Source organism: Pseudopodoces humilis, chromosome 7, assembly GCF_049639895.1.
Source record: "Pseudopodoces humilis isolate 2021_Gansu_Grassland_sample_001 chromosome 7, ASM4963989v1, whole genome shotgun sequence".
Lineage (NCBI taxonomy): Eukaryota > Metazoa > Chordata > Aves > Passeriformes > Paridae > Pseudopodoces > Pseudopodoces humilis.
In genome coordinates, this window is record NC_142206.1 from 3,943,317 (window position 1) to 4,231,674 (window position 288,358).

The following is a 288,358-nucleotide window of genomic DNA, read 5'->3' on the forward strand; positions in this document are numbered from 1 at the left end:
CTACCACCTGCAATACGGATTGACAATGGGCCAGGAGGCACCTTCAACCCTTAAATAATCTTTTAGGGGTCTGGTGTATGGATGTGAAAACACTGAGAGTCACAAGTGTCTGACAGGCCACTCAAACCTCCAGCTCCTTCTGTGTGTCTGTGGCTACACTGAGTGCGTGATGGAGACAGAGGAGTGGTGCTGCTGGGAATGGAGCCAGGGAATGCCTTTCCTAGCAGGGATCTTTGAATCCCCCTAGGTGACATCCCCTGAGGCTGGAGGTGGCACAACCCTGTGTCTACTGGTGTGCAATGCTGTGCATGATATTAGAGCCAAAACAATCTTGAGAACCTTATTTTGGATAAGCACAGCATGGAAAGTGAGCTTTCTTTGAAGTCTTCCTTTTTCCTCCTAGTAATCAAAGACATTCTCTTGCAATCCACTCAATTATCTGTTTCCTGCCGTTAATAAGATGTATTTTGGAAGCTTTAATTATGATAACATACACCTTGAGATAATGATACATTTACCTTGAGAACTAATTAGTTTTTGTCATTACAATATGCAAACATATCATATGTTTATATAGTAAATGTATCTTATGCAATTACAGAAATTGGAAGCTATGAATAACTTCCTATTAAATTAATATTATCATAATTTTACCACCTTACATAAAAATTATTCTGTGGGAGAAAACATTTAAAATAATATGGGAAGCATACAGTGAGCATCTTTAACTTCTGTCAGGAAAAAAAATACTAAGCATTAGCAAATACATTGAGCACTCCTTCCTCCCTTGTGCTTAAAGCACAAGCCTTATTAAAACCTTACAAAAACTTAACCTGTGATCATTTCCATCCTTTTAACCTAAGATTAACCAGATCAGTGCATAATCCTAACAAAAAAAAAAAATAAATAAAGCATGGAAAGAGCCTTTTAAGTATTATTATAACTTTTGACTAATAATGTTTCCATACAGAAAGTGTCACTGCACTTAGAAAATATTTGAAGACAATACTGTCAGACAAACAGTAGTTGAGAAAGAAATCCTGACATCTTCCATGGTATCCCACAGAAAAGTCATGAAAAACCCATTCCTGAAAACCATTTCAACAGAACACAAATGTAATACTGATGCCAGTAGTAAAGACAGCACAAACAAAACCTGGGCTCCTGAAAGGTCTTTGTGAACCTGTATAACACCATGGATTTAGCAGAACCATCCTGAAAAGGTGACGAATACAGAGTCTGTCACCATGCTAACTCTATGACATATGGCCAGTAGATTGTTGGTAAATATTTAATAAAATGAAACATTAGTCTCTCATGTAAAACCTCTACTATACAAAGAGGCAAAGGTACAGCAACAAAGCACGTGCTCTTTTTTGACAATGATGCTGTTTCAGGTTGCCCATGTCTGCAGACTAAAATTAAAGCTCAGTCTGTTACCACAGTGTAACACAACTCAGCAGAAGAGGCCTCTGTAGATTTTCTTTTTAGTTAAACCTGGCTTCTGTGGTTCAACAGCTTGACAGCAGTGTAAAAGTATATTGCTTTTGCTGGAACATCTGTCTTTCAAGTCATTACTATTCTACCTTCGAAATCTTCATTGTAAAAGTGAATTTGGGTCTTGGGTTTGCTTGGTTTTTCCCTTTGTTAATATCTTATACTTTATCTAAGGTGTAAGATGCACAGCAGAGGTTTGGTGTTTCCAAAGAGAAAATCAGAAAACACATCTCAAATGGCTAATCACTACTGATAGAAGATTGGGTTTTATAGAGGGACAATTAACTTTTTCCCTTTGAGCTGGGATTGAAAATCAGGATTAGTTTAATAGAAAAATTAGTTTAACAGCTTCAGTTCCAGGAGAACTCCAGAAAATCTAGCAGCTCCATTTACAATTGAAATGAATAGTCAGAATGAAAAACTACATTTAGATATACCATGCCAGAATTATGTGCAAAATTTCCAATCCAAATCCTAAAATGTTGGATGGTTTTAAAAATCTTTACTTTTTATGAACATTTTATGAGCATAATGAACATTGAGGTCAGGTTGGGTTTTTTTTCATATTTTTGCAAATGTAGGATCGCACTTATTTAAGTATATTCAAATTTTAGACCCAAATAATATTAATTTCATTTCTTCAGTGAAAACAAAAATCACCAATGTTATTTCCTGATTTCTGCAGCTGAATTTTTGAGAACCCAGGTTGCCTGAACAAAAAAAGTTCAAAAGCTATACAAGATAAAAAGATCCACAACACAAGATTCATTACAAAGATTGGCAACTGGCAGCATTGCACATGGAAAGTATAAACTGTGCTTGCCAGATTTCTGTAATGGAATTAATCAGCCATCAAACAAGTTTGTCTCAGCCCATTTGCTGCAACTACTTCACTCTCCTCTAGAAGCAGTAACTTACTGCTGTACAGACCTACTACAGAAAATTCAGCACTTGAATGGATAAATATGTGAATGAATATCCTGGACAAGTTGCAGGGTCAGTATGTCTATCTCAAAATCTATTTATTATCCAGTCACATTTGGATGATCTCATATTTCACTATCAGCATTACAGATTAAGCATTTCTGAATTGTTCAAATTCTTCTCACCCAGCAAAGTAGAGGTATTTCTTTTTTTTCATCCATTAAAAAAACAAAAGCAACATTCTTTTTAAAAGTAAGTTCACCCTTCAGGGCAACAATATTTCTTAAGGACAGTCAAATCCCAAAACTGCAATTATACCTTTGTGTGTAATATTATAATCTTTGAACACTCCACACAGTGCTATTTAATTATAAGTCATTTTCTGGTCAGCTTACTTATTTCAGCACCTCATTATTCACAGTCAAAATTTCAGCAAAACTAAGAACAAACACATATGCAACACTGAAGAAAAAAATCCTGGCATCAGTTCAAATTAGTAATAACATTTTGAACATTTGTTATTTAAGTTTGTTTAATTCTTTCCATCTTAAAATGTGTAACAAGGCAACTTGTCCAATTTATCATCATGAGATCTTCCATTATCCAATCATGCACCAAGAAAACATGAAAAAGTCACATTAGAATAGCATCTGTTAATGTGTTTAAAGTTCTGCAGCTACTAAAGCTGATACCAAGTGCAGAGACCACTAGATGGCATAAAGCAATAAATACAATGAGAAAAAACATAATTATACCCCTGGTTTATGTTATGGTATTTACTGGTATTTCTTTTATGATAAAATATCACATAATGAGAGAACACATTTTTTTTAATGAAATACTAATGAAAATGTATTCTTTTATTCTTCTACATGCAAAGTACTATAGATAGAATCTTGAGGACACAAGCTTATCTAAGAAACTCAGTTTATATTAATATGAAGGTTACAAATACAATCTTAACTCTACCCTTTAAGATTACCTATTCTGTTACAACATTACTACCTATTCACATGCTAGTTCAAATATAATACAAGACATAGTTCAGGTTTTTATAAACAGCTTTCTTCACCAAAAAAAAAGTATTTTTCTTTTAATATTCAAAGTGATTATGCCTCACAGTCTGAAGAAAAAAAGAGGAGTGGCTCAGAGGAGACTTTATTTCTCTTTATAACCTGAAAAGATGTGGTGGTGAGGTGGGAGTCTGCTCTTCTCCCAGGCAACTAGCAATAGGACAAGGGGTGCCAGGGGAGGTTTGGGTTGGATAGCTGGAAACATTTTTTCACCAGAAGAGTGATTAGGCATTGGAAAATGTTCCCCTCATGGAGTCAGTCCCAGGATGCACACAGAAAGTGAGTGGACATGACACCTCACAGTATGATTTAGTGGGCACAGTGGTGTTTGGTCACAGGTTGGACTTGATCTTGCAGGTCTTTTCCAACCTTAATGATTCTGTGATTTTTGCTAACAACTCAACAAGAGATTGAGAGCAGGTCTGGGAAATTTCTCAGGGACTCAGGATCTTCTTCCAGTCACAACAAGCATTCAAAGATAATGGCCTGGCCTGGCCATCAACCTCCTCCCTCAACACATGAGTACATCCCATCAGGTAGGTCCCTTGCACTTGTGTACATCTGTTGTGTTTATAAATCCCTCTATTTGACCCTTCCCACTGTCAAGGTGTAGTGGGTGGACCCTGGCTGGATTCCAGGCACCCACCAAAGCTGCTCTATCACTCCTCCACAAGTGGAAGAAAACGTGTAACAACAGGTTCAGGAGTTAAGGACCAGAAGAGGTAATTCCCCAGATACTGTCACGGGCAGAACAGACCTGGAGACATTAATTGAATTTATTACTAACAAAAGCAGAGCAGGATAATGAGAAGTAAAACACACATCCTTTCCTCCCACCTCTCCCTCCTTCCTGAGTTCTACCTCCTCCATTGTTTCCAAAAGGTACATTCACAGCTGAACTGCTCAGACCAAGGAGAGAAGAGTCACTGCAGGTGCCAGAAGAAGAAAATAGTTTCAGTGTTACACTAAAGTCTCTCAGGAGCATAGAAAAGTGTTGAGACACTGCAGGAGTTACGGATATCAAGGAGATATTCCAAACTTTCAAGATGTAGTCTTCAGTTTCATTCAAGTCTGTTTTCTGTATTTACACATTGCCTTGGTTCAGCACTTTTATGCCCATATACTATTTTATATTCCATTGATGTTATCTGTAAAGGTGGTAAAGCCAAGCAGGCTCCAGAAACAGGAACGAGGATGCTCATGAAAATGTTTGCTAGTGAAACATTTTCAGACCAAGTGAAAACTTCATAATATTAATTGATGCTTTTTCAGAGTGTGCTGCTTCGCCTTTACTTTTAAATTATTTCTGTAGCTGAACCTGACAGTTATAAAGCCATTTTCTTCCAAAAACAATTTTTTTTTCCAGGAAGCATGGACAGCTTTTTGACCAAAATTAAATTGCTCTTTTCCCCTACATATTTATCTATTCCATATACATACACACATATATATATATACACACACGCATACATATATTCTTTATGCTCCAGATGTGTATCCTTCAAATAGATATAAGTATTGAAATACTGAATGTTCACCAGTGTGAATATCTGCCTTACCCATATATGCTTATATCTATATGTATTTTGTATATGTATTATATCTATATCTATATCTATATCTATCTCTATATATCATTATATATATCTATATATATATCATATATCTATGTGTATTTTATATGTATTTTCATATCCTGGTGCACAGGAGGAATCAAAGATCAGGAAAAAGACCAAAAAATGTCCTTTGTAGAGAGTGGGAAAAAGCCTTTAGCCTAAAGCAATAACACAAAGCAGATAATTTCATTCTGCATAATATTTCCTGCTAGTTATGAGTTCTTTAGTTTTTCAACTGGACTGTTCAACAAATTGGAGGTAACCAACAGGCCCCAGCACTAGATGTTAGTTACTAGCAACACAAAATTTAGTTTTGGTGTTTCTACATAAATTTTAGTCATCTTTCAGGGGAGTTTAATTAGCTGTTCCAAATACCCTGCAAAGCTACTTCCTGTATGCTTTCCCTGCATGCTGCCTTGTATGATCATGCTTCCCTTCCCTGTATACTTTCCCTTTGTTCTTTGTGCTTTTGTGCTTGCTCCTTATGTTGAAGTGTACTTTCACATGCTACTTTAATCTTCAGAGCAGAGATGCTGAAGGTGTGGCAGCAACATAACTCTTCCTGTGAAGAGTATGTCAGATTTGGTACCTTCATGCTAGTGATTAGGGTTAGTTTTTATAAATGGCCCAAATATCATGATACATTATGGGTCTTAATACCTTCTTGATCTCGACTCACAGAACCTCAAAATTAATTTAAGCTTGAGAAGTGTCAAACTCTTTGAGTAATTAAATTAAAGCCTATTTGACAGCAAACAATTTGAGGCCATTAACTTTTTAATAATTGTTATTTCTATGAAAAAATTAGACCTGGCTGAGCTCTCATTCTTCTTTCACTAATGTGCTGTCCTCAAAGACTGTGCATATGCAAGCAAATTATTGTATCATGAAACAAGGCTTTTCATGACTGTGTATCCATAGGCCAGTCCAGTTATGGGCAGCTCTGGGAAGTCTAGTTACAGGACATAAAAATGTTAGTGTGCTCAATTTTTTCCTCCTAATAGAGCTTTAAACCAAAATCTGCTTCACAGCTAATTGAAGAAGGGAAAATAGGGAAAATAGAAGTTACTTTATTTCATTATCTGTTTCAATCTTCACTGAGAAATAGGTTATCTTATTAAAAGCTTACTGGGATACTAAATGATTCCCATCCTCTCTGTACTGACATCCCACAATAGCCTGAAGTTGTTTCAAGGGTTTATTTAGATTGGATTGTATATTTTAGTGCTTATGCAGCAGGTTCACTTGTTCATACAAAGACCATGATTTCAACTTTTAAATTAAAATTCACTCTAATGCAACTTGAACACCGAGTTTGCAGCCAAAGAAGGCTGTAAATAATTATTAAGTGTTTCTATAAAGGCTAGGGTAAGTGAGGAAGCCAAAACCTGAGTTCAGTCATTTATATGCTGCTCGACCTGGGAGTCTGTGCAACACAAAGATGAGAGAGTGCAAGAGAAAGTCTTTCTGCATCTCTTGATTAAAGTAAGGATCAGTACAATCAAAAAGGGCCCTAGAAACTGTGTACTCATGTTTTTTGATAATTTATACATTAACTGCAAAACAGGTCATAAAACAGAATTCTAATTCTACCAGAAATTCTGAAATCTGCTTAACATTTCTTAAATAAAATTTAAGTATTTTTTTTATATTTCAATTTGAAAAGACTATCAAGAAATGTTCCTGAAGCTCCTAGAAGAAACAGAAGAGCTGTTAGAGAGCTTGCACTTTGAGAAGACTGCAGATACTGGGATCTGAGAAAGCTGAAGACAACACAGAATACAGACTTCTTTGAAACTCCATTATCACATGGCAAATTTTATGTGTTTCATATAAAGATCATCAGTGGAACAGACTTAATACTGAATGAACAAAGAAATTGCCTGCCTCTTTAAGTTACTCTAACAAATCAAAATTACAGTTGTTCTAAGTTTGTTTAGATAGCAGAGAAAGAGTTAATATTCCAAGCAGAAAATATCCTCCTATATCTTCATGATAAACCTGTATCCCTATGCACCACTCAATACATTCTAGTTCACCTGCCCTGTCATACCAGCTTTCACACATGTGCTGGCAGTAATTCTTTTCAGAGGTAACTTTTTTCATAGTTGCCAATATGGGGCTGTGTTTTGGGTTTGTTCTGAAAGTGGTGTTGAATAAGAAATCGGGGATGAATTCAATAAGAAATTTGGCATGGTGGCATCTGTCTTCCCAAGTCACTATCACACATGAAGAAGCCCTACTTTCCTTGAGATGGCTGAAGACCTGCCTGCCCATGGGAAGCACTGAATTAAGTCCTTGTTTGGTTTCGCATCTGGCTCTTGCTTTACCTGGTAAACCATCTTCATCTCAACCCAGGAGTTTTCTTACTTTTACTCTCCCAAATCTCTTCACATCCTGCTGGGGCAGTGAGGGAGCAGCTGCCTGCACCTGAGCTGCCAGATGGTGGTCCACCACAACCACGCAAAATTATCAGTTCCATCCACAACTGTAGGACTGGCAGTGGACACTGAGACCTTCCTTCTGGGATATTATGTTTGGATGTTTGGAAATTGAAAGAGAAAGGTACAAAGTGTACGAGACCTTCTTGTTTCCCTCTGCTTTATCATCTTCCTCTTTATTCTCTCTACTGTATGGAGCTTGCTAGCTCCAACGGTGTGCTGTGGAACAAAAGGATGAAGGAGGAGCAAGTAGAAATATCAGAATAATATGGGGGATGCTCCTGAAATATGTTTTAAAGCCTTTAAGGATAAACAAAAATTGTCATGAGAAGTCAAGGCATGTTGGCAGTATACATCCATCTTGAACTCTCCAACTCGCTCATCTGCCCTCTGGAATTCTCACATATAAAATTTCCCTTTTCCTTTAATACACTAACTAATATTATTTTCACAAGATCTACACCAGCCAAAATTTCTGATTTCACTCAGTTTTGGCTTTGGGATTAATAACTATTGAAAAAAAGTAGAAAAATATCAGAAATTCTCATTAGCAATTCCATCTCATCAAAGAACAGCTTGTCGGGCAGTATATAGACCATTACTATGGACTATATATTCACTTTTCTTGTTCTTGAAGCATATTGATCACAATATTGTTTCTAAAAACCAAAATCAAACTCTCAAGACATCAAAATATCATGTATCACCAGCCTAGCTTCATTCAACTCACTCTTAGCTGTAAATTTATACAGCTTTGAGTAAAAGCCTTCTCTTCAGGGTATTATATTGGTTCTGTAAAAGCTCAGACCCACAAACCTAATTGTGTCTTTCACATACATATGCCATATAAGCATTGCTGAGGTTACATGAGCCATGTCTGCTCCAAAAAATTAATAACATTAATTTTAGTTTTTTCCAAGTCTCCTAAGCTGAAAACAGAAGTAATAACAAAGAATTGCTCTACAATTAATATCTGAAATTTTGTAAACCTCTTTCTGCACAAAAAGCAGAGCATCTGCATATGGCACATTAACTTTTAACTTACATTAAACTTACATTAAACTATTTTGAAAATTGAAAAAAGCAACAATTAGACAAATAAATAGAATGTAGCAGAGAAAATAAAATTATGAATATATAACTCCAATATATAATATGCTATAGAAAATACTTTAAAATATATCTCATAGCTATAGGAGTATCTTACTTTACATTTTGCCTGTTTACAAGGGCTGAAACTTTGTGTTAATGGATCATGAGATCTACTCAAAAGAAATAAACTCTTTAGCATCTTTTTTCCCACAGCAGGACATACTTGTCACGTGTCTGAATGACACAGTAGAAGCTATATTGTAACACACTTGGAACTGATCAATTAAGGCAGCTTGACTTACATCCCAATGCTTTACCAAACTGACACCACAACAAACATGGTGATTTTTTATTTTTTTTGCTAAAACAATTTTGTGGTAGAGTTGCTGAACAGGACAGATATTAGAGCTTAAAAATATTTCTTATAAAATAGACAAGACGGTGCAGAGCCTGATAGCTCCGACTGTGTGCTAAGGTCAGCTATCTGACCTCAGTGATGCTGGCCAAAGATAAAGTATTACAAAATACTGCAGGGAAGAAGACACACTACAGTGCCCTTTCATATATCTCACACACATGAACCACTTTCAGTCAGGGTCCAAGTTGAACATTAGCTTCCTACAGAAATTCAAGGCATTACTGAAGCGCTGGGTCATCCCAGAATCAAAACGCAGAGAACGCGCTTGTGTCTGTGGCAAAAATTATCCTGTTCCAAACAATACACCATAGATTTCACTTTCAAGGACATCCTTGTTGAAGTCTCCCCTCTTTCAGTACCCATCAGCTGTGTCTGAAATATCTCACTGTGTAAGTATTTACTAAGAACTTGGGATAGACTACTGCTCTCTAAAATGGGGAATTTTGCTGTGGAAACAGAGAATAGCATTTGTTTACACTTGCCACAAACAATTTTGTTAATCTTGAGCAAACACTGTTCCTCATGTGATCACAGTTTGCCAAATGAAGCACTACATCCAGCCTCATTAGGTAAAATCCAGTTTTCTTCTTCAGGCAGTACAATGAACAACTTCATTTGTTGCCAGATTACTCCATCTCTAATTTCCTTTGCCAAAGGAGTTGGAATTGTCATACATGTGAAGCTGCCACAATGAAAATGGGTTGGCACAATTCTGTTGAGAAATTACTTCTCTTTTATGAGAAATTTCCAAGTCAACACAATGAGTAGTGACTTGAGACAGATATATGTTTCTGATATATTCCTTCCTATACCTGGATACTCCAGGATATCAGAATACTCCAAGAAATATACTGGTCACATTGACATGCGTGCCTTAAGAATGGAGGGGAATACAGAAAATCTTCTGAGATTTAAATTAAATTCCTTCTACTGGAATGATAAGATTAATAAAAACACTGATTCTTAATGGCCACAGTCCCCATCAGAGCAGTATTCTGGTAAGGTCATAACAGATCCAGTCCATTCCAGTGGTAATAGAGGTACCATAACAGCAGCTTTGAAAACTGTTAGTTTCAGGAAATATTGTAACTCTACAGAAACATGTAAAACTTTGGACTGAGAAGTAATCTTTGGCAAAATGCTACATTTTATTCTGACTTTTTTTTTATTCCTGACGCTATTTTTGGTACAAAGAGTTCTTTTCTTTTGCAAAAGATATATATCAGCTCCTATGACCTTACCAGAGAGTAATAAAGAAAACAGCCCACCTCTTTTTTCTTTTTTATAACTTAAACTGGAACATACAGCAAAGAAATAAATAAGTGGGCAACAAAGATATGTTTTCAATTTCCTAAAGGTACAGCAACTAAATCTACTTCATTAAAAGCGAGCTGTTCCTTTCTATTCTTCCTCCCTATCCTGGCCACTGGCAAAGTTGCATTATTATCCTATGAGTAATTCTTTCTTCAAAATATCTCTCTGGGTAGTACTTGTTAATTAAACTTTCTCATCCTCTCTTCCTCTTTCTCCCTTACAAGTTGTTAGCAGTAGTCTTGTATCCTCTTTTTTGAATAGACATCTATATGCAATCTCCCGTTTTTAGAATAGTAGGAAGGAACTGACTATCTTTTACTATGTGTGCCCATTGAGCACACAATTACTAATTATATCAAGTATGCCCTGTGAGTTCTACTGGGAATTTAAATAGTAAATTTTCTTCATCTCTTTAGGACAATGTCATCTATTGTGCAATGTGTCTTTGGTGGCGTTTTAGCTGGTGAATTTGAAAGGTTCTCCAGTTTCATAAAGAAAATGTGGAACATCTGTCCCTTTTTTGTAGATGTGACTCTGCAGTAGATAAAGCAGCCTGCTGCTCAGAAATGCAGAGTAGGAAATAGAATGTCATTTGAATACATGTGGTAATAATAGGCTGGTGGCAGTGCCCTAGCCAAAGCAAATACCCATCAGATGTGTTTCTAGTAAAATCATACATACTGATTTCTTAATTTCATTTTTATGAAAGAATAGCAAAACATTTTTCACAGAAACTAGGCTTGATTCCCAACCATATAAACAGACGTATATATTTTACTATGAGCCTGTCCTACAAAATGCACAGAGAAGTAACTGAGTGAAATACCTGACTACAAATAGAAGGAAAATACAGCTGTTATTTATGCTCAGTGAAACAAGTTCACAGGATGGCTCTGTAGAAGGCCAAGAAGCTACAGCTTATGTTTTTATCCATATTCATTTAATGCCTATCTCAGAGTAACAGCTCTAGCTTCAAGCATATGGTAGGATAGGGAAGGTAAAATAAGACTGAAGAGTTGCTGACATATTGGAGGAGCAAGGTAAGCGGAGGGAAAGCTGAGTAACACCTAAAGCTCTTCATCTGACCTTCACCATGGGGGCTCTTGTGGACATGAACAATTTGAAAGAATGAGAAGCCTACAATTAGGGCAGAATGGGAAGGTAGAATTCAGCAACTGATTTGACCTAGGCCAAGGAAATCCTGGAGCAAAACCAGGAAAATAATATACCTCTTAAAAAAAATCAATCCAGACTTCATCTAGAAAGACATACCTTTTGTAAGCAGAGACAAACCTACACACACTGATGTGTTCTGGGTAGCTGTGACTGCCTTAGATCGGACTTGGTAAATCCCCCAAAGTCCCTTCAAGACCTACATTCCTATGGATTCAGAAATCAGATAAAGAGAGGGAGAATGGGATATTTTATGCTTGATTTTTGATCTTTTTATTTCTGTCATGTATGAATATCAAAAGCATTTGTTGGGACTGCAGTTGTCAAATTGTAAGCCAGCAAGTGAAAACAGCTGTCTATCCTCAGCACCAACAAACACGAATAGATCTGTCATCATAATTACAGCTCAGACCTGGACTGTCTTCAAATACCAGCAACAGTCTGCACTGTGAGCAATGTCAGATAAGCCTGACTCAACCAGTTTAGAATCCATTTTTTCTAGAAAGCATAAAGACAGCCTTTCTCTTCTATGAAGGGTTGAAAAACTTTCTGTGTAAGGAAGTCTGTTATCTCTCATGTTAAATATTTCATGACTTGCTAAGAGAAATCATTCTAGAAATCAAAAAGTGATTTACACATTTAATAAAATAATTATGCCATTTGTTTATGTGCACATAATTTTAACTTGATTACACTCCAAGAGCCTTGTTTCCTTATTACAGCGGTAACTGTCTTTGGATATTGCTTTACGGATTTCTCACAAGTGTTTATTTAGATACATACAGTAGCTCAAGGCATTACAATGGAATACTGATATTTTCATGCCCAGATTGTTGCACATTAGCAAGAAAGTGGCCAAGAGATACATGAAAGTATGTCTTGATTTAGCAGTAGTCTAGACAAAGGCCAAAATCTTATTAAGAATGAAATTTTATAATGCAAATATCACAGTGTCAGTAGATCTGGTCAGCAGATCTATAATGAATATTACAATTCTATGAATACCATTGAATATGAAAAAGAAACAGGAGGAAAAGGGCTAGAGACAATAATTTCCCTTGGAACACAGAAAAAGAACTAAAAATAAGAGTATTTGAATCAATTCCCAGCCTGTCTTCTGAACCAAACCTGTATACTGACTGCCCTCAGGAAAGCAGATTACAGTCCCCAGCTGTGCAGATTGCCATTTTGAAATTACAACTTCTAGTGTCTGATCTGTAAGGATATAGTTTCTCTTTGGTCTGGATATTGTTACATGGCTAATTCTCATTAGCAGGCAAGCCAGAATACTCTGCTTCCCATCATGCATTACTTCTACATTCCCAAATTTTTTACCTGTCATACCAGTCTACCAGACAACCAAAGTACAAAAGCATTCCAATAAATTAAAGTCATTAAGCAATTGAAATTACAGGTCACCAATACCAATATCCATATAAACCAAACTGGCTCTATAGTCAAAAACTTTTGCCTTTCAAAATCTTCTAACCTGAGAGTTTGCACATATCTGACATGAAGTTCTGTTAAATGTGCACTTTCATAGCAAATGGTGGTATTTTTAAAGTGAAAAGTGCACTGTTTTTGAATTGATACATTATTATCTTATATTACTCTAAAAAAAGTAGCCTTAATTATAAAAGAAGGAAGGAAAAGAAGTGTGTAAAAAGAAGAACTATCTAAAAAGAGAAAGGCAGTAAGGCTGCAGTTGATTGGTAATTTCAGAAAAGAATAAATAAAAGGAGGAGTTTCAAATTCATTGTCACAGGACCAAACAAATATCTTGGTTTGATTTGATTTCTATGTATGTGCATGCTCCTGAAAGCTTGTGGTATGTTCTGCTGAAATTTTTAATTACAAAATGCAGTGTCATTATAGTCTGATCCTTTTTTTCCCACTTAAAATCATCTGAAACAGCTCACTGAAGGAATTTGTGAAGGTTTTAGTAGACTGACACTGTGCAGTAATACACTTCAATAGAACACTCTTTGTAATTGCAACTGATATTTACCAATGGATTAAATGAGGGACACCTACTGAAATAAAACCTGATGATGATTCCTCTCCTAGGTCCAGATTGCAGAGTGCAAGATCAAGCCTAAGTTCATTATTATTTTCATTTCCCTTTCCCTCCCTCTCTAGCAATCCCGCATGTCATCCCTGGATACAGGAGCCAAAGACAGGCATGAAAGCTCTTGGCCACTTCATTTTTCCTTCTGTGACACTGGGAGAGAGTTTCTCCCTCTGACCCACAGCTCTTAGAAAAGGATGGGCACAGTTTGGTGTTTATAAATACAAATATAACTGTGCACAAATGGGAAAACGTACATGCATAATGAAACACAGTAAACATGGCATAAGTTGTTGTCTTAAATTCAACTGAGCGTTAGATGATACAAGTGAGCACAAAGGGAAGATGTGGATTTAAATTTAGCTTTTCAGGAGTGTTTTTCACAGTGTCACAACGTGTATCTTGTAGATTCTGCCAGAGAATTTACTGGAGCTTCAAACCATTCTGAATAACAATGCAGTCATGATATAGAATAAGAAATATAAATAGCGTGTGTATGTGCACATTGGTTGGCAATATGAATATTGAAAGAATTAGCTGTTACTAATAGTTGCTATTTCTTGTTTAAGCTGTCATTATTCCATTTCACACTAATAATCAGTAAGACATCAGGAGTTCATTCACATTTCTACAGGTCATTTTTGTTTCGAGGAAATCTGTGATCTCAGAAACATAAACCAAAATTCAAGCTCAGTATGGTTTACACACTTTCAGGGTTTCTATATATTTTATGGGTCAAAAACAGAGAGAAACTTGTATCCATTCAGGATCCACTTTCAACTGATGATGAAATGTTGCTTTTTATAATATACCTCTGATGAGGTTTATAAAAAGAATGACAATTTCTATGAAAATAATATTAAGTCTCTCTGTACCTTTAGTGTAGTCTAGAACCACGCTGATTGAGGGATTAATTTTTTAGGCTTACTTTCCAGAATAGAGAAGCTGCATTTAAAATAGCATTATTGTTCGATACAGTATTCTTCCCTATGACTAAGGTTTGCAGAATCCCTTTCAAAGTTCACACAGGTATATGTGAGGAATGTGCAAGGAAGAGAGAATAAAATACACTATCGCAGTTCCACAAAAGATGATCTCAAAATCAAAAATGATCATGTTATTTGTAGGTGTGAAGCTAAGGGAAGAGCTAAGAGAAGACCTTTGAGATTCAAAAAAGCTATTATTTGAGATAAAATAAGCCACAATCTCCACTTCTAATTATGTGACCTAGCAAGAATAGATAGATATCCTCCAGAAAGGACCCCTGAAACCCACTCATCTTTTGTCAGCTTGTAGAGGGAAAGGAAGAGAAAGGATATATTTCAATTCCATCCCAACTAGATGGTGAATAAGTCTGTAAGAGTCACCAACATTTCTTAGATATTCTCTTGAATCACATACACAATAATGTAATTAAAGGTGAAAAAACACACCAAAAATTAAAGTCTCGTCTAAAGAAGTGGTGATTCACAAGGAATTGAATACACAAAACCTGGTTTGAGGCTGAGTCATGTGGAGCTCAGTATACTTCTGATTTTTGCCAAAGGCAATTGTAATAATGTTGAGAAAGATTAAAATTTTAAATATGATTAAACTCATTAAGAACTTGTTTTGAAGCTTAAGTGGATGTGGCAGTAGAGAATAGGCTTGGATGCAACTGTGAATCATGCCAATTTCACTTGGAGAAGGTGCTCTCCAAACACTTGTGTTGTACTCCGTGGTTAGGAAAATGAGCTAAGCCAGTCCCAAGGCAGTGTTCCTGCAAAGTGAGCAAGTTCACTGACCCATAAATGCTGTTTGCTGTAGTGCCTCTGCAAGTCCTGGCTCCTGCCAACCGTGTAATAACCTGAGGCTCTATCTGAAACTGATAAAGAATGAAACTGAGAAGGAGGAATGGCTGAACAAATTAAATATGAAGCGTTTCTGTTTAAAAAGTTGTCAGAAGCTTGTCAATAGTGATTTAAATATGTGGGATGAGCCACATCCTGCAGACGTCATTTTCCTCATCGCTTTCTATACAGCTTATTTAGATTATACAACAACTTCTAAGTGTTTATATATAGATGTGAGGAGCCACACTGTGAGAAAATAGAAGATAATTAGAAAATGAGAGAAAAGCATCACTTCTTTTTTGTAAGAAACACCATTGTGACTCTCTAATAGAATTTCTACTTCTCCTGAAAGAGCTCATGAGCTCTTGTCTTTAACGATATAATTCTACTTTTTCTGCTTTTTGATAGAGTTTGTACATTATTCAGAATTATTATTTTTCCCACTCCTGGTAAAGGAGAAGAAGCTACAGGTTGTCCTCAACTAAAACAGGCTGCACTTGCCTGTAATATATACAACTGCATTTGAAACTTACACTAATAAAGTTGGTCACTGTCATTTATTTCCAGAAAGATTTGAAATACACTTCCTCATACTGCTGACAAAAGAAATATTTTCTAAACAAAGGTTAGAAATAACTGGATACTTTCATTAGCCAGACAAGTAGAAGAGGCAGTATCATAAAACAACTCATATTTTTTCCCAAGTATAAGGTCTGTGAGCATATATTTTAGCAGAGAATCACTGGTTTTTGCAGGGCTTTGTTTTATCAGGGAACTGACCAACAGTTTCTCTGGAATGTTTATTATTTTTTCAATACTTGAGAATGAAGGAAAAGATACAAATTTGCAAATTTGATCAAGTCAACAAAAAGATCAGTTAGTTGTTTTGAGAATACCAGAATAATAACTTCTAGAAACAAAATCAGAAGATATATAGTGGCCCTCACATTTCATACTTTGAATTCTCAGTATAGCTGCAAATTTTTTATTCTGACCTTTTGAGTCTGAATTTAATAATTCTGATCTTGATAATTATTACTAGGGGGGGTAGTTTTCATTTTTACTACGTGTTCTAATGAATTCCTCAGCAAATGAAACAGTCCTTTTCAAAAGCCCAGCCCCAGTTATATGCACCATCTAATTACCACATACATTCATGGCCTTGTTTGTTGTTTTTTTTTTTAAATTACCCCAAATTAACAGGCCAACAATCCACAACCTATTTATAGAGCCAGCACTGAACTAAAACATCAAATTACAACCCTCTTTTTTTTAAGGCAATATTGATTTCAATTTCTCAGACTCTAAACACTTTATAGTTGTACATTCTTTAGTTTAAGGATTATTATACCATCCCTAAAATGTTCTGACTTAACAGTGTGGTGGAAAAAAGAGTGGCTAGCAATTAACTGGTTTGTATAACACTAGGGAAAGTTTTTGCTTTAAACCCTGTGCCCTTTCATGGTTTTCATTGGAATCAGATAAACATTAAGGTAAAGGAGAATATCCAGCAATCACAGGTCTAATCATTTTAAGTGGCAAGACCTAGTGCAAGACAGAATATTATTAGTATTTCAGTCAATTTTTTTCTAGTTCAGCTCATCAGGCATAGGCCTGTAGTTAAAATGTCCCGTGAGTTTCAGTACATTACAGTGGACTTTCAGTGAAGGAATGAAACATGATTAAGGATATATTGCTGAATCGGGCCTGCAAACACAAACATAAAGCAAATATTAATAGTTCTGTCCAATTCTTTCTAGGATAGTACTTTCAATGAAAATGTTCAAAACTGTATACTTTAATTAAATAACTATTTAACATCTAATAAACAACAATTATGTAGAATGGACCTCAAAACAGTATCTCATATTGATATCAATTTTCTACTTTCCTTCATGCTAATAATCTTATAATTGATGAGGTGCAAATAAGCATCTTTTTCAATGCTTCATTTGGCTCTGCACAAGTTCTAGGTTTCCTAAATATCTGAAGGACAAAAGATACCATCTTGCCAATAGATATTAAAAAAATGCCTTCCTTTTTTTAATGAGATAAATCACTACTAAGATAAAAGATTATTCCTGAATCACAGCATACTATATTAACAACATGCTCATGAATGATGCAGTATTTGTTGTACCCTCTGGAATTTTTCTCTGTTGACAGCAACTCTTAGAAATAAAGTGTTCTCTTTAGCCCAATGCATTTCTAAAGCTTCCATATCAAAATTACTTAGGATAAGTGCATAAAAGCAGAGATGGCACACAGTATCTTTTCTCCAAGCAGGTTCTCCAGAAACTGTACTAACCACATCATCCACTTTTTGAATATTTACTTACTCTCATTTTCCCTCAAAACAAAACAGATCTTCAACTGTAGGTCATTAGCAAGGTGCCAGAGAGCACTGAGAGCCAAGTTCTGGCTGCTTGCTTTCCAGAAGGTTGACATCTAGATCTGAAGCAGAAATTACACTCTACAACTTTCCACGTGAATGAGTGTACCGAAAACCAGACTTAAGGATCACAGCTTAAAAAAAAACGGAAAGCTGTGGTAAGAGCTCAGTTCTTTGAAAGAAAATAACTGGCATTGTACTATTTGCACAAATTGTACATGGCATAATCCTCCTTGAAGCCCTGACAGAAATGTCAATAAAAATATTTCAGAACCTACTCTCTCCTTTATATTTCCTTTGCTGGTGGAGCAGGTCCCACCCTGTGATTCTACCCAATCTCCTTGTGTTATGGTGCAAAATATAGCATTCTACATTCCATTTACAGTTAAAAGTTAGAGGCTGCAGCCTTTAAATGTTAAAATACTTTTCTAAATAATTGTGTCTTTCTTATACTCTACATCTTTTTTGATTCCACATGGTTATTTTCCTTGGTATTGATCAGTACTACATATTCATTACAATGTATTTATAGGCATAGCTGCAATACAGATAACAAAATAACAAATAGTAAACAATAATAAAAAACAATTGACAGTGACTAAGTGATGTTCTGTAATGATACCAAAGTCCACCTGATCAGGCACAAAGCCTGAATCATCTTCATATCAAAACTGACATTCTCTTGCCCACTACAGAGAAGGATTCCTTTTCTTTACCTGCTCTCCAGTCCAACAGAGAACTTAGGAAGGGTAGGCAGCACATGATTCTGTGATAAAAATAACAATGTAGAATACATCAATGGAGCCAGAAGCAAATGTAACCTCATGGTGCTGATTCACGTCATAGATGCCAACAACCCAAAAAGTTGCAGTTCATGAGTTTGTAAAAAAAAAAAAAAAAATAGAGTTTTGGCCCCTACTTCATGGCTGCATGACAGTAATTTAGTAATTCTTGATGTAAAAGTTTGTCAGATGCATATTCCAGGCAATACCTCCTCCCCCTCGTTGAATCATACAGGCTGTGTCCTAATCAAATTATATTTTTGAAGTGTTTCCTCACTGAATCCCACAAGATTGTTTCTCATATTTTCCCCCACACATGCTTTTGAAACTAACTATCCTGAAGCTGCCAGCAGAGCCTTCTTTCTTCTCTCTTCCCTACCCCCCTTTCTTTTTTTTGAGGGGGGAGGAAGAGAGTCATAGTTATGTTCGTCATTTTTCAGTCCTTCACAATCTGCCCTGTCAGCTGACAGTATCTAAAAATATCAGGAAGACCAATGTTTATTTCTGTAATTTCAGGATTGTGCCTACTTTTTTTTTTTTTTTTTCCATAACAAAGTCACCATTTATTAATGTCAGGAATCCTGTTGGACTGTCAGTGACCTTCCCCAATATTTATGAGGAGGCTTATTGATCTATTCCAGCAAACACAGTTGGAGGCTCTCCCTTAAAACCAGAGAAGGCAAACTGGAGAACAGCACAGCAGAGACATGGAATCACTCACCTAAGCTGCTGCCATTTGCTTCCACATCATTAGCCAGTGATTAATGCACAAGAACAAAACATTATGTCCTTGGCTGCCCACTGGTTACCCCTGCTATCACAAGCCAGTTACATCATACCCTGTTTTTTATTTACAATGGACTCACTGTTGTCTTTTGAATTATTTCCAGTTGTATCCCAAGAGTTGTTCTCTGTGCATTGTAATGACCATGTACCACCTGTTTCCTCCCAAACTGGCTTGCAAGAAGACATTTAATTCACTTGTGCCCAATCATTTGCTAAAACAGGTTTCATTGCTGGGTTACAGCCTTGTGCTTTCCAGAACTTTTTCTGGTGTTCTAGCAGTATAAAGCTGGTGACAGCATCTGGTTACCCAGATCTGCATACTCAGTAGTCCCATAGTTCCTGGCACAAAAGCTACAAGGAGAGCCAGGGTCAGAAGAAGAGATGACTAGGGGAGGCTGAAATGCAGCTGTGGGGCTAACAGCCTTGTAGGATTCACTGTACAAATGTATAATTTGGGTGAAACACATCCACCATATCGAACACCATGGGCAGAAGGTATTGCCTGGCATCTGGAACCATGCAGAAAAGGGAACAGGTGACTCACACACAAGTGAAGGCAAAGTTAGGATGGCTTTTATTAATACATGGGCTTAAACTATTTTCCTGTGAGTCTCATGTCCTGGGAAAAATCAAAGACAGTCTCCATGGACTTCTTCCCTAGAACAGCACTGATCACAACCAGTCTCTCAGTAAACATGTCTAAAAACACCTGTTACTACTGAGAGCTGGATCGCAGCTGCCACTTCAGCTCAAGTTGGCTCCACCTCATCATCTTTCTCATCACAAATGTTTTTTTTTTATTCTAAGAGAATTTTCTTATTCTAAGAAAATACATTCCGTACAAGTGACATATCTTATTGAGCCAAGGAAGCATGAAGCCTTAGCTCTTACAGTATAACTCTTAGCAATTATGGGAGGTCAGAGATGAGCTGAAAAATATTTTTTTCCCAGTTAGGAATTCCAAGTTTTCTGAAAATCCTAGTTGTCATAGAACACATGAAAACTCTATTTCTATTTGCACGAGCAATCTGTGACAAAGACCATGCAAATGAAAGAGGACACTGAAGAGGGGCTAGCAGCTTCATTGAAAACTTTTCATACTCTTTATCAGTCACTTTTTAAAAAAGCCATGCACAATCTGAAGTTGCCTGGAGATTTAATTGCCAAGTTTATTTTTAAAAGGATCTCCATCTTAGATGACACATGAGACACAACATAATGTCAATCATTAAGGATTGGATCCAGATATTAGTAGGAACTGGTTGGGAGAAGATGGAAAGAGGTTTTCAACACATTCTAAAGTAATTTTTGTGATATATACAAGGCAAAAGGTGCACAACAAATCTGAAACAATTAGATACGTACATTCCTATTCTGAATAGGAGTCCAAATCCGTAGTGGCTTTTACTGGATGCACTCTGACTCTCCAGTGCACTTCTCTTCCCTCATGTTCTGTAAGTGTAGAGTGTGGGTTTAAGCCTGAGCAATGCAATTTTACAAGTGTCACCAAAACTGCAGGAATAAAAGAAGCTCTCCAACACCATCTTTGAAGTGTGAGAGAATCAGGCATTACTTTTGTGGTAGTTTCACATTGATTGACATTTGGGGAAAGGAGTAAGAAACCACCTACAGAAGGGATTTCTTTGAGAGAAGCTGCTGGGACCTTCCTCTGTGCCTAGGACAGGCTGGCTCATTCTGAGAACTGACAACATTTTGCACCATTTAAAAGTTGGATCTGTCTCTGTGAGATCCATATTTTAAAGACAGCAAGCCTGGGAAATCTCACTCTTTGCTTTCGGCCTCAAAAGGTAGCAGAGCTCTGGTGGGGCCGGCCCTGCGGCCTGCGCGGCCTGTGAGGCCTGGGGTAGGCCGGACCAAACCCCAGCGGCTCCTGGGTGGGGATGGAGGCTGTGGGACCCCGGGCCCAGGCAGGGCCAGGCCAGGGCTGTTGACATCTCACCAACAATAAACCTCCCCCAGCCCAGCCCACGCTGACGGCTCCAGGCCGAGCCCCCTGCACCCAGCAGCTGCTGGACAGAGGGAGTTGCCCATCATGGCCTGAAATCCAACACCATGCCACTGCCCACAACCATCTGCAGGCCTGGGAATATTTAACCCTTCCAGTGCACGGTTGAGACCTGCAGACCACGATTTTCTCCTCAAGAGAAAAGAACCAAGTAGGCACATATAGAAGACATGAAAACACTGAAGTCAGTAAAGAAAGAGTCAAGCCTCAGATGGAAGGAGAATGAGGAGATGCTTAATAGGGCTGAAATATTCTTTTGATAGAGCCATGGAGATGGACAGTGATATACTGAAAATATCTTCTTCATATATAATACAATTAATATAAAATATAACTCGTGAGAGTATGGGGGGATGAAGTGTTCAAACTGTAGATGTGAGCAGAGGCAACCATTGATGAAGCCAAGCAGATGTTGGCATAGCTGTGATCCCATGAGAAGCTTGAACAGAGAGAGATGAGAGTGATGAAGACCCTTTGCCCCCAGGGAGAGAAGAAAACCTCTGTTCCCAGAGATGATCACAGAGACAGATGAAGAGAACCTTTTCCTTTGAACAACTCAACCTTAAAATGATACCCCATGAGTTCATGGCCCATGGAAACACCTCTAGGAGGGCTGTGAAAATGGGAGGAATGTCACAATGCAGAACTTTTCCTGGGCAGCTGCTATTTGTGGAAATGAAAAGCCATGAGAGAATTGTTTCTTGTGGAGAAATCTCCATGGCATGACAAGAGAAAACTCCTCTCCCTACAGGAACTAATGAAAGACTATTGTATAGCTGGTACTGATTTAACATCCCATGGTCAGCTGGGAAAGGAAAAAGTTAGGCAGGGGGAGGAAAGGTGTTCTGGAGACTTTATTCTGATACTTCTTATTCTTGTAGTCCTGTTAATAAAGTTTCTTTTTACCTTTTAAGTTTTAAGCCTGTTTTGCCCTTCTCCTGATCTATATTTCACAGCAAGAAATGAGTAAGTGCACTGGTGATTTTAGCCAGCGCTAAACCCACCACAACTTTATTCTGGCTAAGATGTTATTCCAGCCAGGATGTGTGGTGGAAATTGTTTCATCCACCCATGGCAGTGGAAATCATTCCATCATGCATCCGGTTCTTTACCAGACTCGTCACATATTTATACATTAAAAACCCAAAGAAATTCTCGTTCATTGGTTCTACGTCACATAGCTCTTAGTATTCCATTTCCTATTGGGTATTGACCCCTGTGTCTTTGATCCTGATTTGGTCCTCATTCTTCAGTTCTCTTATCAATCTTTTCCCAGACCAAGTATCTCAAACTGCACCAGTGAGTGATGTCTGTCAATTTCCATTTATCTCCTCTGTATCTTCTGGCTACTCTCAACCTGTAGATGTTAAACTGTCAGAATCTAGGAGTCTTCTTTTTGTTGATTGAAGCCCATCAAGCCTCACGCAGTGAAACTCAAAACCTTGGTGAACAGGGTCTTATGAAGAGAAACCTTTATTCCACTCCTCTTTGGCAAAGGCAAACAAAAGCATGACTAAACTTACTTTAAAAATTTAAGTTATGTCATTTCCAGCACAAGGACTATAAAACCTTCTTCTGGGATGGCAAAGTCTGATGCTAGACACTCAGTTTCTTTGATTAAGAAGTCTTTAGTAAGGTAGGCCCCCTGTAAGGGCAATGCAACTATTAGAAAGAAGCAGTGTACCTGTTTCATATGAGTGGTTTTCAGTCTTGCACCCTCAGGGTCAGGCCGAATGCTAAAGCTTATTTGAAAATTATACTTCTAAGGGCTTTTCTGAGTGTTGAAGCTGAGCTGCTAAAACTGCTAGAGACTACTTTCTGATGTACCAGTTAGTGACACCAAGTGTGCTGTTCCAGTTACTGGTAAGAAGCTAAGTAAAGAGGTCAAGTAAAATTTGCCAAATTAAATGTTTGTCTGGACATGATGGACTGCACTTGGGAAAGCTCAGCTAGATTTGTGGGCTGCCATAAAGCCTTGGCAAGAAATTTGGTCTGTCTGAGGCACTACCAGAATCTATCTGTACTGGTTGATAACTACATTTCCCTCCTTCTCTGGAGTTTTTTAGAGGTAAAATCCAAGACTGATGCCAAGGCATCATCTTGTCATCTATGATAACACAGCAGTTACCCAATCCAGTGTATATTATAGCAATGAATATGTATCAACTGGACTTTTACACTAGTTCAGCAGCCTAAAGTGAGCTTAAATAATGGAATGTTTTCCTTTAAAATACTGTATTATCAGAATCCACAACTGTCCTGCTTCTGGCCATGACATAATTAATTTTTGCACCAGACAGGACCTGTAGAATACCATCTCCCACCTTGCCAGGGGGTTGGAGTGGGATCAGTGTTCTTTCTGGTTTTGCAGGGTGCAGGGTCAGTTGTGCTGGGTCCTGTGAGGTGAGCGCTGTGTGTGAATTGTTCACCTCTCTTGCACACTCTGCTGTTACTACTGCTTTGTTTACTGATCATTTTCCTCTTTTGTTGCTGTTTCTGGTAAATTGTTCTTAACTCAAAATGATCTTTAGCTTTCTGTGCTGCCAATTCTCTTCTCCATCTCACCACAGGGATGGAGGGAGGGGTTTATAGAAATGAGCAAGTGGTGCAAGGTCTGTGTTGTTTCAGTAAATTGAGGAGTACCATTCCTAAGCCACAAAGACATATCAAAATTGTTGGGCATTATGAATTACACTGCACAAGTTCCCAGCCTTCTCTACAGCCTTTCACAGATGTACACTTTACCCTCATACCAGTAATAGTTCTGTGTCCTTTGATCTAGTTATGGTTCACTGCATCTCTCTCACAGGCCTGAATTTTACCAGTGGCATCTGTATTTTCAGCCAAACAAGGAGCAGGATGAGTCCTCCTGAAAAAATCCAAGCAGATTCTCAGTCACCACCAGTAATGTCAGGAAAGTTAGGGACACCCATACGTTTATACTGGTCTGTGTTTATTAAATTGGAAATGGAAGCAAGGGAAAGTTAGTGAGACCCACCAGTTTGCCAGCTAGATTACATTAGAATTTCACCTGGAAAAAGCAGCTGGAATAGAGAAGGGCAAGAAAGCTGCACCTGTCATATTGGATAGATCCTAAAGAAGCAATTAGGCATATGCAGCCTAGACATATAGATATATATGAGAGGATCCAGTAGCAGGGACAGAAACAGAAAGGATGGAAATAAATATTAAGGAAGCTAGACAGGGATGGACAATTATATGTTCAAATTACTGTTCATTGTCAGGATTAGGAAACATAATCTGGCCTGTCAAAATTCCACTAAGACTAACAGACAGAGAGATAATTTGGAGAGGTATTGAAAATATTCATGCAGGTCAATTTGGAGGAAAATCTGTACACACTCTAAAAAGTAAATAAAAATAATATTATGATTAAAATAATCTTAAATCTAATTTAATTAGCAAACAGTAATTGAGAAAGTCTCTGAAGACTGTATGTCTTCAGTTGAGTGCACCCAATAAGAGAAATCAATAAGTGGAACATCAACATGACCAAGAGAATAGGGAAAATAGTTAAGATGAGGCAAATTAAATTAAATCCTTATATAGAGGTTTTTTTATTCCACTGCTATTCCCCACATCTCTACATCCCTCACCACTACAGACATCATGATTTTTTTCTCAATCATGCCACATTAAGCTACAAGTAGAGATGAAATATAATCCACATCCCTTATCTAGACATGGATTTCCAGCCAAAGCTAGAATACACGGGGAAGAACACACGAGAAGGTACAATTGTGCAGATATCAAAATTAAAAACTGTGCGTTTGTATGCTAAGTCCACTCTACTATGCTGCCTCACTCTGAGTTATTACATCATTCTACCTACACTTGAGGCAAGCTATTGCATCGATTTAACATTTGTATATTTATATCACATCTAAATATACCTGTAAACATATGTATATAAATACTGTATCCAACCTGCCCATCAGCCCCAGTCACCTCCCACCTCCTGCTCACTAATAGCACAGTCCTGCATCACCTCCCACTCAGCCAAGCGATACAGTGCTAGCTGCTTTCGACATACTCACAGCTATATATATTTGTGAGCACGATAAAACCCTTCTGCAAAGTAGAGACAACATCTATTTTGCAAGAGTTACAATATATTTTAGACTCACTCTGATGCTCTGGGGTTTTTTTTGCACTGTATTATGTGCTAAATTTGACTATACATGCATGTCTGCAACTCATCCAGTTTGAAAAAGTATATACCACTGAAGACAAAACCAAGCAACCAACCAACCAAAAAAAAAAAAAAAAAAGGAAAAAAGCAAACCTGGACATGTTTAGGTAGGAGAAAAAAAAATTAAAATTCTTGACAATAATTACATATTGATAATTCTGAACTACCAATAAATCTTACTAAAAAAAGTGAATGCAATTATGCTTTTTTACACAGAGGTAAATTTCCCAGGGTGACTGTGTTCTACTGTGGAAAGACAGTCTTGATTATTTGTGTTTTATATGTTCTGTATCAGTGGCTAAATGCAATCATGGTTAGGAATTCCCAGTGTTGGAATACTGCTATACCATCTATCCATTCCTAATGCAGCGCAGATACATTCCAAATCCATCACAGGATGACTTTCACATGATGCAAATTTTCCATTTTATCTTGCTTTTCTTGTGAGTCTTTTCAGTTGTTTAGTATTTCATCTCACCCCAAAGGGTATTTAATGATTCAAGCTGATTTTCTTGCTTAATTTCATCCAACCATTCTAAAGTAAGAAATCCCCTATCTTGGTATCTGGCCTTTTCAAGTGTATGTTAACAAATATCATAACCTTTTTGCTCCATACTTTTTATTTGGCCAAGTTATACATAGTGATTTCTTTTCATAGTCAGCCTTATTGCCTTAATCTCCAACTTGCCTTTAGTGTCTTGAATTAAGGCTTAATATAGCTAGGGCATTCCTTCAAGTTAAAGAGTTTGGCATTCCTACTCTTGTGGAGTTGAAAGGTGCTCGTGGTTCATGGGGAATAGCTGCAAATATGAAAGAGTTTATCAAACTCTCAGTGGCCTTTCAGAAAAGTTTGCATTTGGGCTAGCTAAAACATTTTGGTTTTACATGGATTTACTTGGTGCAAAATGGTGCTGTTTGTAAGTTTAACAAACTCCAAATGATTGATGCAATGACATTGTCTGATTGACTCTCACAGGAACACTGTGAGTAAGAGACAGTCTCTCACTCAAGTCTAGGATGCCATTTTACCAGGACATGAGGAGTGCTCAGAATATTTCTGGAGGGACTGACATTTTCAGAGAATTGGACCTTTACATATACCTATTAAATGGTATTCTTTGGGTTTTGACAAGGGCAGGGAGGAATTTCCTCCTGTGCAGCAGTCTTACTGTCAGTTTATGAAGTGATATACAGTATGTTCTAGACAGAAATTACTCCTTACAATAAAAACCTCTCTTGGCAAGCGCAAGAAAAATATAGCTAAATTTTTGACACTCTATACTTAAAATGTTTAAAGTATCTAAGTATTTTCTGAGAACAAGACTGGGATTATGTTAGTGTACTTCCAGCCCTGAAGAGTCAGCAGTGGGGTTCAGATGAACATTAGACACCTTTTTTTTAAAACACTAATTAGTTGTATTATCATATTAAGCAACAAAACCTTATTTCCAACCAGGGCACCTCTATTCAAATCTGTTTCATCAGAATTTCTAGGTGTCGAGTTTCCAGGTATCAGAAATTACCACGAAAGCTAACAAAAATATTTTGTCAGTCAAACAAATATCATCACTATCTCCAGTTAAAAAAAGAAAAATCCATTGAAGTCCTTAATTGAATCTTCTTTCCTGCATCTCCTTAGAGCTCAACTAATTAGTTAGTTGTCATTTCTAGGGGTCCAAGTACAGGCCTGAAGGATACCAGACCAGATAATTCTAAGGTATTTTTCTGAAGATCTGAGCATGACTCATAAGACTGTATGAAGTGGCATGAAAAACAAAGTACACATGCTGACATAGGAGGCAAAAAAGTCTAGGAAAGCATTTTAATTATGTTTATGCTTTCTGTGAATATAATAATAAGTACAGACAAGTAAGTAGGCAGCAACAAAACTCATGGGGATTATTTGCAAACTGCTGTAAAGTTAAACTAATTAATTAAGTGCAATTGATATTCAGTTGCATTATCCTCAATAGGATAGAGGCAGGATTTAGTTAACATGGACATTTGTTTCAACTGTGTTTCTACATCAAAGAATCAAGACCTCTCTTAAAAATTAAAAGAAGTCTTTTGTCCAAGCAAAAATATTATTGCAATGTGAACAGCAATAATGACGGTTTCTTAATTTTATTTTTAAAAAAAGTTTGCTCAGTTTTAAACAAAATGTTTGTTCTAATTTAAACAAATTATTTTATAAACAAATTTGTTTATTTATATAAACAAAAATTTTACTGGCTATAATTGTGAAAAGAAGACAAAGTAGGTTTCAGAAATTATAGGTAAGGGCAAAACCAAGGTTTAGGTTACAGGGGAGATTGACTTTTACCACATTGCAAAACAGAAATTTTTCTGTTTGTGGCATTTTGCACTTTCTCTTAGTACCACAAAGTTTTCATAAATCCCAGAACATTCCCACTGCTTAGAAGCAATCATAGCAAATTTCTAGAAATGCTGATTTCATCCCACAGTGACCCTTTCCCTGAAGGTCATTTATTGCACCATGTTGTATAAAACAGTGTACCAGACTGACATAAGAACATACATAATCCTTGAGTTTTATCCTCACTGTTAACATTAACTAATTCCCCTAGCTCAGGTAGAGGTCCAAAACCCTCATTTTGCTTTGTGAGAAACAAAAGTGTCATACCCACACACAGAAGTCTGAAAATTAATGGAAGCCTATAGGTACCTCCAAAATTACACTGCAAATTTGCAGTCATTCCCATTTCTCCTTTATACCCACTGCTCTAATTTCCACTTTATGCCCACTTTTGCATTTCTCAGTTGCCATCCTTTAAAAAAGGCACCGAATGTCAAACTTCAGCTTATACATATCAAGAAGTTTTGTCCATAAAGGATAGTGGGAGTTCCATCTGTAAGTCTTCACAAACTACTGTGGTAATCACTGCTAATCAGCCATGTTTCCAATGTAGTCAATATAAATAATTCCACAAACAACATTTGCAAAGTTCTGACATGTGGCAAATGTTCAGTAGCTATGTTTAGCACATGCTGTGTAATCCAAGCTCTTCATACACATTAAATTAGTAATTTTGACTCATAAAAAGGGAAAGGAAAAGAAAAAAGGGCTTTTAAAATCTATTTCAACTATAAGAGGAAAAATGTGTATCATGCAGGAGTGCTACAAACTTACAGGAAGAGGTGCTTCCTTTCAGTAAGCAAGGTACTTTTGCTAGTTTTGTACTACCAGTGTTATTACTGAAGTTTTCCTGTTGCCCAGCACAGAGGAATCTTTTGGGAGTGTATTGCTGCTACAAGTGTTTCTACATCATCCTCACTAAAAACGTAGAAAGGAAACACATTAGTTGATACATGACTGTCAGAATAGTCCCTTAGGGAAAGAAGAGACCTGCTTTTTCCTTTATGAAGGCTTCTATACTTTCCCTAAACTCCTGTAGCTTTTATTAGTAGAAATTCTGGTATTGGCTCCCTTTGGGAAGGAAATGCTCAGTTGTTTCTCCCAGAGAAAGTATCATAGTTATATTTATGTTCTTTGGAGAAAGTAGAGTGACAGGAAAATGAAATATCTTCCTACTAAAATCTCAGATTTCTGTTGCATAAATTTGAATATTTTATCTGCTAATGTTACTACAGTGCCTTATGCTTTCCAGCTCTGATGTTTTCTCCTCTTATGAAGCACAGCCACTCTTACACATTAGAAGACCAGTGAGGAGAATGCTCACCTGCCATGGATTATGTGAGTTGTAATCCAAAGAAAATTTAGCAGCAAACTGATCTCCTTGGAGACGCTTCAGCCTAAGACTCACATAAAAATTAGAAATGCCCACAACTGAAGTGTTTGCCTGAAATGCTGTGGGTATTCTCTCTCTCTCTTTTTTTTTTCTTTCTTTTTTCTTTTTATTTCCCAAAAGAAAACTAAAATCTGCAGATGGAAGTCCAAAACTTTCTGCAAAAATCTTTTACGATACAGGTGGATACTAATCATGTTATTGCTGTGATTACTAGCATGGCATTTGATAAAAAAAGAAACTGAGTCATTAAGGACAGTCTTTGCCCAGGGTCAGCCACTGAAGGGGTGACAAAATGGAAAGCTGAGACAAACAGTTGGAAGCATTGGTCAGAGATAGGCTGGGGAGAGGAACAGACTGTACAAGCCACAATTCTGACCAACATAAACATTATCACCTTTGCCTCTTGGAACAACCCCTTGAATGCTGCTCACTAGCAACTTTTCTTACCATGTTGTGATTTCCCCACACCCCCATCCCAAATAGGATCTGTTTTTTTAATGAGGAAAAAGCATTGTCTCAAAAGGCTCTCTGCCTTTATTCCTCTGAAAAAGCTTTTGGCTTGCTCTTCCTTTGTCCATCTTCTAGGCAGCTATTTAGAGGAACACAAATGCTCAACAGAGATGCAAAACACAATATTAGCATTCCTCATCGGTATACACACACATATCACAAGATCCTTACTTGATGACAAGCAGGCACAAGCATAGCTGGGCAATACTACATCAAGATAACTTTTTCTTCCGCAGTGTGGCAATTTCAATGCTCTATAAAACATTTGCTTTTACGTGCATGTTTATCTGGATACCCTTTCCTTTCCTTGTGTCTAACATAAAAAGCAGATTCAATCCAGGGGTATTGAGCCATGGTAGAAATTCCACAGATTCCCCTCTCTTGCAGGATCTCAGAGTGTTAGTAAACATAACAGACAACCAATCAGTCAGGCTACAGTAACATACACATCTCCAGAAGGCAGCGAGAAAGCCTTAAATAAAACATAGTACCAGCCTTCAGTGGAGTGCATTGAGACAAATGCCAGGGATGTGAAAGGTGTCGCTGGGATTACCAATGACGTGCTAATGGTTGTTCAAGCAATCTCTGTGCCTCCTTCTCTCTGACTCACTGTCTCCCTTTGGAGGCTTCTCTCACGTCATTAAGGGACTGAGGGTTATTCACAGATCACTGACTAAAAGCAAGCTTTAGCTTCTCGCCTGAATTCCCCTGGTCGTATGAACAGGACTGAGGTCACTTCCAAGCAGCCTTTGAGCTTTTTATCAATAGATCCAATAAAAAACAAAACAAAACAAACAAAAAAACCAAACCAAACAAAACATAACAAATAAAAACCAAACCAAAAACTAGCTTACCTTCTGCTCTCCTGTTTCTACCTCCCACCTCCATTCTCCACACACCCCTCTCCCAAAATGAGTTCTGTTTTGTCCTGTTTTCCCCACAGGGTTAAAAATTCCCTTGATCACAGCAAAATCTGTTTTATGGTTTCCAACTATTTCCAGAAGCTTTTGACTAATAATACAAGATTAAATATGTACATAAATCTCCCAAGTGTTACCTGAGAATCCAGCTTCAGGATAGTTACTATAGAAATTTTTTGTTACTGCTAGAAACAGAGGAGCCACAGGTCAGGGTAACCATTTTCTTATCCACCTGTTTCTAATTGCACTTTACAGTGGTGCTCTCTTACATGCTTTTCATCCCATCCCTGCAGAAGGAAATGCTTCAGGCACTGCCAGCACCACGTCCTTTGGCTGAAGCCCCTTCCAAGTTGCTTTTACCACTCATTCATACTGTTGGGTTTTTAAATTTGAGTCCATGGATTAGTCATCTTTTCATTGTAACTATTATGTAAATGCCATAAATCCCCAAACGTGACAGGCACCAAATTCAACAGGCCCAATGCAGATACTATTGCATTGCTTTACTGACCACAGTGAGTTTTCTTCCCTCTTCTGTGTGGAAATTACCTGTACTGAAAAAAATATATTTATACTAAGATAACTGCAACACTACTATGGGACTGTAATGAGTATAATTAGAATCTACACACCAATGTAGTATAATATTTATGTGCAGATTAAAAAACAATAAGAGATTATTTTATAAAAGATGATAAAAATGAAGGACTCAAATCCCATGTCTTAGATGAATACAGTAAACTATTAATCTGACTTCAGCATATCCAAACAAATACATCACACCTGCATTTCATAGGGCTTTTACACATCATTTTCCTCATAACCTCATGAGTAATTGTACCTGTACTGCCTTCTCCACATCTTACTTATTCTCCTTCTATTGCTTTTATCCAGGTACCAATTTTTCATCTGTAATCCTCATCAGGTTGCAATGTTCTGACTGTCAAGATGGCACCTTTTTCCACTTACAGCCCTCTTAACCAGAAGCAGACTTACTCCAGCATGGTCTGGTATTTCCTAATCACTCAAATTCATCACAAAAGCCTATTCCCTCATGCTTGATTTCACACAACAAGATTATGATTTTTTTTTTTTTTCCCAGAGATAACAATTTCCATTGTTTGCCAAGAACTTTTGTTTCAGGAGGCAAGCCCAGTGAACAACAACAAAAAAAGTGCTGGAATCAGGCTATAAAGACTCAAAAATGAGGCAGAGCCTGGAAAATAGGAAGGGCAAGGATAGTAATAGACTTCATCTGCTAATACTGAAATGGAGATGATAACCTAGAGATGAGCTGGTCAGCAGAAAAAACACTCAAGACTTTAACATGTTAAACCACTAGAGAAAAAATTTCCAGATTGTATTTCTTAGCACCCCAGCGCAGCCTATTAAATGTGGCAATGAAGCAGACTGGGGAGGATTCTATTTTTCATCTCCTACAAAGCACTCTGCAGAAGAAAAATACCGTGCCAAGTTCTCAGTTTACATTTTGTGACAGGGTGATGCTCTTAAAAATTAGTTGTACCCTCCACTGAAAGTATAGTTTTCTACTGTCATGACTAAATCTCCTGAAATAACAAGTCAGTTTATTTTCACACCCTACAGTTCTCTCTGGTAAAGAAATTCCAACATATTTTTGTCTTTCTTCTTCCTATTTTCAACATTTGTGACACTTCTACTTTATAAGATAAATATTTGAAAAGGAAGATGTCTCCACACTACAGAAACACACTTTTATCACACTGGCTTTTAAAAGCAAAGTTCAGTTCTGAAAAGAGGGAAAAATCACATCATCAGAAAATGACTTTGGATAGTCCTGTACATGAATTATTCATGCTCTATTTTATAGTCCCCTTTATTCTCCAAGAAATATCAAATGATTCAGCAAGCCTATGATTTTCTGTGTTAATCAGATGTCTGACACTTTACTCAGGCCTGATGATGGGCCAAAGAAAAGAACTTCTTTATGTGAGCTAACAGCAAAGACTCTCCACGAATCCCACTCAGTTGCATGTCTTCATGTAATAAGCTGTTCAAATGCAACATAATTACATTAGTGAAAATAGAAAAGTTTGTCCAATGATTTATATCCTAAACTCTAAGATATCAAGGATATTTCCACCAGAACTATCATATACAAAATTAACTCTAGTTTTTAATTATTTTTGGAAAAAAAAATACTGTCTCCTTATTTTATTTCTTTCTTTCAACTCTATTAATACAGCTATCATGGCCTATGCTTTCTTTTTCCAGTAGGTTTCACACATCACCACTATCTATAGTCAAGGACAAGGATATGCACATATGCCTTATAATGACATATATTTAAATATATAATGGTCAAGCAATCTTTGTATCAATTCTGGAAAAAAAAAAAAGGACAACTTTCTGGTTTGTTTAATTATTATCATTTAACCTTCTGAGGATCCCATTAAATTATGTTCTGCAAAACCAGTACAGGAAGACAGAAAAACACACAGAGCAACCCAGAAAATCTGTAGGATAGCCTATATTGGTATGTACACCTGTATAGGGTCTATATAGCCAACACTGAGTCAGGATATTCCAAATCCCTAATTTTTGGCTCATTCCTTCTCTCCCATTTTGGTGTTGGTTACAAGAACCCCAATTACCACATCTGTCGGTAATTGGTAGCAATTCTTCAGTTCTGTTAGTAGCACACTGTAGGTAATAGTAGGGCTTAACCACATAAGGAAAAATTGTTATTCTTTACAGCACAGACATACAATCAGGTATAAACAATAATTTTTTGCATGGATTTTTTTTTTTTTCCTGTACCACACAGGAAGATTTTTGAATAACAAAACCAAAATGAAAGCAGCATCTCCATATTAGAATACGAAGATTCAAAGATAGAATATTCAAAGATACAACTGAACTAATCTAAATCTCACTGTGGTCATGGAAGGATGTTCTGCTGGAGCCCAGCTCATGCCATACCTGTCTTTCTGCTTCCTTTACACCTGATCAAGCAGCAGCCAGCTGAAGCCAGTCAGCACTTTGATAACAGAATGGTGTTTTATTAGATCAGCTGTAACACAAAGCTGTAATCCTGAGTGTGTCAACACAACAGGTTAGGCTAGTAAACCTTCAAAATCAGCTTAAAATTTATGGTCTGGGTTTTATGAAAATCAAAATATGCCCTTGAGTAAGCAGGGTGCTTTTCTGATGCCGAAATTAATACTTCTATGTGGTTTCACTTCTGAGATAGGTATGACATGTCATGCAGATTTTGAAATCCCATTGAAAAAAATACACATACGTCGCTGTTTTCTGATTTTAATCCATGTTACAATATCTGTAATTTCCTATATCCTATGTAAGAAAAATTGGCAGTATAAGAACCTCATGATATTTGAAAATAATAAATAACTAACAAGGAATGACAGGTTACTGCAGGGGAAAAAAAAACAGCCCAGTATGATTGTCAGTTTGGGCTTCACTGTTGTTGCAATATCTGCAGCCTACTGAAAATAATTGCTGTGATTAGATAATTTTTTTTATATATTAGAATTTAAGAAAAAAATAGGCAATAAAATACAAGATTGAAAAAAAACCTAAAACATTTTACATTATTTTTAATAATGCAGGCTAGTCAACACTTCAAGACCTCAGAGCAGATTCAATTTGGTTTCTCCTTTATGGCCTTTATGTACCTGCAACGTGCTTAGGAACATAAAAAAGAATAGAAGCCAGTTAACATTGAATTTCTAACTAACCCTTAAAATCTGACAAACCCATGAAGCAGGCAGCATTATTGGGGGCAGCACAGATATAAGTTGGGCATAGAGATATAGACATATAGATAGACAAGGAGTGACTGGACTAAGCAGATTATAAATACACCCACACATGAGGGATGGAAGAGGAAGACACAGAATAATGTGACAAGAGTAAGCCTTGGTACAGTAGACTCAGTTGGAGCTTTCTTGTTTTACTCCAGGAAAAAGAGCAGGAAAGCAAAGCACTCCTAAGAATAAAGGCCAACCCATACACATAATAAATACTTTATGTTCATTTTTAGCTGTGCCCTTTGTTCCTGTTTAGTGGCTGAGCTGCACACAGCTACTCCTCTCGGACCACCCTAAATTGTAAATCCTCTACTGCAGGCACTGTAAAGAGTATAAGGAACTGAAACACAACAAAAGCAATCACTTCCTTGCTTAATTTGCACAGTTGCTACAACAGTTGTGTTGTGTTAGTTACAGATTTATTGTTGGCTGGAGGGCATCGTGGTCTTGGATGAAGCTGACTGATCAACAGACAAGTGTGCTGGAGGACAAAATTTTGTATCAGTGGCTGGTAAGCAGGGCTGACAGTGCTAATTGCCCTTCAGTAGCTCATTATAGATCGAGAAGATGCAGATCATCCATCCTTGAAGCATCATCATGAGAAAAACACCAAATTAATAAATAAGTTAGTAGCGGCAATTATGAAGAAGAATAATGAAAATTAACAGAGTAAGTAACTTTATGGGAAAGAACACAAAATATACATATAACATGTGCTTTCTTTAATCTCTTAAAACCATCACTTCAATACTAGCTATGTTATGTTAATTAATGATTCTAGAGCTCACAGTTATGGCATTTCTTGGCAAATTGTATGAAACAGATGTCTAAGCCTGAAGACTCTGGCTTCTATTTTTCCCCCAAATAGTGAGCTGTTAGCATTCTTTCTGCTGCTAACATATTGAATTCTGCTGCCATTTTGTCTTCTGTTGTCTCAAAGTTAAATCACAAAATACATTGTTGGTTGGCTGAGACAGGATAGATGCAATAGTCCAAACTAAGAGAAAAAATATGAATTGAAACATGAAAAGACTCCCTTTTGCAACATTGCTGCCCCAAAACAAATGCTAAAGGCGAGGTTGTTGGAAATATCTTCAGGAAGTGAGGAGCAAAAAAGGATAGTTTGTAGAAAGCACATATAACAGGGTTAGGAAGGGATGTTTGGTTCAATATTTTGCCAGTTTCTTTTGTTACTGTGAAAGCTAATTGGCAATTGAAACCTGGTTTCCAAAACCAAAATATAGGTGAGCTTCAGTGATCCTTGTGGGCCACTTCCAAAGCAGGATTTTCTTTGATTCTATGATCCCCCCACCCAGATACCACAGAAACTGCATATATAACATTTTTGTTATTGGAATGATGTTCTTCAAGTGTTTAAGGAGAAACATTTTAGGTGCGTCTCAAAACCCACTGTCAGACAAACAAGGATGCAGATCACCGTGGCCCAAATTACATTGTCACCCTGCTAGAAAAGCCTAATAAACAAAACACACCAGCAAAACAAGACAAAAAGCAGGTGCTGAAGTGGTGCTCTCGACTTCATTGGCCCAAATGAAATGTTTGTGTGCTTGTCTTGTCTTTCTTCATAGATGGTGGCTATATTTTGGTGGCTATATTTTGAATTGAGCATTATCATCTGTGTTAGTTTTCATTTTTGCTGAGCAGTGATTACACAGTCAAGGATTTTCCTGCCTCCCACCCCATCAGCAAGGGGCTGGGGGTGCACAAGAAGCTGGGAGGGGACAGAGCCAAGAGAGCTGCCCTGAGGAATATTCCAGACCATATTGGCTCAGCATAGAAGGCTGTGGAAAAAGGAGGAAAGGGGAGACATTCAGTGATGGTGTTTGTCTTCTCAAGTTATGGAGCTGTCCTTTCCTGGGGATGTCTGAGCTCCTCCTGCTTGCCAGTGGGAAATGAGGAATTACTTCCTTGGGGTTTTTCTGCTTACATATGCAGCTTTTGCTTTATTAAAGTGTCCCAACCTACAAGTTTTCTCAGATTTACTGTTCTGCCTCTCTCCCTCACCCTGCTGCTGCAGGGAGGAGTGAGCAGCTGTGTTGGGCTTGGTTGCCATCTGGGCTTAAACCACATGAGTTTGTTTCCAAGAGTCTGTGAATTTGACATACCAGCTTTAGAACACTAAGCTGTTTAGAACCATGCTGTATTGCTTTCACCAAGATTTGCCATGCTGGTCTTTACAAGGCAGAGAAATGTTTGCTAGGAGAAATATCACCACTTATAGAGTATAAGTGCCAGGCAATGATTATGTGGAAAAAAAAATTAAGCCAGGTTCTCTGTTTTGTAGAGCTTGGGCAAAAATGTTAAGTGATACTGCAATCAATGCTGGGAATTCTGAATTATAAAACTAAAGAAAGATACAGTGAAATCAGAGCAGAGTTAGGAGCTGGCAGAGAAAAGGGGAAAAAATTTAAAAATTCCTTTGGTGAACAGTGGAGGGAGTTCTAAAAACATGGGTTATGTGCTAAGTTCTTTCTGATGTTTGAGTGTATATTTAACAAGCAGGATGATTTAACATTGAAAACTGTATAATTCAAAGTAATTTAATGAACTTTATAAATCCCAAAAGAGGCAAGAGATTAGAGAAGAAAAAAATCTAGTAATCAAAACCTTGAGGGGTATCTTACTCTAATGCAAAAATCTATTTCTAGATAATGCATAAGGCTAGAATGCAGCAGATCTGAAGTCACTTATCAGGTCTGTTATTATGTTATTATCAGCAAGCCAAGGAGAACTCACCTCTCTGTGCTTCAGTTGTGCTTCACTAAAATGGTGATATTGTTATGGCCACTTTCTCAATCTTTGTTTTATCTCTTCAGACTGTAAACCCTTCAGGGGAAAAATTACTTCATTCATTGTGTTCATACAATACCTTCCACAGTGGGATTCTAATTTCAGTTGATCTCTCCAATTCCTGCCATAATACAAATAATAAATGATAATATATTAAGACCACCAAAGAACAGCCCTCCAGTTTAATAAATGTAAATCCTCACTGGAGATAGTTAAATCTACTCTGGACTTAGAAATAGAAAATATATTTCAGGGAATAATCCTGAACCAGTAGGGGCATAGCTGACCTATTTTTATCTCTAGCTCCATGAATCACAGAAGTTAAAATGGACGTATTACAGTATCAAATTTCTATTTTGAATGATATAATAGAAGTGGAAATCTTTTGAAGCTCCTTTTCTTTCAGGCACAGCACTCTACATATTAAGCCCAATGTAAGGTGCTTATCTCTGAGATATGGAATAAAAGCTGTTGACCTTTTAAACATAAAATCTTGGTGAGCTTTGGCATGGCTTGATCTAATTATATTATAATGGATAGAAGGTAATCTCTTATGTACGCTGTCTAGACACATCATCTCTTATCAGAAATCTCAGAGAGAAAAAAAAAAAATGGAACCTATAGCAAAGCAGTGATATTGCAATCTTTGTTGAAAGACCAGGATGCCATGGCTTCACAACAGACAGCAAGAGATGCATGACATTGCTAAGCAACGCTATGAGCTGGTGAGGTTTTCCCTGGCTTCATATGGTGTGGTAGTTAAGGAAGTAAGAGCAAGAAAGGAAAGACAAAAAACAACCAAATGAACTGAAGTGCGTAAGAAGGAAAGCGTATGAACAAATGGAAAAGCAGGGAAAAGAAGTGTGAATTAACAAAGTAATTGTGGGATGTAAAAACTGCTATTCCAGGAAAGCAAAAATACCGTAATTTTATAATTAAAAAGTAATTAAAATCAATATGTTTATCTATGGATTTCTCCAGCTAAACTTTTATCATCCTGTATTTCTTTAAAATTTATAATCACATATGGAATGGAAAGTGCCTCTTAAAGTAAACTGTGTTTAAAGGAAATCACCATTTTTTAAGGCTCTTGTAGTTAGGCTAGAGAATGTTTGGTTCAAGTTGGTTCAAATGTGATTGACAGAATGTTTAAGCACTTTGAAGAATAGAACAATCTGATAAATGATAAAAACACTCTCTTTGACAGCTTGACAAGTTATTTGCACTCTAGAAAGCGGAGATGTTTATTTGTCTCCACCTTTTCTCTCTATAACATTAGTCCTCAGATGATAAATAGGTTTGTCTCCATGACTAGATGCTCCCATGTTTTCTTCTTTTTTTAATACAAGTACTCACTACTGCTCATTTAATCTCCACACAGCCTCTGTTGTTAAAAGTCTTCTGACCAGAAGAACCTCAGCAGACAACATTTGAAAGCACAACTAGAATTTTTCCTGAATACAATCAGATCCATGCTCATGTGCCAGCAAACCCAGTCTAGAACAAAGGTACCATACCAGCATGCTTTCAATCCAATTATAAAAGGGCAGAAGTTACACTTTCTAAATAAAGTTTTCTAAGTCCCTTCTTCCACTGAGATTATTCCTCAGTTCTCTCTGACTCTTGTGCAGCTTTTGTTTTCTGTTGAAGAAAGGACATTTGGTAAAAGATTAATGAAGAATCCCAATCCATCTCTCATTCAGCAATGAGATGTACCATCACCTTGTCTACATGGAATTCCTTTCAGGGAATACCTTCTGACCTTGTTTTTCCTGGAGATAAACTAAAACTATCACACAAATGGCTACAAGATTGCTGTCTCTTAACTCCTTGAGGAGAGATCCTTCCCAACACTTGATGATGCAAAGGTTGGTGTTCTGTATTTCTCATTGTGATCTGAAATAGTTAAAAGGACCATCCAAAATAAACCATTTAAGGTGTCATTCTAACAACCATTATCACTGCAGCACTCAAAAGAGACTCTTACTTACCATTAGTCCCCCACTGGACAAAGACTTTTCTAAAAAAAAACAACTAAGTTACTGAAAAATTAAAATCACAGATAGAACAATGTATCTAATTGACACGAGTCTGTGTCTTTGTATGTCATTTGAAATCAAGCCTAAATTTCTGGTTTTCTACTGTTTTGGAAACTTACAGCAAGAACCATATGAAATTAACACCCTTTAAAAAGAGCATTAATTGCAGACTAAAGAAGCCACAATTTCAGTGCCTTTAAACTAATTCCTATCTGATTCATCACCAGGAACACAAATAATCTTGATACACACAGAACAGTCAGAAGCAGACCCTTGGGCCAGTAAAATAGTACTACTGATGGAGCTGTCACTTCTTGAATTATTTTTATGTGAGAAGAAACTCTTTTCCTACAGAGTTTTCTAAGAATTTTCAGTCTTTAAATGCCTGCAATGAGTATCTTATTTTGCAATGTCTGTCATCCCAGAAGCTGTAAGATTATTTTTTACGTCTTATTGAGAATATGGTTCTTGTTTCTAATAGCTAAAATTTTTATGTTTTAAAACATAAAAATATGTTCTATTAGACTACAAACTCTCTACTTGCTTATCTGGCATTATTATTCAGTATTTTAAATATGATGTATGTAGAGAAGCTTTCACTTTCTTGTTAGAATGACCCTACCCCTATCTCTTTCTTTTCTTTTATTGTGACGTGCTTTTAAATGTCTCAATAATGCTGTTACATCAGAGATTCACCCTTTAATGAAGTCTAGGAATTACCTGAGAAAGGTGAAATAATTTAGCTGCTTTGTTGGGTCCTCTTGGTTCAGATGGGGAAAGGAGAAGGTTTTTTGGACCACAAGAGGGAGCTCATATTTTTCTGTTATGTGCACAGCAATGTGCAGAGGCAGAGTGGAGAACTCACTTTGAATCCATCTGGTACAGAAATGAGAAAAATCAGATATATTTTAATAAACAAGTGTGATCCACGTGCAAGTTTGAGTCCAAATCAAACTTAGTTAAAGGCTTTTTCAGTGAAACCAGGATTGTCCCAGATTTGGTTCAAGAACACATAATGCCACATCTTTAACAGTGTTTTTGATAGTAGAAACATGTAAGATGTGTGCTGATACTCTTCTGTGAGTGACTTGATGGTTTCAGTGAAATTTATGGGATGGAAGAGGTCTGCCATGATGAATGATGGCTGCAAAATTCATCCTACCTCTATACATAATGGTAATATACAAAAAGATAATGTTCCTTGAATAAATCTCGCCTTCCCCATCAAGCCCTACTGTGTACAGATTGCAGCAGCAGGAGAAGAATTCTTTGAAGTTTTGGAATACTCTTGAGCCATTTATTGGATAATTAAACCAATAATTACTTAAAGAGCAATGGGAAGAAAGAAAATGAGCTTGGTCTGAAGACATTGGTGCCTCCTCCCAAAAAACACTTAACAGTGCAGCTCATGGAAGACTCCAGAAAGCTGTGAAAGGTTCTGGAAACACAGGAAATTATGTCATCAAAATCTCTCCTCCTTCCTCAAACCTGAACTATTTTCTTAAAATCATTTTCTAATCTTGAGGCCTGTTGAATCCTAAATGTCTTGAACTAAGAGACTTTTATCACTTCCCATGTTCTCCAAATTTCATTCTTAAAAACTTTCAGATATTTTCTGGCACTCAGTCAACTCTTTTCACTTTCTGATTTCAACTCATTTGTCACAGGTCTGCACATCTTCACAAGCAATCCTGCTCCCTTTATATTGTTTTTACCTCTTTGAAAGAGTCAGATCTTCCTCATTTATCCATAGACACACAAATACACACCCATATGTCTGAAGGGCCCTGGAGGTATGGATGATACAAAATAAAGATCATAACTGTGAAACCAAGAAACTGATTCAAGCTCAAAATTAAATAGAAGGTATTTGGAATTTATTTTTTATTTATTTTTTAGTGAAATAATTTTGTGCATGGTTTGAGAAGAAAACTTGAATTTTTTTTCTGTAATCTCAAGCATGGTATATGCTTTCCTGGCAAATATTTCGCCATGCAATCTAATCAACTGCAAATATGTCCAGAATAAAAACACACAGGTGCATCCTCTAGATCAGTATATTTTGGATATTTGCCTGTAAGTGCTGCTTCTCATGGGCCTTTCAGTCATTGTTAAAGTTTTCTACGAGGATTATTTTTAAAGAATAAAACATCTGAAAGATATTATTTTCTGTGCAGACCTGTTTCAATGTTATTTAAACACTGATATATTGGTGTATGCTCTGGTTTTAAACACAGAAAGACAACAAGAATGTGGTCTGTTGTGCTGACTGGCTTAGCCACAAGTTGTTCCAACATCTCACTAAAACAACAAACTTGTAATACCCAAAACGTGTAGGTAGATCATTAGCAGTTTAAACCAAGTGATATGTATTAATTTTTGAAGGTCACTCCTTTTGCATCTAGCACTTGGCAGGTCCACCCACAATCCACTTTATCCCAAATAACCTCCCTGAAAAAAAGTGGACCACTTCCAAATTCACACTATTATTAATAATAATAATCATTAATTATTAGTTATTATTATTAGTTATTAATAAAAATTAAAAGCTTGCAGATCCATGCAGTTGGCTCTGAATGCATTATATATGTGTGGAATGTTTTGCTAATTTGTAAATCTATTCCTATTACTCCATTTTATTGTAATGTAAATGCCATTAAACTCTTTATCATATTCCTCAGTGTTGTGTGCTAATTTATATTTAGATTCTGTTCATGTGTCCTCAGTAAACTGCATGAGATCAGAATTTCCTTTAATACAATGTAAAATACCATTTCTGGCTTAATAAAAGTGATGCACACATTTGAAGAAAAAAAGAAAAGAAAATAATAAAACAGCATAAAGTTTTCTTCTCTCTCATCGCTTCAAATTAAAACAGCAGCTGAGGAAAAAGAAAATAGAAGAATTACATTAATGATTATGCTATACATATTTATGTAGTTAACGTATTATTACACAAATATGCATAATATAACCCTTAATAAATTTCTTTTTGCAGTGCCCAAAGTTACCAGCAACTGGAAGGCTTTCAGGAAACTGCTCACCAAATTGACAGAAACACCAGCCACCCTCCTACAGCTCACATCTGCATTGTTTGTGCCCAGTAAGAACAAAATAAGACATCAAGAATATTTGACTTGTGCCAATCTGCACCATTATTTCCAATGAGAAAGCCACTTTAGCATAGGAAAGCAAGAAGTCTTGATAAGGAATGTTTTTCTAATAATAGATCACTTGAGTACAGTAAATATAAATTCTGCAATATTTAAGTCAGTTGAGTCACTTCTCGATGACTGACACAAACTTTTCCACCACAGCTATGTTAGAGAGAAAGTGCCAGCTCTAGGTTTGTGTTGTCCAGAGGCTTTGGACCCCAATCTAAACCTGGAAAACACTCTCAAGGATTGGTTTCACCATTAATGAGCACTTAATGACACCAGCTAAGCACATGAGCTGGCTAAAGAAGCGACCTTTCCTTTCCCCTAAGGAAGGGAAAAATGCTACAGCAGTCTCTACTAGATCCTGAACTTTGCAATCTGTGTAGGTGTGAGATCCTCATGGATAATACGATATTCAAAATGCATGTATTTGTGTTAGTTCACCACACCTTTTCCTACAGCTACACAGCAGCTAAGAAACAGCTCAGCTCATCCTCTGAGGCTGACATGATATTCCTCATTTCCTCTTTAACAAACACCACCACAGAGTTTTAAACCTTCTCAATTCTCAACTCAAATCTGATTGTCTGAGCAGTGTGCTGATTCCCCAATCAGCACATCTGCAATTAAATGTGATCCTGTGATCTTGTGCAAGTAGAAAGGCTTCCTGAATTTTGGTAACCACCGACTCAGAATTAGGAAGTCATGTCATGGGTGTTACAAAAATGCAAATTTTCTGTACATCATCCTGAACCCTCCACAAAGCAAAGAGAATCATGTGAAAATGTTTAAGGTATTAACATTTTACCTCATGAATTTAACCATTTTTATCTCTAGAAACACCATATTTACTCTGTTTTCCAAATCTAGCACAATGCTCAAAGATAAATAATAATAATAATAATAATAATAATAATAATAATAATAATAATAATAATAATAATAATAATAATAATAATAATAATAATTGTTAATAGTAATAATAATTAATTATAAAATAAAAATATAAAATATGAAAAATAGCATATAAAATAATATATATTATATAATCTATAACTTATAACCTATAACCTATAACATATAACATATAACATAATATATAATATATGATATATAGTATATACTATATAATATATATACTATATAATATATAATATATATACTATATAATATATATATAGTATATAATATATAATATATATAGTATATATTATATACTATATCTATATTATAATATAGATATTATAATAATAATACAAATCTACAGGTAGATTGGCACTGTAAAGTACGGGTTCTTGAATGTTTTGCATGGCAATATGCTATCTGGTGTTTCCTAAGGCCAAAATTGCCAACTGTCAATTATATTTAAGATATAAAGAATAAATTAGTTGCAAAAATCCCAGTATAGAAACTTTTACCTGCTGCTTTCTAGAGACAAGCCATTCAGGACCGACCACATGTAATGTCAAGCCTCCTCTCACAGATCTCTTCAGCAAAGTGAGAAAATTGGACTCTTACTCTTGGGTCTCCTCTGTCACCTGCAGAGGTGGGCAGAACGAAAACCAAAACAAACAAACAAAAAAAAAGTTAAAACAACATTTGTGACTTTCACTTGTGGCATAATGAACAAAGAATGAATTATTAAACTAAATAATTTTCAATTTACAATAATTTACGATGATTCTGTTTAGTGACTAGACACCACTATCAATTCCAGTGTTTAAATAACAGTACTAAACTAAAAGTTAATTGTAAGAATTAGTTTTTTTCATTTTTAGCTAAGTGGTTGAAATATATAAGGTGCAACTACATTAAACATAGAAACATGAAATCAAACCAACACAAAAATCTACCTTGAGACCAGTCTAGAAGACTGAGAACTTGAAAGATTTCTTTCAGTGATAACTCCTAGCTTTTTATTCACAAAATCAGAATAAGATTCATCCAGTTCTTGATACACATTCTTAAATGAAATAAAAATAATGAATGCCAAAGCACTGAATTACAAATAAATTAAGGCTAGCTCTTTTCAATGGAAAGTCAGAGTATTTTCTAGCAACTTCCACTGGAGAATAATTCAAACATGAACATGTTTGTAAACAAGGGATGGAGTCAAAGCAAAGTAATGACAACAAAAGAGGTCAGACATGAAGGGTTGGCCACACACCTAAAGAAAGGGAACAGCCACAGTTATTTCTTCAGTCAAGCAAATACAGGTATTTTCCAACTTATATTTCTTGAATAGAATGATCTTTCTCCCATTATAAAACTAATTATCTGTCTGGGAAATATGAATCTACATTTTCTGTGAGCCTCAAAGGGACTGGAACACAAAACTGTTTGAAGGTCAGCTTTTTTATTCCTGGTGGCATACATCTCTACATATCCTTGTTCTCTTCCAGTACTGAAGCACAAAAAACTCAAAATAAGTTCATTTCTGGCTCAGTGATTTTAGTCTGCACTTGGGGGAGGTTTGAGGGTCTTTGCTTTGTCTGACTGGGGGAGCTTACCCTGCTGTCAAATAATAACCAGTTTAAAATTCCACAAAAGCAGTTTGGTCAAAGAAAAAAAAAATTAATTTCATATCAATTATTCTCATCTCCTTCAGCTAACTCTAAGATCTTATAAGACACTCCAGACTCAAATATTTGGCACAGAAGGACAAAGACAGAATTACATTTGACCTACCAACATTTTCCAGACTCACTCCTGTCCTTACTTTTGAATCATTCCTCTCTTATATTACAGGATTTTCATCTAGTTTCCACAAAAACTACTGCACTAGCTGCACCTGAAAGCTGGTCAGCAAGGAATTTATAAAGCCACAGAAAAGGAGACCAGTGCCAATATTTGTGATAGTTTTTAAAAGGGCAGGTTGCTATGTTAGGCAGAAAAGCAAATAAGTCTCAACAGAGAATTTGACAAGTATTAACCCTGGTGAATTGGACTACAGATATGTACATTTTAAGGTGCTGTTAGTTGTTTTACTGGAAATTTGCATTTTTAACGTGGCTACTTTATGATGCATAACAGTTCATACCTAACCCAACTAAATAATTAGCAATGATACGACCAATAAATAAAAATATAAATTTGAAGTGACTCCTGGCATGTGAAAAAAGGAAGTCAGAGAAGGTTTTCTAGGCTGGCATAACAGAAAGAGCAGTGCTGGCTTCTCAACACAGCCAGCAAATGTGCTCTGGAGCTTTTTGTTCTTAGTATGGGACAGGATCTGTCTTTGCATTCCCTCATGCTGTAGTCCTCTGCAATTTCTCTTTTAAGTATCTGCCATGCCAGCTAAATTGTCTGATGCCACATTTATACTACATCTATATTATATATATATATATATATATATTATACTGTAATGAGGAAAACAGCAATGCTTTATGGCTTAGGCTAGTAGGAAATTAGTTTGATCATAAATACTTTCATGCAGACTGGGAAGCAAGTCATCCTCACCCTGAAATAAATAAAATACAGCCTTCCCCTCACACATATTCAGCTGACAGACTTCAGAGCAATTTAGATGACTTTACCTTAAAGTCTACTTTATTAGTAATCAGTATGCTTATTTTTTAAAAAAATTTCATCAGATCTCTCTTTTTTCCAGTAGCAAACCCCAGCTGGACTTCAAATTTCAGACTTTGCCTTGTCTGTACTTTAGAACAACTACTCAGGCATTACACACATTTGACATCAACCTGTCAAATATGTCACTCCTGAGCCTATCTTCAGTCCATACTCATAAACACTATATTCATTTTTCCTGATCATTAGATGTTTTGTTAGGACCTACTACAAACCACTGAAAGGCTGACAAAAACCTCTTAATTTTTCTTTTTTTTTTCTCATTTCCCTCTACACTAGATCACTCAAAACTGGGATTGCAAAGACCTCTGCTCTGTGAATTGAATCCTCCTCCTATGATAACCTTAAGGATTATTTATAAAGCTTCATTTCATCCCCTTCTTGATCAAGATAACTTTCTTCTTCAACTGGATAAAATACCTAGCTTCATAAAAATAGCACTCATATTGATTTTCTGCCCCTCACCCATTTCACATTTTGTTTTCAAACTCCTGATGTGGCCATATAATTTTTTTATGAGCTCACATTAAAAATAATCACATGTCAGTAAAACACAACCATGTTGTTTTGCCAGTAGCTTCTTCTCTTTAATTCAATTTCTTCAAAGATGGACAATGGAACAGTTCCTACTACACATCAACTGGATTTGGTATTCTCCATCTTTTTGAATATGTCCACAGGCATATAGCTGTTTAGAATTCTAATACCCAGGAAAATACACTGTAATCAATGTGCTGTGGTCAAAAATATATAATAATAATTTGAATTAATAATTTGAATTAATAATAATAATAATAATAATGAATATAAATATAATAATAATAATTTGAATTAAGATGTGCAACATGGGTGTTTTTCCCATGACCTGTAGTTTTATCCCTACCTCTTAAATGGGGTCACTTCAAGTCACTACTCCCCATCCACATTCAGCTTACAACTTGACAGCATCTTAGTTTCAAAATATTATGAGTTCAAGGGAAAAAGACTGGCTACCTCAGCTCTTTCAAAAATGTACTGTTTAGGTCAACTGAAAAACTATGTTTCTGTTTCTCTAGCACAGCAAAGTTTTAATTCCAGAAAAGAGTGCAGAGCATACAGACAGCTCTCTAACACAAATTCATAATTAACAGAAGCTCTCCACATCCAGTCTTCCTCACAGTAATCTCAAGAGCAAGGCCAAGAAAAAATAAACTTTCAAATGCAAATGTTCCCCAACAGGAAAGCCAAAAAAGAAAAAAAAATAAATATATCCTTTTGCAGAAGAGACTTTTACATCAACCATCTACATACCAAGGAGAAAGGCCTAATGCTATTTTCAGAGGCTCTCTTCTGGTTTTCAGACAGCAGTCATTAAAAGTTTGCATAAGTTTGGGAAGAGGAAATACAGTGTATTTTGGAAGCACTGTGTATCTTCACAGAGTCCAAAACCAGACACTTTGAAGGCTGATGGGTAAACTGAGCTTCAGTGATGGTGCCAGAAATCCAAGAACAGCATGTAGAAAATTATTGCCCTTACCTAAGTTCACTTTAAAAATTGGAACCTTGAATAATGAGGGTAGAAACAGAACATTAAGACTCTCCACACATTTTCTCTGTGCTTCTCTATCCCTCTCCTTCTAATAAGTTTAAGGCAATGTACACCAGAAAACAAGTACTACCTCCAAGTGAAGCTACTGAATGAAGCTTCTGGAGATCTTCAGTCAATTAATTCCCAGGTCTGCCAGAAATCTTTTGCATGTCTCTTATTCAGTCACTTCCTTTCTTTAAATTTCAGGTAAAGCCATTTGTCTATTTTTGGCTCACTACTTTATATATAAACCTGAAGTACTTCCACTTTCATGTCTTTGCTTTTTCCCTGATTCAGTGTTTCTAGAACCAAACTTATGGATGCTTCCAATATTTTCTTTTAGGATGTTTTCTCATAACAAAGCATTATTTACAAACACTTACTGGTATTGCTGGCTAGTGTTATCATACTCAAGGCTCCAGCTGCCAAAAATCCTGGTGTGGTAATAACTGCACACACTGTAAATTGTGTTTAAACACACTGTCAGTGGTGTTTTACCCCATGTAAAAGGTCAACAAATTAATAAGTCAAAGGATTTCCAGACTATTTCTCATATTAACAAGTACATTCAAAACCATGCATGTCTTGCACACAGAGTGACACATGCTAGCAAGTCTCTGCTCATCTCTGTCACTTTCAGAGATATTGTTGGTAGGCTTAGCACTAAATCTACTGAAATTTCCTTTGAAGAGATGATGACCTGACTTTGCTGACTTTGCTTTGCTGTTTTAGAAAGTTCTCAAGGCTTTGGTTGTTCTAATCTGGGACTTCATTCCTGTTCATGTTCCACAGGCAGCTTCATCAGCCAGAGGGAAAACTTGAAATAAGTCATGGTCTTACCATGAGGTATCACGATCTTTACACGTTTGCATCACACTGATATTTTCAGCCTAACCCTAATCCACTCATTTTATACCAACTGCAATCTTTTTAAACATAATTATATCCAGGTGCATCATTATGTAGAGGATCAAGTCCCTGGAATCCTCAATGTATTTCTCATCAGTCCCCACAAGGTTTGGTTTGCTGTTTTGTAAGTTATTGTATTTTATGTGTATTTGTGTGTATTTAAATAGAAAATATTTTGGAAAGCACAAGCTTTTTTAAATGAATATTCATTGTTTTTATATCAAAAAATCTCTCTTACTGGAGAAACTCTCCCTTAGCCAAAATTAATTGTATGTTATTTTATTAAAGTGCTTTGCTTCATTTTCCCTATGTATTTACATACATATTGGCCAGAAATTTCATAGACAAATGAAAAATCATCTATCTACAGGATAAATACTTGACATATGATAAAATTGACTTATTTACCATGAATTTATTATTATTATTATTAAAATTGTCTTATTTACTATGAATTACCATAGAAGAAATACTCAAACACATTCAGATGGACTGAAATGTGTAGTGATATATTTGGTGGAGAAATCAACATTTAGGTAATAATTTTAACAATTATACTGTAGCATAAAATTATTTATTTCCAAAATAAAAAATCAAAATGAAACCTTAGCTACTTAAAGAAGATAAATTGAAGGTGCATTTAGGAGGTCACATCAGGTCCAAGACTAAACCTTGGACAAAAGCATTTGCAAAAATTATTCTTGATTACTAAACGTGAAGTTCTATGAGATTTCTAGGAGACTGAAAATTCTTTTTGTTTGTGGGAATCACCAGCATTTTCAAGCCAGCTGAAACTGGATATTGCACAGGAGGTTTGGATTGTAACTGCCTGCTTCATTTGCTCTACAGAAACCAGGCACTGTCTCGCTATTTCCATGATAAATGTGTCTGCTATGGGCACTGTATCTAGTACAGTGATCCTTAACTCAGAATGTTCTAAGGCTTTATCTGGTCACTTTGAAGTTTTAGAAATATTTTTGACATAAACACCAGAATTATTTGTGAAGCGCAGTGTGTTTCAGCAGGCCTTTTCACAGTTCCAAAAGGTGTCTGCACTTAAATAGTCTTATGTAGACATAACTTAAATAGTTATGTAGATGCACAGAAGCTTGCTGTTGCTTCACAGTCTGTAGGAAACTCAGCACAGCAAGCATTGTCTCCAGACAATTTATCTACCACTTCCCATTTTTGTGTAATATCCTGCACAGAACTTACAGACACTGGCTGAGCTCCCTCATATTTTTAAGATTTGCTCTTTCAGGTACCTGTCAGGAGAGATGTTGCTTAACAAGTACAGCCATGCTGAAAAACTGTGATGCACTGTCCAGTGGGGATTTTTTGCCAAGAGTCCAATTCTTTATTTTTTAATTCAAATATTTATTATCACTAGACATGCAGTATTGCACCCAAAGGAGTACAAGCAGAAGCCAGATATGGGAAGAATATATAAGAAGTCAGATAAGATTTTTTTGATAAGCATTGAATGTTTAGATAGGTCCTTGGTTCTTACTCTCCTGTGTAACCCTAGATGCAGAGCTTGAGTAACTCCTGTGTAAAACAGAACAATGCATCCCTGTCTCAGCACATGGCATTTGCCTGTTCACTTCAAAGAGGGAACTCTTCTGTTCAAAGTCCTCTCCTCACTGAATTCATCCTGAACTCACACTCTTAAAGAAAGTATGTCAGCAGCATTCACTAGGCATATTGCATTACACAGCACCAAAGTGAGTTTCAAACCTCAATCACTAATGCATATATGGTTTTAATGAGCTTTTTTCAGGCAGTCAGCAATATTGTTCTCATGTCAGAGGGGGAAAACCAAGATGAAGAAAGGAAATATCATCTCCTTTATAAGGTCATTCAATGTGTCACTGGCAAATTTGGGTGGAAACTTGGGTAGCACTCACTGCAGGGAGTACTGATTATGATCACATGAAGAATAGCCTCAACCAAGCTCACCAAACCAAAAACTCAGCACCTCCCCAACACAAAAGTCTAGCAAGGGGCACTTACATCACAGGATAAGAGTGACTAATAATGAAAATACTGAAATGACAAAAATAGGCTTTGTAGTAATAAAGAAAGTCAATCTATGTTTGAAAATTCATCCATTCTCCTTGAGACATTTCCAAAAATAATCATACTGTTGTCACTGCTTTCCTTGACTCATGGGATTCCAAGATAGAAATAGAGATAACTGAAGCTTCAGCTCAGATGGTGCCCTTAACTACTGATGTATGTTTGTTACTTTTCAAATCTCATGGCCAATATTTACCAGGACAGGTAATTCCTGCAGACAAAGTGCAGGAATGCCCCTAGCACATTAGGATCCCTTCATAGGCGGAAGAGTCAAACTCAAAATGCTTAAAATTAAAGATTTTAAAGCCACAATATTTGTTTGTTTGTGGGTAGTCCTCTTGCAGATGAGAATATCCATGATTTCCTGATTCCACCATCAAATGCTTTGCAGAGACCTTTGAGTATAACTTTGTGTGGGAGTAAATTGAAGAGTTATTTAAACAGCAATACCAAACTTAACAGCTCAGCAACCTGTGAACATTCTTTAATCTTGATCCAATAGTCAAATCATGGCCCAGATAATAGCACCATGGGTATATTTTGTATTCATTTAGGGTTTTACACCAGTACTGGAACAAAGCCACTCACAGTACTCTATCATCAGCACATTCTTTCTCCCTTAGTCTCAATGTTCACCTTTCCCAACTCTCTAAATTTCCAGACACAAAGACAGAACTTTCATTAGATGTCAATGATGAGACCCCAGAAATCTCCATCAGGTCCACTGTGAAAGTCACAGCGGTGCTGTGGCTGGAAATAGAAATGCTAAAAAGAGCTGATCCACAGAACATAATGTGCTGAGAAGGAAAGCAAGGAAAAGAAGGGAAATGGGAAAAAAACCCCAATGAAACAACAAACAAACAATCAAAGCCCACAAACCCCACCCTCCCCCCCAAATAAAAACTAAACCAACCAAACAAAAAAACCCACACACAAAAAACCATCTTCTTTGTTCAGGCTCCTGAGTGCCCACTGCTTTGGCACACAGCTTTTCCTTGTAGTCAAGCCTGCTGCTTTATGGTGGCTGTTCATGATCTGTCAGTGCCCAGCAGGACCCCAGGCACACAACCACTGAGCACATGACACGTGGTAGATGATGAACATGAATTTGTTTATCACAACAATGGGGCACAAATGGGGATTTGGAGCCCAGCACCATTAAGTGTACTCAGCAGAGCACTGGCAGGCTGCTTAAGAGCCTTTCTCATGAGAAAATAGTGAACATGTCAGGCCCTAAAAAATTCAAAATGGTTTCACTTTTTTTTTGCATTCATAACGCAGCACATCTTTGTACTATTCTATTACATAACAGTTTCTTTTAATAGCATTGTTTTGTCCAGCCTTATGAGAAAGGAAGCACATTCCTTTATAGGAAAATGGAATGCCAAATATTCATTCATATCAACAGAATTCAGCAGAATTCAACAGAATCACTAGGTTGGAAGAGTCCTCCAAGATCATTGAGTCCAACCCAGCCCTAACACCACAACCAGACCATGGCACCGAGTGCCACATCCAGTCTTTTTTAACCACATCCAGAGATGGTGACTCCACCACCACCCTGGGCACACAGTTCTAGTACTTTATTGTTCTTCCCATGAAAAACATTTTCCTAATATCTAACTTATATTTCCCTTGGCACAGCTTGAGGCTGTGTCCTCTCATTCTGCCAGCTGCTGCCTGGAGAAAGAGACCAACCCCACCTGATAAAATCACCTTTCAGGGAGTTGTGGAGAGTGATGAGGTCACCTCTGAGTCTCCTTTTCTCCAGGCTGAACAACCCCAGCTCCCTCAGCTGTTCCTCTCAGGGTTTGTGTTCCCAGCCCCTCAGCCAGCCTTGTTGCCTCCTCTGGATGCTCTCCAGTGTCTCAAAGTCCTTCTCAAACTGAGGGGCCAGATCTGGACACAGCACTCGAGGTGTGGCCTCACCAGTGCCGAGTACAGGGCAAGAATGAGCTCCCTGCTCCTGCTGGCCACACCATTCCTGACACTGGCCAGGATGCTGTTGGCTTTCTTGGCCACCAGGGCACACTGCTGGCTCATATTCAGCCAGCTGTTACCACTATCCCCAGGTCCCTTTCTGCCTGGGCACTGTCCAGCCACACCATCCCCAGCCTGTAGTGCTGCAGGGGGTTATTGTGACCAAAATGCAGGACTTGGCACTTGGACTTATTAAACTTCATCCCATTGGACTTTGCCCATCCATCCAACCATTCCAGGTCTCTCTGCAGAGCCCTGCACACAACACACACTCCCAGCTTGGTGTCATCTGCAGATTTACTGATGGTGGACTCAATCCCCTCATCCATGTCATCAATAAAGGTATTGAACAGAACTGGCCCCAGCACACTAAAACGTACACTAAAGAAGGCCCCAGTACACTGAAGAAAAGGCTTCATCTGTTGAGAATGTACTAGCCTAGCCCTATTTAATGAATTAGTAATTCTAAATTCTCAGCTAAACTGCAGTGCTATGTTTTACTCTTCCAGGCTGGATAATCAATATTTCAGAGTATGCACAAGACATGATGTAATATAACAATACAAACATCTTGAATATTAAGTAAGAAATGTACATTTATTTTTACATTACTTGTTTCCATTTCTTCATGTGTTTTTCTACACTTTGTTGGAATAGTATTAGACCTATATTCAAGCTTTTTTTACAAAAAATATATTCATTTATGGGATCTAATTCTTTCAATGGCAGCAAACTTTCATGTAAGAGATGAGGGACATGTGACCTTAATACAGATGGATAGGCAGAGAAAATTTTAATGGTGTTGAGATAGAGAGGATGGTCTAAATCTGTCTGGCCCCTAATCAATTGTCATTAAATTCTGTAAAACAGTGGTTTTTGTTAAACATAGAAATAGAAGTTCCTTTTCTCATGTTCATTTTTAATGTAACAATAAGTTAAAGCATGATACATGAAAACAGAAAACATTCCTCAGTTTATATAAACAATATAAAGAAAATTGACATCCCATACACTTTTGTGTACTGCCACTTCAGCCAGCATTATAAATCAGTTCTCCCATAAAACCACTTTACACCAGTGGAAGTCATGTAAGTGTTTCAGGTAAAGCTGCATGCCTGTGCACAGACCAAACTGGGAACAGGGAAAATTGGGATATTGCAACTATTTCCAAAACCCAGTCTTCTTCTTTGGTCAGTTTTATTTATCCAGGGCCTGCCTGGTTATGCAAACAGGAAAAGGAAAGTGCAAACCCCAGTCACTGCCAACCCCACTTTAAGCACAAGGGAACTCCTCCAGAAGAGCAGTAATGCAAAAAACTGAAATAAACCTGTGGAAAGCTGCTAAATCAGTACTCTGACAGTATAAAACACTGAGACAGGTGTATAAAATAGTGATATAAATAGTCTATTAATAGAAAGGTGAGCATTAAGTATTTAGAGAAACTCACCTGGAAAAGAGAAGGCTCCTTTCAGTACCAAAGAGGGTGCACAGGAAAACTGGAGAGGGACTTTTGACAAGGGCATGTGATGACAGAACAAGGCATAATGTACAATTGACAGAGGGTAGCTTTATACCAGATATCCGGAAGAAATCCTTTACTGGGAGGTTGATGAGGCACTCTGGGCACAAATTGCCCAGAAAAGTTGTGGATGCCTCATGCTTGAAAGTGCTCAAGATCAGGCTGGATGAGGCTTTGAGCCCCCTGCCCATGACACAGAGTTTGGAATTAATTGATCTCTAAGATCCCATGTAACCCAAAGCATTCTGTGATTCTGTAAATTCAGTTGTGCTTCACAGACCTGTCATGGTGTACAGCTGTGGCTCCACACAGCAATGTGCCTTACCACAGGCAAGGGAGAAAGAGAGAGAGAGAGAAAGAGAAAGGGAGAAAGAGAGAGAAAGAGAGAAAAAAAGAGGGAAAGAGGGAAAGAAGAAAGAGAGAAAGAAGAAAGAGAGAAAGAAGAAAGAGAGAAAGAAGAAAGAGAGAAAGAGAGAGAGAAAGAAAGAGAGAAAGAGAGAGAGGAAGAAAGAGAGGAAGAAAGAGAGAAAGAAAGAGAGAAAGAGAAAGAGAAAGAGAGAGAGAAAGAGAGAGAGAGAGAGAAAGAAAAAAAAAAAAATAAAGAAATAAAGAAATAAAGAAATAAAGAAATAAAGAAAGAAAGAAAGAAAGAAAGAAAGAAAGAAAGAAAAAGAAAGAAAGAAAAGAAAGAAAGAAAGAAAGAAAGAAAGAAAGAAAAAAGAAAGAAAGAAAGAAGAAGAAAGAAAGAAAGAAAGAAAGAAAGAAAGAAAGAAAGAAAAAAGGAAAGAAAGAAAAAAAGAAAGAAAAAAAGAAAGAAAAAAAGAAAGAAAAAAAGAAAAAAAGAAAGAAAAGAAAGAAAGAGAGGGAGGGAGGGAGGGAGGGAGGAAGGAAGTGGCGGAAGTGGCGGAAGTGGCGGAAGTGGCGGAAGTGGCGGAAGGAAGGAAGGAAGGAAGGAAGGAAGGAAGGAAGGAAGGAAGGAAGGAAGGAAGGAAGCCCGCCTTTGTCCTCAGCAGGGGAATGATGCCAGAATGATTCTTGCTTTTATATTTCCTTCATATAAATCCATAGCTCTGCAGATTATTGTTCTATGGCTATGTAGTTCCTAGCTAGCCCAGAACTTTTCCCTAACTTTTCCCTACCCTGATAGGCAGAAGGACAAAAGACATTCTAGGGGCTCCAAGGCACCCATCCTATCCTGGTTCTTCCTGGGATCCAAGGCTAAAACCAGCTTTTCGAGACACATTTTCATAAACAAAGTTTAGTTCTTATCTAAAGGGGGTCTACAGTAAAAGGTGGAACCAAAAGGGGGAAAAACCTCATCACTTATGTCTCTAATTGGGGAATTTTGTCAATTATGTTAATTTATTAAACATGTAAAACTGTATTCACCCCATGCAGGGTGGACATTTTCCATATCTAGAATATTTCATATTTCCATATCTCTCTTGGAGGCCTCCAATAAAGACCAGTTTTGATATTACCTCCTATAATAATATTGTCTGAAAAGTGTGTTATTTTATATCCAGTTCTTTCAGGCATCAGGACTGCCTCTGTCAATGCCCTGCTGGACCAAGAACAACTCTGAGCCAGGTCTGGAGAGCAGAGGCTGACACACAGGACAGTGACTCCATGTGTTCTGCACTGTGTTTGGGGCCAGCATTCCTCAGAGTTTCAGAGAACAGGCAAAAGTAAGCAAATAAGATGAAACCAAAATAATTTCAGAAGTTAAATAGCTCTTTACACCCCCTCTGCCTTGAATATAGCAGTAATAGAAATACAGAGAGGCAAGGTCCTGACCTGCAAGGACAACACCTCAGGTACCCAGCTCTCAGATCAAAAGACTATCAATGAGCAGTGAAAACAAGTTTTTTTTCCCATGTCAAGGACTTTGAATCAGAAGTTGGAAGAAGAAAAGGATGCTAGCTGAAAAAAGCACATGCATTACAAATGAGACAAAAATTTTTTAAGTTGTTTTTCCTTTTTTTAAGCTTCATCAACAGTGTTGTAGTTTGACACTGACCAAACACGAGACACCCCCAAAAGTTGCTCATTCACCCTCCTCTGCCATAGCTGGGCAGAGGAGAGAAAATTCAATGAAGGCCTCATGATTTGAGATAAGGAATGGGAGAAAAACACTCCAAGGGCAAAACAGACTCAGCTTAGAGGTACAAAGTGAATTTATTACTTACAGAATCAGAGGAGGATAGTGAGAAGTAACACTAAGCCCTTAGAAACAACTTTTCTTGCACCAGCTCCTCCTTCCTTCCCACCAACAACTCAGGGGACAGGGAATGGGGGCTTGGGTCAGTTCACAGAGATTTTCTTCCACTGCTCAGGGAGGGAAATCCTTCCCCTGCTGCACCATGGGGTCCCTCCCACGGGAGACATTTCTCTCTGAACTTCTCCAATGATGTTCCAATCTCACCAGCAGCACTTCTCCCAAAACTGCTGCAGCCTGAGTGCCTCCCATGGGCACACAGTCCTCCCAAACCTGCTGTGGTGTGGGTCACTCTTCCATGGGGTGCAGTCCCCCAAGGACAGACTGCTCCAGCCTGGAAGCAGGGCCCCCTCTCTCTACCCGGTTTCCCAACAGATCACAGCTCCTCCAGGCATCCCCTGCTCTGGCATGGGCACCTTCCCCATGGGCTGTGGGTGGATCTCTGCATCCCCCATGGATCCCTGGGCTGTGGGTGGATCTCTGCATCCCCCATGGATCCCCAGGGGCTGTGGGTGGATCTCTGCATCCCCCATGGATCCCCCGGGGCTGTGGGTGGATTTCTGCATCCCCCATGGATCCAGGGGCTGCAGGGGCACAGCTGCTTCAGCCTGGTCTCACCACAGCCTGCAGAGGAATCTCAGCTCTGGTGCCTGGAGCACCTCCTGCCCCTCTTTCCCCACTGACCTTGGTGTCTCCATGTTGTTTCCCTCACATGTTCTCACCTCCTCCTCTTCTCTGGCTGGAATTAAAACTAGCCCCCACTTTGGTTTTGGTTTCTTCTTAAACATGTTATCCCAGAGGTGTGACCATCATCCCTAACTGGCCCAGCCTTGGCCAGTGGCATGTCCATCTTCTGAGCCATCAGGGATTGCTTCTGCTGGACATGATGGAAGCTTCCAGCAGCTTCTCACAGAAGCCACCTCTGTGGCCCCCCTGCTACAAAAGACCAGGCCATGAGAAATAAATACACAGATATATAAAAATGAGTTTGGCCCTGAAATTAAAGGGGAGGGGGAGAGTGGGAAACTGGCTGGAACTGTGCTAATAAGAAAAGTGCTCATTCCCTGTGTAAAGAGGTAAAAAACCCCTCACCTTTTCAATGAACAACTCTGAGGCCAGAGTTACTTGAAAAAATTTTCAAAATGATGCAAGACTGAGCTCATGAGAATGAGATCAATCCAGCAGATTCCTCTTCCTACGTCTGAGAAGCAGAAGAGTCTGTGTGGGAATCATGCTGCTTGCTGACTCACAATAAAGACTATAAAATGTGAATCTCCTAAATTCCAGGTACTCCAGGGAAGAAGTACCCCTGCCTGAGCAGGGTTGTTGGACCAGATGACCCACGGTGGTCCCTTCCAACCTTGCCATTCTGTGATTTTTTAATTCAAAATGGTACAATGCTGTAATGCTGTAAATTTTTACTTCATTGATTTCATCATACGTTTGAACTGGGGAGCTACTTTTTCCTTACATCTCACCATCACTGTGATGCATTTCATTGTATCTTACTCTTTTATTAAAAATAAAAGTCACTAGCTAGGAACAAAGTCACAAAGCTGCAAAGAACTTATTGATGCCACTGAAATACAAAGACAAGGCATTAACATGGTAAGGAGGACACTGTGTCTGTTTTGCTCACAAGTTGTTCTTAGTGCTCCAGCTGTAAATTGCTAAAACAATATTCTGCTGCTATTTTTGAATCTATGTTATGATTTCAGGTCTGTCCTATTTGCACAAGGTTCAGCTGAATATTTGGGGTTTTTTTTGGGGGGTCTGATTTTAAAACTTTGAGAGAATAATTCTAGCAGATGCAAATGATTGGAGCAAGAGTATTGATTTGTCTGTCAGTTCTCCTTTAGCCTTCCTCCATCACAAAGAAACACAGAGCAATCCTGTGCTACATGGGCTTCTTAGAGACAACCATGACCATCTTATGGCTCCACTGAGTGAGACTGCAGTCCTTTTTTCTTCTTCTCATGTGTTTCTAAGAGTATTCTCACTCCCTTGACATTATCTGGCTGTGACAAAGAGGCATTGCCCATGTACTGGAGAAATAAATGACAGAATTAGATCTGGTCCTAATGGGTCTGAATGGTGTAATACCAGTCCTCAAATTTAAATGAATTATTAGAGAATAAATAAATTATCATGTCAATTTGAAAGGTTTTTGTGGGCAGAATGACTTGGGGCTTGTTTGGTTTTGTTTTGCTTTTCCCTGGAAAGCTCTGAGTCCTTTAGATGCACACATACAAAGCATGCATTTCCAGGTATCAATTTTTGGGAAGCAATGGCTGTGTTGTCATTCATTACCATATAATTTGTTGCATTATGACAGTATTATGCTATCTGTATTGTTGTCCATGTAAATTTTAGGAATAGAAATATATTTTAATGTAGTAGATTCATGGTTTTGCTCATTTGACAAAGGTCTGCCCCTTTTATAAAACAGTGAATTAATATGCACTTAGTGTCCACCAAACTTTTATTCTCAAGGTGAAGACAAGTGGCAAGCTCAAAAGTTTCTGTTGAGATGGTGTTTTTGTGTTATATTTATAAAAACTGCATAAGTAAAGCAGATTTATAGACCATGTTGCTGCTTGTAACAGCTTGGTGATTTGTCTTTCCATCAAATCCTAAACCTGTTTTATGAGAGTAATAGATAAATTGAGTGATGACTAACAGAGTCACCCTTCCTGGTGAGACAGAGTAAGTGGTAGCTTTCTGAAAGGTCTCAAATGGGGGCCAGAATTTTGTAACTTTTGTCCTGCAGAGCTATTCTGTGCAGTCTATATGTGTTAATTTAAGGATGCTGGAGTGAAACATCATATCACTTCTCTGCCCTTCAGATGTGAAACATTTGGGAGTTTCAACAGTCCTTTACTCACTACTGACTCTAAAAGAGCCATCCATGTGTGTGTGTGTGCATGCATTTGTGCTATTTTACTTAAAATAACAAAATATAAAATAACAAACTTTGCACTCTGGAGCAAAACAATGACTGGTTCCTTTTGTGTCTGGTCACTTCAAACCTTCATCAAATAAACACTGATTATTCAATGTTTTGCATATTAATGAGTTAGCCCAGGTTTTCTTGTCCTGTAAGTTGTTTTCTTCAGCTCCTGCAGTTACCTTTCCGTCAGGGAGTAGGGAATGCCTGATTTCAGCTTCATTTGAATACTTGCCCTTTCTTTGCTGTGCAAATTCTTGGTGTACAAACCATAAAAGGCAGCTAATGCCTGCTGTTGGTTATCTGTGCACAGAACAAGTTGTGCTGTAGTTACAATTTCTGTCTCAGTTATCCAGCTCACAGTCTATTTGGGTTAGAAATTGTACCATCGAGCAACTAATATTTTAATTTAAAACTGTGTAATTAATTTCACTTTAATTCTTTTAATTAACTAAAATTTAAATTTAATTTAAATTTTAATTCAATTTAATTCTTTAATTCTTTTAAATGGACAGTGCTGTGTTTCTGAAAGCCATTAAACCCTTTGTACAACAAGGTAAACGAGTCTGTTAATGAATGTCTAATGTGGACAGATCTGTTGAGGGTTTTCTGCCTACTCAGGTTCTGACTTTGTCATTTTCTGTTTTTCAAGACAGAAACAGCTTATATATAATAAACTTTTGGAGACACGAATGCTGCATTTTTAACTGGCCCAAAACTGCATACACACTTTTAAAAAAAATTCCTTTTTTTTTTTCTGTTCAGAGCTGAAAAAAAAATCAGAAAAAAAAATCTGTTTCTACCATAGTTCTATGTACACCTGTTACTACTTGTCCTTTTTGCAGTCCAACAATTGCAGCCAAGAGTACAGACCAAGGCAAAATCCCATCTACTGTATTTTAAATGAGACTGTAGTAAAATCACAGCATTCCTCAGAAGAATCATTTGAGAGGGCAGTGAAGACAGACCACTGAAGCATGATGACATTGAAAAATAAATACACAATCATTGACAGCAAAACCCACAAAAATCTGCTCAAATATTTGAGCGAGGGAGGAATAATTTCTCTGTAATTGGGGTAAGAATAAAGTAGGTCAGGATTTTTATTCTGGTTTGATTTGTTATTTCATCCCTCATGTCTGCAGGGCAAGGGGATGGAGATTACAGGGATGGAAAAGCAAGTGAAATGGGTGTTTCCTCTGAGGAAGGAGGAAAAATCAACCAACAGCCTCTGTAATTTGCCAGCTGCCTGATCACCATGAGCTGACAGCACTGACCTCCAGGTGGGACTTAGTGGCAAAGGGGTACTTGAAAAAGGCCAAGGAGGTGTTGTTTTGGGGTTTTTGTTTTGTTTTGTTTTAATTTTAATTTTTTAAATTTTTTTTTCTGCAGGGAAAGAGGTTGTTCTTACTGCACAGTGAAGAAAAAAGAACCTTTTCTTGAGGGAAAGCAGGTAAGTAGTTAATAGAAAATGGTATCACTGGGGAAATAGAGGCCAGCTGCCTAGAGAACACCAGAAAAGAGCTGATTCTCTGAGAGGAGGGTTGTTGGCAAAGCTGTTAATTCTTGTGGATTTGGAAAATAATCTTTTGGGCTGGATTGTGGAACACTGCTCTGCCTTCCCTGCTCTGGCTGAAATGACAAGCACAGATAATGTGTGTGCAACTGCCCAATTAATTCTCTTCACATCTAAGAATAATTCTTAGAAGGTAGTGTGAATATGGGAATTTCAATGCTCAGAGATGTAATTTGTTCAGTAGTACAACTAACAGCCACACATACCTGTATACAGTCAGAGATATTGAGAGAGGACATGGTTCTCTTTCCTGTCTTCTGTAAAATTATTTGGTTTTGGTTGTTCACCACAGCCCTCACTCTTTTCTACACTCCTACTCTATTAGCTGCAAGGTTTAAAAAATACTACAACTTCACCTTTGTCTGCTCTGCTGCCTGAGTTGCTCTGAATACTGAAACAGCCCATCTCTGTGCACATATTCTCTGTTTTCTAACTAAGGAAGGTAAGCAAGGGGTACTTATTTATAGAAGTGGAATACTGGCAATAAAGACTACATTGCTCAAAATAGATGTTTTCACTCTGTAGTCTTTAGAAACAGTAACTGGTCAGAAACTGGAAGAGCCAAACTTGTACTTATTTAAGAACAAGTGTAATTTTCCTTTGTTGTGCTGGATCCTGCTTTTTATCTGCATTAAATCACTCTGCCACTAGTTCTAAATTAAAGACTTGTCTATGCCCAGAGGTAAGACTTTGGAGAACTATGATGTGTATGGCAAAAGGAATGCTTGAGATTGAGGCCCTATTTAAGTTAATTTTTTCCCACATGACAAAGGAAAAGTTACAGATAAATTGTAGCAGCAGCTCAACTTGAGAGACTGAAGCATTCTCAGTGTAAAAAGAACACTGGAATTTCTCAGAAATACTTTGTGCATTCAAGTGAGCATTTGCAGGAGGCAAATGAGGATCTCTGTCCCTCAAACCAAGCACACTGGCTCCTCAAAACAGATGAAGATTTTCACTCTAGAGTCACACAGTGTGCTCATATTTTTTTTTTCCTTTTTTGTGGTCTGATTCTGGGAAATTGGAATTACTTTTGCTTTCTGTTTGTCTGAAGATGCATGTGCTGAAAAACTCAGAGGCTCAAGTTAAATTGTTTTTGGAAGAATTATTTTAGTGAAAAAACATAGTACCAGTACTATTTAACAGTTTAAACTACAGCAAGTTTAAGTCAGTCTTTATAATGTTGGCAGGCATAACTGTGAAAAGAATTCTGTTTTCACATCTGTATCTCTAATATTGAAGTTACAAAAGATATAGAAAATGTGTTTCAGTTCCCAAGTTTAATGTCTATTCAAGATTAAGTACTCTATTCTTTTTTTCCCAGAAAAAATTGCTGGTTACCCTGATGGCCCTTAAATATCCAGGATGCTCCAAAGTGGAAAATAACCAGATAAATCGGATAAAAAACATTAAAAAGTGATTTTTATCCCTATTGACATTAGTTTTTACTGTGTAAACAGCTCCATGCAGCCACAACTTCAGCTCCAGAGATAAAACACTCTGGCAATAGCTCGGTGTAAAATGGTCAGATTAATTTCTTATCAAACAGAATTGATTCAGTATTAGGAATGGAAACCATCTGATGTATTTTTCAGATCAAAGCTAATTCTCCCTCGACACACATGCACTTGAGTAGCTGCCTCTGTGTGACAGCTAAATTATAGGAGTGCTTTACACACACATTATCTTGTCACAACATAAGAACATCCTACTGTGCTAAAATACCGCTTTCAGAAGAAACATATAATTTTCTCATATCGTGGGGGAGGATGCTAAACAGCATCTTTCTTTTACATATCTTTTATTTTCACCTTCTACAGACATGAGAAGAGCAAAATTGTAAAACAAAAAAAAATTTTTAAAACCTCTTCATTTGAATTTCTCTGTATTTTTATCCTCTTCATCTTCTGTGTAATGGAATGTGTTGATAGCTGTGCCTAGGATTACATAGAAATGCAGAAGGAAAATGGTGATTTCCTTTTAGAGTTTGGTTGCTTATTTAAAGAGCATGATTATAAGTTTTTAAAGAGAATGATTATAAGGTGTTTTTTTTTCCCCCTCATGCATTAGGGAAAGTGATTCAGTGCTTTTGAATTAAAATCGTATTAGCATGCTTGGGGAAATTTAATGAATATTTTGCAACAGATTTGTGGCACAACTTTAACAATCCCAAACATCTGATACTGTCCAGTGTGAGACTTGAGTTAGGTCAATCCAACCTTTTGGAAATTTAATCACTGAACCAAGGTGCTGTGAGTTAAATTGAACTTCTCTCAGTTTCTTGTAGGACAGTTCAATATATGGGGCCTGGACTTGTAAAAGGGCAGTTTCCATCTGAACTGAGCCTGAACTGAGTTTGTCAGGGCTTGTTTGGCTTCCAGTCCATTGCAAAGAACAAGGACACATGCATTCAGATCAAAATTTAGCCCATGGAAAAAAAAAAGAAGTTAAAATAATACTTATTTTCAACAACTACGTGGTCCTACAGGTAAATATGTTCTTCACTGATTGTGTTGGTTTTGCACAGCTTGGTTTTTGATAGAAGAAGTGAATTCTGTGAGAAGCTGCTGGAAGCTTCCACCATGTCCAGCAGAAGCAATCCCTGATGGCTCAGAAGATGGACATGCCACTGGCCAAGGCTGGGCCAGTTAGGGATGATGGTCACACCTCTGGGATAACATATTTAAGAAGAAACCAAAACCAAAGTGGGGGCTAGTTTTAATTCCAGCCAGAGAAGAGGAGGAGGTGAGAACATGTGAGGGAAACAACAAGGAGACACCAAGGTCAGTGGGGAAGGAGGGGCAGGAGGTGCTCCAGGCACCAGAGCTGAGATTCCTCTGCAGGCTGTGGTGAGACCAGGGTGAAGCAGCTGTGCCCCTGCAGCCCCTGGATCCATGGGGGATGCAGAGATCCACCCACAGCCCCTGGGGATCCATGGGGGATGCAGAGATCCACCCACAGCCCCTGGGGATCCATGGGGGATGCAGAGATCCACCCACAGCCCCTGGGGATCCATGGGGGATGCAGAGATCCACCCACAGCCCCTGGGGATCCATGGGGAATGCAGAGATCCACCCACAGCCCATGGGGAAGGTGCCCATGCCAGAGCAGGAGATGCCTGGAGGAGCTGTGATCTGTTGGGAAACCGGGTGGAGAGAGGGGGCCCTGCTTCCAGGCTGGAGCAGCCTGTCCTTGGGGGACTGCACCCCATGGAAGAGTGACCCACACCACAGCAGGTTTGGGAGGACTGTGTGCCCATGGGAGGCACTCAGGCTGCAGCAGTTTTGGGAGAAGTGCTGCTGGTGAGATTGGATCATTGGAGAAGTTCAGAGAGAAATGTCTCCCGTGGGTGGGACCCCATGGTGCAGCAGGGGAAGGATTTCCCTCCCTGAGCAGTGGAAGAAAATCTCTGTGAACTGACCCAAGCCCCCATTCCCTGTCCCCTGAGTTGTTGGTGGGAAGGAAGGAGGAGCTGGGGAAGAAAAGATGTTTCTAAGGGCTTAGTGTTACTTCTCACTATCCTCCTCTGATTCTGTTAGTAATAAATTCACTTTGTACCTCTAAGCTGAGCCTGTTTTGCCCTTGGAGTGTTTTCTCCCAGTCCTTATCTCATGAACCCTCCATTAAATTTTCTCTCCTCTGCCCAGCTGTGGCAGGGGAGGGAGAGCGAGCTGCTTTTGTGCGTGCCTGGCATTTGGCCAGCGTCAAACCACAACAATCTGATACAGACAGACTGTAAACACAACAGCCAGATGTATTATTTTAAAAGCATAGCGATGGAAAGTGTTTTAAGTCATAACAAAAGAAATCTGAGGAGTTTGGAATAATTTTGGAGTAACCCAAACTAGGAAAAGAGTGTACAGGATGTGGCAAAAGATGCAGTTCCAATATATCACACTGAAGGTACAGAATACCAGAGATCAGCAACCCTGAAAATTCTGTAAATGCCAGTCAAAACCTTGGGAATGAAAGAAATATGATGATTCTCATATTAGCAGTGTTCTTAATGACATTCTAAAACACCTGTCCTAACAGTAACCTCAGAGGCAGCACCTACTCTTCCTTGCAAGCAAAGCTCTACCACTAGTTTTTAATAAAATGTATCTCAGTAGAGTGAAGATGTTTTATTTTCAAATAAACAACAGTGAGGCCTTGGTGTTAATCTGGGAGAATGCTGTGTATTTACAGCTCTCTCAACTTACATTAGGGGATTCTGGGAAGCTAATTCCATATAGCATCTGACTTAAACAGCAATATTCCTATATATTCCTATGTAAGGAATTCTAATTTCCTGCACTAGGCAGTTCATGGCAGTGCTGTCCTGGTGAAACCATCCACACATCGGTTGACGAAGGAGGAACTTGGTTTTTTGCAACATGCAGGCACAACTTAACAAAAAAAAAACCCAGCAAAAACCTTTCCTAATTTCCTGTCCTTTGACCTGAAAAAGCATACACCTAAAGGGCTGTGGTTATGATTTGGTTATCCAAATTACAAAGGACCAAAGAATTTTCAGTGCTTTTCCCTCTGCCTTTTCAGAAGCTCCCAAAATGCTCAAGCTGATGCCTCATGCTGAAACTTCACACCTTGAAAAGCTTTGAAAAGCTTTGTTTTGTCTCAATAAGCCAGAAGAGTCAATTTTTTAATTTCTTCCTTCCTAGCATTTGTGTTCCCTCCCTACTTGTTACAATGATATTTCAATGTGTACATCAATCTATTAATTTAATCTCAGTGGTTTTTCCATGGTATGATCAGTAAAGCTCTGCCACACTGCACTTTGTAAACAGTGCCAATTCTAGAACACTTGCATTTCCTATTTGTCAAAATTGTCCAGTTCTAGGAAGAGCCGAGGGCATACCCCTTAAAAGGGGGACTTCTATAAAAGATTTCCATAACTAAACTAAATATTATCTGGGTATGTTCTCCCCCTGGCCACTGAAAAAGTCTTCCTGCTTTTATACAATTTAACTTTATTTTTCTAAAACTATGGATTGCTTCCAGCAGCCAGTTGGGAGCAATCCCTTACCTATGCTAGCTACTCTGTGTCCAAGAAAAATTCAGGGAAAACATTGCTTGACCAGGACAAATAAAAGAGGCCAGGAATACTTTAGCAGGAAATAGCTGAGGCAATTGAGTTCCAGTTTTGGGAAACATTCCCTGTTACTGTTGGACAGGATTTAGATCTTGATATTGCTTGTAAAGCATAAACCCCTGTTTTGTGCACGATAGCTTTCCACTAAATTTTTGAGGACTAGGTAAGAGCTTTTGTAAAACTGGCATGTGAAATGCCTCTCCTTTCATTAACATTGCAGTAAACTAATATACAGGAAAAATATTATTATCTTCTTTTAAAATGACTCTTCCCTTGATCTAGAACTCATGAAATTTCTGAAACAGCTTCAGATGTGCTGTTTGCAGCTTTACATTACTCTTGGCTTTATAGCAGAGCAGTTTGTTCCAGCTCATTCCTCAGTTACAATTCTTCAAAAGGACCCAAAAAATCTGGTTTTGTGATGGAACCATGGGGACCTGAATGGCAATCAGATCCTCCAACATAGTAATAGTGTGAGGTTTTTTTCACTAAATCTGTAAATTATATATAAATATATAAAAATATATATAAATATATAAAAATATATATAAATATATAAAATATATATATAAATATATAAAAATAAATATAAATATAAATATAAATATAAATATAAATATAAATATATATTTATATATATATAATACATATATATAATGCACATATATATGTATTATGTATAAATATATATACAGATATATAAAATATATAAATACATCATGCAAAGCAATATCTTAGCACCAGTGAGAACTTTTTTTTAACACATTGAGCAGGCATGCACCTGGTTGAGAGGCCCACATTACAAGTTCAACATTTGGGATCTCCATTATACCAGCATATAACCTGATCCAAATTTCTTTTATAAAATCCCCAATAAAAAGCCAGGAGGTTGCTCCTCTGAATCTGCTGTTCTACCTTTTATCCTTTCCTTATTCCTCTCACTGTAATCCAAATAAAGAGCCATGATTTCATACCTGCCTGCCCCTGGTGGGTTGCCACCTGTTTTGCAGCTGGTGGGTCTTTTTCTTTACATGAAACTGTTTTCAAACCAGCCCTTCCTTCTGGCACCAGGAGACAAATCTCAGTCCCACTAAAACTTAGTGTCCAATTGCCTTCACATAATCACAGCCACAACCCCAAGCCCTCCTGTAATTATTCCAAAAAGACAAAAAACTGCAGCAGTTTGAAAGCCTGCTTTATTCATCCAAGATTTAATGGTCTTCCGGAGACTACATATTGTGACATTTTGCTCAGTCTAACAGATGCTACAAACAACTCTTCTTAAAGCTGTGACCCTTATTCTTGTTTACTGGTTTTGCATAATGTGAAAAGACATATTAAGAGTCTCTCCAGTAACTGAGAATTACTGCAGTGGATTTATTCTTTACCTAAGTATTTTTTCCACATATATAAATTTCCAATGAAACTCAGCCCTACTGTAATGAAAACTCAGACTTATGCCCTAATATTCCTCCTGACTGTTGTATGATTTCACTTTTATTTTTATGACAGTCCTCTAATAGCAAATGTATTTTATTCAAGAAACTGAGAGGGAAGCAAGTATCTTTTTCAGGACAAAGGAATAATGGCATTTCAGAGATTTTATTGGAGAAACTGTTGTTACCATGATTTAACCTTAATTTAAGAATTAACTGGTATGCCAGCAGGACAAGTTCAGATACCATGAGATATCAGGGGTAGACTGAGATATTCGATTTCACTGTATTAAGAGAATCTATATAATTCAGATATGTTGTTCAGCCAAGTATGGAGTCCATTTAAACATGTGTTTCCACACAAATTTTAAGGTTTGCTGTTAAGATTTTCTTCTTCAAAGCGAAACACATTTGCACCTTTCGGACTTCACCAAAGACATTTTTAATTGAGATGGCAAATCTTGCTCCTTGCACAAATGAACTAAGTGATGATGTGCACCTTGTTAAAAGTTCTTTGTGACAATTCTCATACTCAGCCATGCTCATCATGTTTTGTACTTGCTGCAATTTAAGTACTTAAACGGGAATCTTCAGTTTTGTCGTGATGGCACGCTGATAAAGGAAGAGAGATGCTCACAAAATCTGCTGAGCTGATCATCTTCCTCTCCAGTGCATCTGCAGCAGACACCTAGCACTCACTCCAGCTGCACTTTATGCAACCCCAGACTGGACAGAAGCAGCGAAGTGAAAGAAGAGTTCAATCCACCTTGAGAGAAGGGAGCAAACAGCAAAACCCAGCGCTTTTCCTGAACAGGTGGATGCTCTCTATACCCATAAATTGACCCCTTTCCCCTCTTTGTCTCTCAGTTTCTTTCTCCTGACAGTGCTGTTTTTGAAAAGCATTGTTTTGGAGTGCAATCTGCACGAGAAGTTGCACTGTGCTCAGAGGAACAGCTCACTGACCCACAAAAGCCTTCCAGAGTTACCAATCTGCCTCCTGCACGCACTTAGGGATTCTCCAAAGTTATCTAGGCTGAAGAGATCTTAACAAAGTCTTTTGTATTGTACCAACTGCAGAAGCTTCAAGGGGATTTTTATGCTAATGATTCTCTTTAATCTCCATATAATTCAGGCCAACTAAAAATAGACCTTTTACAAACAATGAATCATCATGGCTTTAAGTGGATGCAGTTCTGCCACAATGAAGTTGAAACCTCTGTTCCAGAGCACCATTCTTTACTCTCTTCACGTAACAGCCACCCAACAAGCCGCTGACAAAAATCAATATAGTTGATTTTTCTTCTCTCCTCTTACTTCAGGTGTCAGCATTATGACCAGAGACAAATAAAGAAACAATTCCAAGTACCATACTAATTTGAAGGGTAATTCCAGAAACTAAATAGAACTTTAAAATTTCTTTTAAATTAAGAAAATTAGTCACGAGATTATCAAATCTCACAACAGTAGCAATAGCCATGGTAATTTCTTTTTTGAAAGAAAAGGAAAAATGTACCTAGCCCCAAAGCAGGATTTAGACCTACTTTTGCTGCTGTTTAACCCTCCTGGAATGTGTGAGAACTCTGAGACACAGGCAGCAGCTGAACTGATTATGTATGATTAATTAGCATCCACGTTACCTTGCAGATCGGATCCATCTCACAAGTTTCTGCACAGTGGTATTCCACATGCAAAGATATCTCCCAGTGTCCCACCACCAGGAGACAAATAGCTTTGTAAATGTATCTCAAAGCTCAAGCAGATCTGTGCAGGAAGGGGTTTGTTTTGTATCTGTTGTCCATAGCCCATTTTATTAAAATATTATCACTAGAGGAAGCAGAAACAGTCATATTGAAATCCTAAACAGTAATTCAAATGGACATTAAAAAAAAAAAAAAGTAAAATAAAAAGGAAAATAAAAAGGAAAAGAAAAAGGAAAAAGAAAAGGAAAAGGAAAAGGAAAAGGAAAAGGAAAAGGAAAAGGAAAAGGAAAAGGAAAAGGAAAAAGAAAAGGAAAAGGAAAAGGAAAAGGAAAAGAAAAAAAAAAAAAAAAAAAAAAGAAAAAGAAAAAGAAAAAGAAAAAAAGAAAAAAAGAAAAAGAAAAAAAGAAAAAAAGAAAAAGAAAAAGAAAAAGAAAAGAAAAAGAAAAAGAAAAAGAAAAAGAAAAAGAAAAAGAAAAAGAAAAAGAAAAAGAGAAAAAGAAAAAGAAAATCTAATCAATTTCCTTTCACAATTCTTGTAGACAAATCTACAATTATACACAAATCTACAATTCTTGTAGATTCTTTTAATTTTGCCAACACCCTTATGGAATTCCCTTAAGACAAGTACATAAGATAAAGGATTGTATGCATTTTTCTTAGAAAGAAGGAGGGATAAATGAACAACCAGAGAGCAAAGGCCAACTATTAATATCAGAGTTTTAAGGCTAAGGGAGATCCAGGCATTGGCTGATGAAAAGTAATCATAAGATAAGCTGGAAGATTGTTTCCTGGGCTTTTAAAAGCTTTCATGCATGAACTTCTCTGGCATTTGCTTTTGGATCTTATATTTTATTTTGTTCTTTTTTGATGGAAATTAACAGTGTGATCCCTGGGTCAACTTAGGTACCTTACTAACAGTGAGACATATCTCTCAATTTACCCAAATTTCAACCTATGGGACTTCCAGGCTCTGCTGTGCTGGGGTCCTGTGAAGGAGTGCTGGTGTCAGTATTGGGTAGCAGGATGAAAACAAACCCCCAGCTGCACCCCAGATGTCATGGAATTGTTGTGGAGTCTCTCTCACACAGTCACACAGAATTCTGACACAGAACTCTGAGCTGGAAGGGACCCACAGGGATCATCAAGTCCAACTCTTAAGTGAATGGCCCATCTGGAGATTGAACCCACAACTTGGTGCTATCAGCACCATGCTCTAAGCAACTGAGCTCATCTCAGGATCAATGCACAACGAGGAATTACAGACGTTTTTAAGCCCGCTCTGCTTTAAAAAGTGTTTTTTAAAATTGTTGCAATATATACACCAATTAAACCAAGGGGTACAGATGGAAATCACCAACCAGGAGAGATTTCACAGCTGTGATTCCTGTAACTAAGCAGACAGCTCAGGCAAAGAAACAGATCCTGAAGGACACCAGGAACAGTGAACCCCACCCCCCAAACTTTGCTAAATTTTTAGCTTTGCTAAATTTTCCTAATAGTTCCTAATAGAAATAAAGGAGGAGAGATTTACATTAAATATTAGGAAGAAATTCTTCACTGTGGGAGTGGTGACGCTCTGGTACAGGTTGTAGTGGGAGGCATCCCTACCCAAGGCAGGGGATTGGAACTGGATCATCTTAAAGTTGCTTCTAACACAAACCTTTCTATGATTCTGTGATTTCTGAGAAGCAGAAGAGACTTCTAGTCAATAACAGTCCATTTTTCCCAGTCCAGAGCACAAAGAGGTCAGTGAGAAGTGTTAAGACACAGTTATTAAAACTGTAACTGCCCAAATTTAGGTTCAAACTAAGCTAATATGCTGAAGTCAATACTACAGATTTTTATTCAACAGTAAATGTGGGGTGGAGAGGGAGGAGAGAAAAAAGAAGAGGGGGGAAGAGAAAGCAAGTGACAGAGAGATAGCTGGTGGATCCTGACAGCTTCCCATTGCTCCTCAATTTCCAGTCTTCTGAGTGGTGAGGGTGGAAGTGATGGTTGTATGATCCATCTGGGGTTGGAGAAGGCTGAAAACACAGAGTGCCCTGGGTTTATATTCACACAGGCTCATGTGGGAATGCCCAGCCACCTCCCCTGGAGTGGCAAGGTTTACACTGGATGATTTAATACTTTGGATCAGGGGACGCTTCAGGAGTCTTTCATGGAATATGACACCATCTAAGACATCGCAGCTGCCTCTCACATCATCTCACATAAGAGGTAAAATAATCCAACTTCCACACAAAATATTTGAAAGCCCTTACCTGCCTTTCCCCTTTATAGCTATTTTGGCTTTCAGCTTTAGTTTCTTCCTCTTTCCACTTCTACTTTTTCCTTTCAGAAGTCACCTTCTTACTACCAAACACTGTTCTCTCTCCAAGGAAATCATTATCAAACTGTTACATTCACAGAAGAATTAACATTAAGGTTTGACTCCAATTTTTTGACTTACCTGAGAAATTGCTGACAAGAACATCCAAGAAAGGACAATTAAATAACATACCCTAAAGGCCTGAAGTAGTCTGGCCTGGAGAAGACTCACTATAGAACATTTCTTGGACCTTCCTAAGCCTTGGCATGGCCCATCTAGAAATGCTGCTCTTACATGAATAGTACACACATTAAGATCAGTACACATCTTGATGTGCATTCATGCATATCAAGATCAAGTTGCAACTGCAGGCAAAGGGTGACAGTGAATTCCTTCTGCATTTCTGAAGGAGCCCCCAATGAGTGCAAAGACATCAGGGGTTCACTCTTCTCACCAGCAACTGAAACAAATATTCTGTGAAATGTGGAAGAATTTAAGGGCCATCCAGTGCTTAAATGCACCTCCCTGCTTACAGTTTTGTTTGTAATTTCTGAGGATCAAGAAATCCTCAGCAGAGTAGATATTCTAATGCTTTCTTGTTGTGTAAGAAATAAGAATAACCATTTAGAGAGTATGACCATTACTCTTTAGACTCCCTCAGCTCAGATTAAGTATGATATTTTTAAAATTTTCATATCTTATAGACCAAATGAGTCAGAAAAAGCCTGTGCTGGGTGGGTTAAGTTGCTTTGCATGTGTTGCATCTCAAGCACATCAGCACAGGGAAATAGCTTAGAAAATTCTGGTGAGCAGCCATGTGACTGTACATCAGGTTCCTTGATTTCTACAAATTGTTATTCCTTTGAGTTTTCTTTCTCAGTGTTACACATATTATTCCCTTACATTACTTAAACCTGCTTACAAATTTAAACTTATGCCAGGAAAGTCTTTCCTTACAGTTTGCCAAAAACTTTCCAGCTTTGCATACTTACTGTAGGCATGCCATGATGCCCACTTTAATTGTCCATGGATCATGACTGCAAAGATGAGTGGTTTGTATTTACTGGTTACTTTCTAGAAAAGTGAACACTATCCTTTAGTAAATGATGCTCCATGGGTATTTTTCAGTAGCCTACATATCCCAGAAAAATACTAGAACACAAAAGATGCCTATTTCATTCTCACCTTGCATTCTGCTTTTCTTTCATAGCATTTCTACAGTGCTGTGGAAAACAAAACACATTTTCCAGATTAAAAACTGTTTTTCAGTTGTGTCCTCAATGAAAGTTCCACTGTGCAATGTGCTGCTTACAATCTTACTATTGTCCCAAGAGAGAAAGTATGTGTGGGGAAATTCTACAGTACTTTTCTTAGATTAGATTTGTAATGGTGGCAATTGTGTATAAAATACCTTGGGAAATATTAAAAATCAATCCACTTTGGTAAATTACTATTAATGCTTTCACCTTCATTTAATTAAAGAAAATTCTCATACATTGCTTGCCTGATGGACAATTAATAACAACAACATCCTGACTTTGTTGTCATCTTCATTTTTCAGTTGCTGTAACCACTCCATTCTAAATGAATAGGAATGCAAAAGAAAAAGGATTAGCCTGCCCTATAGTGCTTTGATTCATCTCCGCTTTGCCTTATTGCTGCCTAAACTGCATAAACCTCCTTAAATTGTGGGAAAAGCAGATTCCCTTCCCTCCCTCTACAGAGGGACAGCACAATTACTGTGATGAAGAAAGGACCATCTCACATGTGTCGTCATCATCATCACACAGCTCATTTGTAACTTCCTTTGAATCACCTGAAGGGCCTGTGGAAGTTTCTTTTTATTTTTAAACAAATGGTCCTGGTACTTAACACTTTGGAAACTATTCACCTATAAATTTTTCAACTTGTACATTTCTCAGGAAAAAAAAAAAATGTTAACAAACTGAAAACAGGTCTTCCCACAGAAATTTTTGCTAGACATCATCACTGATTCCATGTTTTGTAGGAAACCATGGTGCCAAAATAAATCATATCAAATCTGCTTTTAAGGCACTTTCAATAGGAATGCTGTGAATCTGTCAGTCCAAGGGCTGTAAAGAATAAACTCTAACAAAGGTTTCCTAGAGCTGGCCAGAAAAGAGGGGTATAATAACTGTGACAACACAAGTTGTCTCCACCAACAAAAGCGCACCAACATATTAAAGATGCCTGAAAAATCACTGTTTTGCATCCATATAGATAATATCCATGTGAAGTTATCAAGTTTTTACTTTTTTCCATCAAAAGCATATTCCTGATTTTTTGTTACATAGGAATAACATTTTTTTTAAGCAATCAGATAGCAAGATTTAAAACTGTGGGTTTCAGAAATCTGTATTACAAAACCAACTCACACGATGTGAATGGAGTTTTTAAGCACCTGATGAAAATTTCATAACTTTATTCTCTTTCAGAGGCATTTTTATGTGCACAAATTAATATTGACAGTTTGATTAAAAATCAAAACAATCTTTTTCAAAGCACTCTGATCTTAGCAAGCCAGGCTGTGAAAATATTCCTTGAGAAGATGGTCAAAAAGCCACCTTCTTCCTTCTTTTCCACACAAAATAATAAATTCAGCTTGTCCATTTTGAGTTTATTTTAATAGCATATTAACAAGAGGCAGAGTTACCAGCATTATTCCATATCAAGATACTCCTGGTGGATGTTTCAGATGGCCCCATTACAAGTTCTATACATCAGTGTATCTTTATCTGATTGGCCTGATAGAACAATGCTATTTTGGGGGGAAGGTGGGGGGAGGAAGAAATCTATTTTTCAAGTAACAGATGGATAAACAGATGGGTGGAAAAGTCCACTGAATAGTGTGTTGGCTGCCTGTCATTGCCTGTAGGACAGCCAATAAATATCATATGGATTAAACCTGTAAACTAACATGTCTCTATTTAATGAGTTCCTCCAGAATGGTAGATGTTTTCTTGCCAATTCCCATATAAATGAAATGCCACTTTGGATAAGGTAAATTTTTGCAATCATATCAAACACCTAAGCACAGTTTGTCCTAAGATTAATAACCAAAAGCAAACAGGGAAGGAAGCCACGTGGTAAAAAGTGTGTGCATTTTTGCAGACTGCCTGTGAGTTGGTCCTTTTGCACATCTGGAATAGATTCCAAATAGCTTAAATAACTTAACTTTCAGTATGTTTACACTTAGGATAATGTTTTCATACTCCTTACACCTCTTCTTGGGAGAATTTCATACTTCTTTCCTCAGGCTTGCCTAAAGTGCTGAATTCAGTGGCCACTCATGGAGACACCACCCCAGACCCACAGCAGAACATATATTTCATCCTCTTTGGAGGGATTCTTTTTACTGTGGGATAACATAAAATTAATGGAAAAAAATGCTGACATAACATAAAATTCCATATTTCCTTAGGCTTTCCAGTGTCAAAGGAGCCTTGAATCACAGATGATGACAATTTTCCTGTCCATGGCTGTGAGGAATGGATGGCTCCTACTCACTTTAGAACATTTATCAGTACATGGATTATTATGTGTAAGAGTAGCTCCCTTGCTTTTCTTCCAGCCCATCATCTAAAATTCACGGAGTACTTTAGAGGTCTTCTGAGACAGAGTTGATAATTCTTTTTCCTTATTCAACAAACCATCACTGATTTTACAAAGAGAGGTAAAACTCTTCCAGGCTCGGTTCCACAGGCTGCAAAATGAGACAAAGAGGAAAATGCTGCATTGAAAAATCTGCCTTGAAAAGGAGTTTGGTTCTCCAGAGCCATGTTCCAATGCCTCCACCACATGGGGAATCTTATTCCTGAATTTTTTGAGAAACTACAAAATCAAATATTCAGGTATGACATATGAACATATGAATCTGACATATGACATATGAATTTAAGTGTTAACATCATTTTCAATAATTTTTCACAGGTAGTAGAAATCAATTTGCTGATTTTCAAGAAATTCTTGAAAACAGTATTCCTGAAGAGAAAGTGTGGGACTTGTTGATTCCATAAAACATAAAATATTTATTTGTCCCAAATGGAAAAAAATAGAAAAAAGAAAATGCAAAATATTTTTATTATGAAAATATAATCTGTAAACTCACTACCAATATGTGGAGTGAATTTCATTCAAAATTTCTAAAAATATATAAACAGATACAAAATGCTGAGAACAATATTTTGCACCACTATCAGACATAAAATTCTGGATGCACCCACCAGAATTATATATGACAACAGGAAACTGATTATTATTGGAAAAGGGAATAAAAAACAAGTACAGAAATCCTGAATTGGTGAGAAAAAAGATTTGACCTAAGGTAGACAGGGTGAAGACTATCTTTGAAATTCAGTAACACATGAAATTATCAGCATGAAGACTTCTTTGTCTTTACAGAACACCTTTCCCTTGAGGAGCTCCAAATCCTGTAAAGAGGTTAACAGCTTCATGACATTAATTAGTTTAATATTACTCTATTTATATAAAATAGAATTAATGTGTCATAAGAAAGAAAGAAGGTGTGGAAACCTCATCCCTGGCAGTGTCACAGGCCAGGCTGGATGGAGCTGTGAGGAGCCTGGTCTAGTGGAGGGTGTTCCTGCCCATGGAAGGGGGGCTGGAATGAGGTGACCTTTAAGGTCCCTTCCAACCTGGGCCATTCTATGATTCTATGTAAGAAAACACAAAACACTGAGGTGATGTCACGAGAAAACACATGCAGGAGATTTCTGATCAGCTTTGCTTCTGCTCTGCCACAGGGAGCTTGTCCTAAGCAGAGACAGGAGACAGAAGAGAATTTGGCAACCCGTTGGCGCAAGATCACACACACACGTGGTGCTGAGTCCTCAGTCCAACACAGTCAGCTGATGTCTTCTTTAAAAGCCTCAAGGAAGCCTGAGATTGTCCCTTTTCAGCTTCAGAGTCTTTACAAGGCTCTAGCATACCCAGCAAACCCACGGTGCTGAGCAGCCCTCAATCCACGCTGATGCTGCTGCAGTGCACCCTGAAACAGTTAACTCCAGATTCTTTAAAAAATAACTCTCATTTTTCTTGTCTCTTTGGGCATATGAGGCATGTGCTTGTGCAGACATTAGTTGGATTCAGTCTTGCCTAGGGCTGGAGAGTTCCTGAGTAGCTGGTTCAATTTTCTTAGGCACTACATCAGCCTTTTGAGTGACTGTGCACCTCTAGATCTGATTGAAGGGGTGAATTAAAAGTAGAATATTCTCTTTTAGTGTAGTGTAACATGTAACCATGCATCTCTCTGTACACTTAGTCATCCCTCTATGTGTGAATAAGCCCTCCTGTGAAAGAGCTGCTCTACTCTGGGCATATTATTATGATTGACAGAATCTGTCAGAAACCATAGTGAGGTTTTTGGCCTCTTTTCCTAAACTTACACGTAGCAGAAAATGAATATTTTTTAAGTAGTAGGTAAGTTAATAAAACCACTAGAAAGGTAGCTGACATAAAGAAATAGAGGTACTATATTTTTACCTCTCAAGATCGGAGAGTTTCAAATTTTGCCAAGCAAATCTTTGTCCAACTCTTTCATTTTTAAACGCAAAAGCCTTACACCTCTGAAATAATTAATAATACCATGGAAGCTCAGATTAAACTTAGATGAGGTTTAGATGTGTTTCTGAACTAATTTTTTTGCCTTAGCTGGTTAGTCTCTGGAGTCTTAGAAACACCTATGTCCCAGTTACTTAAGGCAATTCAAAGTCCTCAAAGTTTGACAGCATCCAAGATTTCAAAATACAGTCATAGAGTATGAATTTATTCTTCTGAATACGAGCAACATGAAACAATCAAGTGTTCTCAGCCTGCTGGATACCTACAGATTTAAAGCTACTACTGTCTTGGTATTTTTGTATCCCAGCAGGGATGAGTTATTCCATAGAACATCAGCTAAAGCAAGGCATGAAGTAATTGTTTAAACAAAAGTACAAACAGTGAAGATTATTGCTAGCATTTCCATGCTTTTCTCCTTCTATTCTCCTTTTTGATTGATTATTTGTCAATATCCATGTCACAAGCTGACTTAGATTTCTCAGATATAAAGAGGATTTTTGTCACTTGACTACTTCAGTCTTGCCTTTTCAACACTCAGTGCAGTGAGTGCATCCAGTTTCTCCACCTCATCAGCTTTCAGCCTAATGCCTCTAGCAGCAACTCAGCTACTAGGTGAGGATTATTGCACAGCTTGATGCCATCTCCAGCTGAGTTGATGTCTTGGGTTGCAATGGAAGATGTAACCAGAAGTATGTATTCTATTACTGTGTTGAAACCAGGTGGGGCAGTGTTCTTTATCTCTTCCATGACCCATCCCTCATAACTGAGGGATATCTTCTGTTAATGGGCCACTGAGTCTCACTGCAGGACTGATAAAATTACATCATCCCATTGGGAGATGCTCCACCCAGGGGAGGAGCCAAGCACCTAAATCTGTGAATCTTTGGAGATTTGGAACACCACAGCAGCCTTTGTCCACTGAATTCCCAGAAGAGAGAGACCGGACCCATCTACACCACAGGACCTTCAGAGGAAAACTCATCCTTCTACAGGATCTTTGCTTCAACAGAACCACATCTGTCACTCCAGGAGGATTGCAGCCACCATTTCACTGGACTGCTACCAACACCCTGCCCAACAGGGTGCCAGGCTGTGTTCTGACTCTGTCAGTGGGTTGGTTTTTTTGTTGGTTTTCTTTTTTTGTACTATTGCATTTTGATTTTAATTTTCCTAGTGAAGAACTGTTATTCCTATTCCCATATCTTTGCCTGAGAGCCCCTGGATTTCAAGATTATAATAACTGGGGGGAGTTGGTGGGGTGGTTTACACTTTTTCATTTCAAGGGAGGTTTCTGCCTTCCTTAGTAGACACCTGTGTTTTCAAATCAAGACAGTTGACCTGTGAAATTATTTAACCAGACACATATGGAGTCTGAAACTCAGCCATAGAAAACTAAAAGCAAAAACATAATTCACAGAATCACAGAATCATAGAATATTCTGAGTTGGAAGGGACTCAAAGGAAGTCCAACTCCTGGCCCTAGGCAGGACACCCCAAGAGTCCCATCACATGCCCAGACACTTTGCATTGTCCAAACACTTCTTGAACCCTGCCAGGCTTGGTGTTGTGGCCACTTCCCTGGGTAGCCTGCTCCAGTGCTCTATCATCCTCTGGGTGAAGAACCTTTTCCTGATATCCAGCCTAAGCCTCCCAATTCAGCTTCAGGCCATTTCCTTGAGTCCTGTCCCTGGCCAAGAGAGTGAAGAGATCAGTACCTGCCCCTCCTCTTCCCATCCTGAGGATGTTGAAGATCACAATGAGGTCTCCCCTCAGTCTCCTCTCCAGGCTGAGCAAACCAAGCGCCCTCAGCCGCTCCTCACACGGCTTCCCCTCAAGGCCCTTCACCTTCCTCGTGGCCTCCTTGGGATGTTCTCTGATGGCCTAATGTCTTTTTTGTATTGAGGAGCTCAAAACAGCCTCAGGACTTGAGGTGAGGCCACCCCAGCTCAGAGCAGAGCAGGACAATCCCCTCCCTTGCCCAGCTGGTGATGCTGTGCCTGATGCCGCCAGGGCTGGCCCTCCCAGTTGCCAGGGCACTGCTGACTCATATCCAGCTTGCCATGGACAAGGACCCCCAGGTCCCTTTCCATGAGGCTTCTCTTCAGCCCCTCCTTCCTCAGTCTGTACACACAACCAGGGCTGCTCCACCCCAGGTGCAGAAATTGGCACTTTCCCTTGTTGATTAGGGTTTGTGATTGCCCATCTCTTTAATTTGTTGAGGGCCTCCCTGCTTTTGGGGGAGTCAACAACTTCTTCCAATTTTGCATCATTGGCAAACTTACTTAGTATCCCTCCAAGTCCTGTGTCTGATTCTCCCCAACACTGCCAACAGAGGATCATGGCCAGGGGTTCCACATACATCATTACTCCCCATGTGGATCCTCTTTTTACACATTTATCAACAGCAGACTAGAGCTGACCAGTTCTGGAAGTAGTCTGGAGGACACCCAGCATGATTTACGTGTCTGTGGTCACACTGCTGCCACACACAACTCCAACCTGAAACCGCTGATAGTGTCTAGGAAGAACTCTGGACCAACTTCTGTGGAGATACATCCAGGGAGGTTCCAAAGCAGAAACTTGATCATGTGCAGCCTCATCACAGACATGCTCTTGCTGTCAAAATATGGTCAATTCATGTGTTTGACCCTGAAACATCAAAGCTGCATTTCTGCAGAGATGGTCTTGACCAGAATCCAGGTTGCAAAACCTGGAATATTTGGTTTTTAAGGTCTACTTTAAACACAGTATATGCTAGTTCTGTCAGTTCCTTGCAAAGGTGTGCAAGAGACTCTTATAATTTGAATGATCATAAGAAATACTTTTAAAAGTGTGTTATTGTTTAGGAAAATAAAACAAAAAACAAAAAACAAAAAAACATAAACCAAAATTACACAGAAGAATGAGGTTCTGTGTATATTATTACTAAAGCTGCAACATTAATGTTGAGTTTTGACCCTAACCTTTGGAGTCTCTTACCACTGGATAAAATAAAAAAACCTAATCAGTATTCTTTGAAAAGCCCTTTGCTAAAAAGGTTTGGTGTTTAAAATGACAGTAACCCCCAACATTCCTGGTTTTATTTTGTCCATATTTTATTTTTTTTTCTCTCCTTATGTTAAAAAGCCATTGCAAATTTGTAGGACAAGATGAGAAGAACCTGCAGGAGAAGAGTAACATATGAGCAATGTAGGCTATGCAGGCTGATACAAATTTCATGTGTCTTCTTTAAAAGTCATAGTGATTCACATTAGATTACTTTCTAAATTTATTTGTTGATAGAAGAAAAGCTAAAATAGCTTGCCATTCAAACACTGAAAAATGAAGATAAGAGCAAGTATGGATTATCGGGGTATTTAATTCTTAGTTTTTACTAAACTTTTGTAAATAAAATTTAAAAAAATCCAGCTCTTCCTTTACTTCAATTCAGGCTATTTTTTCTAATTAGCAATGCTGAAAAAGCATGAGTGGAAGGCTTAATATATAGTGTTTCTGAACTCAATCAAACCAGCTAAGGAGGAAAACAACACATCTAATTGTAAAACTTTTATTTTCGGTTACAAGAGGTTCAACAGGAATTTTGAACTTCTGTGGTTTCTTTAAAGCTGAACCCCTAAACACTTCCAGATTAAGTTTTCAACGTATTAATAACGAAGCTGTTTAAACAAAAGTGACATTTTAAGAATTGAACCTGACATTACAAGTACAATGCCATGTGGCCTTCTCAAGCATCGCCCCTAACAAGTTCTTTCCAAGCCTCCAAGCTGTGATTCAGAAAGAGAAGAATAGTTCAGGGGCAACAACAGCATGGTGAAGCCCTGAGTCATGCACACTTTGTGGAAAGAGTTGGTGTATCATTAAGTAATACAGGAGGAGAGAATAACTGATAGAGCCACGGGAGGACAAAGCCCACATCTGTGCCCTGTGACTCAGCGCGCTCTGCAGCAGCAGCACCACAGACAAACATCTCTCTGCAGGTCCAGAGGAAGTGGGGTCTTTCGAGAGGAGAACATGGTACTTTGGCAATTTGCTACAGCCCAGACCATCTCTGCAGTATCATTCACGTGGAAATGTGAGTTATGGACTAGAGGAGAGAATTTTAAAAAAACCTAGGGCTTCCTTGTGACTTCTGCTGCGCTATATAGACTACAAAATTAGCACTGCATAAACGAAAATCACCTGAGAAAGGTAAAAGAAGCACGTTTTCTGTAATGATATTTGCCATCTCAGTTCTGTCATTTTTGTTGCATTAGTTCCATATTTTCTCCACATCCATGTTCATACACGACTGTCCTGGGTTGCAATGGAAGATGTAACCAGAAGTATGTATTCTATTACTGTGTTGAAACCAGGTGGGGCAGTGTTCTTTATCTCTTCCATGACCCATCCCTCATAACTGGGGGATATCTTCTGTTAATGGGCCACTGAGTCTCACTGCAGGACTGATAAAATTACATCATCCCATTGGGAGATGCTCCACCCAGGGGAGGAGCCAAGCACCTAAATCTGTGAATCTTTGGAGATTTGGAACACCACAGCAGCCTTTGTCCACTGAATTCCCAGAAGAGAGAGACCAGACCCATCTACACCACAGGACCTTCAGAGGAAAACTCATCCTTCTACAGGATCTTTGCTTCAACAGAACCACATCTGTCACTCCAGGAGGATTGCAGCCACCATTTCACTGGACTGCTACCAACACCCTGCCCAACAGGGTGCCAGGCTGTGTTCTGACTCTGTCAGTGGGTTGGTTTTTTGTTGGTTTTCTTTTTTGTACTACTGCATTTTTATTTTAATTTTCCTAGTGAAGAACTGTTATTCCTATTCCCATATCTTTGCCTGAGAGCCCCTGGATTTCAAGATTATAATAATTCAGAGGGCATGGGGAGTTTACATTTTTCCATTTCAAGGGAGGTTTCTGCCTTCCTTAGCAGACACCTGTGTTTTCAAACCAAGACAACGACTCTTTCAAACAATGCTCACATCACACTGCAGTAGACATTGAGTCATATTGTTTTTAATTAAACTTTAATATAGACAGGAAACACAACAGACTCCTTGGCTTTCTTGGAAGAAAATGGGCATGGTGGTTACCACTGTTGTCAAAATAAAAGTCCAGTGACTCTACCAATATTTTCCATTTCCAGCTACTCATGTATCAAACATAAAAACCAGAGGTCAACATAATCTAGTGACCTAAAATGAGAAATGGTGTTCTTTAATTTCATTACACTGTAGCACAGAATAATCCTTTACATGATAGTTGCCATTTCTTCATCAAGTCTGATTGGGAAAACCACCTACACATCTTTGGAAAAACCTGGGCAGTGACATTAAGTTTTCCATAAAATCCATCCTTACATCTCTTTATTCTGTTTTTTTTCCCTTCAAACCACCCCAGATTTTCTTCCATCTCTCTACATTCCAGTTATTTACATTCAAACATCACAATTCTTTGCAATGGTCATTTGTGAGCCAACCTCTCAGCTGTCACATGGGCACAGATGCAAGACAATACTGCAATAAACAGATTAACAAGTGCAGGACATTACTGTTGTTTACATTTAAGGACTTACAAGCTACTAACATAGGAACTTTCCTTCATTAGCCTGGCTTCTTCCTCTTGAAGTAAAAGGTCTTATTTTCCCAAATACCCTAGGGATGGCCATGCTAATTAATGATGATGCTAATTAAAGAAATGATGGAAGATTTCTTTATGGTGTGTATATGAACACACATATATCTGTATGCATACCTAGATACAAACCTGCATACACATACAATTAGTTTGGTTAAAGCAGTGCAGATACATAAACTTTGTGCTCAGGTAAACAGAAAGTGTAGAATTCATCCAGAATCCTCTCCTGTGAGACCTTTTATCACAGGCTTCAGAAGGTGTTTGCCATTGCAGCACTCTATATTGTCACAACTATCTCTGTAAAATGGAAATCTGATATGAAATTCCTGCAGAGCTTCTCTGAAATTTAAAGAAAAATGAAACAGAGGTGGAGAAATGGCCAAAACCTCCTCCATGTATTTTTCTTATATCTTCATTCTGGGATACAGAAAGAAGAACAGAATTTTCTTTGCTTCTGTTTAAAATCTGAAACAAAACTATGCTTGTTTTCAACCACATAAGCAACTCTATTTCCTTCAGCATTCTGATTGAAAAGCATTTTGCATTTTTGAAAGTATTTTCCAATGGTCACAATTTTGAAGAAGTGCAATATTCTCATTAGCAGTAAGGTAGTTTCCAACGAGCTCTGCATTATTTCAGTAACATGAAGAGAAAAGAGAAATAGGATTTATGCTGGGAAAAGGGAGAATTTGAGAAGAAATGTCCTGGCTCTTGGGAAGCAGCAACTAAATGGTACAACCACATGAAAGCTGCTCTGTGTAAGACAAAGTGTTTATCCCCTCAGTTTACTTCTAAAGACTTTAGCATCAATAAAGACCTTAAGAGTGGCAATTAGCATCATTTCAAACAAGCTACTTGAGTTTGCACTTCGTTGCTTAAGTGATACTTTACTCAACAGAAGGTATTTCATGCACACATGAACCAGAATTTTATTAGAAATGTGGTGAAAGTTTTATTTTATAGGCAAAGTACATGCTAATAAAGATGGAGTTAGAGCTATGATACCATTTTGAGACTATGCTGGTGCCATGACAATTTTGCAGCAGAAACTAGATTGTAACTATATTAGTATCAGCTTTGTTGTCAGTTAGTTCTCTATGTGCATGCCATTTGTAAATAGCTACATAAATGTGTAAGTCTATCCATATTTATGCTCACTACATATTTATGCCATTTTCCTCATCAGAAATGACTAAAAGGTTAAGGAGATAAAGTGCACCAGAAGTTTCCTCATCCCCCTAACAAACACTGGAAGGTGAGGGAATTTAAAAATACCCTTATTTGCTATTTCAGATAACTTCAGCCCTGTGGAATAATCAGTACCACTTTTAGCAATGCCTTTCTACAGATTTTTTTTTTCCCCTCAATCTGACAACTGTACCTCCCCTGTGAGAAGAGGAAGAGCCCCATTTCAGTGTACTGGAAATATCTACAGCAGATGGATTGTTATTAATGGGAAGACCAGAATTTGTTTATACAGGCAGAGGTACCACCACTCTATTTTTAAATACAAATTTAATTCATTTTAAAAAGAATACCTGAAAGTTTAAAGTAGACTGCTGAAACAGGTGATAACACTGTTAGTTTTAAGACCTGGAAAAGTTTAAATAAGGAAAGGAAGATATAATTACTGAAACTCTGCCAAGATTATAAAAGAAAACAATAATACATTTCTGCAGGAACATATTAAACCCACACATGAACTATTCTTCAAGGAAAGGAATCTTTCCCAAAACAGCCACTTAGGTTAAATGGAAGGAAATTATGAAACTGAATCACAAAGCTGTAGGCCTCATGTTCATATTAAAAAGAAAAATAATAGGAACCAATCACCCACTCTTTGCCTTCTGTGATTGTTACTGCTTATTTATTTTTCTTGAAAACTAAGCAGGCAAAATTAAATTTTTATACAATGAATATGTGTTGACTTCTGTGAAACAATAGTGAGGACTTCTCCACAACTGCTCACCACAGCTATTTTTAATTTCTTGCATAGGCTTAAATATCCTGAATGACCAATGAAAACACTGATTGTGAAAACACTTTTTAACAGCTGAAGCTTTTGTGCATCTTTAATTCTCAGATGAATGAAGCTTGTTAATGAACATTTCTCCTTTTCCAATTTACTCTTCACAAAATGCATGGTTGTGGATTGAGTGAATTACTGCACCCAGCCACATTAAAGCTGCCCACAGTGCTGGGCTGTATTTCAATATGAGCACCTACTTAACCTGCCTGTTAACACCACTGAATACAATAACAACAACAATACTCTTAGAGAAATCAGTATTTAACCTCATTTATTAATTTGGGCAGAGATAGAGACAAGGACTTTTTCACAAGTCCCTTTCAAAGACCTCTGCTCATCCCAATGAAGTTTTTTAATTGAGTCCCTGCAGATGAGTCAAATAATGAGCAACCACGAGAAGAACATTCACCAGAGTTCAACTTGCATTTTGCAAGCAGAACTGGTTACTTCTAGAAGAATGTTCTCAAGGGACACAACACTGGGTCAGCAAAGGTCATGTTGGACAAGGAGGAGGAGGAGACGATGCCTGGGTGAGCAAAAGTTCCAGGAGGCAGCCTGCAATGCAGAAAAGAGAGGCCATAAAAATAAAACGTGGCAAAATGTGTTAAATAATTTGTTGAAATATTCAATAATATGCTTATTTCTGCACACAGACACACATTTCATAAGCTGTTGGTTGAACATCAGATAGAATATCCTATGGGCATTTAATTAGATTCTGAATAATTTCTCCTACACATCCTAATGATCTGGAACATTTCCAAAATATCAGGATTGTTATTAAGTATATATATGAATATTTGGATATTTTTGCAAAGAGGATTTTCATCTTATGTTTTCTGCATAATAGGGCTTGCCATGGACCCACTGGTTTAACAGTTTCTTGTAGAGAGACATCACCTTCATTTATTATTTCAAATTGTGCAGCTCATTGTAACAATAAGAAACAGCACAGCTTTCATCCATCCATCCATAACTCTGTGTGTATTTCTTTATTTCTTCAGGCCAGTGGTTAATTTTTTTTTTTTTTACTGAGGCTTTGATATGTCTTAAGGATCTGTACTTTGTCCCTTAGAAACAGCTTTTTAATTAACTTATTTATTGATGAGTGTAGATGAGAGGAAAGAAGCAAGGGTAATAAGGAAAGCACATACTCCCAGCCTATTAACCTTTGCTATTCAAAAATGCTCCAAAACCCCCTTAACTTTTATCTTTTCTCTCTCTAGATAGAAAAAACAATATTTTACATTCAGTATGGAGGAGAACAAACATCTTTGCCAGCTAATATCTGCATAAAACAAACCCCAGATCAATAGGGTTTTGTATTTACAGATGTATTTAAAGACATCTGTCACAGTTGACCAATCCTCCAGTAGATTAACCTCAGAAGAGATGAAAAATAGTTGTTGAGATGCTGCTGGAGATGGGCTACATTGCCATTTAACATGAAAGATTACAGGATTCTAACAGCCTTTAACCTTCTTGGACCAAAACAACCCAGACTGGACCGAAGCCCAAACTATTGCATTTGCCATTTGCCAAAACTGTATTCATCAACCTCTTTCTGATTTATTTTAATTTGGTGTGCTCCTCTGCTGCTCATCACATAACACTTTAAATAATTCCAATTGGAAGGACAGTTGCTATAATTGCTATAAAAAGATAATTACAGACATTGCAAGGAAAACAGTTGAAGGTAAAACATGAATTGGCACTTAATGACAGTTTTGACATACTTGAAAGTCAGCTGACATGCTATTAAGAATATCAGTGAAAGAAAGCTGCAAAAATCAGGTTAGCTTGTCCAGGAAAAAAAGGTTGTGTGGTTTCTTTGGTTTTTCTTGGTTTCTTTGCCCCAACTTCAACATAGGCTCTGCCAAGCTAATACATTTTTGTTGAGCTTAAATAAATAGCTCTGTTTTAACTAAATTACTTTCATTTCCAGGAGTAACATTCATCTGCACAGTTTTTACTAAATGAGTTATTAAAACAAATTCACATCAAGTAATTACAGATTGTGTGTATTTAAGATGATTATTTTAAGTGAAATCACAGCATTTCATGACACATTCAGGCATCTCAAAATCCTTCAGGCCTGCCTAAACTTTACCTCTGCATTTTGCTGCAATAAGGAAAATGTTATTTTTATGCCATTGCCCCTTTTTGGCACAAAAAGCTGTCTGGGCATGCAGTGGGCTACAGCTCCCTTTTTCCTTGGAAAGGAAGAAGTGGCTGCAGTGAATGCAAACAGAGCTAATAATAATTATCAAAGCTAACTGGATACTAGTCACACATTCTAACATTTCTCAACTTTTCTCCCAACACTTTAAAGCCTTAGAGCATTTCAAACTGCTGGATTTAACACAGGGACAGATTCCATAAAATTTCTAACTGCCCACCAGTGTAGCATAATTTGGGGAAAAAAATGGAAGCATGACTCAGGCAATTTGAATTATATCTCAGCTTTAATCACTGGAACAGATATTCCCAAAAAATATCTTTCAAATTAAACACTTCACTGGGGAAAGGTACAGCCCTCCAATTTAACCTGCCTGAGAAAAGTCTTGTGCATTATTCTTTTTGAGAAGGATGAAATTATTCTCCTTATCCAATAATAACCCTCAATCTTCATCGTTACCCAAGGCAACTTTAAATTGCACAATCACCAATTATACCACGTACTGCTAGAGGTATCCTCCAGCTCTTAATATCACTGAGCAGCCCTTGCAGGCTGCAGTTGACAGCCAGACCCAGCCACATTCAAACATTTTCCTGCTTTGTCATGCAGGGTTGCCTTAGGGACAGGATGAGAGGATAGTAAACCACGGACCCCAAATCAGCAGCTCCCCAAAGTCTCTTCTGGCAAAGTGCCTCCCATGGCTCAGGAATCTCCTCTGGAAACATGCTGACCTGAAATTCAAGACTAAGGAAATTGCTCATTGGGAAAAACTGTGATTATAAAGCTGCTTTTGTAAGTATTTTCAGGCAATAGTTTAAATCCAACAATCTATCACCTTACTAGGATATAAAGGCTAAGAAATACTTTTAAGGATGCATCTGTAAAGGTTCATGTTTAAGAGAGGCTTTTAAGAGAGCAAAAGTTTGTGTGTTGAAGATGATCTGATTAGCTGATAAATCAGACATAAACATGATGTAGCAACAAGCCTTCTTCCTTCCAATTCAAGCCTTTGCACACACCTTCAACAGAGGTCAGGGGAGGATGGAAAGAACTGAAGTTTTTAAAAATCAGAAGCAAGGGGCCAAAAATGACATGGCTATCTTGAGGGGAATGGGAGGGGATGAAAGGTAGAAAGGAGTGAAGTAAAACTTAAAGGAGAGAAACAGAAAGGGGGAAAATGGAAAGGGGAAATGCAGAAAGATTCTACTTTATTATCATACATAGTTACTGGAAAGATAAGGGAGTTCAATTTGCATGGTTTCCTCTGCTGCCATGAAGGCTGGAACTCAGCTTTAATGTTTCAGGAAAATTGATATTCTCATGCCCATGGGAAAAATTGGAGCATCATTAGTAACAAAGGTAATGAGTGTTGTCAGCAGTGAATCTGGTGCAGTGAATTGAACATCTCATAATTTTATATGCAAGAATAAGCAGAATTACAAGTGAGGATTTTGCTTAGAGAAAGGAAAACCCAAGTTAAGCACAGTTACTATACAGCCTCACTATTAAATTAAGAGGAACAAACTGTGAATGCATGCTGAGGAATGCCTGATATTCTGTAGGCTATAGGAAGTGCCTGGGAATAATGCCAGCTCAGGTGGCACTCTGTGTAAGAGGGAACATGAACAATACTCAGTGGCTCTATTTAGTAGACAATATTAATTCTGTATCCCTAATACAAATTATTAATTACTTCAAAGGAGAAACCATGGCAGAAATTCTTAGCTCTTTAATTCCTCATCATAGTTAAAAATTAAAACAAACAAAAAACAAAACCAAAAAAAAGTGCAATGTTTCCTTTGCTCAAGAATATTCGACAAAAAGAATTAATTGCCTTTTCTCTGGAAAATCAACTCCTTTGTAACTTGTTTTTCTATACAAAGAGTGCTCAAATGAAACAGAATCCTGCAAACAGCTAAAACTTGACTAGGTCAAGTAAAATATTTGCCAACTATAACTATGGGAGTGTATAAACTGTGAAAGAGTATTTCAAATATGCTGCTGAATTACTGAACTGTTGGGAAATGTGGTATTTATGGAGGGCAGTACTCCCTTTGGTATGCAACTGCATCTAATGGTCACTGCAATTAGGTTCATTAATTATTTTTGTCTCAGATAAATGTTGACTGCTGCTTCTGTCTCACTTAATTTGAAAAGAACAATAGCCAGCTTGCCTGGAGGAACAAAAGTTAGCAAGTTCAAACAGCAACCAGAAAATACCCCCTACGCTCAGCTTGCGAAATTTTCTCTTCCAAATAGCTAGAGATCTATTAATGAAGCGTTAAGCCAGTGCTCTGAAAAGTAAGATACTGGAAGACTTTAAGGGGAGGCTGAGATTTTAATCTCCATGTCAGTCATCACACCACTGGCTACAGCCTTGCTCCTGGCCAGGTGTGCAGGCTGCAGCCCAGTGCTGCTGTGTTTTCTTAAGAGCCAAACATGAAAAATTGGCAGGGTCCTGGTGTAAAGGCTAGTGTGACAAATCCCTAGTCATCTCTTAATTACCTCTGTCTTACAACACTATTAATGCAGTACAAATACATGGCAGGGAGTTTGCCAAGCTCATTGAATTAATCTACTATTTTATAATTTCACATCACCTGTTAGTTTTTAATGGCCTGAGAAACAGTGCTTACTCTAGGATGTGTGCTGTTTAGGTATAGAGCCCATGTGTTTTACAACAATGGAAATTTCTTTTATCTGTAATAGGTGCAGCAACACTAGAAAATAAATACCCCCTACTCTCAATTTTTCTGTCATCCTCCTGCCCTCCTAAAAAGAAATACACAAGCTTCAATTCCAAGGATTTTTTTATTATTATTATTTTCCTAATTTTAGTTTTCTAAAACCCACTGTCACCATTACTAAGCCATTCTGGAATGCAGTATACTATAAACCAGTGAACCTGCCTCCACATCAAGAGCTGTTTTAATTCAGCATTATCATATTTAGTCACTATCATACAAGTGCTGGCAGTGCCTGCACTGCCCCATACTCAGTGGACCTTGTCTTGCAGAGTTTCAAGTCCTTTCTGCTTCCAAAGAAGCCCAGGATCAGCCCACTGACCTTAACCTCTGCCCTGCCAGCTCTCATTGCCTACCAAGATTGCAATTTTCATTTCCATCACAACTGTGAAAAATGGGATGCTTTAGAAATAAGGCATACAGCACTGGAACAGGCTGCCCAAAGAAGTGGTTGAGTCACTGGAGGCATTTAAAGACATGTCATGTCTGCTGTGGCACTGGGAGACGTGGTTTCGTGATGGACTTGGCAGTGCTGGGTTAACAGCTGAACTCCATGACCTGAAAGGTCTTTTCCAACCTTAACAATTCTATAATTCCATAACAAAGCTGGACCCACAAGTAAAGGCTGCAGGATCAGGCTTGCAGACTGTGCATGTATTAACAGGCGTGCATGTGTCATTACTCTTGAGAACGTAACTTCTGCACTGGATTACAAAACAGTTTTTATGATATCTCCACTTTCAGATACTTATCAACCAAGACTGTCAAAACTTCTTATTTCAGTTCTTAGCAAAGTCAACAAGAGATGTTCTTCCGTGTGAAACTACTTGATTAAAAAAAAAAGTATATATACAATTTACAAGATGTGGAGGGATGAGCTTAAAATACCGTTCAAATTAAAAAAGAAGCTTTTCTAGCCTGAATTGTTGATGACTAAGTGATTACTAAGCTTCCACACATTTTAGTGTACAAATTATCATGATGCTTCAATTTATTTTTCTTTTTACAGTTACTAACTTGTGGTATAACATTGTCAATGCCATATTGCTATGTTAATATTATTAGTACAGTTACAGCTAATATAAAGTTCTAATAACATCTTAAGTCTAGCAGAAACCTATTCTGAGCTCTAGTATACCTTCAGTACAAATATAAACCACAGATTACATTTTCTTTCCCAGAATCACATCCACAGGCTGCAACTGAAGAGATGACAATGGAGTACATAAAACCAAAGTTTTTATTTAGGTATTCCAGCATCTATAAATTTTAAGATGTGATTTATATAGCATCACTTATTTTCTGGTTTCTGTCATGTTCACTAATGTTTCACTGTTTAGGCATATTTTCTTAAATGATTGGTCAAAAACATGAAGTGTATTTGCTACTGTTATGTGGCAAGATCTGCAAAAATTGTATGGGTATTAAAGAATAGATAGAATTTTTATACATATATATTTTATTCTAATAATAATCTAATTACAAATTTTGAGAAACTGCACACAGTTCTTTTCCTGTGTTTTGAATTAGGTATCTTCACTGAAGTATTTTCAGATAAGAACATGACCTTTGTTCTTTTAAAATTCCAGTTAACGTAACTTAAAACAACTACTGACCTGTAAAACAAATTATCCCCCTGTTTTTGTCTTGCATCTTGATATTGACAGCAAAGATGCTCTTCCTGTGATCATTTGCAGGTGCTCTCAGAAGACACCAGAGCAGAGATACTCCCAGGACAGACAGAGGGAGCTGTATCTCCAGTTTTCTCCTTTAAAAAGACATCTACAAACAAGCTGTCAAGTTTAAACTTGCAACCATAAAAACGAATTAAAAAGCCCTCCAGCTTGCTTTTCACCATTACAACCAAACTTGTAAAAGCAACAGGAAGAATACGATTTACCTAAAGATCAAGGTACAGTGAAAAAATTTTAGTTTTTATAAATATAGCTATGTCAGTAAAAAATTGAGACAACTGATGACTTGCTCTGTTTTTTTAGCTTTGATTTCCCACGAACAAATATTTGACCCTTTTCCTGATTTAGTGATGTAATAGCAATACTGAAAAGCATGGCATGTCATCACTGAAATATGTCAAGTAGGAAAGTATTATATAGTATTAATTTTAATAGACTTCTAAGGACAGGTTTTATAGTTCACCAAAAAAAGAAAAGTCCTTCCCTCTCATTCACCTGAAATAAGCTTAAAGAGGATCCAGAAAGGTAAACACAATTCTAACTGCAAAGGAGACAGAGGGAAAAATACACAGATCAAATTTAGAAGCATATACACACCTTCCCACTATTACCTCTCATTATGCCTAAGAAACTGTGCTCTACATCCATGTACAGACCCTGAGCTCTCTCACTGCTACTGTTTATCCCAAACAGGCAAAATTAAGCAATGAACAAAAAAAGTAATAGAATCCTTCCTGCATATATTGAATTTTCTTAAAATTTTATACAGACTCCATAAAGAATTTTTTTTTTAACTTTTCAGCTTTGCTGCCTAGTTATTTTAAATTAAACATATTTTTCCATTCTTTCTTCTACAGATAGGGATGAAGGGAAAAAGCTGTTCTACATTCATTTAAATTATTTGCAAGATTCACTTGTAGCAATGAAGTCTTAATTAATCCACAAAATCCTGCTTTAATTGCAGTATAACTCCAGTGTAAAAAGGACTCTGCATTTGATTATATTTCTTCTGAAAGACCTATAAATTTAATTTCTTGTTATTTTAACTTACAGGTAGGTTTTAAGCAAGTGCTTTATGGAAAAGTAAATGTATGGATATAAAGACTCCCATACTCCACCGAATGCTCTTCAAAATCCTGCTGTAAATGGTACTAAATCTACTGAAGGGCTCTTTCTTGAGAAGAGCACAAGAAAACCAGGTCTGGGCCCCCTTCCTTACTGTTGCTGAAGATGTTAAGTAAGGTGGACAGCAAAAAACCAACTTATGAGTTCATTACTTCCCTGTTTATTCAAATTTGTCTCATTCTTCACGAGTACTTTTGCTCAGTGATACTAAACAGTGAGTCACGGCTGATTACTTAAAACTACTAAGTTATTTTAAAATTTAAATTAATCAAATCACCAACAATCTGGATCTAAGACTTCTTACTGCAATCCTCCCATCCCTGCACGTCACCTTTCCTGAGGGCACAGCTCTTCTCGCTGCGCTGTGACACTGTTTAGGAGCATAAACTCTCCAATTAATACCATGTCTTCCCCAGTACAAAAAGTAATCTTAGAGCAATTACATGAATCATTAATCATCACAGAAATGCTACTCTAAAAGGCAGAATGCAAAACATCTGATACAACACTTGCTACTGGAAGAGGCGCTTGCTAATAGCGTTCATTGAAATCGGCATTTTCCCATTCGTTCTCCATTAGGAATCCTTTCCTTCCAGCTTCCATCCATCACATCCCTCCACACATCTTTACAGAAACTCGTGTTCCAGACTGGGATTCTTTTCAAGTCAAGTGGTAATCTTGGCAGATGTGACTGTAAAAGACTAGTGATAAAATACTCAACTGTGAAAGCTAAAAAAGCCCCAAACAACCAAAACTAAAGAGATATTAATTCCTTATATTACTTGCATTAGGAAGCATACTGATTCTTTTTCTTTAGGAAGCAATAGGGAAGTAATAATTGTCAGTAGGCCCTGACAGGCTGTAAATGCAGACAATTGTGTTTATACTGTTAAATCATGTTTTAAAGTGTAGTGATTTTTTATTATAAATATCTTAGTCACAGGATAAGTGTGTCTACTTTTCAAATTATACTATGCAAATTCTTTTACCAGGCAGGTACTTCTGACAGCAGACCAACTTTTACAGTAACTTGGATTGACTAATCAAATCCTATTGTCTAGTAAATTCAATAGAAAGCATGTTTGCAATGCATACAAATAGCCTTAGAGCTGGGGTTTATCCTTTTTAATTTCTTTCCACTCTTCTAAAGTACTAACATGAAAAGATCCACTCTTCAGCAAAGTGTGCTCCGTGCACATATTGTGTAGCACCACTGTCTCTCCAGAACTACCTCAAGATGTTCTCTGTAATTATTCTATATATTGGATGTTTCTACTCTTCCCATTGTGTACAGAACCATATTCTTGTCATATTCCCTGTAAACACAGTCTACAAACTTCTTTCTTTCTTGATAGATAATCTTGCATTTGACTGTATTAAAATGTACATTGATTGGGTTGAATGGAAGTTTTTAGAAATTATAGATAACTTGTACCTTGACAGCATGCCTTGGTTTTCAGGGAGACATTTTCCACTGGATGCCATCTCTGTCTTACCCATCATTTTCAATTGTGGCAAGAAAACCAACTAATTTTAATAACACATCTCATATACCGCATCAGAAAAATGTAAGGTGTGCTCTGTAGACATGTATTCTGCTAAGATAAATGCCTAATACCCTTCATATAATTTAATGTTGCTTACCAAGTCACAGAATCACAGAGTGGTTTGGGTTGGAAGGGACCTAAAGGATCATCTGTTCCCTGCCATGGGCAGGGATATCTTCCACCATCCAAGCTGGCCTTGGACACCTCCAGGTATGGCACAGCCACAGCTCCCCTGGGCAACGTGTTCTAGAGCCTCAGCACTGTAACTTTTCTCTAAAAAACCTTTTTTCTGTTTCTCTGATCTTGCTGCATTTTTTTTTTTGTATTTTTCTTGCTCTTCTTGGATTTTTCAGCCTCCTTTGGACTGAATTCTTTTGGGATCCTCCCTCTTGGGGAGCCCTGCTTATCTCAGTTCTCATGATCTGAAGAAAACTCTCGAGTTCATTAGAATTTTGTTTCTCATGTTTATTAAATGGTCATCACAAAACTTGACAGGTCTCTCCAGGCTGGCTACACAAGGTTAATCTCTGCAATCTGGTACATTTCTTTCTTCTGATGGTACAAACAAGGCCTTGTGGCACACTTCGTGTGTGATGCACAAAATGGCCCCGAAACATGCAGTTCTTTTATCTTTATACCTTTTTTACCCAATTAACAATAGACACGTAAATTATTTTTCTTAATGACTCAATGACCCTTCACCTGTGTGCTGCACTGTGGCATTTTCTATCCAATCACTCATTACTACCTAAAAACCTGTAAGAGAAGAACATGAAGAAGAAAGAAGAAGGGACAAGAGACAACACCTTAAATCCTTCATCTTGTCTCCTGTTCTCTAAATTAACTTTTTCACCCAGTGATTTAAGAAAACTTTCTAATCTACACACACTTTTAGCTTTTTCTATCTAACTTTAAGTTTTTTTCATGTATCACCATGAAAACATGCTCATGAATATCGTGTTATATGAAATTCAGTGTTTATCTGGATCTTAAAACTAAATATCAGAAACAAGGGCTCACACTCTGTAACTCAGACTCCAACAAGCACCTTCTGAGTAAAGATTTCCTTTCTAACACCTACTTTAAATCTCTCCTCGTTTAGTTAAAACCATTTCCCTTTGTCCTATCCCTGCATATCTGTGTAAATAGTCCCTATTTTTTATGAAATGAAATTAGGTGAAATGGTTAAAGAGACAAGACTTTAACCAAATATAAACAGAGTTTTTTGTGGGAAACCAGAAGGGATTTTTTCCTCAGGCAAGCAGAGGTTAAAATTCTAGGACTCTCCATATGTCAGGTTTAAAGCTGAAAGAGAAGAGATGCTGACAGGAGAGAAATAGAACCTATAAAGGGAAAAACTCAACAAATTATATACTGTCATGGCTGTGCAACTCCAACCTAAAGGCAAATAAAAGCCTCTTTTCCCAAATGAGGGAGGGTATTTACACAACTTTGTATAGTTCAATTATCCTAAGAAACTGTGCCTTTGAATTTAGGTATTAGAAGTGTAGATTTTAAACATTATTTTAAGTATAAGGAATTTTAATGCTTTCATATAATTTCTGAGGTACTAATTCTGCTATAACTGGATGGTCTTTCCCTGAAGTGTGTCCTGAACAATGCACAGCAGGACACTACAACTCTTCTAAGCCTATGTTGGAGGCACAATTTTTCAAATCTACAACTGAAATACATTTCAGTATGAAATCTTAGCTAAAAATAACATTAGCTATTTATATTTAATGTTTGCATGAAAAAAATATCTATTTAGGGTACATTCTGTTGTCCCAAAGATGACAAGAGTAAGTAATATTATTTGAAGTGCAATGTTTTATTTAAGCAGCATGTATAATGAAGCTAGTGGAAAAATATTGAAATTTCAGGGAAGAACAAAATGTCCACCATCATTTAACTGTTATTTCAGATTAGTGATAGATGTTATCATCTATAACTATATAATATATATATTATATATACTATATATATAGTATATATAATATATAATTATATATTATATATTTTATATAATTGATATTATATATATTAATTATATATTATATATAATATATAATTAATATTATATATATTATATATATAATACAAGAATACACTATATGACTTACCTCTATCAAGGAATGAAACAATATCCAGCTATTTCACTATATTGTATATTAGACAGTGAACCTAAATATCAGCTTGTTTCAATATGGCCCAAAAAACTACCGTGAAGTAATCGACACAAAAGAGGGTTCTTGGTGAAAATCAAGTTCAGAATTATCCTGTCAGCTGTTCAGAAGCCAGTGTAGTAGTCATTCAGCTGAGTCAGAAATTGCTTTTTTTTTTATTCTACCAACCAAGTTTCAGACATCACAAATGAAATCTTGGTCCCAATTTGATTATCTAAATTAAGACTTTTTCCTGAAGAGATGAGTCAGAGGTCAAAGAAGTGGAAACTTATACTATTTTCCATTCATTTGTAGCATATAAAACTAGGAAACCAGTGGTCTTTTAAGATAAAATATAAACCCAAAATTAAATTTAATTCATAGTAACTGAAAAAGAAATAATGTTAAATGTTCTACAACCTAGTATAGAACCCAGACAGAAAGGTAGTGTTAAGAGTTATTCCTAAAATAATTTAATACCTCTTAATAAACAATCACCAACAAAGGAGAATACTTCATAAGACCCACAATACTGCTTTTTTGATGGGTTAATTCTAATTCCAACACCTAAAAGTTGCAGTGGATCTATGCACAGAAGTTCTGGTTGCAGGAAGAAATTCAGATGACCAAGTACAAATCTGTCTGCTCTACTGCAGTGTCCAAGTGTCAACAGTGGTTTTTAAGAACCCTTTTCTTCTCCCAAGATACATTTATTATTTAAAATTATTAATCATTAAAGAACCAGGTGATCACTCATATATATAAGTATAATAAATACTTATTTTAAAAAAGGTGAGAGTCCATTTAGAAATTCCTGGATAGAACATGGCATACTGACGTCACTTTATTTAAGAATTAGCTCTTGTCCCATAGGCATTCATCCAAGTTAGCTGGGATACAGAGGCATGAATTCTTTGGTTAGTTTAAACTTAATCTAGACTAAACCAGACATCTGAATTAGGTATGTGAAATTCACCCCCATAAAAATATGTCTCAATTAGCTACTGAATTTAGACTGTTAATGTCAGGATCTTGAAATGAATCTATGGGGAATATTCCAAATACATCAAACCTGCAATTTTTAAAAACTTGGTGTTTGATGCTCTTTTAAAAAAAAAAGATGTCTTTTTTGTATAATTAGTGACACCCACTTATATTTAGGTATATATAAGGCATTTATTTTGCGCATTTTCATGCTCTATACTACTTCATAATCAAAAAGAAGCACAAAGGTAAGACAGAAATATTCTCCAATAACCTTCATTTTATTTTTTCAGTTTGATACTATCTGCCCAGTTAGCATTCTGGAAAACAGAATCTAAGAAAATTATACAATCATGTAATCATGTATTTTTCTTTAGAGTTTAATAGCAGCCCTTAGTTTGGCCGACCTTCCTCTTGGGTTTGTTTGAATATCCTTGGCCTGGGGTGTGAGGACTTTTTTCTGTATCAAAATCCACTTTGAGTTGGATTTTCCATGGGGAGATTCTCGTGCATCTTCTCCTCTGGAGGAATTTTTCAGAGCCTGTCTTATCTTCTGCTTTGAGCCAAGACTGTACTTCTCCGTCATGTCAATTCCATGAAGAAAACGTTTGACAATACGATCTTCTAGCGAATGAAAGGAGAGGGCTACGAGGCGACCTCCTGGTTTTAGAAACTTCTCAGCTGTCCTCAGTCCTATGAAGAGTTCATGGAGCTCATCATTTACAAATATTCGCAGGCCTTGGAAAGTTTTAGTAGCCACGTGCACAGGTCTGTGAAGAAGGTCCCTTCGTGCATAGAGTGCTGAGGCTGGAAAAGCACCTGTCATACAATTTAAAAGATGCAGTCAATAGTTAAATAAAAGTTAATAACTCAGTATTTCTGCATCCTGACATCCCCTCATGCAAGATGAATTTGAAGGAAAGCACAGTCAAAACTGGAACTTGAGTAGTGAGCTTACTTCTTTGTAATATATCTTTATTTTATGTTTTGAATTCACATCTCTGAATGTAAACCCTATTAAACTGAGACGCTTCGTGGTTAAGTGTTGGGGTTTTTTTCCCCTAGAATCTTTTAGAGAAATTCCTTCTCCAAAAGCACCACAAATTTAAACTGAAAAATAATAGCTGAAATCAAGATAAAGAAAAAAAAGATAGGATAGGTAAGTCTCACAGCTCAGTGTAATCAATGCCAATTTGGTATTTGTGGCTGTGTGAGGCTTTTAAGGAAAAAAAATAGTATAAAAATAAAAATTAATAAAAATAAAAATAATAAATAAATAAATATATACATACAATATAAATAAATATATAATATATGTAATATATATTATATAATATATATATAATATATAAATAAATAAATAAATATATATATATATAATATATACAATATATATACAATGGCCACAATTTCACCTGTTACCTTCCAGATAATTGCATTTCCTCACAGACAGAGATAACTGAAGACAATGTCTGCCTGGTAATAACTACCTTTCAATGAATCACTTGAAGTTTAAAAGAGGTATCCTTGTTTGGGAATAGCAGTTGCTGAACTACACCTGTTTCTCTTCAAATGTTCACAAAAATACCTTGAGAAATTTAAAAAATGCAGCTGTTGTGTTTTTCTGAGTGTACACAGCAGAATGTGTCAGACCTAAAATCACCAGAATAAATATTTTTTATTAGATGCACAAAACTCCCTCTTCCTTTCCCCAAAATTCTTATGAGCCAAACAAGTTTTTGTAGAAACCGAAATTTTGATAGAAATTTTAATATATCAATATTTAATGCTCTTTAGGCTTGAACTTTCATTACATGGGTACAGAACAAAAAGCTAGAGAAGCCTTATTTGATGGATCAGAGTACTACAATGCAAGAATCCTGTAAGATCTGTGAAACCCAAGTAAATTTATAATCTATTATGGAAGTGATCACAGGAGTCTGGGAAAGACAAATTGAATAAATAATGCTAGCACATAACTGGACAATTATTTTTCAACACAATTGGTATATATGTATTAGAATGCCCTAATTTCAGTGCTAAGCTATAACATAATGAAGCAAAGAGTTTGAAGTTAATGAAGTTCATAATCAAGTAATTGATATTCTACATAGTGAAGTAAAAGAGGGGAATACTGTACCTCTAAAATTAGTTGTTTAAATTCAAATTTGCACAGTGATTGAAAAAAAGTGAGTAAATATCATTATCCATAATATGCTTGCACAGAAGAATTGATTAGTAGATTTCTTGAGAGTTTTAAAGGTAAGATTTTTCTTATGCCAAAAAGCCTAAGTGTTCACTAAGTGTATCACACACACAAGCAATCTCAGTGCTCAGCAAAGACAGAGGAAAATAATGGGATTTTAAAATTCAATCATTATTAACAAAGCTGTTGTCATGTATGCTAGGTCCCTAAGATACATTTCTGCATAACTGATTTTCCTAACTACCTTCCCTACCTCCTCTGATCCTCTGATCTCCAAAGCTAACAGCTCCTAAATTCACTGCAGGCACCCATTGTAGCTTTGGCTGCTTCCAATCCTTATAGTCTGAATCCTTCAAGACAGGAAGTGGCAACAGGATTGACTTCTCCCAACAAATTTGTGGCTTGAAGCTGTCTCACAAAACAGAGTAAACAGATGTAGGCTGCAGGAGATAGGCTTCTCCATCATTTACAAACTCTGGAAAAAGCTACACTAGCTAGCTAATATAATTTCTGTCCTTGAGAATACAACCTTCTATATTTACTATGAATCTTAAAAAGAATGTATAATCTCATTGTAGAAGTCACAAAACTCATTTTGATGAGAGACCTGAATTAAAAGGAGAACTAAAAAATCAGAGAGCATAAGTTATCCCAAGAAACAGACACCAAACTTGTACTAATTGGCACGGTATCTGTTTCCATATTTCTTAACATACCTATAGAAAGATTCTTTGAAAATGGAACCCTTGGAACAGCCATTGAGTGCCAGCTGTGTGTGATGAAAACTGTCTCTTAATGTAAATTGTAAATTTACTGTCTCTTAATGTAAATTCCTTCATAACAAGAAGGAATTTTATGCTAGGCAAAATAAACACAACTTTCTTTACAGGTCAAGTAACAACTACAAGCACTAGTAGAATGTTCAGAATTATTGAATGGATTAGAGGTTGGAAGAAATTCTTCCCTTTGAGGGTGGTGAGGCACTGGAACAGGCTGCTCAGAGAAGCTGTAGATTCCCCATTCCTGCCAATGCCCAAGGCCAGGCTGGATGAGGCTTTGAGCAGCTTGGTCCAGTGGAATGTGTCCCTGTCCATGGCAGGGCAGCTGGAACTGGATGGTCTTTAACATCCCTTCCAACCCAAACCACTCTAGCAATCTAAATTCAGCTTCAAAAGACTTTGTAAAAATGTAAATGGACACAGTATGCTGATATCTGGGCAGATTTTCCTTGGCCTGATCATGAACACTGATATTTTGCAATTGCAATGCTGAATAGATAAATAAAAGAGCAATGACACTGAGGCCATCAGCATGTCTAGGACACTAACAGGTGTCTGAAAAGTTCCTCCACTTATCCTGCCATGGCTGTTGAGTGCAGTTTTTTTCCTGCAATAACTTTCTATGACAACTGTGACATTAATTTATTATTATCAATAATTTATCACTGAAGAAAAATTAATTAAAGCCCAGTTATATTCTGTAAGTATAATACAACCTTACATGCCTCAGTTGAACATGCACAAGGAGCACTGCAGGTCCTATAACAAAGAACAGAATACTAATATTATAATAATATTATAATATTATATATATATAATATATATTATAGTATAATATAATATACTAATATTATTAATAATACTAATATTCAGGATATTGGTAAATGCAGCCACTTTGCATTTTTATGCAACCAAAACCTCACAGATTAAAAACAAAATCACACTGTCTACATGTTCCAAGACTTACTGGTCTATTGTCAAAGACTGGGATTAACTAATAAACATAATCTCTGGTAGTTATTTCTGTCACACTGGCCATCAGCTTTTCAGCAGAGGCAATAGATTCTGATCTATGTTCCATGGGTGAAAAAATTCTCCTATCACTCTGACTCCTCTAGTTTAGTTAAATAAAAATCTATTTGTGCTTTCTCCTCAGGCCCATCACTTTTCACCCAGGCCCCTCCAGTTACCAAGACATTGAAAGAAAAACTTTCCTGGTAACTGGTTGTCCAACGTACAAAAACATTTAAAAAAAAAAAAAATCTGTATGGGATGCTTGTAAAATTAATTTCATTCATAAAAAACACCACGCTTCTGGCTAGATGACTGGTTGGAAATCCCAGTGAGAGAAATAACCATTTTTAGTTTCAGGATGCCCTGATGATACTTACACTTTAAAAAAAATCAAATAGGTTCACATGTTGAAATCTATTGAAATTTTAAAAGCTTGTGAATGAAATTAGCAATGTGCTGTGCCTGTCAATATGAACTATTAAAGTCTCCAGAGTGTAAGAGAGTGGGAGAGTTTAAAAATTAATTCAGATCGTGCACCTGTTTGCAGGAATTCGTCTGTTGAATTAGCACTGCATTTAATAAGTTTCTGTGACGCAACTAATGTCCTTTTGTCTAGGCTCCCTCAGTACAGTGTTAATTCTCACCCATCTGAAACTCAGGCAACATTACAAATTCCAAACTGATAATTAAGTGAACCATTCTGAATGAAATTGGCTTTCCCCATTAAAGTGCTTTTTAAACTTTTAAAATTTCTTTAACGTTTCGCTATCAACTCCTTGCAAGTTAAGGCCAAATGATTACATGACCTCAAAATTGTCTGTTAATAGATTATGTATCTAAATAATGCTCAGAAAAAATAAATTTTGAACAAAAATTAATAGATAAAAAGGTCCATTTCCCCCTGAAAATAAATCAAAATAGACCCTTCATTGTACAGGAAAAGCATATGAAAATTACATTCCAAAAATTTCACCAATTTTAATGAGTTTTCCTGCACATGCAGTTAGATCTATTGTTTCCAAACAACTCAATGAGATACAACAAAAGACATCAGGAAGTGCTTCTTAATCAACTTTAACACATCTATTCACAACCTTCAGTTGAGAACTACTGATTCTTAGTATTTGCAGAGCATTCAATGCTGCAAATAGCTCTGTGAAAATTATAAATAGTGAGGAGAGTTTGACTGTGCCACAGGGAGAGATGCTGTTCCCAAGACTCAACCAAAAACTCCTCCTAATGCAGATTCCATAACTTGTGGAGATCTCATTTAAACAGATCAGAAACCTTTTGGATAATATTTATAACCACATTTTTTTTTAATGTTGTTTTGTTTCCTTGGGTTTTTTTTAACTACATCCTTCACTTTTATCTTCTAATCAATCAGGAACTGCAATACATGTTCTAACCTTTTGGGAGGTGGTAGGGAAGACCAGAAGTCTAGCATTCTGTAAAAAGAAATTAAATTTTCCAAGTTCAGGTTAGTCCAAATCTAGATTCACTGTGATTCTGATTATCAGCTAGACCTTAAGATAAAACCTGGGAGCTCTAGAAAATCTGAAGCCATTGTAATCAATAAGAGGAGAAAGAAATAGAGACACTACACAAATTCTCAGATGCTGACACCCAGCTTCATTGGCTAGATGTTTTTGCTTGTGTTCTGGTTCCTAAACTAGGCAAAGATAATGACCCTGTTCTGGAAGCTAATCAGGCTTGCAAAGAATCTGCAAAACCTGAAATGCAAGATTTTATAATTCTTATTAATATTTTATTTTTTAAAGGACATAACATTTAACTAATAGGTCATAAATCTGACTCTGGTAAAGTCCTGAATTAGTCAGTGGTTTTTTTTGGGCTGTGCCATCAAGAGGTTCCTGTAGCTGTGGTCTCTGGCACTTTAGCTCTGGTTTATCCCAATAACTTCACCAATATAATTTCATGTAAGAATATATATTAATGATAGATGATAAATAAATCAGAATATATCACAATTAGGAAAATTTTCCTTCAGGTTTTCTTAATCAGTTCAAAAACCAATAGGATCCACCACAGTGCTTTACTGGATGAATCAAATTAAAACTGGAAGAAGTTTTATGCAAACAGGGATCAATGCAACAGCTCTAAAATTGCTGTAACTACTAGTGTACTTCAAAAGAAGCACACAAAAAATACATATTTATTCTCTTGGCAGATGTTTGCTGGACTCGTTGTTTTTGGCATGTACACCACCTGATGCATTCCTGACTCGTAGATCAAGAAGCTCCTCAAATATAGCAGAGAATTCAGACTGAGAACAAAAAAATCCTTCTCAGTGTCACAGAAAGTGACCATTAACTGATGACTCACATGCAGCACATTAAACATGAAGGGATCTTCAATCTCTATCTTTTTATACACGAGTATTTTCATTTCCTTAGTTTGAGCTACGGCACAAAATTATTTCAGAATTACTGAGTTGCTTGTCTCCAACACGTAACATGTTGTACCTTTATCACAGTGATACGTTTTCTTCACACTCAATACTGGTACACTGTCTTAATCAAAAGGTTTTTTTAGAAAAAAAGTACGAGATAGATTTGACAAAGCCCAAAATTATTATTTCAGAATATTTCTAATGATGATATTAAAAATGTAAGGTTTATAAAAGTCACATAGTGCTTAATCTCTGGGGTTTTTTTAATATTGCTATATTCACTGTATTTACAGCAGGGGCTTACAACAGCAAGCAGTGTCTTCAGGTCCTTTTATCATATCAGCTAAACTTTGGGCCTTGGTTGACTGGACATTTTGCTAAAGTATCCTGACTTCTACAAATACAAACAATTAATTTCTCCATCATTAAATTTAAGTGCCTTAGACTTCCAGTTTAAATAATACAAATTTTTAAGAATATCATAAATTTTTTAATAGTCTTCAGGATACTGATACAAATATTTTACATTCTTCTTTAGCAAATGTTAAATTTGGACTAGAATTTTATAGGTCTCTATTCAAAGTCAGCAGTTTAGACTTATTTGTGACAAGATGTAGTAATTTTCATCATTTGGTTAAAAAAATAAAAACATCCTGATGCTACATATTAGAATACCAATGAGCAGGATTTGTGCCTTGCATTTTTCCTTGAAATTTTTTATTTGAGAACACAAATGTAAAGGTTCTTGATGTAAGCACTGTTCCTGCCTAACTGCATTTTCTTCAAGTTGTTTACAGTGAGGAGCACGGAAGATGAAGTGTTTCAATACTCTCTTCAGGCTGATCTGTGCACAAGGTGAAGCAAGCCACGTATTGCTTTGTGCTTCCTGATTCTTTAAAAAGACAGAAATTGTCTGATTTTACTCATAATTGGAAACTGCCATGGTACCTCCCCTTAAAATATTAAAATACAGAAATTTAAAACTAAGATATGACATATCTGATACTTGAAAGTTTATCAATAGCCAGGATAAAGAATACCCAAGGCTGCTGTTATTCTGTGGTTCAGCTTGGTTGACAAAATGATAAATCACTTCATGTTAAATCTATTATTAAAGTAATTGTCAAACTACAGTACAAAAAAAATGGGAGCTTAAAAAAAAAAGAAACAGAGAGCTGACATCAGAGCAGAACAGGCAGGATTAGATCCTGCATGATTTCAAGTACAAATAGATCCCTCTGGGACTTTGGGGGATTAATTTTTTTTATTTTTTTTTTTCCCCTCTCCTCAGCAGCCACTGTGAAGAATTAATGAGGGTACCTGCAACAATGCTTGCCAGCTGCTGAGTTCTGGTGATGGGGTATATGCTGCGTGCCTGAACGATGGCTGAAGCGATTTTCCTAGCGTGCCTCTCCTCCCCGTACGTTCTCAGGATGGACGCAAGCGCCTGTTGATCTAAAGCGTTCACAACATCAGCAGCAGTGGGCATGTCAGGGTACCTACGCAGGAGAAGAGATAATTAGTTCACTGACGTCAGTTTTCATTGACAAGAGGTGAAGCTTCATGGCGTTGAGACATAAAGTCAAACACACACACACACACACACACACTGCACACAAGTGCCTTTGAGGTTTTCAAATAGGAGATGGCAGCTCTGTGAAAACAGCTTGCACCTTTGAAATCCTTTCTCTTGCTGGTCTAAATGGAGTTTGTTCCTTAACTTCAATTAGAACAGGTTTAACTTCCAAGTATTATCATAAACTATGCTTAATAGGGTGACAAGAATAAATATATTCCAGTATCGTGCCAGGATGGAAATTATGTGTGACCTTTCTATTTAGCCAGCTTTAGAATATAAACTTGCCTCTTATGAGTTCATTTTAGCCACCTTGCATCACCTGTTGTTTTCTAGCCAGAACTGATTTCAAAGATCTTTTCTTTCACATCTCCTGCTATGAAACCAATTGCTAATGAAGATAATTAAACATTACTTTTCACTAAAAGGCATAAGAATTTATATATACATACTCTCCTGAGATAATAGAAATTACCTAGTCATATAAATTACAGGACTTATTACAATTTAAACAGTGTAAGCCTTTAATCTATGTATCTCAATCTCTGTCACTTCACTACTGAAACAGCTCAAGGTATTTTATGAACATCATCTATGTGTTTACTAATCAGAGAAAACATACAAACTACTTAATAAATTCTCTTCTAAATTCTCCTCCTCTCTTTCAGGCATTTTTTACTCCCCTGCAGTATCTTACAGAAGATAACAAACTTAGAGGCAAGTAGTATCATAGCAACAACCATAGCGTAAGGAGTGTAAGGCTTTTGTTATGCCTCAGGTATCCTTTGTTCTTATGCTCCTGTTCTGTGTCTGTTTTCTCATGATGCATCAGACTTATATTTAAGCCTGGAGTTCAGATTCTTGAAATCTGAGGACTGAATCCCAGGAGAATCATGGGAGCATTCTGCACAGAACCAGAAAAAGCAAGTATCATGAAATTTGCTGTTCAGACTTAATATTAATATGGTAAGTTAATTCCTTAGAAATTGAGGCTCCCCATTGGCTCTTGTGAGCAATATAAGTACAAATTACTTATTTCTTAAGACTCCATGTTCATCAAAACACCAAGAAAAAAATTGTTATTCTCTGTCATGTAATGCACCATGCAATTACAGCCATCATCCACACAAGACAGACCTTTGGCTGCTCATACAAAAAGCAAAACGCTGCAGAAATACATCAGGTTGTCTGAAGATGAAAAGTGCTGCATAAGTGGAAATTATCGTTCCACGAGTGATTTTCATGCTCTTGAAAGTACTAAACACCAATTCAAATTTAAATACAGGTGATTTACTCAGTAACCATTAAATTGACAATTAAGTAAGCCTGATGTGCCTCCTACACAAAAAGAAAGGAAGCTTATAATTTTGCTAAGTAAATCTTATAACAAATATATGGTCATGGAAGACAACATCATACTAACATGTCAAAAGCAATGTAGCTACCTGATTTAAACTAGCAAATATAATGGATAGGATTTTATTTATTTATTTTTATTATGTTCCTTTTACAGAGAAGCAACTGGATCAGATGGCCATTGCACAAAAGAGGGATGCTGCTCCTTTCCTGAGGAACCAACTGAAACTGCTCAAGTGAAGTTTCCACAAATAGCAAGTGTGGCAGAAAAGGAAAGGGACTGCAGAAAGAAGTTGTGAGCCTCCAGATCAAGTACAGGCAGAGAAAGAGAGATGTTCCTGTGATTGTATACCATACACTCCAAAAATGTTACAATTTAAAGATACAGTTAATAAAACATTACTGGTTTAATTACTCATCACTGGAACTTTCTTCTTATTTCACAGAAGGCAAAGACAATAACCAGGGCTGAGCACTGATAGAAAAAAACATTCAGCAAAAGAAAGACAGGATACTCATGCAAAATCAGATGTCGTTTGAGGATAAGAATTCTTAATTTTAAGAGGAAAGGAAATGCACAGAGGTTGTGAGCAGACAGTTTTTGATGTTCAAGAAGAAATAATCTATTGTAATGTACCTGTCACAGTCCATCCTCATGTCCAAAGGTCCATCCTTCTGCAGGGAAAAACCTCTTTCAGGTGTATCAAACTGCATAGAAGAACAGCCAACATCCAGGAGAACACCATCCAGAGTCCCTTGCTCAACCCCAGAGGAGATTAACAAAGCCTCTAACTGGCTAAACTGTCCTAGAAGAGGTTGAATCTGTTTCCTGTAAGAAGGTAACAAATAAATAGCCTCAAGTTTAATTACAACCATGCCATCTCTCCCCCTTGCATAGCAGAAATTAAATAATAGCACTTAACTTGTCTCAGAAGCAAGAGAGCTATTCCCCAAGTATTAGTTTATTTATTTTCATATGTCAACATTGAAAACTGGTACAAACCACCCACCCCTCAGTAGCTACTTCAACTTTAACTCTTTACTCCCTTCCTGCTTGATCTTAAAGAAATGGAAAACTGACAGAAATTGTTTTTTTTTCAGTATGTCAGAACTCAAGAGGACACTTTCAGCAGGAATGTCGTCATTATTAAAGTACCTGCCCTGCTTAGCAGGGGTTCTTTGTTAATAAGGCAGAAAAGAAAGAGATCTTGGACCTAGAGAAGCAGACAAAATGGAACAAGAGTGCACAACCTTGTGGTTAATATTTTCCTGCCAGGAAAATAATTCCAAGTTCCTGCACTGGACCAAACACGTTTTAAGTGGCATTTGTCATTTTAAAAATAACTAGAAGAATGAGGTGCACTGAATCATAAACAGGTAAAACCCTTAGTGCATTTTGGATTTAGGCACCTGATCACTGGAGAGAGTGGTTTAACATGCACTTTTGTGCTTCCTGTTCTTTCTTCAATTTAAAGTGGTTGTTTGTTAATATTCCCATACTGAGAAGGAAAAGAGGAATGGCAAGGGAGCAGATAACACATCTTCTTCACAGGTTCCAGTGTCCGTCCACACAGAGCTCAACCTCACAACTACACAATTTATTTTATCTGTCTCTCAAAATTTCAGTGAATTTCACAGACTTAAAAAGATTAATTAACTTATTGCTGCATTTTTAGGTATTACCTGAAAAACAGAACATATTTCTGCCCATACCAGGAAGCCACTGCCTCCATGTGGGGAGAAAAAGCTCCATTAAAAGGAAGACGCTTATGAACCCAACCACATGGAAGAACATTCAGCTACACAATGTTCTCCCTGTTAGAGAAGAACAAATCCACCTACTAAACACAGCACAGAACCTGGGAAACAGTGTGAATGAACAATTTCCATGAGGGATATCATGACTGCACAGACAATTTTGAATTGATTTCTGTCCAGCCCATAATCAAATACAACTATTCAGAATAATAAGAACTGACATTTCCTGAAAAGCACAATGATCCACTAAAGATATTTAAGCCAATTTAAGCTATATAGTTATATAGCTTTGAGATTGTATTTCCTCCTCAATATAATGAGGTAAATTTTCTTGAAAATATATACCACTTTTTCCAACTGGGCAGTGTCTCTACCTTCATGACTAATGCAAATGAATGAACTTTAAAATTCCATATGTGGGAGATGAGAACAAATGAGACCTGGATAACACTGTAAATTGCCATTGTCCAGTTCCACAGTACACATTAATCTATGTCAATGGCTGTGAAGTACAATCTGAAAAATTACTCTGGACAGAATTTATTTATTGCTGAAGATTTTCTTACATCTCTTTAAACAAGTCATAAATATGTGGATAGCTAAGATGTTTGTGACAGCCTTTGATTTGTGATCTGCCAAACTTTTGTGATTAGAAAAGGTTAATTAAAAAAAGAAGTAAATTTCAAGTAGAAATTCACTCTTTGTTAGAGAGAGATGCTTCAGCTGGAAAACATTCTGGAGTTTGCAAATAAATAATAAAAAAAAAGATTGAAAAATGATTAGGTTGACATTTGATGTCAGTCTTTCAGCTGTGTGAAATTATAGCTTCTGTTTGTTATGTTTGTTATGCATTGCCTTGTGTGGACCAATGGTGGATACAGACATCTTGTTGAATATAAATTCTCACTAAAACCTGATGCTTTTTATGAGGTTATAATGACTATATTATAATGTTCAGGCCAGTTCTCTGAATTCCTGTTTCTTTGTGGAACAGAAGACACAATTTTAAGCATCTTGGCTATCTCATTCACTTCAATTAATAAAACCGAGTACAGAGCAATGGAAGATTTATTACCTTATGAAAGGAAATACAAATATCAACTGTTTTTTTATACCATAGTAACAATGATGATAATGATGACAAGGACTAATCTATTAGATTATAAGCATGACACATTTATTTAAATTATAATATTTTACTGAGAATTCAGAACATTCATTTGAAGATACTCTTCCCTAGTCTATCATTTTTTATGCCTATACTCAAATAAAAACTGCTTGTTACACACAGGATTTCTGAAAATAATCTTAATTTACCCTCAACTTTTTTTTAACTTCAGGTTTTTATTTACATGATCTCTAACTCCACTTTCCAGAAAAATCTCAAATAAATAATAATGAACTGTTAAATAATAAACTGTTAAAAAAATTCATTTCCTACAGCCACACACCTTCTGCTCTATCCAAGTATGCAGAATTCTTTCCACTTTCTTTTTTAGTCTTCCAATGTTTTCTTTGGTCAATAGAGGATTTATGTTCTATGACCATACTTACCTAGTGTGAAAATCTATTACCCTTTCTGTCTAATATATTGCAAAAACAGTGCTTAGTGGAAAAAGCAGGAAAGGTAAACCAGGGGACATCTGTAAATACCAAGAAAAACAACCAAGCTTACAGTTCTAAGAAGCCTGAGATGAGAGAGCATCTCAAAACATTACATAGCAAGGCTGAATGGGGATTTTCATCAGGTCTTGGTGAAACTTCTGAAAGCTGCTAAGACTGCAAAGGGCCATACAGAGATCACTGTAATCATTTTAGGCAATCTTAGAAAGTTAAAATTTACTAAACCAAGTTGTCTTGCTTAAGAGAAAATATTTAAACTTAGTACTTGAACAGCATTTTTTATATTCAGAATATTTTCATAACATAAAAAAACATAAAAAAAACATAAAAAAAACTACAGAGAGCTTTTAGCTCCTCTCTTAAAAATGGAGAAACAAGACTTGTAGTGTTTAATATTTAATGGCTTGAAGATACCATGTAGAAAGCTAAGACAATTTCAGAGACTATGTCTGAGGATGTAAAAAAGCTGAAAATACCTGTCATATTAGCTCTCATTTGGGGGTGTCTATGGGGTAACAGCATGGTAATTTTTTGATAGGTCTACAACTGCTACAGACAAGCCATCTCTAACTTCTCAAAATACTCAACATGTTAACTCCCTCTTTAGTAATCTTGACATTCTGCAAGAAAAACATATATAAGATTTTAAAAAAATGCTGGGAATGTGGACAAACTAGCCTATTTTTAAAGGGATAAAAAGTTATTTACAGCAACTAAGGTTGTGGGGCCTTAATAGATTTTCTTGTGCAACAACTTCAAAAGCTTGCAGAATTCTTGGGAAATAACACAGTTGGAAAATAATACAGAACCTTGGGTTCAAGTCCTTTGTTCAGGTCATAACACAGTATTTTATTATATTATGACACACAGCATAGTAATTCTGCTAGACAGGACTTGATCTGCAATTCTCAACTACATGAAAGAGCAGAATGAGAAAGAGTTCAATGTCTCCTGAAGTATTTCAGGCTCTGCAGGTTTCAGTTAATCTCTGGTATTCTGCAATGCTTTATAGAAATATTTATTTTTTATTTTACTCAGTTGAGAGGGATCCACACAGGAAAACAAAGTAAAGCACTAACACAGCTTCAATAAAATCAATAGAATCTTTTCTCTCATCTAATTTCTCTCAATTGTCACAGACATTGACATGACATCAATCATTCCAGTAATTTGACAGAGATGTACAATGATGCCTTGATGGTGCTTCAGCATTTTTTAATGTATACATAATAATACTTGCTCTTGATGTTTCACTGTTGCTCCACTTAAAAATTCTATGTATAAACACATGAAGATCCCTTGTCATCAGTGAAAACTACATTTTACTCAACCAGAATAAATGGTTTCTCCGGGAGAACAGAAAACAAAGTTTTTCAGCTAACTCTTGGCACTGCACATCAAACAAGGAGCCCAAGCTGCTGCCTTGATTCAGTAACTCTGCTGGGATTGCCATCAGGGGTGCCAAGCAGCACCAGCTGTAATGAGGATAGTGGTACAGACCTGGTTTGACACTGACTCACCTCTCTGAGGTCACTCACAGCTGTCAGGTAGCTGCAATTTTCACTCATGGCTGAACTGCTTCAGGCACACCTAGGAGCAAACTATGAAGTTTTCTAGCCATAAATCCCAGGAACTTTCAGTATCCTACCTGGAAACTGTTGTGTGTTACTAGTACCAGTGTAACATTCCTCTCAAAAAAAGGTATTTGAATATTCTGTAAAATTTTTTACATTACCTTTGTCAAATGGAAATTTGGCATGATTTCCATGCTTGCCAAGTGTATTGGTTTTGCATGCCCTGTTTTTTGACAGCAGAGAGGGCTCACAGAGGTGGCTTCTGTGAGAAGCTGCTGGAAGCTTCCATCATGTCCAGCAGAAGCAATCCCTGATGGCTCAGAAGATGGACATGCCACTGGCCAAGGCTGGGCCAGTTAGGGATGATGGTCACACCTCTGGGATAACATATTTAAGAAGAAACCAAAACCAAAGTGGGGGCTAGTTTTAATTCCAGCCAGAGAAGAGGAGGAGGTGAGAACATGTGAGGGAAACAACATGGAGACACCAAGGTCAGTGGGGAAGGAGGGGCAGGAGGTGCTCCAGGCACCAGAGCTGAGATTCCTCTGCAGGCTGTGGTGAGACCAGGGTGAAGCAGCTGTGCCCCTGCAGCCCCTGGATCCATGGGGGATGCAGAGATCCACCCACAGCCCCTGGGGATCCATGGGGGCTGCAGAGATCCACCCACAGCCCATGGGGATCCATGGGGGATGCAGAGATCCACCCACAGCCCCTGGGGATCCATGGGGGATGCAGAGATCCACCCACAGCCCCTGGGGATCCATGGGGGATGCAGAGATCCACCCACAGCCCCTGGGGATCCATGGGGGATGCAGAGATCCACCCACAGCCCCTGGGGAAGGTGCCCATGCCAGAGCAGGGGATGCCTGGAGGAGCTGTGATCTGTTGGGAAACCGGGTGGAGAGAGGGGGCCCTGCTTCCAGGCTGGAGCAGCCTGTCCTTGGGGGACTGCACCCCATGGAAGAGTGACCCACACCACAGCAGGTTTGGGAGGACTGTGTGCCCATGGGAGGCACTCAGGCTGCAGCGGTTTTGGGAGAAGTGCTGCTGGTGAGATTGGAACATCATTGGAGAAGTTCAGAGAGAAATGTCTCCCGTGGGTGGGACCCCATGGTGCAATATGGGAACAACAACTCTCTTTGAGCAGTAGGAGAACCCACAGCTGATGGACTGACCATAACCCCTATTCTCTGTCTCCCTGCACTGCTGGGGCAGGTGGTAGAGCTGCGAAGGAGGGAAGGGTGGATGAAAGGTGTTTTTACAGGCTTATTTTGTTCCTCATTATCCTCCTCTTATTTTGTTGGTAATAAATTTACTTTATATCTCTAAGTTGAGCCTCTTTTTCTCTTGATGGTATCTGATGAGTGATTTCTCCTGGTTCTTATCTCAATCCATGAACCTTTTGTTAAATTTTCTCTCCTCTGTCCAGCTGCAGAGAGGAAGGAGTGAGCGAGTGGCTTTTGTGGGTGCCTGGCATCCAGCCAGGGTCAACCCACAACACCAAGAAAAAAAGTAAAACCAAAAATTGTGACATCTATCATCACATAAACAAACTGTGTCATTATATTTCTAGTTTCATAAAAAAATAAATTTTAGATCTATGAAAAGCCCAGTGTCTACTTGACAACTAACAACTCAGTCTAGGCTGAGTTTTGTGCAATAAACTTACAAACTGAAATCTCAGCTACTGATTAGCAAAGACCTGAAAACTGGATGAAGCATATGTAAAAAGCAATTTCTGTAGAAACAAGTTAAGATCTTCAAATTTGAGGGCTATAGCAATAACTGTACTCTGTGTGAAGATCACTGAAATGTCAATTTAAGTATTTTTAAATTGGTAAACTTTTACGTGCCACGTATTCCCACTTAACAGCAGAGGACATCTAAAAGGTATGGATACATCTGAAAAGTCAACTACTTCTCTCCATATAACCTGAATACATCACACCAAAAAAACCCCAACCAACCTCCCTTTTTGCATTGACTTGTAGAACACTGAGCATCTTACAATGTCAGAAATGCTATCCCAAGAGTGCCTTTTTCTGCCTCCTCTTGCCAGCCACATATCTCTCTTCTACAAACTCTCATGGAACTAGTTATTTCATGCTTCAGTTGTTCTCCTCTAGCTTCCAGTAAAACTTCCTCTTCTCCTTACTCTGCCACATTCTCAAAATGATGCAATCCTTTACTCCTCCTGTCATTGACACCACGCCCCCAAAACTGTTTCTAACAACCTCTCAAGCATAGCTGCTCAAAACAGATTGCTCACTGTTTAAATGTTCATTTTTATTTCTGTATGAAGTATCCACTCCACTATTCTGTCCACTAACACAATTTCAGCAAAATCTACTGGAGAAGACACTGTTTCAACCAAAGGAAAAGATGCAATTTTTAAACCAAAAGCAGAAATATCAAAGACAGTTTTGAGTACATCCAAAATCTTATTAGATGTTTTCCATAGCAGGTATACTCGAGCTCATTAAAACAAATATGAAAATTTAAGTTTTTAATGAACAATGTTTCCTGCTGAATTACAGATTGAAAAGGCAATTCTTTTCCTTTTTCTGAGAAAACAAAAGACTAACAGAGTAAGACCAGTGATTGAGGCAAATTTCAAAATTACGTCCCACCAAAATTTGAATAAATGTATTTTTTAGTTTTCTAAGTAACACCAAGTTTTGCTGCATAATAAGAACAAATTTTATGCAATTGCATCTAGCCATTAAAGCCTTTGCTATAAAATATGTAACAACATTATGCATGACACCTTTATTACATAATATATGCAGAATATGTATATGCTGTCATCATTTAGATGTGCAAAGAAAACCAAGCTGTCAGAATGTCACTAATAAGACATAACAGTTCAGAAGGTAAGACACCACCCTCAGAAAAGTCATAGTTTCTCTGACTTTACACTGCCCAATCTAGGGATTTCATTTGGAGGTATATATATATCTTAGTTTTGCCATACAGCATGAGACAGGACAAACCAGTCTTACAGTGGACATAAGCAGGAACAGCTGAGTTCATTTTTACATCAGGACTTCCAAACATTCATCATGACCCTCAGCTTTATTACCAGTTTTAACTGCCCTAGCACAACCATTATGTATCTATCACTTATTTCACCTCTCCTAATAAACACTACTATCACTTTAACAATTACTGCAAGTTTGGTTGGATTTTTTTGGACATTTCTGCTGACCCTTTGCAGAACCCCTTTTTAAGGGTGAATGTCCAACTCATCCTTCAAGCTTTAAGATATTTTTTTTCACTGTAAGAAAACACAGCAAAGCAAGTTTAGAGTTGATAAATGTTAATAATTATATCCTTATTCCTTTTCTACTAGCATCTTAAAAGACCTTGACAAAAACTGCCTCTCCAGTCCACAACAACTCATAAAAATTCACAATTTCATTAAAGACACAGTGGTACTTTACTGAACTCAAAAGAAATGTTGCTACTGGCCACAGAAGGAAGAAAAGATCTGTTTAAATCAGTTGCCAAAAGCCAGTAGAATACAGAAAGAAATTCTGGATATACACCAGCATGTTGAAAAGTACAAATTAACATCAGGAACACAAAATTTCAGTCCATGAATATAAGAATAATAAAATCTGTAGCAACAATCATTGCAGGCAGAATTTTTTTCAATATGCAGGAAAGGGGCAGATCACGTTTTTCCAGTGTTAACACACAGCCTCAGAGGAATCTGAAATTGTATTGCAGACTGGAGACAAGGCATAAAATCAGATTTATCATTCAATCAGCTTTAATGATCAATTACTGATTGTGATCAGGTATGTACAATGACCAAAATACTGTATATAAAATATTACACTTTAAAAAGACAAGAACTTGCCTCTCCATTGTCTCATTTGTTAAATGAACAAAAGAAAGTGTATTTCTCTAGTACCTACTTTCCCCCACTGCAACATAGTGGTTTCTGAATATGTTTCTGTCTAACTTAAATCAGTAATTAACTATTCTATCTTTGACAAACCATTTCCTTGTTTGAAACAGTAGTTAAACTTTAGAACACTGAGGATAAATACATCTGGCATCGAGACTTTATTACAAATGAAACAAGTAACTTTTTCTTCCTTCCTGTTATTCTTTTCTAAGCTATGTCACAGAAGAACACAATTTTACAAATCTACAGTTTTAATTGACTCTCACCTCGAGCATTAAACTCTCTGCCTACCATATGGACACCACATCTCCCAGCTATATGCTCCTTATTGTGGGGAGGAGAAAGAAGCAGAACACAAGAAGTATGCAAAATAAGGACAGAAGTGAAATAGGGGCATCACTCAGCTACAAGTTACAGTTTGCCCTTCTGTACCTTTGCTCATACCAGATCTTACCCTTTTTGAGACAAGGGAACGTGAATTCTGCATAAAAATTCAATCATATAATGGGTTTAAAAGGCTACTATTCAGTATTTTGTTCTCTATTTATCTCCAAGTAGTTTTTAGCATGCTCTTCTAACCATCAGTGTGCATTAAGTTTCCAAGAACAAGCCCAGTATTTCAGTAGTCACTGGGCAGCTCCTAGCCTACAGAAGTAAACCTAATGTGTTTTGCCACACCACTTAGCACATGTCTTTACACCTGCTGCCTTGGAAGGCTCTGCTGTTCCCCAGAAAAAAGCTTCATTTTTGCTCTATTAGGTAACAGAGCCTAACCAAAAATCAACAGCAATCGTGCCAGCAGTTTACTGGCTTATTTTGGTAATTTATGAATAACTAAGTTGCATGCTCTATCCACATATCCTTGTGGTACTGCACTGGTGAGCTCAGAGCTTTGAAAGGAGATCAGAGTGACCCCTATAACCAGGCAGAAAATCTACACCAGAAGATTGCTTTGCTTCTACTACTCACTCTCTACTCAATTTTACCTTGTTAAATAGTACTTGTAACTTCTCTATTTACAAACCCTGAAAATTTGTTCCAAACTATGAAACACTTAAAATCAAAATTAAATCTGTATTTTTTTCCTCAGAACATTGCAATCCAATCTTGGAAAGAAAGTAATGTGCTTAATCCCACTAAAGATTATAATATGTATATACATACTTTAAAGGCAGAATTTTACTAGTACATCAAATAAAAACCTCAAGAAAGTAATGATTTCCAAATACTGCACTTGCAAAGTTAGGTATATCCCTTAAGATAACTTTAATCACAATAGGAAGCATTAAATTTTGGAAAACTACTGAGGCTACACAAAAGAATACAATATTACCAATTTTAAGAATGCTTTTGATTTAAAATGCTGCCTTAAAACATAAGCTGGCAGCAATTCACTTTCCCAGTGACCCTGGTCTTTTTTCTAGTTAAAAAAAATTAAATTTCAGAAAGCAATCATAAAAATAAAACTAGTTTGCTCAGGAACCATGAACATCTTGCTGCTCTTTAGACACCACCAATTAGTATCCATGTAGAATTATACAGACCATTCTATATTAAGTTCTAATTCTGTTACTTCATTTATTAAGTGCCTTGTAATAAGAGCTGAGAAATTTAAATGCATTTCACCAGATCTATCCTGACATTCAGTGTTTCCTGCAGTGACATTTTTACTCCATACAAGTCATGAAATGCTGCATTCAAATGAACCTCCTTCTTACAAAGTGAACATGCAGAAATTGTGCAAATTTTAAGTAAATTTACTTTTAAGTAAATATCAGAAATAACAATGTTTTTACTGAAATACCCCAGTCTCAATAACATTATTTTTTACTCACAGAGACTACATGCAGTCTAATTACTTGCCACTGCAGATTACAACAAAGTCTGAAGCTGTAAGAATTTGGAGAAGTAACAGAACTTTCAATTGAATAATGTTTGCTCCTGAAAGTACACATACAATTTTAAATTATTGCTGTTTTTCTCTCTACTGGGAAAATATATTCAGTTGAGATACATTGAAAAAAAAAAAAAAAGGGAAAAAAAAAGCACCCCATTTGGAAAACAAGGCAATAGCCTAAGGTAAAAAAAAAAAATGCTGTGAGTTAGCTCTAGCAAATATGAAAGTTAATGAAACAGGTACATAATCAACAGTTAAAAAGATACTATATAGAAGAAATAATATGGAAGTACAGAAATGTGGCAGACTGTGAGAACAGAAGCTGTTGCATAACTCCATCTAAAGTATCACGAGACATGATCCTTACAAATCCATAAACAAAAATACCACTTGTAGCAGGTTTCTAACCTAGAAGGGGCAATGTCAGTCTAAATTTGTTGCATGTACCCCAGTGAAGGATGGCAAAGTTCCTAAAATAATACCAGAGAGAAATGTGACGAGTTCAAAGCACCATGTGTGAAAATACGTACTAAAGGGCCTGAACTAAACCCTTGCATGAGCTGGAAGCTCATCATCTGGACATAACCATGAAGAAAAGGACCAGGAAGCTTTATTTGACCACATGACCATTTGAACAGTAAACAGAAGCAGGAATACAGCTGTGAAAAGGGAAACAAAACCCTACAATATACAAGTCAGAACACTTAATTGGAATAGAAAAGTATTAATGCTAAGAACTTTTATTCAGAGTGTGGTATGTCATTATGGGAGCCTTGTCTAAAAGAGAACAACTCAGAGTGGAACTGGCAGAGAGGAGCTAGAACAGGATGAGTAGAAATGAGAGAATATGAGATGAGAGGATAAAAAAAATCCCAGACTTGTTTTGCCTACAAAATAGAAGGTCAAGAATATATGTCAATATTCTACAGTGTTTTAAATTCCAAGGAGAGAAAAGAGCTAAGAGATATTAATAAACTATTAGTTAATTTACTTCAATTAAAATTAAATTAGGTAACTGCTTTAACTAGAAATTTTTATAAAAATTAGACTCTGGAATAGCTGAAACACTGCATATAGAACTCCTAATTACTTTTAAGATAGAGCACCGTGAAGGAGATTAAATTATGCAGTGGCTTATAATACCATGCAATTGGATTCAGTGATGTAGAAGTCTCTTACAGCATGTTTATATTTGAACAGCTATTGTAATTCCCCATTGGAAAGTTCACCCTGAAAATGTTTATGTAAACTTATCAAGACCTATACACATTACACATTTTACATGTGTATAAACACACTCCAACCTAATAACTTACCCCTTAGGTATAAACTATTCCTTTTATTTTTAGAAACCCCTAAACTGAATGCATAAATACAATATTGGCATTGAAAAGGCTTCTTTCTCTTAATTTTTCCCAAAGCAGTTACTGGGGATTTTTTAACCAAACATAACATTGATATTGACTGGCAAGTGCTATTTTCTAATAGCAAACTCAAAAAATACACTGCTCTCAGATAAAATTATTTTTAGCCCTTTTTTATTTCTTAATTCAGAAGACTTCCAAATCCATTTGCTGCCACCAAAGGATAAGTAGGAACCCAAGATCAACAACTTAAGACCATTTTTGAAGGAAAAGTTCAATAGTTCAAAAGTTCAGGTGTCAGCTTTTCCATAGGGCACAATAAAGTAGTCTAAAGGCATTAACTTAATGTGATATAAAAGTAGATAAAAAAGAAACCCCCAAACAAAACTCAACTTACTTCAGTGCTATTTTTAAGTATAATTCTATCCAACTAGAATGAAGAAGGATGGGCACATCTAAGAACATTTTAACCTTCTGCTCCATGGCTTGGGACTCTATGTTTAAGAGCAGTTTTCCATCTGTTTTGTATATAGTAGCTGATTCCTCAATTAGACAAGTACTTTCTATTAATTTACTAGTTTTTTTAAATGTTAAGATCTTATAAATAAAATAGTTCCAGGTAATTTTCACATTAAGATGAATGCTGTTGCCGGTGCTAGAAAATACACAACATGATCTTGACAGCCTTCAGAAAACAACTACAGTCTACTTCAGCATTTATTTAAACTGAAGTTTTCCAAAACTGGAATTAGGCAAGTATCCATTTGATCCAAAAATGCTCAGACTGTTATAGAGAATTTTTTTTTTTAAAGAGCCATCTTTTTACCTAGAAATCACAGAATTAGATAACAATTTGCAAAAGAGACCTCCAGAGGTCTTCTAGTCCAAAACTCAGTGCACACCTAATTAGTTGGGTTCCTCAAGGCCAGGTCCAGTTGAGCCTTGAACATCTCCAAAGATACTCCACAAGTTCTCCAGGAAACCTCTACAATCCTTATGGCCATTTTTTTTTCACTGTAACATCTAATTGGAATTTCCTGCCTTTTAATTCGAGTCTCAGAAACTCCAGAAGACTCCAGCTCGATGGCAGCCCTTCAGGTAGGTGAAAAGCTTTCATGCAAATTGCTCATAGAGTTGGCAAAGAGTTTGCAATTATTTAAGTCTTCAAAAATACTACAAGATCACTGATCCTCTTTTTCATTTTTTTCCTAGAATTACCAAGACAAACTTGAAATTAAGATATAGCAACAATGTATTTTATCAAATAATAGAACAAGAGCAGCTTGACATACCTCTGGAAGATTCATTCTTAGTTGTATTTTGTCACTTTGAAAGCTGAACAGTTACTCCTGAATCATTTACATGTACACTACAAGCAGGCTTCATTTTCCATATCAGGTTACTAATTTATGACGTAAGAGTTTTTGATGTTGGACTCTTGGCAGGATATAAAACAATTGCTCATGGTTACCTGATGACATGAAAAATTTAAGAATCAAGCTCTAAACACAAGCTGGTTTATATCTCAGTATGTTTGCACATTCTCAAAACAGCTGATTTTTCAGTTCTATTATGGTTTTCTTTGGAAGTGACAGTAAATTGCATTTCATTGCTCTCTATTTGCTACAATACTCTTTAGGAAAATATATTCATTATTGAGTAGAATAACTCTCACTGGAAGAAAATCTCATTTTTCTTACTATACAAATGTATTTCATTCACAAGCTGAACTACTGAAATCATTATAAATACCAATACCAGCACTTCAAGTGAAAAGAATAGCCTTTTATTTGGAATAAATGTCCCTTTGTCAATGCATAACCATGGGTAATCCACTAAACTCTTCAAAATACTGTAGATGACTCCACTGGTGCTCCTACAACGTGCCCTGGTAACATTTCAAATCACCCATGGGAGATGCTAAAGAAACACCTTTCTATTTCATTTTGGCAGTATAATGTCTTACCTAGAGTATCTCTTCCCTAAGGTGGCATACCATAAGAGTAAGCATAATTCCACTTGAAAAACTTATTTAAAAGAACTTTAGAAGACACCATGTTTTCAATAACAAAATATCAAATAAAATCAAAGAGAATTCAATAGAACCATCCACTGGAAGTTGTTAATGTCAGGACAAGCAAACCTTCGGTTCCATTCTGCAAAGCACTGCCATGAACTTGGTGCAGTAAATTTCATCCCCACACACCACCTGCAATACCAATGACTCCTGTGTTATATTCACAGTATGGTTATTAGATTTGTTACAAAGTGTATAGCTCAATTTGATTTATAAAAGTAATCCTCAAGTGATCCCAGAGCTATTGTTCTGTCTTAAAAAAGAATCCAAAAACTGTCGCCCAGAAACCTTCCACTGCGAGTCTGATTGTTCAACATTCATGCATTTGTGCTGACTTCTCCACATAAAGCAGTCCTGACATCATAGTCTTTCTCCCCATAAAATGAGTGAATTATCTGATACACAGATTACCACTTTGTGGAAGACACTGTCTGCCAAAAAAATTATCAGAGAGTTCTGATGCTATTAGATGGGGGGGATAAAAGGCACATTCACTTCATTACAGCTGTTTCACAGCACACATCTTACAAAGAAAGAGCTGAGCCAAACAATTCAGGCAAAGGCTTAAATCATGTCAAAACCACCTTGGGGTCTTCTCAAAATATGCAGATCACTCTGACAACTACTCAACTCAAACATCAGGGTTGGTTTGAAATGAAGAAAGAGTAGAATCACACTCTGCACAATAAGGATCTGGCACAGCTTCTTTATAGATGCATCCACTAGGAAAAAATGCAGAAGTCTGATAATCAAAATTAAGAGTCAATTAACTTTGATTTTGAACTAATTAGGTATTATCAGAAGAACTGGGCCAAATCTTACAGCAAGTGCTTTAAAACAAGCAGTCAATAAATTGAAAGAGATCCACAGACCAACAAAAAAGTGGGCAGAAAACATGAGTCATATGGAAACACTGGAAGTTGTGCTTTGTTTTTCTTTATGAATAAGAAGGCTGGAGGGGATCTGATGGTTATTTCTGTAAGGAGTTATTAAAAAGGCATCAGTATTCAGCCATTCTGCATGCCAAGCCATATTATTTATGCAATTCCTGTTATTATGGAATGTTTCTAGGAAGAAGAAAGGCAAACAGTGTTCAGTAATTCCAAAAGCACATTAGATTCTGTTTTAATTTTACAATTTATTGACAGTGCTTAAACCCCTTGATTCTAACATCCTTGATTTATTTGAATTTTCTTTTGGAAATCATTCAGGGTTGAAGCTGTTTCATTGCTAAGCTTGATCAGGAAAACTGCAGTTAAATTTCCAGTTGGTAACATCTGATTTCACATCTTTGGAGAAGTGACTGATCAAATTTTTGCCTATATCATTCTGGTCTTTCTTCTGTCTTATCTCCTGATACTCCTCTAACTGCATCAGGGGGTTCTTTACCTTACCAGTATTTTATTTCTTTGTACTAGAAATACAGGCAGAATAGTCCCCTTCATGCTCAACAGTATCCCAAACAGGACTTCTGAAATGAAGAGATCATAAAGCTTGCTCTGTTCAGTCTATTGCAAAGTGGTATTCTGCATTAACTACACAGATTTTGGACATACAAAAACCTTCCTGCTTGAGTCTGCAAAAGTCATCTTTGACATTTCACCTTTCAGTATCATGAATGCCAGTATCCCTCTAATAAGCTGCAGTTTATATAAAACAAACTATATTTATATAAAAATATATACTTATTATATAAATATTTATATAATATTACTATATTATATAAAATAAACTATTTTCAAGAAGGATGCCAATAGTTGGTATCCTTGCCCATGGAGGAGGGGTTGGAACTAGACAATTTCTAAGGTTCCCTTCCAACCAAAACTATTTTATGAATTATTATTAGGGTTTTTTTTAAAAAACAGGTATAATATAGAGAACCCATAATTTCTTTTGGAAACTGAAACTTTTAGCTCAAAGCTGATCATATGAACACAGATGTTACCAAAAAATAAAAAAAGAAAAGTGGGTAATTTCCACTCAAGTCTGAAGGCACCAGTGTACACTCAGAAGCATTTTCAGTGATTGATTTCATGCTGAAGTGGACAGAGAGGTGCAAAGCCACAGTACTTTCCATGGCAACTCTAAGACATGCCATATATGCTTTTGCAGAGTAGAAAATGAAGCCAGGCTGAAATGCACAACCATGCACAGTTTTGGTTTTTTCCCCCTCTATACCAAAGACCAAAATCTGTCCTTCACTCAATACATCCACCTTGAACTAGACATCCTGAAGATGTACCCTGAAGGTCATATAAAGCTCTTTTTTGGCTATCTCTGACTTAACCATAAATTTTAACTGCTGTTGTTGAATGGTCAGCTGTTATTTAATTTGTGTCCTTTGTATTTTGCCTGTCATATTCCATATTTTCATCTCTTCCATTCATTTTATCTCTAACTCGTAATATTCCTTTCAATCATGAATTATTCAAACCACTTGTCTTCTTGGAACTTTCCTGATGCTCCATTTTTCTCATCAGAACTTACATATAGCTTTTGCCCTCTAGACTTGCTTTTTACCTTTCAATTGCTGTATTTTCCCAATTGTCCACATCTTCATTCATTTCCTGCTCTCTTCCATATTTCTCCCCCCTGCTTTTCTACAAGTATCAAGGCAATCCCATAGGTATTCTTGCTACATAATTATTTCCATGGTCTGTGGATATTGAAGAGGTGTTTATCACAGAAAACATCACATAGAATATGTTTCCTACTTCCTAGGGGTAAGAAATTTTGTCTTTACTTAGGATGCTTATTTCTTGCTGTTATTTATCATTTTCCAACGTGTAATGCAAATAGTTATGAGCCAGGCTTCTTCTCTACAGACAGTGATCAAATTGAATATGTTCGTGTTCATTACAAATAAATCCCACCTAAATATTATGAAATCACCGAAATTTTACAATTCTGCACAGATGAAAATCAACCTCTTAAGCTCATTACACTTAAACCAAGTTCTACCAAGCAACAATTGGAGTTAGAGGGCTGAAACACTGACTTCAGTTCTCTCAAAAAGCTTTCCACTACAATGCCTCATGAACTGGACTTTATATAATCACTTGTGAATCTTGCACGTCTAGTTTAATCTAGTTTCTGATTAAACAGCAAATGTTAAGAAAATACAGTCCATCTGAAATTGGTTTGTGTATTATCACTGTCATATATTGCTTTCCTGTTACATACTTTGTTCATTCCTGTGACAATGAGAATACATGGTAGCTGAATTACAGGTATTCTCCTATAAAGGTTACTATAGTGTATTGAAAGAGATTAATTTTCTCCAGCATATTAATCTAAAAACCTAGCATTTGTGATAAAAGTACCTGTTGGGGGGAGAGGGGGAAAAGAATGAAGGAATGCTGAAAAAAACCCCAGGAATTAAAACTACAGTGAAGCTGTGCAACTATTGCCTGTATTGTAACAACATATGAGAAAGGAAAGTACTGGTTTTGGTGGTTTAGGCTTTTCACAAATACATGTTGTACTTACAGGCAGTTCCTGCACTGAAAATTTCTTCATTCAAGAACCTGAGCTCATGATCTAAAAAACTTTCTTATTAGGGATATCCACATAGTAGCTATCTAGATTTTGCAGGTTGTAATAGCCTAACTACAAATTAATTTTGAACAATTACTTCAGAATGTTACAAATAATTACTCTGATTTCCTTTTTTATATAACATTCTCCAAGAGATGTTTTCTTTGATTTTTGCATGTGTAGTAACAGGAGAAATTCTACAATCACTATTCAAATATCCAAAAGTTACTGTTCCAAATATTGCCTAAATATCTGTAAGCACTCAGGAAAATGCAGGTAAAATATTTAATTGTAATCCTAAAACTGGATCAACATAAGAGTGTAATTCTTAAATCTGAGATTTAAAGCAGTTTTCCATCTTTCAGAAGTAGTCAGTCTTGTATTCACATTCCCACTCAGGCACCAAAAGCAGATAGCTAACAGCTTCAAAAGGTGCATATTCCAAGAAGCAAAGGCTCTTCATGAAACCCAAAAGCATAAACAAGTGGTGTCTCCACCAGAAAATTTCTTTAAAGAAAATATTGAAAGGATCATACAGAAAGAAAACTTGACTTTTTTGACGTGACAAACTTTCACATGTCACAGCACTGACTACACACAGTGAAGATTTGGACAGATGCAAAACAAACGAGCACACAGAAGTAACCACCAAGACCACTCACTTTCTGAAAGACTTAATGTCTCCTTCATAAAATTAGGCAATTAAATCCTGTCTCTCTCTCTCTACTGCCTTTCTGTTTTTCCCACAGAAACTGAAAACACTTCCTGAAGGTTTCCTTCTCTTCTAGAATCAAGCATAGCTTTTCTCCTTTTTGTTTCAATGCTCTCCAAGTTCTGTCACCTCCTAGGCAGTCTTCCCATTCAAACAACCCCTTCTTTCTCAAGCCTCACAACTACTTTTTTCTACCTGGCAAGCTTCAACAATTTTCTCAGTCACTACTCTGCAAAAAAAAATGTTTGTCTCCATTGGTAAAAGACAGCAGAGCCTCTGATGTGCTGCACCCAGAACAAATATCCAAATTACAGGAGATAGCAGTGAGGGATGTCAAAGGTTCTGCACACGTGAAATACAAGAACCAAAAACAGAATATCCAAAAAGTTTCCCTCTCATGGTTGCTCAAAAAAATAATTGCTCACCTGGAAATCATATTATAACTAAATTACACATAAATGCAGATAGCTGATACTTTAAGATCAAGCAGCTTCTGCTTACATGGAAAATCAGGATGTAGCTGCCAAATTTAGATTGCAGCCACAACCTTTTACACAACATATTAAAGTTGTCCTATTACAATAAAGATCAGAGCCTTAAAGAGAAGCATTTTTCTGCAGGAAACAACCTATGACAAAAGCTGGCAATATTTTCACTACTGATATAAAGAACACAAAATCATTAATAAAGTGCAGGAATGAAATAATAACCTTATATAAAAGAGCATTCTCTTCAAAACCAATCTACAGTACACTAGTAAAGTAACACGTACAAACAAGCATTTTGTAACTTTTGTTGACAGGCAACTCTAAATTCATGCCTGAATACACACTGCACATTACCAATCCCTCAGGAGGAGATCACCAAAAATTACACAGAAGGAAAACATATCTGTTGTAGGTTCTGTTTGTAGACTCTGGCATTTCTTACTGCCAGAATACAGACAGTGAACCAACGAGGAATCACATATTCCTCGGAATTCCATAGCACCCTCTCATGCAGCTGCTCCATCCCACTTTGTATGAGGCGCCTACAAATATGCACCCCTAAGTCTGGTGCTGCTTAAGGTTAGCTTTTTGAGGAAAAAGGCAGCAAGAGAAACCTCCACTGAAATTGCTTGCCATTTGTTCTTGACAAGCCCACCCCTCCAGGAAAAGCAAGATTTTCCTCCACACCTCCTGTACCTCCCCAATTCTCTCCACCTGAAGTCACTGGCCCCTCTAACATCCTACTGAAGCTCCCAGACTGACCTGAGAGGATGACTCAGCTGTAATTACATTAAATTCTAATACAGGCTCATGCATTTGACAAGGCAGCCTAGCTTAACCCCTGCCTCTCAAAGACACGTATACAGCAAGCAGGCAAGCCAAGGTGTGGCTCAACAGAATGTTTTGGGAACTCTGAGTGCAATCATTTGTATTTTCATTATGTTGTTTCTGGAAAGCTACATTTAGCAAGTTATAAAAAAGATCTCTTCCCTTAATTCTATCTTGAGAAAGAATCCTAATTGGCTAGACCCAGTCATAAAAATTTAACCGTGTTTCCGAAAACACGAGTGCCAAAGGGTAATGCATCGCTAATGGTTGCCAGTGGAATAAATAGCACTTCTGACGTCAAAACTTTGTTACACTCCAATAACTGGCTCACTTGGGGTTTCAGGTACAGCAAGTTACATGTCAGTTTTAAATAAAGTTATAAAAATAGAACACACAGTGAACCATATTGCCACTATGCTGCCTGAAACTACATGATTTATGTCTAATAAAATGTTAACAAAGGTGACAGAGGGTATAAAAATAGTATTTTCTACCTCATGATATCCTTTTACTTAGATTTGAGAGGGCTCAACAAGGCAGAAATAATTTTTCTTTTGTTTTTCAAAACATATGGCCAAAACCAGAGTAAGCAATTCTGAGTGGAAGTGACATTTTAAAAATATTTACAGTACCTTTACCCAAAAGACAGTATAGTAAAATTCAAGTTGTAAAAATCTGCATTACAATGCATCTCTGAGTCCCACTTGAATAAACACATTAAGTAGCAAGAAGCTTTATCTTTCAATGCCTTCTGTAGTGCAGCTATTAAACAAAATATCCTTTCATTCTGTAAAAGATGAAACCTTGGGCTGTGATTGTATAACTAACAGTTTAATGGTTCAGTGATTCAGCCACCCAGATGATGGACAAAACTGTGGTTGTTTTGTGCGTGTATGGAGGTGAACATTTGAATTTAGGAACTTGCCTGAATACATAATGATTAACACTTGAATTTAGGAACATGGTGGACCTGGCAGTGCTGGGTTAACACTTGGATTTTGAGATCTTTTCCAACCTAAGTAATCCCATAATCCTTCCTCTACCAAAAAAAAATTAAATAAAAGTTTTGGATGTGCAAATATGGCTGCATTCACAGGGAAGGGAAAGGACAATACTCTTAACACAGAGGGCTAGAAAGAAGTTAGAAGAAACAACATTAACTTCAGTGTAGTGTAGGAATAGGGATAATTGTCATTTTGACCTGTAGGCTCTACAATGTTTAGTTCAAGAATATTAAGACATTTATACCATTACATACAGTTTCCAAAGCAAAGGGAATTCAAAGAGCTTCCAGCACTGCAGATCAAAGATCACACACATGAAATCCCATCCTTATAAAAGGCTGCTGAAGGATTTACAAGCTACCTACACTGTCTAAACTTTGAGCAGGAAAGATTAAAGAATTATAAGAGCCTCTAGAAGAATGAGAATAAACTGTGGCACCAACTGAAACAATCTATATTATGTAAGTATTAGTGTAGGAAGTCTATGATGAAAATTTTGAAATGAGAATGGAAATTTTCTCACAAGTCTTGCTCAAAAAAACAAGATTTGCCTACATATAAGTGAATGCAGTCAAGTAACCTGGAGAGGACTGTGGCAAAAGGAAAAAAAAATCCCCTTGTTTCACATTCAAGAAAGTTTTGTCGCTTTCAAAGGCATTAACTATCGTTACTTAAATGTTTACTAAAGATTTATTCTTATTTGAAAGGATCACAAGGTTTAACAGAGAGAGAGACCAGAAGAAACTCTACCCGTTAGTCAGAAACCTTCAACAGGTCATAGAAATGGATGAGCTCTTCTAGTCCTGAAATATTTGAAGGTAAGTGCCTTCCTGCTGCAATGGCAATCTCCAGAATGACTTAGAAATAAGAAAAAAAAGAAAAAAGAAAAAAGAAAAAAGAAAAAAGAAAAAATGAGAAAAGAAAAAATATATTACATAATACTGACATCCCTTTCAGTGAATGTTCTTGAGCAAAAGCAATGCAGTAACATTTGATAAATTGAATAACCATTGCATTAAATAGAAAGAGGAAGGTTTAGGTTCTACATAAAACTAAAACAAAAAAAATCTTTATTTGAATTGGTTCTTTGTATTCCTTAAAAAAAAACAATTTTTTATAGTATTTAGTGCAACCAATGATATTTATTTTCACTTTATAATTTATTTTCTTTGTTCATCAGCATCAACTGCACCACAGGCTCCTGCTGCTTATTGTCCTGGTCAATTTTAAGCCCTCAGGTGACTTGTTAGCAAACAATTTGGAAATAAAAAGTGACACAAAGGCCACGTAAATCCTTATTAATTATTAATTCACTCAACCTCCAAACCACCTGCAGTACCTCCTAAAGTTGATTATGGGGCAGAAAGATGTCAGAAAGCCAAAACAATAAGAACATTCTGGCTCTAGGTAGAAGGAGCACATTCTTTTTCATAAAAACTTTTACTGAAATTGTCATTCAAGATTAAAATATCCAAAGACAAAAATGCTTTAGATATGTGTTAAACTTGTTACAAGTTGTGACTGGGTTGAGCATAGCAGATGAACCTTGTTGAGTTAGGATATGAGCTAAACCAGTAAATTAAAATTCTCTTTTCTCTTTAAATCATTTAATTCTAGAATAAAGTCAAATATAAGTATTGAATCCCCTCTTGGCTTAGGTAAGAGCATATACCAAGACCACATGCTACTTTTAGAGAGGGGCTTCACTCCCCCTCAGCAATGCTTACTAGGAATCACTGAACCTTGAACCACAACTCTTTTTTTTTTTCAAACCTTATCATAGGTAGTGAAGAAACAAACTTCTAAGATGCCATTCACTCTCTGCTTTACTTTTACATGAGAACCTCCCAAAAATCCCCCCAGTGATTCACAGAAAAAAATCTTATAATCTGTTGCTTGGAAAAATTATTTTCAACTTATGATAAAGTTGCTTATTATTTACAGTACAGGTTTTGTGTTTCATGGGTTTGTTGTTTCTTTTTTCTTTAAAGGGCATATTCAAACAGCTCCAGGTCAGTCATAATTATTAGAGGGTTTGCCAGCATTTATATTCACAATATAACCAATATTTTTAAAAAGAAACAGAAGCTAAATCCAACTTCATCTCTAACAACAAAGTTGTCAGTGACACAACTGACTTAAATTAATCTTGAGAGATTATTTTAGTAATTGATGTGCTATGCAAGTTACATTTCTCCTCTGCAGTGTATTTCAAAGACAAGCAAATAAATTACAACTTCTGTTCCTCAAAAGCAATTCAAACTTTTCAGAACTAAGAGTATCAGGAACTATATTCATTTTATAACTTAAAAATGGAATTAAATAAGAAATTAATCAGAAAGGGTCTTTCACATGCATTTATTAACAGAGAACCTGCATGCCACAGTGATGCTGGTGAAGGCTCTGAAACAGAGACCTTATCACTCCCTAAAACTGCCCAAAAGGAGGGTGTGGTAAAGTGGGGGTTAGCAGCTTCTTCTAAGCAGCAACCACTAGGATGAAAAGAAATTATCTCAAGTTATGTCAAGGAAGGCTTTTATTGGATATGAAGAATATTTTCTTCACCGAAAGTGTTGTCAAGCACCAGAACTGGCTGCTCAGGGAGGTGGTTGAGTCACCATGCCTGGAGGTGTTCAAAAGACGTGTCAATGTGGCACTTAAAACGTGGTTTAATGGTGAACTTGGCAGTGTTTGATTTAATGCTTGGAACAAATGATCTTAGAAATCTTTTGCAACCTAAATTATTCTTTTTTGCAACCTAAATGATTCTATGATTTTAACTGCCTTCTGAGAATCAGCAACCCTTCCACAAGGGAAAAAAAAGACAACAAATAGAGAAGTACATGAAAACTGGATTAATGCTGTATGTTTGCATAGTAAGAAAGTTCTAGGCCAGTTTAATATAGGACCAGAGGGAATACTTGTTGTAAACTATACAATACCCATAGCAACAAAAATAAAGAATTGGTAAAAACCTTCTGGTATAAGAAACAAATATTCCACAAATATTTGACCTCAGGTGTCACAGCTCCTGACACAGCCTCAGATTTTGGAGGAATAACAGTGAAGGGTGCATTAACAGATTCTTTTTCATGGAAGTAATACAAGCACCTAATAATAATACTTTTCAACATTGATCCTAGATCTAAGCTACTCAGTGTCACTCTGCAATCTAAGTCTTTAGGCAAAATTGCTGATGATGGCAGCAAAGGAGACAAGAAACTAAAAATCACAGGATTCAGGAGACCTCAACCTTTTTAGGGAACAGGTAAACAGGAGGCTCTCCTGACATGAGAAGCAACTCAGGACAACAGGTCAAATCCCATGAACAATTTCTGCAAAGTGCAAGGGAATCCACACCTGTATGAAAACAAAAGGCCACAGCAGCCACAGCAAGATGCCAACTTGCTTGAACAGGGAAATACAAACTATGCCAAAGAGAAGAGGGCCAAGAGGAAGAAGCAAGGAGAAATACTGAGCTGTATTGCACTGGGCTAGAATCAAGAATACCTAAATCTGTCTGAAGCAAAACCTGGAAAGGGATATGCCATGAAGACATGGAAGACTGAAGAATGACACAGGTGACCCGGTAATAAACTTCACTAAAAAGGCTGTGGCAATTAAAGTCTTTGCCTAAGTATTTACTGGTAAAATCTGCCCCAAATTCCCACTGTCACAGACTAGGAGGGAAATGGGCTACCACCACAGTACAGGAGGATGAAATGGTTACATGGAGCAGGTGGACGTGTACACAGATATGTGATCAGACGGCACATACTGAAATGTGTCAAGAAAATCAGCCAAGAGAGCTGGCTGATGTTATAAGGAAGCTCCTTTGTCAGTTTTAAGGCAACTTCCTGATGACTGTGACAAACTCAATGCCACGATAACTTCAAAAAAATGTCAAGAAGGACCTTCCAGAGAACTACAGGCTGGCAGACCTTCATTCATCATTATGGAATTTACACATGAAGTCTGCATGAAAACTATTACCCAGCCCTTGAAGAGCAAGGTGAGAACAGATAACAGATTTATTTAAGGTAAAACAATCCCGGATCAACCTCATTTACTTCTAAGACAAAGTAACTGGCTCTGTAGATAACAAGTAAACAGTATATTTATTTTAATTTTAATACAACTTTTGGGTTTTCACTTCTATTACCTTGGCAGGCAACATTAGAGCTATGAACAATTAATAGGCAAGAAGCTGGATTCAAGGTTGCAATGGATCAATGTGTGACTTGCACCTGAAAGTCTAGCAGAAGAGAGCTCCCTTCCAGAGACAAAAACCCATCCAACCTGCCAGGGGATCAAATTTTGAGTGGAAAACTCAAAATTATTCAGTAATTACAGGATTTACACTGCATCTCTGAATGCATAATTACTGCATAAACAATTTTATGTACCATAATTTTATCATGTATTTATCTACTTCTATTAAATGTGCAACACCAAATCATTGAGAAGCTTCCAGACTGGCACCCAAATACTAACATTTCTTCCTGAAGCAATGGTTAGAGATTGGGGAGAACATGACATTTTTAGTTCTGCACACTTCCATTTTTCAATGTTTAATGTCTTATTAATTATGATAATTAAAAATGGAAACATATTCCTTTGAAAGCAAGAAATTCCCCTGATTATACAATGAGATTCAGTTCTTGTTTTAAGCCATCAAGTCATTGCACAAAACGAGTATTGAGTTTTAAGTTTTTAAAATTCAATAACATTTTAAAATTCATAATTCTTGCTACAATAGATCGGAATTTATAATAAACTAGTATCTCAAATAAAGGGCTATGAAAAAAGACATCAAATTAACATCAAAAGCCTACAGAGATTTCTTTTTCACTCCATTTTTTTATCTGCAAAATATCCAAGGAAACAGAACTCAAGGTTTTCTTCAGACATAGTTTTGGTGCCCTATCCATCAAGTATGCAACCATGCAAAACAAACAAACAAATGAGACCAAGAAAACCAGTATCTTCCATGTCTGCTGCTCTATTCTGCTAAATTCCCCATCAACCCATAAAAGTCCAAATACCTGGAAAGAGCAAGAAGGAAATAAGCAGTAGATATTGTCTACCTAGACTTGAGGAAAGCTTTCAACACCCTCTCACAATATCCTCATCAGCAAACTCGGGGAGTGTGGACTGGAGGAGCAGCCCTTTCAGTGGATGGAGAAAAGGCTGACCAGCAGATCCCAGAGGGTTGTGACCAGTGGCACAGGGTCCAGCTGGAGGCCTGTCACTGCTGGTGTCCCCCAAGGTTCAATACTGGTTCCAGTATTGTTTAACTCCCTCATCAGTGACTTGGGCAAAGGGACAGATGCCCCCTCAGCAAGTTTGCTGATGACACAAAGACGGGAGAAGTGGCCAGAACCCCAGAGTGCTGTGCATCCCTTCAGAGGCACCTCGACAGGTTGGACAGAGGGACAGGGAAGAACTGTCTCAAATTCAACAAAGGGAAATAAATGCAGGGTCCTGCAGCTGGAGAGGAACAACCCCATGCACCAGTACAGGCTGAGGAGTGACCTGCTGGAAAACAGCTTGGTGGAAAAGGAGCTGGGGGTCCTGGTGGACGACAAATTGTCCATGAGCCAGCAGTGTGCCCTGTGGGCAAGAAGGCCAAGGGTGTCCTGTGGTGCATTAGGGAGAGCATTGCCAGCAGGTCCAGGCTGGTGATCCTGCCCCTCTGCTCAGCCCTGGGGAGGCACATCTGGAGTGCTGGGCCCTGTCCTGGGCTCCACAGCACAGGAGAGACGAGGAGCTCCTGGAACAGATCCAGTGGAGGGTAACAAGGGTGATGAAGGGACTGGAGCATCTCTTATGAGGATGGACTGAGGGAGCTGGGTCTGCTCAGCCTCCAGAAGAGAGGACTGAGAGGAGACCCTGCCAGTGTCTGTCAGCATTTGGAGGGAGGTGTCAGAGGATGGAGCCGGGCTCTGCCCGGTGATGTCGAAACAGGACAAAACAAAGCAATGGGCAGAAACTGATGCACAGCAAGTTCCACCAGAATATGAGTAAGAACTTCTCCCCTGTGCAGGTGGCACTGGAACAGATTGTCCAGAGAGGGTGTGGAGTCTCCTCACTGGAGAGATTTCAGAACCATCTGGACACAATCCTGTGGAATGTGCTCTGGAATGACCCTGCATGAGCAGGGAGGTTGGCAGATGACCCACTGTGGTGCCTTCCAACCTGACCTGTTCTGTGATTCTGTGGAATTTTCTATCACAAGAATGATTTGAGACTTCTCATCTACTTTGTTCTACACAGCAAATATTACAACCAGCTCAAAGTCTGGTTTTAGGACCAGTCATGTATTTTCTCATTATTACCATCCATTTTAGCTAATATTATTGTTAATCTATTTGAATGTTTGTAATGGGTTATTTAGAAGGCTAAAAAGGAAAGTATTTTGAGTTTTATTTTGGGAAATCTAAGTATTTTTCATGGCACAGGATGCTTTCCAAACAGGCAGAAGTAAGATCATTTGAAGTACATAAGTCATACACCACAACACAGAAATTCTACCTTAAGCACACTGTAAAAGTAGACCCATTTGTGGGGTTCCCCCTCAGTACCATGATAAAGAATACCACAATAGCATTAACCTTTATATTCAGCCTTTCCTTAGCTGCTGGTATTGATGTATATAATTTTAAGGATGTAAATTTCTGCATAAAAAAGTTTGACCTTACATACCCAAATTTCGTTAGCCTGAAATAAAAAGTTGCCCTTTATACTACTGAAGCATATCCAACATGGTCAGTTCACTCAACTAAAACGAGATTTGCTGCAACATAAAACTCAACAAAGTGACAGTATTGATTATTCAAAATTTCCACACATTTTTGGTCCTGCTAGTTGGAGAAGTAAAAAATTACACATTCAATTCTCTCGTGACACATAATTTTTACTTATTTGTCAAAAATTAATTTAAATTATTTATTTTTAGAATATGAAAATGTACTAGCATAATTTCATGCATTATCAGTTTTTGGCTTAAACACTACTAAATTGTGGGAGCTGAGCTGCCCAAAGACCTTGGGAAATTGGCTTGTAGTCAGCCAGACCCACACTAAATTTAGGGCAAGCAAAATTCCTGCATCACTGCTCCATGGGAGAAAGTATGTTAATAGAGTTTTCTTAGTAAGGTTCCAGTTCTAGAAAGTTCACAATTCTCTTTACTCCCATTGGTTGTGTTGTCCCTGTCATGTTTTACATAGTCCTCATCCCTGATTTCTATTGGATTCTCACCCTCAGGTTCCACCCTTTACCCCTACTCTATAAATACATCCTACCTACCCCCATTTTGGGGTCTTTGGACATGTCCCATTGTGTGGTTCAGCTTTTACTCTGCTATTTTTGACATTAAACCCTTTTCCTTTTCAGACTACTCCATCAACCTGTCCTTTTATTTAACACCAACATATATTTGGCCATCTTGGTGGCAGGTCAGACCATCACACAAAATACCAGAAGGTCCTATCTTAATATTGCACTCACTAGGTGCTAACATCCACTGAAAAGCAGATTTCAGAATGGACTGAATCCACTGAAATGCTGGATGCCACACACCACTCCAGCCATATCTAGATTGTATTGTAAGGAACCAAAACTCATTCTAATACTCAGCCAGGTGAATGAGATTTTTGTCTTGCCTTTTGCTGCTAATTACTCTGTTCATTAGGAAGAGATAGTAGTCTTGAATAAACTACTGCCTTAAACTGATAGAAGATAATGCCAGTACATGTCAGCCTAAAAGGTGGGCAGCGACAATGCAGCAGTGGATTAAACCTGCCCTGACACAGAAAAATTGGGGGTTTTAGCAGCTGGCCTCCAAGCTTTGCAAAAGCACTTCTTAGTTTTTTGGAGAGGCAAAGATGCTGGTTTTCAGGGGGAAAAAACAAAAAAGGTGGTTTCCCACAGAAGGCTTGGGGGAAAGGAGTGCTCCTTATCTTCCTCTTTCCTTTCCCAGCCAGGCAGGTGGCATAGATCTTCTTAAAGTTGAACAGCCAATCTAGATATCGTTATCAGAAAGAATTTGGTTCTGTTTTTCTAATTTATATTTAAATATTTAAATTGCAGCAGCCTCTGTTTTCTCATGACCACAGTAGGACTGACAGTATAAACAGTATCAATAATACAGATTGTGCTGCTGAGATATGACACTTATATTATTTCTTATAAATCTGTGTGTGTCAAGGCCACTTAGTAGTCAATATTGGTCTCAAACCTTTGCACCATTCAGAGGTGACAATGCCACAGGAAATTTCCATTCCAAATTACATTCTTTTTCCACTGAGGTTTTACACAGAAATTCTCTGAAATCTCTCTATCCAAATCTTTGTTTCTTGATCAAGCTAAGTTGATGAATTTATCAGGCATCCAAATACAAAGCAGCAATTAACTGCCTGATTTTGCTTTCAGTCCTTTCAATATTCTGTACAATACTTGGCACAGCTGAGTCACAAAGACTAAAATCAAATTAAAATGCAAATTATGTTTATTATCATGACAAGAAAAAAATAAAATTATGTAGTCAAAGTATTTCATTTTTATGGTCTATGTCACCTATATGCATAATCCTAATGCATCTAAGAATAACAGTATTTGAAGCCCAATGACTCAATCATTAAAATAATCTGAATTTCTCTGTACATTTTTATATTTCATAGTGAAGTGTGAAGCTCAGTTCTGATACAAAAATGTGTTTACAAATATTTTTATTTAGTTACCTGTTTTCCTTTTCATCAAAGTAGAAAAAATAAGATTATGAATCAGAGACTATCAGCTTTTTTTTGTTTCATTTAGCCACTTAGTAAATTATGTTTATCTTAATTACCAACAAGTCTTGACCTTTTCTTAGTAAGTGACAAGTATCTTTTTGTCTACACATTTATGTAATTTCCATCTTCACTGAAAACCGCTAGTGTCTTCTATCCTCAACAATTATCATCTATCTACTGATGAAATAAACTTTCGTCTGTATTTGTTTGAAACAAGAAGGGGTATTTTAATACAGTTTATGCCAGCTTGATTTGTGCAGAGAGCCTTAATGTAAATGTAAATGCCCCATTGTAAATGTGAACAAAAATTAGCTAAATATACAGCCTAGTACAAACTTGCTATGGAATATGAAAATACTATCCTCTTATCAAGACAAAAAAGATCTGTAGACAACCAGCTACCAGGTACAAAAACCTTCTGATTAGAAATTATTATATTCCCCTCCTCCTTCTCATCAGGAGGAGTTCTGTTATTATGAAAAACTAAATTTTAGAAAATATATTATCCTGTATCATTATTCTTTATGAAACACCGATTATTTTTTAAAAATCAAACTGCAAGCTCTTGTTACTGTAATGAAAATATACCCAGACCTCTACTGTTCATCTGAAAAAAAAAATGTAACTGTTTATAAAAGATATTTCTAAATATTTTTGAAACATACTTTATAAAATGCTAATAATTAGAATTTAAGTTCTACAATCATTTACATGGATTTTAGTAATGAGATGGTTACAAAAGCAATATAAAAGTCCTTAAGTCATCTAAACACCCATAAGAAACTTTATCATCAAAACCAAGAAGGAAAACTGGCTGAAAGAAAAAGCTGATGTCTCCTTAACAGATAATAGAAGTTCAAAGATTATTTCAGTATGATAATTATTTACTTGATGGGTATTGAAACATTTTTTCCTTTTAGAAAAAAAAATCTACAACCCAAACTAAGCTTCAAAGTTCAAAGCTTAATTCTTAGAAATACTCTTTGTTTGAAAGCTGTAACAGTAAACTTTAAAGATATTCTGAGCACTTTTACACCACACTGACATAGATGAATTTTAGAAAGGGTAAGAATACAATTAATATGTCTGAAACTACTACTGATTAAAGTAACACTTGATATTGCATTCCATGAAATTAAGCTAACAGGTCCTTAAAAATAAATTAAGGATCTGGACATTTGTATTTAAAAAGGAATTCAAATCACCCAGATTCAGCTCCATCTCCTTAACCAATACATAGACGGGTTTGCACTTGTTTTAGATTATTTCAGAAGCTTCTTATCCCTCTCTATCAACTTAAATGATGGTCCTCTCATTCTGTAAGGAGTTAGCATTTCAGAATATTCCGAGAAACACTGATGGAAAACTGTGATAGAAGAAAGCCAACACAGCTGGCCAACACAGCCAACAGAAATGTCTTTGTTTCTTGATCTGCATCTATGGTCTAAAAGGTGCAGCTTCTTCAGCCAGAAAGGAATTAAGGTGCTTAACCTACACTTCCATTGTCTAAGGATGTCTAAAGTTGTCTAAGATAATTCATATACATGAGTAGATGGATCATACTGACTGTGTGGTATGTCTGAAGGCATCCTGAGATCTCTTACAATGGGAATGTTTTTAATATTGTGTCACAGTTTGGCAATGGTACTCCCCGGTGTTCCAAACCACATACCAGCTGCTTACTTCCCCTTCTGCCATTCCCTCCCCCTGCAGTGGGGTGGAAAGGAGAACTGGAGGCACAAAAGATAAAATTCACAGGTTGAGATAAAAACAATTTACTGGAAACAGCAAATTAAATAAGAAAACAAACAGCAGCAGCACAATATTAATAACAGAGCATACAAGAGAGGTGAACAATTGCTCACCATGAGGAACTGAACACTATCCTGACCACCCATCCACACCCAGCACAATTGGAGGAGACACCTTCCCCCCCCAGCCCCTGCCCATGATGTGGTGTGGTACAGAATAACATCCAGGTCCTGGCCATGCCCCTCACGGCTACTGTAAAAATTAACCATCCTGGTTAACCAAGATATATTGTAAGAGAAACTGCCTAAACCAAAACTAATTTCAAAACTGATAAATGTCAGTTATCCACAAAATGCTAAACTTCATTTAATGTAGCATATATCTCTTCTAGGATCTTCCTACTAAAATAATATGATTAAGCAGTTTATTCAAGAGCACTCAGATCAAAATTACATCACTTTGATTTCCTAACTTGTAAAAGGGATGTCCTGCCTGATTTGTCTGTAAATTTTATTAAATCTAGAGAACTGATTAGTATTTAATCCTTGTCCAAATGTATCTACTGCTACAGAAAAGCTTTACTGGGAATGTCATCATAACCACAAGCCTTGAAATTAATACTATCATGTATATAAATGCCATATTGCAGCACAGTGTCATGAAATACACTTTACTACTTCTAGATCTAAACAGCGCTTAAATTATTACAATTATTATTTTAATTATAGTGCTATTATATCCCACCAGTGAGATGGGGTAATTAAGGTTCCTGTTAAAAGATTCTCTGGGGTGGATGAGGGGGCAATGAGAGGGAAGGGAAGGGAAGGGAAGGGAAGGGAAGGGAAGGGAAGGGAAGGGAAGGGAAGGGAAGGGAAGGGAAGGGAAGGGAAGGGAAGGGAAGGGAAGGGAAGGGAAGGGAAGGAAGGGAAGGGAAGGAAGGGAAGGGAAGGGAAGGGAAGGGAAGGGAAGGGAAGGGAAGGGAAGGGAAGGGAAGGGAAGGGAAGGGAAGGGAAGGGAAGGGAAGGGAAGGGAAGGGAAGGAAGGGAAGGGAAGGGAAGGGAAGGGAAAGGGAAGGGAAGGGAAGGGAAGGGAAGGGAAGGGAAGGGAAGGGAAGGGAAGGGAAGGGAAGGGAAGGGAAGGGAAGGGAAGGGAAGGGAAGGGAAAGGGAAGGGAGGGAAGGGAAGGGAAGGGAAGGGAAGGGAAGGGAAGGGAAGGGAAGGGAAGGGAAGGGAAGGGAAGGGAAGGGAAGGGAAGGGAAGGGAAGGGAAGGGAAGGGAAGGAAGGAAGGGAAGGGAAGGGAAGGGAAGGGAAGGGAAGGAAGGAAGGGAAGGGAAGGGAAGGGAAGGGAAGGGAAGGGAAGGGAAGGGAAGGGAAGGGAAGGGAAGGGAAGGGAAGGGAAGGGAAGGGAAGGGAAGGGAAGGGAAGGGAAGGGAAGGGAAGGGAAGGGATGGGAAGGGAAGGGAAGGGAAGGGAAGGGAATGGAAGGGAAGGGAAGGGAAGGGGGAAGGGAAGGGAAGGGAAGGGAAGGGAAGGGAAGGGAAGGGAAGGGAAGGGAAGGGAAGGGAAGGGAAGGGAAGGGAAGGGAAGGGAAGTTAGTTCACCACCATGGATCCAGCTACAAGACTTAATTGTTGAAATTCAGATGTGTGTTGGTTGAAATGATGGTCTCTGTTTTGATCTGTCATGGTGTGGGAAGCCCATGAAACAGAGTTCAGCAGGTTAATACATGTTCAGGTTGAGGTGGGAATGCCCAAGTACCTCCCCTGGGGGGTTGTTTCAACACTGTGGATCATGCACAGTCCTCTGATGGAATCCCACAGAAATGAATCTGGGGGTGTTTTGGTGGTCACTGATGGCCACAGATGCTGTCTGTCCCTTAACTTGGGGTGATCTTGGTTGACTGGTGATGTGTATGAGCAGTTGCTTCCTTTCCTAGTTTGCCACAGTGGGAATTTTTGTCTGGATGCATTAACCAGGATGTGCTAACCAGATCTCACCTCCACCAGGCCTGGAATTAGCGCCTTCCTGTCAAAAATTCCTCCCTTCTGTGCTTATCTCAAGTTCCTGCTGTGGTGGCTCTGTGGCTTTGACACTGTTTGAGACAGGCAACTCTACCCTTTAAGTTATTTTAAGTGCAAATGAGGACTTGTCTATTATGTAACCAGTATATGAAAAGTAAACTCAACCAATATTGGAAATGGTCTGTAGTCATCCCAACACAAAGTGGTAGAGAAACACTTTCTGAACTTGAACTTACTAGACTACAGGCTACAGGTAAAGATTTTGCAGCCCACACAATGAATCAAAATCCATTAAATCTGCAAGGAAAAGAAAATTAAGACGTGCACATACAAATCATTCAATTACCGTTTCAAACAATGTAATGTTGGAGTGAAATTTCTGTAATTATGCTATGTAGGAGAAGCCTGATACTCAAATCAGCATCAGTTAGGTTGGAAAAAACCTCTAAGATGGAGTCCAACCATTACCTCAGCACGGCCAAGTTCACCACTAAACCACGTCACAAATTCCTCCAGGCATGATGAGTTCACCACCTCATTGGTGGAATGGACAGCCCATTTCAGTGCTTGACAGCTCTTTCCATGACAAAATTTTTCCTAATATCAAATCTAAACCTCTGCTGGTGCAACTTGAGGCTCTTTACACTTGTCCTATGGTTATTACCTGGGAAAATAGACTGACACAACTTCAGACAGTTGTAGAAAGGAAGAAGGTCCTCTCTTAGTCTCCTTTTCTCTAGGCTGAACACCCCCATCTCTCTTAGCCACTCCGCATAGGACTTTCTCTCTAGATCCCTCCCCAGCTCCATCCCCTTCTCTGGACATGATTCATCACCTCATTGTCTTTCTTGTAGTGAGGGGCCCAAAACTGACCTGAGGTGCAGCTTCATCAGTGCCGAATGTGGTGGGGCAATCACTTCCCAGGTCCTGCTGACCACACAATTTCTGGATGTGCAACCAGCACCAGAGCCAAGGCTGAACACTAAGAACTCTGCCCCTTGTAAGAGGAGATCAAAGAACTACTCCCTTCCTAAGAAAATCAAAAACTGGAAGAGACTGAACTAAAAAACCTTCATGTTATTAACTACCACCACTGCTTGATCTGTCCAGCTGCTGGCAGAGTCCTAAGTGTGTTTTTGGTTTTGTTCCTTTTGCGTTTGTTTGCTTAATGTGTGGTGTTGTTGGGTGCTAGTGTTTTTGGTGTCCCACGGGTGCTTTGTGGGGGGCTTGGGTTTTCCATTGTGTACGTTTTAGAAACATTCTAAGTTCCTAATCAAAATTCCATTTTAAAAAGGGGCAGTTGTGAGGTGCCCCAGCACAGGGAGGCAAAGATTTAGTTTCAGATATGCATTGTTCAAGTGAGAGGCATGGCTTTAAAGCCAGGGAAGTGCCAACTCCATCCCTCTGCCCCAGGGGATGTGCCCTGTGAGCTCAGAAAGAGTTGTCCCACCCTGGACCCTCGTGGGGTGGCAGCCCAGGGTGTTGGGATTGCGTTTGAGCCTCTGGGGTTTCTCCCTTGCTGTGTCCCTGTTAGACTCTGACCTTAAACTGTCCCATAAAACCCAACCCCCGCTTCTGTTTGGGGCTCTCTCTCTCTGGATCTGAGTTTGTTCCTGTGTTGAATAAATGGTTTCCTGAGCAGAAGCCCATCTTGTTGGAGTCCCATGCTGGTCACCAATAACTGCAGCCTCCCTGGACATGATCCTGCAACCCCAGAGCATACAATGCACAGCTATCTATCGCGTTTTTTCTGCAAACTTTGTTTAACACTGAAAGCAAAATCCACAAGCACCCACACACCTCAAAATCACTTTAAAACTACAATAAAATGGTATTTAAATTGCATGAGGAATTCTACACTATTTATCCATACTTTCAGTTTACAATTTCTTATTCTGCTCAGAGAATTACAAAGCATGTATTTTTTCCTCTACATTGGCTTTGCATGAGTTTCTCATACTTAAAATTTTCCATGATATTGCTTAATTAATAACAGATTTCAGCCACCTCTCTACCCTCTTCCTTTCAGTGGGCGTGAAAGGGTTTACTTGTAATATATATTGCTACTGACTGAATTTTATCTTGTTCTCCTGGATTCTCAGCAGCAATTCCCAAGTTAGTGGCTTCCCCAGAAAGCACGTCAAAGGATTCCCACCCACACACTGAATATCTAACAGACCCTGACCCATTTTCTCCTTATTAAAGCAGCACTACATATTTTTAAAAATAAAAATAATAAACAGCAAAACTAAATGAATGTGAGAGCTATAGCTGGAACTCTATCCTCTTCAGATTTCTGATAAAATTGCTATCAAAAAATAGAGACACATTTAAAATACAAACATCAAATGTATTTTTCCTCAGTTTTCTCCTCCAGTGACTTATTACTGCAGCTATCTTTCAGTTAAATATATGGAGGATGTCATTTATAAGTTCTGAATATAGAAAAATTCCTTCATTTAGCCATATTTATCTCCTCTTGCCACAATATCTTTGGGCACATTTCACAGAATCACAGAATTGTTAGGGTTAGACGGACCTCTGGAGATTTAATTTATAAGTTCTGAATATACAACTTATATAGCTTAATTTAGCCATATTTATCTCCTCTTCCCACAATACCTTTGGGCATATTTCACAGAATTGTTAGGGTTGGAGGGACCTCTGGAGATCATCCAGTTCAACTGCCCTGCCAAGACAGGAAGCAGGCGTTACAGGAACTCATCCGTGCATATTTTGAATGTCTCCAGAGGGAGACTCCAAGACTTCCCTGGGCAATCTGTTGCAGTGCTCTGCCACCCTTAACATAAAGAAGTTCTTCCTCATGTTGAGGTGGAACCTTCTGTGGTTTAGTTTATCACCATTGCTCCTTGTCTGGTCACCGGCCACCACTGAAAAATCTGGCACCACCCTCCTCACACCTGCATATTTACATGCATTGATGAAATCACCTCTCAGTCTTCCCTAGACCTCACAGGCCCAGCTCCCAGTGTCTTTCCTGGGCACCTGGGCTGTTACCACAGATATCATCAGCAAAGCACCTACTAACTCCACAAATGGCCGATTGTTTTGACTCATTCACCACTAACATTTTAGTCCCTCACATAACACCCGTGTGAAACTTCATATGATTGGCGATTGCCCAGCTCTAATTTGTCCAGGTTTCTCTGCAGAGCCTCTCTGCCTTCCAGGGAATCAGCAGCTCCTTCCTGTTTTGCATCATCTGCAAAATTATTTAGTATCCTGTTGAGTCCTGCATCCAAGCCCTTCACCAAGATGCTGAAGACCAGAGGGCCGAAGATGGAGCCCTGTGGAGCCCCTCTATTGATCATTCTCCAGTCTGATGTCACCCTATTCAGTGTAGCTCCTTGTCCCCGGCCTGTGAGCCTGTTGTGCTCACACACTGCACAATGATGTGTTTATCCAGCTGTGGAATGGGCATTTTGTCCAGAGGAATATGGTAAGAGACAGAATCAAAAACTTTTCTGAATTCCAAAAAGATTACATTAAAAAACAAAGCCACATCGTCAATATCAGAACTATAGGATTTTACTATTATTGTCATCTAACCAGAATAAGCAGTAACAATTAACACATGTGGTATTCTGGTTTAAGTAGGAAAAAAATGGCAACAGAAAATTCAGTTGGAGTATGACTTTCAGTTTGCCCATTGCATTCACAGTCTCAGACAGTGGAAATCAGGTTTTAATGGTTATGGATGCACAACAGCCTCTTCCCCAACTCTGTGCAGCTACCTCCAAAGCAAATGAACCACTTCAGCAAGTCAAATAACCTCTCCCTAAATAGCAGTGCTAAACAGAATATGTGGGGAAAAACCTAGAACAGAAAAAAGTAGAGGATGTTTATCCTTCTGTATTGCAGTTGTTCAGTGAGGTACATCTAAGGCTGTGCTTCTTACAGAAGGGATAGCCCTACATTTCTCTTAGACTGCAACTGCATGCTGCCACTGCCATTTTTAAGATAGTACAACTATTTCTGTGGCTCCCTGGTCAGCCAGGCAACTGTTTAATCTGAGAATAGACCTGACCAGATACAGATGTCAACTGGATGAATTTCCTGAGCTTTTGATGCCCACACAGATTCGAATTGAACTGATGCAAGGCTTATTTTTAACACAGTGCAGAAAATAGACAATAAAATCCCATAATTTTAGACCAACTATCTTTTAATGAATACTGAAAAAAAATCCATTTATGAAAGCTCCATATCTCAGAAGTAAATCCCTTATACTCAACTGATTTGTAAGCAAACACAAGTGTTACCTGTTTATAAATTACATCCTTATACCTCCTTTCTCCTTTTAATTTGACAATGGTTTATGCAACTGACTTCCCAGGGAAACCAGATTAATAATTAGCACATACAGAACGTTCTTTTGCCATAAATTTTAACATAAACTATTGTAAGAAAAGATAATATTTATCTTATGAAAAAGGACTCACCTGTTCTTTCTAATAGCAAGGACAGGAAATGAAGGAAAACACCAGAGCAAATGAGAATATGGCTCTGTATCCTACAATACATATCCAGGTGATGCAGTCATCTTTCAATTATTGAGACTTTTCACCAACAACACTATGTTATTTAAGGGTCCACTTCATTCTAAGGATAACTTGCATCCATAAATGTAGACACCACCATCAAAAATAAGAACTAGACCTCCTTTGTCTATTAAACCATAATAAGTTACATCAACTGCTATACAAAGTTCATCTTTTCTAAACAAGCAGAAAATTATTGATGTCAATTATTGGCAGAAGAGCAGCCAGCACTTGTAAAGTCTATCTGGAAAATAAATCTATCTGGAAAATAAACTTTTCACATCCAGGTTTGCACAGGATACTTTCAGATAAATTTACATTGATTCAGACTGTTCATTGTTGTTTTATGTTGTGTGAATGTTTCTAAAAGACTGGTTTTTTTCTATGACAAAAAGAACAGAAGACTTTACAACTCCCCTGACATTTGGCAGAACGTTTGCAGGCTTAGTTTAAAAGAAAATGGACTTTCCTTGACAATATTCTTCAGAGCATTCTGTCAAAAAGAGCATTCTCTGGAGAAATAACAGTAAAGAGAGGAATTCCACAAATTTTTATGTATACATTGCATGTCACTTCAGCCCAAAAAGAACTGAAAATTTAAAGAAATATATGTAAGTGGTCTTGCAGAGTAGAAACTTAGCTATGCTATCTTGACACATGCTTGCATTTCTCCCACTGGCTCTCTGTCAAACACTCATGAAGGCAGGAATGCACAGTCTAGCCTTTTATCTTAGAAAAGTTGAGGAAGACCTTCTGCATTGCTTGAATATTACTGCTGCCTTAGAACTTTGTTTTATGTGGGAAAACATGACTGAACAACCAGGTGTTTTTTCATCCTCCTCTTCCAGATTTCTTCTTACTAGAAATAATTGCTTTTATTCATGTCAAAGCTCTTTTGAAATAATGTTTTCAACCTGACAGAGAGTATTATCTCCTCACTACCTTACCTAAATTTTTTAAGTCTTGATTACTTTGTATTATTTTATTTTGTATCTACATATTTTTACTTCTTGGTCAGATCTGAAAATTCAACTTTCTGAACAGCTCATATTCAACTCTATAAATTCCACACTTTTGCATGAATGCACTGATGTTCTGACTGGGTTCCTTCTTGAATTAAATAAAGGAACAAGAACTTTGCATAACTAAAAAAGATGTAAAAATTTGCACTTAGCAATTGTTCATTTAGGAAATTCAGCACCCTTATTTAAAAATAAAATTGAAGTATAAGCTATACACAGAAACCATAGCTTATTAAATTGTTCAGTAGTTTCTGAAGCCAGTGGCAAAACACTTAGCAAACCTAATAATGAATTACAATTATTTTGGGGTATTTTAATTAAAATATTCATAATCCATATTTAAGTTACCTAATTATTTTAAAACGTATTATTCCATCATTTTTTGTGAAATAAGTACCACAAAGATGTGTTTTTGTAGTACTCTGCAACCAGAATCATCTCAAGGCAAGCAGAACACGTGAATCTTTTTTAAATCTATTTTTAAATATAAAATTAACTACTTGATGCACACTTAAAATTAAAACTACAAAATACACATTTAACTCCAAAAACCTAAGAAGCAGCTGCATGCAAATAAACAAACTGAACTGGATCTCCTGTTCAACAGGGTACATACAGCATAGAATGCTATTCTACAATCAGGTATTAAAAACGATAGAAATACATTAAATTACGTATAAAATACCTGAGTACCAACCTTATTTCAACCATATGTAAGACAGGAGGAGACAACTTACGGGTAAGCTTCTGAAAGCTGCTGAGCTATTTTATAAGCTGTGGGATCCCTGTCTAGTGCATACACAGTGATGTTGTTGGCTTTCTCCAGAAGAGCTGTTGTGTGACCACCAGCTCCAAACGTCATATCAAGGAAGCGCTGTTGAGTGAAAACACAAACACCTTTTACCTCATAGCAGTGATAAACTGATGGTTGATTTAAAACTTATTTTTATAATTCCCCTCATGTACTAGAGGAAAATTTACCACTGCCTTTTTTGGAAGTATTTTTTGTATTTTGTGCAGAATTGCAATTATGTCAGAATAATCTTCTACCAGCCCCTCCCCCCCCTCAAAAAAAAAAAGCCAAACAAAAAACGAAGACCCACAAACAAACAAATGAAAACACCAAACCAAACAACACCAAAACAACAAAAAAATCATTGTCTCATATTTGGGAAGGGTGATAGTGACATCAGACTTGATATTGAGATAAAGTGACTGGAAAAGGCTGCTGACTCCCAGCCACCTCATGGAGGAGAATGTCTGGAGTAAACAGTTTATCTGCAAACACAGGAAACTAAGGAACTGAGCAGGTTCCAATTGGTCCCAGCTTGAGTAAGAAAGGAACAAGAAGAAAGGCAGCTGAGATGAGACTGTGGAAAGGTGAACACTGCTCTCCTGACAGCTCTGCAATTTCTGTAGATTCATTCTAGAGAGGTTTCTGTGTCAGCATCTGTATATCCAACAGGCTGACAAGGAGGCTTTGCTCCTGAGACCTTCCAAAGAAACAGTGACTTGGGACACAGCCACCTTGGATCAGGACAGGTTGGGCTACAAAATTAGTAGAACTTCATGCTGTGTCAAGTCTTCTTTCACCTATAAACGAGCAGTAGTACTTCTAGGAGCTGCCCTATTCCCCTTCTTTCTTTAGCCTAACAACATTGGTACCTGACTGATTAAAATTCAGGAACTATTTTTGTTGACAGAAATACCTGTCTCTTCACTTAGCAATGCAGTGCTTGTACAACTGCAATTCCACTTAGGAAATGCTTTCTTTTCAAATTACTAAGTATCTATCTATAATTCTACAGTCAAGGGAAAGCATACTGGAGCAGAGAAAGAAAAGGATTTTTATTGCTTTTTTTGAGAATGTATCTAAACCAAAGTACAAAACATGAATTACTCTCTGCATCTTGGTATTCCATAGGTCTTTTCTCTCAGTTGATTGAACTGACCTCTGTTGACTGGGGGAAACTCAAACTAAACTCAATAAACAAATTCTCCATTTACTTCCATATTAATATCTGCATGGGGGCTTTTTCCCACTTCTCAGATTATCCTTTATGTGAAACAGGTTTTGAAGACTACTTATCAGCTACATTCATATTAAACAGAAATTAATACGAACTAAACTTATTCTCACAAATTATACATCCCAAGGGTAAGCACCTTTTAAGTGAAATTTTTCTGTTGAACTCTTTAAAGAACTAAGATTCAACCAGAAATTGCTTTGGATAAGAACAGAAATTCAAAAGCAATGAAGACCTGAACATTTTTCAAGAAACATTTTTTAGAAAACGTAAAGACTTACATATGAAAATCCTCTAAAAAATAAAAAAAAAAAACAAACAAACACCCAAAGAAACAAAAAAAAATCACATTTAATAATAAACAGACTAATAATATAACTCTACTTGGGCTAAAAGTAAGAGCAAATGATCTTTTAAGATCTTTAGGCTGCATTATTTAACACAATTTCTTTGTGCTATACTACCATGTTTCCTAAACTTATGCTCTAGAAGCGAAAGTTTCCTACAATATTTTACAAAGTTAATGAAGGAAAGAGAATTTAGTTGGGTGATCACCCAATATTAAATTGCATAACTCATATGAAAAAATAAAGCACTGACCCAGAATTTTTTTGTAAGCAGTATCTAGAAGACAAAATTATGTTACAAAGGTCATACCATCCATGGTATATAAATGCTCCCACAATCTATTTAAGTATTCTGATTTATCTTCCACCCTAACAAAAGCAAAAGTATACTCACTGAAACCAATTTATAAACACAAAACTGAAACAGTTAAAAAACGTGTTTGTTTCTTTTACACAACTGAACATAAGAATTTAGCTAGATTGCAAACATACCTGCATATGCTGAAAATTCCAAGCATGTTCTCTCTAAGTTCTCACATGCCACTAAGATTCAGTGAAGCTCCCTTATGACAAAGATTCCAATCCATTTAGGTTTTCTTTGCATTGTACTGTTACTTCCACTACGCCCATAAAAATCCATAAAAACAACTGGCTATTGAGTGGGATATTAAACTAATTAGCTACTTTTTTATTATCTCTCTTCAATGAAAATTATTAATATAAAAATGTAATTTTTAACTCTGCATTTAGCTTAGAAACTTGCAAAAATGAATGTGAATTCTAGAAAACATACAAATCCTCCTAAATTACTTTTAAAATTTCCAGGGTATATCTGTTATGCTTTGATTTCCACTCAAGTTGTTTCCATTTCATCTTTACCAGCAATAATGTACATAAGCAATAAACAGACCTCTAACTTTTATATTCTAGTTCTGTAGGCAAATCCATTTAGAAAAATCCCTTTAGAAATATGTGGAGGAGCAACAGAAAATTAAAACCACCTTTTTCTTTTTACTGCATAAGATTAACCCACTCAGAAATGCACTCAAAAAACTTAATCACAGGAGTCCCAAGTGTGATTTAGGATTGCACTTATTCTACAGCAACACATTACAGTCAAAACCAATCTAAATTACATCATAATTCCTCTTGGAAAAAAAAAAAAAAAAAGTTTAATCAGCATGAGTCACGTCTTCATGGTTGGTTTTGGTTGTTTTGTTTTGTTTAAAAAACAAACAAATGCTCTTTTTCTTTATCATAGCTAGAAAATTAGTCTGTCTTTCCTGAAACAGACTTACGATGCTGGAAGGAAGAATCATGGAAGGTACAGGAAGCATCAGAAGAGCTACTTCTATCCTTAAAATACTTTGGAAAAATAATTTTATTCCACTTAAAATCATTAATAACGTGGATTTCCAGAAAATAGTCTTTTCCCACTAATATGTTTAACTACTTGTTTATTTCTAGTATGCCTCTTTGTCTTCTAAACATCTAGACACCTAACATGTCTTCTTTGGTCATCTCCAGAAAGTACTGAACAGATTTGATCCTTATTTCACCAACACTTCTGTATTACAGAGAATGTCCTTTGTTTCATCACATTTGAACATCAAAATATGGAAAGATAAATTAGGTACCTTTTTGCCAAATCCAGACAATTTTGCTTTATAAAGCAAAACCTCAGTAACCCTGAGGTTTTTATTTCCAGATGAATTTTTGAAGATCTTATAGCTCATTCAAGAATACTTATGTTTTAACAGTTCCACCTTTCCTCATGTGTATCTCCTTCTGTTTTCATTCATTTTAAATTTGATAAAACTTTTAGCTTGACAAGCCCCTTATACATGCTACTTATTAATACAGAAGATCTTAAAAATAAACCAAAAATAAATACTAGCAATGCAAAGCAGAGGAGATAAAGGATAGGGGTCATTGTACTGTGACATAGTGACAAACTCTCAATATTGTGACAGCACTGAAGAGCTTTAGGTCAGAATCCATGCAAGCACCTACTGTGAATGAACACATGCTCACTGAATTCCACTGCCCTTTCTGAAAGAACCAACACAGACCAAACAAACTTTTAAGCAACAGTAGACATGATATTTAATCTGAGAGCACTAGATACAGGAGGATACAGCTCTGATTCAATTCACAATCGATTCCTCATAATCTAGCCGTTCCACTCAAAAGCTACACCTTGCAGCTAGAACCTAAAAAAAAACCTATCACCTTAAGTTATCAAATAGAATCATTATGATATTAACATGACCATTTTGGAGCATTGATCAGATTTGAAATTAATCACTATAATATCCTGCTTTATAATATACTTCTTTATATATTCCATCCGTCTTTCATGTCTGAAATAAAAGATGCTTCACTTTTTTCTTCCTCTTTCTCTCTTGCCTACTAGTTTTTAATCAAATAAAATTAAATGACATTTTATCCTCCCAGTCCTATAAATACTGGAAAAGATTATTACATTAATTCTCCTGCAGTGACTCACCATTCCATTGTTATGATAGTCACATCAGAGTCCACTTGGGAATTTTATGATCAGTTTGTGACTGTATGTTTTAGAAACCATTTGGCTCTTTCATGACATACAGATAGCAACAAACAAAAATTTCACAGCTTTCATTTTACAACTAGCTCTAGTACAGTTAGAGAGACACAAAGAGTTTGAGTGTATCACTTTAGTATACAAGACTTTTTACTGAAAAGCTCTCATATAAATACCTTTTAAGCATTTCATTTTCCTATCACTGATCTATAATTCCACTATTGTTCCACATGTAATAAAGTTTACTCCACAACATTTAACAGTCTTCGTAATTGTTTTTCCTTTGCTGTGTAACAAAATGAGATTGCAGAACTTACGCAACATTGAAACTCAAAAATGGCACATAAATTCAAACTACACAATACTTATTTTAAAAAACTCACTATTCCAGTATTTTCCACTTTCCTCTTTCTTTTTTAAAGGCAGGAACTTTTTACCCTTTTTTAAGTAATCTGATCCTTTAGATGTACAACTTCATTTTCCCCTACTAACCTTAATTATTTCAAGAACTTCATCAGATGATCTTTCAAAAAATGTTTTTTCTTCGTCTCACAACCATGGTATTGTCTGAAAAAGGACTTCGACATATTGGACAACAGCTGCAAGGGACTTTGGCAAATTGTACAAAATATCTAAGACATACTGAGTTGGAATAGAGGACATGAAGATTTATGCCAAACAATCTTCTATCCTGGGTATCAGTATTTCATGAGCAATCCCTCTCTTTTCCATTGCTGACCACGTGACAAACTCCTGCCATTTACCTTTTTGTCTAGACAAACTGTCTCACCTTGTTCACACTTACATAATAAAGAAAGATCATTAATGTCATGATAAACTAGCACACATAAGGCATTTTCCTGACTCTTTCCAACACATAAAATTAATTTCTTCTAAAAACAGATTGTTATTCCGGCGAAAAGTGACCTTGTACTGCATAATTATTTAATCAATCCCCAGTCCTATTTATCCATTTTTTCTGTTTACAAAAAAAAAATTAAAAATCTAAATCATTGATAATGACCATCTTGCATGTCTTCAGCAAGTGTAATCACCTAAACCATCTTACCTCCAAGTTCTCTGATTAAAAATAAAATAAAAATCAGCCTCAAAACAACCTTCCTGGGAAAAAGCCGTTCCTTCCCCCAATCCTGTTTTGCACTTCCTTCAATGATTTAATACACAACCACACAATTATTCCCCTCTGATACCTTTGTATCCTGTTGTTGGCATTTGTTCCCTTCTTGTCTAAAGAAACTTTTCATTGAATGGCATCCATTCAAGTATAGCGAGCAGAACATTTTTGCGGTACTCCTTCCAAATTAAATGCTCGTAAGAATCATCAAACTTAGAAGGTAATGAAGACAGCTTTCATGTCATGGAAAGAAACTTACACTATGTAAATTATACTGCATGATCTCTATATAATGTAAAACTCATTAAATTTTGCCATTCGCAGTCTTATGTGTTAAAATCAGTCCAGATGTAGTTTTTAGAGGAAAATGTTACTCAAAGCCTACTTAATAGCCAAAAAAAAGGAAAAAGAACCCTCCCTAATCAGTTACCTCTTTTACCTAATGGGAAAGACATACTTCCTGAGGTGCAAAAAAACAAGTAATGCTGTTTTCAGAATAGAAAAATAATACGAATGACAAGTTTAAAACATGAGCAGAAGAATAGAAAACAATATAGATGCCAAGTTTAAAATATGAGCAGAAGAAAAATTAACTTGCAAAAATCACACACTTTGCCAGTACCACATCAATACTATATGTAACATTTTAACAGTGATACATGCCTAATGGAGGACTTTTCACCCAAAACTCAGTTTTACAAATGATAAACTAGAATCACAGAACTTTCCTGTGGGAGAAAGGAAATAGATCCACAAATCCTACTGCAACAGCCAAGAACACAGCCCCACTACCTCACCATTCATGTTTCATCTTCCATAAGATAAAAAAAAGAGATACAAAGAATTACAAAATTAGTATATTTTCAGTTTTATCAATTATGATGTTAGAATATTTTTAAGAAATTTGCTTAATATATTTGTTTTGAAAATGGCACTCCTTCCACTTTCTACAGGCTTGGGGAGAAAAAAAAAGCAACAAAACATACTCCAATTAAAAACTGAAGAACAGCTACCCAGCATCCAAGCTACGCTGCCTAACATTTTAGCCCACTAGAAGAAAAGGAAACACCTGGAAACCACTGCCTGAAGAAAGAAAAATAAAATGGACACTCTTTCATGTAATTGACATTCATGCAAATGTCAAAGTAACAATATTTTTTTCTTAGAGTATTATTATACTGAATAGTCTAACAAAACTAAGTTCACAAAAATGAATGGTTACATGATGAGAATAAGGTTACATGATGAGAGAAATAGGTTCTGTAATACACCATCAACTAGTATATTCCAAGCCAATCAAAGCTAGATCACAGCAGTTCTCTCTGTTTTTACTAATCTTTCTCAGAGGGATGTCAAGCCAACATTCTTCACAGTAAAAGATTTTTCATACTTGAGATGAGAGCTAGCGTTTGCTTGAAAATGCAAAGAAGGTCAAAATACTAGGATGTTTGTTAAAGCTAACAATAAATATTTATTACTGCATTGCCAGGCACTGTTGGTCTGTATCAAAGTATTTATTCTGATTTTATATGTATCTATTCCATCTTTTTGTGGGAAAAAAAAAATCCTGAGAACAGAAAAGTAATATAAACAAAATAATCAACACATTGCAAGATGCTTTTTGCTACTTCATTCTTCTGGTGTTTCTATGATGAGTCATGTTCTCTAAACTTGTTGTCTGAATTTCCTTGTTATTCACAACAGAAAATGTTCATTGTCACAACACAACTTGTTTTCCACTTTGCTTTATTTTTCAAATATCAACTCTAAGTGCAATAAAATACATCTGACCTCTTGTTCAAACACCTTGAATTTTCTACAGCTTATTATTTTACAACACTCGACTAATTAATATACACTAAGTAGAACAAGCTGAATTGAAGTGGGGAGCAGTGACAACAAATTCTATAGGAACCTTTTTCTAGCAGTGATTTTTTTTTCCCCCAAAAAACAGCTGATCTGCTTTATCCTTTTATTACCACATCTTTCACAGTTAATCACTGCGAAAGTATGAATAGAGACATTTTAAAAATAGTTACTGTTGTCAGTGTTTGTTGAATGAAGAACACAGACTATTGCTTGGGCACATATTTTAAAGACCACTGTGAGAAAAGGCCATCTCTTCTGAGTTCCACAGTATTTTGTTTTCCTTCTGCAAATCTCAAAATTGAGAATTAATGTTTACAAAATTAATTAATGAGTTAATTAATTAATGAATTAAAACCAACCTCACTGAATTATATTTTCAATAAACAGAGAAAATTCAACAGAAGGACAAATAAAATCTCTAATCATTTCCATCTAAGAGGAAGGAAAAACACATCCGAACTTCAAACTTATTTTTTTCCAATCATCCTAATACAGGGATTCTGTTAAACAACAACATGAAACAAAATTTATACCACAGGGCACCACCAAACAGACTTCCAACCCTATTCCAGCCAACAGGCGGGACTTACAACACCCAAAATCCTAGACAGGCATCTGGTAGGAGATACTGACAAACACTGCTTTAAGAAGGAAATCTTCCCAAAATCACAGTTAGCTCCACAACCTGTCTCCACACAGAATTACAAATGGTAAGACTGGTATGCATGGAGAAGAAAGGAAAACCTCAGGGAGAAAATACACCAGGTTTGACCCCATCAGACTATCAGTAAGAACTCAGCTAGTGCATGCATAAATTTACACAAATACACAAAATCTTACTAGCTGGAAAAACTACCGTTTGAAAAAGTTAGTGCTTAAAAAAACAAACTTATCAACCTAGAACTGTTCTGATTTGCTGCCTCCTTCTTCCCAGCTAGCAGTAGTAATTAAGGACACTAAAAAATATGTCTCATGATATTCTGACTAGTTTTCTGAATATCAATAGAAGACCAATTACAACTTCAGTGGATGAGCAAGGATTTGAAAAGAAAATGCATCTGGTTTATACGGCAGAAGATAGGAAAGTAAGTTCTGTTGCTTTAAAATCCGTAATATTTATCCAAATTAAGTTACTAACATTTCATTCAGTCCTAACAGCTATTTAGACATTCTTTGGGATACAGACAAAGGTACCAAGATCTGTATATTGTTGAGGTTTTTCTTTAATTCCACTTCTTTATTACTTCATCAAAATGCATTGAATTCACCATGATTCACCATAAAAATCAGGAATCTATGGAGATATTGAAGAGCTTTAATTTTAAGGTAATTGTCCAAGTGGACAGAGAAACAAAAATGTTTTCAGAAAAAAACTTTCCATATCACAGCATGCAGCAACATGCTGCACAGTAATTCCAGGAAGACAAAAACATGATTATTTTCTTTTTTATTACTATTTTTAATGCACAAGGAAACTATATATCTATAATTCCATTCCGTACGTGCATACCAATGAACACTAAAATCTTCGTATTTCAGTAACTTTACTATATAATACTAGGTAATGATACAACTAGCTTTCTATAACAAAGAAAAAGTAGACAAACCATTTTGTCCAAATTATTTTACAATCTCCAAAAACTGAAGTTAACGCTTTCTGACTCGTTGCTGGAGTCCCAGGCTAGCTCACCACCACCACGGCACCATGCAGAGAGTGGGACACACTCCAGGAGCAGCATGACCTGGAGTGCAGCTCAGAGCTATTGCTCCACAGCACGTCCTGAGAGCTGGAGCTGGGTGTGGAGACAAGGATTGAGGAGGGGGCTCTTTGTACAGGTTCCTAGAACAGGTTTATTGTCCCACAGGGTCAGGGACAAAGAGCAGGGACCAAGAGTGTGCAAGGTTCTTATACTGGGAAGGATCAGGGGGCGGTTACAATCTCTTAGCTAATCAGGGAGAACTAGGGAACAGAAGGTGGGATTTACAAGGTTCCAACAAATGGGGACACACAAGGAGGGGACACAAACTGACAAGCAGGTGAACAATCCACTGGGGTGTCCTGGTTTAGGGGAATTCCAAGGCAGGGGTTGGCACAAGGACAGGGAACTCACTGGAACAGGGGCAGGGATCAGGGTGGATTGACACTCAAGGGGGGAAGGCATAACACAGGATTGACACCCCAGGAGGGAGGGACAGAGAACATTCTGGATGAGGAGGCCGGGCTGTGACAGGGAGGAGGCACAACTTGCGGCAAACTGGCTGAACTGAGCGTGACAGGGCATACCAACAGAACATAATATTTACAACACAAAGAGCACAGACGCACTGCAACAGCTTTTCACTAACATTAAACTGTACATATATGCATCATATGCTGTACAATGAAAATTAATTCAGGCTGCAGAAGCTGGACAACTAAGCACCATGGAGCTCTAAAATTTATTCCACCCCAGTGCTTTAACGTGGCAAGGTGTTAGTTCTATGTGACAGCAGAAATGGGTGTTAATATCTTCACAAATGACTCGGTCTGAAAGCACCAGTCGGGCCCTGGAAGATCAGCTGTGGGGGTCTTTATGAACATGGAGCCAAGCAAGTTTCTTGCAGAGCCCAGCACCCTGAATTTCTGAACTTTAGGGGGAAAGTGCACAGGTTTAATAGACTCATGAATATTAACGTCTGTGCCCAGGGTGGGCTGAAAGCTCATTTTAATGGTCACACAATGCACAATGTGGAGAGCATACATGTTCAAGGGGGAATAACTGGTAGGCAGTTCGGGAAGGTTTCACCTTCCCAGTCCCTCAGCCAACAGGGAAAGGAGGAGAGCAACATGTGGCTGGGAGCTTAGGATAAAAGGAGCTGTGTCTTCCAAAATTGTGAGAGAGATCCCACAGGGTTATTGCCTCTCTCACTTTATTTGAATAAAGTTAACTCTTGCAGGACTCCTCTGTCTCCTTTGTGGACACTGGCCTTTCACAGTGTGATTCTCCATACTCACATAAGCCAGTTAAGCTATTTCTGGGACCAACATGATTTAAAGCATTCTCACACTACCTGCTCCAGAAAATGCATTTTAATTAACAGAAAACATAATTATTCTGAGAGGATGTTATGCTCTAATGCAAATGTTTTTGCAAAAAACTGAATGAAAGGAAAACAACCTGTTCTGTAGCAAAGTGAAAATGAAAGCAAAAGTGTTGATTTATGTATTTTCACCGTAATATCTGATCTAAACCTCATTTACTGCTGAAATTGTTGGCCAACAAAATAAACACGACCTTTCTCCTACCCTCTTTCTCCAAGTCACCTCCAAGGCATGCACAACTCAAGGCTACAATCAAGATTTCCACAAACTGTTGATTTTGAATCAAATTATGTCAGTATAGATTATCCCCTGGAGCTCTCTGACATGGCAAACATATTAAAAGTATTGTTTAGATATGCTGAAAACAGTAATTGAAATGCCAAGTTTTTTAAATAAAAAAAATTGCCTAAACACTTACCATGTATTCAACATTTGCATTTCTTACAGCACTATATTTGCGCTACATATAATTTTGTCAATAATTTCCCTCTAAAGCAGGCAATCACCATTTCATCATTTCATCTTCCTTCTGACATGGACTATGAGCTTTTTCAAAGAAATTTTACTATTAATTTTTGCAAGGTACAGCAAAACATATGAGTCTAAAATTATTATGTGAGATATATGCAGAAAATCTTTGTTCTGCAGCTCATCACTTTTGAAGCCATGTGTCTTGGAGCAGTTTGGACAGATCATGACCAAATATACCAGAAAAGAAAAAAACAACTTAGGACTATCTTTTCTTAACACACATTCTGAACAACAAGTCCAGAAGATGATAATAACCAACAGGAAGCTAAATTATAATTGTGTAATAATTTTAAAGGCACTGTTTAGGTATAATTTTGTCAGAGATAAAAAGGAAATAATTCCAAATCTCTTTACACAGAATCTATTTCAGGCATCATTTTGCATTTTAATTTGCTTACAATTATTTCTGAACAAACTATGATGGTCACTGTGTGCAGCAAATAAAATAATGTAATACAAAAGGAACTTTGAACCATTCTCCTTAGGTCACTGTGAACATATTTAGGTAGGAATAAAAATAAAAAGCACTTCTTTAAAAGCTTACATAAATGAACATTCACAAACCAAAAAAAAACCCCAAACCTATTAATTGCAGTGCCAGTGCAAAGTCACACGCAGGTAAAGTCACTTTCACCAGCTCAGTTACACAGAATAATCCAAAAGGTCAGTGTTGACTTTGGAACATCTTATGGTAACAAACAATCTATTTAAAAGAGACTAATGGAAGTAGGATCACTTTTCGTCTGAAAGACATATGGAGTCTTTTTTCTGTCAACTGAAGTTCATGGCTGGACTCAGCTTACAATTCTGATCTGACTAGATGCTTAAAACCCTACAGTGCCTAGAAATCTCACAAACATTTTTCTGTCAATAGCTGGAAATTATCTTCATAGCATTATAAATAATACTTATTGATAGCAGTCCTTTCTTCTAATTGTAAATTTATAGGCAAGTAACAATGTAAATACATGCTCAATTAACATACCAGAGTAATAAAACAAAACCCCAACCAATTAAAAAAAAAAAATCACAAACACACAAAAAAAACCCAACCAACAACCACAGCCCACTCCAGAAAAATAAAATTTCCCTGAAAAAGTATACATTTTTATTATTCATCTCTGGATGAAGTATAAATCGAAGACCATAAGTTGTACAAAGTTACGATTACACTATGAATTAAAGTTGCTTTTAAGAGTAATTTACCATCATCATCAAAAAATCTACTCATCCAAACATTTTAAACAATTTTCTTTTAGTAATATTATTTCACTTAACATTCCCTACTGATTAACTAATGGCTATTAAAAAGAAAAAAAAATAAATAAAACCTCAACAGATTTTCAAATAAATTCCAAATACATTATTCTTCCATAAGAGGAATTCAAAAGGCAGTCATCTGGGAATAATCTCCAATTTGGTTTTAACATCATTCACACAATAAGTTTAGTAACTGTTTTTCCAGTAACCAGCTCAGCAAATTCTCTTCTCTCTCTACTTATTTTCATTCTGTGTAGCTCATATATGAATATATTAAAAATAGGCTTCTGAATCTCACCATCCAAAGGTGAAAGTTTTAATTATACATGCAGAAACCCAAAGTAACGTGGGACTTGTCATCTTTCTGGAAACATTAGCCTCCAAACAACATGAAGTATCACTTTTTCTTTGAAGTATGCAACAGAAATGCCTTTTCATAAGAAAGTTATCATGTAATTAAAGTCTTTGTCATAGTATGAATTCAGAAAAGACAATGTTTTTCCTTAGGAAGATCAAGTATAAAATAACAAGGGAAGAAGACACACTGCAACCAAAATACAGGTTACATTAGTTCTCTTTTCAAAAAATTAATAGAATATCTTTGGACCATGTTAGAATTCAGCCATGTATTTATGAAATACAAAAAAATATTTTCAAATACTTTATTTTTTATTTTTACATTAAAATATCTCAAAATAATTTACAATTACTTTTAATTTTTTTTTGCAATTTTGTAGTATATTTTACAGAAATTGTTGGCCATATTTTAAAAAACCCTATAATTTTACTGATAAAGTAACTCTAACTGTAGCTAAACACAGTCACACTCTAAAACAAGTAGCAACATAGTTCATTTTTCAGTATTTAGAAATGCAGTGCTACTAAACTTCATTGAACAGAGAAGATTTAATGACCTCCAATACACTGTAACTGGAGATGCTCATATTCTCATCTAGTATGCAGATACAATACACTAATACATAATTAAAGAACAGGCAGTTACTGATTTATATTTATGTGAGATCAGCTTTACAAAAAGGAACATACTTCAGACTCACAGGCAATTAAAACCAGATTAATTTCCTACCACAAATATGAGTTCAAACTCCTAGTGAGAACAGCATGACTTGTAATTTACTTTTATACTCTTCATTACATTAATACAGCAATCAAAACAAAAATTGTCATTCACCACTGACAAAAATAATGAGCATAAAAACCTTGTAGAATTACAGTTTTCATATGATCTATTGATTAGAGAAGGGACCTACTTGGCCTTTCAGAGCACAAAATCGAACACCAGGAATTCCCAGCCTCTTGTAGAAACTGTACAGGTAGTTTGATAATAGCATAAGAAGTTTTCACAGCATGTAATTACAGTAATAAAATATCTTTAAAGTTGATATAAGTCAGTGAAAAAGAACATGCATGCACAATCTGCCATCTGAATAAGGATCCTTTTACTTCCATTTTAAAGCAAAAACATTCTCAATTCTGTCACCTGTGTATTTTAATATAGAATGCTGTGGTGGAAATACCACAGAATACAATGGCATGACTAAATTAGGCAAAGTTTTAGGGTGCGGGTTTTATTTTTTTAAAAAATAAGATGCTCGGCTACTAATTACAAAAAGAATAAACAAGTAGATTAAGAACATAATAAATCACATTTACACTGACGTTGTTGAACTAATTGGTTGCATTTCAACATAACAGTATAGATACTATCATAAACCAAAAGCTGGAAAGAGGCACCATACCAAACTTCACTTTCTGATAACGCTCTTTACCAACAAAATACTGCCTGTGGCAACATGTTGCACAAGGAGGAGCTCGTTTGGCTCTCCTCTGTTAGTTCTTAGCGGCTGAAACATAGAGCAACTATGTCTAAATTACACAGATTAGATACAGACAGTAGTTTAATCAACCACTTCTAACACAGAATTGCTTGAAAATACAACAAATGAGCCCGATGATACTTAACATCCTATTGTTTTTAAAATCTCTACAAATACACAGAAAATAAGACAGCTTTTACGATGAGAAGAGTACAAATACAGTAAGCTTTCTTGCTCCCCTTGTCTATTATTTATTGCCTGCAAACAAATTGTTTTACTTAGTTTTGTACAGTGATGCTCGTATGCCATGATCCTTTATTAGAGACCAAAGGAATTACCACTAGCAAAACTGCCTTGCTTTATGATCTGTACATGCATACAATACAGTTATTTTCAAACAAACCTGTTATCTAACTCAAGATCAAACAAACTAATATGACAGAATAGGAAAGACCATACAGATAACAGTACCAATTCCATGTAATTACAGATAAGCAGTCATCTCCCTCAGAGCAAAGCAATTAAACGTGTTTATCTTCAGACATAGTTTAGCTGTCTTGGAATCATCACACACAACTAGATGGGTCTGTGAGTTTTGTAACTTTTAGCTTTACCCTGTATTTTCATGCAAAAGTTAGTTGCACAAGAAAAGAAAAATTAAAAAGCAATTATAGTTTTAAATCATCCTTCAACAAGCAGAATCTGAGCCACCAAGTGTGGCCTAATCCATGTTAGACATTTAATAGCTCAAATAGGATACAGGAATAAAAGTTTATCTTAGTGGTATACATTTTTTCCTAATGAACTCTTACATAATTCCTTATGTTATTAAGATGCATATGAGAGCATTCTTCTGTTTTGAATACACACTATATTTAGCCACACAATTTCCTCATCCAGGTGGATGCACCCAGTTACTCTGCCTATACAAACAAGATACAAATGAGAGCACATTAGAGGTGTTGCTGACCAATCTGAACTGTCTTCCATTTTCTTCCAATGAGTGGAATCACTCAAGAATAGTAATGTCTACTCTAAATACCATAGGTATGTCATCATCCTAAAAAATCACTATATGGAAAAGTTAAATACCTTAATGTAAACCCTAGCACCATTATTTCTTTTCTGTCCATGATATATCATTCACTATCTTGCAGATGTTATTCGGCAGCAAGTAATAAAATGACAGCATACCAGAGTTACAGAGGAGGGCAACAGCACAACTTGGAATTACCAATAGCTCAGAAATTGAAAATTTCAATTTTCACCAAAATTCATGCAAAAAAATGGCAAAGTACCACTGATAAAACAGAGAGGAGGGGCAGGGAGGTCACAAAAATCAGCTAAGAGCAGTTGGACAAATCTAAAATTAGAACTCAATAAAGGTTCATTGAACAAAAAACAACCAATTCCTAATACCTTGTATCAGTTTAAGCTTTCCTAAAAGCAACACACAAGGCAGCCATGACCTACAATTTATACATGAAACTTATTTTCCATAAACATAATGTATATGTTTCCCACTCTTCCTGGTAGTATAACATTTTATATATATTTACATATATATATTTACATATCACTGAGGAATGGAATTATGTCTGAAGTGTATGCTTCACTGAGTCCACTTTGACAAACTCTTACATTACCAAAACTTCAGCTGACCCTGTTAATCAGCATTTCCTCTTACAAGCATTTGGAAAAAATGACTGTGTAAGATTCTTAAATTCCTTAAAACAAAGCCTACTTCAAAAAGAGGTTTTTTCCTGTGCTCCAGTCCCATTCTGCTTCCTAAAAAAAAGGTGAAGTACAAATTTACCAACAGAAAATAGTTTGAAGTTGAATTTTAATATAATGCCTGCACTACAGACATTTTCCTCCAGAAACCATTAAATAACAATTAATTCAAAAAATTGGCATAAACACTAGAGGACTGGTTTCCTGTTGCTATGTTCCAGTTGCTCAGGTTTAAAATGAAACAAACCAGAAGATATCAGGTATGAAAACTGGATCAAGTCTCACTATCAGCATTCTTTACAGGATGCAGCATGGGAGGGAAGCTTGTCGGTATCACATGTACATCTACACTACAAGGAATTATTACTGGCAATTCCTCTTAGGAGGTCACATCCCATTACCAAAAAATCTATATCCCTTATCACCCCAGACTCTGCAAATTACTTTTGACAGCATCAGTGATCATAAATTTCATTCTCAAGGATCAGCAAAAACAGAAGAGAGAAAATTTCACCCTACTCTATCCAACAGATACTTCTACTCAAAAAAGTAGCGTGGCACATTGCAGAATATGAACCTACAAAGATCCTCTAGAAAATCCAAGCAATTTGATATAGCTTCTGGTGAAGAAACATGGGAAATTAACTCATTTTGAAACTTGTATAAAAACAAAGACTGCAAATGTCCACACTGCACAACACAGAAAATGTGCCTCACTTTGATAAGGAGACAGCTCTTACACAGTCATTGCAAAATTAAGTATCCTGTGTGGAACAGACCAGTGGGTCCCTCAACTAACAGATAAGCACAAATACATTCTCCAGCTGTTCTGGTCAAGATGTATAGGCATTTTATATCTTTGAAATTAGGAATATAAATGGTAAAAAAGGGACCTGTCTAAACATAATGTAAACATCACACACAGAATCAAAAAAAAAACACACACCACACAAATGCTAATTACCACCAAATTAGGAATAAAATTCAGATACTGAAAGCATTGAATGCATCTGATATTTGCAACAAAACTTTTCAGCAGACAAATATGTTGAATGTGACCAATAAAATTACGAAACAAAAGACAAAATGTATTTACCAAGTGATTTGCCTGAAAAGGAACATTACTTTTAGTATTTCTGCTCTTTCAGCATTAACACTTGCTCTAATGTAATCGCAGCTATGAAAATCTACACAGCTTCAGAAATTATATTTAATGGTTGCTTCCAAAAGGAATCAAATAGAACATGTTTCATAAACACCACAATGCCAGCAGTATTGCAAAGGAATCACAGAGATCACTAAACTTTCAAAACAAACAAGTTGTTTTTCCACCCCTGGGGCAGTCAGTTCCAGGTGCACTGGACACCCCTCCAAGTGAAAACAAACTGTGCCCTGGATTCTGCTGCCAGAGGAATGGAGAAAAACACATCAGCAGTGTCAATGGTGGGACCACTTTTCTTCCTTGAACCCCAGTTTGTGCTGAAGCTCCAGCACGTCCAGCACAGCAGCACTCGGTGATGCTGTGACTTCATTCAGGCCACAGCAGTCTACAGTCAGTCTCCACCCTCCACTGGACTGGGGCACTGGCAATTTGGGACTTTTAAAGCATAAGAGAATCTTGCTGACCACTCTGGCTCTGCAGTTCATGAAAAATCCCCTGGTGGGGGTTACAGGGTCCTGGTTGGCGCAGTGCTGTTGATGGTGCACTGCTGTGGTAGCAATTGGTGCCTGCTGTTCTTCCACCCTCAACAATCTCACAGCAGAAGGGCCCTCTGAGATACCATGTAAGGTGTTAATTCAGCTGTCTGATTCCCTCTGTCTACACAGCAGCTATCCCAAAAGCCCAGCAATACCCTTCTTGAAATACTCTCTCCTCAGATAATCTATGCCAAGGATGCACGGGGCCTCTGGCACAGTCACAATGGAATGCTTTTCCATTCACTCCCAACCAGGATCACTTCAACTTGCAGTACAGGCAGCTGTTGGGATCCCCCTGTCACCCCAGGAACAGAGATGGATTCTGCCCCTAGGTATCCTGGTGGCATCAGGGGACGTTGTGTGCCAGTGTCAACTCAAGCCTTACACTCTTGTGGTTCTGATTTGCCAAACCATTGGATCCACACAGTCCAATAGATCTGAGTTCCCTTTTCCCCACCTGCCTGGAGGCAGGGTCTCTCTAGTTCTGGTCATAACTCATTGCTCACTTCTTGTAGATATGAACTGGACATCCTTTCGAGAGGATCAGAAGTAACATCATCAGCCCTTTTATTCTGCCTGAGGACCTGAGGACTTGCCCCATGGAAACTGGAGCAGCATTTATCCTTGAAGAATTTCCTGCAGTGATTGTTCCTCCTCTCAACTCATGTACCCATGCTGCTAGGGCAGAGGCAGGTTTTCCACCCCGTTCCTCTCCGTGGTCAGGCAGGTAAATCCACAGGTTACCTCTTGGTGTGTACCCTCTCTCTCGAGCAGGGGGTGCTTCCTCCCAATAGCAGAGACTCTGGTCTGTACCAGTGGGGCATGGGACACTTCTAAGTTGCTGGGAGTCCTCTTTAAATTTCTAGAAGTCCTTTGACAGTCTTTCCACAGATGAGACACAAGGTCTGTAGAGGGAAAGAGAGACATTCTCCATGTATCTAGAGTTTGGTAACCAAATTGTCCACACATTGTTGTTCTTCCCATGACATCAGTGCCAATCAGCTGGCATATGGATATGATGCACTCCACAGGAACATCTGCTACGTGATTTGTTTACACTGGACTTCATCTGGATTTACAGGCTCATTATTTGAATCCTTACAGAGTACCTCCAGCACAACTTATTCTCTCAGGTACTGGATACCATTCTCCATCGTGTTCAGTTTGTCTCAGTGCACTGATAGATCATCCTTGAAAAGATACATTTCCTTCACACTTGACAGGAGTTGCCTCCAAAGGCTGAGTTTCTGTCCTCCTCCCAATCCCCCTGTCAATAACAGGGATCCCAGTTGCTTAGCTACCATCTACTTTCATATTTTGGGTTGTTATCCCAGCATTGGAGCAGCCAGGCCACCAGGGTCTCATGTGACGGCAACTGAAATCTTTTTCCATATCTTGGAGTTCACCTGGGGATAAGAATCAGAATTATTCCTGGCCTTGCCTTTTCCCAAGGACCTTGTTTACTCTTCATTCCCCACTAGGCAAACTGATATGGTCTTGGTTTTCTTTGTTTGTATAGGTGCAACTGCTGCTGGCAGAGGTTGTTGCTGTGGTTCAGCTGCAGTTTGAATGGCCACAGTGCCCGTTGCTTTGCTTTCCTCCTCTTCCCTGAGGATGCTGTCTAGTATCAGGCAGTGTCTGATAAATAGCAGCCAGGGCTCGGCACCTTGCATAACTTTGCACCTCTCTGCAACTGGCACAGAATTTTTCCTTCATATATTTTATCACTTTAACAGAGTCCTGTAGTTGTTCAGGGGTGAACTTCCAAACCACTGGAGCAGAATAACCCTTCAAACGATGACCCATTTTCTCTCACACTCTGTTCCACTCATGTTTATCCACTCTTGGGGCAGATCTCCCTAGAAATCTCTTTCATGACTAAACATGCTGGGGACCCCACTGAGGAGACCTGGAAGACTCAGGAACAAGAAAATTCTTTCCTTAACATCCAGAGGGAATTCAAGTCTCAAAAGCTGTTGTAGCACGCCTGAAAGAGGAACAGGGGGTAAAAGGCTGGGGAAAATCATCCTCCCCTGTTCCCTGCACAGACTGGATATGATTATTAATGGAATCCCAAAGGTAGTGCACAAAGGTAGGTAAGAGTAGGAGAGCAGCACTGCATCCACATCCCAAAATACCTTCACTGCCCTTGATGTCATGTCATAAACTGATATTCCATAGTAAAGCAAAGCATTCCTGATCCCTCTCCCTGCTTTGACAGAGAGCACCATGGTGGGCACACAGTGCATGTATGGAAAGCTGTACAGGGTTAGGTGCCACACCGACAGACCACGCGACATTGTGACCACTGGCACCAGACCTGGTACAGCAAATACTTAGATCAAAGTATTGTATACTTGTTTCCAACCTGCTCTGGGCAGATCTGTTGTTATCTCAAGCCTTCATGACCCACACTGGGCACCAAACACAGCTGTTGTGGTTCAGGAATGGTACACCCATATTCAGTACCCACACCGAGATTCTCCAAAATCACATGTGGCTCTCTCTCACTTCCCCTCCCCTCCCCGCTGTGGCCGGATGGAATTGAGAATTGAAGGCTCAAGAGGTAAAGATCACAGGTTGAGGTAAGAACAATTTACTGGAAACAGCAATGATATAAGAAAACAAACATTAACAGCAACAATATTAATAACAAAAGCTGTAAGAAATTATTTACATGGACAAACCTCCCCGATAACAGAGATTACCAGACGGTTCCCTCCACCATGCTTTCTCCTTCCAGAAGAGATTGAGTCCCTTCTGCTCCCCCCAACAGTGACATGAGGTGGTATAGAATAATCTCCAAGTTCTAATCATGCTTCTTCCTGGATACTGCAGAAATTAATGCTGTTCTGGCCAGAACCAGGGCAGTATTTTTAAACTTAGCTTGATATATGGTAACTAGCAACTGTGAGTTTTTGCTTCTAAAAAATCAGTATGGGTATACATTGATTATAGTAATAATCACTGTTTTGTACAACTTGTAATGTTTGCTTAAAAATAATGTCATGGTTGTTTTTGATAACTTGACCCTTGTATTGCACTCTTTTGCTTTCAGCATGTATATATTTTAATATACTATTCAAATAGAAAACTAGCAACTTGATTTGCTGAGCAAAAATAATGGCATTACTAAAATGTATAGGAAAATGCTTTTACGCAACCATAAAAAATACAGGACTAAGAATATTCCTCCAAGTGTATTTACTGGACTGTTTGTTAAATTATTTTAACTATTACAGTCTTTGATTTACAGTATTCTAAAGTTGGTACCTTAATTGTTTCTTGCCCTAGTAGGTGTTAAAATTTATCTTCTGGATTTTCCAAATGCCAGCTCCATCAGGTTATGAGCACTTATTCGTGCCCACTCAGAGACAGGTCAACAAAACAGAATTTTTTATAATTTTTCTTGAAATAAAGTCTTGAGTCTCTAATTATCCTCTCTACCAGCAGATAAAAGACTAATAAATACTTCCAAGACTAGTGCTACTGATGCCACTTAATGATTTTCATTTTTTTTTTTAATTTATTTTTTTCCTGTCTGGAAGAACAAACAAATCCACTAGAAATTTTATGCAACATTTGTAAAAGCAATCCATCTACCACAGCAAGGCAAAACCATTGGCTGTAACATGCAGTATGTCAGTGTACACAGAAGACAACCTCTAAACAATTAAGTTTTCTACTAAGTATATTATCACCATTACTTATTTGCATGTGTTATGAAGAAAACATTGTCCCACACAATTCAGAAAGCATGATTTATTAATTAGTGCATGTAAACACTTCCTCTACCTAAAACAAATTAAAATCCCACTATTGGTGAGACTTTCCAGACTTTTATACTGAGATACAAAAATCTCATTAACAGGTGAGGAATCTTTTTTCTTTATCTTCATTACTCTAACTTAGAACAGACTGATTCAGCCAAGCAATAACCTAATCCAAATAATTTTGAAGTGCTAAAACCCAAAAAATATCTGTGCTAATGGTGTGTGAGAAATGGGATGAGAACAAATAGGAAACTATCACCACTTTTAACTCTATAACCAGGACTGTATGACTAATATTTTACAGAGTAATCAACTTTATAATCAAAACTACTCCTGTAGCTTGTACTACTGTACTACCCACAATACAGTTCCAAATTACTAAGTTTGAAATCCAAGCTACAGGTTTCCACCACAGAAATCTTTTCTTAAATCTTCTGCACAGAGCAAGAAAAAAAACCTTCCATTTCAGCTAAGCTTATCTGATTTTATCTAGAAACAGAATACTTCCAAGTAGAGCTTTATTCTTCTCAGTGACTCTAAGGTGGGTGAAAGCTTTGCTTTAAATCTTACTGCTTCCTTCAAATTGAAAAAGATGCTTTGAAATATGCTACATTTTACTCTTAAAGAACTAATTTTATTGCTAGTCTCTAGGATAAATATGATTTTAATGACCATACTCCAAACATCTAAGCATCTCCACAAACTGATGAAATGGAACAATTACCCACGTGAAAGAGTTACAGCTATACACCTACTTAAAAATCTAGTTTTGAAAATTTAGATAACATGTAAAACCAAAATAATAAACACTGATGGAGAATAAGAGTAAACTGGGGAAACATAAAAAATTGTTAGAAAAGGAGCAAAACCAGATAAAACCAAGATAAAGACAAAGGAAAAATGCATGAAGTAGGAAATCCTTTAGAAAGGAAGGAGGCTGAAAAAGAACTGCATCAGCAAGCCTTGCATTCCTAGGAAAGTTGATATGAGGGAAATCTACAGTCCAGAAAAACAATAAAATCACATTCAAAGAACAAATTTCAGAGCCAACTGATCATTTCAGAAGAGAACAGAACACCTTCCATCACTACTGGTTTATATGAAACTGGGCTTAGATGAGGACAAGAAAATAGGAAATGTGGAAAAGGATTCCCTTAGGACACATCTCTCTGGTCCAATAAAACATCCAAAGGCTCCAGCAGTTTTCTGTGGAGGACTATTAAAATTGTTTTTATACAGCTGTAGCAGATGGTATGATTCACTTATCTCAAAATACAAGAGCTCAGGGAACTTGATGATATTATCAAGCATCAAGTTAGAACAAATAAAAAAGTGACTTTCATGCAAATATTGCAACTATGAGTAACGTTGTGGGGAGAGGTCTAGTATTTAACACATTTTTTAGAGAGATGGAACTTGAAAAAACCATCATGCCAATATTATATAAATACAACCCTCAACTTTCCCCCTGCAAGGCAGTCCTTCAATTACTGTTGTCAGGTGAAGGTACCCACAACATAGAAAATAATCATTCTCTCCCTTCCTCTTCTTTTAGGCTTCCATTAGCACCTGCTGTTGGGCACTGCCAGAGACTGGACACCTGGTCAGACACACTCCTGATGTGAACTAGTGCTGTGTTACTGATGGTCTTGTGATTTAGCAGTATCTTTCCATCTAAAGAGCTTCAGTGAGAAGAAAAACTGTACAAGACAGAAATAATACACAATCAAAGAATCTTCTACCTCCTCCAATCTCCGAAAAGATGTTTGTTCACCATCCCACCTTCAGTATTCATCACATATGGAAGTAGCATAGACCGTTCTTAAAGTTCAAAATTGTTGTCTCAATAGTTTTTAGAAATAAGAAACTGAGTTGCAACCATCCATTCAAGTTTTCACTCCTCTCTTCTCAATAGGAACAAGCAGGAGTCCTGAACAAAACCAGCAAGGTTTGTTTTCTCTAATCATGGAAAAGACAAAAAAAACAAATCAAACCTTGCTTTTCTCCCAACACTTTGTTTTATTCTCCTTAATGAAAGAAACAGCTTCAAGACATGTCCTGCTCTTCCATGTCCCCCATACAGTCCTTTACCTCAAGCTACATGATGCTAAGAAACACACACACTGAAGAACAGGAGAAAGAAAGGCTCCAGTGACACTGGAAAACACTGCTAATTACCTGGAGATGATTGGCATGCACTCGGACAAAGAAAAGTTATTTATTATTATAACACAGGGCACAACACAAGATGAACATCAGAAGTGAAAACTAGCAAAACTGAAAAATGTAATCTGGAAGACAACACAAAAAATGTATTTATTTTTAAGTCTGAATTTTAAAAAGCTTTGAATGATGCTTTAAAGAATTTAGGAATAGTGAAAAAACATTAATCGGCACTAACAGCACAGTTCTTAATCACAAAAACTTTAAAAAGTCCTCAAAAGACTCTAAACACCTGTAAATGCACAGGCATGGTAAAAAGCTTAATTACTGAATATGTGACCTAACAGAGGGAAAAAATTCAAACTGAGTACTATAAAAATCAGGGAGGATAGTAAAAGATAATGGTAATGGCAGGTCTATTCAACAGAAACGACATCTTAAAACACACAAATTTTAACAGCAAAGAACAATTAATCTAAGTTGCTAAAAACAAAATACTTCAGTGGGATGTCAATCAGTAACACAGAGCTGACAACTGTGCTTTAATTACATTTGAGACTGTTACCAATTAGTTAGTCTACAGCACTACAGGCTTCATGCTACCTATGACTCAGTGCACTGAGTCATTCAGTAAAACTTTTCCTACAGAACTACCCAGGCACCCACAAGGATGCAAGATCAAAAGGAAAGTAGTTACATTGACCTTCTTGGCAAAAGTCTTGTTTTAAATTTAGATGACCAAAAGAGTATACTGACACAACAGCTCAAGTAGGATTTTTGAAGGGGAGATTTTCAGGAGCACCTGTTTTAACAGCATTTCAGATAAACATCTCAAAAAATCAAAATACAAATAATGCTCTGTACAGTTTGAAGCTGAAGCAGCACATTTTAAATCTGTTTTGTTTTTTTTTACAAGCTGCTCAAGTAGCATTATTTACTATTAATAAAAATAGCTACCATTGAAAAATCCCATTTTCTGTCACTTAAGAGTCCTGGCTGATTTTAACAATTGAAGGCTGAAATTTTTTCTGTGTCAGAAGTAAAGTTACCAGCTGATGGAAGGGTGTGGGAAAGAGTGACAAAATGTCTTCAGCCATTTCCCTGTTTCAGAGGAAAAAAATTACCTTTGGTTAGATTTTTGAATTATAACAATTCTACCATTGCACTAAGCAGTAATAGCATTTTCAAGTTTTGCAGTGAAAACAATAGGAAGACGATGGGTGAAAGATCCTTCTATTGATCTTCTCATGGACCTCCAAAAACATGTCAGATTTCAACGACTTCTGTCCCAGTTGTTCTTTCTGAATGGTCAGGCTATGATGCCAAAGCTGAAAGTGCAGAATCCTGGAAAAGGAAAGCTCTGTTAATTGTTCTCATGTTCTCAGATGGTGCCAACACAGTGCAAGCAATTAAAGAGGTGTCCGGGATGAGATGATGAGGATGAGAGGTGTCCAGACACAAGACAGACAACCTGTTGAGAAGCCCTTCAGTTTACATGCAGCAGCTGATGTAAACAGCTCATTTTTTCTGAAAGCAGCTGGCTTCTATCATCTTCAGCTCTGGTCACTGCACATTGGCCCTGTTCTCACAGGTTCAGCTTATTCACCTGCAAACAAGGTGCAAGGAAAAGGACAGTTTTGCTGTGAGCTCATTCCATGGCTGCACAACCAGAGGAGCAAGAGGAAGCATGGATGTGTATCCAGAGACCAGCATGTCCAGTGCACTTGGCAATGTGTTAAGCCATTAACACATTAGAACTTAGGAGTTTTATTTTAGACCTGGAGGAAATGGGATGAACAGGTAAGGCTCTTCAGGGTTAAAATAAGCATGCATATTGCAATTAGGAAAAATTTTTTAATTAAAGCATGTTTTCTCCAGAACTATACTAGAACCTACAAATATCAGTATTTAACATTAATTTTCAGCAAGTGAAAAAGCTGTAACTCAGAACAGGCATACATCATCTTCTCACAGTGAAGACAAAGATTGGTACAAGACCAATCAACCAGACTACTAAGTTGCACAAGACATTAAGTGTTAGGTGTAGGAGTAATTAGGCATTATTTTCTCATATATATTTTCCCTCTTGTATTAATTTCTCTGAGCACAGGTGTTTACTGTGTACTTCCATAAGTCAATTAAACTTAGCAATATGGCCCAGAAAACTGAAACAAGGAAAAGCTGCATTATTTTCTGACACATTAGTGTGTTTAATTGATTTGCAGAAGTCAGGGAGGGACAGGAGCTTAAGGAGATGGTGATATGGGGGGAGCAGGGATCCTGCTCCCCTTCAATAGCATCACAACACTTCACTGGCTTTGTGTTCAGCCTAGCTCTTCCAGCAAATCCTAAGGAACAAATCAATCACTTCCATTCGAGTTTTCTTTCTAGAAGTGAAGTAACACTGGAAACTGCAATATCCAACACAGTAACTGAGAAATGCACTCAGCTGACAGATGGACACTGGAACTTTGGCCACCAAACCTCCTGTGATTCTCAGGAGGTCGCTACACCAAGCAGGTAGGTCACATTGTTTCTCATTTCTTTGTCTTTAAAACTCAGAAACTCTAGATCTGCTTCCCAGACACGCTGTGACCTCAACAGCTCCAAGTGGATGTCCCCCCAATGTGCTGCTAAGCTCTAAATGAAAATTATAACCTCTTCAAAAAACCAGGAAAAGAGGCATTTCTGCTTGGGCACCCGAAACAGAATTTCAGTATTGTTGCCTCTAAATTCTGCAAAGTAGAAGCAGTAATATTGTGCTACTTTATGAGAGCTGTAAACATAAATTCTGTGAAATTAATTTGAATTAATGAATCTATAATCTGTGAATGATTCAAAGGTTGTAGGGATATAATTCAAGAGACAAAAAAATCTAAATTCAAAGCAAAGTTTAAATAATAAGCAGCATATAAGACATGCCTGTAAACAAAATATTTAGTTTATTTCTCCGGCACTGTGTGGCTGTATTTACCTGAATAGGACAGTGGAAGGAGATAAGGAGATTCTCAAAGGACAGAACCATTTTGTCTGGGACCCTACACAAAGGCCATCAGCTTCTACTCCAGCTCATTTCCCAAGGTCATTTTCTTTTTATAATATTGTCCCTAGATAACAGTTTGCTTACAAATTCAATGCCAGCAGAGGTCAGCATTCAATCCTGCTGAACAATTACCCATGCAAAAAATTTTTCATTTAAAAAAAGAGAAGTCCTCTCTCTTCAAACAAAATATACACTATGTATGCTCACTTCCAAACTCACAATAGCAATACTGCTGGTTTTAGACAATGACATCTATCAAAACTTAAACTATTTAATCAGATCATTTTTCTAGAACCGTTCTAAATCTAGAACTACTTTTGCTAAAGCAAAAATATTGATTAGAAGATTTAGCAATTGGAGATCTTTTTTCTCCTTGTTAGCATTTCAATCTCCAATGGGAGAAAACAAAGTTTCCTTGAAACTTTCTCCTCTAGAAAGCTTCTCCTCTGCTATAAGTCACCATTGTTGAATGAACCATAACTCACATAAAGTGAAATATCTGCAGCTTCTCAAAGCCATTTAACAAGGACTTCAGACTAAATCTTCAAAGTCAAAGTCTGTCTACCCCCGATCAAGTCCAAATCATGTATCTACAAATTTCCATTAGTTTCTCCATTCTAAACACTTTCTTTGGTTGACTCAAGATGTGACCTAAAATGGATAAGTATCCTGTATCCTCCCAATTTATCTCAGAACTATTTATTGCACCTACCACTATGTCCTACCTAATACACACATAGACCAACCATGTAGAGAAAGGTTTATATTTTAATTTTTACAACACAACCCAAGAACTTCCCTCAATTCCAATAAAATATGCAAGAATTAATGTCTGACAACAGGTGGTGTTTTTAAAATTACATTAAATAAACTGTTAAAAACCACTGGTGTTGTGAGACATGATATACAAGTTACTTGTGAGATCACAACAAATATTTGTTAGTAGAGAAATGTATTTTTAGAGAAATGCTAGAAGAGTTCTACTGTTCCTCTAAATGCACACTCAAAGACAAAGAAAACATTAATAAAAAATACACTTTGCTGCTACTCACATGCCAATAAGAAAAACTATTCTAGAACTAAGAAAATAGGAGGTCAACGAGACAAATATATTCTTACATTTTTAAACTATTTTATTCAAATTTAGTAAGAAGCAATATTTAGGCCTTAGCATGCTAATAACCTTTGCTCTTATGAGAATTCAAAATATTTTGCAAGTAAGTACTGTAAAGTAAATCAGACATAGTTGTTTTTAAACTAGAGCACTTTGATTTTTAATCATCTTTTCAAAATCATTGCCTCACAAAGGGAAAATAATATTACAAATCCAGTGAATCACACGCAGTCCACAGACACCTAGCTATGCTATACTCCCATCCTGAAAAGTTGCAATTTTCATTTGCATTCTGTAACTTCTGTAAGAACTCTAAAAATGAAAGGTGACTTAATATACAGCTGTATGTTCTGATGTCATCTCAACATCAACCAGTAATAAAATACTGCCATGTTGTAACATAAAATAACAACAAACAGGAATAGAAAGGAACAAAAAAGGAACTTCTGGAAAATAAAAACATCTGTGGGAAAAAGTGGTTAAGGTTACCCTGTACAAATCTACAGACCCAGTACCAATAAAACGCTACTGATGACACCACTATGAAAATTATGAGCAGCTACTGATCTATACAGGTATAATTCCCATCCAAAGTTTGCTCAAGTATACAAGAGCTGAACTTGTCAGTGAAAATATTATAAAGGGATTAAAAGGTATTATGCAGGATGACATGTCCTGCCAGAAAATAAAGTTGACAAAAAAAGTGAAAATTTACAGTTCTGTACTTTTGCTAATGGTAATATATTATACCATAAAATCTGGTTTTTTCTGGCATCTACTCAAAAGAGAAGATCACATTAAGTATATAGCAAAGAAGAATTCTGGTTGCAAGCAAAAGATATCTGCCATCAGTTCTATATAGTACATGTCTTTCATCTATGTAAAAAGTTATCACTTGTAATTTAAAAAAAATAAGGACTGATAGGTAAAACATAACTGGACTAATTTTTTCCAAAAGTACTTTTGACAGAATATGAAATGATAAAAAAGTTGTTTACACACCAAGTCTAACAATCTACATCACAAAGAGAATATAAATGAATAGTTTGCATTTTGTAGGAAAACAACCTTCTCAGATCACATATTAAGTACAATATAAAATGATTTTCCAGCATTGGTCTATTCAACAATTCAACATAATGCAACCATTATTTCCCACTTTTCACATTCATTGCATTGGCACACTAACAGAGTATGCTGCTAAATTATACTAGTATGCACTTGAAATATCTGTAAAATCACTAAATTTGCATATCCAAGAATTTCAGTAACTTGCACTATCAACCACCTCTTCATCATTTCACACAGAGAAAAAAGATTGCTATGAGCGTATTTTGAAGCACCCATCAACCATCATCACTTAACTCCTCAAAATAATTTCCAATGTATTTTCTTCACAAGGGTTCAATTTTCTGATTACAGCTAAATATGAAACAACATATGAACAAAAATGAACAGGTTTTGTATGAAAACATACAAAAAGGCATTTTACCTCTGATTTGCTTTGCACTCCTCACTTATTTTCTAAAGCCTCATACCTTAATTTGTGGTCTAGATTCCACAGAGCATGCTAGAATACATCACCTGAAGACATCTACAATTTATCTTAAAGTACATGACAACTTTTCAGTCATCAATTGTAGGTTCATCTCAGAAGCTTGGCCAAAGTCCAGTCACTGGCAAACCACTCTAATCCCCACACATCCAGAAGCAAAGGGAGCCATGTCCTAGACCCTCTCGTCTATGCTGAGTGTCATTCCTTGCCTTCTGTGAGACCTGCAGCCAAACACTGCACTTCACACAGCTGAGGGAAACATCCAGAAAGACTGGGAAGATTACCGGGAGCAAGATTTTTCAATGCAAGAGAACACAGATGAGCCTTTTCCCCCTTTGTTCTTGCGTAAGAGGTAAGAGAAACAAAACCCACCAATACCTGCCTTTGTCACCTGCTTTTAGACAGCACTGGCAGACCTTGCTTCACTATGCATTATTTACTTCACTCATTTTCCTAAGAGTAATGTTGTCTGGAATTAGATTTAATGACATTATGACTCAAGCACACCATTATTAACATTTCCATAGGAAATTAAAATTTCAGTGTCTGAATGAATTCAGCTAATCATCAGACTTAACAAGAAAAAGCTGACTTCCTCTGCTACCTCAGAAGAAACTTCTTTCCTCAATTATAACTGAGGATATATTTAAGATGCAATGAAAATTTTACAAAGGCTCAAGTAAAAATCTAATTTATTAATGGTTAGCCAACCCCAAAAAAGCCATGGACATGTTTTTGATAAGCCTTGGCTGCCAGGTTCCTACAGAAATTTGACTTTAAATAATACCATTTTGATACAAAGTGAGCCGGAAACAATATTCATCTATTTCAGTGACATTACTAAAACAGAAGAATTTGTCATTTATTAAAACACAATTATTAGCAAAGTGTTTTTCCAAGGTGCTGAGCATCAGCAAACATCATTGGAAAGAAAATAAAATGCTTAAAAAGTCTGGGAAAAATAAAAAATATTAAAAAAAAACCCAAAAAAACAGACCATACGTTTGCATGACTTCAGATACCTGTTTAAACAACTAGTTTAGTATCTTAACATTTTAATCATCTCTTAACCCAGATTAATTCTGTGCAAAACTACTCCCAACAGTATAAAGCACAAAATAAGAAAACAAAACCTGCAGATATGTCCCATACTCCAACTGTGATCTTCAATTGCTAGTAATATTTTGTGTGATAGAAAAAAGTCTGCATTTCTGTTTGCAAACTCAAATTCAAATATTTAATAAGAAAGCTTAGCCAAAAGGCTGACTAAAGACACACAGTACTAGATGAGAAGGAAATGAGTAGCTACATATATTAATTATCACCCTTTCTGAGAACACAGGCTCACTCAAGTTAAAATTTAAAGGGCTTAGATTACTTTCTGGTGAATTTTATTAGTTTTCCCCAAGAGGTGCAAAGACTAATGCTGTCACAACAGAAATGGAGAGCATATACAGCGTCATTAAGCTGAGTCACCCAAAAGCACTGAATCTTGCTTTATTATAACACAGCATCTTAAACAGTCTCCTGAAGCGCTATCATTTGTTATGTGATAGAACGGTAACAGCAAACTAACCCAGCATCACCAGAAAACAAAATCTGCACATCTGCAGCCGTTTTCAGTAGGCAGACCCTGTTCCCTTGCTGGTCTCTTTGGATGGAGCAGCTGCAGGCTTTCCTTGCTCTACTGCAATAGAGAAAGATGCAGAACAAAGGTGGTGCAAAGTCTTCTACCTGTGACTGCTGGTAACATTTAGGTATGCCTTCAGAGAGCCATGATGCAGGTGGGAAGATGAGGTGGTCAGGCAGATGTGCAAGAACTACAACCTGAAGATTCTTTCCTGTGAAACTCTAGCCATCAACTTACTCTTCCTCTCATCCAAGTGTTCCAGTTATTTTCTCTCTAAAGACCTAATTCTTGAAGGATAAAAAAAGTAAAATCTGAAGCGACTTCTTTACCATGACTCATTCATATCCTGCCATCACTCAGATCCAAATCCACAGATATTTTTCATTTCCTGCTAGCACAGTCTAATCACCAAGCTGTAACACACTGGGCCGGGATGGTCTGGCTGGGTGTCACCTCGGGACTCTCTGTGAGGGGTCCTCAAAAGGGTGGTGAATAAATGAGGGATGGGCACAATTCAGTGACCCAAAAAAAGAATAGTTTAATAGGGAAAACAACAAACACATGATCTGAACAACAATCTGCACCAAGAAGGCCGGGGTCCAGGGTGTGACAGTAACTTACATAAAATAGGTTGGGGCAGAGTCCAAGGGAAAGGGTCCAATAACAAATGGAAATTAGGAATATGTAAAATACTGCAGCAAACTCTAACCAATGATAACAAAGAAACTATGGAACTTTCCAGCAACATTAACATATAACTTTTCAGGGGGCATTGTGGGTGAACTTTTGCTCACCCTAACTAAGGAGATCCTTCTTCCCAGGGCCTGGGGCAAAGTCCCTGACAGACTCCAATACCCAGCAGTACCAACTTCAAAACAGACAACAGTTATGCAGTGCTCTCAAATAAATCACTTGTGTTTTCAGTCATCTGTCCATTTGGAATTTAAGATCCCTGTATTTTTGGAGAGCCCACTACAGAAGTCAGCAAAACAAGAAGACAGTTGAAGAGTGTGACTTGCTCTTCCTCCTCTACTGGTAAACTGTTCAGGAATATCACCTCCTGTCCTGTTTTCCTCTCAGTCCCCTTCTTCCCTCTCATCTTGTGATGGAACTCACACAGATGCAGATACCATAAAACACGTATGACATTTGTCAGCATCACACTATTAAATAATACTCCTTCTACCTTACTATATTTTATTTCAACCGCATGTCACAGCACAGAGCAGTTGGTTGTAAGTCAAGGAACGTAAGCAAATGGGGTCTGCTTTTCCAAATCTGCATGTATACAGTACCATTGTAAAACTGGACAATATTATTATTTAAAATAATAATAAATGCTTGAAGTACTGTCTTTGGCATATCTTAGTCAAAACTGTTGTAATAAATGGAACTGATTCGTGCTAACTAAATCATAACTATTTGGAAAGTTATTATTAGAAGCAATCAAAAGAATCAGTGTTACAAGGTAGATGCACCCCTTTACAGATGTTACATGTTAAAATTGAGGTACAGGATGTAGTTTGGAAGATAAGTGATGTCCCAAGACGAAAACGGCCTTGAGATGGACAAAATTAGAATGACTTTAGGCATAGGGCCTAAAAATTCATTAAATCTAAGACTAATTAGTAGACTTACATAACACAACGCTTAGTATGCACGCACAAACCTGTGAGGCCATCCAGAGACAGCGAGGATGAGTGTGAGCCTTCATCAAAAGACCCCTAAAAGAAGACTGAAGACCCCCTAACAACAAGTGAAGCATGCACCATGAAAAACAGTGATGTAAAGTCAGAAAAATCAGAAATAGGAGGAAACTTACAGGAAGCATTAATGAATATGTATAAGCATACAGTATATGAGTTTAGCTTGAAGTGCTTTGTTTGGTACATGAGGTGGGGTAAGAAACCCCCTCCGTACCCTGATCAGTTTTGCTTATGCTTTAATAATAATTACTGGCAAATTATATATATAAATTGTATTTTTTTTTTCTAAATTGTATTATTTTACTAAATAGTATTCTTTTATACCAAATTACTATTCAATTCACTAAATTGTATTATTTTATACCAAATTATTATACAATTTACTAAATGGTATTCATTTTTAATTAAACTGTTATTAACTCAAGGGACCTAGTTTTCTGAAATTCTAATTTCATTTATAACAATTGTTTTGAAAGTGTTTTCCATTTTCATACACTAACTTCAAAGGCTAACTTCACTAAAAACATCCCTTTTAAAGTATGATTTTAGCCAAGTATTTTAAACAGTGTTATCTGATGAGAATCCATTTAACTAGTTTCCTAGTAGATACATCCAAAAATAAATATACTTCACATATATACACATTCAATGCACATTTTATTACAAACTTCCACACACAGCTGTGATCTGAAGCCTGGCTAGACTCTTCCTGATATTTACAATATGTGCAGCCAGGACATCAGGCAAGATCAGTGACAGAAAAAATACACAGGAACTACATGGTCAACTGAAACAACTCTCAATATGCCCCAGAACACTCAAGTACCATGGGAAAAAAAGGTGTGTTCTGTAATTCCTGGAGTATTTTCAGAATGACTCTACATTAATTTATTGACTCTTGTAAGTTTCTGTATCTTCTTTTTTATAACAATCACTACAAATCTCATTGTGCTGCTGACAGACAAAAATTAGCCATAAAATTTGCATATGGAAAGATATTTTCAGAATGCTTCTCACAAAAAAAATAGTTGTTTCTACAATAAAGAACATTATGCAAATCAATTGCTTTATGTCACCTTATTCATTTTACAAATCCAGTGAAAAGCAGGCTAAAACAATAAAAACTTATTACTATGTCCGTGTGTGTAGTGCTTTTCCAGAACAATTATTTCATCATTTATCTCATGATGCAAGTAATACTCCCTTCCAAACTTGGTATTTTGGCTGCATTTTACAAAAAAACTCATACAAGTTGAAAAGCCAGAATTAATTTTTCCAGATCCCTTTTCAATTCCTCTTTATTTTGGACACCTGGCAGAAAACTTCAGTTTGGAGAACCTCTAGTATGAACGAGTCATTCCAGTTATAGATGATTTGCAGATGGGTTTGGAGGTACTATGGTAAGAACCCTGGTCACCAGCACAGTCATGTAACTATTTATATACAACAATACTTGGCAACCTTGGTCACAAAACAGAAGTCTCCTCTGCAGGGTGCTGTACAGAGAAAGGTTATTTTTGCCTTAAAGCATTTATAGTCAGTACAAGGCAGAAAGATAATATTGATGTATGGACAAGAATACAGAGAAACGAAGACAACCATTGCAGAACTGACTCTGCTTTCTCATGCCAGAAGTCTACCTCAGCTTTCTTCCAGTGTCATCTATCACTCGACTAACAAGCTCTGTAGAAGAGGAAGGAAACAACCATGCTCCAGATCAACATCCAACAGTAGCAACAGAACCTCCAGGAGGTGAAAAGCTACTGTCTTCAAACTTGAACCCCAGAGCTCAAGTAGCACTTCACTCACAACAAAACAATATCTGAGTGTCAGCAATGTCTTATACTTCCTTCCTGTTATTTCAGAAGTCCATGCTCACACTCCTCCTGAAAAAGAATCATTTGATGTTTGGATGCATGAAAATGTTAACTATCCTGAAAACAAAGCAGTGTGTACCTGAAAGAGCAAAAGGAAAGGTCATGGCAAAGCTGCACGTTTTCAGGAATTACTTGTCTGTCTAGAAACTAAGTATAACACATGATTTCCAAGACTAAAAGGATACTTCCTTCAATGAATGCCAAGTAGTAAAAAAATCTGAATAACATTATGGAAAATCAAAAGGGAAATACCCACACTAAGCCCTGGCTAACTCAAGATGATGACAGACGAGATCTCTTTGGGGAAAATAACTGCCTTCTTTCTTTCTATACAAATTAACATAATGACATAAAAAAAACATCTACTATTAACTGCTTCTGATAAACCACTTAAACACTGGAGAAAATGGAAAGGTCTCACTCTTTATTTCTCACCTCAGGTTTGACCACCTACCATTTAATTTCCAGATACTAAAAAAAAAAAGGCATCTAGAACTATCATAAACCAAATAATACTAGTACAGCTTCTAGTATCTTCATTATGGTCTCTTCTAGATCATACTCAACCATAGGTAAAATCAGTCATATAAAACCATAGATATCATCAGATTACAGGCTTCCCCATATAGTCTGAGTATGGTATAATATTTGCTTTTCTTCTAGCTGGAGTTAAAATATTATGTATAGAAGTATTTGTTGGTGCTGGAGCACTATCATTTCCAAGAGCTTTGCAACTGAAAAACTTTAAAGATTCACATAAGAGCAGTTAAAATTTCAGAGTTAAAATTTCATCCTCTGGCATTCATACTAGAACTCACTGCTATTGTAATTCTTTTACTTAACATTATAGCCACACTATGTGGAAAAGATCCACATCTCTAGTTAAAAGACAAGTGATAATTGCAAAGAAAAAAAATAGCAAAAAGTAGGCTGAAAATGGGGGAAACCTGCTTCTGGATGTCCAAACATTTATTCAAAATATGTCTGGTTCTTTAAAAGAACAGAGAATTGTCCAGACAACTGTAAAAACATTGGTCAGGTATTTGCAAACAACACTCCTGGACTGAGAAGATTAAAATGTAATCAATACAGTAATCCTAAAGAGGAAATTATGTGTGGACTTATTTCAACAGACTTTCCATTGAGAAGTCAGGTAGCTTGGTTGTAGTCTTCGCTTCAAAGACAGGACTACTACAGGGAATTTTGTGAAACAAGGCAATAAAAGAAGATTCAAAGATAAATGGAAGTATTATTGCTCAAACTCCTGAAAAACAGATTCCCCAAAGGAAACAATCAACAAGAATATTCAGTGGGAGGGCACTAACATCTTTATCTCAGTGGTGACTCACTCTTAAGTAACACTTATTTTCGTAAGAACCTCTATAAGTAAAATGAAAATCCCCTTCAAGTGACCATAACGATAGGGAGAACATCATCTTTCTAATTAGATTTTCTTTATATTGGTAACTCCTTGTCTTAGGACACAGGAAGAAATAGAGGTCCAAATCAGCTATTTTATAACAAAGAATATAACTCTATTAAAGCCGAGTACAGGAAATCTCTGTGCGCGTAGGAGAGAATAAAGCAGAGAAACTAAATTCAAGATCAGTGCACTACCTCACCTGTCCACAAAATAAAGTGTTTATTGACTTCCTGTCATGACTGTAATCTTAAAAATGTAAATTTATATGACATTCCCAGTTGGCATCCATGTTCATACAAACTGATTACCACCACTCTCAACCCATGTTCAAAATTTCATTTACACTAGCAAAACTCAGTTGACACATTGCATCCTTTTGCATACTTATTTTTCAAGGCTTCAGAAAGTGCTGCAAATACATACAGAAAAAGAAAAATGGAAGTGCTGAACAGTTTCCAGTTTCAATCATGCTGAACAGGTTAGCAGTATTATAAATGCTTCTGTTTGAGGTAAACACACTTGGGCTCTCTTATAGCAGTCATTAGCAGTTCACTACTAGCTTAGGAATTTGAAAAATTATGTATACACAGACCTGAAAAAATCCCACCCCAATAATAAGCTATTTTACATCAATAAATATTTAAATTAGAAAGTCTTCGGGGCAGTAATAGTTACTCTCCACAGTTCATAACCTTGAATAGTTTCTTTTACAGGTGCTGTTGCCAAGTAAGGTTTTCTACATCAACAAGGAGTTTAATGAATGCTGACTTTATCAGGCTCTTCTTATCTAAGTAAAAACTTAAACAACTGGAAAAAATATTTCACATAGTGTATCACAGTTTATATGTTCATTTATTACGTGAAAATGTCATCATAGTTCTGACATCAGAATAAAATCTGAACTCAAAGTTCCTTATGTATTTCTCTAATTTTGGTATCTTCAACAGTAAAACACATGCAAGAGCAATGTGTATGTTAATATATATCAACACTATTTGCATTTTCACTGCTTCTTCAAAGATTTAAAGTGATACACAGGGCAACACAACAAGATTTGACTGCATTTGACTGAATCCACCTCAAACTTGCTATATCACTTTGCCACTGTTGGATCATGCTGTTCTCAAATAAAAATAAAAACATACAAACACCTTTCTACTCTTTTACCTATTGTTTCAGTCTTTGTAGTAAAACCACACATTGATAAGCCTAAATTAGTGAGATATGGAGCTAACATAAACACTAAAATCACAGGTGAAAGTATCTGAAATGCAAACCTTATTTAAGAGTTTACATTATTTAAAAAATCCTTTCAAGTTAAGACCACCCAGCCAAAAAACATTTCACTGTGTTTTCATGTTTTTCAAGGACATGTGTAACCATATACTTGGTAGTCCACATGCAATGTAAAGAGATCAATACAGCAGTGCAGAGTCCTGAACTTCCCCAGACACCAAAAGCAAAACTACTTACAGTACCATACCCAAATAAGAAGGTTTGAACTAGTTCCATGCTAATGAGGCTAAACAATTTTTAAAACCTACATACTTACTACCTCTTATACAAGAGGAAGAAGGTTTTTAAGAAACTGATGAGGTAACCATTCATAATAACTCCCCACTACTATGAGTAATTAACATAACCTTAAGAATACACTAGTGCAATTCAAAAAGACAAGCACAAAAGCAACAGAATAGTCAAATATGAGTTTTAATAAATACCACCTACTGGGGATTCAGGCACACAGACACCAGAATTTTATTAGGTAATTAATACAGAGTCTTAATTTGAACTTCAGATGTAACTGATAGTTTAAGAGCATCCCTTTATTCCTCTGACCAAAAGTTATCCTTACACTCCACAAATTTTTCTGCTGGACTGGTAATGGATGACAAATGTTAATTAATCATTTAACTCACCTGACCTGGCTGAGGGGCTAAACAATTAACAACCTCCTCCAGCATCACTGGTATGTGCAGTCTTCCAAAATTACTGTTTTCTGTACTTTGAGGCATCTCTTCAGTTTCACATTTCTGGACAGTTTGTTCCTTTGACTCACAGTCAGAAAGCTTTTCTGATGAAGAATGGATCCTTCTGGCCAAAACAGCCACATTTACTGAATTCAGTTTCAAGTTATGCAGAAACAAACATTTGCAAACTTGGCGCAGATTTTGAGATAACATTTTGGAGTTGATCAACCTAGAAGAGCAGTAGATGTTGGGAATTACTTTCAAATACTTGAAATAGTGTATCTGTTTAAATAACAAAGCAGAAATGCTATAGGCAAAGCTATACACATCCCAACTTGGGCAGCTTTATAGATATGTCAGCAAAACATTTTCAGAACTTCCAATATTATCTACAGTTCAATCATGTTCAAGCAATAAGCAGGTTCTTTTCACTATCAGATTTTAATACATGCTTTTCTTGAATTTACCTTCCCAGAGGCTACCAATATTTTGCCTGTATAAGAATAAGCTGAGAAAGTTACTCTCCTGACAATTTCAGCTTTAGCTGGACAGTAATTCCCCCACCTTAAAAGCATGTATCGCTCTAACTTTGAATAGGCACACAGACGTGAGGTTTTGCAGCAAACCATAGTGTGTCTACAGAAAACATGTATTACCATAAACCAAAACCAAGACCAAAACCGTGCTGGTTTTGTCTGGGGTGAAGTCGATTTTCCTCACAGTGGCTAATGTAGGGCTGTGTTTTGGATTTCTGCTGAACACAGCAGGGAGGAGACACAGCTGGGCCAGGTGACCCAAAAGCACTGAAGGGATATTCCAGATCAAATGACATCATGCTCCATACAGAACGTGGGGAGAAGAGGATGTTTGGAGTGATGGCACTTTCTTCCCAAGTGACCATTACCTGCCATGGGGCCCTTTGAAGATGGCTGAGCTCCTGCCTGCCCGTGAGAAGTAGCGAGTTAACTCCTTGGTTTGCTCCGCTTGTCTGCACAGCTTCTGATTTACCTATAAAACTCTCTTTATCTCAGCCCCCGAGTTTTCTACCTTTTTACCCTTCCCTCCCCAGTCCCACTGGCGAGGGAGTGAGGAGCGGCTGGCTGGGGCTAAACCACTATATGCCATAATCTTAATCACACTGACCCACACTGGTACGAGTGGCCAACACGAGGCTCATGCTTTGCTTACGATCACCCTCGTTCTACACAACTGGAGGTATTTTTCTGAGAAGTGAGGAGGAAGTGTGCTTTATAACAGCACACGTCTTAAGGGGCACTCGGGCACAAGTGGAGGCTGCCGCCTCAAGATCGGGACTCGTACTAAAGCAGAAAGTAAAGGCAGCGGGGACAAAAATCCCACTCCTCAACACTTTTTTATCAGAGGAGACCGCAAAAGCGTCAGCAGCCCGCACGCCGCTCCGCGCCAGGCCCCGCGCCGGGGTGCAGGAGGAAGAGGCTGGGGATGTGCCTGCCCGAGTCGGGCTGGCGGGACACGCAGAGCCAGAGGCCGCTGGCTGGCTGGTTCTCCCTCCCTCGCTCCCGTCTGCCTGCCTGCCTGCCTGCCTGCCTGCCTGTCCGTCTGGCTGTCCGTCCGTCCGCCCCGGCCGTGCCCCCCTCCTTTCCCTCCCTCACGGCCGCCCCGCGGACGCCGCGCGCCCGTCAGCCCCGCGCACTTACCGGTGGCGCCGGCGCTCTGCTGACGTCACGGGGGACAGCCAATAAGGAGGCGAGGAGGGCGGCCTGCTTGTGTTTGAATTCGGCGGCCGGTGGATGGCGGTTGGCGCGGCCGCGGCCCGCGGGTGAGTCCGGGGAGCGAGCCCGGGGACGGGCACGGCCCGGGGAGCGAGCCCGGGGACGGGCACGGCCCGGGGAGCGAGCCTGGGGAGCGAGCCCGGGGACGGCTGAGGGCAGGGAGCGCGGGTGAGAGCGGGGAGGGCCCGGCGCGGCCCGGACGATGAGTGCCGGGGTAGGCGTCTCCGTGGCAGGCACGGGGGGGATTCTCTAGCCGTCGGGCCGGGCCTGGAGGTGTGCCCGAGAAAAAGCTGTCTGCGGTGGGGTAAGGAGCGGGTCTGGGGGGCGGCTCGGCTGAGAGAGGGCGAGCTGGCCCTGGAGCGGCAAGAGCTTCACTGATAGCCTTTACTGTCCGCTTTAAAGGGTTGAACCCTTAAAAGCCCGCTGTTAACGCCAAAAAATGGGTTATTTAAAGGTAATTCCATTTTGGTATCGGTTACTACATCCCGTGCGAGGCACGTTAACGTAAATCCCGGTTAAACTCTCTTTAAATCCATGTGCAGCGTGACTATATCAATCGAGGGACAGCAACATAGGCAGCTCCTATTTGTGCTGAAGAACAAAAAAACCCTATTCGCTGTAGTCTACAGAAATATGATATCTCATCTGAAGGTTTGGTGGAGGAAAGGAAAGCCTGTAGGTCATTGAGAAGTTTAAATTCTAGAATAAGCTTAAGAATTTACTGTGGAAGTGCTAGTTGGCTTTCTGAAAGCTGTGCTGCAATAAGTCATCTTTGGAGGCCAGTTACAGTGTTTCCCAAAGTCTCACTGCCATTGGGACAGTCCATTGACAGGTGGTGGGTGGATCCAGCATAGGTGCCTGATGAAATTTGTGAACTGTTTGAAGAGTGATTATGTTGCAAATAAAAGCTGTCTCGTCAATTGCAGAAAAGAGTCAGCTGCTCGATCTGAAAGAGTGTTGGAAGTGAAGCTGGAGAGCAGAAGAGATGACTCCTGCCAAGGAAGAAGATGTCTGTAGTCATGTGAAAGTGGTAGTCCGTGTCCGTCCAGAGACCCAAAAGGAAAAACAAGGCAGCTTTAGCAGGGTTGTCCGTGTTATTGACCAGCATGTATTGGTCTTTGATCCAAAGGAGGAAGAAGTTAGCTTTTTTAACAGGAAGAGGGTGACCCACAGGGATATTAACAAAAGACAAAGGAAAGATCTTAAATTTATGTTTGATGCCATTTTTGATGACAATTCTTCCCAGCTGGAAGTGTTTGAGCATACTACCAAAACTCTAATTGATGGCTTCCTGAATGGATATAACTGTACAGGTAACTTTGCTACTTATCTTCTTTAATTAAAAAACGTAAGTGAATGTTTCAAAGTTTCTGCCATTCTGTCCAATGGCTGCAGAGGCATGAAAAAAGGCTGAGATAGAAATAAAACATTGTGGTTTAATTCACAGATGTGAAAGGCTGACTTTTTAGCACATGGAAGTTAGGATAGCTATACTCTATTTAAAAAAAAAAAAAACAACTTGTGTTAAGGTTAGAATAGACTTAGGAATTTTATCTGAAGTATATGTGCTAATGGCAGTCCTCTAGAGTTATTCAAGCAGAAGCAGTTGTGTCACTGAATGTGTGGTAACCTGCTTTATGAACTCTTAAAGATCTTGGAGTTTTTTAATTGGCTACTGGAATGTGGTGAGGAAATTAAATGCCTATCAGCAATAAGCTGATGGCTTAGGGTTATGAGAGTAAGTAAATAATATTTTCATGCAATGTGTGAATGAGTTTTGAACTGAAAATTCAAAAATGTTCTTTTGAAATATCTCTCTCTAATTACAGATATGAAAGGTAAATCCTAAGTAAGAAATTTGATCTATTTATGAAGCAGTTGTGCAGAATGACAGAGGTCTATGAATGTTCATTTGACTTTTGCGCTTCTGAGTGGCTTACAAATAAATGACGAATTTTCACTTTGTTGTGTTTTTTGGGGAAAATTCAGTGCTTGCATATGGTGCAACAGGAGCTGGAAAGACTCACACAATGTTAGGTTCTCCTGAAGATCCTGGAGTCATGTATTTAACTATGATGACACTTTATAAACGCATGGATCAAATAAAAGAAGATAAAACATGTGATGTTGCTGTCTCTTATTTAGAGGTGAGTTCCTGCATTTGGTATGTTGCTTTTAATAAGTCATATTTTATAAATAAAGACAAGCTGGTTTTGCTTTCCTCTGGTCCTTTCTGGGGCTTGACAAAATCTGTCCTTATAGGAGTGGAACTGTATTGTGCTCTCCAAAACTTGGTGCTCGTAGGCTGCTCTCACTGTTTTATAGAAGGCTGCCCAAAAACAGCAACTGCTTTTAATTCATTTTCTGAATACTCATGATTTGTGTCTTGCTGATCAGTTATGTGCCTCTGAACATCTGTTGATTTGTACAAGAAAATATCATTTTGTTTGTACAAGAAAATATCATTTCAGGGTAACATTTTAGGACTTCACAGTAACATCCCATAAGCACTGTGAAGAAGCGCTACAAAATGATGTTCTGTTTTTACAAGTAAATATTTTGGCACTGCTGCTGAGTGGTGTCAGTAAAATGGTTATCTTTTTAGCTCCCTCAAAGTCTTAATGGACTCCAGTTGGTATTTGGGAGGGGTGGAAGGAGGTGGGGAAGGTTTGCATTGCCATATGCTTTCACAGACCAAGAAATAAGACATTTAAAAATTTTAACAGAAGTAGACTTGAACTAAAAAATATCACTGAAGTATGGATAGTGATGTACTGGTTTTTGTAAAAAAAAAGGTAATTTGCTTTCAATAAAGAATGAAGATTATTTACTAGAAATAATTCTTTCTAAAATCTAAAAAAAAAAAGTGAATTGAATATTTTAAGCTCAGTATAGGAAAAATGTAAAAAAATTATAGCATGAATTCACTGCTTTATCTTAAAGGAGTATTAAAAAAGACCAGTCATTTCTATTTATTTAATTCTGTCAGCTATGGGAAGATATTTTAATAAAATCTAAATTCCCTTTCAAAGGTTTACAATGAGCAGATACGTGATCTGCTTGTCAAATCTGGACCTCTGGCTGTTCGTGAAGATGGCCAGCAAGGGGTGGTGGTTCATGGTCTGACATTGCATCAGGTATGTAAATATCTATAGAAACTTAAAATATGCTTGAAATAGTTGAGAAACATTCCCATTGTTCTGAGAGTTGTATGGAATTTGGTAATTTCCTAGTGGGCTTTTTTCTGGTCATAAGCACCAGAAACTTGCAAATCTATTAATTAGTTAAAATTAACATTGTGGAAAAAAAACCTGCTAGTCTTATTGAATGCAAATATAGATGCATTCAGTCCTTGTTATCAAAAGGGTGTCATTGGCTTGATGCTCGTCCAGCAGATTTTGGAAAATTTCTTTTTTGGCTAAAATATCTTGGCACTGCTTTCATTAACATCTTGGAGTGATCTACACTGCTGTGCAGTCTAAAGGTTGTTTTTGTTTGTAAATAACCATGTTTGGAAAGTTCTATGTTGCATTACTTCTCCAGGCCAGCACAGCAATTCTTTGGGAAGATCAGTGATAGAACTTAGTTTTCCAATCTGAAAATCAATTCCTGTGGACCTATTTTATTGCAGCTTTCTTGTGTATGTTATTACATGCTGTGGCAGGAAACAATATTCTAAGTTTGGCTAGCTCTGTGAACATCCTTCTTCCCAGACCTTGACTCTTGTGAGGAAAAAACTTGTACTAATGCATTAAATAGTGATATACTAATTTATGTCCAGACATTCTTGAAAGAGGCTGATTCTGACTATGGAGAATCTTTCAGATTTGTTTAAATTCTTTACTAAAAATATTTTCTGATTTAAGTTGCTGCACTTAAGTGCTTTCTTTTCATAACTTACTGTTTTCTAGCTGAGAATGTTTGAAGTCCTTCAATTTCTCTTACTTCTAGGTAGCTAAAATTTTAAGTTTGTTTTTTTTTTAAGTTGAATGTTCATGTAAATGTATTTTAGAATCAGTGTATTCCTATAGTTGGTAGAAAAGAGAAAAAAAACTTGTATTTGTCTTGTGCTCTGTTCTTAAAGCCTAAATCAGCAGAGGAAATCCTTCAGATGTTGGATTATGGAAATAAAAATAGAACTCAGCATCCCACAGATGTGAATGCTTCCTCTTCCAGATCCCATGCAGTCTTTCAGGTAAGGTGATACAGCCAATAAATGGTGGTCATTACTGTGAGTTGCAGTTTTTATTTAAAGTTGGATACAATGTAAGCTTTTACTTTTAAACTGTGTTGAGCCTTAGTTTGGGGAAGAGAGGCTTGAAGTTTGTTTTCTCTTCTTGTTAACTCCTAATTCCTTGGAAGTATGTAATGGTTCTTAGTGTTTATGTTTGAAAAAAATTAATTTAATGAAAAGATCTCTAATTCCAATTGTTTGAACTTATTACATATAAAATATGTACTTATGCCTTCTTAACTTATATTCCTTAGAAGAAATATTTTTTCTGTAAAATGGTAGTTTAAAGCTTTAATATACTTCCATATTGTAATCTTATAACTGTTATTGATTTTTTTTAATGCTTTCTGGTTTCATGGTGCTTGGAATAACGCTGGGAAAAATAATTTACAGAATGCTGTTATGTCTGACTATAAACTAAGAATCTCAAGTAGTACTTTCTTATTTTACTTTCTTGGTTAATGTTAACTTTTACAATAAAGTGATTTCCTAATATCCTGGTATGGATCAGGTTTTAGAAAATTGAAATTATGATTCTTAGTTTTCAGAAATTAGGTTTGAATGAGTTGTACAAATACTCACAGATTTTTGGTGTTGGCTACACTGTCTTATTCTTCTAGCTTCTCTTTTTAGATACAACCTGTGATATGTAAAAACTGGTCCTGTTTTTAACTTGTCCATCAACAATGTCTTTTTTTTTTTTCCTGTTTGCTGTTACATACTGCAAAGCAGTATCTTGACTTACTCATTTGTTCTGCTCTGGGTTGAAAAACATTAAAATACATTTGATTCTGGTCCTTGAATCACTTAACTGTTGGGAAGTTCTTAACAGTATCTGTAGATTTAGATAATGCTAAATAACAATAGCAAATTTTTAAAAAACACACAAAAGCCATTGCCACTCTAAAAGCTTCTGTTTTCCTATATACCTTACATTTATGTTTCAAGTTGCCCTTCCTGTTTTTAATTTCCCCTGAGGTCTGCCCTTGTGGTTTGTACATGGTTGCACAAAGACTTGTTTTGAAGTAGTTTGGGTTGAGAGCTGCATTGTCATGTATGTGTGCTGCTTTTGGAAAGGCTCAAGGTAGGATGCTACAGACAGATCAGAGTGAACTGCTGATTTGTTTGTTTACTTCCTGGGCTGGGCCTACCTCCCTCACCTCTACTTAGGAAAAAGCTCTGGATTTTATTATCTAGCAGGCTTTTTCTTAGTACTTTTCTAAAAGTGGCAAGCAATTAAATAAATCACTTCAGTTTCTCGTATATTTCAACAAATCTGTGACATTCTGCATAACAGAATTGTATCTTTATTTCCAGAGATGTAAGTGATGAGAAATCCCCAATGCTGTCGTGATTGCTCTTTATTTTTAATGTTTCAATTATTTTAAGAGTTGCTTTTTTGTAGAGATGTGTTATTTTTGGCTTTTCTTGTTAACTTTATGGGTGCAGGATATTTTTTGAAACTGACTCAGAAATCCGTAAGTCTTGGCCCAGGACATTCTGAGCTGATTTTAGAGATGCAAGTTTTGCCTTACTGTACCATATGTCTTAGGTTTGAAATATCTATCTGGGTCAGGCAATTACTGCATCTGAGAGGAAAATCTGAATTGCCACACTGTTCTATTGAGAGTGTTCTGCTTTGGGGCATTTCCTGTATCTTTTGAATTTTTACAAAAGCTTGAGTCATGCAATGTAGTTTGGCTGTCACTCTACCTTTCCCTGCTTCATTAATGATAGTTACTGTGTTGTTCTGGTAGTGAGTTCCCAGCCTGAGGTTCTATTTTTTTGTCTATTATACTGGAAACAGTTAAACTGAACTTAGTTGTACTGTTTGATATAGAAACATATCTATTTGAAATAGATTTACATTTCATGGCAACTCATAAGAATTTTATTTTATTCATTCACAATACTTGTCGATCTGTTTTCTGTTACAAGGTACTATGATGATTTTATTTCTCATGCACAAAGTTTAAAGCTACAGAAGTACTGAGATACTGTCTTTAATAGTTACCTTATATGGGAGCTCTTTCCTAATTCACTGTCCAGAAGGGTATCCATGAATATGTCAGTAACCATTAGCCATATTAACAAATGGCAAGGAACTCAACACAAAGAAGGGAAAATATCTTTAGATGGTTTTGTACTTTTTCAGTATAACTTTTGGTACTTACTGACTGTATGTTTTGCCTTCTTCCTTATATACCTGAAGAAAATATCTTCTCCAGCAGAAGCACTTAGTTCTTTGTACATCTTTGTACTGTGAAAATTTCAGGAAAGACAGGATTAAGGGGAACAAGAGGCTTCAGGAGGAATCACATTTGAAAAGATCCTGTAGTGTATTTTCAGAGCAGTAAATGAGTATTGTTTCCTATTAATGGAAGTTACAATTAAATCTAAATCAGTGAAAGGTCAGCCTTTTCGTGGTTTATCCCTATACATCTCTTTATGGTGTACTCCTAAATGTGCATTTAAAAAAGGAACACCTATTTCAATTTAAAGTTCAGGAATGCTGAACTTTAGTGCAGAAGAATCAAGAGCTGTGAAATTCATTTTCCCTGTAAAAAAAATCACTTATCTTTGCTGCAGGCTGTGAGCATGGGCCAGTTGGTCACTTAATCCTCTGCAGCAGGATGGGAGAGAGTATCAGAAGCAAGAGGAGGAGGTGCCTTGTGGTTCACTTAAACGAAGGGAACGTGGCAGGGGGGCAGTTACTTGCCACCATCAGACCACCCATTCCTCATGCAGTGACTACTCAGAGCAACCTTCAGTCAGTTGGGGCCAGCTGTTTGCTTGCAACCTCTTGCCCATTGCCTTGACACCATACAACTGCTGTTCAGCTAAAGCTAATCACCAGTGTGTGTTACCAGCACTGTCTGGGTCCCAGTACATGGGCTGCTGCACAGAAAATTAACTCCACCTCAAACTCACTGCAGCTATGCTCTGCTTCTTTCCTTACTAATAGATGAAATAAGGGACTTTAGAAGGTGTCATAAATGGTTTCACTATTTTTCATTGGACTGAACTGCCTGTTGACATTAGCTTTGTGCTAAAAGGTTTGACTTGGATTTTGAGAATGATTCCAATGTAAATGCCTTAAAATAGTTGTTAAACTATGAAATTAATTTACCGCTTAGATTGGTTAGTGGTTACTTTTTAATTATTTTCTATTTTCTTTTTTTTTTAATTGTAGATTTACCTACGTCAGCAAGATAAAACAGCTAGTATAAATCAAAATATTCGTATTGCCAAAATGTCTCTCATTGACCTGGCAGGATCTGAACGTGCCAATGCAACAAGTGCCAAGGGGGCTCGTTTTGTAGAAGGAACAAATATTAACCGGTCCCTGCTTGCTCTTGGAAATGTCATTAATGCACTGGCAGATCCAAAGGTATGTTCTGATTTCCCATGCAGTCTTTGCCTCACAGAGTTCTGAAAACATTGTAAAAAGTGCAATGTTGATTGAATACTGTTGTTTACATTGTTGATGCTACTCACATCATCATTCTTATATAAGAATGTCTTAAGGGTTTCCACCATCATATCTGTGATAGCTGAGAGAGAGAGAATTATCAAAAATGATGTGCAGCTGCCTAAGGATAGTGTCAAAGATGAGTGGCACCTGCTTTTCTTACCTACCTTCTTCAAAATCAAGCATATATAGAGAAGCTTGCATGAGTACATGAATAAACTTATGATTAACCTTTAATCTTAGGGGGAAGCAGCTTTTATAGGATAAAACAGCACCTCTTCCAAGTTGTTCTGTTGGGATCTCACATCCATCCATGCACACACATCCCTGCTTAAAGCAGTGAGTCACTCTCCTGATCTGGCTCACCACCTCAAGGCATGGAAGGGGTACAATTGTGTAGGACAATGACAAAACCTCCTGAACATTTCCATAAGTAAAGTCCATTGTCTACCATAAAACTCTTTTTGCCCTTCTGCTCAACTACCACATTCCTCCTTCAAATATACCAGGAGAAAATCAGATTTAATTTCTCTTCCTGATGCTGCATGTCCTCATTACCATCTTGTTGGAGGGGAGGGTGGAGTTTAAAACCTGTATCTCAGACGTATGAAAGAATCACGTTTATTTGATGTGGAATTGGGTTCCTAGTGATCAAAGTTAGTATCATAAAATCAAAATTCTGTAGCTTCACAATGCAGAGTATGTGTTCCCTGGAAAGTTGTGAAATCTACATCCTTGGAGGTAATCAAAACTCTACTGGGCACAGTCCTTGCCATCTTTACTCCAGCTGACCCTGCTTTGAGCAGAGAGACTGAACAAGAGCAATTTTAGAGGTCTTTCCCCGTCTGGATGGTTTTGTAAACTGAAAGTAGTTTAATGTAACAGTAACAGTTTTTCTGTTTGTTGCCCATCACAAAAATAGGAGTTACAAATCCAGACATCAGAAAGTAACCTAGCTAATACATGTGTTGTAAAAGTGTTGAACAGTTCCACCAGGCTTAAACTGTTTAAGATGTATAGATACTTCAAAGAAAAATTTCTTGTGTCAAAGAAAAGTTTTATGACTGTTTGTCATGTTTTGTGTTACTGTTGAAATTCTAAGCAGACTTTAAGCTACACTTAACTAAATCATAAAAATATGTATCACTCTTTTTAGAGCAAGAAACACATTCCTTATCGAAACAGCAAGCTTACTCGTTTACTGAAGGATTCTCTTGGAGGAAATTGCCGAACAATAATGATAGCTGCTATTAGCCCTTCTTCTTTGTTTTATGATGATACCTATAATACTCTTAAGTATGCAAACCGAGCAAAGGATATCAAGTCTTCTGTGAGTATATTGGTATTTATTAATCTCTTGTCAAAGTACAATAATGTAGTATTAAAAGAAAAGTAATTTCTTTTGGAATAGTATATTTTCCTTTTGTCTCAAAATTTTGTTCTGTTACATCTTCTTTCTTTACAGTCAGCTTTTCCTTATCTGATGGGTGTAGTAGATACATAGTAGATCCTAGATCTGGCCTAAAAGCAACATAAATTCATTAATGAGATGATGCTGCCAGTTTGAAACAGGTTGTTTTGTGAGCATGCAATTTAGAAATAATCCTCAGCTGGTAGAATTCATGTCCTTTTTTAGTATCTTGCTATTACTTTCTCAGAGAACTATCAAGTATATTAAAGGAATTTCTGAACAGTTGTACAAGAGCCAGTCCAGGTTTGTACAGGTAGAATTCAGCCAGAGTCAAGAAGCTAAGTGAGATTGTCTTAATAAATGAAAAGCTGGAATGTTCTGTTTCTGCTCTCTATTGTTTAATTTTATTTTTCATATTCTTTTTTATTACAGCTCCTAATTCTTTTTATGTACTACAGGGTTCACTGTAGTTTCCATTTGTTGCTTACTTAAAGGTAGCTTTTATAATGAAATGCATAAGATAGACATTTAAATAGTAAAACTAATCTGAATAAATGCAAAACATGCTTGCGTATATAAATGTAATTATTCTTGGTTTGTTGAGGGAAATGTCCTGGCCATGGGTGTGCAACTGATGGCAGCAAAAGCTGACAGTCATATACTCGCTGTGCAAGTCAGGATTTTATTAATCTCTTTCCTCATAATATACTGTAACTGTGTAGTACATATACACAATGTGTTTATTATGCATGAAAATATGATGCAGATGCCTTTAAATTCTAAATTGTTTCTTTACAGTTGAAGAGCAATGTTGTTAGTTTGGACAGTCACATAAGCCAGTATGCTAAAATTTGCAATGAACAAAAGAAAGAGGTATGTAAAAAAAATCTGTTGGTAAGAGTTTGGTAGATTAATGGTTAACTTTGAGTATAAAAAATAGTTTGTGATTGAATCTATATGGTTCTAATGTATTTTGAAGTAAAAAGAAAATGGTCTTCTGAGACATCAGAAGCTGCTATCACCTGCTGCCATTTGTAAAGCTGTTCAATACAGAATGGTAATTTGGGGAAAAATAACCAAAAACCATAGTTCAACTAAAAGGTGCTTTTTTTTTTGTTGTAGATCCTAATGTTGAAGGAGAAACTGAGAGAATATGAAGAAAGGCAAGCAAGCATTCCTGAAAACCATAATACTGCAGAGCTTTCAAACAATCAGCAAGTAGAAATAGAAAGGTAAATGAATCACATTGTGAGCTTGCTTCCAAGCTGGAGTTTGTCTAACTTGTAAAAGCATTTGTAAAACAAACCTACTCTTCTTCAGTATTGGTTTCCTCATTTTAACATTGCTTTACTTCTATCTAGGTATGGCTTTGCCTGACATGTTGTTTCTTTCTAGAACAACTTGGTGGTGGTTTTAAAAAGAAAAGGGGGGATGTAGGAAATGACATGTGACAGGAAGGAGCATATGAATGCTGGCTTCCAGCAATGCTTCTTAACAGGTTGTGTTTGTGGGTAGGCAGAATGTAGTTTGCATAAATGACAGCAGCTCTTGCGACTGTTTTGCAGGCACTAATTCAAGTAGTATCTTTACTGCAAGGTTTGAGAGAGACAACCTGGAAGTTTTTCTACAGAGAGTTCACTTTGTTTGTAGATTCCTTATTTCCTATTGCTTTAATATTTCTTGGCCTGTTTTTCTTTTTGGTAGTGTTCCTGTGTGTCTTTTCTCTTGTGACAGTCTCATGAGAGAACATAAAACGTAACAAACTAAAACATGAAGTATCAATTTATTGTAGAAGCCATTGTATGCTATGAAGAGGGTAGGTTCTGGAGGAAAAGGCTTTCTGGATATGTCTCTGCATATCTTATATTTCTGACAATTACTCACCTAAGTTGATTCAACTAACTTTTTTCTTTTTTTTTTTTTTTGGCCCTTCAAATGTGCTATTTTTTAACCTGGGAAGCTTTCTGAGATATAGTAAAAAACCATTTAAAGCAAGATGTTCTCTAATTATGCCTTACTTTAGTGACATTCCAGACATTTCAATAAACCCTTTCATTCAGGTTATTTAAATTTAATTTTCAAAAGAAGTGTGGGCTTCTAAGTCATGTTGGTAGTTCTGACAGTTTTCCTGCATATTTTTGCACTGTATGTCTTTAAGATTGATTTAATTTCCTGTGATTTGCCCTTTATTTCATTCTTTGTGTGTAGGAAGAGTCAGTCAAGGGCAAGGTCTCTAAAATATCTTTTCAAAATGCTGGACATATTCAATGCCAAGATTTGCTGGTCAGAGAATGCTTGTTTGCATTTCATTGTTTTGGAAAATCCAAAGGGCCACATGTAAACTTATCCCAGTCCCTTTGGATGTCAGAAATTATGTGGTTGTCTCGTTCTTTTCTTTCTCATGAATATACTGCCAGATTCATCATAGTGATGTGTGGATAAGGAGTTGATTTCTCCCATTTGTTTACAGATTTTGAAGGTATTGTGCTGCCTTCTCTCCCTTTTAGTTGGGACAGGGAAGAGAGCCTTATCCATGATATTGTTTCAGCCCAACTACCCATGATTTTTGCATCACTGTCATCTGAAAGACTCGAGGAGTACACAGTTTGCTTCTTCAGTCCTAAAAGTCATTGCTCCTTCTGCTAAAGCTTGGAGATGTGTTGTCTGCCAACCCTTGTTGGCCAACATCAAGTCTTGAGCCTGTTGGGGGTAGACAGTGGACACTGGCTCAAGAACCACAGCCAGCAGGTCCTGGAGCTCTTTGACACTAGGTAGTATATATAGAGGATTTGTACCCTGGATATGCTTACAGGGTAACTTTGTAATTTTCAAGTTAAGGCCAGAGGGTAAAGGGAACTCCCTAAGAGCAGAAATGTGCTTATTGAAAGATGCACAAGAGCTGTGCTTCGTGCTGTATTTGGAACACTGGTGAATAGAAGTACACAAGAGGTTGGTTTGCCAGTAATGGCTCCTCATAAGGAAGGGTACACAGCATCAGAATCTCCACCCTCATCTGATTTATACCCAGCTTTTTACTTGATGGAAACTGGGAGGATTCACTTTGATCCCTTATTGCTGTGTTTTCCAAGCAGCTGGGAGGAGCCATGTTTCTATGAATGCTATGGAGGAAAAAATTCTCCAAGAGTTGTGAAATCAATAGTATAATTGTATAGATAGGAGCAGCATAGGGTAAGAACTCTGATTCTCTGCAGCTGACTGTTTCATTATTATGAGTCTTTTAGGTTAGAAAATACCTCAAAGATAGACTGCAACCATTAACCTATTATTGTTCCTTAAAGAAACAATACCTACAAATTCTGTTTTAGTACACATTTTTGCCTAGATATGATAGCATCCTCTAGACACTCAGTGAAAACCTCTTGTATTTCTAAGAGAATTATTTTCTTAATTCTGTTTCTTTTTAAAAGGCAAGTAATAAAACACTTAGAATACAATAAAAGACTCAGTTATTCAAGCTTTAGAATGTGAGTTAGAACTGCTACTTCTGAAACACTGGCAAGAAGTCAGTTGCATGACAAGAATGTTTCTTTAACTTGTTATGGAGTTGAACCTGGGGTTTTTAGCATTTTTACAGTTTTTAATTTTATGGGGCTTTTTAATACTAAAAACTGTATAACCTCAAATATTGCTTATCTTTAGAACACTTGCATGTTAAACTCTGCTTTTATTTTTATGAAAAGTTCTAACAGCATAGGATGTAATAAAATACTTTGTTTAACAGGTTGGTTATTATTAAGTTGTGTAGTATCTTTTTGGCCATTCTGTACTGAAGCATTTTCAGTACTCAGGAGTGAAGTGAAGAAGTACTACCAGTGAAAGTTTTATTGCAGTATGGAAATGCTTCCAGGTCTTATTCTTATTCTGACTTGTGTTGCAGACCAGATAACTGGTTACTGAATAACTCATGAGTACCATCTACCAGTAGTTTGGTTTCCCCCCATTAGCCTAGTATGTGTTAAAACATGATGAATGTTCTGATTTTTCTCATCCATTAGTGATGAAAATTGTACAGCTACTTCAAGGAAAGCGATTATCTGAAGACTTTTGTGGTTTTCCATTTTTTTTGAGGATAGCTAGCAGGTTTCTGAGGACCTTGCGTGTCTATGGCAACAGTAGTGTGATCTGTTAAATAAATTGATGCAAGAAGTAGAGAATGTAGGGTATTTAGTATCTTTTGGAGTTAGAGAAAGGCATCTGAAGCTTCTTCACATAAGTCTTATAAATCCCAGTGTTGTCTTCATAATTATGATAAGATTTCTTTTTAGTGATTCCTTCAAAATTTCACATCCCATTTTCAGTTCAATTACATGAAATTTACTGATCTATTGGCATTTTATTTAGTGCCTATCTATAATAGGCCTTACTAATTTCCTTTTAATTTCTTTATTTTATTAATTTGGAATTGAAAATTCCCCTACCAAAGGAGATAGTCATAAAAAGTCTTCAATAAATAATTAATATTCTTTGGTTTCAGATACAAAGAAGTACTTAAAAATCTCTTTGCAAACCGTGAGGAAATCAGAAAAGAATACCTCAAGGTGGAAAAGAAACTGAAAGAAAATACACTAAAGAAATATTACCAGAATCAATGTCATGAACAAATTCAACTGATATGTTCTGAAGAAAGAGTAGAAAGGGTGAGTTTTCTGTAATGTAGTGGAGGGCATAATCTCTTCATTTTGGTATATATAATTGTGTAAATTTTTTGCTTAAGTAATTAAGTAATGAATTAATGCATGAATATCTAATTAAAATGGGACACACAGATTATCACTCCTCTATGACTATTGATGTAATTACCTAATTTTTGAGGTAAACAGCAGAGTATAGTTGTCTTCTAAACAGAAAAGAGTATCCTTTGCCTTGTTAGGACACTACCTTGCCTATATCCAACTTGCCATGGCTGCTTTTGGGCCTTTCAGTTGTCATATTTCAGAAACAGTACAAATATCAGAAGAGTTTAATATTTGAAGATAGAGGATTTTCCTTTTATTCAATGCTTTATCCTTTAGCAGGCTTTTTGTAAGAGATAACTGCATAAAGAAAATGGGAAAACTGCTTATTCTTATTCATTCTTGAGTTACTAGGAATTATTTGGTTAAGTTATATAAAAATAAGGAAAATATATATAATGAAGAAAATTTGGTGAACATAATTTGAAAGTTTCCACCTTAAATGCTGATTATTTTGGGGGGGATTTTTTTTTTTTAGGCCACTTGCAAGCGGGATCTAAGGCTTTCAGCACTTAATAGCCATTATTTATACATGCAGAAGAAAAAAGATGAGCAGACCAATCTTTTTGAGGAAAATACCAAATGGCTGCACCGTGTTGAAAATGAAATGCGGCTTCTGGGTCAGGATGGGCGTATTCCAAAAGTAAAATGCCTTTCACTTTGTCATGGTTGGGGATGGGGAGGAGAATTGGAAAAAGGGTAAAACCTCTGAGTTAAGGACAGTTTGGTAATTGAAATAAAGTAAAATATATGGAGAGAGTGTACAGAAAGAGGCAAACATATTTGGGCATACATAGATAAGCATCCATATGTGCCTGTTGGATTTTTAATGCTAATTGCAGCACACACACTGTTGGTCAAAGGAATCTACAAAGTTATTTTTATGCATGTAAAAAATCAAATAATTCATACTTTTCCACGTTAAAACTTTATTATAATAATATAGCTCCACTCATCTTTACTTTCCAACATATCCTGATCTAATATTATTTTTAGTTTGTTTTAGTTTTATCCCACAAGTTTGATATACAGCTGTGTGATTTTCATTTTTATTCCTAATTTCCCAAAGGAACTTTGTCAAGATCTGCAGTACTGCCATTTAAACCTAGAAGTTCAGGCCCTTAAAGCCCAGATTGAACACATGTTATCTCTGGTGTCCCTCCAAGATCAGTATAATAAGCAAACAGAAAAGTAAGTATGGTTTCATGACAAGTGTGATAAGACTTGTGTTCTGACACTTGTAACTTGAGAAGACCTATTTAGAGAATTTAGTTTTAATTGAAACAGCAAGATTTTTGTGAAACTTTTTTTTTCTGGGTTAAAATTGTGTTTTCTTAAGCAAACTTGTCTTGCCTCTTGCTGTTTTACAGAGTATTAAATACTGCACTTCCAGTTCTTCGCAAGCAATACCTGGTTTTGAAAGAAGCTGGGTTGACTAATGACTCAAGTGAGACTGAATATGCAGAGGTTGAGCAGCTGATTCAAAGACAAAAGTCAGTAGCTTGGGCTGACCAGGCTGAAGAAAAGAATCAAGATCAAAACCATGAAGTAGAAATGTCAGCTATCTTTTCATTCCCACAGCTCGTGAGCAGACCAAACACCCCATGCCGTAAGTATATCGTTAATTTTTTCTCTGTTGGAAATACTTTTAAATATCTCCTGCAACAGTCAGATATCATCCATAAACACATATGTGCACTTCTGCAGATACTGAAGCCAAATGTAAAATTGAGTCTCAGACCCACTTTCTATAAATTTTACACCATTCTTAATCGGATATAGGAAAGAAATTTACTTTTTCACCAGCTAGACATGCACTGCAACAGATAAATTCATCCTCTTCTTGTTATAACATACCCCATGTATATTGATACATAAGATCCTGTGAGTGCTATTAAAAATTGCATTTGAATCTTTCATGTGACATTTCATGTGGGAAAGGCATCATAGTTACTTGGTTATAATTCTGTTAAAGTGACTTGAAATGTTAAGCAGGTGTATAGTTTTGTGTGGTTTCTAATAATAGCTTTGAGGGAGATGAGATTTACTATTAATTACAGGTTCACTTGGAATCAATATGCTACAATATTTTTAAAGTTTGTTTCCAAGAGTCAAAGGATTCACAATATCTACCAGGAAACTGACTGTTTTGCTGTATCCTGATGGCCCCATTTTTTCCCCATGGTTCTATATTGCTGGCTTTTCTTCTTTAGCTGTAAAGTGAGTTGCCCTGGAGCATAGTCTGGGTAAAAAGGGATGAAGAATCCTTATAGACAGTTCTGTTCTGATGGATTATATGCGAAATTTCATCCTGATAGTGCAACTGCTGTGGGGCCCATGCTTGTGTTTTGTGCTGTGGATAGAGAGCACTCAACACCCTGAGGCTTTCTCATTGCTGCTAATAATCCTTAACTGACAGACATCCATAGGTAACAAGGGAAAAAAGAGATAAACACTGCTTCAAAAAGTACTTCAGCTTCTCAAAAGCAGCATTGACCCCAGTGGACTATGAAATGAGTTCCTTCCTTTTGACAGCTTTCTTCCATACATCTTAAGAATTATTTTAGCAAAACCATGTATTGCTCCTCTTCCCATAAACAATGTGTGTGATTTTTGGCATATGTTTGTGTTGATGGTACCAAATAGTTGATACAGTGTTTAACTGTCTGCAATGTGAACTTCAGGTTATATTGGCAGTGGGGTGGAGTTTCTTCATTTGTTTTTTTGGTTGATTTGGGTTTTTTTTTTTTCATGAGTGGCATTTGTTTGCTTTTAGTTTGGATTGGTTTTTCTTTTTAGTGTGTGTTTGCTTTTGTTTCTACAGAGAGGAGGAAAAGAAAGTTACCAGATTTGCATGCTTACACTTCTTATTCTGCCCATATTAGTCAGGGATTCAGCAAGGTTGAAAGCTGGTGTTTATTTTAAATCACAGGGATATGTTTTTAGATACTGAGGCTTTTTGTATAGAGGTGGTAGAATGGGTAGGGACACTAATCCAGAAGTTCTGTAATATCCTTTTTAATGAAATATTGATTGTAATGATTCTGTCTCGTCATATATAGGTTATCAGTGTTGTGAATTTCAGTTTCTGATAACAGTAAGCTTTGTTAGAGTTCTTGATTAAACTACTTCTTTTCTACCTTTTTTGAGGTTTTGTGTTGTAAGAGGCCTTGGTTGGTTCTTAGTGAAATTAATACTAAAATGAGTATTATTTAATTTCCATATGAACTATTAAAACATAAACATTTCATTTTATTCAAATCATTGGGCATTATTCAAGGGGTTTTCTTGTGTATGTTTTCCATTTATTCTCTTATCCTAAGTGCTAAATTTTATGTTCAAGTAAGTAAATGGGCACCATTTTCAGTTTTCAGTTAAGATAGACTTTTTTTCAATTATAAATGGTGTCTTTACCTGAAGATTACCACAGAAATCTTTTGTAGTATTTTTATGATTTTTATTTGGCTTTTCATCTTTGGAAGAGAAAATAAGGGGTATTACTGTCACATTAGATGCAAGATAAAACATGATAGGAAGCAACTGCTCTCCAAATTTTGCCATCTTTAGGGAAAGGTTACCTAAAATACTAATGGTGTTGACACAATCACTTCAGTACAGGTGGGGAGGAAAAAAAATAATCCACCTACTGGTGCTTGAATTTTGTTTTCTGTTCAGCACACAAACACAACTAAATATCTCTTCTTCAATTGTTTGTTTGAATTCACATTTAAAATAATTGGTCTGTTAAATGATACTGTGTTATGGAAATCCATATCTCTTGTGCAGAATGTTTACAACGTACTAATAAGAAAAAATTATTAATCAGAAAAAATGCATTAGCATGGGAAAATATGAAGTAGGTCAAGGGGCAGCATCCCAACCAGAAATGGGAGGAATTTAGTAATTTTCTTTTTTTTCTTTAAAGATGAAATAAGTTATTCAAGAATCCGCTTCCTAAAGTTATCTCAGGAGATCTTAGTGAAAAAATTTTAAAATATGGTTTTAAACAAACTCCCTTGCACCTTTGATACATTGATATTTTATTATCTATAATTTGTTCAAGGTATTGGGAAGGAAGTAGTATTTTGCTCCAAGGTGGAAAAAACAAAAGAACCAAGAAATGCAGTGGTTGTTATTCCTTATATAAAACTTCATATTACACATTTAACATATTTGGACTGCATTTTGTCATCAGGAAAGAGCAGTGTATTTGAGTCCTTGTGATTCAGTTCTTATTTTTATTTTGAGAAATGTATTTTTTTTAATATCCCATTTAATATAAATGTTGCCTTATTTTGGAAGTTTGCTCTCTAAATAAGAGGAGAAAGTAAAAAAGTTAATTGATGGCAATGCAATGATTCCTTTATATGAAATGTAAGTCTGGAGCATTTAGATTGAGGAAGACAGTGTACTAGGTCTGGTAGTAACAAATCTCAGGTATTGCTTTGAACTAAGTTAACACATTTGGAAGACAATTTTTTGAGGTAAAATCCCTCTGCAAAGATGATACAGCATTCTTGTATAAAACACAAAGAATTATGAGAAAAATAATCATTTCTCTTCAGTGTAGGCTTACAAAATAAATAATTGTTGAACTCAGCAGTACCTAGGGATGTGTGTATCCTTTATTCCATCCCTTATCCATATTTGGAAGTTTTAGTCATTAATAAACTACAGGTCCCCCTTTAGTTATTATGGGTTTAGATTGGTGGTGATGCAGGAAGCCAATTGTATCTAAAGACAGTGCTGAATTCTGTGTGTTGCAGAACATGAGGCAGTTGATTACAGAAACATTTTTAATGAGACAAACTTTTGCTTGTGGTTCTTTGAGAGAAGGATGACAATGTTCAAATGCAAAGTAATCGTTATTGGGTGTTTTCACATAAAAATTAAAGTATTTTAAGTCATATAAATAACTTTTCTGATAACAAGCACTGTATCCAAAAGGTCAAAGCAGTTATATCATATCTGCAGAATAGGTAAAACTATGAAAGCAGGACCTTAATGTCTTATGTGTTTCTTTGCAATTAAATACATTTGCTAACTGGTCCTGAAGAAGAAAGTCAAACTAGTAATTGATTAGGATAAAAAATCTAAAAACTGTAAAGAAAAGGATAGCAAAGGGGAAAGGGTAGGGGGATTTATTCTAGGTTTTGTTAAAAAAAATCCTCTGCAGAAATAAGTTCTTGGAATATAATTCTAAATATTCTTACTTTATGATTTGAATTGATTTTGATATTATCTTGTTATTAGGTCCTTCTTCCTATTAGGAGTTTCAAACTAGCAAAGAATTTCAGCTGATTTGCAGTAATGCCCAAGTCTTTGTTTCTAATGGAGATTTTTTTTTTCCTTGGAAAGGGTCTCTTATATATTAAAGATTATAAAGTCATAGTGTGGGAGGAAAAGATAAAGATGTTTTCTGACCATTCATTCAATGTCTGTTTCTATGGTCAAATTATCATGGTAGTCAATTTTTGTGAATCAACTCTTGATTTCTAGTGAGAGCTAATTAAAGTTCACATGCTTTGCCAAAGCACATGTAGCACTTCACTACAGGAGTTGACCCCCTTCTATCTTGTTTTTCCTTTAGCCTTTGAAATCTTTCAACACCTTTTGTGAAGTTCTGACCTTAATTATGTTACATTTGTTGCTTTTTACAGAAAATGCTGTCTTTCCAGTATCTTCTCTTTCATTTGACACATACATTAAAAATTTAGATTAAGCTTGTGTATGCTTAATGTAACCATAAATTTGCAGTGTCATGAACAATTTAACTGTTCATCTCAAAGAAAGCTCAGACTGTGGAAACAAGTTCATTAAAGACTGGATTTGGGCACCCATTCTTAAGTGTTCATTACCAGGGAGCCATACAGTATTCAGAATTCAGAGTGATGGGTGGAGAGCTCTGACTGGTACTTGCAAGTGTTTCTTTGAATGAGGAAGTTCTTGGCACTGTTTCAAGCATCCCATTTCCAGAAGCCTTACTGTAGGTTACCACTGAGAGAATGGAATTGATTTATAGGAAAAAAAAAAAAGGCATCCTTTGCCTCCCCTCATCACAAACATTCTGATCTGAAAAGTCAGGTTTTTATCTTGTATGGCAAGAAAAATTTGGGTATAGTTGTACATAGTAAAAGATTTAATTAAAAATAGGAAAAGTATGTGTCTTGAATAGGAAATATTTGTCTTATTAAGCAGCTCTTTCATATGTCTTATGTGACTTCTAAGTATTTTTTCTCATGCTGTGTAAAACAGTACACCTGATCACTGGGACTTGCAAGAATGCAGCCTGGATTTGAGCCTTTTTCAGTTCACAGCTGTTATTTGTGAACCTGTTGAGAAACTTGCCATCACAGTGATGATGCCTTTGGGTCATAGGAATATTAAATAATTGCAATGCACTGACTAGACCTCATTTGCAATTTGGAATTCCATGAGTCAGTTGTTAAAAGAATGAAAACGTATGATTAGAATTGTAATTTGATCAATCAGTGGTAGCCCAGAAATATTTATTGAAATGAATACATTAATATTTAATTTCACTTTAGCAGAACAACCTGGTAGACTTAATTTAGCACAGTTTCCAGAAATAATCCCCTTATGCATGTATTAGCATGAGTTCCAGAAGAAGACAAGTCTTGACCATTATTTTGTCCATAATGTCAATTAGAACTAACTCAATTCATCAGAGCTGTTTTGCCATGAGCTCTGCTCACTTTTCCTGTGACTCATGTTTCACACATAGTGCATTCTGCTTCTCATATTAATGCACAGGGCTATAAATATCTGAGATTGCTATGTTTCTTGTCAAGATAAATCAGTACTTCTGAGTAGTCTTTTTGGGGCAAATGATACAGCAAACTAAGGGCCAAAAGCACCCCATATCACTGGATGGGGGTGGCTGATCAATGGATGGTGGCTTTTGTGTTTAATTTCTGAGTGAGCTCTTAAATAATATCTTAAAGAATTTTGACAATTATCTTTTTATAAACATCAACCTGAAGTTAAGGATCAGCAAATATGTGATTTCTTCTCTAAAATATATTTGGAATAATGTTTATTTTTAAAGAGAGACATTGTAGCTGAAAGTACTAGTTAAGGAAATAAAACTTCCAAATTTTTGTTTTAAACTCCTTCATCAAGTTAACTGCAGCTGTTCTGGAAAGTATATAAGTGATTCATTCTTGTATATGAAATAAGAAATATTACTGAATTATGATGATGATGCTATTGATGCAAAAGATTGAAGTAGCTGTAAACATGAAGCAAGTATAGACTATAAACATAATTTCCCTGCCTTATTATGGAATGTGTTTGAAAATTGAATGATTTTTTTATAGTTGGAGCATGTTTATCTTTCAGTAGGAAAATAACGACAATACTTAATGATTACTATTAGACATCCATTCAGGAACTACTTGGATTTTTTCTTTAAGGAAATATAAATAGCCCTACTTGGTTCTCCACTGTATCATCTTCAGTACCATGTATTTGAAAATTTATGGAAGTAGAAGAATTTCTGTAGCAGCTTCTGTTCTGAGTCCCTTTTACATAAACTTCTCAATAGTAGTTATCAAAAGCACTTGCAAAAAAGTTAGCAATTAGCTTCTGTATCTTGCTTCCTTAAAAAGATGGAAATAGAAACACTGGCAATTCTTTATTTTGTGGGTCCAAACATTTTTCTTGCTGTATTTTTATTTACCTGAGATCATAACTGTTTGGAGCTATATACAGTAGAACAACAAGCTAAAATGGAATTAGGATTTTGGAGTTGTTTTTGTCACGTAATATTTGGTTTGTGTTATTTAGTGAAGTTAAATGTAATATTGCTGATGATGTTTGTTTACCTGTTTAATGTGTTAGGAGGAACCTAATATTTTCACCAAAAGGTATGGAAAAGGACACTTCCTTAAGTATTTGATATTATTTCCAACACTTTAATGACAAGAAAAGCTTGTTGTGTTTTAATTTAGTTTTACAATGAGTTTTATTCCAGAAATAAATAGATTTTAAAAATAGGTCTTTGTTTTTTACTAACAGCTTTTATTTGCCTTATGTAGAATTCCTGCAACTATTGTTATTAGTTTGCTTGTATTACAGTATAAAATGCTCTCCATTATGATGGAATTCATCAAATTATTTATGTTGGCTGTACTTTTGTGTTCTTTACGTATTTAATTAATGATTTAAATGGTAGTATTTACAGTTAATTTAAAAATGCTTCCAATACTTAGGCCTGTAGAAGCTTCTGAACCTTGGCACTCCCACCAAAATGTTTCTCCATCAGACTTCCTTCTAGTAACTTTAGGACATTAGCAAAGCCTCAGTGTCTTACAGTAAGCAAACTTTCTGAAACTGAAACCTCCCTGTCCTAATGTAACAATGGACTAATAGAATTCTAACCATTATTTTTCCTGAAACAGACATTCAGATGTATGTAAGTAGAAATTAATAAATGAATATTTTAAATGTGCCCTGAGGCGTTTAATGGATAGTTAATTTAAGCACTAGATTATATAAACCTTATGCTTGTATTTCAGAGTATAAGACGTCAAAAGTCCTTTTTAAAAAGGTTTGGATTCAATTTTTGGTTGTGAGGACTAGATTTTTTTTTATTTTTTTTAGATTTGTAAATCTGTTACACTGAGGCATATACTGTACATATTTAAACAAAATAAAAGAGCAAGTACATTATGAAGCATATCATTGTTGATAGTGTTGGAGAGTAGATGTTTTAAATTGTTAATAAGTTTCTTGTTTGTTGCTGAATCCAACCAAGTCTTGTAGAAATGTCTTTATCACAGTGGGACTATTTTATTTTGGGTGGAGGTAAAGATTATTTGGGCAATACTCAGGCCATGTTTTACTACTGTTTTCCATTCCACTACTCCTGGGGAATATCCTGAATTAGCTTAGTGTTTAGATTACAACCAAGGCACTGCATTTCAGCAACCTGCTGCATTTCACCTGGTGAAAGCTGGCTGGGGATTAAATGTGGTACAAGATAATATATTTTTAATTTTAACAAAAAAAGGTCCTTTATATACATAAAGTGAACTGTACATAAGAGCACACATAGACAAAGTCACAATTTAGTTATTTCATGTCAGGTAGTCCTCTCAGGCCCAAGTTTTCCATGAATGTGTTCCTTCAAAGCTGGAAGCAACGTAATAGAATTGTAATTGTTCGTGTAATTGTCCACACTACTTTTCCCATGAGCAGTTTAAACATTGCTCATTCTGACACTGAGCCCCTGAGTGATGAATAAATGTTTGCTTCTTTTTTTTTTCCCAATGGTTTCATTATTGAATGAAGTTGTGGCAACATAGAATAGACTCGTGGCCTATATCTAATTATTTAATTTATTTGCTACTCGTACACACTTTGATACTGTAAATTCTAACTTCCTGGAGCAGGTTTAAGTCTCATTGTGGTCTTTAAATCCTTGGCTGCCCCTTGTAGCTCTATTTTGTATCTTCTAAGGGGCATCATCTCGTGTAGCTGGGTCTCCAATCACATGGCATGTCCAGAACCAAAGTGTGTGGGCAGAAACAGCGCTGAGATCATCCCTCATTGGCTTCTCTTCTGTGAGGATCTTACTTGGGCCTTTTCTCCAAGATACCTGATTTCTGGGGGTACTTGGGCAATTGGGTTTTTTAAGCATCTTAGCAAATTGGGTTGCAACTGGGCAATGACGTCAAAATTAAATGGGGCCTGAGAAATGGTAAGCAGAGAAAAAGCTGCAACTATTTAAGCCTTGCTTTCTGTAACAAATCAAGCTTGTGGAGGTGAAATAATACAATACATACATGTTTTAAATCAGTGTTTGTCCTGTTCAAAGAATGTTTTTTGGAGCAGTTAAAATGCCCTAAGTGTTAACACATGAGAGAGAACTATAGAAGCATTCAGACTTAGGAGTTCAAACTAGCTTTCTTAGTCTGAGGCAAAAATAGAATGAAATTTAGAAGAAATAAATATTTATTAACACTGTTCTAAGAAGACCATAGCTAATTCCTGAGTAACTTGCATCAATTTAAAAAGCAGGAGTTCTTTTTTGCAGTTTAGTTGCTCATAGGCATGAAGGAGGCAATGCAGAAAGGAGAAGTATAAATCTGTGGCTGCCAGCTGAAAGGGATCCAATCCATAGGCATTTTAAGGATACTAGGCTTCATTTCTTAAATTTGCACTGGAAGTTAAATATAGAAGCACTTGGGGTTTTGACAGCCCTCTCCTGCTCTTGATTTGTTTAAAAAAGAAATTCCGTATTTTTTTGTTATTAACTGTGTAAGTCACCAGTTGCCTACCTAATTTGAACAGTGAGCTGTGTCTTAAAATGATCCTCCTTCACTGAAAGCTTGAGTAAAAGAAGGGCCTTTTCTTTGGAGATTGCCTTTATTACCAATTGCTCAAAAATAAAAACACTGACACTGTAAGAAGAATAGTTTAAATCGGGATCAATGAGAATGGCCAATTACACTGTATTGCTTGCTTTAGTTTTGAGGGTGAGGAAAGTTATTAGTCAAGAGCTTTGCTCCCCACAGCTGACAGAGTAAGATGACAGAGTCTCAGTTACTTCTTTGTTTCCCCCTTTGCAAAACCCTGCTTGCTCATTTGCAGTGTCAGAGAATTTTGTCCTTCTAAATGTTTGTGTCATTCCTTTTTCAACAGTCTCTCATTATTCTGCATGGTACTTGCTGGGGGAAAAAATGGCTGTGATCAGGAGTCACCTCTAGATTACTGTGATTGTACCACCTTAAAATATGAGTTTTATCATGGTAGTGCAATAATTTTCAATACTGTTACTCTTTCATTCCCTCTTGTCATGTGTCAGATCTTAGTTGTGATTATTTCTGTAACCTCTGGGATTAACTACTCCAACCTATGCATGTTTATAATACTTTGAGTGTTGCAGAGCAAATACCATCTTAGACAATGCTGCAATAGAAATAATTTCACTTACATGATCAAGTTGATATGTATATTAAATAAATAGTATTTTTAATAATTTCTGCTAATGTCTCCTTTGGGAAGAGAAGGGTAAAAGCAAGATTAAAGTTATATGTGCATTTAGAGGTGCTGAGCATTGTTACTTATGTTTCACAGGCACCTCTTTTGGTACACCATCACAAGAAAAGAATAAAAATACCCAAGTATTAGAATATACAGAACCACCACAGAAGAGGACTAGGAGGAAGTTACTGGACTCTCCAGTCGTAGCTCCAAGTCTACCTACCAACAACCAGCGCAGCTTGCAGCATCTGGAGGATTCTCTTGCCAAGGAAGTCTACCCTATAATCTATACCCCAGACTCTTGCAGGAAGCCAGTACAAAGCTTCTGTACTCAGACTGTGAAGGCTTTGCACCTTGCAGGCCTGGGGGAAGTCAGTACATGTAGTACAGACATGCCAGTCAAAAAGGGCAGTATTATGGACACTACGTGTGATGTCATCCCAGAATGTGACGAGGCTGTCATGAACTCAACAATAATTCTCTATGAAGGTACAGATGAAACAAATGAATTATCTGGTTACTCATCTGTGAAGGAGTCACAGCCATGCAGCAATAGCATTGTGCAAAGGTATTTTCCTTTTAATGGCAAGTAATTTAATCCTATCTATCTTTACAGCTGGATTTTTCCATTTATATCCATTTTATAAATAAACCAAACATTTTGAAAACCTTCATTTTGATCAACATCAAATTCAATTCTGCCATTATTTGAAAACAGTAGTATGTTAGTGACAACAAATGAAGTTGAAAGATTATCCTGTTTTATAAGATTTGTACCAAAAAGAAAATACAGCATTTTTTAAATTGATTGTGATGCCTCAGGCAAGTTACTTTCTCTAAGCCTTATGTTTTCTGTCTGTAAAATGGATACTTAACCTCTCCACATTGGGAAATGCCGTGCTTAAAGCTGCTGTGCATGTCTAAAGCCGACAAAGCTACCTCAAATAACACTAATGAAATTAATTTCCAGTTTTGGTTTTCAACTTACCAACAAAACAACAGTTTTGTTTACTGTTAAGAACAAATTTACTTGCCTTTTACCAAGAATATGTTTTACAAAAATGTAATCCTTCTATTTCAGACTTGATCTTTCTTCCTTAAGAAAAAATAATTCAGCTCCAGTATTTGAGAAGCCCTCATATATGGCAATGACTTCAGCTGCTCAGAGAAAAAGAAAGGTATTAAGGTAAGACTAAACTAACCCTTCTATACAAAATGAGTTTTCATTTCTTATGTTCTTACTTCATTTTCATTATTCTATTTCAAATCTGCAAACATCTTCCACATGTCATTTGGGCCTGCAATATGACATGTTCTGATTCAAATATGTTTGAATTCAATTAATTTTTGTTTGTTTTTCTGGGTAATTTCAGTAGATTTTTTTATTTAGTCTCAGTTCAAGAACCTCTGTTTTAATAATTACAAATTAATATTATGTCTTGTGTAGCTGCTGTGTAATCAAAACAGGAAGATGACACATAATTCTGAAAAGAGAAATTTCATTATCAATTAAAAATCTTAATTTTTTGAAACTGTTCTGCCTTTGCTGGAGCACATTAGAAACTACCAAAATAGAAAACAGGGGAAAAAATAAACATGACAATACTTCCATGATCAACTTTGATTTTCTGATAATTCATTTTCAGTCTCGTATATTGTGACTTAAAATTTGCAATGTGCTCTAGGAAGAACTTTTGTATTAGTGCTTCTGGTTTATGTCCCTAAAAGAGGATTGTTAGTAGGAGCACCAGAAAAGCTGAAACTTGAGTAGACAACAAGCTGGATTGTAATTTTTTTGTGTATTTCTTTGGTTCGTTTGGTTTGGGGTTTTTTTTTAGTGTATTTAAAATCTGATTAGCTATGAAACAGCTGATCTTTTTTTCTTTCCTATTTCCAAAAGCAAAAATTGATACAACCTTTTTTAAAATCATGTTAGGAATGACCTGTTGCTAGACAGTGAGTGGAGCTACCCCCACACAGGTCTTAGGAAGAGTATCTCAAGACTGTTGGAACAAGCTTATAGATAGACCACAGGACATGGAAGAAACTTAAGTGCCTTTTTGTTTATTAGCATCTTTAAAGTAGAGAATTATCCTAGAAGATCAGATTCATCTGGTCTAGCTTCATGTTGCTGTTCTGATTGTTATCAATTACTGTTCTAAACTGTCTTGCTAGGATGAGGAATAAACTCTTTTGCTCAAGGATGGGAAAAGAGGCACTGCTCACATTTTCAAATAGCTGATCATGAATTTAGCAAAATAAATCACCTGTTCTCTGAAACCAAGGTAGTTTTTTCTACATTCTCTCTAGGGAGGTATATGGGAACTTTTGGAGCCTGATTTATCTAGTTTTAAGATAAAAGTTCTCAGACAGGCCTTTTTTTTTTGTAATAACTGTGTAATAATTCTAATACATATATATACATACATATATATCTGCTTATTTCTTCCCAAAAGACTAGCTCTTTCTTCTTATCTTGTTTCTTTTGTGTCTCAAACATATTTCCCAGTACACTACAGGAAAATCCTACAACTTCTATTCCTTTTATAGAGATAATTCTGCCTCAGTAACTTGTCTGTAGACTGAAATTCTTTATGGTTTTGTCTAGCAGTTGGTGATGAAGAGAAGGAGTGAAAACACATTTGTGAAGGAGAAAAGGAACATGCTCTTACTTTTCAGAGAGTGCCTTTGTTCCATTCCCTCTTTTCTCTCCCATACTTTCCCTGATTGAAGTGGCTCACTCCAGTCATTCACCTCCTACTGATGTTAGAATAAAAATATAAATTTCAGTCACATTTTCCACACTAGAAGTATAATTTGAAACAGTTGGATTTTGAGGATAAGGAATTAGAGGCAAGTCAGTCATAAGAGAAACTATTTTACCAAATAATGTTACATTTTTATTGGCATAAGTTCTCTTGCAAGAAGCTTGCATGAGTAGATTTTTAGGACTGGCGCAGGGAAAGTCTTAGTCTTTGCTGCTTGCAATATATTTTCATTTAGGCAGAAAATTATTATTAAGCAAGTGTGAGTTAGGGGACTATAAAGTGGAAATAGAACAATATTTATTACAGGAATAGGAAAAGCATAGGAACTTGGGACATAAATGTGATTAGCTTGTTTATGAGGCTGTCTTGCAGAGTGGAACTGAGGAAGGTTGTAAGGCAATTGCAAGAGGGTGAGATCAGATGGGTTCATAATTTTCACTGTAGACCTTAAGTCCATCACATAAAGTGCTATTGATAAAATATAGAGGTTTTCTTGTAATGAATTTGAAGCTGTAACAATTTTCTTGCAGCTTAGTTAAAAAGTATTGTCTGCTATGAAGCCACCCCCTCCAGCCGTGTTGGAGGCTGTAGAAAAGTTATTGTAGCAATAAAAAAATGTGATTTGTTCAATAAACAGAGCTTGGTCATTTCAAGGATTTTGTAACATGCCTTAAGATTATTTCTTCGTATAATTTATATGTGATGGCCATCAAACTGACTTGTGTGGTTTCAGAAAAAACTGTGACATATTATCCTTCCTTTTAATACAATTGCCAACATTAGTTCTTATTTTCACAGTTGAAGCATTCTTGTAAATTTTTTAAAAGGAAAAAGGGGAATAATACCCATAAATATACATAATAAATTAGTTCATTCTTTGCACTCCGTTGTGATTCTATGAACACTGGGTAATATTTAAAAGTATTTCTACATTGCAAGGCCTCAACCACTGTTAGTAGTGACTGTACTGAAAGTAAACTCCTTTCTGGCAACTTTTCCAGCTGTCCATCCAACACTGTGTTGGGCAACCTGCAAGACCCAGTTTCTGCCAAGAGAGTTCGACAGGACGTCTTGCTGAGCCACGCAGCCTTGAGAGTCCCCCAGGCAGCTGGTGAGTGTCAGAGAATGGATATAGACAGTGTAATCAATAATCAATATTATTACAAGGTTGTTGGGAAAACCTTTTCCCCAAGAGCCAAGGTCTTCCACCTAAAGTAGTTCATGTACGTGTTGAGTAATTTGGTGAACTTTATTAGCAGTTTTGTCTTTGCCCAAGTGTGCTTTATCAAGAAATCAAATTCTCTAATAATTTCCGTATCTGTTTTTAATTCTTTGCACCACCACGCTGATTTTTTTTTTTTAACAGATTTTTTCAGAGATTTATTGGTCTTAAAATTTGGAGTTATTTGGGCAAAAACAAGAACTAAGGAAAAATTATTTTTCTTCTAACATACTGCTGATAATATCAAATTCTATTGTGTGAAAGTTTTCCTCAATTATATGGCTTCTCTCTGAGGTGCATAAGTCTTTTCTGTAATAAAAGCAGTTACAAATAATTTTTTCAGCAAATGTTCACAAATGTTTTCACAATTTTATAAAAACCTCTGCCTTTTCTAGTGCATGGCACTAAGTTGCTTGGCACCCACAGCAGATTTTAATATGCTAAATCTGTGCAATTTTCCTTCATCTCTACCCAATTGCCTCCTTTTTCTCTCTATCTTAAGGAAAAAAGATACACTTAACGATCTTCTTGGGCTATTTAGAGGAGATCAAATATTAGTTTTAAAATTCTAGTCTGCTATTGAAAAGCAATGTGAAAAAACATTTCCACTGTGCAGCTTTTTCCAATGATATGGGCAATACACTGATTTTACAGCACATACATTTTTCTAGGTAAAAATTTGCTGTGAGGGAGCAAATACATATGAAAATGTCTTTTTCTGAATTCATGAGAAATGTTGAGGTTTAATAAGAAGCTTTCTGGAAACTGAATATCTGAGTCTAAACTCTGTCTAACCAAGTTACTTATTTGGCAAATTGCATACAGGGTTATATCAGTATCCATGTCTGCTACAACAGACCAGGTTATGAAGTTACCACTATTCAATCACTACTCTGGAATTAAAGAACTGTGTAATGCAGTAGCATGTTTTGAAATGAGAATAAATTTTTTGATTCTTCAATATTTAGCTGAATGTGTAGACTTTTTTTTCAAGAGTGTGCTTTACAAGAGCAGAATAAACCTTAACCAAATACCTAAGATGAAGAGTTGTTTTCAGATTAAAAAGACAAAGCTTTCTATAATGACAGTGTTGATTTTTCAATGCTATTCTACAATAAGAATTATAAATTACACTTTTATATTTCTACATGTTTGTATAGACTGTTGTGCCTTTTTAATAGCATCTTGTGCCACTTGAGGGTCTAATCATGGGACATTATAGACAATTAAAACACTGTATTTCTGAGCTAAGAGTGATTACATTTTTGCATATTAAAATTAGGCTTTCAGTGAAAGAAAGAAAGAAATGTGTAAAAATTCTTAGACATATTCTGAAAAGGAGGTCCATGTAGGCTAAATTCTACTTATATTTACTGAATGAGTGTCTCCCTATTTCTAATAACATTTCTTTCTTCACTAGGAATTAAAAGGAAGAGCAGGAAGCAAGAACAAAATATGTCAAGGAGCTTTGTTAGAAGCTTTTCTCAAGGAAATATCCCACTGGATGTTAAATCAAGGACATCAAAAAATCTTTTACTTTGTGTTTCCAAGAAAAAAAATAGGATTTAGTTCTGAGTTCATCCATATTTCAAACAGGATTGATGGATAGCAAATGAGAATAGGGTGAATTGTGTTTTCCTTTTGTGAATAGTTTTGAGAGTCTTGTGATGGAAATATTAAAATTATTTTGACCCTCTAAATTATTTTCATTGGAGTAGCTTCATTGTGTTAAAATCTTTATTCATTTGGAAGCAAGTTAAGCAGATGCTAATATTAGAACATGTTCATGCTTAGCATTATGGTGCTTTAGATGTTCTTAGATTGCATCTATTGATGACATGTGGAGCTCCAAGAGACAGAAAAATATTTCCAAAATTGGGGATTTTTATTTTTTTTGTCTTTCTGGTTTTAAGTCTGTTACTTGGCTGTAAATGTTCCTGTTCTCCTTTTTCAATTTAATTCAGCTGTAAATAATGTCTTTTGTTAATTACTTCAAATAAATTTTAATTTTAAGACCAATATAATGTGAAATGCATTTCTAGCAAAAATGATCCTTTTTTTCTCCTACAAAGACTGTCTAAATCAATTTTGACAACTATTGTTATAAGTACATGTTGTTTATAATGTCTTCTAGCAAATTATCAGTATTCAGAGACAGAGCAATTGATGTGTAGTTGTACTGTAACCTTGACAGCCTGCCCAGCCTACAGAACATCATTCTAGTGTGAATGATGCAATTGCAAGCATGTGAATTTCTCCAGTCTAGTGAGAGCCAGAGCAAGAAGTCTAGAGGAAGAAGTCCAGTGAATAGTTTGTGGTGTCAACTGTCTGGAGCAAGGAGCTTCCAACCTGATCAGTTCAGTAATATGAAGTATGCTGCAGAATTTATTTTTGACGCATTGGAGGAGCATTTTTCAGAAGCTTCTGAAGAAGGAAACAGGAGCTGCCTGCAAAAGCTTTCCAGGACCACTTGTGGTGGAAGCAGCAGACAATGTTGCAGAAGTGGTCTTCTTTGGGGAAGTTCAAAGAGGAGGGCATAATTTATTAAGAAATAGGCATTACTAGTTAAAAATACTGGGACAAGAGAAATTGAGTCCTCCCAGCATTCTAAAAGGAGTGTAGGTGGTAAAGCTGTGGTAAGCCTGGGATCTTGTAGTGTAATGAGAACTGAGAAAATATTGGCCATGGAAAAGGCTTATGTGAAGCCTATAAACTAGAATTTGGGGTGTGTCCACAAAGCAAGGTGATGTTATTTGGGTAGAATGAAGAGGGAAGATCATTTTAATATTTCACTATCATTGATGAACAGCAAGATCTTGGAATTAATTTTATGATTTTGGCACCTGATACAGCTTAAGTTGTAAAGACTTATTTTTGACTTATGGGAATTTTTTTTCAAATTCTCAGTGTTTAATGTAAAATGTACACAGAGAGCTTCTTTTGTTGATATAATGTGTACAAGAGACATGTTGGGTTTTGCTTGTAAATATAGTTGTAACTTTCAGTGCTCTTGTGGCATGTAAGACTTAGACATAGATGTCCATAGCAGTCTTGAAAAGTTTTTAGACAAGCTTGTGCATGCACCATTTTGATAGTCAAAACATAAAACTGATGAATCTCCTGTTTTCTTAATGTCTTTTGCATACCCTTGAGTGGAATTGGTTCAATTGCAACACTTGCAGGGACTAAAAAAAATTGAGAATATTAAAAACTGACATGAGAATTTGATTATAGATTTGCTAGCTAGGTATGTATTTACCATTTATAATGAGCATAAATTGTTTCCAGAGATGGCAGATTGAAGTGGGATTTTTGTATTTCAGATTGCTATTGAGTAATATTCTGCTCTATTAATTATATGTACTTTTGTTTTCTTACATACTGTGAACCCATCTAGACTTTATAAGCATTAAGTGCTTCACAGCACATTCCACACATATTACTGGCACAAAACTTTTCGTAACTTTTCATTTCCTAACAAGTTTTTTTGTCAGATTGCCAGTTAGTTAGAAAGCAAAGTGGTTTTGGGAACAGTAGAGGTATGATACAGCCCATTTCATTTTCTTGCCAATCTATTTTGACTGCTACCTGCTGGGTTGTCTTTAGAAACTGGTTTAAGTAATGGCATTTATCTGAAGTGCACATTTCATTGATATCACTGTTGTACCAGGCAGAGTTAAATTGTGTCAGTGTTGCAAGTGTGAAAAGGATGTTAAAGATCTTGTTCCACTGGGAAATTCTCAGGAAAACGTGCAAAGACTGCAGGGTGTAGTTTGTACTATTACTCACTCGCTTATTCTAACAACATTCAATCAACATAAAATGCTTCTCAGAGCATTAACTTGGCCCATTCAACTTAGCAAACTTCAAGCCTATTTGATTTTTAGTTACTCAAGATGTTCCAAGAGGGAATTAGAAGACAGAAAAGCACACACATAACTACCTACTTCTGTGTTCAGATGGATACTCCAAGATGAAGGCAGGGTCAAGATGAAAGCTTTGCCTCATCTTTGGCCTTAAATCCCCCTGTGCTTTTCCCCCAGGTGGGACTTCTGGTCATTTGGCCACTCAGGGGCTGGGTTAGGGCAGGGTGGAGCATTGTCCTTGGTGTGCCTGTGATTGGCACCACTGCTAGGCTGGGATACAGGCTCCAGGGCTAGGGCTGTGGAGCACTTCACTGCCTCACCATGGCAAGGAATTTGACTGGATTATTAGAAAAAGTCATTCATGGTGGTGGGAGAAGTTTCCATAGCAGTCTGAAGGTACTGAGGCATCTGCTCACTGGAATAAATGTTTTGGGATATCCTCTGCTGAAGCATCTTGTAAGTTTGGGTACTTTGGCTGCAGAAGACAGCAGATACTATTTGAAACCCTGACAACATAATGCAAAAATAGATTTATGTTAGCAAAGTGGTCCACTGTGAGAATCATTTGGACTTCTCATTAGTTTTCTATCACTTTGATTGGATTTTTGAAAATGTGAGTCTGTAAACAGGCATGAGGAAATCAGTTTTAATAACTAGAGAAAGTAAACATCCTTAGAAAATTCATCCACTGGAGGTGTAAAATATGTACTATTCCCTGCAGGAAATTCCAAGAGCTGAATTAATAGAGAATAGATATAATGGTAAATTGCCTGTTTAATTTTTCTATTATGGTAGTGCTCTTGGAAAAACTTACTTTTGATTTCCCTCTTGTTTTTAATTGTACTATATGCATTAGGTCTAAAGGTTTTATGTAGCATAACTTTTTTATATCTAAGATCTACGAGCGAGCAAATGAATTTAACAGTAGAATAAATCATGCTTTAAAAGAGTTTTAACTAAAACAGTTTTCATTTTGTGTTTGAATTTCAGTTCACTACACTGCAGGCAATATTTTTAACTGAAGTCTTGTAGTTATATGTCACAAAATATTACAGTAAGATGGTGAAAATGCTGTTTTCACTGCTAGCTGGCACATGCACACAGAGCCTACTGTACCTTGCATTTTAGTAAAGCAGTTGGTTCATTAAAGTTGTCTCCAAAAAGTAAAATATATTCAGCTAGACTAGCTTTAGATACAACAGCAGTTCTGTATTCTGAAGGAGACTGGGAAACCAGTGATTGAGTTAACGATATGATTAACTTGAAACATATTGGTATTGAAATTAAATAGCTAAATTCCTGTTGTTCATCCCAAACTGCATCAAGACAGCGACCTAAGGGAAGATAGTCTTTAAAAATTAAAGAACACCACTGTAATTAGAGGCTTAATCATGTGTAGATCCAATAGTCCTATCCTGACACAATGATGCAGGCTACATTTCTAGATACCAAAACTGACTGAGCAGCACATAGGTGATGCCTTGAAGTTTATACATCACTCTCTTAATCTATTCACATGCAGCAGCTTTTGTAAACTGGGATATGGGACAGGAGGAAGGAAGACCAGAAAAGCCACTGGAGTATTTAACCTGTGGAGGGGAGGGGAAACTAAAACTAAAAATGGTTAAAAATAATCTGTAAGGGGCAAATAAATGCTGAAACTGTTCACTTGAAATTTGTTCTATCAAATCATCTCTTTGTGGGGAATGGAACAAATACTTAAAAAGACAAAAAAAGGGAAAAAAGTCAAAATCTGTGTCTTTTGATATTGGAAGTGAAAACATGGAGCCTGTATTTATATAAGGAAAACAAAAAATAATTTTAAATAAAAATTTTAAATAATTTGTTGAAAGTGAGAGTTCGTAATTAAATAATTCACCTGTCTAAGAGCAGGTGCATAGTGGTCTGGTAAAAAAGTAGTCCAAGACAAAAGGCCATGATGGAGATCTTAAAGGAGGTAGAAATCTGAAAGGAATTCTTGAGATATGTTAGATGAGACTGGTCAGAACTTCTCTTGGCAAAAGATGGATAAATTTATCATTTGGGGTTGAAGACACCAAAAGCACCTTTATCAATTTGGCAGGGGTCACCAGGATGGGGGTGGGAGGTGCCCCTGATCTGCTCCAGGGCAGGGCTGCCATTTGGAGCTAAAGGAAATAAGAAAAAAACCTTCACAGAAACCTTTGCAACAATTGTGGTGCAGGGTTGGAGTGCAAGAGAGAGGCTGAGAGAGCAGGGTTTGATTTTAACTTGGCTGCCACCAGCAGCATAGATCAGAGGGGTTTAAGAAGACAGACAGGGTAATACTCTGTTCATGGTGGAAGATCAAGGAGTGGTCCTAAATTGAGCTGGAGTTGTTTCTAATGGTTAAGGTAACTAATCACTAGAACAAGTTGCCCATGTGGCTGTCAAATCCCTGTCCTTTGAGGTATCAAGAAAGAACTGGACAAATTCCTGTGGGACTCAATCAGTGCTGACCCTAGCTTTTTGAGCATTGAAAATCTTTGAGGCTGAGCTAGACAAACCTTACAAGCTTTCTTCCAACTTGAATCATTCTGTTTTTCAAAAGAAAGGAAAGAATTCTCAGACTGAAGATCAAATAGAAGATATAGACAATTTTTGTAAGCAGTACTAATACAGCTGTCTCACCAGCCAAAAAGCACTAAAGGTCAAATTTAGAATAGCTGAATAAATACTATATAAAACCTATTGCTTCAGTTGTTCTTAGTATCAATGACTTGTAAATAGGCAGTATTGTTCTTTTGGTTTGGTTTGTCAGTTGGGTTCTTTAGAAACTATTATTCTATACAAGAAATAAAGAATGTAATAAGAAATCTGTTAGAAAACATTTCTAATGGTCTTGTTTATTAGAGGGAAATATAGGCAGGGGGGGATCCATGTTAAAGTTAATTTGTGTTTTAGAATCAAAACCAAAGGGTTGGAATACATATTCCATTTTTAGAACAGGGGAAAGAGGACTGGTGCAGTCCAGCTAAGTGTGCTAGATCCACAGGGTTTAATACATTCACAAATTATTTCAAAATGGGGTTCTAAGGTAAACTGACCAAAAAATGTTGAAATTGAATTATTCAGTCAGATGAAACAAAAGCTAACTATGAAGAGGTGGAGGAGCTTGTCAGTTACTGAAGGAACAGGTAATAAAATAACAAATGAAACTCAGTGTCAATGAATGCAAAATAATGCACAAGAAGGAAAACAGCCCAAACTGTACAAATGTGGCAGTAAGTTCTCAATTAGATATTATCACTCAGGAAAGAGACCTTGGAGTTTTTATAAAAATGCCATGAAAACATCGTCTCTGTGGTCAAAATAGCACAAAAATGGATGGAGAACAAACCATTGTGTAAATTCTTTGCCTGAATCTTGGCATTTCAAATAAATGTAGTTGAATTACAAAGGGTATAAGAATGGATGAGAGAATCAATTAAAGCACTGAACAACCTGAATACAGGTAATGTAGTTTAGGAGTACTTCACCCTGGAAGTGAGGAGTTATGTTCAAGATATATGAAATAACAGGTCATGGAAAAAGGGACTAGGCAACAATTATTCACTGTTTCTCACTGTAGGAGAGCTAAATGGCAGGTTCAAAACGCACGACATTTCTTCCCTGAATAGCATGTTTGATGACAAAGTCTGGAATTTAAAATGTGATGGATGTCAGAAGAGTTGAGTTCAAAACTGATTACTCAAATCTGTGGAAGAAAAGGTTATGGGGAGTTGTTGGATACAGAGAGACTGGTTCTGCAGGTGCTCAGAGCAGTGAAAAATGAGGGAGGCAGGAGAGTATGTGCTCAGTGTCATTCTTGTCTTTGGTTCTGGTATTTCCTTTCGTGTCTGCTAATGGGTGTTAGTAAAGAGAGGAGACAGGGCTTTACTGGACTTTAACTCTAGTATGTATATTCTGGGAATTTCCTTAATACCTTAAGTGCTAATAGCAGGAGGGGAGTCTCCCTGACATCCCACAGTCAACAGAGAAAATGAAGGTGGAAGAGACTCTCTTCCAGAAGGCAGTTCAGGATGGGAAGCTGGCTTGGATTCCTTTGGCAATACACTCACCTGGCAGGTAAGTCTTGTTCCTAGAGGACTTCCAAGTTTGGCATTCCGGACACCTCCTCTCAAATGAATTTTATGTTTACTCTCCATATACTGGGTGAGTTTATAATAATGCACCCTAATGAAGAATAGATTAAGGTTTCTGACCTTTCAGCCTGCTTGGGGCATCTCTCTGAGATTGGAAGTCTTGGATGGGAGTCTACCCTAGTTGAGATGAAGAGGAACCATAATAGGCACCAAATGCTAGTTTCTTATCTCAGCAGGGTAATGCCTCCATGTAAATTGGGAATTCCCATTTTGGAGAGTGACAGAAAAAAGCTACAATAAACTAAAACAAACCACCAACAAACAAACCATAATTCACATATATTCCAATATTGCTATAAAACTTGGAAATAGTGATTTTCTTCTTTTCATCTTGCATCATAATCTTATTGCATAGTCTGGCTTTGCTTTTTCATCTGGTTCACAGTTTGTCTTCCTTCCAGCTGACCTTTAAATCGTGCATTTCCTAGTCTTCCCAACATTCTGTGACACTCTTCTGTTCTTGTTCCCATAGAAGAGAAAATATATGTTGAACATTCTGAAAGATTCAGGAGGATTAATTTTGTGATTTCTTTAGGATATTTCATTTGAGACTCATTGAAGTGTTAGAGATTAAGAAATTTTTAAGCACTGAAGGTCCCACTGGAAAGCTCTAAAAGCTGTATTGCTTTCACAGAGTTCATGCATCCAGAATTTAAAGGTGCTATGGAAACTCACAGAAATATATACTGAATATGATAAAATATATTGAAATTATAGAATATTTTCCTAATGAATCAATTCCCATTCCTCAGTTCCTGGTCTAAGACTTTTCAGAGATGATCAGAATGTTCATGCAGGATAACTTGTGTCTCTCTAAGTCTTCCCCTTTGCATACAGACATCTTACCTAGCTTCCAGTTTAAACAGAAAAGATTGATATTTTTTTCTTCAGTATCTAGCCCTTTAGATGGAATTGCTTTGGTCATGATGTGGAGTCATTTAGTGAAGAGGATAGAGCTCTACACAAAATCTCATTCCTTGAGTGAGATGGAAGTAATCTTGGGAAAGACTCAAAGGGAAAGAATACTGTTCCAGAGTGATGGTTCCTTTAAGGAGATGGGCTCACCATTCACAACAAACTTTTTCAGGTTCCTCTGTTTTGAGTGCTTGTTTTGAGACAGCAGAAGCTTGACACCAAATAATGTTGAACATCTGCAACATTTTGCATTCACTGGTGGAATCAGGCTCTTTGCTCTGAACATATAAAAAGGCTTTAAAAAACTCTGAGCTTTTGGAAAACTCAGAACCTTAGACTTTCAAAATTGGCAAACAAAATTAGCTGACACTCTGAACATTTTGGCTTTTATCTTAAATATTCCATTCCCCTTGTGTAAAATAGTGATAAAAATATCTTTCTAACTTCAAAAGGATGTTGGGAGGATCAGTTCATTAATGTTTTCAAAGAATTCAGATGCTGTAGTGAAATCACCATACAAAATCCCATAAGGAAATTAATAATTCTTTATTCATTGAAGGCTTTGGGTTATGGTAAGTCAATAACACATAAGATTATATACTTCATGAGAGGGGTAGCAAAATAATCTTTTTTTTGGGGGGGGGAAGTAGTCTTCCTTCTGTAAGTGCTGTCCACTCAAGGCACTCTGTGTCAGGAGCAGTACAGAAAGCAATGTTGAAGCCATGGGGAAGGGCACCTGTGCTGCAGGAATGGACACTCAGAAACACATTCAAATTGGACAGGCGCCCTTAAAATTGTGATTTTGATGTGACAGTCAAGCATTCTCTTAGTATAAAATTTAGATAGCGCTGTTAATATGTGTTCAAGTAACTGAAATGTATTTTTTAATCACCCACTGAGAGAATCCTGTTAATCAGGTTTAAAAGCAGCCTTTTGAACCTCACACATGGTATTTCAAGTGCCTGTCAGAGAGCTTTGCACAGCACACAGTGATTGCAAGGAATGAAGATTTCTAGAAACCGCTTGGGAAGTTCATTATAATTGCTGTCATGAACCTGAGGATCCCATTATATCAGATAATCTGGGGATTTACAGATTGGGCAACACCAAACTTCTTTGTTTCATGGAGCAAATATAAATAAGCCACTCAGAATTGTTCAAACTATTCAGAGCTGTAAGAGCTGTAAGCATTTAAGCAGAAACTCCAGTTAACAGCTGTGCTGATTCCAGTCCAGCTGCTATGAGGGAAGATGAAGTCAGAAGGCTGATAGAAATCTAGAAGTGGATGGAACAAAGCTGCACAGTTTCCACAATTTTATTCAACATCTCCTTTAAACGTGTGCATTTAAAGAGTGAAGAATGGAAGAGAACATTAGAATTAGTGGAAACTAGAAGGTTTTATTAATGCATGTGGTCAGCACATTGCTCTGAAGGAGGAAGTGTGAAGAAGTTGATGCAAGCTCAGTTTGGCACAAAGTAGAGGCAGAAAGGGCAGGTGGGGGAGCAGAACCCTCTGGGGGAAGAATGAGATGTTCAAGGCAATGGTGACAACTGTTGAGGAAGTTGAGAGCTGTTCAGAAAGCATGTTTACTGGTGGAAAGTCAGATAAATGTGTGCTACAATAACTGGCCCATATGGGGACATTCTGGACTATGGATAGGTAAAGACACTACAGACACTGAGAGCCCATCTAAAAAAAAACCAACCAAACAAATGAGATCAACAAATAAGCAAAAAAGAAACCCACAAAACACATTATAATATATTAATATAATTATAGTATCATTTGGCAATTATACAAAGATGTCAAAACAGACATTCATATAGAAATTTAGATTAATTTCTTGAATGATTGCATTAGGCAATCTAGCCAATTAGATGCTGAAAACTGATTTGAGAATTTAAGAAATATAAATTTACTGGGCAAAATCTGAGAGGTTCAAGTTCTGTTGTGTGTTTGTGAGCCCTGTCAGCTGTCAGAAGGAAGAAGATTCTATGTTGTGGCAGAACAAGTGGCTTTTTCATCTGTAAGGGAGGCACTAAGGATTGTAAAGAATGGCATTTGCACCTGCCAATTTTCAGTAATAGAGATGTCAAAAAAAATTAAGGGGGGAAAGAGAAGGATAAATTTGAAAAGGGGGTTTTGTTGCAATACTTATTTCTCAATGATTCAAGTTTTTTTTCTTGTAAGTCAAAATATTTATTCCTTTAAACTGTACACTCAACAGGAGTAATTAGCTGTATAATGGATCCCTGCCAAAAGATACCACTGAATCCAGGACTGAAAGAGTAAAATCGAGAGTCCAAGTGTCCTAATTTAATTTTTCTCTTTGGGGGCTTAAATTTTTATTTAAGTTTTACTAAATTATGTTATAAAAAGATTAGCCCAAAAAAAGCTCAACTTTTTCAGTTCCTAAGGGGAACCTGAAACAGAAAAGGGAATATGCTTTCTAGATGCTGTTCACTTTTAGGAAGAGAATTAGATCATGTAAGACACTGCCCCTACAGATTCATGCACAATTAGTATTTTTGCTCTCAGCATCATCCTTGTTATTTTCTAAAAGTGTTTTAGTGTTTGTTTCTGCACTCTAGACAATCTCAGTTACCCAGAAATTATTATAAGATGGCCTTTACTTGAATTATGTAAATTATGTCACACTCATCAACAAACAAGCACTAAAATATAGCACCAAATATATTAATTTTTAAAAAGTAATTGAATTAGTCATAAAAGTTAACAAAGGGAGAATTAATTTGTATTCTTTAACATGTGCAGTAAATTAGTGGCTATCCATGGCTAGGCATTTCTGGTAATCTTTAGATATAACTTTAAGAGTAGACTTGGAACAATGACAATTTTCTTCTAAAATTTACTTGATTACTTGATTCAATTATGTCCACAAGGTAATGAAGCAAGAGATGGAAAAAAAAAAAAAAGGCTGTCAGACTATCACAAGATTTTTTTTTTTTTTCAGCACACATTTTTTAAGAAAATTGCTGTGTGGAAAAACAAAGAATTAGCACGAGATGTTGGACTGGGCTTCTGGGGAGAATAAAGGTGATAAAAGGCACAACTGTTCCTACAGCCACACTGTGTACACTGCCACTAACAATGTGACTGCTGTTGGCAGATATTACTCCGAGAAGGTGTTAATGCTTTCAGACATATGCTAAGCTATTTATTTACCCATGTTTCTTCCTCTTTATCACTCAGAAATCCATAGGAAACACGTATCTGCAAGAAAACCTGCTTTCTTCTTTAATTAGACTTTAATTTTTTCCTTCTTTGAAAACGTATCAATTGTTACGGGGAGAAAACACCTTAAATTCCTGCTCTCGCTGAACGCAAGAGCACGCAAAGACCTTCTGTCAAGTCTTCATTTCAGTTTTTGGGAGGCTTCATGGAAGCAATGAGGAGTCCTCAGCTGCTCTGCTGCTCCTGGTTTTCCTCTGCAGGCAGGAGCTGGCAGAGGTTAGCTCAGGCCACCGCACAGCTTTCTGCTCGTGGCCCTTGCGCTGTGTGTTGGACCATGAGTGATGCTGTACTCTGATCTCTGCTATGTCTAGACAGATATTCATAATGAAATAGATGTCTGGATAATGAAGCAGACTTTCACAGTCCTAATGGGATTGATGCCTACAGAGGCTGGAAAAAGAGCAACTTGCATTGCACCCTCCTGGGCTGCTGGATTTCACAGGTAAGATGAGCATGGGCAGTCAGGGTGGCTTTGCTTTTAACCTCACCTTCTCCCCACCTGCTCGGCCTCACTTGACCTGGTTTGGGCTCTCAAGGCTCAGCTCTGTGGAGGGCTGCACAAGCATGTTGACTGAAACAATCAAGAGAACCTTATACAATACTTAATCTCCTCCAAAATTCTCCAGAATACAGGGTTTTTTTCAGAATCAAATTTCAGTTTTTAAGTACTGTGTGCAGACATGATCTTCTAATGAATGATGGACCATATGTTTACTTGCATATTTTTATGCTTCTTGGCATGTGGAAATCCTTCCCAACTAAAATAAGCATGTAGCTCCCTGAGGCTACCCTTTTATGCTTCAAGAGTTCCTTGAAACAGTAGGTCAGGCTGGAAGATGTTACTGTGAGTGTTAGTAGTGGCAAGAAGCAGGGGAGTGAGTGCAGGCAATTGGATTTTTGTTCTTAACAGAATTGGACAGCAAAGGAGAGCACATCCCTAACGTCAGGAGCAAGCTACAGGGCGTTCTCACAATCACAGTATAAAAAAAATTGCTGTGGAACAGAATTACAGCAGAAGCCATGGTCATTTCATCCTCATTCTCACCTATGAGATATGTATCAACAGTATGGGATGTGTAGAATGGTTCCTTGGTTCCTTCTGTGTTAAGAAAACCCAAAAAATTCAGGAGCTGGGAAATTTTTGCAATCATGATGGAAATCTTTGGGCATTTCTCTAGCGGTCTTTTCAGTGTGTAGCATTAGAGAGCTTTGGGGTTCATTTTCATTGGCTCTTCTTGAGAGGAGCCCAGATTCCCACCGGACCTAACCCTGCCTGTGCTGAATTCGACCTCCAAGTCAAGATCCCTCCCAGTAACTCCCCAAAGTTAAACAACACTCACGGGTCACTCGTAATTTTTCCAGGTTCCCCTGCTTGCTGTTGCCAAAGCAGATACAGAGTCAGTGTGGAGAACTTGCAAATGTATTCAGTAGGCAGTTATACATTATGCAGTTTCCCTTGTAACTGATGACCTTTCATAACATACCTGTGTGTTGGGCATTCATCAGCTGTAACGTGATATGGAACTCATGTAAGTGTATCTCTACAAAACCCATTAAATAATATATGGACCTATTGAAAAAAGTATAACAAAGGGAGGGGGTATAGATTAATAGCCTCCTTTTCCATTTTTTTTTATGAAGGTAAAATTATAATTTTCAAATATTAATTTCTGAAATTCTTTAAAAATTCATTTGCCTGAAAGTACATTTTCAATATGCCAAAGTCTATAAACATATTTTGTAATATTCATAAACACATGTGTAGATTGAAAAGGTTAAAAATTAATATATTTAATTAATTAAATATAATTTTTTAAAGTTTAAAAGTTAAGGCAACAACAAAAGAGAATGCAAAAATTTCAGACCCTTTGTGTTGAAACAGTTTTTCTGAAGTTAATTTTTGAGGCGTTTTTGATCTTGGTGTACACATGTAAAAGAAAATGCACTGTGCATTTCCCACAGCATTTACCATAATCATGTGCTTAAAGACAGGAACCTCTTTGGAATCTGCAACATACTAATAGCATTTCAATCAATGAAACTGTTTACACTGGATGAAATATTCCCTGTGATTAATAGGGCATCCATTGACATGAATTTGCTGATAAGACATATAACTAAAAAAACATATGACACAATATTTACATTTTGGATGGCTTTTAGAGGCAGGAAAATGTTTCATCTTGGGCAGGTAGGCATGAATAACATGCATTCAGCTTTAGGAAAGAATACTGCAGAAAAACCTAAGTATTGATATTAACAGTCTTTTAACCCTTTACTGTGATTTTTTTCTGCTCATTGGTATACCAAATTCTATATACAGAGGAGCTGTTATGAACCTTTATGGTCTGGTTGGTTTTTTTTCTGAAATTCTCCATATATTATCACAGTACACTTGCATAATGAACTGAATTATATGTTTTTGGGATTCAGCAATCTGTAAGTCATTTGAAGATACCACACACTTGAAAAATGACATAGTGACATCACTGGCAGAATGTTAATTCATTAACACTAATTAAAAGGACTACATTTAGTTCATTTTGTAGTGAATGGAAGAACCTTGAAGGAAATCTATCAGTTAAAACTTCTAATTCTTTATAAATTCAGAACTGTGCTTTGCAATGCACGGCAGAAAATCTAGGATAAGCTAAGCAGGAAGCATAACCCATGGAAGAAGGGTAAATTTTAACTGCTGCATAGTGGAAACCATGGCAAACTGAGCTGGCTTAAGCTCAGCTCCATCTGGACTGATGTTTCCAGTGTTATAAAGGTAAAATTGCTTGTCTCTATGTTAACAACATCTCTACATCGGTGTGCAAGGTTATCTTCTTGTAAATTAACTATTTGATAGCATTAATTTGTGAGCCAGTGGCTCATCCTACTGCACTGAAACTTCTGTGGCCTTTTTTGTCTCATTATTTTAACTAGAGAAAATAGTGTCCAGTCTCAACAGGGCAGTTATTTTGGTTGTGTGGGATAACTGCAGCAGAATTAAAACAAACAAACAAACAAACAAAAGTTTTCAAAATGCAACATGTGTATGGTCCCCTCTTGGGTTTGTTCACCTGGTTTTCTTATAAAGAAAGTATTTTTCATTGTCATTAACAAAGCTGTCATAAAACAGGTCTCTTATGTGTGTCATCATTAAAATAAATGTTTCTTTCAAAATCTACTTAAATGTCAAAATTAATTTTTCATTAGTACTGCAATCTCTTTATTTGGCCATAATGAAAAAATACTTTAAAAAACAGCTAAATTGTTATTAAGCTTTGATGTAGTTAAATCTTTTCAATGAGGACTGCTTAACTTCTGTCTTCTTATACTGGGAGGTATTTCAGAGGATGCTCCAATTTTCTAATCTTCATTCCCTATGCAAACACAGTTTGTCTGGAATTTTATCATCTTGTTATACCATATTTTTGGGTTTCCTCTTAAGAGAGAAAAAGGGGCTGAGTTCTTTTCTTGGCTGCTTGTCTTGGTATACTTGTTAGCGGCCAACACTGTTAAAGTATGATGCTTTTGTGCAGTCTAATAGCATTCTTTGTCTTCTTTAACCAGAATATTTTATAAACATCAATAAATGCTTGATAATGTGTCAATAAGACTGACACCTCCCTTTATCTGTAGTGTAATAAATATTCCTATAGATAAAAACATAAATTTTTAAGAGCATATTAGGTCAGCCCTAGTTATTTTTAACTTGGATGTGGAATTCCAGACTCAGTTTAAGAATGAAGAGGGATTTATACCTTCTGGTTTTGCTGGGAGATGGGCAGCTGATGCCATTGATTTCACCCTTTGTTCTTGTCAGAGGGATACAGCACATGCACTCTTTACTGAGTAAATTTCCCTTTGTTGAAATAAGTACATCACAGGCTGCTATAATTTTCTAATAATGGTTCTAGTTTGGAACTTGCTAAGAAACCAGTTTTTAAATTTCAAAAGTTTTTAATGGTTGAATGATTTAGTCTCTTTGGTCAGCATCAGCAGTGATCTTGCCTGATAGGATTTCTCTTTCCATCTCTTATTTGACTGTGACTTTGGTCACATCAAATAGTAACAGCACTTACTATTGCCATACATTCCCTAATGGCTTTCTGCCTTTGTGTTTGGCTTTTTTATTTGGAGGAAGAGGAGGAGAGCACTGACTGCCTGTTTCTGAGGCTGATAAATTCTACAGCCCAAAGTATATTCTGTTCCATAAACTTCTTACTAAAATGAAATAAGTTTTTTGTTTTCATGTGTGGAGAGCTTATTAATGCAAAGTGAAATTGAATATATGTATGTTACTTCTGGAGGTGAAAACATTGCTTGGCTAAGCTAGCAAAAGTCTGAAGAAGACAAGACCTTTAATGTATCCATGATGCATTTTCCTAATTTGTTATAAGTACCAGTCCTTGTCTCCCAGAAGTAGGAAGAGCTCTGTAAGGAGGTCTTCACAAATGGCCAGAGAGATGCAGGGTTTTGTATCATCTTTTATAATGCCAAAGTAAGAATATGGGATGCATTAAGGGAGAAGAGATACTTGATAGAAGGGAAGTGAAATGTGTCAAGACTTCCTGTATTTCCAAAGATGTTATGAAGTCCTGGTAGGAGGATAAGGCTTTCTAGGCAATGCCTTTATTGTGTCTTTTACCACAGTATTCACTTTACTCATACTCGAATTTAGTATATATTCCAGAATACCAAATGTATAAGTTTGGATTTTAAACTATCTATGATCTGTAAATAGTGCCAACTGTACTGGACAGCTGTGCCAGCTGTCTTTGCAATTTGGTGTTCATCAGAACCCAACTCACACTGCCTAGCTGTTGTATGCCTGTTTTTCTTTTTTTTTTTTTTTTTCCTTATTTAGGCAAATATTCTACACATTCTAACATGTATTTATTGCATATAATTCTTTTCAGAATAAAAGTAAAAATTACTGCATCTCTAAATTGACAATTAGGAGGCAAGAATGAGAAACATCTGAGCTGAGGGAAATCTGCTGTTTTCTTTTTTAGGATGCCTTTTTAATGATGGAAAGGTATGCTTAGCTTTGAGTTTGGAGATATAAATTCAGTCTTTTTAACCTGTGTAAGACAGCAAAAACAGGCCTGCTTACCCTCAAATTTATCATGCATCACAGAGACATGTAAAACCTAAGTCTTTGTCTCAAGCAATATATGTGGGAGCATGGTGCAGATGACCCTTAATTTCCAGTATCCCATTTAATAATTAAGTAGTTTGCTGAAGTGCTAATCCAGTATATTACATGTTTACTGTGAACTTCAATTCAACAACCAAATAAAGACTGTTGAAAATGTCCTGACCCCCTCATTTGGACATTGGAATTCCAGGACATTCATTTTATCTGTTGTCACTAAATGGCCAAAGGAGGAACAATTGAAGCATTTGAAGATCTTTGCTCACCAGAAGAATGACCAGCAGAGATTCAAAACACTAACTGGCATGTTGTCTAGGTTTGAAAAGACAGGTGTCTGCTCAGGAAGGCAGGAACCTCCCTTGAAATGGAAAAATGTAAACCACCCCACCCTCCAAATTATTATAATCTTGAAATCAAGGGGCTCTCAGGCAAAGATATGGGAATAGGAATAACAGTTCTTTATTAGGAAAATTAAAAATGCAGTAAAAAAAAAACACTGACAGAGTCAGGACACAGCCTGGCACCCTGTTGGGCAGGGTGTTGGTAGCAGTCCAGTGAAATGGTGGCTGCAATCCTCCTGGAGTGACAGATGTGGTTCTGTTGAAGCAAAGATCCTGTAGAAGGATGAGTTTTCCTCTGAAGGTCCTGTGGTGTAGATGGGTCTGGTCTTTCCTCTGGGATCCAGTGGAGAAAGGCTGCTGTGGTGTTCTGAATCTCTGATTACATCCAGGTAGGAATGCTTGGCTCCTCCCCTGGGTGGAGCATCTCCCAATGGGATGATGTAATTTTATCAGTCCTGCAGTGAGACTCAGTGGCCCTTTAACAGAAGATATCCCCCTGGAGGGAGAGATAAAGAACATTGCCACACCTGGTTTAACAGCTGGCAATTATTAATTATTGAATATTAACAGAAGATATTCCCCAGTTATGAGGGATGGGTCCTGGAAGAGATAAAGAACACTGCCCCACTTTTGGTTACATCTTGCATTGCAGCCCAAACACGTGTGCCAATTGAAACCATGCACAAGTAATTAACAGTTGTGAAAAGGAGAAAAACAAATGTGCAACAATTGGTAAAATAAATCTTTTGTGACTTTGAATTACTGAATACATTCCTACTAAAATTTAACCAATGCAAACTTTCTTATTTAGCATTCCTAACCGTAAGCAATGCCTTTTGTTAAGCCATTTATTTTTGTGGTTTCTTTGTGTAAGATGATGTTATTCTGTATTGAACAGGCATAACTAAAGATTATTTTTATTGGTTATTTTTCATTTTTAATACTTAGACTGACCATGTGTTATTGCAGAAATAACTGGTACTTATTTTCAAGAGTTGACTTTTCCTAAGGCTTGAGGACAGGCCTTTCTCATTACTTCAGGAGGAGATGATATCACTCCTCTGAGTGATATCTAACACATTTTGTTTTTTAAACTGAGTCACAAGTTCAGATTTCTGATGTCACATGTATCAGGTCACTATGTACACCTGAATATCTGGCCATAATTATTTGTGTAGACTTTAACAGTTTCAGTGGCTTTTTAATACAATTAAGTCTAAGGGTAGAAGTCTGATCCTTCCACAGGTCACAGTTTCATATTGTTAGAGGGTATGATATTATGACTAAATGATGGCAGTGATATGGCATATGTGAAAAGACTTTCTGGTCTTTACCCAACATCTTTCAGTGACTCAGTGGCCAACAGACTTGTCCCTTCCTCCCTTGCCAGGATAGTTGACTGATCCTGCTGTTATCCAGAGAAGGAAGAGAGTAAAGAAAAAACTTGTGATTGCCAAGTTGGCAGACACCTGGAGAGCTCTGGATCAGAACTGACACCTGAACTGAACCTGCTTTGTTGTGATTTCAAGTCAATGTACCAACACTTCAGCTGTGAACAGGAATTCTAGCTTGGAAGGCCATTTTTCCAGAAAGCCATGAAGGTGCAAGAGAGGAAAAAGATTTCCACAAGGACTCAACAACTAGAGTTCTGAGGACAGCTTTAGGACATCCAAGATAGAATAAGATTTAGAGGCTTTTATTCTGCACAGAAAGCTTCCCCCTCACTTTGTTTTTGCTTGATTTTTTTAAGGGAAAAATAGTATCTCTGTAGACTTTGATGGTTTTTACTTTCATTGAAGATATTTTTCTGTCTCTCAGTCTGAATTTACTTTGGACATTAAAGCTTTCCCCTATGGAATGAGAAGGAAACATTGTGTAAGTTAGGGATGTATTATTTCTCTTTTGAAGATGGGAAACCTCATGCACAGTGACAAGCTGGAGTATCAAATTCCTGGCTAAAGTCTCAGAGGAGATCTGGCAACACCCAAAATACAAATTAAAGTATTTTATGCTGAAAACACAAGACCTTGCTTCCACTACCACATCACCTTTCTCATTATTTTCTGGTGCTGCACATGGATACAGAAAATATGACCCTTGAAGATGGAGGTTGCTTGAACAGGCTTGCTAGAACTAATGAAGAGTATGTATGTGTATATATACATATATGTATGTATGTATATATATATATATATATATATATATATACACAGGTGGTGCTCAAAAGTCACTCAAGTTTTTGCCTTACTTTGCAAACATACTTATTTTATAAAACCATTATGCTAAGAGCAATTGTTGATTGTTGCTGTTTAGAGTGTTCAAAATAATTTACTTTTTGTTAATTCTTATTGAAAAATGAATTATCAGATTTAGGTTACTGGATTTAGTTTTGCTTTTATCAAATAACAGGTATTGGTTGTAAGTTACAATAGATTAGCATCTAATATTCTTAATATGGCTAAAGAAGCATTATCTCCATTCTTTTAGGGTTAGTATTCACGAGTATATTTACTTTCTATTTTAATGCAGACAAGGTGAATGTGTGCTAACCAGCAAGATACCAAGAGCCAGAAAGGAATCTTTAAGAGGTAATGGGCAAAATAATACTGAAATAATGTTGGTGTGAAGGTTTTGTGCATTTCATCTGTCTGATAAACACTGGGTGACTGCCTTTCCCCACTACAGACACCCTTTCCTGTGGAGCCCAGTTCCTCAGTGCCAGCAGACAGGTTCTCTGCTGGTATCAGAGCAGTGCCTGAAGGTTCCTGCTCTATGCTTGGTTGGCCTCAGAAAAATGATCTTCCTGTTGGCCTAAAGGAAGACCTTTATTCCTATTTTCATGAAGTGCAGGGGTTTCTGCCCAAGTTATCCTTATTCTCCTGAAGGAAAACAATGAAAAACAGCGCTGGAATAGGCTTGATTTAGTGTGTGTGGACAAGGGAGAAGCAGGAGCTTCTGAGCATCTGGGAAGCATGTCTAGGGTCCATGACATCTCAGGGAGAAATACCAGGGAACTTCAGCCACTAAGTAACTGCTGTGCAAGAATGTGCTTTAAAATTGTGTTTGTTTTCCTGGTGACATATCTCACTTCATGGCGAGGATTTTGCTTTTAGCGCTGATCCGTAACATCAGAGCATCACTGTGTAGGAGTCTGACGGCAGAGCAAAAGCAGAGGGCAGAAATATTTCTCAGGATTAGACTCTTGTTTGTATGAGATGTTCAGTTCATTAAATACTTTCAGGTGACCTGTGACCTGTCCATCTGCTTCACATTTCTTCTCCTCCCGTTCCTGAGCTCAGATGGGTCTGTAATTGGAGCCTGGAGTCACAAGGACACAAGTGTTTTCGGGCTGTGCTGGCTTTGGCAGCGGGTGAAAGCTGCATGTTTGGTTGTGGAATAGCTTTGCTCAACAGCTTTCAGATGTCAGCCTTGTCCAGTGTGAGGAAAGTGAGCCAAGACCCCCATGACTGGGAAGAGGGTCTGGTTGTCCACACACTGGCAGGCACACCTGCTTCTTGGTGTCCTATTTCAAAACAGCAAATGCTTTTTGCTGCTCTCAGGCACACACAGCCCAGCTCGCTGACAGGAGCGCCCCCAACACTCCCATGCTTCCTTTTCTTTGTACCATACCACGAGACAAGAAATCCATGAGACAGGAGGTATGTGATCATGCTGCACCTGCTGCTCTCCTTGCTGGACCGATCCTGAGGCAGCATTGCCCTGTGTTAATCTGCTGGGTGCTGCCCTTCCCTGTGCTAGCAAGAAAAGCCCTGCCTGTGGTGTTGTGGTGTTGTGGGTTGCAGTCCTGCTGCCACTGGACCATTTGCCATGGTTTTCTTAAATGCAGCCATCATGTAACATCAAAGGAACAATGAAATATTATCTGCCAGCATCTCTCTGCCTCCTAGGGAACATTTAGGATGAGTCTGGAAGATGTTGAGATGAGACAGACTCAGATTAGGTGCTGCTTTGTACTCCTTCAAGTTCAGGCCTTGAATTCCTCAAATTTTGTCAGGTTTTTTTTTTCCCTTGTAGGTTGAGCCTTTGTAAATAATGAAAGTGAGAGAAACATGATCTGGTAAACTAATAATTGAACACTTTAGGTAATATAACATGAAAGCAGCAGTACAAGACAAGATTACTTGTACAGCTCAATCATTAGGTGATTGTCTAGGGCAAATTGTGCAGGCACAAAAGTGTTTCAGATTTGGGGTTTGCTGTCAAAAGTGTCAGAACAGACTATTTCAGTGGTCTGGGCCATGATTTGACCTGTGCTCAGTGGCACTGACTAAATTGTTTGCAAAACATTTTATCCTCTGATAAAATCCTTGAACCCATCATATGGGAAATGAGGGAATATGACTTCACTAACAGTCTAGGGAAGTAGAATGTCTCTGGAAGTCTTGTGTGAATAGAAGAAAGGTCTCTATGTGATTAGAAGTGAGGCCATTGTAAGGAAATTGAGGATATGAGGATATTGTAAGGAAAGAGAATATGACAAGAGAAACAGTTGAGGTCAAACACCTTCAATAGTGCCAACACAAGCTCTCTGGAAATGGAGATAAAAGATTTGGTTTGACTGAAATGGCTTATTCTTACTCCTGCCATTTAGAGGTACAATGCTATAGACCAGATTGGAGTGGGAACATAATTCCATATAGATGTAGGGCTTGAGTATCTGCATATAGGCACTTATAGCTGCATGTAGGGAAAGAGGGGAATGTAAATAAAAGAGATGAGGAACTAAAATGACTGCTCTGTGTCTGTTATTCTTTGACTTATAAGTTTGATAGAATTTATTACACTATTTCATTTGGAAGAGACATTCAATGCTCCTCTAGTGCAACTCCATAGCACTTCTGTGCTGACCAAAAGTCACAGCATATGATGAAGGGCATTGTGCAAGTGCCTCTAAACCAAGCCAGGCCTGGGGCATCACCTGCCTCTCTAGGAAGCAGCTCCAGCACTTGACCGCCTCTCCATGAAGAAATGCTTCCTCATATCCAGTCTGAACTTACCCCAGCACAGCTTTGAGCCATTTCTACTCATCACTGGATCCCAGGGAGAAGAGATTGCCATTGTCTCCTCTCACCCTCCCCAGGAAACTGTGGAGAGCAATGAGGTCACCCCTCAGCCTCCCTTTCTCCAAACCAGACAAGCCCAAACTCCTCAGTGGCCCCTCACAGCACGCCCTTTCCAGCCTTTCACAAGCTTTGTTGCTCTTCTCCTTGCATTCAAGGACTTCCCATCGGATCTGTGGGGCCCAGAACTGCACAAAGCCCTCGAGGTGAGGCCCCACCAGGGCTGGACTCAGCAGGATCATCAGCTCTTGTGCGGGGCTGGCTGAGCTGTGTTTGATCCCCCAGGATGGAGTTTGCCCTCCAGGCTGCCAGGGCACACTGCTGGATTCTACCCCCAGATCCCTGTCTGCAGGGCCAACCCCAGACTCTCCTCTCCCAGTTCACACCTGTGCCTGGTGTCACTCCATCCCAGATGGAGAATCCAGCATTTGGACTTGCTAAAATTCCATCACACTGATCTTCCTCCAATGGTGCTGTCTATCTAGATCCATCTGGAAGGAATCGATACGATGTCTCTCCATGAGAAACTTCTCTTATGTCCTAGTGTGGGATTAATTTTTGTCCTCAATTATAGGAAACTATGTGAGGAAACTGTGAGTGTGGCTACACATTGGCTGCCTTTCTCAAAATACGAATGACTCTTGTTTTTCAGGAGCTGTGCTCTTCCTCTGGCTTTCTGCCTAATGTGCCTGATGGAGCCTGAAGACACCTAGGGCAGAATTGTGCTTTGTCTGCTGGATGACAGGCAGGCACTGGCACACTTTGCAGCCCGTTTGCAGGGTATCCTCACTCCTCACACTTGTGATGTCCACATCCTCTCCATCTCAAGCATTCAGCATTGCCACAAGCCCACATTCTTCTCTCACCTTGCCTGTGAGTAAAGGCTCTAACACTCCAATCTTTATATCCACTAAAGCTTTCCAAAATATTCTCTGACACAGGCACTGATGAGTAGGAGAAGTGATTTAGTGCAGACAGGTATGTGTAGTGACAATTCTGCTCCATGCAGTGAGCAGAGGCTCTGGTTTCCTCACCTCACTCCTAACACAACCTGCTGAATGTCCTGCTTTCCATGAAGGACAGTGTTAATTTTTTACAGTGGCTAAGGGTGTGTGTCAGACCCCAGTGTTATTTGATAACACCCCACATCATTGATGGGGACAAGGGACTTGCTACTGATAAGAAGGACAGAGATTTGTTCATTTGTCACCCAGAGGTCTCAGTGAGCATGTTTTCATGTCAATCACCCTCTCTTTTGTATACTTTTGTCATTAATATTGTTGTTGTTGCTGTTCTGTTTCTTATCTCTTTGCTGTTTCCAGTAAATTGTTCTTATCTCAACCCATGATCCCTGCCTTCTGTGCCTCCCATTGGAGAGCAGTGGAGAGGAGAGCTTTCTACTGATCTTTTAGGATTGGGAAATACCGTTCCTAAACCATGACACTGCTTTACCTGAGCCAGGGGAGGATGCAGCATCACATCCATGAACACTGTGCACATCCATTCAAAGATTATACACACACATTTTTAATATGTGCTTCATTTATCTGCTCGGTACCTTGAGCAAATTACTCGGCACAGCATCCTACACCTCTCTCCTTTCAAATTTAATTTGCCCTAACTAGATTAAGTAAAGCTTCATCACAATACCATCATCACAGCATTGCTCAAATTCCAATTTGGCACAGCAGAAGAAAGAAGCTCAACAAGAAGTTCCATTCTAGGAGAAATTACACTCTGAGGTGAATGTGTTTCCAGTAGAAATAATTTTCAGCCTTAGACCTCGAATCTTAACTAACTCTGTAATCCCAAAGTTCAAACATCTCAGGAATATGATGAATGTTTAAAACCTAAATGTAAGATAAGGAGTTAAAAATCAGCCTGAGTGCTCAGTCTTAAGAACTTTGTAACTTCACCTTCTGGTTTTTGTAGCTTTGTAGCTACTTGAAGCAGTGGAGTCAATTTTATAAGCTTCAGAGTATCAAAAAATTGTAAGGTGTAAAAGCAATATAAGGTTATTTTCATCTCCTGGAAAGATAAGTAAATTTAAGAACAGAGGACTTTGCTGCAATTAAAATTTTCAATGCTTTGGTGCCTGCTACCTTTGGTCTTGTCACAAAAAACATGTGTTTCTTTATCAATGTAAAGGATTTTTTGTATTTTTTTCTCCTATTAATGACTATGAAAAATCCTCTGAGGAAAAAGAATCAGATGCAACAGCAGACTTCAAGCTTTAGAGGATAAGCACTAAATATGCATTTCTATAATAATTTAACATCAAAATCTCATTATGGATTTGTAGCCACTATTATGATTTTTAAAGTACTATATTTATGCATTTTGGAAAATTGGGATTTGCTGAACAGAAACAGCAGCTGTGCAGAGTTTGGCTCTGCTTCAGGTGTATGCCTGTCTCAGGAAGACCCAGTACATTCTGCCTGGCCTTGCAGTCTGAATGGATGGGTATTTCTAGAGAGAAAACGAAAGGTATGAAATTAATAACTTCCTAATTCTACTTGTTCTTAATAAGCACCAATTTTGTGCTTGTTACAGGGCACAGGGTTTTGAAAAGGTTTACAAGATTACTGCATAAAGCTGCTTATGCTCACTCTGGGTTGGAGTGCTGGTACAGTGCATTCTGCACTGGTCTCCAGGAAAAGATAGAACATTGCCTGTTATCACATCACTACATCACTTTGCATTCTGAAAGTCCTCAGTCACTCCATGGTTAACTATTGTTATTACATATGTTTTTCTGTGGTGGTAGTGCTTAGGAGTTTCAACATGGAACAAGACCCAAACCCTGTATAATATAAAATAGAGAGAAAACCCATGCCTCAAAATGCTTGAAAGGTGAGATGGCATGATGCAGGATGGTCTTAGAAGTCTTTTCCAACCTTAATAGTTCTATAATTTTATATACCAAGAAAGAAGACGGTACTGGTCAGCAGGCTGGAATCAGACACATCAGTAGCCCACATTCTGGTTTTGTAGGCATCATGAAAAAGAATGTACCTGCTGGTGAATGGCAGCAGGTATTCTGCAGTGAATGAAGGCTGATAGGCAAACAAAGTGTCCTCAGCAGCTGGAATGAGTAATTTAGCTTTGATGAACTGGAGGTAAGAGGAGTGTCTAGCATAAACAAGTCAAAGGTGAAGAAGCATGGGCAGATGAGTCAGTAAAATTCTCTTGGTGGAACATTCAGGGTGGAGATCAGTGGGTCAAGGCTGCATTTGTCAAGGTAGGAGGTTGCAATATTTGAGATAAATAAAAGAGTTTGCATAAAACCTTGGTCTGTTTGAATAAATTCCAGCTTCAGGTGTCTTGTACAGAAAGAAATGAGAGATATTATGACAAAAACTGGACATTAAAATTAGAATAAGTCTTCCTTTCCTTTGTCAGGAGGGACCATTAACCTCTATTTTAGTTTTATTACTATTATTATTATTATTATTATTGTTATTTCTGAGTTTGTTTATTTTGTTTTCTAGCCTCAGGCTGAAAAACACAATCCCACTGTATTATCATATCTGTTTGTGTTAAACATGTTGGATTGACAAGAGTCAGTTTTATGGCAAAACTCAGAATACTGCTGTCTAAACTTTCAAATGAGGTGCCAGAAACAAGAAACTTCATATGAATATCAGCTATAATTTTATTTATAAGTTCTGGCTGTATTTCACTAAAAGCTGAAAAACACTGCTAAATTGTGCAGCAAATTAGAAGTGAATTAGAACTGGGCAGTTATTCCTTGGTGAAACCCTTGAATTTTTAGGTGACTTCTGTGACTTCTTTTGTCATCTGTTAAGAGATTTCTGAATACTGGAGACTAGCATTGTGCATATTTGTTTATATAACCCTTTTATTGGTTATAATATGAATTGTTACAATGCCAGTTTTAGTTTTACACAGGTCAGCTTATGAATATCAGAGCTTTACAGACAAGCATTCCAATATTACTTTATACTATTTTTTTTTAATAGATACAAACTCCTAGAGGAATGTTTGGCATCTTCATACAGTGCTATATAGCTACAGATGGTATCACAGAATCTCAGAATATGCTGAGTTGGAAGGGACCCATCAGGATCATCGAGTCCAACTCGTGGCCCTTCACAGGACACCCCAAGAATCCCATCACATGCCCAAGAGCATTGCCAAAACACTCTTTGAGCTCTGTCAGGCTGGTTCTGTGACCACTTCCCCAGGGAGCCTGTTCCAGTGCCCAACCACCCTGTGGGTGAAGAGCATTTTCCTAATATCCAACCTAAACCTCTCCAGCTTCATGCTCTTTCCTCAGGTCCTGTCACTGGGCACCAGAGAGCAGAGATCAGTGCCTGCCCCTCCTCTTCCTCTCATGAGGAAGCAGTAGAGTTCCATGAGGTCTCAGTGTCCTTCTCTCCAGGCTGAACAGACCCAGTGCCATCAGCCACTCCTCACATGGCTTCCCCTCAAAGCCCTGCACAGCAGGAACACCTTCTGCCTCTATACTCAGCAAATGTGGGCTGTTTCCCCGTGTATTTTCGCTACTTTACACCTGAAGAAATGGCTTTATTAGCATTTAGTAGATCACCTTAATCTCTAATGAACCATCAAGCTGTAAATTGCTTGATGATCTCATTAATCTGTTTATTAATTCCACACTAAACTGAGAGCAGAACTGAAAGTAAAGCCTAGGTCTTTCCAAAGCTAGGCTTATACAAAGCTTACATATTTGTGTGGGTGCTCACATCTGGTTAAGGATTTATGGTTTAATCTCCAGATTTTAGGAATGAGACTGATTAATTCTTATCTAGATCCCTGAAAAAGCTACCTCTTTTGGAGCTCTAGCTTCACTTTGTGAGAAGTTATGGGTTTTAACATCAGGTAGATATGATATGGTATGGACAATGAAGCATGATGTAGCTTTTGTGTGATTTACCAGGTTGAGTCAAAAGCTCACATCATAAGAAACTTCACTTCTGCCCAGTGATTCACAGGGAAGTTTTAGACTGCCTTGTCTTTGTTGGGATATTTACTCAACTGACTCCAGTTAAGAGTTCACCTTTGTTGGGCAGTGTAGACAAGGCTTGAGTTGTGTAAACTAACTTCTTGACCCCTGGAAAGCTACTTGTGATTGCATGCCCTCAAAGGCTATGGGTTTACTTTATTAAACATCTCTTTTTTTATTCTTTTTTAATACACTTCACATCTCTTGCTCTAACCTCCTTCTGAACAAATTCAATACAATCTTAATCCATTTCCATCTCCAACACTGTGTCTCCATCTGACTCTGGATTCAGTGTGTGCTCCCTAACCTCTCATGGCAGGGGCTGAAATAGCAGTCCACTGCATATCTTTTTATGTCCAAAAGTTTATGTTTTGAACTGCACTGTTGAGCACAACCATTGCACTCGCGGTGTTTGACACGAGTGTCGGCAGCTGCGTGGGTTCTCCTGCTGAGCTCTCTTCACTCTGCTACCTGACAAAATGCCTTTGAACACAACCTTCTACCCTACAGCAAACCTACCCAGTGCCTTGACAAGGACTCTTTATAAACTATTTTATTTGTTTCATTTAGCAAAGGAAGTGGTAGCAGAGGTGCAGGAATTTCCTCACTTTCCAAGGGGACTGAGTAGGAACAATGTCGGCTTCCTCTCTTTTACATTGGACTTGCTTCAGCTTTCATAAGCCATGCTCATATTTAACTATTTTTGCTCCTATAACTCAAAATAAAGTAAGAATCATAGAAAGGGTTGTATTGAAAGAGACCTTAAAGGTCATCCAGTTCCAACCTCCTGCCTTGGGCAGGGATGCCTTACACTAAACCACTTTGCAACTAAATGATTAAGCTAAAGCCTTTGGAAGAGAGCTAGATTTAGTTGTTTAGATGGTTCTCACATGTAAACAATGGTGATTGATGTCCTGAACTAACAGAAACTAATTTAGCATTTCAACCTAGCATCAACAGAGACTACCTGTGAGCTGAGCCTCATTTGGTGTGTAAGAAATAAAGTTATTCTTGTCCAGCAATGTTTGGCAGTAGAGATGCCAACTTTTACAACCACTAAAATGAGAGGTTAATCACTTTCTTATTCATAAAGCAGAAATAAATTTTATTCCCTCAACCTAGTAGCAAGCTACTATAATTACAGTGGGAAGGAGTAAAAGACAATGTAGAAAGGACAAAAGGATCTGAAAGGCAGGTGAAACCAGTCATTTAATATTCTGTCTTTATGTTTTAAATTGTTGCTTTTGAATTTCCTGAATCTTAATTCAAGAAATCTCTTCAGCATTATTTTGGCTGTAAATTATTTATATGTTTTGCCATCTTTTATGGTCCTCTGTTTCTGGGCTCCTTGCAAGATCTCATCACCTTCTAGCAACATGCTGAGGTACTGCTGTAATCTGTCAAAAAGGAAGGGAGGTAGGGCTAACAAAGTGATGCTCTGGGATTTGTACTAGCATGAATTGTCAAAGATGAATAACTAATGATGTGTTTTCTCACTTCTGAAAAGCTGCAGAAAATCCCTGGCAATTTTGTTAGAATAATTCATTAACCAGCATTTTTGCCCTTTGTGGTTAAATCTTATGTATCTCTCTTTTTTTCCATCAAACTTAGTGAAGAACTCTTACATTTGTACCACTTCCTGCTTGAAGAAATCTACTTCCCAGTACATCTTTTTTTTTGGTATTTTGTTCCATTCAATTTAAAATATGTCAAGTAAGGGAGATCCTGTATCTTTCAGAGCTGGTGATACAATCTGGAACATCTCACTGTTAGGTATATTTTCCCTGTGAAATTAGGCATCTTCTTTGTATCCTATTCCAAATAGGGCTGTATATATCTTAATTTTTCCTCCTTCACTGTATTTCTCCTTTCAGACACTCAGAAAAGACAGACTGTTATTTGGCACCTGCAGTTTTGCCAAACTGCAGCCAAGATTAGATTGTGCAGCATCCACATCAGCAAGCACAGGCTCAGCAAACCTCCATGGGAACTGCAGCACACCCAGAAGTTGTGTGGAGCCCATGGGATGCCCTGGCAGGGGTGATTACAAACAGGGTTTCTTCATTTCCCCGGCCACATTTCATTGTAAACTCACATTCCATTCGCTCTCCGTATTTCTCTTAGGTTTGGTTCAGGATTACTGCTCTCAAATTTCCCCCCAGCCTTCTGAGGAAAATGTCAGTACTTTATTGTTTTGGATTCATTCATAGTAATAAAATCTGTTTAGGCTGTGCTTCAGTTTCTGGACACCTTAATTTTTAAATTAGGAGAACTAAGGCAGAAGAGCGCTTTGTCCTTTATGACCAAGAGAATATAAAATGTCACTGATGGAGCTGGAAAGCCTTTTGCAGTTCATAGGACAGCTGGGATTTAGTTCCTCCAGTGCAAAGGTGTATATATCCAGAGCCACATGGATGTGAGTAACCCTATGGAAGTGTTTGTGAGTGTTCTACCTACTGAATGTAAATTGTTCTTCTCATTTCAGTCCCACAGTTGCTTTCTTCACTGCTGTGGGAGATCCCAACCTGAGCACCAAATTTTCTGTGGTTGGTTTTTAATCAGAGTTATCAACTATGGTAGGCTGGCTATCAGAAAGTGTAATAGACAAAACAGTAACTGTGGGAATAAAAGGAATATTTTTTTCATTACTGGCAGCTTCCTTGCTTTGACTCTTTGACCTCTTCCCCAGGTCAATTAAATGCCTCAGAAGAACTGGAGTGGTTACAAATCAACTTTGTCATTGTCCATTAGGTGGATGGAGAACATTTCACAAAAATTAAAATAGGTTTCCAGGGAGACCTTCTCAGTGCATGACTTGTCCATGAATTGAAGATCAGACCTTTTCACAGGACAATTTACTGGTTTGCTCAAGTGTTCCCACTCAGACTTGGTGCCCCCAGATGTTCCTCTTGTGGCACAGTGGTGTCAAATCAACCATCAACACACTCAGCTGGAGTCCTTCCCCTTCCATGTCTCCCATCCTCTGGTCCAGTACATAATCTGTGTAAGTGCCTTGTTCACTCTGCTCTGGAGAAACAAGTCATTATCAGGGAATAATACTCTTTGACTGTGGCTGATAGGAAAAGGAAAAAGCCACAAAAATGAGCACTAAATGAAGATGATCCTGTTAACTGCAAGAACTATCTTTGAAGAGTTCTAAACAATCAGAAACTTCAGTTTGTTCTCAGCATATGCTCCCAGGGGAAGGTCATCTGATTCATATCTGTCAAATGTTGAAAGGATGAGTCACAGTCAAACAAATCACACTTTTCTTACTGTCTTTACACATACTGGAAGGAATAATCTCTCTTCATTTAAAAGGACTTCTTCTTTTTCTTAGTAGACAACACTCAATAACTTAGCCCCATGCTATCTGTTTTCCTTGAATTATGAATATTTATTCCTCTCTATATCCATAAATAATACATAACCTACAGTTGCCTCATTTTTGTTATGACCTTTATACACACCCCATACTTTAAATCAAATTCTGTCTTAGTTACAAAAAGCTCTAATTCCCACTTGAAAATTCAACATCCACAAAATAAAGTCTTGCCTTCAAATAATAGCTAATACCAGATCTTATATTCTTTGCTGCCAGTCAACCAACACTGGACATAAGAAGAAATATATTACTCCAGAAGTCATCAGTTTATGCCACAGCATTTAAGATGTGATAAAATGTATAAGTTTCTGTGCCTGTGATCCTGATCCCATGGCTGCAATATGAATGTGTGAAAAATGCCCACTGCACCCTCCCATAAAGCTGACAGGAGACTGTGCAGATACAGGAGGTTGTGATTGCCCTTCCACTCTTCCACAGGGTCCTTCTCCTTCACAGAATCATAGAACAGGCTGGAATCCTGCTCCTGGAATTCCACAGGACCGGGTTGCTCAAACCCCCATCCAGCCTGGCCTTGAACACTTCCAGGGATGGGGCCTCCACGCCTTCTCTGGGCAACCTGTGCCAGTGCTTCATCACCCTCTGAGTAAAGAACTGCCTCCTACATCTTATCTAAACCTCTCCTCTTTTAGTTTAAAACTGTTCCCCCTTGCACTGTCACTGTCTGCCTGTGAAAAAACCATTCTCCCTCTTTTTCACAAGCCCCTTTCAGTACTTCTCCTTGCATGCCACTTGCCCCAGGCTGCACAGCCCCTAGGTAAGGTTTTACTTTAGCATTTTTGTCTGCCTTGCTTCGTAAGTGCCAATGGTTGAACATGTTTCACAAATGGTGTTTGCTGGGGCTGCGTGTTTTGTGGCAGTATTGTGCATTTCAGCACACAGGAGTGCTCATTCCTGCTCCAAAATACGTGGGTGCAACAGGTGGAATTCCCATTGGATCGGGAAGTTGTGTGAAATGGAATCCAGCAAACCCTTCAGACAAATCCCCTTCTGGCTGGAGTATGTCCTAGAGTAAGTGCTTAAAAAATAAAGTTTAAAAAAATCTGATTCAGACTTTAAGGTAATCCTGTTTATTAATTGCATTAGGACAAGCCTGATTTTAAAAAGTATTAAGTTTAATATAATCTGTTTATATACTGGACAAATGTGTATCTTCAATCTTTTAGTTTGGACATCCATATGAAATATTTCTAAATTACATTAAAAAGTTCCTTGAAACTTATCCTATGGGAGACACTGTGATTTCATATTTTATTCTGAATGCTGAGTTTGTATTTCTAGAAGATTGGACCTGTGTGTGTGAGAGGTGGAGGTCCAAGAGTAGCTGGATCTTTTGGGTAGTGGTGGCTTGAGCAGATGAAAACCTGTTAAAGGAAATATTTCAGAAAAAGTGTGCTCTGAACCATGACCTGAATGTAAAATAGGTGGATTTGCAAGGCATGCTCAGGAAATTAACATTTCTGTTTGCAGGGAACTGAAAACTTTTTCTCTCCTAATATATTCTGAAGTGCCTAAAGAGTAAATCTGAATGAGACAATTATTTTAACAATCATTTCACACAATTTAAAAAACTCATTATTTTAGATTTATCATTTCCCATCCCAAACAATGTTCAAGGAATGTGCAAAGGTATTTCCTCAGCTTCTACTCACTAACAATTTGAACTGCTGTCCAAAACCTGAACTATTCAGAGTTGGGTAACTATTCCCATTTTAAAGAAAAAGAACCTTGATGCACAGAGAATGCATTCAGAGCAATTAATCACAGGATGTATCTGGGGCCAGAGCCAGATCTTCTGACTCACAGTGCTTCCTTTTTTTGTTGAGAAAAAAAACATACTTATTCTTCATAATTATGTCCTAGAATAAGTGTTGAAAAAAAAAAAGTTTAAAAACCTGATTCAGACTTTAAGGTAATCCTGTTTATTAATTGCATCAGGACAAGCCTGATTTTAAAAAGTATTAAGTTTAATATCACCTGTTTATATACTGGACAAATATGTATCTTCAATCTTTTAGTTTGGACATCCATATGAAATATTTCTAAATTACATTAAAAAGTTCCTTGAAACTTATCCTATGGGAGACACTGTGATTTCATATTTTATTCTGAATGCTGAGTTTGTATTTCTAGAAGATTTGACCTGTCTGTGAAGGGATGTCAACCTCTTTTCAGCTCCTCTGATTTCAGATGGCCATTTGCTAATACCAAAAGTTGTTGAGAGTTTCACTGAAGTGTAATTTATAGTAATATAAAATATAAAGGGAAAAAAGGAACCCCCTCAAAGCTGGATTTAACAATGGATCTAATTTATCAGACATGCAAAAGATTTTTGGCTCTTTAATGCAAATAGGCAGGCTGTGTCTTTCTATGGTAATTACAGAGCACTTTTCATGACTACTTTCCCTTAGACTCTTTGCTTAATTCATATGAAATAAATGATGTGATTTAGACACATAACTGACTTTGAAATGTCATTTTACCTAGGGAAAAAAATTGATATTTCATAACTTAACTCATTCTGTCCTATCTTACGTCCCTCCCCATTTCCACACCTTCAACTTCAGTCTTAGAATTTGTATTATTTCCTATGTACGAATAAATAGCTAAACATAACTCTGCTGCTGTCCCAAGTTTATCTTTTTCACAACTGACAGATCCAAATGTATTTGTTACTGGGTATTATGCTATTAAATGTTCAATATGCCAAGTATATACCAAAAAAACAGTACCAAGGACCAGGATTTTAAAACCTGTCCAAAAGAGGAGGGAGAGTAAAAAAGAAAGAGTAATCTGTGCACCCAAAGGGACAAATGAGCTCTTTTGAGAATTTAACCCCAACTGTACATGATGTGCTTTTGACAATGTAGGTCTTTGTTATATGATATAAAATATTGTAGTATTATAAAATCGTATTATTTGATTACTATATACCATATGAATGTAAATTTCTCTGAAGTAGTTCTGTTTAAATTCTAGAAAGACTTAAGCAAGTGATACTTCACCCAAAAAGGTAATAAAATCCATCCCAGTGTCACTGTAAAGCATACCAGAGTGTAATGTGAGAACATGCAGGGAACTCTGGAGATGTAATTCCTACAGTCCAAGCTGCTGGAATGATGTCTATTCAGAGAAAAGGATCTTGTCCCCTGTTTGCTCTCTGATTGTATAAGTGATCTTGATGCAGTGAATGAATATCTCATTATGTAAAAAATATCTCTAAGTCCTGAAAACAAGAGAAATTAGTACTAAAAATAAGTTTTCTTTCTTTTTTTTTTTTTTTCAGGTTCTGTTAAGTTCCATGTTGGAACAACATGAGGTGAGTTGATGCAATAAGCAGAGTGAATGGGATGTCACATTGCTTTAAAAAAATGGATGACTTGCCTTAATGTCTTAATACTGCTGTATCTGTAACAAACACTTCTAGAGCTCCACTTGAGGGCTGCTTTAATTTCAAGTTAATTCACATTGATGTCTAGTGCCTATTAGTCACTGCTTCCAAAAGGAATGATAGTGACTGGATACTTAAAAAGAAATACTACTGCTGATGATTTGCATTATGAAAAATGCCAATATCAGATCTATTTTGGTGTCCTTGAAAATGTGAGCTTTGAGAAAAGGACATGTAGAGTTCAGCCCTGTGGCTGTGTGCCTGGGAATCTACTGGGAATCAGGGGGGATCTACTTGAGGGTCCCTCATGATAGACAACACTTGAGTTTTGGGAAGCAAGCCAGGAGCTGCTCCCTCTGATGGGGCTGGAGTTGTGAGGGTTTGCTCCACACTGATCCTGCACTTTTTGTTTCCCAGGTCTTCATTATTTAAGAGAAAGCTTCAGCAAAAGGACTGGAGGGTGGATGTCTGTTTCAGAAGGAGGTTGTAAGCCAGTACATGGTGCCTAAAGGGTGGAATTCATAGGTTGAATCTCTCACACAAGTTTCACCCCATCTAATAATTGCTCTGGCAATTGGGATATTCCACCCATCTCCTCCTCAGCTGCTCATCTCCTGAGAAAAGATCCAGTGAAAGGCAGAAGTGGGTCACAAATGAGTTGAAAGGACAAAATCTTAATAGGGTAAGGACTGACAGAATAAAATCAAACTTTGGAGAATTGTCATCTTAGGTTTGGCAAGTGCAACAATACTTCAGTAGGACTAAGATGTGCAAATCAACAACTTTTCCTTTTTCTTATCACTCCTTGGCATTATTACTGAACTTACTGTCTGCATGGGTTAAGCATAGGGCAATGAATTACCATGGTAACTATTTTTCCTTGGATACCAAAAGTCACTGAAGAGCACAGATTACCAGTTCTTCTAATGTATATGCATATGTAAAATATTTCAAATTAGCAAACACCTATCAATGCCTCGTTATTAATGTCAAAATATTAATTTCTTTAATCCTCTGGTCTTCAGCAAAGGTTTCTCGTTGAATTTATTGAAACCTTTTCATATGGCTAATCAGAAGCAGTGTACAGAATTAATCTGTTTAAGAATTCTTCTACAGTGGTTGACTATATTTTGTAGTGGAGTGAGGTGGAAGATGATTTACTGCCCATCCATGTGAGTGCTATTTGATAAGGAGGTAACACTTCACAAGAGAAATTGAATGATGTCAAGCAATGCTGGTGTTAATTTGAGAAGGTCCCCTGAAACTGGGTGATAGAAAGGAGTTTATAGTATGGAGTTTAAGTAGCTAAAAATTTAGAACACTACCTTTTGTAGACTCAACAGTTTGCTAAATTTAAAATAGAGTTTAAACTCATATTCATTCTGTGGCTACACCAAAACTTGAGATCAAAAAGGCAGGAAAATATCTTTCAGGAGTTCATTGGTCTTTCATGGAATTTGGGACATTAAATGGTTCTGTAAGTTTCAAACATATCTTTTAAAATACATTACAGAAGTCATCCTGTCTCAGGGAATTAATTGGTTGCTAAGATGGGAGGGTTAAGTGGATGAATAAGGTTTGCAGAGGAAGAAGTTTGCAATAATTTTGACATGTAGCAAACAAAAAAATCTATCCCATTCCTCCATCGTCCTGTCTTTTTTCTCTCTCATCAAACCCCTTTAAGCTTACATGACTCCTTCCTTCCTTCTTTCCTTCCGCCACTTCCTTCCTTCCTTCCTTCCGCCACTTCCTTCCTTCCTTCCTTCCTTCCGCCACTTCCTTCCGCCACTTCCTTCCTTCCTTCCGCCACTTCCTTCCTTCCTTCCGCCACTTCCTTCCGCCACTTCCTTCCGCCACTTCCTTCCTTCCTTCCGCCACTTCCTTCCTTCCTTCCTTCCGCCACTTCCTTCCGCCACTTCCTTCCTTCCTTCCTTCCGCCACTTCCTTCCGCCACTTCCTTCCGCCACTTCCTTCCTTCCGCCACTTCCTTCCTTCCTTCCTTCCGCCACTTCCTTCCTTCCTTCCTTCCGCCACTTCCTTCCTTCCTTCCTTCCTTCCTTCCTTCCTTCCTTCCTTCCTTCCTTCCTTCCTTCCGCCACTTCCTTCCTTCCTTCCGCCACTTCCTTCCTTCCGCCACTTCCTTCCTTCCTTCCTTCCTTCCTTCCTTCCTTCCTTCCTTCCTTCCTTCCTTCCTTCCTTCCTTCCTTCCTTCCTTCCTTCCTTCCTTCCTTCCTTCCTTCCTTCCTTCCTTCCTTCCTTCCGCCACTTCCTTCCTTCCTTCCTTCCTTCCTTCCTTCCTTCCTTCCTTCCTTCCTTCCGCCACTTCCTTCCGCCACTTCCTTCCTTCCTTCCGCCACTTCCTTCCTTCCTTCCTTCCGCCACTTCCTTCCTTCCTTCCGCCACTTCCTTCCTTCCTTCCTTCCTTCCTTCCTTCCTTCCTTCCTTCCTTCCTTCCTTCCTTCCTTCCTTCCGCCACTTCCTTCCGCCACTTCCTTCCTTCCTTCCGCCACTTCCTTCCGCCACTTCCTTCCTTCCTTCCTTCCTTCCTTCCTTCCTTCCTTCCTTCCTTCCTTCCTTCCTTCCTTCCTTCCTTCCTTCCTTCCTTCCTTCCGCCACTTCCTTCCTTCCTTCCTTCCGCCACTTCCTTCCTTCCGCCACTTCCTTCCTTCCTTCCTTCCTTCCTTCCTTCCGCCACTTCCTTCCGCCACTTCCTTCCTTCCGCCACTTCCTTCCTTCCTTCCTTCCTTCCTTCCTTCCTTCCTTCCGCCACTTCCTTCCTTCCTTCCTTCCTTCCTTCCTTCCTTCCTTCCTTCCTTCCTTCCTTCCTTCCTTCCTTCCTTCCTTCCTTCCGCCACTTCCTTCCGCCACTTCCTTCCGCCACTTCCTTCCTTCCTTCCGCCACTTCCTTCCGCCACTTCCTTCCGCCACTTCCTTCCGCCACTTCCTTCCTTCCTTCCTTCCTTCCGCCACTTCCTTCCGCCACTTCCTTCCGCCACTTCCTTCCGCCACTTCCTTCCTTCCGCCACTTCCTTCCTTCCTTCCTTCCTTCCTTCCTTCCTTCCTTCCTTCCTTCCTTCCTTCCTTCCTTCCTTCCTTCCTTCCTTCCTTCCTTCCTTCCTTCCTTCCTTCCTTCCTTCCTTCCTTCCTTCCTTCCTTCCTTCCTTCCTTCCTTCCTTCCTTCCGCCACTTCCTTCCGCCACTTCCTTCCGCCACTTCCTTCCTTCCTTCCGCCACTTCCTTCCGCCACTTCCTTCCGCCACTTCCTTCCTTCCGCCACTTCCTTCCGCCACTTCCTTCCGCCACTTCCTTCCGCCACTTCCTTCCACCACTTCCTTCCGCCACTTCCTTCCACCACTTCCGCCACTTCCTTCCCTCCCCACACACAACATTGTGTCTGTGCAGTGCCACAGACACTGTGAATGTGCATCAATAAGAAATTCTATAAGCCACTGTGACATAAACAACAATGAGAACAGACTAATTAATTCTCTTCTGGCTTTCACACTGATAACAAGACAATACTTTGTCACTATTGTACTTTCTGTAATACTTTCTTAGAGAACTCCCCTGGAGAATTTCCCCCCAGGAAAAAAAATGTGTATTGTTCCTGCCCTCTGTGCTTCTGTTGTCAAATTCAAGGATGCCTGCCAACATTGCTCAGCCTTTTGTAGTCTGAAATTCATTTTCAAGCAATGCTTTCTAATTTCTAGCTAATCTAGATTCAAACCTCTAATGTATGTAATTTCTCAAGGATCAACATAGTCAAGCACACAGAAGCCTTGAGCTGGCGTGTCAAACAAATTGTTCTCTCTTGTAAATTTTCATAGTGATTGAATAATTGGTGTTTTGAGTGTTTGTTTCTGAGGTTTTTCAATGTATTCCAAAGCCTAATATTATAAATGCATATTAATGCTTCCTGAGTATGACTATAGAACAGCTGTTTTGGGTAAATTAACAGCACATGTAAAAGCCTAGCCCTGCTTTAAGTCAGCTGCATAAATATCTTGTGTTACTCCAGTTTGAGAATTTCTTGCCTATCCTTCAGGGTTCAGCATGACTTTCATTCCAAATGTGCAGTGAGATCAGTGGCTATGGAGGGGCTCTCAACATTTTCTTCTCTGCTGAATCTGGACCAAGGTCACACAGATGTTGTGTGGTCTGACAATTTTTTGCAACCTCAGTGAAATCCAACAGTCTTTCAAGAAAAACTCCAACAAAAAAAATCTCTTGAGAGAGTTGGCTGTGGAGCCAGTAGTCTTCCTCTCTTACAGTAAATGGGGAGTCAAAGCAAGATCAGATAAATCAGTGTTATTCATCACTTGGTCTTGGAGCTTAAATTCCCAATTCCTTATTTGTCACCTGGACATTCTGTTTCGGGAGGCAGCTCTAGGCACAAGCCTGATGTGACTACACTTTGTTTACAGCCTAGACTATGTGCTAGATGGCCCAAAGCCTCAGAAGAAAAGGAATTATAAAACTGAGCAGGCTGCTGTCCCAAACTCTAAATCCTCTGCTCTATAAGGTACATATAATAATGCTCTATCTTATTAGACCCAATTTCTATGCAATTTTTTCTCAGGCCAGCCACCAAGTCCTCCTTTTCACTAAAATGGAGGCTACATCTCTCTCTTTCTGTTTTGGGGGATGGCAAGCCTGAGAGAAGCAGGGAGGTACAAAACTCCTTAAATTAGCTTTAATATCAGCATTTTATCCACTCAGCATTTCAGCTACTAACCTGCAAAAGCACAATTCCCTCATCCACCTCAGCTGATATGTTTAGAGCCCAAGTTTGTCTCATTTTGGACAGTGGGGCTTCTCAAATGATGGAGGAAAGCAGGATTTGGTGTTGAATCTATGATCCATACAATTGGATTGTCCACCTTGGGCTACTCTGGTAAAAAATCATAGAATGGATATAAAATCTCCTACCAAGGAATTCTTTTCCTCTTTAAAGTAATAAATATTATGTTAATATATAATGTTAATGTAGTAGGTTAATATATATATATATATATATATTTATACTGAGAAATGTGATACTGTCAAAAGTAACATCTTCCCCGTGAATAAAATGATAAATTTATAGGGAAACAAGTGAAGTGGCCTGTGCAGTGGTAACACAAATCCCAGAACACCTGAAAGAAACTTTGCAGGCCTTTCTTCAGCAATATGACACTTTTACATGTACTTGCTAAATATTACAGTACATTCAATCAAGCTTCAAAGCTTTGAAACTTGCACATTTCATTAAAGCTGTTAGTGTTGAGCATTTAATTTCATTTCATCAGGAGAAAGAACAAAGCATCAGCTGAAGAAGAGGAGGTTGGGGTGACCTTACTGTGGTCTTTCAGTACTCAAATTCGGCCTACAAAAACTGGGAGAGGAGCTGCTTACAGGGGCAAGAGGGAATGTTTTTGAAATGACAGAGAGTAGCTTTTAGGATAGATATTAAGAAGAAATTCTTTACTGTGAGGGAGGTGAGATGCTGGAACAGGCTGTCCAGAGGAGCTGTGCAGGCTCCATCCCTGAGGCATTCAAGGCCAGGCTGGATGGGACTCTGGTCCTGTGAGAGGTGTCCTTGCAGGGGTGCTGGAATTAGATGGTCTTTAAGGTCCCTTCCAACCCAAATTGCTCTTTGATAGTAGAAAACTCAGTGGGTCTCACATCCCATCACAGATCTTGCTTGCTGAAACCCACTGAGGTTTGGTCCCTGCTGCTCCACACGGCATCACAACCGATGCTGACACCGAGTCCCTGTGGAGCCAGATCCGTGGACAGCCACATCCAAGGGGTGCTCTGAGACAAGGTCCCCACTTCCCTCTAAATTTATCCTCAGGGTGATAGCTCATGGGCCATAACTCAAATTATTTTGCTGTTACAATGGCCCCTCCTTTGATTATTTATGTTACAGCTGGAGAAGCCGGGCATACAGGAACTCCATCAGCCAATTTTGAACATCCTATGGCTGTACCACGATGTAACACAGCATCTTGGACATGAAAACCATTTTTAAATTAAGCAGTTGGAATACTGCATTATTTGAGGATCACTTAGCATCTTCAAGTCCTTATTTGATTTAGCTTTATTTCACTAATGTACATCTTGTTGCTTGTTGATATCTTTCCCTTTGAATCTGCTTAGAAATCCATTTAGTCAGGGTAATTGCTCCTTCACAAGGCACTTCTCTGTAACGTTCAGTACAATGATCTCACGTCAGAAGATGATGTTAAAATAAAGTGACTGTCATGATAAAGTCTTGTTTGAAAAAAAAAAAAAAAGAAGAATGAAAATCTACTATTTGTTCCTGTTTCTGTTTTTCCTCCATTACAGGTAATGAAATAATGTGAATAAGAGTTGTAAGTATCACACTAAAGGGAGCTCAGACTTACCAATAATTTCAGAAATTACAAACATAATCTTGTTTAGTTGCACATATTGCTGTAGCTGGAATTCAGTTGTCTGATTACAAAAAGAAAAAAAAAGGAAGCATCAATATTGCTGCTAAAGTCTTAAAGTCATTTTATTTCCAAATTAACAAATTGATGATGTACGTGAATATAAAATAAACCCTCTGCAGTGAACACAGGGAATTTGAAGGTACTTCTTCAGACTTTTTTGTATCCAAATGCATTTTACATTGTCAAAAAATAAAAATAATGGTAAGTAGATGGGTGATTTCACAGCTTCTCATTTGCAGAAAATGGAGCCTTGCTTTACAGACCCCCATGAGAGTGGCCAGCAGAAGCAGTGGCATGTCCTGCAGGATGATTTCCACTGATGGGAAATGAAAGGACAGCTCCTTGCTCAGCTGACCTCTTGGTTTCAGGGTTGAGAATACCAGCTTGCATCATGTTTTCGTCATTAAATTTTCATTTTACAGGGGAGCCACTGGTCTTGGACAAAGATGTCTGGAAACGGGGCACAGCTTGTTTTATATTATTTGTTTTGACTGGCATTTGATTCATCCTGTGTTTCTGCACAGATATGTAGAAGTTCACATTGGGGGAACAAATTAAAGCCATTACTCATATGCTTTGCAAGATTTTGTTGACTAGTAGTTCCAACAAATTCCATTCCAACAAAACTTCCTCATCCTGACTTACAAAAAGATAACTTGTATAAGCTCATCCATGGAATCAGGCTTCTGTGACTGAGGTAGGAAGGTCTTACTCTGAGCAGAAGTATTATTTTAAAGGAATCTGGTGACACTGAGATTAGCACACTAATTTATTATATCATTTGCTGTATGGCTGTACTTTGAAAATGTTTGTGACTTCTTTGCAGTAAATGAGACAATGCAATATGCCATGGGAAACCTCCAGGAGAGACAGGGAGGATGAATAACAGAGGTGTGTGTTTCTATTTGCAAATGCAAAAACTCTCACTAGTTGCATCTGCAGTGCTATATCTTTTGTTTTTAAAAACCTATCATTGTGCAGCAATAAAGAGTTGCAGTATTTTGGTTGGCCTCAAACATCTGATGGGCTGAATTTAGAGAGCTCAGAAGGAAAATAATGGCTTATCCCACAGCTGACCACCCAGAAAACTCCTTGCTGCTGCCCTCCAGACTTAGATCTGGTACATGAAGGGAAAATAAAACCAACATTAATGGTTCCCAAAAATATCATATTAAATAGTACTGGCCTAAACTTTTGGTCTATGCTTGTGACACTGTAACAGGATGTGAGGAGGATTGATTTTTCTCCATTTCTCCTTTTTTAATTTGTTTTCCTAGTTTGTTTGGTTTGGGGTCTTTTTGCTATGGCATTACTAATGCCTCATACTGGGGCAGCCAGCTACTGTTAAATAAGAGAAATTTGTTAATCACCTGATGCTAACAAGACTAACAAGAACCTGTTTTTCATGAATGTTCCTAGCTGGGAGAAATTATGGTGAAGATGGTCTGATTCAGAGTCCATCTGAATTTCTTAGGTTATTATCAGCTTACTTTCATGACATTTTACAACACAGAGCAAGGCAGATATTAATGCCTGTGGTCAACGATCTGCTTGTAACAGACAAAGTGCTACATGATAGTTTCATGGGAAGATTGATGCTGCTGTTTCTGAGATGTTGCTGACTCATCCGTGGCATCTAATGGATGCACTTCCCTGAATTAATTCCTGCTTCCAGTTCCATAAATACGGCTAAAGTAAATGATACCTCTTAGGAAACATCCTGTCTTCGTTTTAATATCACTTATTCCAATGGTTAATTACTCTTACTGTTAAACATTTGCATCTTATTTCTAGCTGAAAATCATCTAGTGTCAGATTCCAGTTATAGCTTATAATCTTTGTGTTGTTTTTTTGAGCAAGCTGGTTATACTTTGGATGTTTTCTAATTAAAAGTGATTTTTTTTTTTTTCTGAAAGATTTTGGTGATAACATCACCAATCTTTTCACCAGAGCATTTTTTTTTTTCCATTCAGCATGTTTCCTTTTGCAATAAAAAAGCATTTTGGAATTGTTAAAGCATTTTAAAAAATTGCATTTTTTAAATGAGTAGTAATGATTTAGCTTTGATAATCCAAAGGTACAAGAGACATAAGGATCATAGGATATAATTCATACGTTTTATTAAACCAACTAATAAAGACTGGGGAGGAAAAGGGTGGAGATATGGAATAAAAAATTAAACTCATAAGCCTTCCCTGAGCTGCCAGGAGGTTCTTGTGACCAACTGCTAAGTATTCAGTTTAATAAGAAATTGCTTCTTACATGTCTTCCTTTTTTTTGCAATATTTCACAAAACAAGGGTGGAAAATTCTATATAAAGAACATTTAAGTATCTTCTGGCAAAAAGAAAGTTCTTTGATAAAAATAATCCTTGAAAGAAGTTATCAACATTTTTGTTCAGCTCAGAAATAAATACAATTGATGTAAATAAAAATAAATTCATATAAAAGATGTCATATTTTCAGTAAGGCTAGAAGTATTGAGCTAGAGAAAATTCTGTTATAGTTTTCTCTCTTGTCTTTCATCATCTCGGGGCTTATTAAGGGGAAATAAATATCACTAAATGTATTCAGTAATAAAGTGTTATAAAAGGCATCTAAAAACTCAGTGATGGCAGAAGAAAATTAGTAGCCAATCATTTTAGTGTTCTTTACCCATTTTGAAAAGTGCTTTGGTCCCCTCCCCTGACAATGTCAGAGGAGGCAGAAAATTGGGCTGGGTGATCAAAAAACACAATTACTTAAAAAAACCCCACAAAATCAAAACCAAACACTCAGCGGTTTTTGTATAAAATAAGGCAAAAAGGTGTTGGGATTTTCTCATTCACAACATTTACTACATATTTGACATTTGAGCTGCTATAACTGGGAAGAAATGACTCCATCCTGAGGGGAATGATGTTATTTCTACAGCTAATTGCCTGGCTGATACTTTAATTCATAAATCCCTGTGCCTGTTCTCATTTACCATGACTAAAGATCCCAGACATTTATAGCTGCAGTGAGGACAAGAATACTTATATTTCCTGCTTTCTTTGAAGTTCATTCTTAAAAATCACTGAGATGTAAAATTCCTTTTCAACAGACTTTTTTTTTTAAACCCAAGAACCATTTAAAATGTATATAATAGCAAACCTTCCCTAAGAAATCTGTCACAAGGACTGAAAATGACTTCAATTAAATCCTCTTATTAAGTGAAGAAGTAATTTACATTCAAATTTCACCAGATGAGATTAATGTAATTATACCAGGGATGTTCCAAAAACTGGCAGCTCCCCATAGCCTTATGATGACTTGCAAATTAGAGGAGGAATCCCTGTTAATTCCCATTTCTCCCATGTGTGCTGCATACAGAAATCTATGGGGGACATTTCCAGAGGAGGCTACACCTCCTGAATGTTTTTTTTTTTTTATTCCTTGAAATTTCTTTTGTGGTAATAGCCACCCTCATTTTTATTTTTTCAAGTGCAACTTCTCTGCTCAGTTTGACCCTACTGATAACGTTTAAGTCTTGAAAGGGTTTATAAATAAATAAAAAAACCCCCCAAAACAAAACCTAAATGATGATTACTGAAATGTAGATTAAAAAACAAACAGATAATTACAAAACAATAGATGATTACATTACTTATGCACTGTAAGTTTTATCTCAGAGTACATAACTTCTAGATAAAAAAACCTTATAATTTATAATTTTAACATTTAATTATAAATTTAATTAATTAATTAATCATAAATTATAAAAATATTTATAAAACCCTATATAATTAGGATTGTTCCCTCTGCATCTCATGCAGTAACTTTACATTTCGAACTTGTTCAAACATTTTCATAAGCCTACATATAAGAAGCCAAATGAAACTTTTTAAAAAAGTATTGGCTTATGATTATTGAAAAAGCCTTTGTTCAGTGGAAAAAAAAATATTTGATGTGAGTTATTCATAGTTTTGATGTCTAAGTGAAAAAACTGTTGTACCCTTTAGTGGTTGGAGCAAATCTACTGTATCCAAGACAGTTTCAAAGAGTAAACTATATGGAAAATGTATGCTAGGTTCATTTAAAAACTCCCTGTAAAATTTTGCACAATGTAAAAAGTTTTGGCAGTGCTCCTGCAATTGTTTGTAAAATAGGTAGGTGAGTGTACAACTGCCCAAATACATTTTTCAGTCCATTTTCTGACAACGGTCCACAGACAATTTTAATATCACATATTGCATTTGTGAAAGTAGAACAGAGAGAAAAAATGTAAGAAAGTGTTTAGAATTCTTAGGTATGAATAGTGAAATAAGCATTATTTTTATATTTACATGTTGTATTCAAGATGATTTACTTCTAATCCATGGGTTGCTGGCTATATATTTTCTTCATGGGGAAGAATCTATGCTGAAGAACAGCTCTTTGAGGTACTGATTTTCTCCTTGATTTCCCTGTTGCACCACAGCAGGAATTTTCTTAGTGATATTTTATTCATTTTTCCCCTTCTAATTGTCTTTGATATTTCTTTCTCTGTCTTTCTTTCCATACTCTACCACAGAAAATGAACTTGTGGTGAGCAGGGGGGAATTCCTTCAACATATTTCAGGGAGCATGTAATTCAACCTGGGATTTTGCTGCAAAGGCTAGAGATGAAAAGTGCTAAGTAACAAAATCTGCTTGAGGGGGAAATGCTTTCTGACTTTGATAATGAAATATTCATAGCACAAGACTTTCCCTGCCCCATGACAACTGCATGTGAATTTCAGGTGGAACTTTAGTGATGTCTCGAGATGGGACCCTGGCAATATTCCTCCTGTCAGGATTATTCATCTCAGCCCTGGATGTAAAAAGTGATCAACCAGCCACAAACCCCCTACATGGGGGCTTTTTTGGATTTCTGGAGTGATGCACAAACATCTTCCTGCTGCAGGCCTGATTTTCTAGGAAGATGCCCTGGCAGAGATCCCAAGCTCAGATCTTCGGCCCATGTGTGCCTTCATGCACTGAGAACACAGGCTGGGCTTTTCCAGGCACCACTGAGAGGTGTGGAGAGCTAACAGTGTGTGCTGCAATCTGTATTTTTATAGTCATCCTGTGATGGCCTGATTTAAAATACAATCACCCTCCAAAGGCAAATGAGTAGGTCCAGCTGGCTTCTATTTATTTTTTTATTTTTCTGTTTGGTTTAATGTAGCTTTGTAAAGGCAATAAGTTTCTTTTTCATAGCAGCACAAAAAAAACTAATCAAAAATAAATCTCACCTTTTCATACTGTTCCACCACAACAAAAAGCTTAAAAAGTATTTTAAGTTCTGGGTTTGGGATCTTCTTTGTACAGCCTGACTTTTTCTGTCATGTGCACTAATCATTTTAATAACTTCATATAATCATTATGTAGAGTTTATGGGTGTCCTACATAGCACATCTTCCAGGTGCTGCAGAACTGCAGGTAAGCTGCTGCACTGGAATTCTGAATACTGAAACAAAGGTTCAGGGCTGGAATGCAGGCTTATTAGCAAAAAAATGCAAATTATATTCTCAAGGTATAAAAAATAATGGCACCAAAAAAAATTATATAATAATATATTTTATTCTATTCTAAGTATAAGCATAGAAAATTATTTATTAGTCTTGTGTAGTATTAGACTAAGAGGTTTATTGGATTGTTTCACAGTATACAATGTGTGACACACTTATTACATGCAAGAAACAAATGGTCAGAATTTCTAAACCATCCCAAAGGGGCAACATGAATATATTCACTGGCAAGCATCAAACACCAAATAAATATATTCATCATCAATTTTTTTTTATTTATTTATTAACTGCATTTTGTATATTTTTGTTTATATGTGTGGAATGAAGGTGAACACACAAAATGTTCAATTATTAAGTGGTGTAATGCAGTCCTGTGTTTCTGAGTGGAAAATTTTACTACATGGATAATCCCAGGCTTTGATCAATAAATGAGAATATATAAAACTAAATGTTTGGTCTGAGCCATAGTTCACTGAATTCCACTTAAGCAGTGAAAACAAAATGCTTCACACTGCACTTTGAGACTCCTCCTATCTCACCTCAATGAAATAATTCTGCTAATTTCTCGTGGCTGAATTTACGTGAGTGGAATTCCACCTCTGCTGAAATGGATGACACAGCCCCTGTGCTTTCAGTTGGATATAATTCCACTTCCATATGTACCCTGTGACTGGTGGTCTCTGTCACACATAGCTCCAGGAAATGTCATTTATATATATTTGTGCAGTGCCCTGCACAGTAAAAGTATGGCTTGGTTGAAGCTGGTAATATAATAAATATATTAAATATATTATTTCATATATATGAGCTGGTAATATAATAAAATATAAATAATAAATTTTACCTGCTAAACAACTTTGTAGAGAGGGTTGTGATTTTGTGAAAAGGACATTTATGCAGCATGAAAAAATAGTATTTAATGGCTTCCCTTTTAGTTATTCTTTAGCCTACTTGCAGATTAAATTAACAGTTCAACATACAACATGATTAATTTTCTTGATTGCTCAAATGCCTTATAAGACCTAGGCATAAATTATTTTGGTTTGGATGTTGTTAATTTAACTGACAAAAAAAAAATTGACTTAAACGTTCAAAATTGTTAAATCCTGAAAATGTGGCTATGGCTTTGGGTTGGGTTTGCTTCTTGCTCCTGTAGATGTGTCACTATTCATCTTTCCTGTAAGTGGCAGGTGAAATAAACTGCCTTTAGAAAACATAATGACCTTTCTAAAAGGAAGGGGTGAAATGTCTTCATCAAGTGTCTCAACCTTCTAATCCATCTATGGAGAACCCCCAACACGGTGGTGATAACTAAAGGAAATATTTGTCTTTCTATTGTGCCAGAACAGCAGGAAAGAAACCCTTCTCCTCAGCTTTGCTCTTTGAATCAAACTGCCAAACTCCAAAGCAAACTGTAGAAATCATAAAAAGAAGAAGTGTAATTATAAAACCCCAAACCCAAACACCAAATCAAGCCAAAAAGCCTGGAGCTATTGCTTTGTCCAACCCAATGAGGCTATAGTCAAGAGGGAAAGTCCAATTCAATTCTAGAGAATTTTACATTTTTTTCCCTTAAATTTAAATACTTAGTGATAAGTCAAATGGAAGTGGAGGATGACAAGAAAAGATCATTTGGAATTTGAGCAGGAAAAATGGAAGAAGGCATTGCAGAAAACATCTTTGTGCTGATCAGTGATAAAGTGAAATAACATCTGGGTACACTAGCTGTGATTTACTGGGAAATTAATTTACCTGCAGGAATTTACCCCTAAAATGTTTATTTTTATTATCTAGCTGGGACACTTTTGTGTGAGCTTGCAGAAACAGAGACAGAGGCTGGCTCAGAGATTGTCTATGCCTTGTAAAGAAACTAAATGCTTGTTACTGTTTATTGCTTTTGACTAATATAGGGAAAATTATCCTCTGAGCAGACTTGGCTGCTTAATGTTGTGATTAAATAGAGGTGAAGATACACTTCGTTATTGCCTTCCTGCTCTAACTACCTACATGCTATGAGTGTCTTTTTCACAGCTCCACATAAGATAAAAACTTCTCCTGGCACAATAATTTCAGTTGGTGATAAGAATCTTGGAATTTTTAATTTGTTTTTTTTTTTTTTTACAGAAGAGGATGCATGTGCCAAACCCACATAATAATGGTGAGTCTGGTGAACCCTATTTTAAAAATCCTGGTTTGCTAGCTCTTGCCTTTATACTTTCTTTTGCCTTGGGATTTGTACAAATTTTTCTAAAAAGATGTAAAAAGTCTCCTAGGTGTTATAAGCTACATGTAGACTTGGATATTTGGTGCTACAGGTAACATAAATTACCATTTTTGATTTTATAAATTAACATTATTATTTTTATTTGCTATGACAGGTAAAGTCCATGCTTCAGTGGCACTATCCAAACACATTTTCACTCAAATTTAGTGCCTTTCTCCTCTGCAGACAGGAAATCTGACATTGACATTTGCAAAAGGATGCTAAGGCCTCAGAAGCATGACTTGGAAATTAGATGAGAACATCAGGAGCTGGGGGGGAGAACTGTAGACACTTGGAAAAAAATGTTACTAGCAGTATATTAATGTCCTTCCTGCAGGTATGCTGTTGTTTTATCAAGCACACCTATTAGCTATTTACAGCCTCTTGTCACTTGTGGCAGCTTTAACCTTATTCCATAAAATGATACAGTGCTGAAGTCAAACTGCCTGCTAATGTGGCTGAAACCTACACTGCACGGTTTCCAGCCCATTTTCTTACATTTAAAGATTTGTCAGTTAAAACAACATCTCAAAATGATAGCGTTTTGTTCCTGAAATTTAATATTGTAAGCATGTGGAGAGCCATTATTGTCTGACTTGTGGCACCCTTCATCTCTCATTCCCCCCAGAACTCTGTTTTCCATCTGCACTTTCTCTGTGTCTGCCTGGGAATATTACTATTACTAGAGCAGCAGATTGCTGCTTCCCCCCCAGTGGAGAGCAACTTCCAGACTGCTTTAACCAGACAATAATGAAGAATAAATGTCTAATGCCCCAATCTGGTAAATCAGATTAAACAATTGAGCATACCCAAAGAAATTAAATGTAGCCCAATAACTCTTAATGGCTTGGAAAATTATGGGTGGGGGGAAACTTTAGATCCTAGAGTAAGTTATTGACATACTCATTCAGAAATGAGTACTGCATTAACCTGCTGACCTTAAGAGAAAAAACTGAGAAATAAGAATATCAGAATCAGACTAACAGAATATCACCCACCCTTCCATTTTCTGTGTGTTTCCTGTATTGACATTGTTCACCTAGAACTGTTCACCCCAAATCCACAGTTACTGTTCATAGCTAAACAACTCAGAGGGGGAAAGGAAACCTGGGTACAGGACACCAACAGAGGTTCACCACCAATTTTTGTCTCAGTTTGGTACTCAAGCCACATAAATCAAAGATGAATCCCAAAATTCTGGACTCAGAGATGCCAAGACTCACCCCTTGGCATCCTCTGGTGGAGGAGAGAAGGAGAAGGGTGGTCTCTGGCTGAGTGCTCATGCTTGGGTGGAGGGTGACAACGCTCTACTTCTACATCATTAAACCTCTCTTGCTTGGCTTTACAAAAAGATTTTTGGAGCTGACAAGTGCTCTTCTTATCTTCCCTCTTTCCATGCTTACTGGAGGCTTTTGGATGGTGTATATATATATATATATATATATATATATCATCCCCTCAGCTTCTAAGGGGTTATTTAGTCCGGACTGCATGGCATTTACCTGGCTTTAGATCTTTGAACGACCATGAAGCCATGCAGGGAAAAATCTTCTGGCATCATTTCATTCTAGACATGATGGTATGAATTATCTTAATTATTTTATTTTTTGTGAGTAACAGCAGCAACGGTTCTGGGGAGAAAATTCTCTTTATATTAATTTTTTTTATTATTTTAATTAGAACAAAAAAGAAACCAAGCAAAAAAAAAACCAAAACAAAACAAACAAAACACAAAAACCACCATCAGAGAACCCCAACTTTACAAGCAGAGTGAAATATATTTTTCCTACACCATTTATCATTTTCTTAGATTAGCTGTTAAGCAATTAGGTAGGAAATAGAAATTGTCCTCCATCAGAAATGGAAGCAGATAGAAAAAACAGGGGTTTCTTCAACTCTTTTGAGAATGAAAATAAATATTTTAAATTCTGTAACAATCCATTTTTTTCTTTTACTTCCTCTGGCATGGCTGGGTGTATCATATTTTTCCATTTGCAGCTAATCCATAAGATTGATAAGAACTCACAGCCCAAAAGATTTATAATACACTGATGCAATAAAGCCATTTTTTGTCCTGCTGTGAGGAGGCCTGTGGTAAGGACAGTGGGGTTTGAGCTGTGGCAATGGGAAGTTTCTGTGGATGTAACTGGATGTGCACATTACAAATGTTTGAAATACTTGAATCTGAGCTCTCCTGGGGAACATCTATTTGGCCCAATATACCTTAAAGTAGAAGTTCTTCAAATTAGCTCTAAGTGCATATAAAGTCTCATTCATATCCTGGACACAAAGTGCACACAGTACTAAGAATTATGTTGGGAGTAGTTCTCATTCCAGTCATAGTTTATGGATCTGCGTTTTGATTTCCAACAGCTGACGCAGACACGTAGTCAATTTCTGCTCAGAAATACAAAGTACTGGAAATTTCAGAAGAATCTTCTTTTCTTCGGGAAAAAACGAAAATGTAGCCTACATTTGTGGGTATAAATATTTTCATTTACTTTTATAGTTGATGGTAATGCTCCTGATGATTTGAATGTTAAATCCTATTAGCCCAATCTCTTTTTTTTGTCCATTTGATTGTGATGGGAACAGACAGGAGATGTGAAAAGAACTTTAATAAATGCATTTTAGCGCTAAAAATGTTGCATTAGCAATTTTACCTGCAACTAGATATCCTAGACCTCTCTCATTAGTACATCTGGCTCTGTTTCTTTTGTCCAAATCTAATAGCAACCACTAATGAAATTAAGAATGTGCTGATTGTAATTACTTTTTTGGAAACAAATAAACCATAAATACTGATGGACCTAAGTTTCATTAACTACAGGTTCCTCCTTTTTAAAAAAAAAAGAGATTCTTGATCTCTTGGTTGATGTAAAAAGTAGAAAACTGTAGAGCCACTGTGCTATGCTATCTAAAACAGTTATCTCCTGGCAAGAGGTACTGACTGATGAGATAATCTGTATCTCAAACATCAGGCTACCATGATTTTATCTTGCTGATGCTTCTATGAATTATTTAACATAAAAAAATTTTAAAATTCTGCATATTTTATTTCTTCAGAAACATTAGGAATCTATTTCTTTGAGAATTCAGCTGGTCATCTGAGCATCCTGTATTGGAGTAATTCTTTTTAGTTAACACGTCAGAGTTTCCAAGATTTGTTCACCTCTGGAAGCATGAAAGGCTGTTGTCTGGGATCACATGGCAGAATAACATTGTTCTCAGAGCCCAGAGTGAGCTAAACCCTCCAATAGTTCAGAGGCATTTATGGCTTATTATATAAACAGTGACAAGGATCAAATAATTTGCACTGCAGGCTTTCACACGCTCTAGGGAAATTGCTGAGATTATTTAAAAAATATGGGAAATCCTAGCAAGTGATCTGTCACCTTCACAAATATTTTTCTCTTTGCATCTAATTCCATGCAGGTGTGGGATAGGCATAAAAAGGGTTCTTACATTTGAATTTCTACTTAAAGGTGAATTTAATTTTTTTTATTTTTTTAATGTTCTGCCACCTATTGGTAACTGTAGGTACTTGAGCTAATGTACAGTGATATATACACAACAGCCAACATAATCTAGGTCCCCGTCCCCCTTAATTAACATGATCATTTACTCTTCTTTCCATGCAATTTACTCTGCAAAACTTCCTATGGATCAAATTATGTCAGGGGAAATTACTAAAGCATTAAAACAATTCCACTGGTTTCTGTTTGGCCTGAAAACAAATCAAATTTTCAGATTCTGGACTGTCTTTCTACCTAGAAATATATCTTAAATACCAGGGCTCTTACCCAGTCTAATATGAACCCTTCCTATAAATCTTACGTGGTAAAAACATTTAGGAGACCAACAGCACTTCTGTCTATATGTAACTAGAGACAATAATTTATTTTGGTTATGATGAACATTGAAGAGAATTGGATATCCATTATGCCTGGAACATATTTTGAGAATTCACTAATTCTCTGGAAAACACATAGGTTCATATCAGTCTTGATTAGCTCTTTATTTTCAGAAGCTGAGAAATTTTTACTTCACCTTGAGTGGATCCTGGATGAGCTTACTATTTATTTCTGCTTTTTGAAGATAAATGAGGAAACTGCAGTGGTTTTGATCTTTGTGTAATATATCCCATAACTTTATTTTTTACTCAGAAATGCACTCAATCCAGCCATGCACAACGTTATCTTTGTCTCATTTGTTACCCCAAATGTGTGAGGTCAACATCATTTTAAAGATTTCATTACTGTGGAGGGGGAGACGTCAAAGGCTGGGGCTGGTCCATTCCTCAGAGTTTGTTATTAGCTGTTAATCTCCCTTTAAAAATTTGTTATCTGTGGATGTGAAACTTGAATGTCTAAGACAGCAGGTGTGGAAGTGTTTGAACTACACAGTGTATGTTGGATGTTGAGTATCTTCAGAAAACAGGAGGGGAGTAATTGGTGTGAGAACAAAGAGAGTATTGGGGCAGGCAAAAATAGGTCAATATTTTTATTTTTGGGTGTGAAACAGAAATTCTGGTCTAAAAATAAGCTGCAAACATCAGAAAGAAAGAGACAAAGAATGGGAAAGATGAACAAAAATCAGAGAAGATGGATTAAAATGGATGGACTTTAAGCAGAGTTATCAACACAAGTGTTTAGCCACTAACTGGACCTCAAATATATTTGGGCACATGAAACACAAAAACAAACAAAACCAAACAAACCAAAACTTTCTCGTGGTTAAATAACAGAAGTACTTTGGGCAGACTGTGAAGCCAATAAAGAGTCCAAATTCTGACTGATAAGGGCAGATGTGGAAAACAGGAGGTCAAAGTGTGCAAACAAACAAGGAACTCTTCAGAGGAGAAAAATAAAGATTATCTTGTGACAAGTAGGTTACCAGAAAACAAATGTGAGAGGTAATTAAAAAATATTGCTGAAGACCTCACAGATGTACTTCTGTCAGTCTTCTCTGGGGAGGCTCTGGAGAGGCACCAATTTTCCTCAGGCAACGGAGATGACACATTCTGGGACTGAGGTGCTGCTTTAATACATTTGGAAAAAAAAAAGCAATCAGCTGTGGATAACAAAACACCAAAGGTAGTCAGTGAAATACCTGAGAACTTGGACTTTGACTCCAGGGAAGCCTGGGTGTAAAGCCTTAAAATATTACCATGTAAGGCACCAATATGAATTGGATGCATATTGTAGATATATTGTACTGTATCTACAAATAGCAGATACATTTATAGGGAAATTAAAGTAGTGGTTTTCAGTGTCTTGTAAAAGGAATTATATCCCAAATGAAGTTGAAGTTGTTGTTTTTTACCTCTAGGAAAACCTGTAAAATCAGTCATGTGGATGTTCAAAACGTTTAGCAGGGAACATGAACAGAAAGGAGAACCAGCCTCTTCCTGAAGGTGTGCCTCTTTAATATATTGATTTTTTATATTCACAAATGATTGTTTAGGAGGTAGAGAAAGCACAAAATTAAAGGTAAAGGGCTGTTAAGTTGAAAGAGTTTAATGGCCAAAAATTAGAAGCTGCTCTAAATCTAAATCTAAATCTAAATCTAAATCTAAATCTAAATCTAAATCTAAATCTAAACCTGGCAAGCTATGCCCAAAAGGGATGAGAAAAACAGGCAATATAAATCATGTGGGGGGAAAGTATAAATATATGATTTTATTTTAGAAATCAGTCAGTTCCTTTTTTTTTTTTGAAAGTTCCATTTTTATTTCTTGTCACCACACCAAATGTGAAAAAAGAGACAGCTGAAGTAGAAGTGATTTAGATACGAAAGAGAAAAATTATGGACTTTCAGACAAAACCAAATTAATCTAGAACTGACATAGCAACATCTTTCAGCACTTTACAGTGCATTTAGAATGGCAGCTGGGCTGTCTTGGTGGTATGCAATTCTGAAGTTGGAAGAGAAGAAAAGAAATCTAACAAAAGCAAACAAACAACAACAAAAAAAAACAAAACAAAACAAAAAAAATAACAAAATTCTTACTAATTTTCCATTAATTAGAAGAAAAAAATATAGAGAAATTAAAATAAAAAAAAATTAAAATCTAGAGAAAAAAATAAAAGGAAATGTGCCCTTCCAGAACATAGACATTGACAGATAAATGGAGCACAGAAAAATAGAACTGACTCCATCTGCACTATCTGTGAAAAACCATTGTATGGGTTTTAAGATATTAATCCCAGTGAGCCCATATGGGTTTATATACTTATAATAGAGTGGAGAATGATCTTATCAGCTGGCACTTTTTTGATCAGCTGCCATTGTGCTCTTCAGTCATTTTGTTACATCCCTTAAGCAGCTACTAGACAAATTCCAGTTAAACATGCTATCCTGTGAACAAGCTATGCATGGTAGAAAATCACTGAGACCTGCCTTTGGTTTGGTACATGCATGAACAATTTCAGGATCTGTAAAACTCCCAAATCACTGGGGTTTGGCTACTGAAAATACAATTGCAGTCACAATTCTGGTATTCAGACTGTTGGGACAGAAGTTTACTTAATGTGGTTGGGTTTGGTACTGTACAAGTTTGTGAATTCATTTCAAAATGCAGATTCACATGCAGTAAATGTAAACTCATACCCTGTTTCATGCAGAATGTGCAGGGCAGAGAGTGCCTCTGCTGACCCATCTGGTGAACAGACCACAGAGTAACTGATTTATTTTGCAGGGAAGGAAAAGAGAGATCATGGAAACTAAAGACTGCAGCACGTGGTATCTGTCCTTCTTTCTGCTTTGCTTTTACCCATTTTCTCCTGTAGTCCAAAAGAGCTCGTCATGGGAGTAAGGGACAGAGCCTCTGGCACAGGATAACCAGGTCATCAGAGATGGTGGAAGGGCTGATGCTGAGGTCATTTATTACTGCTCTGGTGGAAAGACTGCAAGTAATACCATGAAAAACCTATTTTCCTTATGGAAATGATTGTGTTTAGTGGGGAGCGAGCAAACCTTTGGTGAGTAAGTTCAGCTGGGCCAGTCTGAGTTTGAGCTCTGATAAAACCCAGGTTGGCTGCTGTGCCAGTCACTCTCATTCCTAGAAGGGTAGAGACAGAGAGCTGGGAGAGTGAAGCCATGTGTGGGAACAAATGCTCTGGGATGGTGCTCAGGAGATAGAAAACAGGCTCCAAACACCTCTGATTGCAGAAGGGGCCAAGAAATCTGGGGAAAAGGACTTGGTAAATCTTTCCTCAGACTCTTTCTAATGCTCCCATGAAAAGAGGCACAAAGAGAGGGGAAAATACCATATTCTCTCTATTGAATTTCAAACTCAGCCTGTGAAGTTGCAGTATACAGAGAGTGCCCCTGAGAAAATTGCTCCTGAGGAAAGTGGGTGCACCTGTGAAAGGCTGTGACTGAGTCCTTCCCTGCACCAGTTGGCTCACCCACAATTTGTGCCCCACACAGCCTTCTGCAGGCCATCATGGGCTGGGGGCCTCCAGCCAAGCAGATGGAATTGGTCACAGCAATGAACCCTGGCACTCAGAAATCCACCTTCCAGCAGCCCTTATTGCACCCTCCCCAGATGTGCCAGGACACGACTGGAGGGCCAGAAAGAGTTGGACTTCTGACTGGCTTTTTACAAATTAACTGAAATAATGTTTGGCACTTTGACACATTTGGTGAGCTATAAAAATAGTCTGCCTACAAAGCATCACCTCTTTTCAGTCAGACAGCATGGGCATGGTAGCCACTTACAAATATCTGTATCACTAAAGACTGTAAGAATGATGTTTTGAACTGTCTTCATTCCAGAGAAGTTGGCTTATAAGAAGGAGTGCATGTGGATTAAGAAAAAAGTCAAGAAAGGTGTGATTATAGCAAACATCATTCACCCCACACATTATTTCTCGAGCCAAAGGTATTTGCAATCCTCTCTTGCTCAAATCTCTCCTCCAGACGTGTCTCAGATACATTTCTCCTGCTAGTTGTCTCTGTTACACTGTTTAACTGTACTTTTTTTTGGCTCAGCTTGGAGGACCACGATGAAAGTTGCCAGACGTGGCCCAGTAAGGACCATCTTTATCTGTTTTTTAACTTCAGTAGAGTTTTGATACTGGGAATGGTATTTTCTCTGCTGAAGATCGTGCAAAGATGACTTGTGTATGTGTGAGAAAGAAATCAGAATAACCTTTGGAGTAAAGATAGCAAGAAATATTTCGGTTTAGTACTTTATTTTTGTTCTAGGAAAACTTGTTTCATTTATGGTATCTTCCTGCTTGAGAACAGGAATTCAAAAATTGGCTAAGTGTTATTTGGTAAGTAAGCAGGTCTGTCAGCCTCATGTTGATGATGTTCTTTTAGCCAGCCTCATGAAAATCTGCTGAAACTTGGCCAACTTGTAAATCCCAGGGGAAAAAATATTCTGTTTGCTTGTGCTCAGCAGCATATATGAGCAGTGGTGAAATTCTCTGCAGCACCTGGAGCTCTGGGCAGACAGGGTTGTAGTGGGCTGTCCTCCAGTTTTCCCCCATCAAGTTCTCCTTCTATTGAATCTTCAGAATTAGTAGTAGTAGTAGTAGTAGTAGTAGTAGTAGTAGTAGTAGTAGTAGTAGTAGTAGTTAGGCTTTGACAGTATGGCAGTTAAAATATGGTCAAGAGACCATATGCTAAACCCAGGGATGAATGTGTGGCACAAGTCCTTGTCTGAACCAGTTTGACTTTCTAACCAGCAAGATGAGTTCTGGATTTAAAGCTCTCATCCTTTAATTGTCCATAAGAAAACGTCTTAAGATTTGGTCTCTTTCTGGCTGCTCACTGTGCAGGTGATTTTTCATAAGGTAGCTGAATGCCAATAGGTGTTTTTCATAAAGAAGAATAGTTTAAGATTTATTGTTTTTACCATAAGTTTTGGGAGGGATTAATTTTTTTTTAATAAACCTGAGGATTTGAAGGCATGTCACCAATAAAGAATATTGCACTAATATCCTATATATACCAGCTGTCCATGTGAAAAGACGACACAGTGGTCAGTTCAAACACATAGGATGTCAAACTCACTATAAAATAAAGGTCTGAAGCCCACTGAGTAGAAGATGTCTCATTCTTTTGTTTTCCATCACAAACTGCCAGTGTGATTTGCAGGACTTTCTGGTTGTGGGAACTGGCAGGTGTGTGCAGTTTGCAAGACAGCCAAATACTACAGGGCTTCTAATTGATCTGAAAAGTGTCACCAAAAATGTTCTCTCTTCTGGATTTTAAGTATGAACAGTGTAGATCAATTAATCACTTCAGGAGAGGAAATTTTGAGAGTAAGGAGGAGAAACAGACTGGAATAATGGCACTCATCCTGAAATACAATGCAATAATCCAGATAGTATTTGATATAAATATAACCATATATAAAATATAAATGAACTCTGACTAGATTTTTTTACTTACACAGTGAGAGATGGAGAGCCAAGACCAAACCCTGAATCTTAGATCCAACCTCCCAAGTAAACTTGAGTTCCCAGCACTTACATCACAGTTAGCAGCTCTTTTGTGAAGAAAATGAAGTGCTTTGAAGAGGCTCAGGGAGTTTAATCACGAGTTAAAGGAGGCAGGATGTTTTTTTGAGGACAAAATTGATTTGAACAGTTATAGCTATGACACTGCTTAGACACAATTCCAGTTTTCTGCCATGTCCCTTGAACTACCAATGGTAGCAACTGCTTCTGGTGCTCGGTTGGGTGTAATCTCCCCATGCCACAATTTATCTCCAGTACAATAGGGATGAGAACAATCCTTGCCTGCTGTCACCTTCATGTCCCTCACTGTAGGATTCCAAGCCTGGCTGAGCCTCTAAGCAATTTGGTAGCACAAATAAAGATAGATTCAGCCCTTATTTACTAAGATAACAGGGACACAGCCACCTCACAGACATTTTAAATCCTCTTAATATTTGCATTTATTTGTTTTTAATCCTCAGTGCCATAGAATTCATTCAACGGATGTGGGACATAAAAGATGGGAATTTTGGCTCTTTCATCTGAATGGGAAAAATCCAGAAAACCAAGATTTCTGCTCAGATTCCTAGCACTTCCCTATTGCTATACAATTTCAAAGAACATACATTGACCCTTAAATTAAGGCTACAGTTTGTTTGTTTGAGCAGTGTTCAATAACATGACAATATGGAGAAATCTAGGACGGGGCCTTTTGCTATTCACATGTCTTCTTTCCATTCTTTCAGATTTGAGAAATTGAAGTAAGGGAGCTGATGGTTGAATCACAGGGATATTTTGGAATTAATAATTCCAAATAAATAAATGGAATTTTTCAGTCTGGTTCTTTCCTTGAGTGGCCACTGCTGCCAACATTGGAAGTTTTCTGCTTGTTTCAGCTAATCCTGGAAGTTTTGAAGTCCTTTTTTGCGTAATTTACTTTCAGGCATGTCTGTTAAAAAGCAACAGTTTCTTATTTTCAGTTTCTCAATTCTTCACAGGGAGTCTTTGTTGAAAGGAGGTCTTACCTTTTTGTTTTCATTTTTTTGTTTGTTTTGTTTTGGATGGTTGGTTGGTTGGTTGGTTGGTTGGTTGGCTGGTTTTGTGGGGTTGTTTTGGGGGTTTTTTGTTGGGGTTTTTTTTGAGTAAAAATAAGAATGTGAAACAAAACTGATCTGGTATCTTGCATGAATGAATAACTGCACAGCATCTGAAAGTGTGAAGATTCTCAAGCCCCAAGGAATTATTGCTGTTGTGCTAGTTCTTATATAGGACTACATCCTGCCTTCCTCATTAATTGGACACAACTGCTAAAACATCCTTTACAATAAGCACTTCTTCATACCAGACATATTTCCTGGATCTATAAAACAGCTTTTAGAAAGGGAGAACTGTATTTAAGACATTAATATAGTTCCACAAAATGATACTTGCTGATCTATGGAGCACTTTTTGAATAATTCACTTTGAAATTAACACTATAATACCATTTACCTTTAAAGTCCTATTTACTGGAGCTGGAAAGAATTGTTCTCTGGAGATGAGGATATCGGCAAGCACCAGACTTTCAGAGCTCCTTTGGTTTAATAAAAAGGGTGAGATGATTTCATGCAAAGAAAAATCAGTAAGAAGTGAGAGAGGTAAAAATTGGAGGAGATGAATGCCAGCCTCTCCTCCACCGTTAGGCTGTGCATGTCCAGGCTGTTGGGTTTGGCAGCAGAGACTCACAGGGATCCTGCCCTCAGATTCAGGCTCCTGTGCAAGAGATTGCTCCCCTGTTGGCTGTGACAAGACTTGGCTGGGGACTGAGCCGTAAACCGCTCACTGGAGCCATCTGGGTTAAGTTTAATCCTTAGAAAAGCAGGGATTATTTCAAGTGCAGATCAGTTTCACACTGTGATTTGCAGGGCCACCCCACAGACAGGCAGTCAAGCCCTGCTGCAGCTTGGAGGTGGCCATCAGGCTCCCTGGACCTGGCATGGCTCAGCTGGCATCCACCACTCCTTCCACCAAAACTGCAGTGTGAGGACACCCAGCCTCCTCCATCAGGCCCAAGCAAATATACTTGGTTAAAAGGTTATGTTTATCTTTCTTTTTTCCCGTTTTTTTTTTTGTTTCCCTTCCACCTTTCTGCCATGCCTGGAGTTGATTATATAATTTAGGCAGAAGGAACAAAGAGCCTAATGGAACTTCTGCCCCTTAAAAGGAGTTGCAAATTTTGCAGTCAAGCATTCACCACCATGTGTGATGATAGCATCATAGCAACATAGCTGCAACCTGATTTTTATGCAATTCATTAATTACTTACTCTTCAGCCAATTTTAGGTATAAACAATGAGGGAAAAAATGGGATCTTGGTGGAGTCCTTTTGTATTGATTTCAAAATTACCTTTAATATGAGTTTCTTTGATTGACAACAAGTCCTATGAATGTTGACTTTTGAGGTAGTGTTAAATGTTTTATTTATTGAACACCTGCTTAGAACTACTGACAGAAATGTTTTTGGTAAAGTCATATGATGTTATTTGACTGAGCTGACTCTGTCAATAAGGATAGCCCAAGTTGCAGCTGACTATTTTTTCTGATATAAGAGTACAGAGCACAAATTTATACACATTTCCCATTACAGTTCACCTGGACATGTTTTTATTTCCCATTTTGACTAGCTTCACTATTACCAACCCTAAATATTCAAAAAAATTGTGAGTCAGTTTATAAGAATCATGGGATTAATTTAACTTTTTTATACCTGTGGATTTCATTTTTTTTAATAAACTCTAAGATACAAAAGTATTAGGTGTAAAAGTAATTTAGAAGCATGCAGGCTGAGCTATTTGCTCAGTCAGAATATTGCAGAAAGTGGGACCTTACCACTCCCTGCACTGTCAGCTGAGGCTACCGATAATCTGGGAAAACTTGTACTGCTATCACACTCAGCCTGGAATAACGTATACAGAGTGTCTCAGAATTTCATTTAGCTCAAATGTAAACCCATTTATCTGTGCTCCCTTTCAGGTATACCAGTCACAGCATACCTTGGCCAGAGTAAGAAATTGTCTGTTTCAGACTACTAATGGGCTTTTTTAAAAAAACCTCTGTCTTCAGTGGGAATCACAATTTCCGCATCCCAGTATGAGTGGAGAAATGAATAATAACATCTAGATTTGTCTGAATTCCATATATCCCAGAGGGATCAAGTTTGATTCCCTCCCTTATTTACAATGATACAAGGAAAGCATTTCAATTCTCCAAATGCTCCCTCATGTGGCTTCTTAGTACTAATACTGAAACATTTATGTGTTCTCGGATATTACAACTCTATGCCAGGAAATAGACTGAGACGACATAAGAGGTATTTCATGTGAACTTTGACATTAGAAAATTATGGTTCCAGATCCTATATGTAAAATGTTTGGCATTTTTGTTTTTAAATGAGATGGAAGCTGTTATATTTGCTTCTGCCCCTGTGTTGGGGGAAGGGAGAAGCCTGAGCTTTGATCAGGTTTGCCCACTGGATTATCTCATCAGATGTCATGGCAATAGGTAAGGGATACAAATGTGAAGATCACAGAATTGACTAGGCTGGAAAAGACCCTTAAGAAGTCCAATGTATGACCAAACACCACCTTGTCAACTGGACCATGGCACTGAGTGCCACATCCAGCCTTTCTTAAACACCTCCAGGCACAGTGACTCCACCACCTCCCTGGGCAGCTCCATCCCAATCACCCTTCTCTGAAGAACTTCTTCTTAATATCCAACCTTAACCTGCCCTGGTCCAGCTTAATATTGTGTCCTCTCACCCTGTTGTAGCTGTCAGGGAGATGACACCAACCTTCACCTGACTACAACATCCTGTCAGGGAGTTGTAGAGAGTGATAAGGTCTCCCTTGAGTCTCATTTTCTCCAGGATAAACACCCCCCAGCTCCCTCAGCTGTTCCTCACAGGGTTTGTGTTTCCAGCCCCTCATCAGCCTTGTTACCTCCTCTGGATGCCCTCAAGGGTCTCAAAGTCCTTCCCAAACTGAGGGGACCAGAACTGGACACAGCACTCGAGGTGTGGCCTCACCAGTGCCAAATGCACAAAAATTACTTCCCTAGTCCTGAGGCCAATAAGAAGAGACTATTTTGGTGTAATAGCTGAAAAAATGGAAGTTTGTGTACACAACCAAGGGAATTTGCTTAATGCACAGCTCTGGAGAGCTGTCACCTTGCTCCCACAACATTCATGAGTAAATACAGAAGTTGAATAGAGAAAAGGAGATGGAGGAAGGTAAATGTGCTGCTGGTTTGAAACTGCAGCACGGTCTTTCTCCTTTACTACAATTTGGGAGATATTTCTTTGAGCTCTGACACTTCCAGTTAGGTTACAACATGGGAAACCACTGCTGAACCTTGGTGAGCAGATGGTGTAAGCAATACACTTACTTCCATTCATATTAAATGTTATCTAATGACTTCCTTTTTTCTTCTTTAATGATAGCTCTGTGTCAGCACTATTCTTGACTGCTTTTTCCTGTGCTTCTACTGGTTCTTTGTGATGAGCAGGGACTCCCACCTGCGGGCAGCTGAACCTTGTGAGGTAGGAACAGATGCCACATGTGCTGGGGACTTCTCATTTCCATGGTGAACTGTCATGCTAAAGAACAAGCAGTGGCTAAGAAGCTGGACAGTCTTCTATTACATAAAGATCTCTGTAATAAGAAGCTAATTTCTCCCCTTACTCTTGAATATTCAAGGAGCATGGAAATGTATCTCATAAATTTAATCAGAAGATAGATTTCTTAAGAGGATTCCAGGTTCAGCAGCACCTCTTCCAGTCATTTCTGGCAAGGGGACCAGAGAGATACAGGTGAGGCAGGAAGATAAATTGCATCGAAGAGCAGGGCTTAGGGAAAATACTTTGTTGTCCCTCTGGAGAGCTGTCACCTGACCCCAAAGAGTTTGCATGGTATGCAAAAGCATATATGCATGTGTTTTGTGTGTATTTTTGCCTGAGGTAAAGAAAAATAATGCTGCTGCTAGGTCACTTCAGCAATCTGGGAACACTTGATTTGCTTCTCTGCCTCTCAAGTCCTTTTGGAAAGGGCAAGTTTAAGCTTAAGGAGGTTGATTCTAGAGTTGCTGGCTCACTCACAAGAAAAAGAAAAATCAAAGGACTGCAAAGTTAATAATTAATATGTTTCATACTGGACAAAATATTTCTCTCAACAAGAAAATTTTCATTTTTATTTTGAGCTTTCTAAAGCCTGTACAAATAAAATTCTCTGACCCTGGAGTAGTTTCTTTTGAACTAGGATGGAAAATCTGACAAAAGTGAGAATCATCTGCCAGCCTTGTGGGAACACTGCACTGCAGTTTTTACCAGCAGAATTTCTAACCAGGAATGTCAGCCAGCCTTTATCAGCACGGTGAGGAAGCTGGTGATATGGTCTTATCCAGATGCTTGAAATTGTTGCAGAAACATGCAGCGTTGAAACCTCCCCAGAAAAACCTTTTGCAAGATGATCCTGTGTCTGTAGACACCTGGAAAAATATGTTCAACATATACTCACATTGTTTGGTATTCCTCCTAACTCTTTGAGAAATTAAGCCAATGCCAAAAGAAATGCAACTGTTTGGGGGCAGAAAAAAGTTTTGCATATTGAAGATTTTAGTAACATATTTTCCCCCCATGTTATTTAAAATAGTATCCCTCAAAAAATACTTTTGATTTGATCAAAACAAGGAAATACCACTGGATTTTTTTTCTTCAGGAAATCTCAATGTCTGTGCTTTCCTCCAGTATTCTGAATCTTTCTTTCAGTAAGTGAAATTCTGTACTCATTTTTGAGGCATATATACATCATATTAGGGGGAATCTATAAACTAGGGAAGAATTTCTTTACACGGGAATATGTTAGATTTCAGGAGTTATTGTTGAACATAGAGAATGGAGCTTTTCTGAAAGAAAAAATACATGATGTCACATCTTGGTTTGTAGGTATTTCCTTCTCATTGTGACAAAACATTTGTACTGTCTTGAAGCCAAGAAAAATCACTGAGCCTGCCCCACCTTATAGGGAACTGCAGGCAAAGACCTAGAAGAGCACCTACTCCTAAAACTCTGGGGCAAAACTCAGTGCTCACCTCATCTCCCATGACACCTCTGATAGACATTTCAGGTGTCTGCAAAGCAAAATATGAGAGGAATGGAATTTAAATACAAAATATCAGTAAAACACTTCACTTGGGCTAGCTAACAGTGATATTTAATTTGAACTTAGTATTATGTACAGCTAGATATGCAGTTGCAGTATATACAAAGTTCTTGCTCCTCCTCCTCCTTTCTTGCCTATCCAAACATCCTACTTTCAGTAACATTATGAGATTTTCAATTTCTGTCAGTTTGAAATATAGAAATTATATTAAATATGGCATCCAGTGCAGGTACCACCAAGCCAGGAACATCAATTCCTTGGGCCATTGTTCAATCCCAGGAGAGGGAAGAGCCAAGCCACAGTGCAGTCTTGCTCTTGGATTGCATGGACAGTTTAATGCATGGACAGTTTAGCATGGTAAGATGATGTAAGAACCATAGTACATTATTCCTAGTGTATTATTAGTACATATAACCTAATCAGTTAATCATTTGCTAATGACCTCACCCAGCCTGCAGAGGCTGCAGGTACCCTTTTGCAGAGGAGCAAGTGGCAGGACCATCCTACTCCCATCTCTTCACAAAACTGAATTTTGCCTTTTTTGCATTAAAGGTCTCTCCCTTCTGCTTGTCACAGCCACAGCAACATGGCAATGCTGAAATGCAAATGGGATGGCCTAGCTCGTGAGGACACACATCTGCCTGAAACTCACTTGGAGCTCGTGGTAAACAAACAGCAAATGAAATATTCAAAGCTTTCTTTGCAAACCAGCTAAAGCAATCTACCTTTTTGTTTAATTGGTCTTACAAGCCAGTGTAGCATCCCCATAAATTCACTGTGCTCCATGACCTGAATTCATACTACTTGTGTGTGGAGTATCCAGAAATTATATCATTCACTATTTTCTGTTTATTTGTGTATTATTCACATAAGGTCCTTATAGCAACATGAAAATGTATTTGCATTGCAAGAATATTAAAAATAGGCAACAGGGACTCTAACAATGGGAATTAAAAGGGATCAGGGACTCCTAATAAGGACACCTAATACAATAGAAATTTTAATTACTAAAAAGGCAGATATAAGTCTCCATTTCTGTAATCTCACATCCAATGATGTCAGCATGTGTATACATGATTTAGACTACTTGGGCACCATCCAAAAAAAGCAAATTCCACCAAATCTACCATTATTCAGTGACCTATTCATGTTTTGCATGGCACTTTACACAGAGAACAAAATAATGTGGTTTTAAAATACTCACTTTATTTAAATTATATCTCTTGTCATAAATCCCAAAAAACCATGCCTTATTAAAAGCTTTCACCTGAATGTTTATTTACAATAAACATCATTTCACCTCTTTAGCAAAGTAAAGGGGCTTTGCCATATCTACAATTCCTATTTATAGTTACCCAAAGACCTCTGGACCTGTGTAAAAGTATGTTAAATGACAACTTTGACCTAAAGAGCTGTGGCTGATAAACACAGATGACTCAGTCTATGATGAATAGTGATTTCTCACTGCTGTCATGGCACTGTCCATGCTGCCCTTCTTCCCACACTTGCTATGGTGTTGTCTCATCTCTCCATGTGGCAGCTGCTCACAGTCTGTAGTTTTTGTTGAGGTGAAGTTGTACCAAGTCTTGATTTCTTTTATTGCAAACTGGTGACTGAGGCATCTCTGCTGAGATGATCAAAGGACAGCTGGAGACAGCAGCCACAAAAAGGATCATAAAATAAATTGTTCCTTTTTGTCATTCAGACCCCTAAAGCATATTTTAGGAAATATTTGTTGTGTGGACAAGAGCCATAAGTGCTAACCCAAACATGTGAGAAGGGCTTTAGTTACAGAAGGCCATTAAAATGGGTAGAAGTTGTGTGGTTGATATCCTGTGTATAGAAAAACTTTAAAAAGCACCAATCAAAACCTCTTGACTTCTGGTTTCTCTTTTGTTGTTGTTGTTGTTTTACTTGCTGGATGGTCATCACCAAAAAACCATGTTACATGATTTACTTCAATACCATTAGAATACAGCAAAAACATCTATGAAAGAAGCCAGATTAATGAAATTAGAGAGCATTCAAATATTGTAAAGGCTATTGGGATCTATCTGAAGCAATCATGAGTCAGATAAAGAGGGTTTATATAAACTCTAGCTTTTGGGAAGTGTTGGGAGTGTGAAACTAGTAGCAGTACACCAATCCGTGTTCAATTCAATTTATTGATTTTTAATGGTTAGTTTTGAGTACAAGTGGAAAGGTCTCACTTAAAAGAATTCTGTCACCATGCTCATGTTCCATGATTAAAATGAAGCTCCTTGCAGGATGTATCATCCTGTTCTTCATCCTGACAAATACAGCAGGCGTGAGCTAGAAGCACAGGCTGACCCCTCTCACTCACAGGAGTTTGTGGTCTCATTCCTCCAGGAGAGTGGCCAGCTTGTACTTTTTCTCAAACTAGCAAGTTTAAGCAAAGAAGCACAGAGATCCCTCTTGCTGGGAAAATAAACAAAACAGGGCTTGTGAAGGAGAAGTGGAGCCTTGTTCACACCAGCTAGTGTAAATCACAGCCTGCTCCAGAAGTCAGTGGAGTACCCTGCCAGAAAACTTTCCAAACCTCTTTTTTTTTAATTTTTTTTTTCCTTTTTGTGGAGGAATTTCAAACAGAGCTAAGACCATAACCTAGGGCTCTCAGCTCCTCATTCCTTACTGTAATCATTCCACAAGTTGCTCTTCTAAAGGTGAAGTGCTGTGATGGGATCAGTCCTGTATGTGATATATATATGGAGAACAATGAAGTATTTGATCTGAGCTGTATCAAGCTGAGTATTTATTGCTCTGTTGCATTTAATTTCAAAGAAACAAGTAAAAATCTGCTTGATCATCTTGAAATCTATGACAGTCTAAGCTCCTGGCTGGGCTGTGGTGCAGTTGGTGTGTTCTGTCTTTCACTTGACCACTGATCTCCTACAAAAGTGAACAAACAGAAAGCTGCTCAACCTAAGGCTGCTGCCTTTCAGCTTGCCTTTTTGTTAGCCATGCCCTTATCTTCTCCTTATGTGAATTTTATGTGTCTGGGAAAGAAAAATCTAACTCTGAGGTCACTGCGTAAATCAGAGACGTGTTTTTTATTGGGGACATTATAGTACATGCAAATAACAATGACATCTGTGGCATAGACATCTCTCTGGGGCTTTGAGTCCAGATTTTTCTTTGTTACTGTGATGTAGGTCTGGGATAACTGGGAGCTACTTGGTACCTTTGAATATTTGATCTTTACTGAACTTTAGGACAGAAGATAATTAAACGTAAGAGAAATTGTGTCCCTAGAACAGGCAAAGTAAAAAGGTTCTGAAGTAGTAGTTTAAAGGAAAAACTTTAAAATGGGAATAGAAAACCTATATCTTTTATCTAACTTGGACAGAAATGCCAAGTGGGTTTGAGAAAAAATGATTGCTTTTAATACCAGAGTTACTCTCCTGATTGGGTGGAAGGGAGGCAGGGGTGGAGAATGGATACAAGGAAAGAAGGGTTTTTTTTTAAGGTGAAGCATTGCTGCAGACCGAGTTGGGGTCTTCAAAAGAATGTGCTATGGGAGAAAAAGAGTGCTGTTACATGAGTGGAGCAGAGAGAAAATGTGCTGGGATCCCCCCACTGACTATGAAACCAGAGGGTGCTTGACTGTTCTGTTTAAGAGAAGATTTGAAACAAGAAGAAAATTAATATGCTCTTAAGGGAAAAAAAAAAAAACAAACAACAAAGCACCAGCAGAAATAAATAAATAGGTGATGGAAGAACAGGGAAAAGTGGCATGTTTGTAAGGATATCTTCTTTTAACAAATGTGAACTCAGGTTGCAAAAGGTCCTGGATCCTCAAGAAAGTGATACTGACTGAAGTCTACCAACTTCTCCTGATGTGACTGGAACTGCAGCTGAAAAGGTAGCACAGAGATGAAAGACTGTGTATTTTATGGTCAGATTTCTGAATTGCCTGCAATATGCATTTGTTGGATTTAATCAAAAAATAGCCAGTCTGGAAGAGATTTTTTCTCTTTCAGCCTGCTCTGAAGTTCATTCCTGAAACACATTCATCTCCAAGACAGAAAAAAAAGCAGGAGTGAAAGACAAGTCTGAGGAAGGAGAAATCACGACAAAGAAGAAAAAAAGAAGGATAATATTTTCAAGATGGACAAGTTAAGAGCTTTCAGTAAGCCTTATTTTTTTCCTTTTGAAATACTCTTACGTTACTTACAATTATAAAAAAAAAAACAAACCCCAAAGTTAGTATAAGTCAGTGTGTGCAGATGGGGGTGTGTGTAGTGATGATAACATGCTCTTAAAAATTCTGGATTATTTGGGGTTTCCACTTGCTCCAGTCATGGATCTGGATTCCTACAGGGTCCTGTCCCCTGTCTTTAATCAGGGACTCACTTTCCAAATAGAAGATAGATATGTATAACTTCACAAGATTCTTAGCTATATGCATTTCTTATTAACTGAACAGGGAGGCATGTTTTCTTGGGTTTGCCTTGTAAGTGCAGAGCTTTTTTTATGCCTAACAGAGCTTTTAGGCATATCAGCAACCAACTTTCACCTAGCTCATTTGTCAGTGGTTTCCAATATAAGGTACAGAGATAAAATAATTTTTCATTATCCTTCTCTTGTAAAGTAATTTATAAGGCAAGTTCTCATATCCAAGAGTATTTTGGAAAGCACCTTTCTAAGGCTTTCTGCAGGGTGAGTTAAGCATGCTTCAGTTTAAATAACACTTTACATAGCTGCATTGATTGGGTCTTTAATGTGTCTGTTAATCTCTTTTGTCTGGAAATATTTGGTTTTAAACAGGATAAATAGAAACAAATTAAAATTTTAACATGGCTCTGTACATAAATGTCTGCATGGTTCATTTGGGAACTTTACCTAGAAGAATTCCCAGTAAGAATATTGCTGGTATTTCTTACATAACACAATTTTGAATAAGGGCATATACAAAAATGAGTATATAAGCATATTTTTAAATAAATCTCCCCCATTATGCAAAACACAAGCCACACAAAGCAGCTAAGAAATAAGTATTATCAAAATGTAAGGTGGGGGGGTTTCTGCCTTTTAATACATTGTAGCTATGTACTTCTTTTTTTTCCATAATGAGACAAGGTTAGTGAGATGATGTCGTGGTTTGACACTGGCCAAATGCCAGGCACCCACAAAAGCCACTCACTCACTCTCTCTTGTTCTCATCTGGGCAGAGAAAAGGGAAAAAAGTTATCAAAGGGCTCATGAGTTGAGATGAGGACCGGGAGAAAACACTCTAAGGACCAAGCAGGTTCAAACTTAAAGGTGCAAAGTAAATTTATTATTAACAGAGTCATAGGAGGATAATGAGAAATAAAATGAGCCTTTAAAACACCTTTTTTACCCCCAGCCCCTCTCTCCTTGCCACTGACAGTGCAGAGAGACAGGGCATGGGGATTTTGGTCAGTTCATCATTCGAGGGACAGGAGTCTTTTCTCTGCTATGCCATGGGCCCCTACCATAGGAGACATTTCTCTGTGAACTTCTCCAGCATGGCTCTAATCTCACAGTCAGCAGTCCTACCAAAACTGCTGCAATGTGAGTCACTCCCACAGGCAAACCATCTTCCCAAAACTGTTGTGGTGTGGGTCACTCGTCCATGGGGTGCAGTCTTTTAAGGCCAGGCTGCTCTAGTTTGGAAGGAAGGGCTCTCTATCTCTGGAAGCAGGGACTCTCTCTCTCTCTATATTCGGTCTCCCACTGGATCACAGCTTTCCCTGGCATCCACCTGCTCCAGCATGAGCACTTTTCTCATGGGCTGTGAGTGGATCTCTGCATCCCCCATGGATCCCTGGGCTGTGGGTGGATCTCTGCATCCCCCATGGATCCCCATGGGCTGTGGGTGGATCTCTGCATCCCCCATGGATCCCCATGGGCTGTGGGTGGATCTCTGCATCCCCCATGGATCCCCAGGGGCTGTGGGTGGATCTCTGCATCCCCCATGGATCCCCAGGGGCTGTGGGTGGATCTCTGCATCCCCCATGGATCCCCATGGGCTGTGGGTGGATCTCTGCATCCCCCATGGATCCAGGGGCTGTGGGTGGATCTCTGCATCCCCCATGGATCCAGGGGCTGTGGGTGGATCTCTGCATCCCCCATGGATCCAGGGGCTGTGGGGCCACAGCTGCTTCACCCTGGTCTCACCACGGCCTGCGGAGGAATCTCAGCTCTGGCACTTGGAACACCTCCTGCCCCTCTTTTTCCACTGCCCTTGGTGCCAGGTTGTTCTCCCTCACACATCCTCACCTCCCCCCCTTCTCTGACTTGAAAATCCTCTGCCCTTGTAGGTATTATCGCCAACAGGTTCCACCAATTCAAAAATCCTTTCAGGATCCCATTGTGCCGAGAGGTTGATCCTGTCCAGGTTCCACGTCGGGGAGTCGCTCACCATGCTTCGGCCTGGCAGCTCCACCGGAGCTGTTCAACGCCTCTCCTCACGCAGGGTGCGGGGAAGGAGAAGCTGCCACCACCAGCTCTGCCCTTCCACCCACAGCAGGGCTGGCTGGGATGGCCAGGCAGGCCAGGCTTGCTGTGGGCCGCAGGTGGCAGCGGTCACGGCACAGAGCCGTGCGCTGCGCCAGGCATGGCCCTGGTGGCACCGCCACACCACCCTGGAAAACATCTCCTCACGCGCCAATTCCGTTTTCTTCTTAAATTCGTGATCACAGAGGCATTCCCCACCTCTCTAACTGGGCACGTCCATCTCCATCAGAGACTGGCTGCTCACAGAAGCCGTTTCTGCAGCCCTCCCTCACTACCAAAAAACCAGGCTGTGCCAAAACAACACAGGCTAGGCCAGTAGCCCAAACAAAAACCCAAACGTGTGATTACTGCATCTGGAAGAATATGTGGAGGTTTCGTTGTTTGACGGTTTTTCAAGACTGTGTTTTTATTTATTATCTTCCGATTCCAGGCCAAAAATAGACAAGCCACGATGTTTTGTAACAGAGAAAGTTTAATGGGGGTTTATTTAAAATTATTTAATTATTTAATTTGTTTCATTAAAATTTTTATTTTAAGTTTTGTTTTGAGTTGTAGACAGGTGATTTAAGGTACAATAAACTCTGTTGCACTCTCAGTTGAGATCATCAAAGGTCTGGAGTAATTCACCAGTATTGTGATATTAGTTCAAATCCTTCCATGTACAGAGGGAACATCCACTTTTCAAGTCATACCTGGAATTCTGTTAGATTTTATCTTTCTAAAATATGATAATTATTTCAATATGAGAAGCTTACTTACTTTGCTGAATGGGTTAGAAATTAAAGTTGCCTAGTATATTGGCTCATATGACAGCATCCAGATTCACGCTTACATATATTGCAGACTTCAAGTCCAGATGTATGAAGAATACAATACCTTCTCCTTTTTCTGTTCTAGAAATGTAAATTAAAAAGTAACTTGATTAGTGGCTTTTATTTTGAAGAAGTATTTTATTTTGTTCACATCACATTGTATAAATATCATTTGATATGCAAGTTTTACATCTTTTACTCAGTTTTATCACGTTTTCCATTTCAGATTTGAATTTTTAAGTTGTTCTTTACATTAAAGGTAGTATAGTGTACCTTTGCTGTGTATTGTACTATCAGCATATAAAAATCATTACACTCTACCTTCAAAGAAGCCATCAGGATTAGGATTTTTATGATTTTTTAGTACATTCCATGATATTTCTAGTCTCAGCAGCAAGTCATCTGAGGACTTATTCCCTTTCCTAAACATACCAAAACCACCAGGTAGAGGAATTTGTTGCCCTCTAAACTGTGGCAGAGACCCCAGAAAACCATCAAGCCAAAGGTCTGCCCCTTTTTTTCATATAAAATCAGACCAGGATCTTAAGGTTTGAAGGAACTGGGAATGTTGCTTGACCTTAAGTGCCATGAACATATTATTGAGTGAAAGCTTTTAAATAAAAGCAAATTACATCTACTTCACCTCTGGCAAGACTTGTGTGTGTTAGTAGCAACCGTAGTATGACTGCTATCACCCACCATCACCAGGTTTAATCAGAAAATCCTTGGGAAAAAACATCAGACAAAGAGCAAGAATACTGTACCAAGAATGTTTCCCTAGCAGAGAAATGTACTGCTGAACACCACAATCTGTTTCAGTTTTGACAGAAAGATGTTTCTTGAGAGTTTGGATCTGTAGAACAAAAAAAAAAAAAAAAAACAAAAAAAAAAGGAATTGTTTATGGCTGCTTTTATAGCAGTCTTTTTTATGCATTTCCATTGCTGTTTAATAATGTATTTGTGTGGCTCCATATATTCCAACTTCTCTGCAAAAGAAGTATTTCCATTGATATGAAGGGTGGGGGATTGTGAGAGGGGAAAATTCCTGGTTGGATTTTTGGTTTCTCTTGGCTCTTAAAAGGGAAGGGAGGCCTGAAAACTTTTCAGAAAGGATATTTTTAAAGGTGTATTCAACATTTGGCATTCATGTTGTCTAGCCTTTTTTCTTTTTTCCCTGGAAGACTCTATGGATCACTGAAGAGCTATTAAGCTTATGACATCAAAGGTGCCATGGAAACAAAACCTGATTAAAAATGATTTTGGTTAGTCTGTTTTAAGCTTTTTTTATTTTTTAATTTTAGCTGAAATGTTTGAATGTGAGCATCTGGAAGGAAAAAACCTAAAAGTGTTTCCTCCTCTTGTTGTAGATTCTGTTCTGTCATCACTGTCAAAGGCTGCAAGCTTCATCCTTCTACACCTATAAAGGAACACATCCAGAAACCAAAGAACATGTTCCCCAGTATTTCTCAAACAAGGGAGAACGAGCACACAAAATACCACCATGCCTATGGCCCAAAACTGGCACTTTTTCCAGTTTGACTGTAAAAAAGCCAGTTTTGCTGTCTTTGACGCCCTAGAAGGGATGGGGTGAATTTGCTCCAGGAAGAGATTCCCCATTCATCATTCCCTGACATGAAAACCACATCCTCCTGTTTATGTGGAGTCTCAGGCTAAAACAAATAGCCTTGATGTCTGCTCCACTGAAACCACTGGGCACTATAGAACCACCTGCAGAGAAACACAGATTTATTTCTTAATGAAGTCATCTTTTAACTTCATATAGCTTCTCGTTGCCTAAACACCTTTCTAGTATTTTTATGCTCTGTGCATACTCCATTGGAAGATTTGTTGGGGTTTTTTTGGTCTGAAATCCAGCATCTTGCTGAAATGATATCTAATTGTGATCAATTTCAGTTTCAGTTTCAGTCATTCCCTTGCTCTACCCAAACCCTTCAGTCCTGGTTCTGGCCAGGACATGGTTAATTTTTCTGCCAGGAGTCAGAGGCTGTAAGGTGCCACTTCCAGACACCATATCCCACCTTGCCAGGGGTGTTGGAGTGGGATCAGTGTTCTTTC

The 288,358-nt window shown here is 37.4% G+C and overlaps 2 protein-coding genes across 3 annotated transcripts; one reads left to right on the forward strand and one right to left on the reverse strand.

Moving 5' to 3' along the window:
* Positions 1 to 97,555: 97,555 nt before the first annotated feature.
* METTL15 (methyltransferase 15, mitochondrial 12S rRNA N4-cytidine) lies at positions 97,556 to 185,496 on the reverse strand. The gene is made up of 6 exons (XM_014259008.2): positions 184,812 to 185,496; positions 183,857 to 184,136; positions 146,304 to 146,440; positions 107,277 to 107,468; positions 105,028 to 105,206; positions 97,556 to 98,114 (listed from the first exon to the last, which is right to left on the reverse strand). The coding sequence occupies exons 2-6, from the start codon at positions 184,118 to 184,120 to the stop codon at positions 97,669 to 97,671; spliced, it is 1,218 nt and encodes a 405-aa protein (XP_014114483.2). The 5' UTR covers positions 184,121 to 184,136; positions 184,812 to 185,496; the 3' UTR covers positions 97,556 to 97,668.
* Positions 185,497 to 185,632: 136 nt separating this feature from the next.
* On the forward strand, positions 185,633 to 216,553 carry KIF18A (kinesin family member 18A). Of its 2 annotated transcripts, none has more exons than XM_005530280.3 (17): positions 185,633 to 185,705; positions 186,585 to 186,971; positions 187,648 to 187,805; positions 188,691 to 188,795; positions 189,743 to 189,853; positions 193,086 to 193,283; positions 194,521 to 194,694; positions 195,574 to 195,648; positions 195,898 to 196,007; positions 199,271 to 199,433; positions 200,008 to 200,172; positions 200,599 to 200,720; positions 200,900 to 201,138; positions 210,633 to 211,107; positions 211,621 to 211,725; positions 214,309 to 214,418; positions 215,950 to 216,553. In XM_005530280.3, exons 2-17 carry the CDS (start codon positions 186,644 to 186,646, stop codon positions 216,096 to 216,098), a joined length of 2,787 nt encoding a protein of 928 aa, XP_005530337.2. In that variant the 5' UTR covers positions 185,633 to 185,705; positions 186,585 to 186,643; the 3' UTR covers positions 216,099 to 216,553. The 2 variants fall into 2 exon arrangements, with proteins under 2 accessions (XP_005530337.2, XP_087914499.1); XM_088058373.1 differs by lacking the exon at positions 185,633 to 185,705 and adding an exon at positions 185,742 to 185,826.
* Positions 216,554 to 288,358: the final 71,805 nt, after the last annotated feature.

What these genes read in the sequence shown, in the direction of transcription:
- METTL15 (XM_014259008.2), bottom strand. Translation starts at nt 184,120, where the DNA reads ATGTTATCTCAAAATCTGCGCCAAGTTTGCAAATGTTTGTTTCTGCAT. An exon ending in ATGAGGATGGACTGTGACAG is followed by an intron (nt 105,207 to 107,276) that starts GTACATTACAAT and finishes TCTCCTGCGTAG; the next exon opens with GTACCCTGACATGCCCACTG. An exon ending in GCTGGCAAGCATTGTTGCAG is followed by an intron (nt 98,115 to 105,027) that starts GTACCCTCATTA and finishes ATTGTATGACAG; the next exon opens with GTGCTTTTCCAGCCTCAGCA.
- KIF18A (XM_005530280.3), top strand. Translation starts at nt 186,644, where the DNA reads ATGACTCCTGCCAAGGAAGAAGATGTCTGTAGTCATGTGAAAGTGGTA. An exon ending in TTGCTGTCTCTTATTTAGAG is followed by an intron (nt 187,806 to 188,690) that starts GTGAGTTCCTGC and finishes TCCCTTTCAAAG; the next exon opens with GTTTACAATGAGCAGATACG. An exon ending in GCAATGAACAAAAGAAAGAG is followed by an intron (nt 195,649 to 195,897) that starts GTATGTAAAAAA and finishes TTTTTGTTGTAG; the next exon opens with ATCCTAATGTTGAAGGAGAA.